The sequence below is a fragment of the Anopheles marshallii genome, chromosome 3 (genome assembly GCF_943734725.1).
Source record: "Anopheles marshallii chromosome 3, idAnoMarsDA_429_01, whole genome shotgun sequence".
In the NCBI taxonomy this organism is placed as follows: Eukaryota; Metazoa; Arthropoda; class Insecta; order Diptera; family Culicidae; genus Anopheles; species Anopheles marshallii.
The window spans coordinates 7,304,815-7,548,607 of record NC_071327.1 but is presented as its reverse complement, the minus strand read 5'-3'; the positions used below and the strand labels follow the sequence as shown (position 1 = coordinate 7,548,607).

The following is a 243,793-nucleotide window of genomic DNA, read 5'->3' as shown; positions in this document are numbered from 1 at the left end:
TATACAAGAAGTTGCTTTAATTTTAGTTTAAATCACAGCATACTTTGTTATGGATCGAGCAGTCATGGAATATGTAAATTATTTGTTTTGTTGGTTAAAATTTGTTTTAGCATACATTTTCTTTCTTTATTCAATATAGTTCTTTAAAGCATAAAAAAAATCCACTTATTAAAATTAGGAAATGTTCTAACTAATGCTCTTTCGTACGATCATTAACAAATAATGATACTTACTGTAAAAATACGTTTACAGTATGTGTGAATTTCGTTCTCACTAATAACGCATCGGAAAAAAAATCATATCAATTCATGGTGTTTGTGAACCTAGAGAGAGCCGCTAGAACGATTGCGGTCGGCTGCACTGAACCGTTTATTGCAGGCCAGAAACACATCAGGACAAAAAGAAAAACACACACAACCCTTCAACGAATGGCAACGAAACCACCGATTACAGTCCGCGATTCCGTTCGATCTCGCGCTGCGCATTGGGCGAAAGCCATCGACGAGTACTTTGTTTACACCGCACGCGAGAAAACAGTGCTTCGGCTGTTGAAGTGTTTATTGGTTTCATTTTGTTTCGTACAGGCAACAGCTTTGTCGTTGTTATCAACGTCTTTCTTCTCGTTGCGCACCCTGCTGGGTCCGGTGACCGGGTGCCCTGACCTGATCTGCTACCGCACCGGCTTTGCATATGCGCAAATGGTTTCCGCACCCGAATGGGGCCATGGATAGCGGGTTCGATGAAGCTAAGCTACGAATTACAAGCTTTTTTTGAAAATTTAATAAATTCTCCAAACATTTCCTCTAAATAGCCCAGCTGTACGAGTACCGGCTGTGCAGAGGACGAAAGTCATCAATCAGCATGTTTGGTCCATTAAATTGGCCCGAAGAAAGGGCCGTCGGTGGCAATCGTTCAAGGTTTTTGTTGGTATGGTTCCGCTGCGTAGGTTTAAGCCCGGTTCCATTCCACTCCATCGTACCGTGATCGAACGTTCCTGGTGGAGTCGTTTCACCGGTGTTCGCTGGAGCTAACGGATTGTCGCCAAACACGGCTATATACTCTGGCGACCGGACAATCCTCAATATTTGTATCAACGCTACCACACATCCCCACAGATAGAACAGCAATACTTTAAAGAAAGACAAATAACATTCCCTACTTCTATTTAGCACATATCTCGTCTGGACGTTCCAAACTGCCGCTTCCACGTGCTGCGATACTTACACAAAGCAAACCCTCCGGCAATGGTGAGAGCTATGAGGTATCCCACATTAATCGATTTCTTAATCACCATCATGCCGATCACGTGCGTCAGTGTGATGCAGATCAATCTTGCCAGCTCCACCACTACGAACGGCCCCAGGAGATATTGTTTCATCTGCGCGAAAACACAAGAACGTATCCTTGAGCGTTTGTACTATCCCAGGCACTTACCGAGACCCGTGATGGAAACTCACAAAATATGCTCCCGCCATCATTGCGCCACAGCACGGCAAGTACAGTGCCATGCAGATCATCGTGGAGGTGTAGAAAAGCTCCGCATTGGTTTTACACACCACAATAAGCCACAGAAACACATCGTGCGGGTTGTAGAGTTGCATGTTTTCCTCGTAATAAAGCGCTTCCTGTTTGAAAAATTGTGCACCACCCAATGCCACTAGCGTAACCATCGTAATGATTGTTTCCAACTATCAGAAACGAGACGAGGAGAAAACATTTCTTTGAGGAAAATGACTTTTATAATCTCGTGGTTTTAATGCCTTTACTATACAGCATCCACCAACGATGATTGAGCCAAGGCGAACGGACAATCGGAAGCAGAAAAGCCGCATCAGCACCATGTTGCTGCAGTCAGGACAAATGATGGACTGAGTCGCAGAAAGGATCGATTTGCGTGTGGCAGGACAATTAGTGCAGAGCGTAAGGCGAAAGCGATAGCTTCATTAAGTGTCCTTTTGTGTTCCGTGATTGAAAGTGTAATGAGCGCATTAATGGTTGATGATAGATAATACCTTTGAAACATTGAATGTTACTTCTTTCGTTTATCGTAACCGCTCAGCTTTTAGATTGTAGTGAATGTTTGACAAGACCGTCCATTTTAATAAATATGTCTATATTTGAATTGATTATTAATAACAACACATTTGTCCTACCGGAATTGTATCTTTAGCGAGCACACTAGCGATAGATTTCGTGTTCATTGTCGAAACATATAAACGTTTCACACACGATCAAAATTACTCCTCTGTGCCTGGGTACAAGCTTAAAGTTCCATTTTTTTTTCTTCCATTCATTACCCTGTGCATGTCTGGCCATGTTGTATGGGACAGACTGTTTGTTGTAATTACCTTATTCCTAGTAAACAATTCTTCATTCTTTCATGCTAACACTTCGAGACTCCTTTTGATAGTTGTGCAAGAAATCTTTATACATCTGAGACACTTTTTTACAAGACAGCAACATGCATATTGTAGTTTGACCAATTAACATAAAACAATTACGATCCCCGCACAGAAAGAACCACAATTAGAACCCTTCTTCAATCTGTTGAGAAGCTGATTAATTAGGTTCAAGGTTTCGTTTGAAAGACTTGTACTTTGTTTAGCTGCTTCGGTATTGACACAAGTGCAATGAATATTAGAAGCGATTTAGCTGTTGTTATCCACCACAAGATAACGTTATAAACTGATTCAATTGTACGAAGAAAGCCGAATGTTTTGAGAGAAAGAATGCAGCAACAATAGTGTTAGTACCCGAATACGCAATATAATCATAATTCGGAACTATGAAATAATCTAGGAAAGGATACTAAAACCTAAGATAATTCCGTAAAACCTTACCGCAATTCTTATACTGAAGCTCGCAACACCCTGTCTTTGCGGGAAACGGAAAGCCCTACCAGCGCGCAGTACCGGCTCCAGGGCTTAGCGGGGTGATTTTCATTTCTTCAGCAGCGCCAATCCTAACCCTAAAATGCCACCGACCACGAGTACCGCACCGGTCGCCTTGGCTACACCCTTTATCCCTTCGATGTCCATACGTTTCTTGATTAAATCTTCCAGCGCTATAACCTGCTGATTGTTCGGTTCAATTTCCAAAAAAGCCTGTGCGTGTTTCAGCGCCTCCGAGTATTCCTTTAGTCGCGTATGCCCGATTGCCATATAGTAAAGATAATCGCGCCGCCCTTCCGGATGTTTTACGAACAGATCCTCCAGTAGCACAAGTCCCTGCAAAACGGCATAGAAAGGGTATATCAGTTGTATCAATGGGGTGTATCAATTGTGGGACGCATGATGATGCGTTATCATTGTTGCATCATTACCGTTTTCATATCGCTGGCAAAGTCACTCCGCACCATGCAGTACGCATATTCGAACTGTGTTGTGGTCGAAACAGCACCCTCCTTTCGCTCTTGGTTGTATTTTTTCTCAAATCTCTAAAATAAGTACAGCAAAATAGTCAATGCACGGTCACAAAGACGCATTAATGATTCATTCTACGCAGAAAAACAATCTGGAACATTTGTGATGACGAATGCCACGGGACACGGGTAGAGTGATGATAGCAACGTCACGAATAAATAAACACATAGCTCAGTAGTTCTAAAGCAACACGACTTACCTCCAATTCATCGGTAACGACGGAATCGTTTAATATTTCCTCCATTGCGAAGTAATTCGATTGTTAATCTTTTATATTGCAGGGAAAATATGGCTTGCCAGCTATAGTGTTTACAATAAGTTTTCGTTTATCCGGGTAGCTGCCAACCCGGTTATTCGCATCACCCGGTTGAAGAATCAAATTAAAAAATCGATTTTGCTATTCGTTTCCACCGTGCGATGAAAGTTTTCACCCGTTGATAAAGTGTTGAAATATTTCGATTTTAAATTTGAAATCCACTTATTTTGAAACATTTCGTTGCTACCACAATTTTATTCAGCAATGTTCGTCATAATCGGAACATCGCGCTTCCGGTATTTGAATAAGCGCTTGCTGTATGAATATTGAGATGTAGGCTCCGACGGTGAAAACAACCTACAAAATATTTTATAAGCGATATTTTCTCATCTCTTATAAACAATTCGATTGCAACAGGATGCATACCGTTAGGATAGGTTCAAAGTTTAAAGTAAAACAATCACTGGCCGTAAGTTTAATTGTTTCCATATTTGTCTGGCGTATGAAGCTTTCAATCTGTGACGAGTTGACATGTAATGCGATAATAAACGCTTTGATGCGATACATTATGTAGAATGACACTTACCATCGTAAAAAGCGGCTTATTTTGTATTTGAATTCCCAAATCTATCGTATGAAGCCGTAGTCTGATGCGATCGCTAGCGCTCGTTGCTCGACTACTGAAGTAGAACATTGCAGCAATGAATAATGTACGAATGACCAATCGATTAACGATCTCTGTAAAAGAATAAAGGTGTGTCCTAGCGAATCCTCATCAATTGCTAAACTGCATCTTTACACACTTGCAGCATGATACGCTTGGCCGTATAACAACCAAAACACCACCCAGTACGAGTTGGATAGGACGTGAATGTAATTCTTCCAATAGACGATTAAGTAGGTCCACCCGAAAGCATCATTTATCCCAACGCTCGCTTGGAAGAGATCCCTGTACAGTAGTTTTAAGGTGTTCAGCTTACTCGCAAGGAACTCAATATATCGTGTGCTTCCTAGTCTTTCAGAGCACTGCAGCAGATCGACATAATGCTCAAGAGCGGCCTGCGTCATTCGCAGATACAAATCCAGCATGATCGTTGGATAGATGGTTTCTTGCAGCTTGACGTGAAGCAAATATTGCAAACAGAAAAAGTACGTGTAATATCGTTTTATCTGCATATGCGTTTCGGAAAGAAAGGTTTGCATCTCATTTCCTGCCAGATACACGAACGTTCCTACAACGAACAGCCAATACAAGCGTATGGTGCGCGTCAACCGACGATGATCTGCCATCCCGAGACGTTGCAGTGTCCGATGCGCTCTGTAGAGCGCTTTCCAGCAGTTGCAAACGCTTCCAACGTTACGGAAAAGCTCCACGTACATGGCCAAACTTGCCAGCAGGATGGTAAGCATCTTAATAACATCCACAACCATCCCAATCGATTCACAGTGATAAAGAATGCAACGACGCCGATAGATGATAAGCGTAAGATTTACCACCACGCCACAGAACTGCACTAAGGTGTGGGCTAAGAAAGGGCTCATATCTCCACTATCCAATCGATACGGCTGTAAACCGAGCCACCGATGAAAACGAACGTAGCCGGAAAGTACGAACCATTGCTCCAGCGTTTCCATTGCCAAACTGGAACTGTAAACGGGTCTCGATTATCTAGGTTAGGCAAATACGTCGAACCTCGAAATCCTCCAGCCTTATCCTTCTCCGGAGTGGGCAAAGCCCGCGTACGTGCAAAGTAATTATCCGAAATGGGTTGTGCAATTTTCATGATTTCATTTATCCTCTTCGGTGATAATGCTCCGAAAGCATGAAGGAGACCCGTGTATGGTAGGAATGGAAAGAAATATGTAGCGAAAATTTAATTTACTCTGCAAACTTTGACCATCCCAATGAAGGATTGCTGACGGATTTCGCGATTGCCTGATGTGTGCGGATTCAATTTTAATCAAAACTAAACTATTGACAGCAGTTTGTTTGAAGATGAAAATTAAATAACGTACCGTGCAATGCAATGGCGCTGCCAGTGATGAGGTTCAGCGTTTTGTGCTATCTCAAATCGCTCCCATTCAACATGGCGCACTGAACACTGAATGATTAATAATGTCATCATTAATCAAAGCTTTCCAAAATCGCTACCGAATACATGCCAATGGGCAGAGCATTTCACACAACTTGAGAGCGATGGTCCAACGGGACGTGCACTACGATCGTCGGTTCGGTTCCGTCTATCCGCTATTTCAGCTACTTGGTTTCTCGCTAGTGCCTCTTCGTGGACAAGCCCTGGCATCTCTCTACACCCTAACAGCCGTCTTCGTGTCACTGTACATTGGGGGGGAAATCCTCGTTATGCTGTACTCACTAACAACACCGGAAGCCGTATTCTTTCTCAGTGATGCCACCGGTACCTTTGCCGACGCCATTCAGTTTGTGATCCCGCTAACAGTTCCGCTCGTGTCGTTGCTACTATCCTTAAGCAAACGATCCACTCAGAAGCGCATCGCTGCGTTAATGGATCGCATTGATCAATTGTGTGAAGTGCACGGGACCACACCGGGGTGTTTGGAGCGCTTCAATTACCAGCTCACCCAAGACATTCTCACCAACATGTTCGTGTACAATGTGATACCGGCTGTGAGCGAGTTCTTCATAATATCACGCATTGCCGGCAATCCTGTCTGGTACCGGAACTGGTACATGAAGGTATGGTTCTTCATTCTCATTCGCCTTGGTGACTCGTTCTTTCTGCTGCACGTGCTATACCTGCGCAATCGGTATCGGTTCCTACACAACGCACTTCAGCTCACCGTCTCGACGAAGGTGAGAGACATTGCCGCTGATGCGACTCATCGTCGCCTACTATGCCTAAAAGAGATTCAGAATCTGCTGAAAGATCTTACCGGCGAAGTAAGCGATCGTTTCGGTTGGCAACTGTTCGGGGTGATAACGATGCTGTTTATTTGTACCACGATCGATGGATACTGGATGTATGCGAGCCTTCACCACGATGCGAATCTTTACAAGGTGGAGTCGTTCCTGTGCGGCATTTCCCCTCTGTTGATGTTCTTCGCACTGTTCACCACCTGCCAACGATGTTTGGACGAGGTAGTTGCGATAAGGACAGTGAATTAGCTGTATTATTTCCCATTATTTCTGTCCTAAAAATACATTACAGGCAGAAATGACATTCTACCATCTGCACAGTGTGTATAACCGGGCTTTACCGTGCGAAACGGTCTTATTGGTAAGATCTTTATGCAAATCGTAAATAGCTTTATCACAATGACATTTTGTTACAGATTGAGAACTTTTCCAAGCAATTGCACAACGAACGGATTAACTTTTCAGCAGCAAACTTCTTCGATCTACGCCTCTCCTCGTTGACTACCGTGAGTAGTAACCTGAAATAGCCGCAAGTACTGCAACATTCGTTACTGATATTGAGATTTTCATTTCCTTGTTAGATGTTTGCCTCAATCACATCGTACCTGGTGATTTACATTAATTTCCTACCCAAAAATGACACATTCGACTTGTACAACAAAGAACATAATTTGGTTACGACATGATGCTGCAGGAGTCTTTCTCACTTGAGGCTCCCCCAATAGTATATAGTTTCTATAGAGTGACTAGTGAGCTGTTTAAAATGTTTGGTCTTGAAGTATTGAAAGAGAAATGTTCTACAATATTTATGCATTAGAGAATTAATAAATCAAAACATTTACTGATCTATAAATAAAAATTTAAATTGAAATTGATGTTTTAAAAACTTAAGTAGTTCCTTTCTTTAAGACACAATGTTTTGTAATTAACATTGAATAAACCTATCATCGATTAATTAGGTCTGCTCTTTCCCATCATCAACACCGCCGGAAACAATGTCCCTAATGTGCTGCTGTCATCAGGCGAATGTTTCTGGTTTCCTCCGACTCCAACTTTCCCCATCATTAATCACCGTCAACCAAACACCGAATGATGATTTTCTCACGTCCATCAGAACGCATCGACAATTTGCTCTGTTGGTCGAAAGAAATCACCGCCACTACGCGCCATTTCTATAAGTTCGCTCGTAATAAACTGAACAGCTCAGAGCAGGATGGTAGTGACACTGGTATTTCAACTTTGTGGTCTCCAAACGTACGCAGCACCGGGTGCACCGTTCGGGTCCACCTTGGCACTGTTGTGGTGCATTGGGAATTGCATCCTGTACGCGGGCGTGTTGGCCTACTGCTTCATCGAGCGCAGGTGGCTATTTGCCGATTCACGCACCGGCATCGGAATAAATGTTATCCCTTTCATCAAGAGCTCCACCACGGTGGTGGCACATTTGGTGGTACTACTGGAGGCGCTGCTAGCACGTGGCGTGTACCGTGCGCTGGACGTTCGTGTGACATCAGTTGATGGAAGGCTGGACGAGTTGACGGGTCGGACGGCAGGATCTATTTTGGCACACGCTCGTACACAGTTCCGCAACAAACTGGCCCTGTTTGGTGCGTACTGTTGCGCAATCGAGCTGGGAATACTGGCACTGGTTTACACAAACCCGGTCCACCGGGTCATCTGGTGTTTGACCGTGCCGTCGCTAGTCACCATACGGATGAAGCACCTTCACCATGCATACCACATTGACCGCTTAACCGCCCGGTTCAGCGTCCTGCGAGAGCGGTTGGAGTCTCTTGTCGTCGGTCGGACCATTTCCCTCGGGCAGTTGGAATTAACCGGCGACAACATTCCCCCGAAACTGACATCTTTCGACCGTTGGAAGATGAACGCATCCCTTCGACCGGCCATCATCGATCCGTGGACATTACGCAACCCAGCGGGACTGGCTAAATCTCTCGGGTGCGATGCTCGCCCCGAAATGAAGCATCTTCGCAAGATATTTGCCATAAAAAGCACGTACCTTACGCTCTGGCACGCCGCAAAGGACCTAAACGGTTGCTGCGTTTACTCGCAGCTGGCCAATCTGCTGCAAAACTTTATCCAGTGCACGTGCGACCTGTACTCGCTGTACGCGCTGCTTTATCTCAATCAGTTGGGCGATATTTTCGGTAAGTGGTGCTCACCTTACTTGCATGCTGACCTAATGCACTGTTGCAGCTTTGAGAAGCGTTACACCTGGAGTAGTTTGCTAAAAATAAATTTCCTCGTGCCGCTTGCAAGCGCGACCCAAGGAACTATTGATTTTTGTATCATCATAAATTTCTACCCTTTCAACTCGTGCACTCGCCTGTGCTGGGAAGTGCTTTTGTGTGAAATTTTTATGAGTGCAGTAGAACAAAGAAGAAGTAACGAACAAACAGAACATAAACATCTTCTCACCCACGGACAGGTTTCATACTCAGCATCGTGGCCACATTTACCGCCCTCGGTATCGTGCTGGCGGCGTGTGAAAACTGCAAGAACCAGGTAAGCAGCTATCTAACGGCCCGGCGAAATCTTGCCTGACATTCTCGCTTTCCAATTGTGCTTTGCATCCGCCGGTTGCAGGTTGGCCAGATGGGACAGTTGCTGCACAAACGACGCGGTGATGAGACAGATCTGCTCGCGAAAATGGTTCGTATGCTTTGCCCCCGTCGGTCATTGTTACGTGGCCCGTGTGTCACGTTGCGATATGATACAGTGATCTGTGTGCTTTCGGATCTTATCATTCGATAAATAAATAAGGGGAAATGGTTACGCTTTCTGTAAGGGAGCAGCAAAATGGGGTAATTTTAGAAAAAAAATGCGGTACATTGAATTATGAAGGACATGTCATAGAATATTTGAGCTAATGGGGCATTTGTGATATGCAGGGTTTGTTGGCGGAAAGAGAAAGGAATAAGTATTTGATTTATAGCTTTAATTTTCTTTATTGTTAATCTAATAGAAATTGTATATTATCTTCTTGACCCAAAAACAGCCCATAATTAGTATCTACCATAACAATTTGTTAGTTTTTCTCGACATTTAATACAAAACAAATACACTACAAAGTAAAATATTTGTTTCATTAGCTTTAAAAACATTTATGTATGATTGTAGCAATATCAAAGTTAAAAACATTGCCTTTAAGCAGATGTGTGTCCTGTATAATTTGCGACTTTTTTCCCTAGATCGAAAACTTTTCACTACTGCTGCATCACACACCGATCTATTTCTCACTTGGTGGATTTTTCGATATGGATTTTGTGCTCCTGAAAGAGGTAAGTTCAAAGATTCTAAATTATCCAATTGAATCAACTTTCTTAATTACTAGTCTGGGACAGTTATGAACGTCAAAACACACAAAGACAACATTTTTGGACAATTAACTCCTATTGGATGAAGATCCCCTGTAATTCTGGTTCAAACTGATCGTTTTAGATAGCAGCCGCTATTACCACGTACATGGTCATCTTCATACAGTTTATGCCGAAGGAGGAACCGGGAACGGATCCGACGACCGGATCCCCAAACAACCTGCAGCTGACTAATGGTACACTCCCTGCGAAGCCTGAATAAAGAGTGAAATTGATGCTGTTACGTTGAAAACGATCTGAAATATGCAATAAAAATGGATTGTCATTGTTTTGCGAAGAGGATTGTTTGCATTTTCTTTGCACATACCTGCATCATGATTTCATAATCCATGCGAAACATGCTCATTGCCGTTATAGCGAAAGGTTGAGAGGATTGCAGCTTTAGCAGAAAGTTTTCTACCATCCTCCAACCACGTTTGCAGCGTAACTGCCAGCTAAAATCTATACGATGCAACAGAGCCTGCGTGCGAAAACGTTCCGACAAGATGCGCTCATTCGACCAGAGATTTAACATTAAGCAGATAAATTTGGATGATATACAACATTCGAGATCTGCAATGTGACGTTTGGTGAGCAAAACTAGCTTCTGGTGCAAGACCGTGTCCAACACATACACAGTGAACCGAGGACTCTTCCGTTTATGAAGCCCTGCACAATCCAGTACGTGTCGGTCAGTATGTAGATGTGGTTGATCAACTTGATGATGGTAAACGAGTATCCAAATGCTCGGTTAAGTAATTCGATCAGATGTTCGGTACGTGCGAACACATCCAGCAGCGTGCGTAAATTGCCACAGATCTTACCATCACTGCGGGCACCACCATATCTGCTGGCACCCCTGCTCAGCTCGATCGTCCAGAGCAGCTCTGTGTTCAGTGTATTCAAGCAAAAGCTCACTAGATTGGTATAGAGTAAGATCTGCAACTGTCGCAAATGGAGCAGCAAAAACAATATCCAAAACAAAATAGTAAAGTTCAAACATCGATCCGTTTTACAAATACAGTATGCGTACGTAATCTCCCACCAGGTCATATAGAAGACGAAGCAGGCAACAATAACGAAGTGACATCGCTGCTGAGATGCCCATCCAGCACGGGGTAGAATGTGCTGGAATTGTTCCAGCTCTTTCCAAACTTGACGCAGAATTCCCGCTTGAAAGCCACTTTCCACAAACAGCGAGTAGTACGTGAATATCATCAGAAGGTACTTGAAATAATCCACCACATACCCAAGGGCACTTTCGGTGAATATTACCAACGATGGGTGTCGGTAGATCCAGTACAAAAGAACGGTGACACAACAAAAGTTCAAAATAATGAAGAAGATAATTTCGCAGTCTATCACCTTATTTCGTTTGTAACTGAACCAATGCAGAGCTAGTATCTGGTAGAAGCTGATCACTTTGGAAAAGCTTTCCATCGTTTACACATTCCAGAAGCACCTAAAAACCATTGTGTTTGAACCGAAGGGAATAAGCTTGGCGAAGGCGCTTCAAATTAAGCAGAGTGTTATGATAACATCAAATACACTATTCTACACTGCTGATGATCGATGCAGTATTAATCTGAGGATGGCGTGTCGTCGATCGATATTAGCCATCAGAGACTTCTTCTGGAGTAAGCTCTTTAGAAAACGTGATGAAAATAATCATGTACGTCGTAATTCCCGTAGCGAACTGGAACCGATAGTTAAGTAACGTTAATCTTTTAACACTCAAAACCATCCAATACACTTACCATTCTCAAGAGTGAATAATTAATTTCGAACAATCCGTAAGCTGTCAGGCGTATCTTTTGCTGTTCGATCTGCAAACCGAATCGGTAGACGATCTTTCGAAAGGTAGGATCATTTCCGTGGGGAATTTCCAGCAGTATTGACTGAAGTGAGGATGTCTGAAAGTATTTTGTATGAGTTATATTTAGTCATTACTAGACATGTTGCAATAATTCCACCACCTACCACACGAAGGCATACTTCGGCAGAATTCAGCAATAGGACAATAAGACATGACGTTGGTAATAATGTAATGAACGTTAAATCTGAATTGAAAGGAAAGGAAGATAACTGCATTGCCTTCCCTTAAATCAAACGTTGTGATACCTTGGTAGTCACCAACACCGTATCCTTTCGCGGTCATGTAACACCAGTAAAGATCACACGAAAGCTGTACAAAATTGCCTGCAAAATTACAAATCTGTGAACATCCAAAGGTACGGTTGATGCAGTCACTCAACTCCCACAGCTGTCCGTACACATGTTTCAACTCGAGCAAACGATCAACGCAACGTTCGTTCATCTCCCGGTACAAGTCCGATTCTTTCGGCTGTCCATGAAGATGGCCCATATAGCCGCTAACATCCACTAGCCCATACTGTAACTGCTTGAGCTGTATCTTTAATAAATTTATGAAAAACATGTGGAAAAGATGACGCAATCGAAGAAAGGCGCTCAAGTTAAGTGTCACCAACCAGTACGCAAAATCGGGCAGAGAATTACGAATACTATACAGCTCTAGAGCTTCAATGCTGACACTAAACAACAGGTAACCATAGAACTTCCACAGGTATTGGCGTGTAAAGCGTTGTACGCACTCCTTACGCGTAGTGCCACGAATAAGTCTCAACATTTCCCAAACCCTTCGATGTGTGTTGCGCTGTACTATGGTACAAATAAAAATCACGAAAACAGCCATCATCAGGGATCCATATTTTAAAATGTCGTTGAAGTTCAGGATCTGTAGCTCGGTGTAAAATATGTCAGCACTTTTCAACATGACAGTACAGTGTACGATGACGTAGAAGAGCAGTTGGGCAAGAGGAAGATGCATCAATGTCGTTCTGGAACTGGAAGGTTTCAGCTCAAACTTGTAGCAATCGAACGGGAACGGTATGAACCCGAACAATTTGAAGATGGCAAATGCCACACATAACAGCTGCCGTGCTGTTGGTAGTAGCGGTAACACAAGATTCATCTTTAACGTACTGGAAGCAGTGCGTTCCTTGCGATAGACTAAGTAACGTTCTTGAGCAGTTTAGAGTGGATAACTGATGCGACATTTGCATGACTGCAATGCATTCGTCATGTTGCAATTTTAATGTCTTACATGGCGGCCATTAATTCAGAACGTCAGAGGAACGCTTCCCTTACTGTTTCAGTTCAAAATGGTATCTGTAGAGAGCATGATCGTTGGTGTTTCCTTCCGAGCCTTTTCGTGTGTTTTGGTGCTTTTCCAGTTGATTGGATTTATGAACTTTCCCATAAAGCTTCACCAAACCACAGGTCTAACGATTGGCGATCACCGATGGTCAACGTCGATCTGGTGGATCATTCAATTGGCGTTGACAGTGATTTGTGGCATAATGGCCAAACGAAACTACGACAACCTTTTCAACGGGTTACTCCTAACAGATGCGATGAACAACTATTTCAAGTTTGGCCTCGGTTTGCTCACGGTTTTCGTAACGCTAGCCGACTCCTGGTTTGGTATTGAAACGCATCGCTCGATTTGGATGCGCTACCGCGATCTGGCCACCAGAAATGGAACGTTCTTCGGTTTGATCGAAAGACCCCAGCTCGTCCGTGTTCTGATACGCTTTTTCTTCGTATTTCTCGTGATAATAGCGGTGTGCGCAATAGTTGAGCGTCAGTTTTATTACGATATTGCATACGGATCGCAGTGGCATTACTTTTGGACGTACAACCTGTACCCGTACACAATCAGTCACTTTAGGCACGTGTATCATCTGCTGCACATCTTGCTGATGACGGCCAATGTGCGACAGTTGCAGAAGAGATTGAGCCGTTTGCAGCAGCTGGGCGTAGCGCAGCAGCTGGAAGCGTGCCGTGTAATCTACGGCCAGTTGTGGCAGATAAACGAGGCTATCAACGAGCTGTTTGGATTCTCTCAAGCATTAAACATCGCCTGCAGCTTCGCCCAGATCGCATTCGATCTTTATTGGATATATGCGATGTTAATGTCGCAAGATACAGGATTAAAATGTAAGTAAAACTGAGAACAGGTTCGTTGCAAGCGGAACTAGCGGTTAACACAAAAGAAATATTTTATTCTTCTTTGCAAAGTGCAATTTTTTTGCCTCATTCCAACACCGGTAATCTTAGGCTTTTTTATGAACATTGCCAAAAGCCATCAGCGCGCCATGGATGCGCTGGAAGCAACGCTACTCGATATGGAATGTTCAGAAGATTCACGCCTGATTCAACTGCGGCATTTCTTCCTGACTCAACTACTTCGGACGCGATTGAAGCTTACAGCGAAAGGTATATTTGACTTTGACTACACGCTGATTCGAAAGGTATGGTACCACCAAATGAGCTTCTTTAGCATTCATGTTAAAAGATCACGTTACTTTCAGCTTGTTATTGCCATACTGACATACGTAATTCTATTTGTGGATTTATCCCATTAGTGCGATGAATGGCTGCAATTATTTGTTGATTTCATCCTTAAGGGGTTTTTTTTTTTTTTTTTTTTTTCGTTAGAACGGCCTGGCCGTATCGACTTATTTTACCACGTAGCCGGATAGTCAGTCCTTGCTACGGGGGATTGGCCCGGATGGGATTTTGGTCCGGTCCGTTCGTGTGAAGACCGGCGCCGCTATCATCATGCCACCGGGCCGCCCCTCTTAAGGGGTTGATAATGTCATGGAAATAACACAAGACAACCTAGCTAGGGAAAGCATGAGTTTCGGTAAAACTGAACAAGTAAAAACAGATGTGTAGAAGAGAAGAATTAGATGTTTATGAACTGTTTTCTCGATTAAGAGAGAATAAGAACTCTAAGAAGTTTTAGTAATATGAGTACAATTTGACGGAAGTGAAGATAAATGTGGAAATAGGGCAGTGCGGTTAAGATACTCTGTAGTATTTTATTTTTTGCATAACATTTGCATAGAATATGTCCACTACTTTTGATATGGTTCGCTTTATGTGCTTTTATCTCAAATCTCCTAAGATCTGCGGTTAAAGGAATGATTTTCATGATCATGTTATGATTTTTCTACATTTAACATAAACCAACCAAACTTCAAACGCTATCAATAAAGCGATTGTCGTAAATTATCTCACGAAATAGTAAACTTTCAGAAAACCAGACACAGCATCAATCACTAGCACAATTAGCACAAACTTTCTTTCGTCTAATGCAGCAACGAAAAATCAACAACAGCTGTTTCGCACCATGCCTTAACTGCAACATAATAAAACACATCCAATTACTGTTGATTCATTGTAAGTTCCTCGTTGAAATCATGTTTCCGATGACAAACTCAACTCACAACCAACTCGTTACATTGAGCCGTATATTTGCAGTGCTGATTGCACACAAAAGGAAAATAGAAAACATCACACAATTCGCATAAACGCCAACATCCACATGGAGGCTGAAACCGAAAGAAAAAAAATAACAAACGAAAAACTACTATACCCGTACAAATAAGCCCAAAACGCGTTAACTAATCACGCGTTCGACATTCGTGATTGTAACGATGCCGCTGCCTGCCGAGGCACGCGATGCCTTGCTGCGCTTCCTTTTGGCGCTGGGAATTCACTTCCGGTCCGCAGCATCACCACCGGTAAGCCACCGAACAGCCGGCGCGGTAGTGGAAACCCAAATCAAGCATACGCTAGTCCGGCAATTCGTGAAAGTGAAATTATCCAACCGGGTGTCGCGACGGGAGGCTGCGGTGGCTTCAATGGCGCACTGGCTTTTAATTTAGGGAAAATTAACTCACCGCGCGCATCGTGTTAGAAAATTAAGAGAAAAAACCATCAACACAGAGCCCTTGCCATGGGTGGTTCATCTTGTTGTGTTTTTGGAATCCGGCGGAAAAAAAGAATTGAAAATCAGCTTCCAACGATGGGCACAGTGTTTCGGGGTGATTGTGCAACGCTGGAAATGGATGTTTCGCCGGGAAACGGTGTAAAGCCGTAGATGATAAGAAGGGCCAGCGTGGTTTAAATGATTGCCAACGAATTAAGGATTAAGAAAATTGTGTTTAAAGAGCGAAATTAAATTATTAGAGTTATAAGGAGGTGTGATGCTGCACATTTAGACAGGAAAGTTGTCTCCTGGAAAGTGAATCCCCCACAAATATTAGAACAATACCTTGAATAACGCTTCTAGAGGAATTATTATTAGAAATAAAGAAGTGAAAAGAATCATCAAATCCGATTAAAATGCAACCGCAATTGAGCGCTCCACAACTCGATGACACCCGTACGACGGATACCACATTTCCACATTTTCCTCAATTTCCACACCCAACAACCATGCGGTGTATGTGTATCTCGGGCATGGTACAACGGCAGACATGCCATAACACGAGTTCATTGCTGGAATCGTTAATTGCTTCACTGCTGGTGAGCATATTTTATGATGAAACGAAACATGCACCACCCATCCTACCAGCCTCGTTGCATCGGCATTGCAGCATTAGTATTGCCGGCCTGCTAAAATTGGGATGCAGTTTCTTTGGAGTCGTTTGTCCCGCGTGACAAACACATACACTTTTACCCCTTCATACACACACACACACACGTACTCATACGTTTATAAGTCCGTACTTGTACGGGCTAATGAGTTGAGAACCAATTTGTAAGCGGCTTGAAGCTCGAACTTGGCCATACTAGCGAAGGGAAAACTTCGGATGCCGTCACCGGTGCTCTACTCTCGGTGCCTTTGTGTAACAGACATATATCTGCCCTGCATTCCGGCCATCTTCCCGGCCACCTTCCTCCACCGGCACTGACATACCAGACACAAAACATTACACTCGCACGGGGGTAAAACGGAAAATGGTTGGCTGTCGGCAGCGGCGTGCTTATTCTTATGCCTCATCCCCCCGGTACGCGAGTGGCTGCACTCGAGACACGGCGGAGTAGCTCGCGGTTTTGCAATGGTACGTTTTGCTACACCCTTTTTAGCCACGGAAGACGGTACCTCACTGCAGATGCACACGCTTATCACACGGCCGCATCGGTGAACGGCCGATGCCATCTTGACAGCCGGAAAACTGCAGTCAGCACTGTGACATCGTGCTCTTTTCAGTGTTTCAGTCAGACGCCCGGTGCTGATGATAAGCGAATCAATATTAGTTCCTTCACGGGTGTCAGTCAATTGACACTGGAACACAGGACATCTGAAGCACTGATTGGTTGAAGGAGGATGTTGAAACCGGAAGCAGCACACTATGACCGGGGAGTCTTTTGGCGAGAAAGACTTAATTCTACGTCAATTTTGAAGGACGATTGAATGGTGATTTCAAACTTTAGAAGAATTTTTATTATTCCTAACAAAGTTGACTGGACTTTAGAAGTGATTCAAACGTTTAGCAATTTTAGTCTTAAAGAAGACTTTTAAGATTTTTTTGATTGTAATTATTGTACAGTTATTATTCGTACGGCCCTAAACTGTAATACCCTAGAAACTAAATTAAACCCCACTTAATTGCTTAATTAATTAGCATTTCATGTGAACTCACCACAGTCTGCGCATATTTTGTGCATTAATTGTGTATGTTGCATTACACACGCCTGCCCAGCCACTTAAGCTGCAGCACTGCGATCGCACAAGTGCTGTGGCCATTGCAACAAATCGTGCAATTACAACTAATAGAAACAACATTTCAGCAACAATTACGAACAGCATCGGAAATACCGTCCCTGTGTGTCCCCCTGATCGCGTGATCCACTCCCGGCAACCCATTTCCCATCCTCCAATCAACACCCAGCGCCACCGTTCCCATAGCGACACGGATGCGTGGCGTGTGTCGGTGAGGCACGTGATCGTTACGAATTTGTCGTGTTGGTATGTCTTGTGTTTCGAGCAGCTCTCATAGCAACATTCCACAAGTCATGGGGTCGCATCTGAATCTGGATCGTATTGGTACATCTGAATCTGCTGGATAGGTGCAGTATCTATCCTGCTTAAAGAATTTGGAACCTCGCTCGATCCGTTCAATTCAGATCGTAGCCAAGATAAACCAGATCATTGAACGATAGTCCAGTGATGATCTTACCAATGAGCAGTAAACAGTCCTCAAACGTAGAGGATTGGAAAAGTTGGACAATTTGTACTTTAACGGTAATAAACAACACTGATCTTGTTATAATTTTTTAGCTACATAAAAATAAGGCGTTGGAGTTGGCCAGCGTTGGGTAAAAAATGAAATTACTCAAATCTTATGAAGAAGTATAGTATAAATGTCACGTTTTTTCTAAACTACGACCCAGTGCTCTAAGTTAAATCACTTTTTTTTAATAGTAATAAGAGTATTTAAAAAAAAATCGTTACAACGGAATTACTCTCGAAATTAATCGACTTCTGGAATCATTAGTTATTAGTTATTAGTTCTAAAATTATTTCCGCTTATCTGACTGTGTTGCTATATTAGAACGGCAACGTTGGCCAGCCCGTTGAGAAAATTTTTAAAAATTGAAATAACTACCCGAAATATCTGCTCGAATGTGGCATTTTCAAAAACGTACTGAAACTACCCAAATGTAAGTATCGTAAAATCGAAGAGCAACTATTTGGTGTATATTTTTACATTTTATCGTACCTTCAACATTTATTAAATTTGCTTTGTTATCAAAATGATCTACTACTGAAACAAAATTAAATTTTGTATCTTGTGATTACTACCGATTTTTGTTCATAGGGTACGCCTTTTGGTGAGCCAACAATTCAAAATTTCGCTCAGAGCTGGTAATGCTGCAGAGCGGAGAGAACGCGAAAACTCTCTCGGACTCTCGCTCACCTTGCAGCACAGCCGGATTCTCTTTACCGAATGGATGAGGGATCGGTTTCTCAGTTTGAATTGTGAGCTCGGTCTGTGTAGAAGGTGCACGCGCCCGTTTGCCAGCGTACTGTGTTGTTGCCGCACTGTATGTCAACTGTTGTGTACGGTTCTATTGTGCCCCGATTTGGAGTGCATAAAGTGGACGGTGTGTATATTCATCTCGCTGTGCCGCAAAACAATACCGCACAACCGGATTCGCTTCATTTCATTCGGCGCGAGATTGTTTTCGGCGTACGGGGAAAAACAAGATCGCAAGACACGGGACTGACGCGACCGATCTGGGTGTGGAAGCTGTAGTTGGGTTAAAGTGTGCTCGAAAATGCGAAAATGTTGTGTGAGTGTGAGAAGAAACATGAGCAACATGGCAAAGTGCGTTTGCGTTGCCAATGTGATAATACTGCAAGGTTTTCAAGGAGTGTTTTGTTTACGAAGTGAGAAGAGTATGTGCTAGTGTGCGCGCTTAAAACAAAGCTACAGCTGTCACATAACAATACAAGCGGCACGCGTACCTTAGCACAGCTTCAAAAAATGATTTGAGTGCATCAATCCCTGAAGACAATGCGAAACAGAAGCCACGCAACTCACACCATCGCAGTAGCCCTTGCCAGAAATGTGACAGATGTGTCAAAATTAGTATTTTTCAAAACACAATCTCCAGTGCGTTGCTCCACTTACGCCACCTCGTGTACCCGACATCCACCAACACACCGGTGACCCTGAGCACACGGAAGCTGCTACCGGAGAGAGAACCGGAACGTGGCGTGCGTGTTGTGTCCGTTTGCATATGCGGCTCGTATGCCTGTGCGAATATTTTCTTCCATTACTTTTCGCACAGAAATGCTCTCCAGAAACGGGAGCAATATTATTTGTTGTGACTCTCCTGCTTTTGGGAAGCAGCACAAATTCCTACGCTTACGCGTGTCTGTTCTTATCACAAATGATACTGCTTGCAGTATCGTTTATATCTGTAGTATCACTGCTTGTTGTATGAATTACTGTGAATTAGGAAGAATTCGCTTAACTGCGCGAAACATGACACAGGAATTCGGGGCAATTTCTGATCGTTGTCTATTTTTAAATTTCCTGCCAATGTGGAAAGGTCTTCCAGCAACTTCCCCGTGTGTTTCGCCGTACGTTTACCAGCATTTCCTCTTTAAGAAGGGCTCTTCCTTGTTCCATGTCCCCCATTCCAGTTCGGCCACTTCCTGCGTCACAATTCAGTACTCTCCTCCCCAGCATTCGGTTTCAGTGCCTTCCGTTTTGGCGTGTACACGGAAAGGGATCCGCTTTTCGCCGAAGGGTGGTTCTCGGTTTTCAAGGGATGGTACGCACTACTACGAAACGCGAAGAATAAGCAGAAGAGCAAGAACAAAATAACGCAGTTTCCTCTCGTGCTCTCTCCACGCACGCAGTACGCAGCCAAAGAGCAACACGGACGCCATGCGCATGTGACGTTCCGGGACCGGGAAGCTGTGGCGTTCATTGATTTCATTGAAGTTTTGTCACCTTCACACTACTGGCGGCGTTTGCAACAGAGCAGCTCGCGTACGCAATTACGCGTGTACAGTGCGGAAGTGTGCGCGCCGATTCTTGTGTTTGTTGCGGGGGAGGGGAGAACTCAACAGTGAAAATACTCGCTGGATCAAGTGTGCGTTTCCCCGGCATTGTGCGATTGAGTGTGCGTGTTAGTATAAAGGATCTTTTTGCATTTTGTTTTTTGATTGGGTTTGATGAGTGCACTTGAAGGTGGAACGAACGTCACCCATGCTGTCTGATGATCTTACCCATTGTTCGCTGTCGCATTTGTCACGGCTGTGAGAAATTTTTGTTCTCACACTATACAACGCGTTTGGCACTTGGGTACATCTCGTACGAATACTATTCATCACTACCTCCATTATGGCAACTAACCGAGACTGATCTCTCCACCTCTCGTGATTAGATTCCAATCAGCTGACACAAGCTGTCAAAAAATCGTGCTATCTTGAATTTTGTTTACACCAGAGATTAACTCCGCAATCGTTCATCTGACGTCGTCTTTCGCAACACAGCAACACTTAAAAAAACCGGTTCCAGCACGATAATTATAGCTCATCATCTGTTTCTGCCCGCTTTTTGTGACCGAGGTCCTCGAGAAATGCGGTACCAATTCACCAGCTGATGATTTGATAATGATTTCCGAATGACCCCTCGGATGTGTACAACGGATGAACGGTTTTGACCAGTACGGACTGGAAGGAAGTGGCGCTTCAAAACCTCCCACGATCCTTTCACCTCGTCACACACATACAGCAACCAAATCTACCAAAGGCAAACAAATCCGTGTTCTCGTGTGTGTTTGAACTGTATCCAATGTAATCCTCTCGAAACAAGCTGTTGCGGTACTGAACGACACCAAAAACAGTTTCGCGTTGGGGGTAACTCCAATTCCAACCCCCTTCAACTCCCCTTCAAGGGCGGCACACATTAACGCGCTGTGGCGTGAAATATAATTAAAAATGTCATCGAAATCATCATCGGTCCAAACATTAGCCAGACCTTCTGTGTGATGAGTTGGGGTAACGGTTTTCAATTGAATGTTGTCTCAACGATTTCCTTTTTCTCTGCAGTTCCGTTTGATGCGTTGATCGAGCTCGAGTTTTTTTTTAATGATTTCGCAAAACAGTAAAGAAAAAGGTATCATTGTGTCTACGTAAAAGTGTAGCAAAGGTTCGTTAAAAAATAAACCGAAAGTGTGTTTTAGAAGTGAAGTAAAGTGGAAAACGAAATTGTGTGCGTGTGTGCGTGATTCTAGTTCCAAGTGTCGGTCGAGGTGATTTGAAGGCAATCACAGAGTTTTTTTTTGTAAATATATGAGTATATTGTTCGGAAATTTTTGAATATAAAAAATAGTCTCCACGAATCTCGGTGGCTGGCATTGTGTATAGTATGAAGTGAATTCTATCCAGTTGCACAGCTCCTGTTCAGCGGTTGGTGTGATATATTGAATTGAGTGTAATATAAAGTGTTGTAGATTTACAGAAGTGTTGTGTGTAAAGTGAGTAAAGCATCCTGTAAAGTGTGTAAAAAATAGAAGAAAGATACTCAAGAAGAGAACGACAAAGGCGTGAAGGTTAGAAGAACATCTTCTAATTTGGAAAGGTAAGTTGAAAATATTCACTTATTGTAATTTGAAGATATTTGTAACCCATAACTTGTATCATTTGTTGCAGTTTTAGGCAATTTTGTATAATAGGTTTTAATGTAATAATTTGATATTAAGTCAATTTCATAATTTCAAAGTGTTAAATCTTGAAGTTACCCTCACAATTGAAATACGCAATTTACAAGACACGAGCATTGAAAAGCATCAACTTCATGAGTGCAATGCACGAGTTGAATAACTCTGAATGCGCAATGCAAGAGTTGAACTTCAAAAATGTCAATGAAACATTTTTTTTTATTGTACAAGAACGGCCGTTTTGCTTTCTAGGAACTTCATTTTGCGGTTTAACTAAGTCACTCTTGTGATTTAATTTACTCTCTCAATCTAAAGTACACCACTAACTCATGTATTAAATGTAACATGCAATTTTTATCGGAATGGTTTAAAAAAATGTTTGTAAATTCAATGCTGAAATCGAATGATCATTACGCTGGAAAAGCTATCAACCTATTAAAAGCAATTGCTTGATGCTCCGCATTAAAATGCGTAATCTCCGTTCCTCCGGAGTCCTTGAGCGTCATAATGTGAAAAGTGAAATCCTAAACCTTTGTCATTCATTTGATTGCATCACCATCACTGAACTGCCAAACATTAGCAGCATAAATATTCATTTCAACGATAATTGGTTGGTAACAGAACGTCTTCCGATTAGCCGCCCGATACGGTGCAAAAGTAAAATGAAGCGCAAAGCTCGTGTCTACAAATTGGTGGCTAGCGATTGAAGAAGATTGGCATCAACCGTGCTGGTGCGCCTCGCAATCAAAACGGCAGCGATAGTAACATTAAAATAAACATAAAAATTGTAGCTAATTTAAAGCGTCACGATATCGTATCATTATATTTCGCAAAACCACCGCCACCGATGTTTTGCCTTGCCTCTTCTGTTGTAACCCCAAATTGGGCATGTTTTTTTTTGTTGCTGCTGCTTCCCCTCCAAGGAAAAGCCAGCCCAGTGTCAGAAAATAAATATCTGGAGCACGGAGGAAACTCGACTATGAACGATCGCTTAATCGCAAGCGTTTCAATATTTTCTCTCGGTTCGGATTTTTTCCTCCGGTTTTGGTTCCGAAACCAACGCCGGCCCCTTTCACTGTGAATGGACCGTTCTTTATGTGTATCTTTTCACCCGGATAGGTTTAATCGTAGCGCGTTCGATTGACCTGAATCTAATCCTCAAACCGAATGCGCGGGTTTGTGCTTCGGTTTTCGCAAAGGGTTGGCTTTTTAGTGCCTGATTTTTTTTTGCCTCTTAACAAACCATTCCCAATCCGCACAGTCGAACTTTAATTTCAGTCTAGCTTAAGACGGTTCGAACGGAAAGTAAGCATCGTTCACATGGCCGTGCGGGAGTGGGTCCGGGCACTTATCAATGGGCGACATTACCGCACAAGCAAGCAAGCAAGAAAACAAACCTTCTCCTCGAGGGCAAACCGGGCAAAAAAAGGGCACACCGCGCGCGATGTACGTTTGATTGAAAGTGAGCCAAGACGCTCACGCTGGTATACTTACCGGAGCGAATAGGCTACGGTGGACGCGGTCGAGATTTGCAGCTGCAACCGTCGTCGTATGTGGGTGTAGGCGATGGTGGCGGGCACGTGGGTTGTTCGCCGTACCTGGGCTCTTTTGAAAGACGCTTCTAGCTGGGTGCGTTTCGTGGTGTCGGGCAAAATGTCTGCTATCGCTTTCGGGCATGGGCGGCATACGTGAAGTAAACGATCGTTTCTCCTCCTAATGTCGCTTTGCTAGCGAAATACTTGTGCGGTTCTGTGTGCTATCTTGGCTCAATGGACATTAAGTGTGGTTGTTTATCAAATATCAAACTAAAATTAAGAAATTCACCATTGAAACCAAAAATCTTTGTGTTATTTGTATTATTTGATAAAGAATTTCACACAAAACCACACGAGGGTTGATGAGTCATGTACCTTCCAAATAAAACGCGTGTAGGCGAGTTTCTCTAGAGCCCCACTAATGCTCACTTATTCGACCAACGCCATTCCTCCACCTGGAAGCAAGTGTCTTCCGAGACATCGGCAAGACGGAAAGTATGTTTTTTTTCTAAAGTTTTGAACCCCCAACAATCAGGTTTGGCTGTGGGGAAACGTTTCGATCACTGTTGGGTGACATCATACGTGTTTCGTGTTTCGTTTGTCGGTGATTTTTATCGAAACAAGTGAACGGACGTTCACAGACAAAAACAAAACCCAATGTCCGCGGAAGTACGGGCACCGTTAGTCGGCGTTGTCGTTTTGTTAGTGTTTAAAAACAAAAAAAACATTCAATGATTCTATAATTACGATATTATCAACAAACCTTTGTCACACCGCGCGCGTAAATGAGCGTTATTGTTTTACATATTTATGAACAAACAAAGCGATAAACTTAATCGTGCCTAAAGACTTTCGATGCTTGCTTTGCCTCACCGGATGTGCGCCATGTAAGTGCTTTGCGGTGTTAGTGACTTCTCCGTTGTTTGTAATGCTATTTGGTTCATAAAAAATTATTGCACTTTGTTTAATATTATTCTAATATCATATTTAATCGTTAATTTTTTGTATCAAGGGTCATCATGTTCCGAAAACTTCAAGTTTTCAATAATATTTGGTAAACCGACCGTACTCATGTCAGAAATAACTGTCTGTTTAGTTGTCAAATTTTAAACAACTTCGACCATATGCCATTTTATACTAAATGCAAAAATACATGATCTAGATATTGTTATATATTTTTATGTTATATGATTTTTGGCGAACTACCAGTAAGTATCTCTCGGTCAATTTTTGACAGCGCTCCTAGGAAGGAATCTTATTGAAATGTCAACTTCTGTGTCTCGTTTTAATTAGTCTTCGATGTTGTTGTCTAAACTACTGAGTTTGCATTATACTGTGTTGTTTAGTTGTAAATATCAGCCTCAGTAAGAAAAAGGAAACGCTCTGTACTGATGCTCTTAGTACTTTATATTTTCCATAGCACTATTTGGCACAAGCAGTCGCTACTAGTTGAATATTGAGGAGTACCAAGTTTACTTAAAGACTAATCTACAATGTAACGATGTTTCAACAACTTGTTTTTATGTTCTGTGCTACCATATATTCCTCAACAGCTGGTTACATTCTGTAGAATAAAATCTTCAACTTGAAAAATCTGATTTCACTTGCGGAATATCATTACCAATGACATTGAGACCTATTTCTGCATGGGATGCTAGTTGCACATTTACTGTACGTCGATACCGCAACACCGCGAAGGGCACGGTGGTTTGTAAATAGGTGCATTGCCATTTGTTCGACAACCCCTCCGGTTAGTTTCCCACCGTAACGAACAAGTCATCGTCAACGCCGGTCGAAGGGCAATGGTGGGCAAACGTTCGACGAACGGGCGCGCGTGGGCGACCCCTCGCTTCACAGCATAAATTCAACGCCAAGTGTGTCCAGACGGTTCCACCCCAAGCCAGAAACCATCTCCACGCTGCCTTCTAAATAGCGCGACATTTAACGCATCGTGTTTCATCGTTCATTATCTTCTTCAGCTTGGCCTTACGATCGAAACGTTCAGAGAACCGCCCAAGGAGAGGAAGATAAGCATACGGTGGTCATCGTCTCTAACCATCAGCTGTTACCTCCTACGTGTGTTGCCACACTGGGGGAGATGGAACTATTTTTAATGCTGGGACCGTTTTCCTTCTGCTGCATCGCTCGGTTGCATTATGAGTGAAACGTGCTGTCTGCTTGCATTTCGAGTTCTTGGAGTTTGATACAAAACACGGTGCAGCAGCGGGTAAGCTTTCGGAGACAAATCTTTTCACTTTCGACTCCGCGTCTTCCCTTCGGCACACTGGCACGCGACCTCTGTAACGCCGGGAGCGTAAAATTTGTCACAACACCGCATCCCATTCACCCTGGGTGTCAGTGTGTGACGCAAAGTTAATAGCTTATACGCTCAGCGTGTTGCACTCGAGGAAGGAAAATGGATTGGAACGCTTTCCCACCGTCGAAACCATTTTCTTCTGAATTGAAAAACAAATTGACTGCCACGCTGTTGCATTGGTCATGGGAAAGGGTCACATCATGTGCCCGCGCCGATCAATGTGTCCATGTGCTGTGGTGTCATCTGCTTTCTCATCGCAGCGATGCACGATCAACACAGTGAACTGCTTGTCGTAGCTTGCAATCGAACCAGGCAAAAGCATAAATTGGGCGATTAGGTCGAGAACCTGTAGCAGGGAAGGTATATAAAGCAATCGGTCCGACGGAACAATACCATTCACGGGTGTTTGTGGGGCCGAAGGATGGGAAGATACCTACCGTCACCAATGACAAAGGCCACGGCAAAGGTTTCGTAACATAACATCGTGCCCATATTGCGCGGAAAAGCGACTAAAACGGTTCGTTGGGGGTGCTTTATTACTTCGCGGTCTTTTTTTCCCCCTACTACCGGCCCACCATTAGTGTCAGTGGGAGTTTATGGGCACGCGTTGGTGCGATAGAAAGGAAGGAGTAAAGAGCTTGAATTTGATGAAAGATGAAACCAAAATACCGAAATGGAGGAGGGTTTTTTTTCTCCTGTCCCAATTCTCCCGCTGGGCCGACCCATGTTGCGCTCCTTACCGGTGAATGATCGTAAAAGATCGAATGAACACCCAGGAATAGATTGATTGTATCGGGTTTATTTCAGTTTGCTCTGCCAGCGCCAAATTTATGATCGGCTTCTTGTCAGTTGTAGAGTATTTTTAATTCAGTGTTCAAAGCTTTACACGAAAGCGGGTTAGAATTGAACGATAGGAAAAATAAGCTGCAGCGCAAAGTATTTATTCGGACAAGAATTAAAATAATGAGCGACACGATTTATTGTGCCTAATGGATTAACTCGATAAATGTCTACAAGAATTAAACTTTGACTTATAAACATCTTCACCATTTGAAGGGTTCGTTCATTCCTGAAGTAGTCATCTTTAAGTCAGTCTTATGAAGCCTGCGGTAACTCACGAGTACGCATCAAGTTCGGAAGGAAAAGTCGAATGTTTATACACCGTTTGATTTTTTATATTAATCGGTCATTTCAATAAAGGTAAAGTGTTTTACTTTGTAATCCGACGCTGGCCGGCTGCACAAGTGCCATCGCCTGATAAAACAATATAGCTAGATTTCTAACAAAAATATTAACGCCATCTCTCCAATTCCATAGGGAGTCGATCGTATAACTTTTAGGTCTCATCATTATAACGGCTTCATCACTGTCCTTTTTACTTTGAATTTGTTGTACATAAAAACATTATGCTGTATGTTTAAGATATTTTAAATTTGAAACAAATTCATTAATCATTTACTTTTATATCTCACCTCTAATTGCATTGACTGTAATTATGTGTGTCCTCAATCTATCGGGACAAACGCACTGTTCTCCCATTGCCAATCAATGCGCTTGATGTGCTGAATAAAACAGTGATAAGTGATTTAACCTCATTAAATGAAGCATACCGCTCGTCGATTGGGTGCACACAATCCGATCTGGAAATTGAAAGTCCACCCACCGCGAAAAAGCTTCCTTTTACACCTCCTTCCATTTTTTTAACCTACGATATGCAAACCTTTTCACCTCACCAACCTTCAACATGATTGGCAGCAGGTCTTTCACTACGCTCAGTACTGAAACTGTTATTCGAGCTGTGGAGTGGTAAGGATTGTGCAACATATGTTTCTACTTGGCGACTTTATCGGCTTGGTGACGCGAAGTTACGACTTTTATGCTGGCGCACATGAGTTATGCCAATAGGTAGCAACAAAACAAAAAATCCGGCCCAGAAAATACAAAATGTGTCGCATAAAAACATGAAACGGTAAAATAAAATCAACGCGCATTGTATAATGTGCCGACCATTACCACCACCCAAGTGTAATGGCGTATTAATGCGATTCATTACGCTCATGGCCAATTAAAATGGAAAACAAAAACGAGTTCGGGATTTTCGTTACGATTTGGTGTGTATGCAAACAAGACGGAGCGATAGAGAGCAACATTACAACGGGGAGGGAAAATCTGTTACTTTTTTCTGTTTTGTTGCGCCAACAACGAGCAGTATTACCGGCAGGCGGGGGGGAATCATGCACGTGCCAATCACAAATTGTGGTTACCGTTTGTTTGTGCAAAAGATTTTCCTCCAGATCGAGCGCTGTCTGGGAACGCTACAACAAGGGGATGCGCAAAATCGGTTTTCACTTTTAGTCGACATTTTATTTTCTGATTGGCTTTTTCCGGCTGCTGATGATAAAAATCGTTGACTGCGCAACGTTACTGTTAAGCCATCGGTTCGTTCGTAGCGTACGTAACATATTCCTCTTAACTCGCGATAAATCCCCCCGCGATGAAAGCGATGGGAGAGGAGTTTAATCCACCACCAACACGTGCAACTCTGTGTTCCAATCTCATTAGAACGATCAGCAACCCATCATCAGGGAGGGAAGGATGACGCTCTTAAATGCTGGATGCTTTAGGGAAATATTCTTCCACCATATTGTGCGGCTGACTTTCGTGGATGGTTTGTAATGTGTGTGTGTGTGTTTTTTTTGTTGTTGTAGTTGCTCTGCTACAATACGATACAAATGTACATACAAACTGATTACTTGCCTTGCGTGATTTCTTTATTTCTCCCCTCTGCGGGACACGGTAACATCATCAGGGATGATGCATCGAATGCTTATGTTTTTATATGCTATTTGTTTTGCTTTATGTTTCACGCCGTGCCTCTCGCTGCGGGTGGCTTTCCATTTTCACCGACACACGGCAGTGAGTAGAACCGGCGCATGCAAGGATTGGCTACGAACGCAGGATGTAACGAAGCGGAAAGCAAAAGCGAACATTCCCTCCACTTCCACATTGCTTATCAACATTCATTTCACCCCCTGTAAGATACATTTTCCCCAGATGCAGATTGACATGCATGATAATGTTTTCCCAGTTCTTGGTCTTGGTAAAACAATACTTTGTACGCACTTCGCATTTTACCATTGAAATGTGAGGTTAATTTCTTCATCACTTTGCATTACGATTGCGCTCACTGCTGACGCACATCAATTCTGGTGCTGGTTGGGTTCCAAATGGGCTGCAGACTTGTGCGAAATAATCACTGCTAAAAGCCTGCCGATGATACGGCGATGTGAGTGGTACTGTGGTTTTCTTAGCAGCACTTCTTAGTTTGCCACCGGCAGTGGAAGTTTTTAGGTGGCTCGTTCCGCTGTAGAGATCCCATTTGGTTGAGGTTTGCCGTATTAGAATGGGAGGAAAAACATGCTGAGCTAGGCAGGAATACTATCCCGGGTATGGCATAGGGAGGCAAACGAACTGAAAAAGGTATTGTGTGTCTCGAGCACTCGCCGAAATGGATGCTAATGTCAAAAGCAAATACTCGTTCGGATGTGTAAATGAAGGATTAATTTAAAAGGAAACGGTAGTGGCATTTGGTGTGTGGGGTGGAAAAGATTCGCTCGAACGGATAGACAACAACTTCCCCTTTTTGTGGAAGATGTTTTGCTGACTTGACAAAAGAAGGTTTAAGTTTTGGGGTTTCGAAAGGCGCAAGATGGTACGGAGCTGTTTAGTAGACCAATTTCTTCCAAAGCCCTTTTTCGGATGCACTTCTCATCCACCACTGTTCATTCGCAGTGAAGAAACAAGCTGTACCGCCACTGCGTATGTCCATGGTTGTTGGTTCGGACCATCACAAAACCTGTGGTGCAATGATTTCTGCTCAATTACAGTCAATCAACACCAGCTCCAGCGTGTCTTTGCTGGACCAGGCTTCCCCCAAGCCAGCCACCAGAACCCTTCCGAAAGTGATCCAATTCAACCGAGCATAAGGGTTATGTGTTGTGCTGTTGTTGTTGTGGGGTTGTTTGCGTTGCGCATATTAATCAGTCAGGCAATGTGGGGCAAGAAAACCGTAGCGCTGCCATTGATGCGAACAGGGATTGATTGTCGGTAGTTTCCTTCTCGCTTTCCAGCACCCCCTTCCCCTGGCTTTCCACGGCTTTGCCATTGAAATGAATAGTTTGTAAGACGGACACACACGCATACGCTTTATCGGTTCAACTCGACCGACCCCGAAGGAGATAGTGGGCAAGAAGAACGTGAGTGCGTTAGGCGGTGCAGAACGATTCATTTCTTCTGCGGTGGGTGAAAACTTTGAAAGAAGTGAAATAATTAGTCAGAATCGTACAAGCCCTCCTTCGCTTCCCCTTATCGTCATCCATTCAGACGCCACGTTGTTTTTTTTTCGTTTACGGTTCGGTAGGCGAGTGTGGTACGTTCGGTAGAAGGTGCTAGCTGCTCGATCGAACACCAATTAAGGTGTTGCATGTCTGTCTTCATCTCGCCAGTTTCATCATGTTTTGCGTGCGAATGCTTATCCTCTTCCTCCGTCATCCTTTCGCCTGCCCTCGATGGCGGCGAACCGGTGGTAAACTATTGGGGAAGCCTATGCAACCTCTCGCAACCGGACTCGGATTCGAAGCAGATGCAAAAACAAACCCATGTGGACAAATGATGAGTACACAACCGCGGCAAAACGGTTAACCGGGGCTGTTTTCGTGCTCGTTGGATTGGCAATTTCTAATGTTTGTTCAAGCGAATAACTGAGCTTGATGAGGCTGAGCTGGGGATGCATAAATTATTGGAAAATTTCCTACCGGCCTGCCTGGAAGGTAATATGATAATGGTTCGGTGAAAGATGCTTAATGATCATCTGATTGTAGGCTCAATCAATTGGCGATTAATTTAGCTTGCATGCAGGTGGTAACAAGTGTGCGCCAGCTGTAGAGCGTATTGGTGAAATGGGAAGATATCGAAATTATATATTATTTTTATAATCAATAGTTCCTTAAACACCACAAGGGTTTATTGGCTGTTAGGCAAGACTTGGAATGTATGTAATTAATTGTTTAAATCGGCAAGGATTGCTGACTTCATTTCTGACAATATACACACATGAAGGATACTTCTAATAATTTTTAAACAAAAATATCGTTTTATTCAACAAATAACTAATTTACATAAAAAATGGACCGTTCGAAAACGTCATCTGCCAACTATTGGTATTTCCTAAAATCTTGGAATTTTGAAGCTCTTGTCTTGGTCTAAGAGCTTTAAAAAACTAGGGTTAATAGATCGTAACGAGGGCAGCGTTAGAGTCTTTCACAACTTCTCAGAGGAATGCTCAGAGCTTTTCAAAATGCCATTAGAAATCAGCGTTTGGAATTAAAAACTGTCCAAAGCACACTAAGTTGTTGAAAACTTTCGTTTTAGTGTACATCTTTTTTTTGTTTTTCTTTTACCATTCTTCATTAGCATCACTTCCATATTAACTTAGCTCTTGTTTCAGCCATTAGCGGTTACTAACACAAAAGTTCCTTAAAATATTTCCGTGCCGTGTTGGCATCAGGCATTCTCCCCAAGAACCTACCGACGGATTGAAGCACAGAATAAGAAAAAAAAATAACAGAGAAAGATACTGGAAGACCCCACACATTCTACGTAAATCAGACTTCTCCGATAAAAACGACAATCACGGTCACAAAATTCAAAGTGGTTTTCCCTTTTGTTAGACGAGTGATAAAAATTGTCCATCAAAGCAAAAACCATCCACTGTGTAAGTACATCTTCATGGAACTACCATGACCATACTTTACAAAAACGTCCATTAGGCGACCGAGTGGGTAAGTATTCCAAGTTTGGAAAGACACTTTTCAGTGAATGCAGCACAAATGCACACACTGGTCGCTTGTTACCTAAGAATAGCCCAGCCTTCAAACGATGGAAAGGCGAATGACAAATTTGTACCAAGCTTGTACGGTTACTGTACCGCCTGCGGGCGTGGATCGGTTTCGAGCGAATTCTTGCCTTCCTGCCCGTATCTGATGACGGTTTTTGTGCGTATTCGTACCATCCGGTGGAGTATCTTACCCGGAGCTGCTCATGGATCTCTTCTTTTTAGAACGTCTTGCCTGTCCCCCCTTCGGTTCATCTTATTGCGGACTTTGTTGTGTTTTGTGCTCCATTTGCGCGATTCGTCTTGGAAGTCTTGTGGATGCTGTTGTTAAACACGAACCAGCACTGTAAAGCAGCCGGTCAGGCGGTCATAATTTGTGACCTCTTGGGTGGAATCTCTTCCCGAAAGCGGACTCCGTGAACATCCACAAAGACACGAAGGGAAGAAAGCAAGCAAGCAAGAAAGTAAAAACCCATCTTGAAAAGACCTGGAAACGGAACGACGGTCGCTTTGGGGATGGATTGAGGGCCATGGTGTCATGAAAATTATGGCTGCCGCATTGCACGTCCGTTATGTATTTATAGAACAGTCGGGGCGCTGTGGGCATTCCGCTGGGCTCGACAACGTCGTACGGGAGATGGATTTTGCTTCGAAAAAGTTTTGTCCAAGTGTGACGTTTTGTGCGTCCTCCCCGGGAACGATGACTCCGAAACGGCTAAGGTTGAGTTCACTCACGAAGTTTCCGAAAGACGTTACTCGAGGCCGCCAGAGACAAACGAAGTGCGGTCGGGCTGTGCTAAAGCTTTTACCAGGTTCCTCCTCTGTAGCGCCTCATTGGCACGAGGTGCTGTGTGGTTGACTTTTAGCGGGTTGTTTTTTTGTTTTACTTTTTCCTCCCGTTTGCGCTTCCCAGCGCCCGTTCGTAGAAGGGCTATGCTGGAGCAGCACGTTCCAGTGTTGCTAACCGTGGGAGAACCTTTTCTCGGAAAGATGATGTAGACAACGATGGTCTATCCTCCGGGGTGGCCTTGGTCAGCGAAATAAAAGCGAAATCGTATAAACTCGAATCGTGATTCAGTGGTTCTCGAACATGGGGCCAGTTACTGCTGATACTATTGTTAAAGTTAAAGTAACTTGAAAATATATAATTATATAGCTCAGGAGAAGTGAACTAGAATTAAATATCTGATAGCTTGATGCTTGACTTTCTTTAAACATTATATCACCACAACATTAAGCCTACGACGTACATCAAAATGTATTCTTTGTACATGCTTTACTTGAATTGTGTAGATTGTATACTTCTCGCACATAAATCGTGTCGATCGCCAAAAGCAGATAAAAACATCTCCGGCACACAAATGCAAACACTAACAAACGGGGCTCAAGGAAACACAGGCTCATCTACGGCCGAAAGGTGCCTCAGGCAAGAATCTCCGTGTCGGTCACATCGAATTGTTGGAGCGGTAAGGTTTTTGTTTCCTTCTTAGGCATCTAAATGTACACCGAACTATGCTCCAGTTCCTTTCTTCACGGTTCTTTCTCGACTATAACTACAAATAATGATACAACGATCAATGAAGAGAATGAACAGAAAAAGACTGAAAGAAAGACCTTCCAGCAGATAGCGCCCGATATTCCAAGCACGAGTCACAAAAAAAGCCTAAATTTATAGATCCCATTCTTCGGTATTCGACCACAGCCATCCTCTCATCTCGACCCTGGTTTCGAGCTCCATAGCATCACGCCCCCATGGCCCTTCTGGTTGTGGACGGTTTATGAAAAGGGTCCAAAGTGAAACCCACAGCTGTGCGGTGATGAAGAAGTGGCCCCAAAATCTGTAACAATCGCAACCGGTCGTGCAGCGTTGCAGTTAGTCCGGGGCTTAGATGGCCGGGATGAGCTACGCTTGTTTACGGGGTTTGCTCCGGGGTTGCCTCAAGGTACGCGGATGGAAGCTTTGCTGGAAAACTTGAGTCGCGAAATTTTCAGCAACCGCTAAAGAGAAGCTGGGGTACGATCGTGTGGGCGAAACCGTGAGCGGAGCGGATCCCATCTTATTTCACCGGGAGGGTTATAAAAGGCTTTTGCTGTGCAGAAGTCAACCTGCCCCGCGGACTTTAGTTTATTTGTTTTGTTTTTCCTGCTCTCGCTTGCTTTATCTACCTCGCTGCTCTTTAGTAGTAGAAATGAAAACCTTTTCTTGAACCACCGTGCATCCCAACTCGGTACCGGTGGCTTTTGCCCGGTGGGTCGATGCCTGGAGTTGGTAGGCAAAAGCGAGGGCACCTAGGGCTTTTCGTAATGCGATAATACGCGTTGCTAATGGTAACGGTTCGCGGGCGGCTACCCCTTTTTTCGGAAGAGTTTCTTAATTTGGGTGATTATTTCGTTGAATTATGGTTAGTGCTCAAGTGGGCTAGCTTGACCGAGTCATGCCTTTCGTTGCCTGCCTTCAACTGTTTCTATTTGGATGGCGAAACAGTGCCCGGTAGCAGCCGGAAGTGGGAAGCAATGTGTTTCAAAATTGAAAATATGATCATTCGGGCGACGGGATGCTTCGTTCCGGAAGCAGTTTTTTTAATGTTGAAAAATGAGCTCTACAGGTTCAGATTTTTTTTTTTTTTGAGATGGTAGTCGAAACTGTGTCATGAAACCACCATGCAGATAGCAAAAGAATTTAGATATTCAAACTCTTGGACTACACCACGCGCGTGAATATGTCGTTGAGGAATAAATACATTACGAAACTGATTTATGTATAGCCTTTTTTATTGATTCGTTATGGTCACCACCCATCAGCTGTAACCACCCTGTTTACAAATCGTAAGTATAACTGCTGGACCCTTCTTTCTTTTATAATAAAAAAAAGAAGAAAAGCAAATCGATTGTGCTCGGTTCGTTAACCCGGAAGGTCGGCTACCCAGCAAACGGCACAAAATGGCTGGAGGCAAACGGAACGTTTTATCGGAGTCTGTGGCCCATACTGTCCAACAAACAAGACTGTCACTCGGCTTGTTCTAACGAACGTTGTGGTGTGTTTTTGAACCCCTGTAGCCACAATTCTGCTCGATCGAATCTGGAGAATTGCCACCGACGGAAAAGGGCATTTGGGTAGTTGCGGGCTCAATAAATCACAGTTAGCTTATGCATGTACAGCTCCGGACGGTGATTGCTAGTTAAAGTTTCGAGCCGCTCCATGCGAGGCGCTGGAACCGTGAAACCGTCCGAAGCGGAGTCCCGGAGTTTGTACCCACAGAAATTGAACAGAATGGAGAAGCGAAAGCAACAACAAACCAATACGCACACATGGCACACATGGTGGTTCCAGTGCACAGATTTTAGAAAACTGCAACATACAATTGAAAATATGATTTAACGCTTGAGCCAGGTCTGTGCTTTGTTTGATTTATTTGCATTGATGTTGTTTTTTTTTTCTGCAACAGTTGTAAAGTAAACAAGCATTGTTTTTCAAAATGATTAAATAATTATTTTCACCACTTCAACTCCACTCCCACTTCCATTCAGCGTGACATAAACAAAGCTAGTTTAATTTCCTCTGTTGCCTTTCGCGACTTCGGCACACTTTTTGCAAAGCATAATCTAATCGCACTGTGCCACGATACAACCGATGCGGTAATGGCTCTAGTTCATAATAAGACGCACACAAGGAAAATAGAAACAAAACTACAACCACAAAGCAAACAGGCGTTACTGATTTTAAAGTTCAGCAAGCTTCCAGCTTCGTTGGGGGAAGATTAGTTTTTCCGCTTGTTTTTTTTTTACCACCGCGTTACGTTACGGCGCGAAACCGACCGAGTGATTGCGTCGACGATGGCGCTTGGGTAGCATACAGCGTTAGCCTGCCGTGTATTGTACACACACTGAACATGCGGTTTGGAGGTGGTGTTGGGTTGTGCGTGCGTACGGCACTGGTACTACATCACCTTTCTGTAACAACTTTCCCATAATTCTCACACCTTAAAGAGCCACTGTTTTTGGACGGGAACATCTGTTTGGGCCGTGATCTTTACCGCTTCCACTTCACTTTACCACCCACGCAAGCTTTCCTTTAGCCACCCGCGTAGAGGAGTTTTCGCAACGAAAATCAAATCAGTGTGCTGTCGAATGTGAACCAAAAATGGGGTTTGGTTGTGAAGGGTGAAATCTACTCGACGGCAAAATACTCTGATGTCACGGTACGGGATGGGTGGAGTTTTTTTTTGTGTGTATGTGCCAATGATCTTTGTATTGCATCATACACATCGCTCAATTATCGATCAACTCGACCGTTCAGATGCTCTACTGCGCTAGGGTTTGCTGTTCGCGCTAAGAAGCTGTGGGAAATGCGAATGAGTGGAGCAAAGCAAAGAAAGTCCAGATTGCATATTGTTCCCACTAAAACTATTGCCATAAGTCACACGCCGTGAGCTAATGAGTGTATTGTGGTGGAGGATTGGGTGAAACCTTTACGTTATGTCACATACATTAGTTGAGGATTTAAAAATTAGCTACACGACGGAAAACATGATGCAAATTTGTGGAAATATCTGTATTACCGTGGGATATTTGGTTTTGTTGCGTTCTTTGTTTGTAAAGATATGTGTTACGCAATAGTTAAGTTATTGGATTGGATTTAATTTTAATACACGACACCAAGTACGGGACATCAACACACGAAAATAAACAACCCCAATGTATTGCTCATTAACATTTTTTTTTAGTTTGTTTGAATTCGATCAACACACGCGTCCAGCAAAACATTATCGAAATGGATGTTTGCTTATTAGATATCGACTGTAACGCAGCAAAAGGAAATGAATAATAATATATAAGTCAAATATTGATATAGCGATAACGTAATCAGTTAATATGCGTCCAAATAAAAGATGCATAACCTCACAAAGATTTTAAACATGATCTTATATTCAACATTTATTAGTAAATTTGAATATTACGAACTATTTCTCTTAGGGTTATGGCTTACGTAAATCACAACCAATGTGCTCGTGGTCGTAAACAATAAAGTACATAACAAGGCTTTACAGCACAACCCTCTAGAGATTCATATCTATGAGAGAGTTCTGTTCGCTCTACGAGACATCAGCTTTGCTGAAGTACGTTCTCAAAAAAAAAAAAATCCTCAGAAACCTCCCTGGTTGTAAAATTATTTTGATCTTCAAACAAATTTCTATCAACGATAGCGAGTTAAAATTTTCCCTAGAAAATCATTCTTTATGGCGCATTCGTACGAAAGGATAATGAAAATTCACTAGCCAACAAAATTCCCAAAACACGGAATCTTCCCTTCATTTCACGTGAACCGGTGGTGCTAATTTTCTAGCAACCATTTTACGTGCTCCCCATTTAGGCACCATGAACTTGTTTGTACACTTCAAAAGTTCCTTTTCCGCCCTTCGCTAGATCTTAGTTTTTGGGTGCGTTGGATGGTTTTACTGAAGTTGTGGGGAAAAAAATTGTATCTCCGGTGTTTTTTTTTGCGACATTTGTTTTAATAATGGTTTTAATTACGTTGAATCGCCACCTTCACCCGGCAAAACGGTGCATTTAATTAAAATATTACACTCGCAAAATGCTCCTGCGCGTTACAGCATTCGAGGAGCTGATGCGCCCGATACGCAAACGGGCTCAGTCTACGCTAGGGTGAACTTCATCATTGACTTTCCCTTTCGGTACTGTTAGGTAGCTGGAGCATTTCTTCTTCATCTCAATTTATTACGCGATGTGTTCCACCTTGGTGGGCCCTTTAAATCGCATCCAGCTCATAATATTTAAACTCGTTCTTGTTCGGTCGGGCATACATTGGCGGGTGTTTTTACGATTCAACAAAGCTGAGGTGGTTGTTTTTTCCGTTTCAATTGTAACTGAATTTTAACGATGAAAATACAAAGCGAACAACATTAGCGTCCGGAAGCTGCGATCACGTGGGTCGCGGTGGAACAGTCACGTTTATTAAAATTTGTGAGACTCGCGGTACGGATGGTAGAGTGTGGTATTAGTATTTATCGTTTCACTTTCTGCTGTCCCTCAGACGTTCTTCCTCTGTGCCCCTTGGAATCGATCTATTTTTTGCTATCTTCTCCAATTCCATGCTCCCATGCCATCTGTTCATTATGTTGCCATAGCATTTCGCATTCATCACTTCCGCACTTGTAGCCGTTGTATCAAATTATGGAGTGTCTTTTGGAGTTGGAGTTTGGAGTTGGGTGGTACAGAAGGGGGATTTTGATGGCAATAGTGGTACTCTTTGGGATTATGGGTTTGGTTTTTCGTGGGGTGAAGGAGGTGGGGGTATATAAAACCAAAGACGTTTGACGTTTCCATAGGAAAAACAATGCAAGTAAGCTACTTTTCTTCCGTCTTATCGAGATGATGGCAGCGAATGATAAGAAACAAATACAATCAACCCAGCACCAGCGGCGCCCACTTCATGCAATCTTACAGCCAGTCGCAGTGTGCAATCCAGCTAGTGAGGGAATTTGGTTTTACCATACTTTTTCTCCTCCACTATCTCGCTCGGCAAAACTCTCAAGACGTCATCGAGGATTGAAATTAGCAAGCTTCTTGTTTTGCCGTACACGATCATATCGTGTGGTGCGCTTCGTTACGTTCAATTGGATTACATTGGGGTGGTGTTTTGCTTCTTTTTTTTAACCAGCACAGACCAGAAGACCGCCCGTTAGTGGAGGCCGTGCATCCGCGGATGGTACGGACGGTATTTCCTTGCCGGTTGTGAAATTTCATCGAGTGAAATCTCGACCGACAGGCGGGCACTTCGATCGGCAGGAATTAAATTATCTCTCCCCGATACGATCACCCAGCGCGGATGGAAGTAACGCCATGAAGAGTGCAGCTTGTTCGCGGTTACTGCTTCGGCTATTTTGCATAGAATGACAACGTAAACCAATCGTTGGGGGCTAAACACAACAATGAACCATCGTCCGTAGTTGCCAGGCGGGCAGTAGAAGAAAAAAGAACAAAACAAGCAACATTTATTGAAACTAATGGAGGATAATCCATGCCAATAAGTCAGACTGAGCATTTCATTGCAAGGCGGTGAGTTTTGCTTTAGTACGCCGGAAAATTGAACGTGAAAACTTCGAGCAGAATTAAATTGCGAATCAAATTCGCGAATGCGCAATTGCCGGCAATGTTTTATTGTAATGCAACCTTGCAAGTGTACCGCCGCTCACCACTACAGAACCTGTAATATAATCTCATTCGATCTACATTTCACGAAGCGTGCTTTATTTACATAGTATATAATCACACTACCTAGCGTTGTGCGGAGCACTGTGTGCATAATATTTTCGCTCGAGTTAAAGCACTTCACCGGTGCGACCCAGTACAGCGCAAGGCAGCTCACTTTTGGTGCCGTCCTCTCAGCGGTGTATGGTAATCTTTAGTGTAAACATCACCGTCTCCGCGCGATCACCTGACTGACTTGCGAAGGGGGTAAACAGCCACAGGTCGAGCTTTCATCGGGTGCTGTGCGGAATTGTAATTTTATTTACTCAGTTTAAATTCCGCTGAGATAATAGCATTAATGATATTCCAGACAGCTATTTCTACGACTGTTTGCACGTGGAGTTGCAAGTAAGGGATGTTTATCCGGTCTGCCTTTTTTTGTACAATAAGGAGAATTCGTTCTACTTGATAGGTTTTTCGAAATATGTTTGGTGCTTACATTACAATTAGAATTGCAGTTTTTGTTCTTCAACTCTTTAAAGAACTTCTTCATAATCTATCTCTCTTTTTTCTTTTTTCGACATTTTCTGCTATCCCTAATAAACTAATGACTATATATTGAAGCTACGGACTGCAGGCGCTAGTTCTCAATGCCGAAATGCAAGTTTGCACCATAATAGCCATTTGGTAAACAAATCGTGCCAAATTGGCGTTAAAATTAGTGGTAAATAAATATATCGAAACGGTGGCACTGTGATGCTGCATCTTGTTGATCGTCTTATTATTTTATTTGCCACTGCAATGTGCATAACACGCGCCCAACGGGCAAATGCATTTTGTGCCCAAATAGAGGAAAAAAGAGTTACAAATCGCATTAGATACCGAAGCGTAACAACGGACTCGTAACGGTACCGAATGGAGCAACCGCGCGATGTTTGCAATTTGCAATTCCCGCACACAATTCCGCCACTGCGCACCCGTTTGCATTCTACTATGATCGCCGTTGCATCATCACCATCGCGGGTCGTCGTGAATCGTGTGCCGGGTTGGGTTTCCGGTGCTCGTATTATTGTTCTTTACGTCTTTCGCGTTTCGTTGCATCTGCGGTTGCATGCCGCGATAAATAAACAAAAAAAAACATGGTTTCAACCGAACGTCGGAAGCTGGCTGGACCGGTGCACATACTGCGCTGCGGTGTTGCATTTTTAGCAGTCTCGTCCTTTTTTTTGTTGCGATGCGTCTGTACATGTAGCAGACGAAAGAACGAGCGTTAGTTGCAATTTTATGTACGCGCACGTGCCTTTGTGTCTGTGAAACCTGGTAGAAAGGTGTACTACAATGGAAGGTCACATAATAAAAATGAAATGCCACCCGAAACATAGCGGTCGAAAGAATTTGCAACAGCGATCAACCCAACGGATCAACGCATCTACCCCGCCCGAGGGTGAGAAACGTGCCTTTCGCGGTGCGTAAATTGTTTGCGTCTTACTTACATGAAGATTTATTACCATAAATTTAATCCGGAATGCATTCTGCTCGAGATTTTGTTCTGGCCAGTGGAAACAATGCTGAGGGCAAGTGAAAACGCTGTTAAATAATGAGACATCATTTTTATTACTTATTATGTTACGTTTTTTATATATTTTTTTTGCGACGGTATCAACATTCATTATTCGTGTGGACACAACTCAATTTGAAGTTGTGGAAAGAAATGCATCATGTAGATTTTAAAGGTAGTTTAAATTATTCTAAATTTAATATAAGGTTCGTTCAGGTTCCCAGGTATTGTGATTTTATTACATCTGCTTTAGAGCTCTCAAGGCTAGTAATTAATTGCTTTATTAGCTTCAATAAGTATGTTATAGTCGAGACTTGGGGCAAAGAGCCTGTTAGTTCAACGTTCATTTTAGTACATCAAAGGTCGTGGATAGAATTTTGTCCAAAACTGCAAAAACTGCTAGTTTCCAGCTAGGTACTAGTGAATAATTGTAAAAATGCATGGATGTATGAGCTATTGTGACAAATGCAAAGCATAAGCAAACTTTAAACTACTTCTCACTGGGAACTTTTTCAAAAAATATACATAAAATGACAAAAATGTTACATATACATTTACCCTTACCGATAATAATTCATAAAAGTTCTGTACCATTTCCTCCATTTTTACAATAACTCGACAATCTCAACAATAAACTTTTTTCTCTGTCTGCTGCCTCATAAAGCTAGCAAAGCTCTTGACCCACATCAAACCTATACTTACAGCGCACATGGAGCCATAATATGCTTTATTTTCTACAAATGCTCTCAAAAAAGCATTCGAAGCGCTTTTGATGGTAGTTGCTGGTACACAACCCCATCCTATAACTTCACTCTTTTCGGTGCCATTTGAGGCTGTTTTTTCCATTATGGCTACCGCCCCGGGGGAGGCCCGGTTTCCCGTAATGGATAGGAAAAATTATTTCCCACTTTTATGAGCTCTGATTGCAAACAAAAATATAGCCATGCCCATCCCATCCTATCGCACACACGGGTGCGGCGTGGTGAAATCGGAAGCTTAAAGTGATGCAAATTTTATTGGCATTACTTAACGAACGAGTTTTGGCAGTTGGGATGGATTGTGCGTTATGGATATGGCTCGTGCCTTGGCAATCTGCTGGCGGTGAATTATTATTATTATTATTTTCGGTTAGGAGCATATGTTTGCAACTGAACGGAAAGAAAATTAAGATGACCGGCCAATTCAATTAACCTCACCGCAAGTGGGAGTGGAATGGCGCAACAGCAATTAGTTTGCTGTTAATTGTTTTATGCTATTATCATTAGTTAAGTGATAAGCTATTAGGTTACTACTTTTTTATTAACAAGACATCTCTTTTTCTTATGTTTGTTGCCTTGATGTATCAATTTTTAGTATTCTTTACTAATAGTTTTTTATTGTTCTATCTACTTTCAGGTACATTGCATACGCTCAGAGGGTTTGAACGAAATAAGGCTATGCCGTCAATACATCATTGCTATACCAAAACGGGTTTAATCCTATAAATAGACCACCTGTTTTTAGTTTTATTGGCTTCTCAAATCTTAAGTATTTTAAATGTGTATCTGTTCAACAGTCGCTAACTAATTTGTAGCCTTAACCATCAGAAGAATCGTTACGGCAAAAGGAGGGTAGGCCGATGTCCAACAAGTCTTAAATCCAGAACAACCAGAACAACATCGTTAACCAGAACAACAACATCAAATTTCCAATTCTTGAACCGTCCAGCTTTGACCCCATCGTTTAGCACAAATTCCTTCGCTTCATCCCCAGCCCTCCTCATCGCTAGCAAAATGTGAAAAATGTTTAATTTTCAATTAGACAACAGCCTTCTCGGATTCGTGAGGGCGCCCAAGGTCCGATGTTGCCTTCCCCAATAATCGTAGCGCAACAACTGTCGAAATTCATTAATTTTAAAACGGCATCCCCACGGCTGACATTTCAATGTCCATCCCTTGCCCGCACACATTTACCACCCTGCGTGTCTCGCATTGTCTTCCACCATTCGTAAAAAAAACCCATCCCAATTAACGTTACAGCCCGGTTCACGGCATCTCCACGAACCTGTCAGGGGTTACAGAGCAGGGTTGGGTTGTGGTGGCGTGTTTCCTTTCTGCTACCATTTTTACCCCTAAACCCCCATGCCAGTAACGGTTTCGGTATTGACCCATCCGTACCTGTAGAGGGTGATTTTCACAATTTTAACCATTCTTCAACCATTCGCATGGCGCTTGAAAACGGACACAGCAATACGACATGATATTAATCGTGCGCTTTCATGCCATGAACCGTACCGATTCTTCAACCTTTCATGACGTGCGAGTTGAGCGGGAAGTTGACAAAACGGACTCCTCACTTTTCCGCAGGTTCTGCATGTCCTTCCCGTGGCTTGCAATCGGCCGACAGCAAATAAGGATCAGTAAAACTGGAAAATCTCAATCCTCACAACGCAGCATACCTGCTGCGTTTACCCGTACCGAACCGAGGCGGTGGAAGAAAAGTTTCGATTCGGGTGTCAGCGGTGTGTTTAAACATGGCGCCGGCGTTGATGAATAGCGTCCCGGACGGTGCGACATTACGGTGACACTTGCCGTTTGCTTGCAATCGCTGAAGACGTGTTTTTCTCCGTCCGCCCGTTCGCATCGCCGAGTGTCCTGTAAGTAGTCCGATTCCAACTGTGGAAGTCCTGTCATTGCGGTGCAGCAGGGAAAGACTGTCGGGTGTCTGGTGGTGTGCTTTACAGTTTAAAAACTGTGCACCTGCTTGAATGCATTCAGTTCTTACAATTAGCGCTGTACGGTGTTGGTTGGTTTGAGTGTGGGATGGGTAATGACACCCGAGCCATCAGCGGGCACTCGCGCACACAGATCTTGTTGCTGCTGCTGTGTTACCTTCCATAAATCCCATCCGTTGTGAATGAGTCGATTATGGTGCTGGGGAATATTGTGCGGCAAACCGGAGGAAAGGTGGCTGTGTAGATCAGGCGGGTGTTCGGACATGACGGTCCCGTGTTATGAGACGCTAATGACAAATTACGGCCACGACGTGGTTAGTGTTTAATGATGGGTTTACTGAGCGTTCGTTTTACAGTGCAAGTTAAACAAAAAGCACTAACAAATTTGAAATTCCCGTATTGATGATCACTTTTCAAGAAATGATGTAACAATGATTAATCAATGTTTTATAAACATAGTTTAAATTTGAAGAACTCACTAAGGGTAATTAAAGAAAATGACAAATTTATATTATCATTAAAGTATATTATACTTATTCTTAAAAAAATGACCAATTAGATCAATTTTGCATACGAATTGGCGGCCATCTAAGTTCTTCATTTCAACGCATTTTTCTGTAGTAGCTATCCTATTGTCCACAGAAACTAAACTGACACGCTATGAGTTAATTTACAGCATAGAATCCTAGTTCAAAGTCCTGTGCTGACCACACGATAGGAGACATCGCCGTAAAGTGCAGCAGATTCTATAGGGTTGTTACGATACAGTGCTATGAGAGTCTTCTCTGACCAGTAGGCATCCTCCCTGAATGTTCAGGCGAAATTATTTCTTTTAGAATGGTACAGGATAACCTTTTACCAACGATTGCCAACCCTCCCAATTGCGCTCAGATATGACGAACATAGAACTGTTTATAAATATTTATTTCAATCGTTTCGATGCATGTTTGAGACCATGAAACACCTAAACCAAATTAAATTTTGTTGATCTGTACTGTAGTTCTATTCGGAGGGCTGAAGGCTTATCAATCAGCTAACTTTAATTAATTCAATATTCAATTGGTTTTTCATCTACTTTCAAAAGTCTTAATTTTTATAAATACTTTAGTTTGTTTTACTGATAATACAGCAATAGCCGTCATACTTGAAATTAAATAAAAAGTATTCTGTTTTCCTTAAAGCACCTTTTCGAATTATATTTCCCGTTTGGAGCAACACAAAATTTAAAACTTTAACAGATCTTTTTTGGGCATCACTGTATACCGTTTAAGGACACCGCTGTGTCGCTTTTCATCTCCGATGATATATATTTACTCACCAGCATTCTTGTATAGTGTGGAAAATTGAAGAAAATCATACAAAACGATCCCATGGTTTTCCTCCATACGTTGTATCAAAGCGGGTAGAGCTTTAGCGCATCGTGGAGAGGTCCTTGAATGCTGTATCGTAATGCTAAATCGTACCAGTAATGTTACGATAGCGATGGTAAGACATCGTGCCACATTGCGTTCATATTTAAGCTCATTTTTACTTGTTTTCTAGCGTATGCAAGGCAAGAGAGTTTAGCTTTTCTTTTCATGCAACTAAAAGAAAACCTGTCGTGCAGCAAAACGCTTGTAGATTTTAAATACAATGCACAAGCAGTCTAAGAACGCACAGCCGTTTACTAGGTTGCGTGGTCGAATCCGCAGTGGCATTTGCACGCGACACCTACTCGTTTTGTGTAAACTGGAAGGAATATACACTTGGTAGAGTCGCAACCAGAAGGATTAAGCAAATTGCATTCTAACGAACGCAGGGCCGTGCTCTTATCGCGTGTGTCGCCGAGGTGAACACGATACTTTGCTTCATTTGCTTTTGCTACAGTTTGGCAGCGGCAGGTTGGTTGAGTTAGCGCAAGGGCTCACGTACCAGGCACTTGGGATTGAAAAACAAAACAACGAGGTGAAAAGCGATTAAATGAAAGTTGTGTTTAATTCATTGTGCTGTCGGAAGGAAACTGATTGTTCGTGAACTTGTATGAAATGTTTGCAGAATTAATAATAAGCATTTTGATGTTACAGCGAGGTTTACTAGGATTAATAGGTTTACTTCAACTGTTTATATACGTAACTTTTGACCCATATTTTGTACCCAAATGGGCCGGTTTTATGCAACTATTTTATTCTTATTATACGATGAGCGTAAGGAACATACCTTGTTAGTTAATGAGGTTGTAGGGTATGGTGTTGTAGGGCCACTTAAAATTTCTTCTCATATGGTGCACACCACGCCGTTGAATTAAATTTGCGTCGTATTAAAGGGATGTCAAAGACTTGAAAATAACTCTTTATAACACGGTATAAAAGGTGTTTCTTGAAAACCCAAGAGCATCTCAAACTGGACAACTCCAAATTAGTTCATTACTCTACGGAGTGCGAAGAATTCAACGTGTATTTGATGTTCGGTTAAAGTTGAAGACTAAAACCCCGTCTGATTTGCATCATAACACTCTCAAAAAGTTTAAACTTCAAACATCAGTTTCAACATTTATCGATCTGGTACCGCGTGGGAGAACAGTATTCCTCCATTGAAACGCCCCACAATCAAAAAGACGATGGGACTGACGCCAGTACCGCACGACCAACAGCACGATGATCTCATCAATCGTTGCGTGTTCGTGAGATTCAACCGCGTTACAGCATCGACCGCGAGTGTGTGACCGTTGAATTCTTGGCCCGATCATCACCTCAAAACGCCAGCCTTTCTCTGCCTGCCTGCTCGACCGATCTCGGTGTCGGTGTGCCGCGACTTTCCGGCTACCGGAACAGTGAAGGTTTTTGTTTACGTTTGTACCGTGTTCGTCCGTTGCCAGAGGTTGTGCTAGAACGACCCCATCAAAGTGAACCAGAGGAAGCTTCGTGGAGTCGCACAAATTTTTGCGCGATTGCCTGCTGGTTGTTGGGCAAAATCGGTGGATCCGGTGGGACTGAGCGTTGCTTACTGCTGAAAGTGATGTAATACAAAGCCGCACAGCTCAGCACACCCTCGACAACGTTTTTATTGTTTATGACTTTCCCATCCCAACGCCGTGCCGTGATGTTTTCCATCCGCGAACAACAACCGAAGGATGTGTGATTTTGTTTCACTTGTTCGTTTTATGATTTACGCTCGAACAACTATCCGATACTGTACGGTGAAAATGAGCAGCAGCAGCAACAAAAAGTACATCCTCTACAAGATGCGCGTCTCGTTGCAAGAAAGTTAGCACACTTTTTCCCCTGTCTGCCAGAACGACCGTTTGGTGGTTAAAAGTTTAGCGAAAGCTAGCAAAATAGGAAAGCGTAGAAAAGCTTTTCCTGTGCGTTGTTTGCCGAGGCGTCAAAGGAACAATACCATTGTGGAAAAGTTCAAACAACGGGTACACTAGCGTTAGGGAGCGCAGGGAAAACTTATCGTCCGACGAAGGTGGAGACATAAATGAATGGATTCGTTGCTGTTTTTAGGTTTTGAAACGAAAAAAATAAAACATCGCGCGTCTTGGGAGATATAGGTTATTGTTTTGTTGGGAGCATGATGTTAACTTAAGTCCTTAAGCTTTTATACCACTTTTTCTAGTATTGCTTTTGAACAACAATCCATAAAGATGGAGATTTTAAGTGTTTACTGAAAAGCGAATGATTCGTATATTCATCCCAAATTTTCATAACTAGTGTTGAGTGGCCTTACATCTGAACCTGCACTCTTACAACCTTACAAAAATACAATAACGCTGTAGAAGATTCCTCAAATTAATAACAATAATCCAACATAGTATCAATAATCAATTAATTTATTAATTGTTTATCAACGCATCAAAAGACTCTTCACCACTGAAGAATCATTTGAATGATCTATGAATTGATTCGTATGAATGACCGCTCAAAAAATTCATCAAGCGCACATAAAGCCGTCAGAGTTTACGCATTGCTTAGGAAACTGGATAATAAAATTTATCTAATGGTTTGCGTTCGTAACCGTAAATTTTTCCATCGTCCATAAAACAAATCAACCCGATGCCCGATTAAATAAATATCAGTCATCAAGACACTACCGGTTTGGAAAACACACGTGCCTGGGGAAGGAAAAGCGAAAACCCGATGATGGAACGTTTTCATTTCTAGCTCCATGGTTATTTTCGTTCCGTTCGCTGCGGTACCAATTATCCCGAAGCCCGCGTCCAGACTTCAATATTTATTTCCGAACGGGACAGAGGAATCTTTGCGTTGCAATGTGGAGCATAATTGACAAACGGAAGTTCACCGCGGTGAAACTGACTGATGATGCTAAATGAAGCTTCCAGGCCGGTTTCGAGAGAAAATCGTAGCTTGAGTCCCATCCACTTGCACACGTGGATACAATTATTTGCGATCGAGAAACGTGCTTACTGCTCACTGAATGCTGTTTAAACGGATTGGTTAATGAAACGTGGAAAAATCGTTGTAACTGTTCCATTTCGAGGATGACGCACACTAACGCTGAGCTAAACAAACACTAACCTATTCGATGATGGGGTTTGCTTTGCTAGTTATTTGTGGCCTGTCATAACAAACAATTTTAGTTCGGTTCGATGGGTAAGCGAGTTTGTTTTAATCCTGCCAATGTTTAATCACGGTCGCAAGAAAAGCCGTTTACGAACTCAACCTCCATTTGGTACGCTTACGAACCTTTGCGTTACATCGTATTCAGGAGCGGTCATCCGCTTCACTATTCCTGCGGCAGGACACGGACTAGCTGGAATCGAAAATTTTCCTTATTTATGTGCTTTCAGTCAACCGTGCTCTCAACCTTTCCCTATTGTAATATCGCAATGGTCAGCTTGATCCCAAGTCAGCTCAACTCCATTTACCACGGTAAATTATTCACGTACGCGTGAAATGAGTATGCTTTATTGATAGGAAAAAGTACGAAAAGCTTCTACTGCAACCCAGCCGATATTTGTTGCGTTGAGCTTCATCGAATGTAATTGAATAATTTGTTACCTATTTCTGTTCCCCGTGTGTGTATGTTTTTTGCGCAATGTAGTTCCACATTGTTACGTGCTTTTTCTTGCCATTTTTATTTCCTCATTTCGGTTGCAGCGGTGAAATAAAATCGAAACGCCATAAGCTTTTTTGTTTGTCAAGCTTATGTTTTTTTCCATTTTCCCATCATCAAGTGGGGTGGGTTTTTATGGAATATTTTATGCACTTATCCGAACGTTCCATAAAGGACAATGCGCTGGGACAGTATGCATAAACCGTGGGTGGATTTTTTTATGCTTTTATTTGTTTTTTTTTTTCTGTGAAGTATATTTCAATTTACCTGTGATTATTTTTTGAAATCGAAAGCTATTTGATGGATTGCACTGGTATTTTTGCCGTACAATGGATGCCGATCAGCTATTGAAGGCTGATGGACATTGATTGATTAAAACTAGCGTTCGAGTTTTGAGTCGTCATTAGAAGCTAAAATATTCTTTTCATGTATGTTAATTAAACAGTTAGTTTTTGTAGTTCGAAAGCATAATTTATTGTGTGAAGCATCATAAGTAGTATTGATCATAGTAAAGAGTTATTCTTCTCTATCTTTATGTTTAATAATTAACATACTCTTCTATGGGGGTTTCAATAGTTCAATGGTAACGGCGTTGTTCTTCGCACGCCAAGACCGGTATCAAATCCCAATTGGCCCTTTCACACAAGCATGATTTAACGATTTTTCAGTTACAGGTACAAAACTGTTGACGGTAGCCAAAACTCTAAGCTAAATAATATGAATTAAAAGAGAAAAAAGAGCCTATTATAACCTTCAAAGTTTTTGGTGACTCGGTGAAATATCCTTGACTGCACCTAATATTTTAAACTAACGTCTTATTAAAAGAAAAAAAACCTCATGCTTTTGTATCATCACCATCACTAAGGCGAGATCCCCGGATGTGTGGCATGATACGGAACGATTCTCTTTCTGGGCTAGTAGCTTCCTATCATTTTTTACATTTCTTGTTTTCGACTCTATTGCTCCACTTCCAAGCACACAACAATAAGGTTGCAATTACGGCAAAGTAAACTGCTCGCCTGCTTCTACCGAGTGGCGCAAGTGGCCTGTACGGATAGTCGAAGTAATGGAGAGAGAAGAATAAAAAGCTCGATATAAAAGAATTTTCTTTCTACTAACCCCTGTCCAATAAGGGCAAACAGAGGAAGCGAAAGAGTGTTTTCGGTTTTTTTTTCTTTTGCTGAAACGGTCAACCCAATCGCGCCCAACCCACGGAGTAGATGAACTAGGTCGGGAAAACTATTTTTAATCTGACCGCTTAAACCATTACTTACGGAAGTTTATTCGCGCGGTGCTTCACAAAGAAAAAAGAAGGCATCCATCTATGCTTAGCTTCGTCACTGAGCGTTTCACTTACCCGTGTGGGGTCATCTTTCATCAACCTTGGTGACCATCGAAAGCTGCTCCCACGTTGCTCTTTGCAATTTACTAATCTTTCTGCCAGTAATTGGGAGCAAGATGGTGGGCTGTTGGTCCAAGGGGAGGTTCGAGCAGCTTTCGCACATGGGATGGATGTCGCTAGTGGACAATCCAACCCACCTCCCCAATCTCAGGCGGAAACCTTTTCGCTCGCTTTGACACTTTCTTCTCACCGTTTAGGTTTAGGTCGACGTACAAAGGCGTTTAAAATGTGTGACTCAGCACAAAGTGGAGCGGCAAGCATGAAAAGCTTGACCGAACACGAAACAGTGCCTGTATCTGCTGGACGGCTGCAAAAAAAAATGTTGCAGTTTGCTGACGTTGATGTACCTCAGTTTTGGTTCACGAAATAGAATGGCTTCCGAGAGCATGCACGTTAGTTATATTGCATTCTTTGTGGAATGGTCCACTTCGTCCACATAGTTGGAGATATTTTACGAAAAAAGAGCACGTTGATTGATGAGAGCCTTTCAGTTTGTTTTCAGCTTTATTGATGGTGTGCAGTATCATTGCACTATGTTTTTAACAATCATATTATACACTTTTATTTGAGAATATATTTAAATTGATGACATTTATTTTCACTGAGCATAATAAATGATGTTGAAAGCGGGGTGTTTAAGTGATAAAAAGTAATAAAAAGTACATTGATAAACCACATAACTAGTACTTCAACTGTCTTTTGAAGTTATTTAGTCCATGCCAAACTTTTTTTTTATTTTGTATGTTTGTACTAATAGATATTCTGTATATCCCTTATCACTATCTCTATCAGAGTTTTTTTTTTGTAAAATTCTCCCAACTAAGAGATTTCTATTCCAAATCTTTAAAGCAAATGTTGAATATTCAGAGTTTCAAATTTCAAATATTTCTTCCTGGTACGTCGTGTGCTTTATATTCATGCAAAATGCGAAAACTTTCAATTCACTTCCACCCACCTTTAAATAGAAGCGCACGTGCTGTACCGAACCGATATTGTGCTTCAACTTTGCAGGATTTACGCTCCGAGGTAAATAATTCCTGCAGGAGATTAAGCTGTGGGCAAGGAAATGTCTCACCTGCGCCGATTTGTTGGAATTTCATATTTAAATTTTGTGATATCTCAGCCTAGTGCGTCGGGAAAGTTTCGTTTTGCGTGTTTCCTACGACACTGGTGCCACTGATAAAGAAACGCTTCACGCACATCACTGGTAAAGATGTCCACCAGAAACACCTTGGACATGTATTTGGAAAGAAATATGGAAGTTGGAAGCTAAACGGTTTTGTACGTAGTTCGGTCTAGCAAATAGCTCCACTTAATGTTGATGCATTTTAAAGCTAACCGTAAATCAACTCACAGGCCGCTGATGAAATGTCCGGTTGTTGTACTGCGCCCAGAACGCTGCAAGGGGTCTATTTTGTTTGGGGAAATTGGTTGCTCCGGTAGCGACCCACGTTAAACCGTGGAAAGTTTTCTTCATTTGTGGCGTTGAAAAAAATATTGTGAGAAAAATGAGCTTTTAATAGGCACTTAGCTAAAGACATGACGTACGGGTGAGGTTAAATATAGCCGTCGAAGTCGAAGTTTCCGCTCTGAAGGTACAGGTGGGTTACAGACAGATAGCGAGAGTGTTGTTCATAAGTAGGTCTGCAGTTAGCCATGCGGAACGGGATGGAGAAAACCAGTTGAAATATATTCTTGGTGGGAATGATACACATACGGATGGCATCATTAAAAAACAATGACTTGTAAAACATTTACCAAACTGTTAAAATCAATCCTGAAATATTCGTTATTGCTATTGCGTTCGTATTGACTCCTGGAAGTATGCAACAGACTTGCAAATGATTATGCATCAGACGAGAGTTAGATTTAGTAAAGCCCCAATCAGAAAATTTTTATTTTGTATTTTGGTTATAGAATTGAAGAAACGTTCATTTTGTTCTGACTTTCGTATAAAATAGAAAGCTAAAGTAATTACATACTTCAAGGCGTTTATCGAAAAGAAATTAGAACTCAGCGAAACTATGTGGACAGGAATCTAAAGTGAATGAGATTAATGTTAATCACGTGTGTGCTTTCCATATGGAAACAACATTTAATGCACACATTCCAAAACACATTTTCCAGCACTCAATTAACTTTCCCGCTCTATTCATATATCGATTGGATGATGCATTGAGGCTGGCTGATAATTTGATCGTTCCGCTTCAAACAAACTAGCAATACAACTATAAATATAATGTGATCGAGTGTTCCCCTTTTGTACCCATTCTGAAAACACCTCACCACAAAGGGGGAGCTTTGTTTGTTTAATACTAATCATTTCACAAACGAGCTTTCCACCGCTTCCGTTTCAATAATGTGCGTTCCGCTCGTATCGATCCAATCGGTCCTAGCTGGTTGACAACCTATATGCTAATACCAGAGCTTGTGGTAATGGTGCTACAGCATCCATTTCCGAGCGTTTCCTCGAACAATGCGGTTGGAAAACACGCATTAGCTACTGGGTGAGGTTTAATCTAACATGCGCCAGAAACAAAAAAGATTCCAGCCACCCACCGTAGTCTAATTAAACTGACCGCAATGTCAGTATATTTTTGGCCGCGATCATGGTTACCTTAGCCAAATATTCCACTACACGGCTACTAGTTGTTAGTTTTATTGGCGATTCTGGGTTTTCCGAGCTTAGCTTCGCAACTACTAGTTCGTTTCGCGCCGCTTTCAAAACACGGCATCATGGTGATGCGTTTTACGCGCGAAACACCATGTAGAGTAATGTTTCGATTTTCATAAACATGTTTGGAGTGTTCGATACACGACGAAGAGAGCATCAACTATCGGACCGCGGGTCTGACAAAATTGCTCGAATTGGAATTGGCGCGTGTGTATCTATGATGTAGTTTGCTGCATACTAACAGCTCACGGACTCGTTTTATTGTGCTTTGTTTCTAGGGCTTCTCTCTGCAGCGGACCGGACGGTTGAACCGTATTGCGTGTATACACCCGACGAAAAGGTGCTAACGGTTTTCCATTAAAGGTAATGCCTTTATGTTGGCCCGTTTCCTAACCCATAATGTTCGTACCCGCTGGGGTATTATGATGACGGTGTGCTGGGAATAGTGCCGCTTCCGAGAATCGAATTGATTGGCAAGGGATGATATTTTTATGGCCCCGCACTGGACACAAAATAAGTGCCCATACGAAGGTGCATGCCGATCGGTTTGGCCTAGTTACGGAGAATAGATATGTTCAATTACTGGTCAGGTTTTAATGCGTGTGTTGGGTAGGAATTTGCTTTCACTAAATGTGGCCTTTTATAGTTCGAGGAGTAATTGTGCAAAGTGATTGATATTTCACTCAATTAGTAACGATGGTACCGTGTTGCAGCTTTCCCATTGGAGAAACCATTTTTTCAAAACTAAAACAATCTCAAACAAAATATCGTTTGCCTTAGCTAGTTTTTTGTTCTAACAAACTAAATACAAAAACGAAACAACCGTTTAGAAAATTCGTCGCCCAAAAAAGCCGCAAAGAACAGCAATAAATTTTAATTTGCAAACCGTCTGAAGCCAGTACATCTTGTGCCCATTTTCCACTTCGTCACTCGTCCGCGATGGGCCATAATTTTTGCTTAATGGTTCGTGTTGAATCAAATGGGAAGATAAACCCCATTGATCGTTTCTTTGTTTGGATTTCGAATGATGTTTTTTTTGTTTTTGCAACACATCACGGTGATCCATTGTGGAAATAAATCAGCTTGAATGAGTGTAACGCAATCACATGGCGAACTTTGTAAAAGTGGTTTTGTGTGATTTACCATCCAAAACATTCGAGTTCTAAGAAATTATTTCTGTTGCTGTTTCTTTCAATGATACTGGAAAGCTATGTTTCGTAGCTTTAAAGAGCAAAATGTGTGCGCAAAGCTTGATTCGAAAGAGCAGATCAGGTTATGACAAACAAACAGAAACCAAACCTGTCCTATCCTTTTTATGGAAAGACAACTTTTGAACGATACCGCTTTTCTGATTTTTGTTTTTGTTTTTCAATTTCAAATTGGGTTTAAAACGTTTTTTTCACATTTTTTTTTTAATTTTAGATTACGTGAAATGAAAGCACGCGAATTTGTTACAACGTGGAAAGTTTTATATTTGTAAAATGGAATTCTCTTATTACTGGGAACAAATGGCTGAAAGGGTAAATCAGTTCATTCAAAATATTGGTAACAATACATTTAAAATACTGTTTTCATTCAACATTTCTAGGTCAAATTAATTGCCTTTATTAAATAATTATTATGAGCATGATGAATCACATTCGTCTCTAAATTAACCATTTATCTGAAAAACATATTCCGCACCATCCAACCAAACCATAAATTTAGTTTTTATTATTCTTTAAACCGATCTCGCAGCTGCGCTTCAACGAAATAACAGCAATAATATATCCTTTGCACCTATCCGTTTATAGCTATTGCGAAATATAAAACAAAAATGGTCGAGAGCCGTGAGCGTCCTATCGTGAATAACGGAAAGGCACATCGATTGCATTGAGAATCGATAAAACCGCTTCCTGTTGTGAAGATGAAAATATAACGGCTCACTCACCTCGTACTTGACCAGCTTCCGAACGGGGGAACATCCATTGCAGGGACCATATTTGCCTTTTTGGTGCAATTTCCGATCTCCAGCTCTCAAGCGTCTTCCTCCGCAGCCATCTCTCATCGGTTCACTCAAAGGATAAGCTTCGATGACCTACCTTTACCTTGTATGAAAAACACCATCTCTTACTTACAGCTGCACTCCAAAAAAAGTGCTAGTTCAGCACGTTCCCAAACAGAGATAGTGGGCCCCGAATGGCGCGATATCCTTGCCCGGTATTACATTTATCCATCTATTTTTCCTGCTGGATGTGATGGAGAGCATAAGATAGTCCCGAGTGGTGTTGTACACGTACACTCCAGCCCGGGGGTAAAAAGCTAGTTCCGAAGCTTTACTTCAAAGTTTCTCTGGTGTGTGCCCTTTTTTTCCGACGCTGGATAGGAAAATGATCCATCTGCCCTTACCTCGGGAGATAGCATGGACGATAGACAGTTTCCACGAAAATTGATTTCATAACACCAATCTATTAGGTAGAAGATGGATCGCTGGTGTTATATCGAGCATAGCTTACAAACGAGCACACCTTGCCGGGATGATGAGATCCACCATTCTTCATGCCACCGAATCCTCACTTTACACTGGGCTGATTGCAATTTGAAGCTTCCAGTGAACCGTGCGAGGAAAGTGATTGTACTTCGGACGGATCGTCTAGTTTCCTTCCTTTCGCAGAGCCTTATTGCATGCTTCCAACTTATCGTAAAGAAGCAGGATCGTAGAATTTAAATATTTTTGCCCCGTTTGGTCTCGGGAATTTATTCCCTTTCCGGGTTGGAATGGAATTTGATGAGTGATATGCTTATGTAAGCGCTATGCACTTGCGTCATTTGCAATTGTGTCCGAATAAGTGGGGGCAGGATATCATTGTTGTGAAACCTTTGCATTCATTCATTCTATAAATAAACCTAATCTTTCTACGAATCGATCTTGCCTACACAGGTTACACGCATATCTGGTCCACGAAGATTACGAACTTCGGGTGCTCGGAATGTCTTAAGTGTATGATTGATATTGTACAACGGGGCTATTATGGTTCAATTATGAAAAAATATCCTATTTGCCCGGAAATAGACCTCAGGTGTTCAATTGCAACACACGGACAGATTCATTCCGCAGTGAACGAACATTGGCTTCAGTTTCGAGCGAAATGTCATGTCGCAGATTATTATACAATGTTATTCACCTAATCGATTATAAAGCAAATTTGAGTTCTTCTACTTCTACGTCAAATACTGATAAATTGAATAAAAAATCAACTACTAGCTGGCTCCTTTAAAATGTGATTTATTGAACGTTTGCATAATTTAACACAACTTCTAATACGATTATAACAATAGCTACCGCAAAACTTCGTTACAAAAGTCGCAAAATCATGACAACGCAGCACTTGGGAAGTTTTGTAGCGCAACTGCTTACATCCCACTCGCTGCTGTGCGACACATTTTGGCAAATTTCAAATTCCCCATCAGTGCTCTTTGAATTGCAAATCATACCATCGAAAGTTGGTATCCAACCGAATCTGGCGCCGACGCGCGTGCCTATTTTTTGGAGTCGAACAGTGGCCTGTAAATGATGTCTCACAACACAGAAAATAGTTTCATTCCAAGAGCGGATAATATTTCATGGTGGAGAAAGTTTGTTTCGCGTTGTCATACTCTTTAAAGTTTATAAATTAGGTTGATTTTGAGAAATAAATTAGGGATAACAACATGGATTTCAAGTTGAGATATAGAAAGGTTTTTGTTTTTCTAAAGAATGCCCTCTTATTTTGAATAATACTGTGCACGAAAAGTATCCTTATTACATCGTAAGTTCTTCTGTCTACTGTTTCTTCCTCAACTTCAACTCACTACTACTTTTTCTTAATTTTGCAGATTCTCAAAGCGTGCACGGAAGTAAATTTTCAAACCAAAAGAACAGATATACCAAAATAACACTCTACACCCCAATTATTCCACAGGTCCAGTCCGGGATGTCAGAAAGACAAACAAGCATCCCACCCATTTCCCTAGCTCGTGAAAGAAAACCCACCACTGCTCGAGGCATTTCGCGAAACTTTCCACGTTTCATTAGCGTCCGGAGCATCCCACGTGAATTGTTCCGATGCCGATGAGTTTCGGAGTTGTGTTCTGGTGCTTGTGATGCGGCATGATTGTGACTGTTTGTTGCGCTGTTGGACCGATTGTGTTTTTGTTTGTTGTATTTTTTTTGTCTCTCTTTGCTTCTTTCTGCGTGCCTTTTTTTTCTTCATCCGGAACGATTCTTCTTCTTACGGTGGATGGCGCGTAATTGACTACTTCCGCAGAGGGGGACTGGAAGCTTCCGGATCCGTAGGGTAAACCCATCGACATCCGGAAAGATGGGTGAGAGAGAAATTTTAGCTTGTTTTGCTAAAATTCTCCCCAAAATGTGCACCTCAGATTGTGTTGGAAATGATTTTGTGCCCCCGAACCATTTTGATTACGATACGCGTTCAAAGGCGTCAGCTTGAAGTAGAACAGCACGTGATTCGAAAGAACCGTTTCCAATTGAAACAGAGTTAAATTTGAACGTTTTTGTTGAAACTGGAGGGAGAATTGAAATGAGCATCACTGGTTTTGACTGCTTCTTGATGTTTCTACACGTAGCTCGTAATATGAAATACATTTTCCCGGAAACTATCGCATTTTTTTGGCCCTCGTAAGCATTCTCAGTCGATCAGGTACATATCTCATATCCCTTAGCACATCCTTTACATCCATGGCAACAACACCAGCTGCTACATGGAAAAAATCGCTCCAAATCCTTTCCACAACCGCACCGCTCTCTCTCTCTCGGTTTTTAGGCTCATCATCGCCAATCGATTTCGAGGTTTGAAATATTTATCAGACACTCTCCACCATGCACGGGAACAGGCTTTCCCGGACCTGCTGGTTGCTGTTCGGAAGTTTAACAGCGGAAAACAGACACGACGGTCCTTCTCCACCTTCCCGGACAGGATCGAATGTGGGGCGGATCCACCACCACGAAAGCAACCGAAATTCCGCGGGATCTACATCTACAGCGAAGTTCGGGCGGAAATTCTATTTCTAAATTAGTGAATTAATTTAGCGCCCAGGCAAACGGTGGCGGATATTGAGCGTGAAATTGTTAGCCGACAATAATTGATTCGGGGGCCTGTGATGATGATGAAATAAACATAAATCGCTTTGCGCATGAATGGATAGCCGGTATGCCCAAATCCGTGTCGTTTTCTTTTCCGTGTGCAGAACTATTTTCCCATTCCCCGGGATGGTTTTGCATGACGAATCGAATTTTTTATTTCGGGTGGCAATATTTTCGGTGGACAGCAACGCGAACAGGGAACACATTTTACTCAATAATGCGAATCAATAGTGTTGAATAAAGTATTCATTATTTATCGTGATTCTGCAGAACGCGATGGAAATAGTATCGATCGGTTGGAAAAGAACACCCAGAATCTATTCGATCCTCTCAACCACCAGTTGCAGCGTTGTGTAAACGTTAGTAACATTGTGATTTTATTTCAAATTATCCTCACAAACCGATGCTATTTATTTTATGCTCCTGCAATTAGACGTTAACACACATTGAATTCAATAATCTTTCGTGCCGCACACTTAAACAAATCTCCCAGTGGCTAAATAGTAACGCCTTCCTTCCACATGCAAAACCCCGCTATAGCATATTTCTTGTGCGCTCACCGGTTAAATGTCACCTCGTAAAATCCACCTGCGGCTCACCTCGAAGGGAGGCTGCGGGATCGACCAGATGGAAATGTAGGCGGTGGTTCAACGGAGGCTCATAAAAATGTCGTAATTTCCATTTCACACATGATTTCGTCCTCTTCCGACTCATGCGCGTGTAGGCACCACCTTAAACCATTCAAACGGTGGATTGCTTGCTCACAAAGAAGGGGAAATTTAAAGCACCAAAAGTAAAGTCAAACTCAAGGAAATGATTTATGGATTTCTTACTAACCTTCTCATCTTCCCCTTTGCAACACATGCGTCACTCGATAGCAATGGTTTCGGTTTTGGGTATTCACGGTTAGGTTTTATGCATACTTCAATTCCATTCGAACTTTAGTAATGGTTCACTTACGTACCACCCTGAAGGTGTACTGTTCGACCCGTTGTACATACGTGGCAACCAGCTGCGACTTACCGGTACCTTAGCTTATCAACACTCCATTTCCACACTTGTGTACTTCAACTTTTATGTTTCTTGTTGCCGTGGAAGGCGGCTATCCTGCGAGAAAAATGCCGGAAAAACGATTTATCAAACTGGCCGAGTGCTCGATCGTACTTCGTACATGGGAAACGGTTTTAGGTTTTTGCCCCGTCATCGATACAGTACAACTGTGAGTCGTGAAAATGATGAAGCTTCCGTTCGTTTTTTTCTTCCGAACACAAAAGTTTCTATTTTTTCCAACAAATTTTTTGGGCAAAAGTGCACACCGACCATATGGGGCCAGCCGGTATCGATATGTTTATACGCGATTCCTTGTTCGGGTTCGTGATCCCAGTTCAACCCTCCGGGGCAAATTGAAGAAAAAAGTTATGAAAGACTAAAGAAGCCGTCATTCTCTTAAAGGAAAATGCCCGCTCCACCACGTAACAAGTAGCAATCATGTACACGTGCCAATGATGGGGGAGATCGAACCCTCCGAAGCCTTACGCGTAGCCCAAAACCGAATAAACATAACGATGATGATGATGAAAGATGTACAATACCGCAGGAGGTGCGAGAGAAGCAGAGATAGATTATGCTCCCCATTTGAAAACAGGTTGCAGGAAACCGAAAACTACACCCGAAAGTAAGGGAGAGCCAAAAAAACACAAAATCTGTCGCCTGTCAAAACAAGCTTGATTGAGTTTTGCGTCAGGGTTGTATTGAGTCCTGTAACTCAACACGTCTTGGAAGGGAACATTCCTGAAGGAATGGTGTATATGTAGGTAAAACTTCTATCCAATATCAATGGATAAGGTTTCTTTATTGAAAAAAATTCAACGTGTTTCTTCGCTTTAGAATTTTCCAAAAGGGTTTAATAAAAAATTGAATGCGAAAAGCCCTTCTTTACCCTACAGCAAATGTTGGCTGTAAATAATGTGCTTCGATTGTTAGACTTTCGAACATAATTTATTGTCGATAAACTGAACATTTCTCTGCAACTGTCAGGTCAAATCAGTATCAGCAGTAGCTTTTATTTGATGACCTACATTGCTATTGTGGTATTGGTTGGGAAATGGAAAGGATCGCAGAACTTCTCTTCAATGAAAGGTATGATGTACTCTAATGGTTGAATATACGACTGTTACTGTTGCTGCAAGAATACCGACGAGCTGCTAATGAGGTTTTTGTAACATCCTATGAAACATGTCGGACTGAAGATTCATCTTCACGAGATTCATCAAAAGAAAGGAATACATTTGCTTTGTATCAAGATCAAACAAGATGGTCAAACATGCGTACGTAAGCATGAATATTAGTCGTTTCAGCAGCACAACAAGCATGGGAAATCAAATCAATTGCATAATTTACATTATTTTGCTACATTCTGCTCTACCGACTTCCAACCGTAACAAATGCATTGTTCAGATTGTGGATCAGTTCTGGTGCATCGATAAGCTTTTGCCATTCAACATTCTCCTTGATGTGAACATTTGTTGTGCAGTTCCTCCTTAGCATCCTTGATCCTTATTATCCTTGGTTATAATTTTATGGACCGGCCGTTTTAAAAAGCTGTTCAGCATTAAATCTGATCCTTTTTCAGCTAATTTGAAATTCAAAATAGAGCAGTTTAATTTTGATTCTTTTAAGATTACTTTTAAGTTATGTTCAAAAGGCAAAAGTAACTAAATTGATAAAAAAAAACACTTCGAATTTATTGTTTAGTTTTGTTTTACATTTGAATGTTTTCTGCTGTCATTGATCCCAAAACGAAAGTGTTTCTATTTGCAGGCTGATTAGAGGCATTTCTTTGAGAGGTCCTGTGATGAAAGTCCTTACTGAAAGTAAACTTCATCGCTGTCCTTCGTTCAGTATATTTTAAATTGCTTTGAAACAAAACCCTAATCTAAAGTTAAAACTCCCGCTCTTATTCACAATGACCTATGGGGAGGGATGATCCGTTGGGTTCGTTTGAACAATCATTGAATTAGTGCTATGCTAATGCTATTCCACCTTCTTGGGAACTCCTTAAACCCTTTTGTGTGAGTTGTGATTCGATTCTTTTTTTTTTTTCTTGTTTTAAACATACATTCGAAACGGGGTGAGTTCGTTTACTGATGCTTGAAGTTCTGCGACAAGCGAAGATCATACGAGAGGGTGTATTGAAAATTTAGAAACGGATCCTAAAGCAAGAAGAAATTCGGTTCCGCTGGAAAAAAGGGATCAAAAACTTTTATAAATTCATAGTAAATGTTTTGCAGTGTTGGGTTTCGGTTTCACTCCATCCGGTGGAACTTCCACACCCTTGTTTTTCCCCCAATAGCGGCAATCCCTGTTACCCAATGGTGGTATGGCAATATGGGACGGAAAATCAATGTCATTATCATAAAACATAATTCAGCGTTGTACCACCCGCTGGCTTGTATACCAGGAAGCATCAGGGAAAATCAGCAACGGGTATCCAATCTTGCGATCACGCAATATTTGCGATTGTGCTTAAGATGTTCGACCAAGAAGGCGCAAGGACCATGTTTCCATTGTTCGCCTGTATGCGAAGAAATCATTTAATCCTCGGTTCATCCCCATGTCGAGCTGTGTTAGTCTCAGAAACAGTCGCACCACCTCGTTTATATGGCAACAAGCAATGGATTCGGTTCGCCCTCCAATATCCAACGTTGCTCCCGTTATTGTCTACCGATTCGGGAGCGTGATAATGTTTATTCCAATAATTCAAACTGACACGCAACAACTAGCCTCGGTGGTTTGCGAACAGGCGTCTATTTTCGGGGATACAAAACAGTTCGATGTCAGCAGAATAAATCTTCCGATTTCGACAAGCCAATTTGGGCCAATTTGCACTTGATCTTAAATTGTTAGGATTGTTTAATACACTCATACCACACCCGGTTTCGGAGGTGGGTTTGTTTGAACAGGACTCGAAAAGTAGTACCACCAGTGTGAAAATGGTAATTTGTATCGACAGCATAGCTTAGGGACTGTAAGGCGTTTGACGATTTAGTTAAGGGTGATCTTGTCTTTGTTGTGATATGGGTAAAGAGAGTTGTCTGAGTAAGCAAATCGATTACGAGCTAAGCAAATAATCAAATACCAGTGGACTATTACAATTATTATGTTTCTGCTATTGCTTTAGAATATTTCTATATTCACACCATTGAACCTAACTTTCAGTTTAAAGTAAGAAAATCCTCACACACCCATCACGGAGAAGATTAATTAGAAACTGTTGCTTCAAATAATGACTCAATGAAATATTCACCTCCAGCATCCACTTTAATCAAAGAGTCCAGTAAAATATATAAGCCCGTTCCTGAAACATAAACCACTCCCAAAACCCCAATATCCTTGAGATGTTTACGTTCACATCGTTTCGTAGGGTCGTTGTCGCAAGGATACACACCGACACAAAATTACAACACCCTTCTTTAACCGCCATCTTGAACGCTCGTGAAATGATGATAATTTATGAATTTTTCAACCTCCCTCCGCATGAGTTAATTTCTTAGCCGTGTTGTCTGGAATATGCTCTGTTCTGGGAACTGCTGTAAATAAGTTATTACGGTTTTATAAGATCTGCTACAATCCTATTACATAAATCGATCGATTTTACGAGCAATTTTATTTTTTCTCAGCTCTATGCTACGGTTAGAGAGATAGTTTGATTAGCCAAATGAGTACCTCTTCAATCAACTGTCAAATTTGAATTCGTGCTTCGTGATAATTACGAATTGAAATTGAAAATAAATCCCAACCGCCGATGCATTGTGATGTGCTTCAACCTTCAAATTAAATTCAAACTACAGAAGTAATGGTATAAGCTACCTTAAAAAAAAAACAGTTAATGCTCGAAATATTTCACCCATTGCTACCATTTCAATAAATAAACCACAAACACGAGCCAGAAACCACAAAATTTCCGTCCCAGCTATTCATCCCACCACTTGTTCCCGTCCCCGGAAGATTGCATTCTGTTGGTGTACTCACGCACAAGTTGTTTTTACTGTTGTTACTGTGGTAAACCTTCCACACAAATAGCGCGTACCGAACCGATCCTCAAATGCTGCAGGATAAATTCGTTAATTTGGAGCTTGCGCAAAATGCAGCGTAAAAGGGGATGCGTTTGCCAGCGATGTAGCACTGCTCCATTGCTTGAAGGTGTTGTAAATTGAGCGAAATTAAATTCAGACATGGTTTAATGAAATGCCGTTTACGCTTACTATCGCCGCAAGCATGGCACGATTTCATTAAAATATCGTTTCGACATGAGATTCGCATTGAGTTCAGTTGATTAATAATAATGCAATTGTTTTTAATTTTCTTTTAAAAGATTTTAGATTCATTTTTAGTAAAACAATTTTTTTTGCTACTTTTTGATTGGCAGATTTGATGAGATTTGATTTGATTCATCCATTTTTTTCTGCAAACCATTACCCATTTTTGTTTTATTTTGTGTACTCATATTTATTCAAACGCTGGAAATAAATTACCAAAATATAGCCTCAATGTCCGATACGACATCAAACAAATGTCATGCTTTGAGTGTTGTCCTGGAATACGAAATGAGAAGGCTGCGTTTAGTCCCATCAGGGGAGAACTGTGACACACATTTCGCCGTAACGCTTACTCAGGAGAGATTAAACTTGCAAATGAATTCCCGAAACTCATTACAATCAAATTCAAATGAGGTAAATACATCCCCTAAAATCCCTGCACCACCAAAATTTCGTCATTTCGCTTATGGGTATGCCGACGGTATAAAATTCCTAATCGAACCAATTACCCGCAGATACGAACGAAAAAAATGGGCATATTTTTTGCGCCTAATATTAGCCTAAATGTTGTGGGAAGCGTTTGTATTATTTTTCTTTTTGCTTCTTTCACTTAGCACACGATTAAAACGGACGCGAACAGGATCGATACTTTGATTGATGAGCTCAATTTCCATCCACAAAACTGTCTGTACGACGTGAAACTTGTCACACCGGTGCACACTGCCGGAATAGGGGAAAACTCAAACACACCGACCTAATTCGCCCGGTAGAGCCCTGCGCCTAAGGGGAGAAGAGACCTTCTTTGGTTATGTTTTACGCACCACCACAGCCCCATCATACGATGTCGGTTGGTATGGTAAAATGAAAGGCTGAAGGAAAACTTTATTCGGATGAAAAGTTGCTTCATGGTTATTTTTCCATAACCGAAAAATCGAACTTCATTAATGGTAGCTACGACTGGCAACATGGGAAAAAAACGAGGCGAAAAAATCCTTTTTCGGGAGCAGAAAACTGGAGTTGAATGTGTGGCTCGGGAAGGGAATGAAAGATCATTGCTGTTTGGGATTCGGTAAATGAAAAACTTTTCCTCATTCATAAACAACCTAACCCAGCGGTTCACCTTTTATGGATCACCGTGTGCGTGTGCTCGGTGAGGAATTATTATTGCCTTCGGGAAGGGAAATAAAAGGGCGCAGAACGGAGACTGTGCCAGGTACAGAGACATTCCGTGATAAGGAGCGCAGGTGTACGGGGTCGCTAACCGCCTGGTGTGGGATTTTACTCAACAATCCCCTTAGGATATTTTGATACTTTGAGCCGTCTGTCCATGAAAATGATTTTACTTGCCCCCGACTTGGGGAAAGAATAATATAGGGAACATTTTTACCAGGAAATTAAATTATTAATAGTATTATTTAAACTATTTTAAATGTACGTACTTACGTAGTAATTGAACTTATTTATACCATTTCTGAAATTACTTTTTCCGCTACAATAGTGTTGCATGTTGTGCTCAGAGGAGTCATTCATATGAATTATCAGTGACGAATAGCCTCTGCACCAATAAACATGCAAGTTTACGTAATGATTCCTTCTATATTACGCTAATAAAGAATTATTTATGTTATCCTTCACCAAAAAGTCATCCGAATGAAGAGTTCGGATCTGTAATAAGATTCGCGATCCTTTGAAAATTTGTGAACATCTAAAGATTTATTTTAATAAAGATTCATTCCACATCGAATATTCGATGAAATATTGTTGATTGTATCAATGAATAGATGAATCAACTCAAAATCTTGGAAGACAAATTCCTCTCTGCAAGTGTTATTGCATGAAGCAGAAGATATATGATAAAAATGCACAACCTTATGAATCTTTGGAAATGCATACATCGTTTGTGACTCGTGATTTGTGTTGAATCAGGTTCAACATACAATTGTTTGTTCGTTTTGGCCAAATAGCTCTCCAACGCACTCCCATTGTTCACTCGCAACCCGATAACTCGGCTCACTTCAGCTCCATCAGCTGGCTGATTACGATTGGCATGATTATGGTACTCCGTTATTATAAGTACACACATCTACAGCATCCAGCACACGAAAAAAAAAACACCGAACCCATCATACACCCTCACGAATACATACCGGTTTACGACCATATTTTCCATCCATTTCTCCTGTAAGGGTTTCCTTCCTGCAAGGAAACTTGTTCGCTTTCGAAGCCGAACTTCTCGCACCACTATGTTCACCCCATCGCCCGCCCATTTTCCTTCCTTTCTACTCCATACACTTCCATTTGACTTTTCTTATCCCTGCGATGGGTTAGCATTAGGTTCCGTTTTCTGCGCACACACAATCACTTATCCGCTGAATCTCCCTGGCTGTGGCTTTTACGCGTAGGCTTTCGACAAGCAACGAAAAGCCACCGAATATTCGGCGGAAACCGAGCGCCAACCCCTTGGTGAACACCGTTCTGCGCTCGTGGAGCAGAATAATGCATGGTGCTCCTGTGTCCTTCGCCTTGGTAAATATTTCTTCCATTTTCCATCGCGTTACGGCGTTACGTGGGCGAAGATTTACTGGCGTTCGCTTTTGAATTGGGGCTCTTGGCTTTTTCTCTCGTTTTGCGTTTTTTTTTGTTGCTTCGAACCGCGGAAAATAATACAATCGCCTACACATTCTTTCGGCTTACCTGGATGGTACATCCTCTTAAAACGCAACAGAAATCTGGTAAGGAACCGCTCGTGCCTAAATTATCGATTAATAATCTCGTGCGGGTGTGCTGAGCTTTAATTTCTGCTGAATTCTTTAACGTCCCACCAACGGGAGTTTTCCATCGCTTTTCCGTGGTATTACTTGGTCTTTGTTATGTAAAAAAGCTCTCCTTCCGTGGTACCAGCTCAGTGGCACGATTTCAAATAAATGCAAAAAACGAGCTGCAAAAGTGCAAATATCATTCCAATGAAAATATTCCATTCTATCCACTCATTGACGCTTTCCATTTCGGATCGTTCTTGTTTGTTTACTGGCTTCATCCGAATGGAATGCAATTGCAATTGATTTTCATTTTCATATTTTCCCCCTGGCGCCACAAAGAAATGCAATCATCCCATTCGGAAGCACACGATCGGGGGGGTTGTTGTTAAACCACGAAGCTCAACTCAAACCTGCATCGACCCACAGGGGTAAAACGTGGTGCTTCCGCCAAACATTTCAATCCATTTAAACAATCATCCAGCAGCAACCCGGTCGTTGCTCGTGGTCTGTATTTTTTTTTTTCGTGTGATTGTACACCACTTTACACTGTGCTCACCGTTACTTGATGATCGAGCGGGGGTTTCGTCCCATTTTACTTGACTTCTTTCGGTCAAAACTGTCCATTTAGTTGCACATTAATTCACTTAACACTTACAGTGGTCTTCTCGGTCATTTTTCCTCTTTCTACCGTGTCATCTGAAAGTCAGTAGAATTTCCTCCACCGTTATACTGTGCTGTTGCTAAATACTTTGTCTTTTTTTGTCGGATTTTTTCCTGTAAACATTTTCACAACTAGCGCGCTCATGTCAGCCGTACCTTGAGCGGTTTTTACTTTAGCGCAATACGCCAATTTTGCTATCCTGCTTACTTCCAACGCTCCAGTTTGCAGCATGTATGCTGTTTTCGTAAGAGTTACACACCCCCGCTCCACATTATCCGCCCCATGCCATGTTGCTTTTTGTTCCCTGACACTGCGAGGAAAATATCATTTCCACTTGGCTGAAGTTCCATTGTTATCTTCGCCTGTGAGTCGCGGATCGGGGTTTTTTTTATTTTATTTTTTGCATTCCCTTCCTCTGTGTTTGTTCCCTTTGACCGGATACGCGAACGTCACGATGATGATGCTGTGTTTTGCCAAACCCCCTGGAAAAATTCTATTTTTCGTACGGTTCAAAGACTATCGCGAAACACCGCAAGAACAACAAAAAATTGCCAACTAAATCCCGCTCTTCAGCACATGTTAAAGCACCGGAATCTGGGAAGGTGAACTAACCAACTGGGTTTGAGTGTGGGGAAAAAAAAACAATGGAAGCGCAAAAGCGTGAAAGGAAAAATAAAGCATCGGGAAAATGGTGGCAAAATACGGAAAAATACGTCCTTTTTGACAGCATCCTTCCTACGCTTTCGCCCAGTACCCCATCGACTTCCATCAAACCGTGGCCGCTTATGGTTATTGTGCTTCCTCTCAGCCTCTATTTGTATAACTCCACACCGTCCGAGGACTCCATTTCGGACATATAACCATCCGGTTATGGTCAACAGGGCGTCTAAATCGATTGATGGAGACGGTTTTTGTTTCCCTTCTTTACTAGCCACTTTACGCCATTATGGCATCCTAATGGAGCAACTAACTAGCCGGACCTGGCACAACAAAACAGGCTGCAACACTTGCGTACCGGAGCCGGTAGTTCTTCTATTTTCCCTTCCGCTTCCGACAATCGAACGTAATCAACGTACCGGGGATATTTCGTCGAGGATTAGGTGATAATGGCAGAACGCATACGAAACGCCATTTTCGCGCTTAATGAAAATGAATGATTATTTTCATAAGTTTATGAACCATCTTAAAGTGAAAATAAGCTTTTTCCAATCGCTTTGGAAGGTATTCTTTTAATTCATTCGATTTTTTCCGGATTATTGAGCAAAAATTGTGTTTTTTAACACGTTACCAATTTCTTTTTCTTTCTTATCATCTTTAAAAGGATGGCAATTTATTTTTATGGGAAATTTAAAATTAATATAGTTTACAGTTTATTTAAACAGCTAAGAAAATCTCTTGGTCTTTAAATTTAAAGACACTTTTAAAGACAAAATCTCGTTTACATTTCAAAAGGCGTGGTTTTTTCATTTTCGAACCTTTGAAAGATTTTTTACAGTGCTAAGCAAAGGTCTTCCTACCTTCTAAACTTGAGTACGATTGGTTTCGCATGTGTGGGATTTTTGGGACTGATTTTTTTCTTATTTCAATGGCTACTCTTGCAATGAAAACGTACCGGTAGGCTGTTGAGAAAAAACACCTACAATCTTATTCGTTCCATTTTGCCTCATTGAACGGAATTTCACATTTTCACTCAATGTATTTTTGTATGAAAATCCCAAAAACCCAAAATGTCCAAATTGAGCTCGTTTCACAGTGTAAATATTGGACGGAGTTCCCGTATCCTTCTGCTACTGCGCTGTATCTGTTCTGTTGTTATCCATTGAACCATACAAAAAGTTGAATGGAATGGAAGGCACTTTTCAATTTTCAGAATTTTCCCATTTCTTCGTACATCCAATCGTACACCGGCTGAAGCGTTTAAATGAACGAAATGAAGAGAAATAAGAGAATTAAGACGCTATCTAGAAGGACAATTGAATGAATGGATTTAAAATAAAAGGACATTTCCACGAACTCTCTTTGGAAAGCTGCTACTACAAAACATACAAAACCCATCCCTACAGTGCGCTTGGGGAACGCAGGTTTCATTCTTGGGAAGCGGGCTTAAAGAAGTCGTAAAATGATTTCTGATGACATTACTTTGTCTCTATCAACCACACCCATCCATCAAGCGGATGTCCTTAAAGTGCCGGAAATGATATACACATTTTCTCGCAGGACAGACTCCTGTTCAGGAAATCAAAGCAAGGCGAAGGCGAATTATTGCAACCGCATCGGACACATAGCTACAAAGGTATAAGATGTTTTGAAGGAGCCAACATACCGAAACCCCGGAAGGGCTTTCTTGTCCCAAAAAAACATACCACACAGTGTTGACGATGGAGCGTCCTCCAAATTTTTTTTCGCGTGTTCAAACGGTTCTATGGAAGACAAAATTGAAAGGAAACGAAGAAATGTTAAATTGATTTACTTGTTTTCATTTCTTTCCGGTTTCAAAGTGTAGAGGCCATTTTCAACAGTTCATATATACTTACTTGTTGTTACTTACTGTCAAAACTTCTGTAAAAAAATGGTTCAAGAATAATTCTTCAAAATGATTCTTACATGGAATTGTCCTCATAAATCCCTTATAAACTTGCCAATTGATTTGTGTTATCCTTGAAGTTCCAATAGTTCCAAGTTAGTCTCAGATGCATATGAACAACAGCATCCAATAACAAAATAGAAATCGCTCGGACGTAATGAAATGTAGACAAGAAGTAATTATTTGAAGATTTTATCTGATACAAACACATCGTAATTGCTTGCAAGACGTTTTAATGATCAACAGATCAGACATCCCAAAGAACTTGTATTCTTTTAAAAATGGAATGAAACTGTTCTTAATGTACACAAAACTATGCAACTTTAAAGGCTTTAACGTTAAGACTTTTTTGACTAAGATAAAGTTCAATATCTAATACCAAATGGAGTCGTTCAATAATGCCGGAAGAAGCTTGTTTGTAGCACTTGTCTTTAAGTGCATCAGTATTTTGTTCCTATCAGACTCATCACGCTAGCAAACATTAATTTTCTTCCGTCCTCTTCAGAGTGTCGTTTGTGCCCTTATCTAGGCAACGTGATCACCTATCACCAACATAGCACCCGGCACCGCGGCAGCCTGACTCGGTAACCCATCGTCCGGTGTTTTGCTTTTCATCAGCTTCGTAAGATCCCGTACGATCAGTTCCGTCCGAGGGAAGGTTCGCGAGTGGAGCGTTTTCTGCACATTTCTTCCAGTGAATACTTTCTTCGGGGCATGTTGTTGTTGCTCTTTTCAATCAACCCAATCCCAGGCCGACAGTTTATCCGATTAAACAAACGACATGAGATCGCCCTAGTGGAAGCTACGATTTGACTTTACGATTTAAATGGAACTGTATCCAATGATACACTGTCTGCACTTTGTTTAATCTATGATTTCAAACTAGCAGCATGCTACGAGTACACTCTTTCGTTGAACGAGAGAAAACAAAACACGTAAAAAAAGAGATCACCTATCTCAGTAACCGTACAAGGAGACGTCCAGCATCGAGATTACTCTTTATAAGGTTTGCGGGGTGCATGAAAAAGGTTTAAAAATCATTCAGAAAAAAAACTAACAAGATCTGCACTGACACAACATGTTGGTGGAGTCTGTTGATGTTGCTGCTCAGCACAGAAGAATGAAAAGAGATCATTTTGTTTTTGCATCAAGATAAGCAGGTTAGCTAGCTACTGGCATCTTACATTACTCTCCAGGGATGGAGCGTAAATCCTTTTTGTTGTTGTTGTGCTACCGTTCTTGATATTTCCCAAGCCAACAGTTAAGATTAACGATTACAGCTAAGTAGTTTTTGAACGGTTCAAGGCAGCGTGTTTCCAACGGCTCATTTCATAGCATTTGTATTATTCGCAAATTATCATAATTAATTTCATTATCATTTAAACCTCTTGTTAATGATAATAATAAATTTAAAATAATTAAGTTGGGGCTGCAAAGGGAAATGAGACACAGGACGAGACGAAATTGTAGTAATAGCTCTGTTTAGCAGTTACAATCATCAACATTCATTGCGATAGTTTCGAACCATCTCTGTCAATTACCATTATTGACACAATTTCACTGTAAATACGTAACATTCATAACCACACACACGCACTCTTGTTGACTTCGGCGGAAAAAAAGCAAACATGTTTTACCCCCGCTTTTCTTTGGTCGTGAAAAATCAGTTCGAATTAATGGAAATGCAGCCACACGCATCGATTACCCCGAAACCATCAACGCGGAACCGGGCGAAAGCAATCAACTTTATTCAACGGGAGCCTGCACGGTTGACAATTTGATGTAAAAATATACACACAGCCGCGTGGCCTCCCCCTTCTGCGCCTCGCAATCCCAGCTGGGAAAATTGGGAAAATAGAATTGCGTTATCTTCCTCACATACGTAACCGAAATGTGGTTCAATTGCTGTGTTCGTTCGGTTCACACATGTGAGGTATGGAAATTCAGTGTGTACAGTTTTTGGATGTACAACAGGCAAGGAAGAAAGGAACCAGGAGGTAGGAGTGAAGTCACAGAAAAATCGTATAAAACGATACTGGCTCGTCTGTCATCTTCTCGGCAGTGCTGAGATTCCACGGATACAGGGCAACCTTCAGCTAAAAATGCCACAAAATTCGAATTTGCTCAGACAGCTTCAAGTGATAGAGCAAATTGTTACAAAATGTGAATCTTGCTTCTTACTTTGCACATTGATTGACAGTTTCGTCAACGGGTTTTGTTACTCCGTATTTCTTCGCAAATGACTATGCAAAGTGTAGAAGCTTTTGTTTATTGTAAAACATGATAAGAGGAAGATGTTACTAATATTGCCATTAATAATAATAGATCTACTAAGCTACTAATCAAATGAGTTCCTCCTTCTCCATGCTCATTTTCCTGATTGTAAAATGCCTACTGAATGTCCAACATCATTTACCATTAACAATTTATTCTTATATCTTATTTTTTCAGGAAAGATTATATAAAGTCTGCAAAAGTAGTCGAGGGACACTTTTCGCGACGTTAATTCCTGATTCAAGCAGAACTGGCTGGTGTTAGCGATGGCGAAGGCAGAATCGATACATAATGGAATAAAAACAGAGTAAGTAGTCAATTGATTTGTTGTTTCGAAGATAGCATTGTTATTTCTTCGTTGCTGTAATGTATCATAAATCTTTTTTATTTTAAACACAATGCTGTTTGAAAATACTAGTAATTGCAGTCTGGCAATAACTTAGAAGAAAACACATTTCCTACGACACTGAAACGTACAACATAACCCATTTTCTCGACAACCCATTCAGACGTGCTCCACGTCAATGCACTAATGTTCTACTCAACAACTTTCTAAGCACTTAAGCACCAACCACCATCCTGTCGTCCGGTGGAGCACAGTTAAAGTTTTACGTGTATTCCCAGCACTACCTACAACCCGAATCAATTTATCATCCCGTGTCGAAACCGGTGTCGTTTATCTACCTCTCGTGTTCGGTTTCGATGCGATTGAGGATGCATTTCACACGGTCAACCAAACACCCAGGACACGAAACATGCACCACCGAAGGTACTGCCAGTACAACAATCAGTTTTTGGGATCCAGTTTGAACCCGAACAAAGGGAACCGAATGGGCAATAGATCCCAACAGAGCCTTTAGATGGACACATACCATTTCTCTAATGGGATGATGCAGTTTTGAGGGAGATGCCTCCGTCTGGGATTGCAGTTCGGAAGGGAATATCGCATCCTCCTGGTGCATTGTTGTTGTGTTTGTGTGGTGTGGTGAATAAAAACTGCCGAATGCTATATCTCGAGCGAAAGCTGTTTTTCTTGCTCTTTTCCCACTTGAAGGACACGGAAAAACTTTCCAAAGCAATGACACTCCCATTAAAGTTAGACATCAATTTACCGTTCGATTGCATGGAAAGCTATCATCGGCAAGTTCGACGCCCGCGTTTTGCTCGAAATGGAGCCACAATGCCCACCATTTTGTGCTGTTGTTGGCTTCGAGTGAAGAACGAAATTGTCTGATCCCCAACAAAACCCACTGTTTGGCAAAATCCGTTCCAACCAGCCGTCGCATTTTGTTTGGGTCAGTTTCGTGTGTGAAAGAAATTAGCCGACGTTATCATTAGGGAGTTTCAGCAGAGCTGCCAAAACCGGCAGGGATATGGGCGACGAAAAGGGAGAGGAATGGAATTACTATGTTTTGCCACTTTTGGCAATTTTCTCGCCACCGTCTGGTTGCAATTGCATCTGCTATTGTACGGGAACGATAAAAGGGATATTGCTCTAGCCAAAAAAAAAAAAATAAATGCTTTCCCTAGGGATATCCAACGTCGTAAGCACGTAGCATAATCAATAAGTCTGAGTTTTGATTTTACCAGACGTTAAGATAGCTTTTTTTTTAAGTGCCACAGTTTTACTTATAACAATTTTAAGCCATTATACATCGTCTACAGCAGAACAACTTGCCACAGAAAAAAACATACCCACAAACCACCCATTAAAAGGAGTTCTCCTTGTGTGCTGTTCCATCACTGATCGGTTGGTGGTAAGGTTTTTACCCCTAATATAACCGCTAAGGGACGGACACATATTCAGCACATGATCGGTTTTATAATTGATGGTTTTTGTTACAGAGCATGAATTAGATATCTTTTCTGTTTTTTCCTGAGTGTCCATGATCCCGAGACCGAACACGTGCTAAAGGGTCCTGGATGTGTCACTACCAGGGGTGGCTAAGTTTTGTTTTTCCAACCATTTCAGCCCATTCGAACGTGAGTTGCTGCTACGGTTAGCGTTTGCATGTGCTGACGATAACTGTCTCTAATGACCGTTGTCACGGTGCCTAATCTGAGTGTTTCGGTGTGTCACCTATCGGAAGAAGAATTGGGTTCGATTTGTAGGAACAGTGGGCTCAATTAGGGTGTGGACAATAAAATGTAAGAAAATAAGAGACCTTTACTTAATTTGTTTTTTGTTACGAATTCGATTCGATTGACAATATTCCATAAGCTTTTAAATGTAAACAATATTTTGCTGGATTATATTTGTTTTGAAATTATATGATTTTTGCAATCATGGGATAAACATAAAAAATACGATTTTACAAAATAGAATTCACTTTCTTGTTCATCGTTTGATTTTTTAAATCTTTAAATCTTTTCATATCCACCAGTGAATGTATTCACTTATCTTCTTTCTGTACATATCTTTTCTAAAATTTTGTAGTAAAGCGGCTAGTTTGTTCGATGTCATTATAGTCATTATTAACGCTGCTTGGGCTAACCTGGGGGTGGCCTGGTGGTGTATTAATAGGGGAGCCGGTTTCCACACGACAGTACCGGCCCAAATTCCCATCCGGATCTAAATAATGCTTGACGTTGTGTAATTGTTTATTTTATTTTTTTGAATTCGACTACTAAAAAAGAATGTTTAAAACATTAAATATTACTTAGACCTTCCATACTTCCTTTGTCATTATTGGCGTTGAGATTGATTTTTGCCTTATTTTTGTTACATGTTGTATTAATTCATTTTGCAACCACTGATATTTGCAATACACTCCAGCAGGAAGGAGAAAGGAACCAAACCATAAATCAGACTTCCCCCTTACATGAAGTGGTTGCTACTGTGTCAGACGCCAACGAGGCGCCCTTTGATCATTGCGTTGAAACGAATGTCCAAAACCACCGCCAGCATCATTCACTCACTCACTCCCCATCGCGATACGAAATATTGCAATGAGCTTCGCATTACGTACATGGAATTGTTACGAACAAGTTACACTTCATATCGGACTGGGAAAAACAGGCTGGGTAGGGAAATTCGTACCGATTCTAGCAAAAAAAGGGAGACAATTTCATTGGCACGATTTGTCGCCGTAATACCCGCGCATGTACTTGTGCCGTGTGTAAAATGTCATAATGTACAAGGGTAGGAGCGTAGATATCGGGGCACACGGGGGGTTCGGGGTTAACATGGGTAAGAGGTTTCCCTCGATTTTTCTCCACTTCTCTAGCGGGTGTCATTGGTCGTTATGATGTTGCAGATTCTATGTTGCGTTGCAGTTAAGAGGCTGCCAGATGCTTGACGGCTCTCGAGCACGTGACGGTTGAATCGCTCTGCGCTCCCCTTACACATTTCTGTGTGCGAATTCGTAATTGTGGATGTGTGGAACAATTCGTGCCGCAATGCGTGTAACCATGCCGTTAGGAAAATTGGTGTCCAGAGGCAGCCAATCATGTGTAATTTATGGTACTTAGGCTAGACCTTAATGCTGTGTTGTTTTCCCGACAGCTATCAGGTTCAGCTTCGTCTATGAGAATGTTGCTTAAAAAATCTTTATAAATATCTGTATTTTTTATTTAAATATCTTCTTTTTTCGGTGAACTTGAAACGAAATAATTTTTTCAAACAATTCGTTATCCTAAAACAAACATTCAACTGTGTAAGCCATGAACGGTTTACACGGAAAGTGATTTCAGTTTACCGCCAGACTCAGTGCTGCTCCATCTCTTCGGTTGCACATTTTCAATTTCAACACTTCCACAACCGCCCGTAGGCGGGACTAGATTCCGTACGACTACTGCATCAATATTCATTATTATGTGTGTGAATTTCATTCAGGCTTACAGGGCTTTTTCCCTCCAGGGCTCCAGTTGCTCCTGTAGCACACGGGCAGATACATGGCATCCAGTCAGCTTTCACCCCTGGCTACGATAAGGGGACGAGCCGCTTCTAGTGGGGGGGGGGAGGTCGTCTCCTCAGCCGGAAGCACTGATAAAGAATGCAAATTGATTTACTCACACATTCGCCCGCCCGACTCATGGCCAGACAAAAGGATACACATACATCAGCCAGGGTGAACAGTTTCCTGCAATTTCCTGTCCGAACGGTGATGGTACACTCTGACCGCCTGCGTACGGCATTGGGCATGTTTCCGAACCCGGAGAAAAGGTGCCAAATCTGTCTGCGGTTGCATGCGGATAGAGAACCCTTGAAACGGGTTGAAACGCGCGGCAAGTGGGTGAGGTTTGTTGAATTTGAATGCAGATGAACCACATCCGAAAACATGCTGAAGCATATCATTTTCCATCCATCAAACAAAGTAGGAAGACCGTCGAAGAATGAAAGGTTGCGTTGATGCAAAAGAGCCACCGTGCCGGGTTGTTTGGGTGCGTGTGTGTCGGGTACGTAAATGCGTTTATGCGTCCAGGGAGCCGTAGCCATACAAAAATGCCCACTTGATCATTTACCCAACCGTGTGTGACGATGGATTTTGGTCAAGGATCTAAATTTTCCCCCCATGTGTGCGTGTGTAAGGGGTTTTTTGTGTTATCATTTTATTCCTTTTATCTGCTTTATATTCCTTTTTTTAAGCAGTTTTTTTTTTTGATTCGCCATCCACCATTTCCTTAGGTTCCTTTGTATACCGCCTGCACAGAAGTGGAGCTTTGTCGAACCTTTTGAACGGATGGAAATTTGTTTTTCCCGTTCCTTCAGCGCCACTCGACCGAACGGCACGTGAAAAATAAGGATGCCGCGTGGGAAAGGGCAAGGGAAGAAGAGGGGAAGGGTAAACAAGGAACCGGGAACCCAACTTTGCTGGTGCTCATTTCCGGTTCGACCGCCGGTGCCATCACCCGGAAAAACAAAAGCGCGCGGTTGGAAAAATCCCAACCGGGAGAGGGCCTTCGGAAAAGTTTGTTTAGCATTTCTCGCTTTTCCTTTTACTTGGTGTTTTGCAACGTTACGGTTATGGTTTGATTTTGTGTGTGTGTGCGTCTTTTTTTTATTCATTCTATCCTTGCCGCGTGGAAAGAAAACGATGGTAAAGGGGCGTTATTTTTTCCGCGTTCTGTTTATCTCGTTCCATCCGTCCGTGCAAAGTGAACCGTGTCGATCGCTCTTCAAACAATATGAAATGATTTACGACGGACGGAAGCTGCCATCGTTGTTGGTGCAGTAGAAGGGGAACATAAAGCATAAAAGTTTCTGTTTTTAAACAGATTCAATAAAAAAGATGACCAGGGGATGTGGTTAAACAGGGAAGAGTAGGATGAATTTTGGAAGGCCCTTTGACTAATCTAAGTAATGTTTGTTGGTTTGCAGAACAACCGGGAGAGTTTTCGAGGAGGGAACAGTAAACATGCTTTTTACAAGGCGAAAGCTCTATAGGATTTCCATAAAAAAGGGATAATTCACACGCTCACATGGATAGTACGACACAATCCATTAAAATCATTCTGGTTTTAACTCATCCTTCCAAATAGCCAGAATGTACCAAACGTGAGAAAAGCGCTTGAACTCAATGCATTTGCTTGTGTAAATGGTACCCATTGAAGCATTTTTTGCTGCTCGGCAGAATGCATAACTGCGCTGCCATTTAAGGTTGTAGTTTTCATTAATGAAGCATAAAACCAATCTAAAAATCCAAGCCATTGGAGCACTTTTTGGATTATTTACATCATTTTTAAGTTGAAAATTTTCCAAACGACTGCAATATCATACTGCGCAAGTAGAATTTTCTTTTGAACCGACAACAACAACCTCAAGAGGCCTGATCCTGTCTTTTCTGACTTTCTTTGGCTTTTATTTATCCGTAACTGGATAATAAGTCCTGCGTTGGTCCGGATGGGATTTGGAACCGATTTTGTCGTGTGAAAACTGGCGCCGCTACCAAATGCCACCACCTTTCCAACGAAACAGCCCACATTTTTAAAGCTTCTGTATTCGTGTTACACCTACCAAAACAAAATGCTTACGCACCACAATATAATTATGCTGCCCTGCAACCCACCCACTGTGGGTGGTTGGGACTGGGCAGAGGGTCTCCCCATCGCAACGAACACGCGAGAAGGATTAAATTCAATTTGTCACCTGCCGAATCGCACCTGCCCGGAGCTTTTCGCATTGAGTTAGCTCTTCTTGCAACGTTTTTTTTTTTGTTTATCTGTGTTTGTACCAGATAGAGAGTGTTTTCACCCCCCAGCAAATATCTAAAGCACAGCGAAAAATAACAAACGGTTCGTGCAAGCCTCTGTACCGTTCCGGTCTCACTACACCGCAAACGGTCTCAAAAACGCTATCAGTTAATTAATCAGCTTAAAAAAGCTGTTCGCACCCCTTTACCCTAATTGAAACCCATAAAATGTTTGTAAAAACCTTAGTGTGCTTTCTGGCCACATGCATACACACAGCGCAGCAGGTTAGCTTGTCCACACGAAGAACTGCCTTATCGCACGGATCCGGCTCGAAAAAAGCCATGTACCTTCTGTGAGGTTTGATACGCAAAGTCAGGAAAGCTACCGAATTTGTGAGCGTGAGAGAAGGAGAGATTTCCTAACTGATAAAACATAATTTTAATTCAATAAAACAAAACGGCTATGATAAAATGTATGTACACCGAACACCGACAAACTGGTCTCACTTTACCAGTTCTGTTTGTTTATTGTTCTTTGCACTTCCATAGTGCGGAAGCATTAAATCATGACCGGGAAGAATGTTACCAACCTTCAGCCACCAGACATTTTACCTATGTTAGTGAAATTCTTTATTTTTCTTTCTAAAAAAACCACAGACTTTATTTGAGAACGTAAAAGTTTTACCAACCATTTTGTTTCCCTTCCATTTGAAATCCCATTTTGGTAAGACTCTTTCGCGGCAGCAGCATTTGCATAAATTCCTTGCATTAATGACCATCAGCTCAGCGTCGGTTCGCTTGGCGTACCGACGGCGGTGGGTATGGCTACTTTAGCATTAACCCCAGTCCTCCATGATCGCTTTCCATGGATCACGCCGGGACCACCCCAGGTAAGGAAAATCCCAGTTCGACGTGTCGTATTATTTCAAAGTCGAATGAATTAAATTATTTTGCCGACCTCGGACTGTTGGGGGTGGGTCGATGGCCGTGAGAATTTAGTGTACGCAAGACGACGTGAGCGAGCGAGCGAACGAGCGAGTATACTTTCAGGCGCAAAAACAAACGAACCACGGTAAAAAAAAAGTTGCTATAAAAATCTCACCAGAAAACTTTGTGCGTCCCGGCGGTATCGTTTGGGTGTTCCATCATGCCGCTACATGGCCATAGCCACGACCTCTAAATGTAGTGTGCGTGTGTGTGCACGCTTGGGAAAATCCGGTACTGTGATCCAACCCGGGCGTCTGGCTCATTATCGTGCCCGTTTGCGTGCCTTGCATGGAGCTTTTGCGATAATCCTAGAAGCGTTCGTTCGCTTCCTTAAAGGATCCGGTACCTACACCCATACAGCTATGCAGCCGCATAATGTGAGCTACGTTTCAATTCGTTTTGTTGCAACGGCCAGACGGTTTTTGCGCTCGGCAAAACTTTACCGAGTGGGTTGGATGGCCGAAAAAGTGTCTGCATAATTTCCATACCGAATACCGTTCGTGATCGTCGAAAAACGTTTCGTCACGTCGTCAGCTTTCGTGACAGACACAACCACGAGCCAAAGGGATGCGGGCTGAAGACCATTAAGACGAGCTGTGTTTTTAGTTTCGAATTCCGCACACGTTTGCGCCACGCCGGAAGTGGAATGGAAACTTCATTTTAATGTCTCTCTGAATGGTACACTAGCGCGGACAAAACTGTCTATTTTAGGTTTTGTTTTCCACTCGACAATTTTTCCCTTTCAAACGTGTGAATCACGAACTAGCGTAGTCATCAGCATCATCAGCATCATTATCATGTGACCATGAAAAACGAAGCATACCGGCAGTTAATATACGATTGTGTGGTGCATGTGTGCGTGAAGTTGTCCTGAGTGAGCTGTGCAGCAAGTACCTGGGCGGAAAACAATGCGGAAACATTTATTTGCTCTCCGGCAAGCACATTTTATCTCACAACAGAACTTGCCGAGACGTCCTCGCATGCAATGCGATAATGATGTTGCAAGCATTGAAGAGAACGTGAGAGATATTGAGCATGTGCCCTTCTTTCAACGGAGACGAGATTGTACGGGATGCTGCGATAAGAAAATTCCGAGCAACTTCATAGAACACACTCTCCGAGAACTCTTCAGGCAAACTTATGAATGAAGCTTCGATCAAACTCCCTCGCCTCGGCAGAGCCCTGTCCCAGCTGTCCCTCTTTATTCACGGTTCACGTACATCCGTGAACTCTGGTACTCGTGTTTTGTTGAGGATATTCACCCGCAGGGTTTGGTTTTCCTTTCCTTTCGGTTTTGCGTTAGTCTTTGTGAAGTCTTGCTTCAACCACTGCGTGTCCCATTATCTGCTACCATTCTTAGCTCAAAGAACGTTCCACGCGCACACATTTGACCGTCGATCTATAAACATTTCCCTTTCTGGTTTTGGGAGGAAAAGAATTTTCTTCACCCATCCCCCCTTTCCACGAGTCGGTGGAGCAAGAGCATGCGCAACGTTTGTGACAACACAGGTCATACCGCAGAACAGGAGCAAGAAGCATTCACAAGCCAAGGCTCCCTGTCTCTTCCAACTGTGCGCCTTTTCCTAGATGCTGTTAACGAATTCAGCCTGTATGCGTATGCCGTTGAGACACGGATCGTTTTGCATTTCTTGGCGTTTCCCAGGTTGCAAGAAATCCTCATTTTCAATGACCATAACAATAAACTACAGACTACAAGCAACATGCTGTGCAAAACAAAAAGAACTACGTATGCTGGTTAGGACGATAACATCCGGTTTGCTTGTATCTCTTGGAATGTTCCTTAAGCGATGCTCAGTACGAAGAATTTCCATTCGGGCAATTTCACTCGAATGTTATGACTTTCGAGCAAATACCATACCACTTGGAACAACATCGTCAGGAAAAGGAATATCATTATATTTAAGATAATGATCACCTTTACTGTTTGTTGCGTAAGAAACACACCGGTTCAGTCAATCATGCCATTCCTTCCTTTGGGGTCTGACTTTACCTTAATGGGATTCTCACATAAATCAGATCCATTTATACGGATGCTTGCAATTTGATTATAGATATGTATTGAATTTGATACTTCATGCGATCTAAAGTAAGTATTTCCAATTGATGTTCCTTCATGATGGTAAAATTAGTTATATTTAATCTCTTTTTTGCTGTCCAATCAATGGTTTGTTCAACGCTTCAATTCTTGCAGCACATCGTGTTACCTTATACGCAACTTACTGGGTAAATGTTCACCGATTCGTTTGCGTGTTTGATTTATTGCATCGCGATGTGGGTGACAGATATTTCCAGCAGATAAATCTCTTGGCACGCTCCTGTGCTATCATTTCCATTCGAGTGATTTTTCAATGAAATTTGTATCGTATCGTGCCGTCAGATAAATGACAATATTTTTCACACGCTCGCTATTATCACGCTTAATGCGTGGATTGGTTTGCACCCAATAAAGGGATATAAGGATGAACGGTTACTCAACGGCAGAAGTGTGTTATAAGTTTGGGAAATGATTTTTTTTATATATTTTTGGAATAAATCATTTAATCTTTGTCCTATTTTATAGGACATTTTATATTCCGATCAACTTTATTAGATGTCTAAAGACATTAATTAATTCCATATTATCAATTTTTGATTGCCGTGTTCCTCAGCCTGATGTAAACTACAGAACGTCTTTAATATATCTCGTTTAATTTGCGCAAGAAAAAATATTTGATTTCTCATTAAATTATAATCGATTCCGTTTATGCAGCCGCTTTGCTTAAGATACTGTCAATAACATCCTGACAATCAAACGTGATAACTCAATATAATTGATGAAACAATCAACACACTTGATCAAACGTCCCAGGGCAAAATGTAATCTTCTGCCAATCGCTTCGCATGGCAAACAGCAATAAACTAACACCTTTTCGGTTGGTTGCTCCCCAAAACATGTCAACGTGGATAGATCCGATTACGCACCACTGAGGGCGAAAAAAAAAACATCCATTCCATTCTCGACAAGCAAACCCTTACAGCTTCACAGTAGAGCAGGTTCAGTTCCGAGATGCATTTTACCATGTCTTACAAATGTCAAATAAATAACAATTCCAGGATTCCCTTACGATATTGACACCCGGAAGCGCTGATTCAGTGGGTGGAAGCAAGCAAAAAAGAAACAGACAGAAACAAATTCGTCTTTGAGCTCCATTGACTTCGAGACGGTAATGCGTGTTGCAAAGAAAGAAAACAGGCACCTCATTCTGTATTTCTTCTTCTGCCGAGCTGGTTCCAGCAGCAATAGGAAACTATCCACCAGTAAATCCCCTGGAACGTTCCGTACCGGCGCTCGTCAACCTAAGCTCAATGAAAATAGAAACCCAATAAACAAACAAGCTTTGCGATTGGGTGACTTTGTAAACGATTCGACACTCGGAGCCTGACCGAAAGTCGTAAGGGAATACGAATCCCCCCTCCGGGGGTGAGTTCAACTAGATGGAAAACCGAGCCCATACTCTCTATTCATCTTTGTGTGCCGATATCCTCGGTCAAAAGAACGGCAACCAGAACGAAATGGGAACGTTCGGTTTCGCTAAAGACTTTCATTTCTTGTGGCTACACGGTCGGGAGCGTTCTGCATGCGGAAATATAACACTCGAGAGCAATTGGAGCAAAAAGGTCGAATAATGTCGAACACATCAACAAACAGTGCTGTGTTTAAACTCAGTCACCGTAAAGCATCGTTGGCTTTTGTTCTGCTGCTCCATCCTCAAACGTCTCAGTTTTTTTGGGGAAAGGAAAGTGGTGCAATATTGTGCAACAAATCAAATAATCCTTTTCACGTTTATCCACGCAGTCCCAAGCGGCCGATTCTCAGTGGGTTTATTCGTCTAATAACACTCAGCTCGTTTACTGGCACTTTTGCACTGGATCGAGTTTGCTTCCACAGGCAACACTTTACTTCGAACCGCTTAAAGCTCATCAGTTTTAGAATGGATCTAAATCCTTTGCTCTCCTGTTCCTGATGTAAAAAGACACGGACCAGGAGCGTTTTGGCCAAACTTTCCAAACCCATTTCCGCCCGCTTCCACCGATCGACATGATTTGGAATTTGTTAAACATTATCTTATCATTCCGGTGAGTAGACAAATCCTGTCCTAATTAACTTCAGCTTAGCGCGTCTCCCACTCTCTGCCGTACGACAGATTTATTCGGAAAGGGAAATCATTTTTCTGTTCTTCCTACATTGCGCTCCTCGCCGCCACGTTATCGCTTTAGACTCATGTACCCGGGATCGTATTATTTTAATTACGTTTGTATTACACACGGCAGCTGCCTCAAACCTGCCGGATAAACTGAACTTTCTCAACCGAAGTGCTGTGCCGTTACAGTTGCTCACTTAACCTACAATTAACGCTATCTGCACGCGCTCGGAGCACACTTGTCTCCCGGCATCGTCAAGAAACACTTGTGCGAATTCATAAAGTTGTGATATTTAATTATTCCCCGTAGAAGTGTCTGCCCTTGCTCCTGCGTAAGAAAACTCGTGTCCCACCGACGAGCTTTTCGAAAAGCTTGTAACGCTTGTAAAAATACACCCATACAGACGGTACCATTCTACCGGAGCAATATCCTTTCAGTTCGCAACTGTGGCTGTATAATCGGCTCAGCAAATCGTTCGCAAAGCTACGAACGCTTGCTCCACCGGTTCCGATCTCGTCAAGGCTCCCTGGCTCTTCCTCCGATCCGATCTGAACGGTGTTATTAGCAACACCTTAGCAAGAAATTAACGAACTCGAAACGAACCATTCAGTAGGCTAGTTTATGTCTGGTTCTACATTTTAGCTGACTATTGATGATGATGATTTGAGGATTTTTTTCTTTTTGCAGTTTTTGTGTTGCTTCGATACATTTTTTTTTATACGATTTAATTGATAAATTGTTACTTATGAACATCAATTTGCACTCCTTTGTTTGTCTATTGAGATTTGTATCAACCTACCAGTCTTAAAGTTTAGGGAAAATAATATCATCCCAAAACGGAAGATTTCTTGAAACTTGCCATACTTTGGACGCCCAACGGTCTATTGGAGTGAGGTTGTAAAAACAGTGTCAGTGTTTAATTTACATAAAACATGATGATATTAAATTCTTACTCTCTTTGCAAGTAACGAACAAAAGAAAAAAAAAACACACATACGCTCTCATCATCCCTCGGGTGCTTAAGATGCTGTATAGCTACGGTTAAAGACAAGTCGCAAGAATGAACACACTTGCCTAGCCGTTTCATATTTGCCTACGTTCGCCTTCGGCCACCCGCATCCCTAGCTAGGATCATAAATGAAGAGTAAGGAAAGTTTTTCTCCCACCCCAAACCACAACACACTGGCAGGTGGTACCGACCGGTGGAAAATACATGCCGGTGGATACAAGCACCCCCGGTAAGGTAAAGTGGATGGAAAGTTTTCCCGCCTGGAAAAGTGCCACTGCCGTACCGGTGCCGGATGTGACAGCTCAAGTATTAATTTATGCTCGTCCGCGTTGGCACTTCCTTCAGCGCAGCTTGTTGAAATTCTTTCCAGAAGATGATATAAAATGAAGTTTTCATCGCCGTTACATCGCTGCTGGGTCGCCTGTATGCAACCATGCAGTGCTTAATTATATCGTTTCGTGCGACACGTGACTGGAGATGACTTATCATAACAACATTTTGCAGACTTATGTAACGTTTCTCCTATAAAATATCATGTATGTGAGGATAGACGATTCATGTGTAAGAGATGAAAAATATTGAAACCTTAAAATAATTCTTGTATTTTTCTTCATAAAATGGCTCTATGATGTAAGGATGTACTTGAAGTTGAGTTTTTATCTTCAAATGATTGAGCTTTTCTAGCGGTATCGTGACATTTCATAATAATGTCTTTTATTTGACATTCGCCATCCATCAAACATCTGGCCGAAAGAGACCACGGGGGCCCGTAAGGAATAGTTCATCATTTGCATCATCACCGTTCGTACTTTGTTACTATCTTCAGGATGGAAGCACCATTTGCAAGAGACAAACATTTCACACTCGAAAGCTCTCCAAGTCAATCAGACGTCGGTGATAATTTTTCCCCAATTCTTTGTTTTGTTTGCCAGAGCTTCCTTTCTGTGCTTTACAGTTCGGTCCAGCCGCTCTGTAGACCATCTTACACAAGCTGTCCTCATAATCCTCCCAGCCAAAGTGACAAGCCGTGGGCAGTTTTCCGTCGATCCGGTATTGTTTTCGCAGCGTTCGATCCAAGATTTACTCCCGGACCTGGTTGGCGATCTCTGTTTTACGCTTCATCGCCCATCCCGGGACGTACATTTATCATAATTCCAATTCGCTGCAAGTGCCCTTGAACAAAAGAGCCTTTCGGGTGGAACTTTTGCCCGGAGTGGACTTTCTTAATGCGAGAATTTCAGACAAAGAAATAATCAGAAATCATTCGTTCACTACTCGCTGGTGGCAATGTTCACTTCCCGGTGGAGACGTGTAGCAGAAGTTCCTGGCAGGCAGGTGACAGCTATCGGCAGTGGGGAAAATGTACCAGCTCGTTCGTGCAAACTTTTCGGCACCGAAACATAATTGAAATATTCTCCTCAACTTGCACGGAAGCGTTTCTGTTTGTTATCAACGCTTGAACAGGCACTATGATGCTGCTGAATTGCTTGTACGCCGGTGACGTGTCTGTTGTTTTGTTTTCCGGGCGGATAAAAACTTCAGCTTCCGTTTCACGTTATCCAGCGGAAGAAATCGCTGCATCACTTCACTAGTGAAGCATTCTTCTAGTAAGGGGTTGCATAAGAACGAACATCTTCATCCCGTGGAGTTGCTGTTGCCGCAAATCTTCTCTTTCGAGTTAATCGAAAATTAAGAAGATGGAATAACTTACTTATTGTTCTGTGAAGGTGATCTCGTCCCCGATTTCCGCGATTTCCTGATACCGCTTATGAGACTGAGACGTTTTCCCGAATGAAATGTGATAACTCAATGCAACCGCCTTTGTTCCATGTAAATATTCATCGTAAAAATAAAGACAATTAATTTTTACCACATTTGTATCGGTTGCTCTTTACCGAGTATTGTGGTTGGGTGACGCACTCTTATCCACTTCAGTGGCAATGTAGTGGACGTAATCGTTAAACCGTTTATCGTTGCACATAAATCGATGATAGCGGGAAGCAAACCGGCACAAAACATCGAGTTAAGATTAAACCATGAACGAAAAAAGCAATAACATAACGAAGATATTACAACTTGGCATCACACTACATGGCACGCCGAGCGTTGCGCCTTCGTCAAATGACATTAGTGACATTCTGAGAGGAAATAAATATGATCATGAAAAGACCAACAGTGCGAGATCAATTGGATGACATGCCATAGAGGTCCTGTTTTTTCGCCGTATTATATCCACATAGTCCTTCGCCGCCGACAGGACAGTGTAGGAATTTCATTTTCTTTATGAGCAGTCAGTTATGTTTTATGGTAGAACTCTGACAATTTATGTTTTTCGCATCGAGAACTTATGAATATGTGTTGCTGTTCGATGTTCTTTTTATCTGCCGTAATGGCTAAGGATCGACAGCAATTTTGTTTTGTTTTATCATCATAAATAAATAGTAATGGTAATTATATAAAATAGCTCCGCTTATCTTCCTGCATTGAGAATCGGACAGTATCGCTTCGATTAAAAGAGTACATTATTTGATTACTTATAAGACAACTCTCTAAATGAAGTGTTTAGACACCGTGGACTTACCTTAAGACGTCACAAATTTTCAAAATTGTTGTTGAAATTTGAAATGAAGTGAATTTAGTTATATTGTTATTTTTACCTATTTGTTTCAATTTTATAGTACTCTAATTAATTTTGTAAAATAGTGTTTCTAGGAATATACAGCAGATATCTTCGCAGATAATATTTTCGTAATTGCTCTTCCTTGTTCTTAATTATTTCCTTCAAAAGGTAAACAATTTGCTTCTTCATTCGAGCATCAGACAACTACCATTGTGGAAGAAATTCAAATAAAGCCCTTAATTAATGCTTCTGCATCCTGTCAATCGGCTGTCATCGAACCGGTTGCTACTACGATCGATAAACGAATGCATTCTTGACAGCAATGTTTAGCGGCACTTGACTTAATCAGTTTCTCAGTCATCTCCCACCCGAGTGGGCGCTAGTTTCCGATTCCGAAGGTGTTGCTGGACTAGTAATGGAAATTTAAATTTTTAATATTCATCAACTTTCAATGGAGAAGGGTGGCAAAGGGCTTGAAGTGCCATGATGAAGTGGGTTTAACGGTGCAATACTGATTTACCCGCTGGAAGGAACCGTTCGATTGGAAATAAATCAGAGCTTCACCGACAGGCTTATGTCAATGCTCGTTTGCGTCGATAGTGGTAGGTTGGCCATGCAATCCGAAGGGAGCTGTAAAATGATGGTTAGGTGCAGTGGCTTTACATTTCAACCCGATGATATCATCGAACGTACCGACACTCGGAAGCACACAATAGTGCGATGTTGTACACTCGATTAAAGGTGTGGTGTATTTGCATCAATGCAATCGTTAGTATTGTCGCTCAAACAGCACGCCACACGTAAGTGATATTGCGTTTCAGTTCCCATTCGGCACGGTGGGGACGTTTAAAGCAGAGAAAAGATTCATTTAAAATCCCTTTTCCTTTTGCCTCCAATTCTAACTGCGCCAGTAATATAACACCAATTTGCGAGACGTGTGATTTCAACACAATAACTACCCTGACTACATCTGACTGTTTGCTTTCTTCAACTGGCAAGCAAACTGCTCTTTGACACACAGATGATGTGCTTCGATGCATGGCTTCAATTGCCTATCATATTGCAAAATTGCCCTTGTGTCTGCTATTTCATGGAGACGGATCGAAGAAATCCCACAACTCTTTTGTGCGATAGCACGATGGGATTATGTTTTTTATTTGATTGGTAAAAATAATAATAGAAATTAATTGCTATTAAACCATTAAGAATTTTCAATAAATTTTCTACTTGAAAAGGTGTTGATTTTTATGGGTTCCTCCTAATTTTATCGGTATAACGACCGGGACGTATATCTTGATGTTGATGGGTTCCTCCTAACCCAACGTTAAAAGCGTTGTCCAGAGTTTTGCCCACAGGAGAGTAACTGGATCTGAATGTGCCCTAGTTTAGATCAATCATACCAGATAAACGTGCGACCCTGACCTTGCGAAGATGAGTCGATCTCCCACAGTTTGCTTACAATGTCCGCATCAATCAAACGCACACCAGCATGAAGTGCATCATCAAATGGATCCAACTGCACTCAAGCAGTACTCTAGCACGTGACACGGCCACTCTAGATGTGGTTCCCATCCCAGACGAAACCATCTTTTCTGATGATAGGGTTCGAATTTCTTCTACTGAAATAGTTGATTTCCCAAAGTACTACGCACCTAAATGCTAGACTGTTGAGATCGTATCGTACCTCGCCGATCTATCCTTTCGCGTCCCGGGAAACGAATTCGCAAAGCTCAACCATCGCTGAACCATTTCAAAAACCCATTAATTTAATCCCCACTCCTTGCAACGCGGGCTGGTCGCGAATTTCCGCACTGCCCAAAACACGCTAATTGGCGTAAATAATGGACTCAAGCCGTTCGAGGCTTCCGGCATGTACGGTGGCACAACCTCTCGTGTACTCCCCCGATCCGGCAATAGGGGGTTTTGTCCGTAAATAATGGTTTTCCAACCGTGACCGGTGGAAAATTGTCTGCTAATCGTCGGCCGATGCTGGTCGGTGGTGGTGGGCATGGCTCCATAAATCCTCTTACTTTTGAAAGGTGTGATACGAAATGAACAACTCTTCAAAGAGAACTTGCAGTTGTGGAACCGATTGGGGGCCAATCAAAATTCTTGACCTGTCTGTTTCTATTTGGAGCACATTGGTGAGGGTTATTAATCTATTTACTAAATAAAACAATGCGCCGTTTCTTCGCCCAAAACCTTGCCGTGTTGGATTAAAACTTTTAAGCAACCTATTTGTTACTGTTGATTGAAGTTTTAATTAACCCTAGACATTAAAATGTGTACCACAAAGTGCTACAAATTGGCAAGACTTCTATTGATTTACTTTTCAACGGTTTATAACTGTGCGATGCTACTCTAATTGCTATCCAATTACTTGGTGGAACTTCTTCTTCGTCCAATCACCACGTACCACCGCATTTATAATCCTTTGAATTGCAATTGCCATAAACTATTGCAAAATAATTGATGCATAAAATCTCTCCACACGTACGCCACTGCAGCATTTATGCAGCGCGCGCACTCAATAAACACGAAACCATGTACCATTTAGTTGTTCTGCGTTCAAAAACAGATTACCTTCAGGTACTTCGATACTTTGAAAACCGCCCAGCAGTAAACAAGGAGGAAATGTTTGTTGTTTTTTTACCAAAACAACCAACCGATCCGAAAATTAACCCACGCCACTTGATCTGTTTGTGTTTGTGCGTTTTAAACCGGTACCGATGTAGCTCACCCCGAAAACAGAACATCCTCGAAAAACGGTTCAAATGCTTGTACGAAAAAAGCTAAATAAAATACACATCACCCCTGCAAGCGAATCCTGGCGAATGAATATTTATGTTTTAATTAAACCACCAAACGGTACAACGGTTCGCGTATCGTAAAAAAGGGGTCGCTCTTGTCGAGCATGGCAGTGCCCACAGCATACGAACAATGCCAAGCATGGATGAAGCGGGAGCATGGGGAAGATGGTGTAAAGAGCATCGATACTGTTGTTAAAATGCCTTCTTGGTGTGTCCTCTGCCAGCCCGTGCAAAAGTCTCCATTTTTCCATTAACATTTATGTTGGCCCTCCTCAAGCGGTCCCGGATCGTAAATTATCCAACTCGATTTCCGGCATGCAGAATGATGCATGATGTCGAGGAGAATATTTTCCACCAACGAGACAAAAAAAACCCTCCAACACAAAGGATGCTGTTCGGTGGCTACTTCTACTTTGCATTCGAAATAAAACGCCAGTTAACGTTCAATTTGTTCCGGCAAAATGGGGGGATGGCTGGCGCGTTTTTATATACATCGCCAGCGTGTACACGAATGTCAATGTTAATGGGGTCCTGTGGACGACGGAGTGGCCTACCGCCACTAGTAACGGTTTAGGCGGGGTCTGGTGCGTACATGAAAATGCTTTGGAATGCTGTTCGTGCTGTAATGGAGATAAAATTGTCCAGATTCGTACCCCGTACTATGTGGCATTAAAATGAATAAAATGGCCTTGAATGGTGGATGAATGTGCTGCAACCCTGTAAAAGCTAGCTCACGCTAGACGGCAGCTTAAATATTCGCCATTTGGAGTAATCCCCATAAACGGCTACGGCGCGTGTCTCTCCTGCGTGTATGTTTCCGCCCTGCAATACTTTGTCATCCTGCAGGATAATTTACTTGCCGCTTTTCCTTTTGCTGGAAACGTTTTTCCCCATACTCTCTACGCCTTTTTGGCTACAAAACCCACAAGCCATAATTCCTTTTGCCCCATCCGTGGGATAGAAACAACCCAGCGATGATGTTCTTCCAGGTTTAGTTTTTGGTAACATCCCACCTTACAGTGAAACCGGTCGAGATACGTAGCTTTAGAGCCTACGCTCCATTCCTGCTGGTCGGAAAGATTATCCTACACGGGCGGGGTCTTTGCAGCACTTTGAAACCGATCATAATCTGGGTAGCAGCAGAAACATTCATTAAACGTGTCAGACGGCTGCTTATGCTGTAAACCACACGACTTCATCTCTCCTGTGGCGTGGCATTCACCCCCATTTACAACCGAAGCGAATGGTAGAATCTTCAAGTTCTACACCATTGTGTACAATAGCAGCAGTATCGGAAAGGGATAACACAGCCAGGAAGATATTTTAAAGCCACTAAATGATTCCTATAGGTAGATATTAATCTTTTCACAACCAGAACTTCCCTTTTTCAAGCAATCTTTTTTGCATATACAATGCAAATTATCATCAGCACCTTCCTGGTGTGGGGCTCTCGGAATCGAATTATAAATCCGTTTCACACCAAACTATTGTCTCCCAGCAGCAGATTTAATGCACGCACACTGCACACTGCTTGCAAAAGTTCAGAACATCTCACGAACAAAATGAAAATTAATTATTATAGACAAAACTTTTCAACACTCGGACTCGGTGTCCGGTTCTCCAGTTTTGTGGGTCTGCATCTCTCTGTCCTTCTTGCGCAGGTTATTGATGACTTCATATGATGATTTTTGGACAGTGCAGGTAATATGCCGACCAAACCCCCATTGTGCGCTAAGAATATAAGACACGGGACAGTGTATTAATTAGAAAAGTTTCTACCCAAACTAGCCGCAACCCTTGGAAGTTTCTTTCGACATAAGAGGCCCGGTCTTGATGTGTCTTGTGGGAAGATATGGAAAAGATGAGATGAGACGCTTGCAGCATCGCGAAGCACAGCTTGACCGCATAAGGCGTTCGTCTGACCGCTAATAAATGTTCTTCAATCCATCGCTCAGCTAAATCACAGACACAGAGATCAGAATTTTGAAAGCATGTTTCTTTCATCCCGTTTAAGGTACCGTCACAAGCCTTTTGGGTAGTCAGTTAACCAGGATAAGTATCATAAAAGCGACTTCAGATAAATACTACCAGCTAGACAGGCATTTTCTGGTGCTAAAATCGTATGTTTAACGGACGTTTTGTAAATGGGTTTCTTTAAAAGATGTAAAAGATTCCAATTTCCATGGGGATTTTTCTCAATTTAAACGATATTGTGATTTATATTTATTTACAAGATAACATATCTTTGATTTGGTGATACGATAATCAAACTATCAGAATTCCATTTTCCTGCAAAGCTACATCGATTTCAATACAACGACTGAACGGAAAATAAACACGACATTCGTTTTACGGCAACCACCATACCATCGATAAAATGCTGCCACAATGTTTCTTTTCAAATTTCCACCGTGCAGCATAACTCCACAACATTTCGCAGAAGAACTGAACTGAACTCCTTTTTTTGTTATTCGTTTTGGAAATAAGCCGCTTTTTATCTCGACATGAGCAATGCCCGAAGGCCAACTCTGGTACGTGTTTCGAATTTTCTTCTCGCCGGTGAGGAAAGGTTCACTCACATTCATCAACGTGTTTATACCCCAGCCGGTAAATATCGTCATTCGGTAGAATCTCTCCTAATCTCAGCACCATACAGCACAAACACACATGGCCACAGCATGCACGCTCCCACCCTGTTCGCAACAATTCACTGTAATCTTTTTGTTGGAGTCGAACCGCACCTCATCACCACCACGATCCCGTGATCTCGTGGACGCGTTTTTCTTTGCTGCCATTTCATTCTTCGGGTCATTGCCAAAATATCGATTGTCCTCACGGCGGTAGGTGGTCGGATAGGTTGCAGAATCTCTGGGTCTCTTCCGGTTTTTGTCGGGACGATCTGCTTACTGTGTGCCGGCCGACCCGAAAATCCGGAAGTCGTTAAAAGCGAAAGTACTGCCGTATGTAATTCCGCCAATAAATTTATGGCATCGTAAAATGCGTCCCAACCCACCATCAACCGCAAACCCTTGGAAACCAGACCCGATTCCGTGCGTCCCACTTGGCTGGCGGGTCCCGGATGGCGACGGTGCGGTCACGCGCTGGAAAAAAAAGGAAACGAAATGTTGGAAAATCTGTGACCACATGCGTTATGCTTTTACCCACCTCTTAATTGTACCTTTTGTTATTGTTTTTTTTTCGTTGTTGCTTTCTTGCTTTTCCCTCTCCGAGATCAGCGACCAGCGAACTCGATTTACGATGCTCAGTTGGCCGACGATGGCGATTTTTCGAGTACGGAATTTTAATTCGATTTGCCACCGTCCGGCACTGTCCGTTGTTGCTTGTTTGTTGTGATAAACATTAAGGCGCATAGCTACAATAACAACGTTCGATTGGAAGGACATTCTTCTTCTCGCCAAATACGGTCTCCCGTCTATCGGAATCCCGAAGGCGGATTTAACTTCTTTCTTATCTGCTCGGTGTGATTGGATATTGATTTTTAGGACGGTCTCCATCGTCTTTCAAACACTTCTACAACTCTACCAGCCATCCGGAACTAAAAGGAGCCACAGTTGATGGAACTTTATCATGACTGGAGCAGATAGAGTGGCTTAAATCTAAATTGAAAGTCGACTACTGTGACGATTTGCCAGATGAATTGAAGACAAATAAAAGCAGGAAGATAGGTGGACATGCGACTAGGAGCTTCTCTAAAGTTAATACTTTATCAATCAATATCATACTACAGATTCGTTCAATTTTGTATGCACCTCAGAGCTCTTTTTTGTCACTCACTGATTTATCGATCATTGGGCGAAGCTTTAAGGGAAAATAGTAAGACATATTGAACGCTTTTCCCCATTTCCCTAGGGTGACATTCGAAGGTCACTCGGTTATAAAGGATGTGTGAAGAAGACACTTCAACACCTTCGACGCCAACTCTTCAACAGGGTAAGCTAAAAATATCCTTCAAATCTACCGTGTCCTTCGTCTGTAAGGTATTCGTTCACGTACACTCTAATAGAGAGCCATTTTACGCCACACCGAAGCAAAAAGGCTAGCTGCTTCCCGTGTGGCTTCAAGGAAAAATAAACAGACTAAGCTTACTGAGCTTATGCCAACAATAGATTGACATTAGCGGTGTGTCCTTCGATTGTGTTATGCTATTTTAAGATGGAAGCTCATTGTGTTAAGGGTGAAGGTATGAACAGCTTTCTAGGGATGTTCGGTCATGGAATATATTAATTCCTTGAGTTGCGTCTCAAGCAATCATTGACAAATCAGATTTTCTAAAGTCCCCATTAGAAACATAAAAATGATACTCAATACTTTTGAATCTTTTGCGTACATAAAAAAGCAAAGATTGAAGTAATTTGTCAACAATCAATTTTCAAATAATTAATAATGATGGATATTATCATCACATAACAAAATAGATCTAAACAAAAATTTAAAAAAGACCAAAAAAAAACGATTTTTTATTTTCTTTTAGAACATTATAAAACTCCAATATAAACTATAGCAAATAAAATCAGTAATATAAAAAAAAAGCGTAAAACAACTAACCTTAAGAATAGATGGAATTATATCGTTGTTTTCCTCCTCGATAATTTAGCGCTCAGAATATGTTAGAAACCATATATTAACGATATTTTTAAACCCACCCCTTTGAAGCTATAGCAATGGCAATATATGCCAATCAAGCTATCTTTCCAACCCAACCATCCGTTTTGCTTTAGTAAACAACTCAGGACGATAGTTGTTATATCGTATGTTGTGTTTGTTTTCCGAAATGATCGATAACAGCGATAGAAAAGGCAAAGGTACGCTACTGTTGCACTTGACATCCAGGGAGAATGTGAAACGCTTCGGTATTATGCCAATTACGGTGATTCCAAATCCGTCCACCACGCGCACCCCCTACCCAATCAACAATCGGGCGGCCCTACTCCAGACACGGTCGCTGTCCAACGTTGGCATTGGTTGGCAATTTTGAAGTTTTGATTCTGATCCTATCCACAACTCTGTCTATCGCGCTGTAGTTCATCATTCACGACGCCGAGTAACGAACCGTTCAAGCCATCGGTCTGTGTATGGTTGATGGTGGATGGTTAGTGCAACCTTTCGGCACAAACAGCAACTTTTCCTCCATCCCATTGCTTCCACAGGCAACGGTGTCAACAACCCGGTATCGCTAACTTTCCCGACCGAGCCTTCCGGTGTCGAGTTGTCCGGACACTTTATAAAAAGTCGCATTACGATCGTTTCCAAACATCACGGTCGCTCACATCGCAGCACACCGTCAAATGTGCAACAAAACAAGGTTCATGCTACGATTTGACTATCAACCGGTTTCCGGTACACGTTGGCCAAATGGCGTCCAATAGTTGGGAAATTTGATGGAAAGTATCTTAACTTTGCCGACACTCGATACAGGAACGGGCTTGCCCGTTTCCAGTCTGTTTGCAATCCACCAGACAACAAATCAGCAGAAAAGGGTTCCAAAGCAACAGAACAAAATATTTGACGATCCAGCTCCGGTCTGCCAGACGTTAGAAGTATCGGCATTTGCTACATGGTTTTAATTTGTGATCGCTTCCAGCGCGACGCGGGCTGCTGCTATCCTACCTCAAACGACTTACTTTTTGCGTACCGCTATAAAAACATTGTGCCGGCGCGGGTGTTGAAAAGCTTCAACTTTTCCCACCAACCGATGCAGAAACTTTTCGGTGCCATTGAACGGTGGAACGGTGTACACATGTAGCGCGCCCCGGCTATTCGTCTGAGCAAACAAAATTTAAATTGAATTTCGACAGCCATCATTGCTCCGGGCGCATTGAAAAAAGCACCACAAGAAAGGTTTGGTATGAAGAAGACTGCTGAGAAAACAACCTTGCCGCAAAGTTAGTCTGTCCGCATCCGAACGAATCGACACCAGCGTGAGGCTATTTTTACTTCCCGTTTCCTTTCGTTGCTTATTCATTCCGGGGGCTTAAGGGACAACTTAAAGAAGCTATTGCTGTCCAGGGAGCCGCTGGTTTTCGAGGCGTACACTTTAGTTTGACGCTTAATAAAAAAAAAGATTCGTTTCATTCATTGAAAGTTCGTCCTTGAGATGAAAAAGAATACATTTACAACCGGTGGTTTAGTTTACCAGTGTCCTTTCCATTTTTACGCTCACTTGATAGCGTGCTTCTTTTGATCAAGCATACACCTTCATGTTCCGTTTCCTTTTTCCTGGTAATCAACTTGATCGTCTCATCATTCTATCATCCTCGCCCTTTTTTGTGAGGTAATAAAATAAAATGACAAACGTTAATTTCTCACTCACTCACCTGCGAAATGGCAAAACTGCAAAAGCACCATAGAGCAAACTTTAAGCGCCTTATTGCCATAAATCTGCCGTCCCTTGCTTCCAAGAAGGCTGCGCTAGGCGAAAACCATTTGAAGACCTTCAAAGCGAATGTATCGATTCATTGAACTAGGGAACGAACCATTTACTATGAGCTTTTTCCCATTTCCGCCTTAATACTTGCCTGCCACCACCTTGAGTCTTGCGTTCATCGTTTGCCGAACGCTGTTTCACTTCTTGTGCCTACATCATTTCTAAATTGGACCAATTAACGCATTGGACAAATATGTTTGCACGCGTAAAGGCAACGGGCGTGAGTCCTTCCTGCGATGTATAACAATTTTGAGTTCTCGATTCGCTAACGAACTCTGTCGTCGAAATTCGTTGTTGGGCGAATGCATCACTGCTGTCGGTGTCGAAATAAATGGAACGACAAACTAGTGAATTAATTCAATCATGATAAATCACGAAATCTCACACGTATGCGATTGCACGATGAGACAAAACAAACAGTCTAGCGAGTTGTTGATGAAGGTTTTTTTTAATATTTCCTGAAGTGGAATAGTTGAAATTTCATTTATAAAATCACATATCCAGTCACGTACAATTTAAGATTACATGATTGATATAGTAAGTAATGTAGCTATGAATTATAGTCCAACAACTGCTTATTGTGATAATCCATTGTCCTTAAACACATAAGGAACATGTCTCTCAGAGATGAATGAGATGTTACCGCTTAGTAACAATCTCTGGGAGGCCACTGAAATTGGCGTTTATCTCGTTAATTCTTCTCAATATATTCCGTTATCCCATATGCATCTGATGTATTAAACTATCTTATAACATTTAAAAGTACAAAACAATCTCGAGTGTTTCTAAAGTTGTGTTTTGGGTGGTTCTTTCTAGCGCAATTCAGACCAAAAATGGATAGATTAGCTCACTCAGTTGGCTTATCCACATACCTTAACCACATTCACAAGCTTAAGTAAAGGAAATTTTCATTCACCTCCACCTGACGGTGGTTAAAATCATTCCTACTAGATGTTGGCATCTACCGTTTTGGAGCACTACGTATCTAACCAAATGTTTAATAAATGGCATTATTTTTTAGTTTGATTCCCATCCCCCCTCAAAATTTTCTCTAATGCTGCTGTTATATAACAGAGTTAAAGTAAATAATAATTCTCCACTCATAACAATTGCTTAACAGCAGTTATACTGCAATTGTTATCCTCCAAGATTATGCAGAACATTGAAGAATAACGCTTCTCCGGAAGCAATTCTGGTATTGTTCACATCCCTAGCAGCAATTTGATTGGATTCGAATGCGGAATACGAAAGGCTGAGAGAAACCGATCCGATAGCAGCAAAATGGCAGCCACATCCACATTCCCCAAGCGTACATAAAATAAAGAAGCATTGCAACATTGATACTGGCATTCGGAGCAGTAGTGACTCTCACACCCACCCTTTCTTACCACGAAAGGACACCGCTCTAAACAGAATCGGTCATTTTGCATGCAAACCACATTTAACACGACATTAAATGGCACTTTTACACGCACGGTTACAAGTTTGCAACCCACGCACACACGCAATCCAATGTGTTTTGGCGTATCCTTACGACAACGTTTCGTCCCACGCTGGTTCACTGAAAGCCAATTGTACAAATTCCGAAAATAACCTTCGCAAAATCGATCTGCTTCGGGTGTTATGGGACTAAAACGGACACCATCGCCTAACGGAGGGCTAGCATGTCGGGTGCCTAATCCTGGTATAAGTGGGTTTTGTTTGCGAGAAGTACCATGTATCCTGGAAGCTAATGGAGTGCCAAAATAAGGGGACAATCTAAGAGCCGAATGCAGGCGCAGTTGATTTGCTAGCGAGTGAATGACCATGAAAGTGTTGTGGTTTTAGCATTGCTGCAAGATCCAACTACTAAAAAAAGAGATGCGTAAGGATGAGTAGCATATTCCATCCGTTCACGTGTGTGGTTTATCTGTCATGAATTGTCTTTTGTTTGAAATTAATCCTGCATCAGCACTTCTCTAAAAACACGCATCACTACGAAACTCTTCCGAACAGGCCCCCCCATAGAACGATGCGAGCGTTCGTTCCGTCCCGTATCTCTCACGAATCCTTAAATGTATCAGAGGTTTTTGCACACCCCCCAACATTGGCTTAAAAAAGGACGCAGATACTCAGTAGGCACTCAGGCAGTAAAGCAATATGTTTAGTATCTATCCGCGGGCATCACATTACAGCAGCGGGAAGATGTTGATGCTCCTCTCAAAACGGTTATGGCTATTATCGTTCGATCGTAATGACTCGTACCTGTAAATGTCGGTTCCGTTTGATGGTGCGTTCGTTGGAAAAGGCCAATTATTGTCCGTCTTTCTTCACAAAGACGATATCCGAGGACATAAATTATCGTGGATCATTCGCGTTTAAACGCTTCTCTGTGTGAAGCAAGTAGAATATGAAAAAAAAACTATTTTATTCCTGTTTATCCTACAATAATTCCTCGCCTTTTAGTAATGCGGACTGGCCGTTCTTCTTGAATAAAAACAAATAATCTTCGTTTTATAATTTTTCGTTACGTAACGCTGAGCCACCGTTCATAACCTATTGCTAACAATTTTGCTCCACCCATCGTCATCATTTGATGCAACCTTTTAAAACTTCCCTTCCAATTTAGCTTGAGATGCACTCGGCCTGTCCCAAACACTTGGACTTGGACGAAAACTCCGAAATGTACATGCCTGATTCTGGGTCAGATAATGATTCTGACGGCCTGTCAGAACCTTCCGTCCGTCAGGTTTCTCATACCTTGAGGGGCGAGGACCATTCCGACGCTGCTGTCGAGTGTCTTCAGCCACCTTCGACATTTCCCGAACCCGGATATGGTCACTCTTCCGCCCAGTAATAACGTTTGCAGAACGCTGCTGCAAAAGATGGAGGAAAATGAGATTTCATCAGGCGATAAGCAAATCGACAATGAACGTACAGGCAAGTCCGAAGTTTGGCCTGAAAATGTCTATGTCATCACGTGGAATTAATTTACCTCCGGTTGGTTGGATGAAGTCGGTGACAATTTGACCCCAATATTTCGACAGGTATTTTACGTTAAAAGTTACTTTCGATGAAAGCAAAGTTAGATAGTACGAAGGGTTTTTTTACTCACATTGATAATTTCTAAATAAAATAAAACATAACTAAAGTTTGGTATGCGTTGCCTCCTTTAAACAACGTCTTATATTGTCTTCAATATCCTAATTTATTAACTAAATCGAATCTACTTTGAATAAAATATGCGTTCTTAAGGGCTTTATCTTCGATGCACGGACTCTTCAAGGTACAACTTTCTTCCTTAGGCGCAATTTTCCTCCTTCCCCATGATTAGCATTTTCTTAAAAGCCTATTTTCTGGCACGCGCGCACACACACACACACATGACGTCCTACTTTTCGATCATAATTTATGCAATCCTGGTGTGTGGAGCACTTCCGTACGTCAACGCTACGGGCCATTCATTACGAGCCGGAATATTCCATTCAGCCAACTCCCACTTAGAGAGGTGTTTAAAAATTTACATTTCTCAAATAACAATATAAACTTCCGTGCGTGCTGAAACCGCACCGAAGCCGAGGCTGGGGGACCATTAAACAAGTCGCATTAGCGTAAAATGCATTCCATGTTTTGGGGAGGAGGACGTTGAATTTGTTGGTGTTTTTTTTTTTGCAACAGCAGTGCAACATTCGCACAATGCATTGTTGAATATTTCATTGCAAGGGAAATAGGCATGAAAACTTTCCGCCATCATATATTCAAACACCATTATCGTCTTATTATATAACATATTCATTTATTTTCAAAAACAAAAGCTACATCAAATGCAGTTTGCTTCAAATTGCTGATGTCTACCATCTTCACATTACTTATATCACCTGCAAAGTTTCACATCGCTGTCTCATTCGCGCATTCGCTCTCATTCGGTGTATCCTTGCAGAAGCTTCCGCCTGTAACAGGTTCATTAATCAACTTGCCTTCGGACGTTGCCTTTCAAACATTCCCAGTTCCGGAACAGCACAGCAGGATAGTTGTATTACATTACAACATCCTGAATGAGTGGCACGCCCGTAGGAGTTTTCCAGTTAAAAGCATAACGATCCATCATTAGTGGATGCGATCATGGCGAACAGAATAATAAAAAAAACAATCTCACATCCTTTTTTACCACCACTCACTTCCAACGCAACCTCCAGGTCCGTTGGTTGTGCTCGATCAAGTGGGTATAGAAACACGAACCTGGTGTGCCCTGAAACTATTCCCTGGTTTTTTTTTCTTCTTTAACCAGCTCGTGCTGTCTGGCTGTTAACAGGAGGAAAGGGAGAAGTGATATAAAAGAACAGGGATCACTGTGGGAAGTAATTAACATTATTTTCTACCAGCGGGTCAATCTCGCCGCACGCCATGCATAGCGAGCAATCAATCAAAGTACGACAAGGTGGTGCATCACTTCCGAGTGTCAAATTAAACGAGGATTACGAGCTTTTCTTATCTCATCTCTGTATCATTATTCAAATTGTTTTGCTGGCAGTGTTCGTATTATATAGTACGTGAATTAAATTCTTGTTTCAATAATATTATTTTCATTTTACTTACTCTTAATTGATGATTTTTTAATACAACCGACTTATTAGTCCGCTCAATACATATGCAGCCTTTTTTTTTAATTTATGAACATAATTTATTCACTCAAAGTCATTAGCAGATTGCGACCCCGACCAGCAATATCGATAATGAGACTAATAAACTTTCTGCCTTCTTTTTTACGCCACCTCCAGCGCAACCGATGATGTGGAAAAATCGCTCGAACTGCTCGATAAGGTCCTGTCGGAGTTCGAAGAGGAACCGGACCGGACAAACCACCACAACCATCATCATCACCATCATCATCCGGCGGTGGAACCGGACAGCCCGTCGCAGGGCCACCAATCGGAGGACGATGGTTACATGAGCATGAACGGAAGAAGGTAGGTGCGGCGGACCTAGCGGCTCGTATACATTTGCACATGATTTGTAATATCATAAAGCACCGTTTCAAAGGAAAAAGCGTGTATAATATCACTTTTGAAGTCATGTCTGGATTTGCAATCGCGTCCCCCGTCATGCAGCCTGCAGGCACGTTCCACATTGAACAGAATGAACACTCATACACACACACATACATACGGTCACACAATCTCTGGTCGTTTCAATGGATCACGGTGTCCGGCAAGCCTACTTCCATGTACTTCCGGAGTGCAATTATAGCAGCATTTCCGGATGCTCGCATGGCTGCAATGCACAGGAAGAAGAGAAAAAAGGAGCTTTCTTTTGTGCTTTCTTTCTCCCATTGGGCAGAAAAGCACAGAAAACTTTGCGGGGTCGTGTTGTAATTTTACCTTCCGGAAAAGCGAAATGCATTTCTTTTATTTCATACTATACATGCTAATGGTCCACGGCCTATGGCATTTAAGCTTCTAAAGGATGTGCACACATACACAAGCAGCAAGACATCTGCCTGAAAGCAAGATTTCAAGAAGCAACCCATCAACGACACACGGATACTTCTGGCTTCGCTCTCTTTCCCGGCTCGTTTGCTTATCGTTCCGCACCTTAAGTGCACTTGTGCTACCGACACACCCTAATGAGGCTAATATTTAACGAACCTACCAGCACTGCTTTAACGCTGAAACACCACGCGGGGACGAGATTTTGCGTGCCACGATGAGCGCCTGCATTTTTTTGTTGCTGTTGTTTGTTTCAGCTTAAACTTGAGCTGTATCTCCACGCTCGCACGGTTCGTTAGCAATCTCAGCAATGGTTTGGGCAATGGGCACGCAAGGGAACGTAAAGTGTGAAAAGTTTTTCCATTTCTTCGGTCGAACGCACGGTAGCAATTTTATGTGGTGTGAAATTTTTGTCATCCAGCAAATGTAGATGTATCACCGATATGGAGGTGTGATTTAAATTAAACGGCGGTGCCTTTACGGCTGTGAATAAATTTAAAACTCGCTAATGAAGTGTTGACAATGGATGTTTATGAGCAATTAATTTGCACCTTTTTCTACAAATAATATCAAGTTAACTAATAATGATCACAATGTTTATGCTCTTCAAGCATAACATTTAATCAATAAAGTTAAAATATTTATATTCTGCTTATGCGCAACTGTTTATTTATTAAGCCAACAGTGCAGTTGAGCTTTGAACGATGGCATTACTTTGCTTTGAATATCTCGTCACAGACTAGAGCACAAACGCTTCCCTTTCGTTTGTTCCGCTCACAAAGTGTCAATTCAACGATCTTACACCACCTTTCGTCCTTTTTCGTTTGGTAGCATGACACTGTTTTATTTAATTTTATGATGCTTCAAACATTCACAACCTCCCCGATACCCGGCAAAGAGTGAAGGAATGTGCATAACTGCTCCTTAAAAAAGATGTTGCGCATTCTAGCTTGCTTGTTGTGCTTGTTGCATCGTAAAAATGGAGAGAACAGAAAAGGGGAAACACACCACGCACACGAGAACAATGAACAACTTCGACCTGAAGCTGAAGAAGCATTTAACTCGGCCCAAAAACAGCCACCCATCCACGGGTCGTAAACCGTGTCCATAACCCCTTGCATGAGATGACTTTCCAGCGAACAAGCACTGCTTCTTGGTTTTAAGAACAGACGCTTCGGTAGAGAATTGGTAAACAACGGTATGAGCGTCAAAAAAAAAACGCTACCCGTCGCCATTTCCATGTTTTATACGCTTTTCGGAAACTTTCTTTACAAGTTTTGGAAGATGTGTTCCGAATCCTTGGGGTGTGTTTTACAATCTGGTCTACGTTTCCATTCGGCGGTTATTTGGTCCAATTTCAACCAAAGCTTTGAAGCAGCTAAAAGGACTCACAAGACTCGCTATTGTATATAGGTATTTTTCTTTACACTTGCATTTCGTTGAAGATGTCACTTGTGTCTATGTCTTACCGAAAATAAAACAAAAAAGGCCCCAAAGCTTCCCAAAAAAAATACGCAATACCATGTAGGCTCGCTCGTTCCATTTCTCGAAGGATAGCGAGGTCGGAGAAGGTATAAGAATTGTCACTTGCATTTGCGACAGCTTCTGTGCTTTTCCGTTTGTTTCTTCTCCGCACGAGCGGGGTGGTGAACTTTTTTGGTTTACGATCAGCCAACCAACGAGCGAACACACGAAGTAAAAATAAAGTGAGCCATAAACGTACCGGAGGCTTAATAAATTGTCACATAAACTGTCAGCTCGTCCCCCAGGAGGGTTCAAATATTTAGCGTCACATGCACACATACCAACACACGCACACATGCAAACACACGCACCCATTCGTAAGTACAATTCGTCGTGCGTTTGGTAAAAAAGTAAATGAAGAAGCAATGGTAGAAATGGATTGTTTATGGGTATTTCCATTTTATCCGCCCGGGCAAGTGGTGATGGGCCTTACTTCTATATCCACCATCCCATTTTACGTGATCGTGAAATGCAGGCTTTTATATTTTATGGTAAGCGACAGGATTTTCGGAAGGTGCTCGCTGGAAAAGCAAACGTATGCTCCTAATGGCAATGCAACGACATTCGCTACAGGAGCCTGCAATTGTAGGTACTTTGGCGATCAGATTTATAGTGCCACTTGATCGATTTGCCCAGCCTTATGCACTGCTTTACATGTGCCTTTTTATACCAGACGGAAAAGACAAATTCCTTCATCTCAATGCTCAAAAAGCTCCCATTGGTGAATACAAACCACCAGTTCCTCCGTCCGGAAGGCTCCCAGCGTCAATTTCCCAAACCAGACGGTCGATAAATCAGCTAGCGGGTTTAACTTCACGCCACCCAAAAACTCAATTCCCATTCCCTTTTTCTTCTCTCCGGTTGTTCACGTTGCAGGGCCAAATTTGTACCTGATTTTCAACCGACAGACGAGGCCACTGCACCAACGCATCCACAAGTGCTACAGCTACACCAACCATCACATCACCAGCAACCGCAGCAGCAACATTCGCTTCCGGTACCGACGGACGAATCGTACTCGCCGCCATCGCCCGAGGAAGCGGAACGAATCATTTCCAATTTGCTACCAAGGTAAGGCGAAATGGAACGGAATGGTGTTTTTTTTTTGTCACAGATTACAACGACACGGACAAAAAGGTGGGGGAAGGAAAATGTGCACAAGTTGCATCACATTTTGAAGATGGACAAAAACACGGATATAACATTCCAATGTTTTCCACCCGATGCTTTGAATGATGGAAAACTTTAGCAAAAAATGTGATCGTGGAAAGAATCGTTTAAATAAAGCAAATAGTACTTTTTACTGCTTCCATTTTGCTAACAAGGTCCTTTAGCACGGATGGATGAGTTCTTTGTCCTTTGACAGTACTCGACAAAAAATGCTCTTCAAGTGTTAGGAACCACTTTAGACACTGCAAGGGATCCTTTATGCAGTTCCAAAGTAAAGCTGCTAGAATAACGTAAATGCGTGAGTGCGTTATTTATTCATTCACTTTGAAATATTTTGTTTTCTGATTCGTGCTTTACTTAATTGAAGGAGTTTAAAGCTTCTTTACATGAAGCACTCCTGCTTAGCTAGCAATCGAATGCATTTGTAAATTATCAGCCACGCTGCCACACCGGAATGTTAATTTATATCCATACAAGCCCGTTTCAGCTCAATGCGTTTCCAATTAATTGGACGTGAGCACAATCGGCAACGGTTAAGAAATTGGGGATTAATTAAAATTAATTGGGCACGTTCATTCCAGTTGTCATTGTCGCTCGGCGCAATATTACCATAACGTAATTTCGTGTCTTTTGTATTCCACTTTGACACCTATTAAAATGATGGTGCACACGAAGACCGTGGACAGGGTATCCAAAAACCTCACTCGACTCAACGGCTGCAACAGCTCCACCACGAGCGAGAAGATATATATTATGTTGTGCTCCAAATTACTAGCCAAGCATCAGAAAATCGCCTCCCCAGCGGAACAACAACCACCCCCCCCCCCCCCCCCCCCCCCTATCCTTCTCTCCGTACGTAGAGCAAACAAAAGGATATACGAACCGGTTTCTGATGCTTTCAGCGCCTACTCGTGAAGCAACAAAAGCTGTGAAGAGCATTATGTGTTGTTTTTTTTCTGTGTTGTTTACTGTTTATGTACTCGGGGCTAATCAGAAACGCTCATTTACATCCCGCTCTCCAACGCAAGCGATGTAAGCCTACACCTTCCTATCACTGTCCACTTAGGGATGATGGAAAGTGTCCCCTGTGTGCAAGAGTCGGTGGCCCAGCAAAGTAAAAAAAAATTAAAACAAACACAAACAAATACGTCTGGTAAAGCCGACGACTTTGACGCTTCCAATGGTCCTGCGACTCCCAACGCCAACCCACACACGCTAGGGAGATCCCGAGGAATAGGAAGATGGGAACTGTTGAGTTGATGAAAAATCATGCCCGTACACAAAGGTCGTAATAAGCAGGAAAGGTATCTGTAGTACAACTCCATTCACTGGTACGGGTGAGTCTCCAAGAGACTCACGGTAGATTGTAAACATACACAGCAAAGATGAAACACCAGACACTACAGCGTACCGCTTTCGGACTACCAATGTCGTCCCGCGTTCCATGACAACCGGGCGACATGTCACCGGAGAGAAGTAGTGGGAAAATGGGTGAAAATGTCAACATAATCTGCCCTCCGGGGTGCTCATACTCGTCCAGTGCAATGGAGAGCAAGCTGTCTTGTAAGAAGTGAACAGGGCAAAAAAGGTAGTTTTAGTTATCGTACGAAAACCCGAAGCTGTTGCTGCTTCTTGCGAACAACGCCGTACTGTTACCACGAATCTGTTGATGAAATTGTAGGGGAACAGCTTCATTTCTTACCGAGCAGATATCTGTACAATCTGTTACACAGATCATGTTCCGCCGTTACAAACAAACGCAAACACCGGCAGCAATATCATGAGTGTGTTCCACTACGAATGCATGATGTTGAACGTACGAAGTGATGGTACGAATTTATTGGAAGCACATTATTTATTATTCATTTCACAAGTAAAACAAAACAATGTGAAGGAAAAACTATCAAATTTTTATTTCAAACTTTACGAATTGCAACGTTCGTTTGGATCTTTAAAGTCTAACGCAAAACACACCTCATGCAGCAGACAATAACAAAAAATGCCTACCGTTTGCCGCGTCCTGCGCATATCTTTCCATTTTATTCAACTTCCTTCTTGCCGGCTTTCGAATTTCCATGTGTGCCGACAATTTACCGGTCTATGTACATTCGTTTGCATAGTGAATGAAAAACGCAAACATCAACACAGGGCTGATGGTTAAGTGGAACCATTCGCTTTGTACATATGTCTGGTGCATAAATAGTGGGCATATGCGTACTCTCCTTCGTACTCTTTCTATGCTTCGGTATGATTTGATGAGAGGAACCTTCACCATGCACTATGCAAAGCGTGTTGCATGCAAATAAGTCTCTCTTCCTTTACTGTTTCTCTTGCATGCTTCTGTATGATTATAAACGTTAAATGTTGCAAAAAAGTAGTTGTTTGTTTGATGTGTGGATTTTGTGGATTTTCCTGTGAACATCCAGATAAACCGTCAACAACCATGCGTCTCCATTGGGTAATGAAAAATTTTATTATTAATTCCAAAACAAACAAAAAATCAACAAGTAGAACAAAAGTTTTCTTACAAAAAACTCCATTTAAACCAGCTTACACCTTTCATACACTCTAGAAAGTTTTTCTGAAATAAAATTCGGCAAAGGTCATGGGTCATGTAATTGATACGACACAAACACGAATGGTTTGCCTGCGGGTTGGTATGGCTAAAGCTTACACCGATTAGCTTCCGATTGAATCATTTTTTATCACCCGGTGTCGCATGATTGACATTCCTTTTCCCAAAATGTTAAGCAAACAAAGGACAAACGGTCGTGAGGAAAAGTGTCAAATCGTTCCATCCATTAGTCTTTACTTTTTTCTTGTGGCGGAAATTTGATATTGACCTTCGTCAAATATTGCGTACCAGGTGACCAACTTGACAGCACGTCGGCATTTTGATATACAAATTTATTTATCTAACGCAAAAGCTTGACATAGTACAGCATTAGGAAGATACGAAGAACGGAAACTTGTTTGTCTCTTCGTAATCGATGTTGAACAATAGATATAATTTCAAGCAATAAAGCAAAAGTCATTCATTTTTAAAATTGAATGAACTTGATTAACTGATAAATACGCCACTTACACTTTTTAACACAATATTGTTTGCTTATGCTACCAAAATTTTCTTGATTTATAACTTTGTAAAGGATATCAACCACTTAATCTGACAAAAGGAACACAGGAGCAGGCTATTTTAATATAATAAACAAAGACGAAACAGCAAAACATACACACAAAACGACCTACCGATGGTCTAACTGTTGATGAGAAAGTTTTAAATTTCATCACCATTTGCTTCAGCCTGCGGTACACCAGAATGCAATTATCGTTCATCGGTTGTGATGGAGAAAGCTCGAAGCAACCAACACCCAACCACCGAACCTAAAATAAAGAAAATTAAATAAAAAGAACACCTTATGTGTTAACGGCTGATGTAGCAAACAGAATGCAGGCTGGCTACACACACACACACACAGAAAAAATCAAACAACATTTTCAGTAAGTTTGTTTCAAACTACCTTAAATCGACATCCGTTCCTTCGCTTCGCTTCTACCACGCTATCCTCACCGGAATGTCCACTAACGCACGCTCAAACACATACCTACAGCAGCATAACTGTAGCAGCTAGTAGAAAGTTTAATTCAACTCGTCGCTTCACTATTCAGGTAATACCCATGCACAACAAATACGCGCATGTTTGCAGTGATGACGTTTGTCTCTTTACAGTCCGAGTTTTCCACCAGCTTTTTGCTACCCGATGTGGTGTGATGTTTTGGTGTTCATATTGTTTTTTTTTTTTTATTCATAATTTCACCACACTACGTGGATAGTTTGAGCAGTGGTGTTGTTTTTAATTAAAACTTTTTCGCAACACCGGCACACCTTGCCGTTTGTTTGCCATTTCTACTACAGCTAGCAGTTTCAGGATGGACGAACAAGAAGTTTCGTCCAGCGGTGACAACTACATGACAAATTGCTTCAAACATGTTGGAATTAAATAATTCTACCAGTTGTGGATGCGATTAAAGACAAAGTTTTATTTATTAATACTGTACAACTTTTCTTGGGTTTCTTCCTTCACGTTAAGCAGGGAGACACGATGTTACGCATTTCTTAAACCTTCCTTATTTGGAATGGATTTCCTAGTTTTAAAATATCTTCTTCATCGGCACAACATTCAAAAGGTCTAGTCCTGCACTTTTTGTTTTTCTGTGACTTTATTTACCCGTAGCTGGCTAATTAGTCGTGCGTACGGGGGATTGGTCCGGTCCATTCGTGTAAAGACCGGTACAGCTACCATCATGCCACCATCATCGTTGGGGTGGCCTCCCAACGGAAATACACACAAAATCAATATTTCCTAAACTTATATTAAATATTCGTCTCGCTTGACGCTGGACCGCATCATCTAATTTAATAGTATGATATTTCATTTCCTTACCTAATTTTCCCTACAAACAGCGTTTTTCCTACCGTGACTAGTCCACGCATTGTGCCGTTCAATCGGTCACTGCAGTTCATTTTCTTTGCGACCCAATTTTTGACCGATACACTCAATACCAGATCGCTCAATCAATGCCAAAAACCAGTGCCAAAACCAAACGGGCAATCGGACGGAATCGAACGCGGCGTTCGCACAGTACTGACGGTAATCGACCAGCGCTAAAACCGAACGATCCTTTCCCGGTACAACTCCCGGAACACCGGGACCAAAAAGGCACATCAGTGCTCATACCCTGTCAAGGGCTCGGAAGACGCAACGAGGATGGACCGATGGGTAAGAAACGACAGTACGAAAGCTCGACAGGATGACGATGACCGCAGGATACCGTTCCATCATCATCGGTTGGTTAAATTGAAAATTGAGTTATTAGGTCATCTACCAGCGGTGGCCTCGCTTTTGGCACACAACAGCATCCGTATGCCTGTGTTTGTGTGTGTTTCCAGGAGCAAAAACTGGCACACCGCAACAACGGCACAATGATGCGCCACTTGCTGCACAGATATTCCAGCCTTACCGGTCGGTAGTGGCGATGATGGCTATCAACGGTCCAGCGCTATTCTGATGAAATATTTCGTCCATGTGCTTGGTAAACGGGAGAGCTTCTCATAGTGAATCTGTGAGGGATAGCCCCGTACACAACGGCAGGAAGAATTTCCTTTCCTGTGTGACCTTTTTCGTTACCAACGCAACGATTTTTCCCAACTACCGGCAGATGATGCATGCAGGCTTGCCCGAGAAATTCTGATAACCGCAAAATTCGATTAAAATGATTCCGACGAGTATGGTGATGGTTCTGATCTGACCCGTGGCTTCAGCTATTGCATTCTGTTTGATTATTTATTTTAAGATCACACAATCAAGGTGCACTAGGATCGTATATTGGCGAACCATTTCGTGCGCTGTTTTTTCTTCACTATCTACTCCAGTAGCGTCACTTGTCATGTTCAACTGACAGCTCGATTTGGTGTGGTTTTTGTGGGAGCTGGCAAGTAAATTTCCACGGACAGCTGATTGAAATGTTAATCCCTCTAGATTGCAATAGTTTTTATCGTTCAAATCCTTAGCCACAAGTGCATCAAACCACATTAAACCGATGAAACATTTAAAAATATGCAAGCTTAACCTACGTTAATTAACCGATGATATTTATTGTGTGAATTATTTGGTTTAGTTAAATTTAATTTCAATTTCAACGTAAATTATGCTTTGTATATTATATCTACTTTACCATCTAAGTATCACCACAGTCGGTAATTGTATAACACTTACCAAAATCCGTTCCTTTACACAGCCGGTACAATCGTTTCTAGATTCGATCATGATCGAAAAATAATTACATACAGCTGCGGAATTTGCTAGCAGCACAGCTCCAGCCCAAAAGCTCTCGTACTAACAATTAACATGGTCTTTCGCCATTTTACCGCAGTGCCGTACCGCACATCCGAATGTGATGTATTTATTGACTCGTGTGCCGATGAGATGCAACATGCCGTAAATTGAATTTTTAGACCAAACAAACCCCAATACCCAAACCGCAAGCATCGATCGTTCCGAATCCGAGCTCGATTAAGCATGAAGAAAGTGCGGAATACGACAATTTGAAGGACATCCTCGTGCCCGGCGATAGAATCCCACACAGGTATACCCTGCAACACCTGCAGTGGTCTTTTTACCTTGCTTTAATATTTAATCGCGCACACTATCGTTCAACGACGTCGTTATTCACCGGGCCTCCGAATAGTGTATTCTCCGGAAGTTGGCCTTCCCTTTTACATGGTTTCGTGTTGTCCAAACTGACCAGTCCGGTTACTGGCAGAAGGCTTTGTGCGGCATTCGGTTTGAAGATTCGGCCATAAGCCACATGTGCCTTTGGGGGCTTAAATAATTCAAAATAACCAACTCGACCCGGTATTGCCCACTAGAAATCCAGATGATTCTAGCCGAATACGTGCACACCGCTACACAACTACACGGGACGGGAACTTGTCTATCGGGACCCGGTTCCGGAAGCGAGTGCGCGCTCAAAGCTAACAAGAATATATGGCATCCGCATCGTAACGGGGGTTTCACGGTAGCAAAGACGGATTCGTTGAACTTCGGGGTTTATCCTGCAATCATGGGGAGATTAATCACCACCACCAACCAACCCGAGACACCACCTTCGCGAATCTGATTCCATCAGACAATACTAATGGCAGTTTAATGCCACGCTGGCTAATAATTTTCCTCCCAGGATGCTCCAATCGGTTTGCTGGATCGATCGGTAGGATAATGGAGAGAATGATTGGGTTCGGCAAATGGTTGGCAGGAATGACGGGGAGAGGGAAGGGAGGCACTCCGTCATGGAGTGCTAAAGTGGAAAATGGTACAATTGATCAGATCAGCTCAGACTCATCAAATTCTGACGATCGGAAATTACTTCGAAACCGTGGCAGCTGGCAACCGATGTGAAACGATGCACAAACGGTTCAATATTGAAGCGGTGCTGTACAAATTCCATATACATTACTACGGTTATGGGGGTTAATACACCCGTGAGCAGTACAGTGTGTACAGTAGAGGACAAACCATGCCCATATTTTAGCTTTAAGAATAAACTTTTTTTTAAGATTCATTCCCAAACTATCACATTATAGAAGTTAGCTGGAGAAAATTATTTTGTAGGACATATAAAAAGTTATTTTTCCGGGATTTTTCGTGGTGCGTTCGGTGCTGAGTGCCTTGTCTACATGAAGATAACCTTATCAGACCACAGAATCCAATAGTCCCGAAGGCATCCTACCAGCTCAGAAGAGTGAAGAAAAATCTGTCACATATCGCGCTAATAAAAAAAAAACATTCCACATTCGATCGCGCTCACCCTGCTTCGCTACGAACGACCGGATCTGATTTGACTTCGATGTTGCTCGACCGTACCACGCCCGCTAATCCAATGCTAATATCGAAGTCACGAGGACATCCGTCTGTCGTACATCGGGCCACCTGAACGTGCTCATACATAAGGCATTTGCCTCACTCGCCATCCAGTCTAGTGCAATGTGTGCCATGTCTAGGGGTTGTAAAACCAGGGGATGCTACCGAAGAGGTGAAATCAGCGAAAATAGGCTGTCTGGTGCTTTAGGCTTTGGCTGCCACTTGCTCGTGTGCTATGTCGCGTCGGTGGCTGTGGCACCACCGTATGTCAGTGTTTGTATGTGTATGTTCTTTAGCCGTCGGCTGACTTGACAGTTTCGCCACCGTGCTGCCATCATCGTGCAGCAGATACATTAAATATTTGATTTAACGTTCCAACTATTCGCGGTGTCAGAACGTTGCCTCGATCGTAGGCCTATCGCTAGACGGATTTTTCTTTTGGTAGCGCTACTCTACCGGGGATACATCCAGGAGGCATATTATATTTTACGAGCAAGTTGATAATAGCATCGCATTTTAATAGGACATTTTATAAAAAATAATACAAATTGATTTATAAGTAGTTGTACGAGCATCTATTGTTGTCTGAGGATGTTATTAAAGCTCTATGAAAGCTCCCTTCCATACTAGAAGCGTGTTTCACCGCCACAAAACATCTGCCAGCACACATGTCACCCCTTGTAACACGGGTACGAAACATGGATCCAATTTTCATTTCCGACTCACTCCATTGTACTCGGGAACGGCAACCCTCTCAATCCACACCCCACAACCGGGTTCGCAACCCTCTACATGCAAACAGCTCGGTTGCAAATCAACAGTCACTCCGTGGCGCCCTATTCTTGTGACAGCTAGTTGGGGGCTAGAAGGGGGCTACACAAAACACGAAAGAAATATCACGACCCAAAAGACTCCCTTCCGCGCACGTTTCTTCTCCTCCACCACCATGGCTGCCTCCATCTTGAATGGATTAAAAATGCAACCTTAATCCGAGTGCAACCACTCGAGGATAAAATGCAGCAAGCAGTTACGCGGCAGCAACAGTGTGCGCACTAACACAGCGAACCACCCCGGGACCGGTTGTTGAACTTTTCCGCTTTTCCGGCGTTCGGCGGGTGGGGGTCTGAAGAAAGCAGCCAACAGCCTACCGAAGCCACCGGTTGGTTCGGTTGGAAAATATGCACAGACACAATACCAAATCGCTTCCGTATCCGCTTCACTGCCGCCCGTACCGTTTCGCACTTTAATCCACTTTTGCCGCCGGCAGGCGTTTGGCACGGTAAAAGAGAGCTTGCCCGTCGCTTCCCGTGCCAAACGTGGCAGGGTTCTGAGGAACGCGGCAGGAAAATTCTTCTTTCGCTCTCGGTTAGTAGGAAAATAATATCACAAACCCTCCCACGGCCTCACGCGCGTCGTGGGTGTGCGCTTTACCTCAAGCGCTTAATCCTTGGGCGCTTTCGAGTCTCGTCCTGCTCTCGGTACCTGGCGTTGGCCTTTTTTACGCCCACTGAACACTTGGAGGTAAAGCGGGATTATTACCGAGTTTATCGATAATTGTGTTTGGTTTCTATCGCTGAGACTTCTTTGCTTGGACGGTCGTGTTCGGATAAGTTTGCTTGTGAACTGTGCCAAGTTGGGCAGTAGCTTTTTGGCCAGAAACTTGCACCATCACACCAAGCAGCCCGGATTCCACAGTACTGATGGTTGGGCTGATTTATACGAACCCCCTAAGTGTGCTGGAATGGAAAATAAATGCAACCGGTTTAACATCCAGAGCACTTTAACCTGACAGCTTCGGGATAAAGTTTCCGTTCGCGTGTTTGATTGATTTTTGTTTTTTGGCTACTCACAGCCAAGTTCCGTAACAAAGCGAGCTTTCGATTCACTGTACTTGGTAAGTTTGTTGTCTTACTTCCGTAGCTTAGCCTGAATTTTAAAGGGGAAAAGTTTCGATCGCTACCGTTTATCCCTCCGGATGGTGTTGTTTTTAAAAATACTGTTCGGAAGTTAATTAGCCCATCAACCTAACAACCTCCGGCTCGATGGGATCAAGTTAAAGTACAAGCGGAGCTTTATTTCTGATTGATTGATCGGACAGGTGAAAGAACGTTCAAAGGATCAATTGAGGTGCCATTAGCTAAAGTGTGGCAGGATTATTGGTAGGCATTATTTCTGCAAAGCGAAGTTTGATAGATCGTGGATTGTGGCAAAATCAACATTGCAAATTTATATTAAATTTATCAAATCAGACGACAAAACATGACTCTTGCTCAATGTGTACGTTTAAGGTCACTTGATGGGTGCTTTTTAACGTTTTAATAGTCTTGTTTTTAGAAATGTTATTCAAAGTCTTCCATAGAAGTAACTAATCCCGCACTAACTTTTCATCGAAGCGACACACATCAATTTGTAGATCTTTTTACAGAGTTTGAATGTTCGCTTCTAGGATAACATCCGATTACAAATCCTTTTTACACTGCCACTGGCACTGATTTACTCAGAAAAAAAGCTCCATCTGAAACTTTATCTCAACGATGCCAAAAAAAAAACGATCCACTTCCTACAGCGGACAACAAGATTTGGCAAGAATTTGTGCTGGTTTCCGTTTTTTTTCCTCTAGAAAAAAGTTTGCATACCACGCTCAAACTACTGAGATTCTTCCGCGCTAGGATTGTCGTGCTCAAAAATCCGTTTTGCAACCAATTTAACCTGCGCAGCGTCAACCCTTATGCTATCGTGGCAAGCTCGCAAAAAAAGTACGACAACTTTGTTAAGGAAACTTTGATGGGACATGTGACTCGGCTGGAAAACTCTCCTTTCATGAAGTGCATCTGCACACGAGAGCTTGCGGCAGGTGTTGTTTTTTTTCGTTCGGCGAATATGCAACCAGCAGCCATTCCCAAACGACACAGGTAGCCTCGAAAGGTGCTGCAGATCTGTTTTTGTGCTTATTTCGATTCGAACACCAACCACAAAAAAAATTCCAGTTGCGACAATTTCATTGTTATCAAATGCGCGTACTGTAGGGAGCGAATGAGTTTGAAGTTTGTTTGATGTGAAAACGACTTAAAAAGTACAGAAAAAACGAGAAATCAGGTGTCTATGGCGTCGATACTGTTCCAAGCAGGGTAGTAATGAAGTGCTTCGTGAAAGTTCAAGATGTCAAGACATGTCAGACAAAAAATATTTAATTCTACCCTTTTCTCGAATGTGCATTGCTTTAAGCATCTTTACTAAATGCTTCAAGGTAGGGCCATGGAATCCCATCACGATTCTTTTACATCTCGAACTCTTTTTTATTATTGTTCTATATTGATCTATAGTGACGTGCTGTTGGTGAAAGAAAGGCAACAAGTTTTCACAACACCTTCAACCGTAAATCATGTACCAGCTTGCATTTTTCCCCACCGCCATACTTTCTCACTTTGCTCTTCGTAATAAACTGCCAAACAGACATCAGCTTCGTTTTATATTCTCTGTTTTTCAATTCAACTCCACGCAACGTCAGCTTCTCTTATCGGTACCTTTTAATCACTGAGCAAAATAGAGGAAGAAAATCCTTTCCACCTAACTACTACTATTCCATTGCGAAAAATATACCCTCTTGAGACCGATTTATGGTAAGAACGGAAAGTGGATTGCTCTCGCAAGACAAACACACACACACACCCAAACACACCAATGAACCATTTATCTCTCCATGTGCATCCGCTCCATTGTCGAAGGTCGGAAAAGTGCAATGTCGCGCCACGTGTCTGCACCATTCCAGACACCGCAGATATTGTGCCGGGTCTGTGACCAGTTTGCCGTCTCGGGTTCGGTTTCGCTTTCGCGTTTTTCGCGACGACGATGTATACGCCATCGACCAGACGACAAAGAAAATGAACAACACTTTCGAAGGGAAAAACTTTTCCCACGATCCTTATTTGTGGTACGTACCAGGGGCAAGCAACACGGAACGAAAATGCATACCTACAGATCCAACCACACCGAACGTTGGCAGTAGTGCATGCTACGGGAGTAGATCGAGACGTTCTGATTTATCTGGCTCTAGGGTGACGCGTACCCTTTATCTTCTGTTCCGTGATTGTCTGAAGTCTGAGTTATTATGTGTCTGTCGTCTGACAGCATGCAAGACAGAATGAGGAAAAGAGAGCAAGATGTCCTACCATAGTAATTGCATTTTATAAGCAAAAAACAGCTAAACTCACCCAACACACACGAAAGCACCCGGTGCAACCACTTCCGGGTGCTGATGAAACACTTCTTTCATCTCGGAAGCTAGCCGAATAACACAAAAAAAACAGACAACTTTCACAATTCGATTACCGAAAGTCTCTACTCGACTCCATTTTCTTAGTTGCCATTTTCTTTATCGCTTTTCCATTATGGGTTTTCTTTTTTTTTTCATTTCCAGAATTTCCCCCAACACATCGCCGAAACGGCGACTAGCGGCAGAGAATGGTCAAGCGGAGTGGCGCAGCAAGAATCAATCGATTCGCACCTCGGACGCGATCAGCATCGGCGACAGTGACACTTCCGGTGACAACAAACCGTCCTCGCACGACGAAACCATCATCACGACGAAAAGTCCAACACAAACAACACTGGTAAGTGCAGTTAGAAGAAGAATTATTTTATCTTAATATTATTTAAACGAAAAGTGTTTGCAATTTACGCCTTTAATATTAGGAATTGTATATAACAATCATGCATCAGCACAATAACTTATGCAAAAAAGTATGGGAGCTCTATGTATTGCATTAAAATAATTTCACTTCTTTTCTGCAGTTTCTAATTTGTCTTGTATGTAGTATTTGTTCCCAAACACTCACAAAGCACGAAAGCGTAGAAGTATGCAATTATTAAAAATTTTTTATAGCTGCTGCCGCTATCGCTTCTAAAACATTTGTTGCATACTTTTAGGCGTTGAAAACACTATAAAATCATTAAACAAAATCACATTTTGGGAGTGTAACAAAGTCCTCAATTTTATTGTTTAGGCTATTTCTATGGAGCTATTCATGAATCTCCCGTTTGACGACCTTAAATATATTTTAATAGCTTTAAAAATATCATAAAAGCCTTCATGAAAGGTACAGTTTCAATCTCCAAATAAATTAATGTCCTCTCCTAATCTCTAATCAACTATGACCACGACCCAACAGGACGTTTAAAAATATACACTAAGATTCATTCGTTCGTATTTCTTTCTCACACTCTCGGATCATATCCATGTTTCCGATAGCGTATCAGTAAACGCCTCAACAAAAAACACACACACACACATATTGTTCATATATATAGCACGCAGCATTTATATTTTATTTCGTCATGCATGATCCTTTCGCCGCTTTGAACTCACCTTTTTCTCCAGCGACGTCCAGCTGCCGAGTTCGTCCTTGGAAATGGATTAACACCTCCAGTGCTGGATGTTTGTGTGTTTTTTTTCTCTCCACCTACCTGTTTGCTACCGAAGGTGTGAACCGTATGTCACTTTCAATCAACTGCCTCGGTCAGTTCATGCTTACGATCTATGGACTTACTCACAAATTTGTTCATTTTTCGGCAGACCCATGAAAGCACTACTATTTTTGGATAAGCGAATGTTATTTGCAAACAACTTTCACCTGTATTGCTTAGTTTGCATTTGGAGCGAGTGAGGAAGCAATCAGATGAATGACCAGAAAGTGGTGCAGGAAGCAAAAAAGGATACATGAAGACCCAGTAGGCTAAGGATCGTATAGATGGGAAAAAGCCAACCACAAGCAGATTGATGTGGCGTCACAGATACTTTTTTTGGATTCCATTTACTTCTCTTCCTATTTCTGGAATGCGAGCACAAAACGTTGTGGTTTTGGTTTCTAGTTTCCCTTTCGAACAACACAGACCTCTGTTTATCCTTCCCTCTTTTCGCTATGCGGAAATGGAGACGCCCGGTTGCTCATACAACTGTTGTGAATTATTGATATTCTTTTCGGGTCCCGGACACGTTCCAATGCCGACTGATGATGGTTTAACCGTATCAGCGGCAGTATGATGATGTGGTGCCACGGAGCTGTGGCCTTCTTCGTATGGTCTGACTGTTCGACCAATCGACTATTGACCTAGCCCTCGTGTGGTTGGCTTTCTCCTGTGTCACACGGCTCGCAAATGGCATATATATGTTGCATGTGCCCCTGAATAAATTATCTTTTTTTTCCTAGACAGAACCATATTTTCCTTCCATTCGCACCATGAATGCATGGCGATAGAAATTACGCTCCAGCTAAGCATTTGTCTTGTAATGAGAAATATGGTGTGTGCGTTCTGTGTGCGCGATTGGTAAAATAATTCACCAACCAATTCAAATTCGCTTGCTTTAAATAGATGTGAGACAGTAATTATCATATATTCAGAAAATTCAAGTCACAATTACTTGAATATTTTATTAAATAATATTAAACAATATCATTTATATTGTTATAGTAAAACCATTCTCACAATGCCATGCGATAAATTGTTCACCCCATAACTACTTGTAAACAAATATAAATGCTATCTACTCCCACAAACTCAACGCTGGAAAACAACAATCCAATTTTCAAAATAGATAAAAAAACTGCTTCTAAAATTACGACCAAATCGTGGCAACTGCAACGGCGACAAATATTATCTTTCGGTGAATGATTCTAATAAATTTGAGTAAATTTAAAATTGCACCCAGCTCGCACACCGCAATTTTGCTGTGTTTGCTTAAAAAATAGCTCCACAGCTCCGTCGCACGAATGTGCGCTGCCGGGATCTTGCTCCCCGTGTAGCCATTTTTCCCCCTCACTTGACCGTCTCCGTCTACTTCTTGGGAAACGGTGGAAGGAAAAGATAGTTTAGCTTAAGTACCATCAACAAAACCATCTTCGCGTTACGGCCACTGTTTAGTGAAACATTTGATATTCTCTCGCAAACATAAACGGGGAATGTAGCGTGTCTACGGTACGGGAGTGGATCCCGGATCCCGGAATGGAACGGGGGAATAGTTTTCTTCCTCCCTTTCAGTTCCGAAAAAAAAACGCGGCAGAGAAAGATTTGCGGCGATTGCGAGGGAATGTCCTTGTTGGTTTCCTTTTTTTTTCTTGCTGCCTCTTCGTACAAGTTCGGACTTCCGGAAGAAATGGTCGTTCCGTTTTTTCCCTTCTCTTTCTAGATCTCCCTTTGCTAGTTCAGCATACCCACGCGATGTCTAACTGTGCGGGCCGTGTGCTTCATCTAACTATATTGCTATCTGTATGCTGCGCAGAGCAGAGCATACAAACAATGGAGGGTTGCGGAGAGAGCAATGAAAACGTTGCAGACGGAAGCATAAATCACATAAAAGTGTAATTTCTTCCAGCAAAATCCCAGCCCGTTTTCGGTAGGTTGCTGCTGGACGAGCACACCATGAAGGCAAAAATCTGACCGTAATCGGAATAGCACCCATGAAAAGATGCTTCGACAAGGAAGCGAAATGTTAAATAAATTTCCTTTCCTTCAGCGCTTGGTACAACTATTCGCTTGTCCAAAGCATGGCACGATCCGTCCCCACGTCCTGGCACGTCAAATGAAACGGATAAAACAAATGATAGTTACCAAGATTTTATGCCACAGACAAAATTCTTTCAATAAACATTCGCTTATTTTTCGTTGATAAGAAAGCACCAACAAGAAGGTCTCCTCCCCTCCCCCTCTCCCGTTTCTGCTATCACAAACGACCGCCATATTTACGGAATTCGGAATAGACAGCTTCTGTTTACTTTCTCCATTCTAGCGTGCTAATAAATGGAAGGGAAAAGCTGATGCGCTTTTATGTGCCACGTGCAGCATAGAAACACGGGGAACCAGTTTTGAGATGGATATCAACCCTATTATCGAGTAATAAGAGGGACTGTCTTTGGCGCCCTCCTTACTTTCCCTTTCAGCGGAGAGGCAAAGGCAAGGTTCGATGTTGGCATTTTTTCTCCCCTATCAACCCCATTCTTTTGGCAACATCCTTACCTAGATGCTTGGCATTATTTATCAACGCTCCTTCCTATTTCGTAACCGTTATTCACAGGCAAATGAATTCGCAGGAAATGATTATCCTTTTTCCCTGTGATGTTTGAATAGTTTGCTGCCATCCGTCCACTGTAAACAGACAAATTCCCATCAGAGCATTCTCCGTCCTTCGGTTTCGTTTGGCGTAGTGGATGCAAATATGTTTTAAAATCACTTCTTATCAATTTGTTTGCAGCGCCACTCGTTATTATCGATTGCTGCGAGATTGATTCGTTTTACCTGATTAAGCTGCCGTTAAATTTCTTCTTTTTTTTATTACATTGATTGAATAGTGACAACCTCGATAATCGTGGAGTATTCAACTGATTTTTAATGACATTTTACAAAGAAAAGAAATTAATTTACTGATCATTTTCTTCGTTTGCAGAACGGTTTTATACTCTTTGAGTGTTCTTCACAAAGGAATCGAGATGCTAAAATTAAATTTCATTACGAATACCTTTTGCGTACATTTTCATTAAAATTAAATATAAAATCTTAAAGTTAACGACGTTTAGTAGTAGATGGCCACAAAAGAATAGTAGAAAGGGTTTAGACTATGTGATGCTCTTACTCGGAATAAGGTTTTTCCTTTCACGGTTTGCGGAAGGAAATGTATCCCAACCAACGTGAATTTGTATCCTAGATTAAGTTACCAATCATTGTAAGCAATACGGTAATGTAATGTACGGCAAATACAAACAGATACATATTTGCTACATTTGCTTTTTCATACAGTAAATACGAAAACATGGAAAAGATAAATATTTAGCACGTTTTCCCATCAAACAATATCCGATCTTTGAAATAAATATAGTACACCAAACTGACAGCTGTCAAAAACATGAGTTAATGGGTTAATATCAGCTAGTGGTTGTCATTAAACATCTTCTCGTAACTTAATCTTTACTAACAATGCTAAATTTAGCTGAATCTTTCATTCCCAATTTTCGCCACCCATGCATTATTCTTCATAATTTTATGTCGTTCCTCCATTGTTTTTTGTCTAATAATCACATTACCGTTTGTGTTTTTTCACCTTCAGCCAAAGACGCGCCCGCCGAATGCGATGCCCCAGCGTTACGCAAGTCTTCCATGTTCGAGTCCACCCAAGTTGCAGGATTTGTCCGGATCAAACGATACCGCTGGCGGAAGTCTCGACGGTGGCCGGAACAAGCTCGGTATCGGTATCAGTGCCGTGCACGATGCGGTTCTACGTGGGATGGCCCGATTGCCTGGTAAGTTAAGCTTATTGTATTCGATTCATCTACAGCAGTTTGTTGTTATGTATATTATTTAACTAAAGTAGGAAAATTATAACCATTTTTTTTATTTCAAAATTAATTTTTGTGTTGCGTTTTTCATGTTGCAACGTACCAAATTCATTTTTCCCAACGAAACATCAACGAAATACCTCTTTTCGTAATAACATTTGCGCCATAATTAGCCCAATTATGAATACTTCAGTTAATAACCCGCCAGTTAAAATTCCCCTGAAACCAAGGCAATACACACCAATGCAACGTTATCCACACTTAATAGCGTTTGTGGTTGAAAAATTAAATTTTCATATCAGTAGCCATCACTGGGTTGCTGGGTGCTTTATCCTTTTTTTTTTTGTTTCGTTTCGTTCCGTATTAAGCCGTTCTTCTCGGTTGCTGAAATTCCCCCAGGTGGGTGGAGAATACAGTGGAACTCTACCATTGCCAACGCCATTGCGTTCTAGAAATTGCTTTCGAGCATAACACAGAACAACAAAAACAATCATTTGGCGAGCATATTTATATTTGGTGTTTTTACTTCACACGAAGCTTTTCCAACCGGTTTCAGTTGGCAAGTTTCTTCCCGTCCCGTAAGTGGGATGTTGGGTACGGTGGATTGACATTTGCCTCAACTCTCCACGGTGCACTTTCACGGAAGGATGAAATTATGTGCACCACGGGAAAATGGAAAGAGCAAGAACCGCTCGTGTCCGTGCAGAAACAAATAATCGATGGGAAACTAACCGTAGATGCATGGCCGGTACGGCAACAAAGATAAATGAGATGGCCTACGGGCACGCAGCGGGCTGACGCTAATGTTGCGTGAGTTGTTGTCGTAATTATCTTAAGCCTGATGCCGGTACCAAATTTAGATTGGAAGCTATTCTTTTTTATCTATCAAAGACGTAATTGGTTGTGATGTTGCTAAATTGTGAAAATTTTATTGCAAATATTGTAGTACTGTTAATCCACGCTAAGAGGGTCAGTGCATTTAATAAGGTTTAGTTGAACATATTTCAAAGCAGATCTGTTTCAATGCCACTTTAAGCATTGGCACACAAACGCAAGTGGTACAGTTGATAGATGATAACCTTTAGACATCATTAATCGCCCGTTCATACACTGACCGAATGCTCTGATTACTCGCCTGTGCCCAGATTATTTAAATTCTATATTTTATTCCTTTTTAACCATGTTTTCGTAAACCATGTTTCGGTTTTCAGAATTTTAAACACTTAATAGTTATTTGGAGGCGGAGAAAAGCCACGTTTAGTCGTCTGAAAATAACCAAGTTTACGCATTAACGTTATGGCTTTAGTGATTGAAGACGCATCCACGAATCATGCAGTTACTCACGTGTGGAAAACCCTTTTCAACCCTTTCGAAATGGTATTTGTACTCCTCGATTGTACGCTCCTCCTCGTTTTCATTGTGACCAACGGTGAACTTGTGTACACCGGACGCGTATTGTATTGTTTTCATCGTATCCCGAGGCAACGAGTATAACGCTGCTATTGCGTTGAAAGGATACTCCGTCGTAGTACTGCTGGTAGTGATCAATTGTTCCGTCGTAGTACTGCTGCTGGTGATCGTTCGTTCTGTCGTAGTCGTAGTTCGCTCAGTTGGTTCGTTGGTTTCTTCGATGACCGGTACAACAGCTTGGTCGATCTCTGCAACAGTTCAACGTACTAATAAGATACACTCGTTTGCATGGCGACACAAGCGTGTTCGGAGTTCGGAGCTGCACCCGCATACCATTAATGCTTTCCCACTCTTCACTTAATCCGTCCTGCTGAGGTAAAGGGCTACTGAAGACATGGCCAATTAAAAGTACACCAATGACGCGAACTAGAAAATATTTCCCACTTTCACAACCGCTTCCAGCCATCGTGAAGAAACAGGGCGAACCAATCAAAATCAACCTGTCTTCGTAACGATCGATACGACACTGCGCGGTTGCACAGTCGAACACAAGCGTCGTGCTCGACGTTGTCTGTGGTTGTAGCTCAGGGGGATTGTTTTCTTTTTTTAGCATTTCCTATCCTCCGGCACTGTTGAAGCGCGTCGGGGATTCCCTAGATGATAAGACGAAGTGAACGAAATCATCGTTTAATCATCCATTTGATTCGCAATTGCTGGGGCACATTGATTGAACTATTAAGCTCTTTTTCCATTTCATTCTACGTTGGCGCTGTATATTTACCGGCTGGACCGACATTAATCAAATCGACGATTACTTCTTGATGCTGCATTCATAGCAGTTCCAACTTATTTGCTTTGAAAAGCTAATTTATTACTGAATCTTGCTTGATGTAATTATACAATTATTGTGTGTGTTTTTTTTAACGTTCAGGCATTGATCTTTCCGTACGTCCTGCTTTATGTTTATCTATTAAATTTGAATTTAATCTCTGCGTAAACGAGCAATGATCAATGAATTCAAGTATTGTACAACATCAGGCCTTTTCGGAATAGTTTTTACAATGAACCAAAACAACAAATGACTTCTATTTTTTCCATTTTAAACCTACCTGGTTCCTTCAAACAGGTAATAAAGTTACTGATCACATTCGACCCAAGATCACAACGTTATTATCAATACCATAAATCTGCAGTACAATGCTAAACAATCCAAGCAGTAATGGAATAGCTTGAAGTAATCAGAGACGTGCCAGGTGCTGCATATAAAACACACCTGCGATATAATCTAGCATTGTAAACGCTTCCGAAACAGGTCAACAGACATGTAACGGATATAACACGGTTTTTTTTTTTTTAAATAACACGCAAAGCGGAAATGCATTTATGTAGCTAAATTAACCAGACAACCCGTCCATGGATGTACTTTGTCCCAACAACCTTAAAGCAGGGGTGTCCATTACTGCGCTACCGCAACCAAGAGTTCGTCTAGAGTTGTACTCCCTTTCCTGCTAGTCTGTATCCCCTTTATGACACTCGCTTCCAACCGATTGTAAATCCTTTCTCGGGATATTGGTGGATGTAACCTCAAACCAGCAAAATCTCCCTCTTAACCCCCCCTCTTGCACTGTGCTTGGGTGCGTCTATGCTGATTTACTGACTGCTAATAAAGTTTTACGACGAGCATGATCGCACGGTGGTTGAAAATCAAAGAAGCATTTATGCGTTTCCACACGCCAGCAGTGCCGAGTACCCTCCGATGTGATATTTGACACCCTGAGAAGCCTTTCCAATTCGTGCGTAGGCAAGCAGGGTACGGAGCGCAACGGAACCGTGGCGGCTGTTGAGGGCTTTAGAGTGATAAGGGTGTAAGCATGATTAATGCGTTCGGAAATAACTGAGCTATTGTCGGTTTGGCGCCTCGTACATCAAACTTCATAACATCAAATCCGGGCAACTGACAAATAAAGACTCATTTCGGGGGTTTGGCAAAGAATCACTTACAATGAAATCTTAGCCGTCTGAGAAGACACGCATTGGTAGGTTTTCTTCGGGAAGTTTTGGGGAACTGTTTGATTTATTGGGAATGCGCTACAACTTCTTTTACATCTTACATCTATCAGAATTACATTTAACATAGCAATGGATGGAAAAGATTTGCAAGTTGAAATAGGTCGATAGCTAATATTTGACAATCTTATTTGCCTCCTTTTCTTCACAGAACCAATTCTTAACGAGCACCCCGTAACAATCTATCCTGGCCGGGCGTCACCGACACGTCGCATGCCTCCACGTACCCTGTCCGGTTCGATAGAACGCCACCGGTTTCCAACGTCGGATAACTCCACCTCCACATCGCAGGAAAACTCCTCGCCGGAAAACAACGAGTCCGAGTACAACGAATCGTCCCTATCGCCCACCCACGGTCACCTGCAACCGCTGCAAGGTGGTACACCCGTCACCTCGCTGTTAAGCCGAATATTTCACCAAAACGCGACCGGTCCTCCGCCATCTTCCTCCTCAGTCGCTCAACACCATTTGCATCATGGAGCGACCCGTGGCCATCGTAATCCCCACGGGCCGGGTGTCATTCCGGGGCTGCCCACAAGAACCGCCGGACGGCCGGACAGTGACGATGAGCGGTTTTCCGATGACTCGCTAGAAGAATCCTCACTTCCACCACCTCCCGGTCCACCGACCGTACCACCACCTCCGTCCCTATCCGCACCGGTTACACCCTCGAAGCGGCACAGCATTGCCTGGGAGGTGAATCTTGACGATCCGGCAAGCTTCGGTGATCCTCTCATCATCACACCGAAAAGCTCTACCGCGGTTAGCTCGAAGGTAAGCAAACGGACGTAAATAATATCCACTTTAATTCTGCCTCACCGACTGGAAGCTGTGGCTCCTTGTTAGGGACAACAATTATTACTTCACAGCATCGTAAATATACATACACACCGCCTACAACCCAATAATTCGGAGACCAACGAAATTGAGTTCCGGGGTACGCAGACCTTTCCATCGGCACTTAATGAGGCGTGTTAACGGAACCGATTTCGATAATCTACATGCTAACCCCGTTTTAGTACAGACCTTTTTTTTTTTGGTTGAAAAAGTATCCTTACGGAAAGGATTATAATGGCAATAGGGAACACGTTTTTTGTACGTGCCAGCGCGCGCCAGCACACTGTTGCGTTTTACTGTTGCGTGTCGAATTTTACAACCCCGGAAAAAGGGAAAACAAGCTCGACCCACTTCTAATCATAATTATCATGATTCTTTGTATCGTGCTGAACGTTCTTTTGTACATTCAGTGTGTGTATGCTGTCTGATTAATTTGATGGTTGTATGGTTGTATTTTGTTGATTGTTATCATACCGATTGTTTGTTTATTTGATTAATCTCTGGTAGCAAAAGATTTCGAGTGTAAATATTTCACCCAAAAGTTGTCAAGATTTTATAGGAAGTAAATGATTATATTTTTCAGCTTAAACTCCTCTGTAACTCTCACTTGTTGCAGCCCTTGTTGAACTTTTTCAAACAAAATGAAATGTAATTTGCCTTTTATTATAACAAGTAATGTATGCTTTTTGTGATAGTTAAATTTGTTTCGAATTTACCATAACATTACTAACATTTTACAACAGTTTAAACACATTTCATCTTAAGGCACTCGGTTCGTCCAACCTGCACGCCCTCCAACAGCTTTCTCAGCACGACCTTCAAAAACACCGTCCTGGCACGTGCGCTATTTATCAAAAAAAAGGCAATTTCAATTACGAAAAGTATCTCATGTCTCATAAGAACCCATCCTCCATCTATCCCCACTGGGCCTATTTTCCTTGCTCTCATATGTCGTTTTTAACAAGCGAAAATGACCGACCACAAGAAAAAACCCGGTAGCCCCTGGGAGACCTCGAAGCACCGAACTACTTGTGCTGCCACTATAAACACGCGCATCAAACCATCAGCTTCATGATGTTCGCTTCGTGCTAAGGATCCATTTTTCCATCTATCCTCCCTTGCAACGCCATCCCGCACTATGGTTTTATCACACTTTTCATCTCTATTTATAAAACCGACGGGATGTGAAATATGAGGCCACGTTTCATCTCCCGTGTTTGCTAGCATCCCAACACCAAAAAAAAAAACACGGAACGCAACAACCGCCGAAAGGTTGCCGCTTTCGACAAACTTTTTGCCCAACTTTCACTAAACCCCACCCACCCCCACAACGGCGTTACTTTCGAGGTGCTTTATTGGCAAGTTGGCGTAAATTTATGTCCCGCACCAGAGAAGAATGCCTAATCGGTGTGTGTGTGTGCCGGAAGCGGTCCCAAAAATTGGACGGGGATCGTTGGGTTGGGCTAAGGAAAAAGGAAGAAAAGGAAACAAACACATCGACCCCACGGGGTCGATGCGATCGGTGCTCTGATTATGAACCTGTGTGTGTGGAATCATTGCTTTTATTGCTGTTTAGAGTTATTGCATATTTGCAGGCGCTTTTGTCTTTTTGCCTTGACACACTGTGTTCACGGCTATATGTCCGAATCGGATGGGTCAACTGTCTGGTGGATTTTTTTTTTCCAACAGCCTGGCGGAACCATTTACTTAATTGTATCCACTTCAAATTGGACATTGCGTTTTGGGCATAAATTTTCTTACAAGATGGTTCTACATGTTATCAGGGCACTGTTGATGACCTTCGTTCCCGATGCGTGTAAAGGCGAAAGGACAAGAGATACTTTTTTCTTAACTTTGCGCTTCATGCTCAGACTGTGTCGATCCGAAACCGTCCACTGTGTTTGATGAAGGTTCGCCCCAAAAGAAGTGGCATAAATAAATATTTAAGTGGACAGTCGGCAAAATGGTTGATGGAGACGCATGGTGATGTGGGTATCCAAATGACATATGGACGCTATCTAATATCGGAGAAATAGAAACTGTACAGTGGCTCCATTCTTTATCTAAAATTGTATACAATCTAGTGTCATAAATCAACGCATTTTTATAACCTTCAAAACAATCCTTATGCAACCATGGCTATAGGCAAATGATTTTTTTAGCTTTCCTCATTCGATGCAAATGCAAACCACAACATTCCTTCGCGGCATGCCATTCCAAGATATGGCACATTCGTTGAACATGCAACAATATCTGCATGCCTTACCGAACTGTATCGAGCGGTATCGCTGCTTATATGCTTTTCACACACACGATCGACAAACAATGAGATGTCGCCTGCCTGCATCCGTGCCGGTATCGTTACTCGACTTCTCATAATTCATTTGCATATTTTCCTGAAGGTCCCAGCGTGCACTTGCGAGGACACTTTTCCAAGCCCACTTTCCCCGGCTCACTCGAGACACTGCAAGATACACTACTATCTCCTCCAATATGGCGTTGTAGCGCTGCAACAAAAAAACACACACACATGGTGGACCATTAATCCTAGCGATCTACCCTCGGCATATGACGGCACAGACGGTAGCTATCTGTATCCGCCGGTAGAAAGGTGTTTGGCCGAAAACCTGCCGCGTTTGGCCTACTTTTGTGTCGTTCACCTGCATGGTGAGTGTTCGGTGAAAAAACCGCTCGACCGAATTCCCCACCGGGAGATACAGTTCAGGCCTCTAAAATAAGGAACTCCCCCATGCTTTTTTTTTCGTTTTCCTTCGCTATTCAACATTTCACAATCGACAAAAAAAATCCGTGACGAGTGCTTTTCCCCGGTGGACAGTCGATTTCCGGCCCACCGTCTTTCCCGATATTTAACTACGTTTTTTTTTTTTCATCGCAACGATATGTGTGCCAATGCAAAACAAAAGCTCAGCGACAGCTTCCGGTACGTCGGTGCCTATTGCTGATTTTGTATCTTTCGTACGCGCCTCTTCAGTACGGCCAGGCTTCCGTATGGTGCTCCAAAACTAAACCGGAACGGAAGTGCACTATGGAAAGCGGGATGAAACGTTGGACATAAAAAATAAATGTTTATTTTATTCCGAATCGTTTGGTGTACATAATTTAATTTTTTTATTTAATATTTCTACAATACTCAAAACATACTTGACGATGATGTCCTTTTTGTTTTGCCTACCATGCCACCTGGTGTTATGTGCAGGTGTTTGGAATCGTTCAATAAACAATGCGGACAGTACCGCACTAACCTCAAAAACCCGACGCCTTATTATGTTTTTTGTTTCCCCCGCTTCATTGGAATGCATTGTCACGAATACGCCATTCCTTGGGAAAAGTTCCCGCCTATTTTTTTTCGTACAATGGTCCATGTTTTTCATCCCGCAAGCTTTAAGCCTTTGGGGCAAACTCTATCCGCATCCGCATCAACACCGCAGTCTGGCACGCAGCAGCTTATCGAACCGTGCCGCAAATGAATGTATGAATCATCCCCCGAGGTTGTACCTGGCGGTGAGCGATAAGGTAACGCCGTCAAGTCACATTTGCTTCGTGTGTTCGGCAGCATTAGACTCGGTTGTGCCCTGTACGAGGGGAAGCTGGAGGGCTCAGAATGTCTTCTGGTTTTGTATGTATTTCCCTGGTGTATGCATGCACTCGAAATAGATGACACCTTCTCTCGCGATGGCTTTTGTTTGCCTTTCAACACCTTCAGTGTTGGAGGTGTTAAATGTGGTACGTTTCTCCATTATGATGGCCTGTTTAGCAATTCGTAGGGCAAAACGGGAGAGCTACCTTGGTGAAAGTTTGGTGATGTTTTAGTTTTAAAACAAGAATAATTTGATCAAGGATCTCTGAAATTGGTGTTTTTTTAAAATATTTGTTACAATTATACTTCAAAGCATGGAATGGAGCTTTGGAAAAAAGTATTTCGTTTGTTTGGGACATATTACTGTATCTTAAAACTTCCACTCGTCACCATATTTAACACCATCACAGCGATTTTGGAAAATTCATACTTGTGTATTTCATTTTGCAAATGTGGCTCTTCACCTACCAGGCAACTTATCGAAGGCAATGAAGAGAAACTCCATTGCCGCCACTCCAACCCACTGAAATGATACCCGTTCAACTTATGCGAGCTAAAACTTTTGCAGAACCAGAAGCAACAACATTCCTTTGTTGTCTGCTGCCAAATGCAAATTCCACCCGCACCGTTACCAGATATTCGAATGATAATGCAACTCAACCACTTTTCCGCCGGCTGTGTGTTTCCCTCGAATGTTTGCTGCTTGATTCGAATTCGCACCGCATTGTAGCATCCCGACGACATGAAACGGTAGTAAACCGAAGAGCTTTCCCACAACCCGGGAGTGGTGAGGGGGGAAGGGGAGGGTAGTGCACCTAGGAAGATAATGCACTTTTGGTTTGCTCGCTCTTTGGCAGGCTCAACACAACCAACCATGTGGCCATCGGGCGAGTTAGTTTATCTCGCACGATGCCAGACACGGGACCACCATTGGGTAATTTTGCCGGGTAAAATTAAAGTGAAAGAGTATTTAAATGCGATTTCAAAGGTATCCGCAAAACAAAAGAAGTTCGCTGCAGAAGGAACAGAAACGGAGGAAAAAAATTTCCACAGCAGCGGTACTCGGGACGCGAGAGCAAGATCGAAGAATTGTTGCATTTAACAGCAATTAAAAGCATCCCGCTGGTTGTGGAACTGAGGCCGCGTTCTGTACACTCCTTCCGATTAAGGGAAGCCGGCACGGCATTGTTTGCATTTCATCTCATGTTTCGGCAAACTATTCACCGAAAGGTTTTGTATGGGGTGTTTTTTTTTTTACTTTCGAGTTAAAAGTTTAATTAAAAGCCATCCCCGGTTCGGCTTCTAACACTTCATTGTTAGCGAGCAAACAGGCAAGCAGGCGAGCAGCAAACAGTTCAACTAGTTTGAGGTGAAAAGTTTAGAAATCTTTCACAGAATGTGTGTTAAAAACTTTTCCCTCACTCACCGCTATTCACGCGGAATAATGCCTTTTATAATGCAGCTACAAGCTGTTGATTCTGCAAGTCCGAACCCCAGAGTGTGTTGTTGCATTTTCGTCGTGTCGAGTCATTTCCCGGCAATAGGTCAAACTAATTTGCACAGATGGAAATTCCGCTGAAATTTATCCCATTCGCGAAACAAGAAGCAAGTTCGAAACATCGTGACAGTTGCCATTTCGTACCGTTTGCACTTTGGGGAGGGAGGATGGAAATGGGGCGTTTGTCTCAGCCCGGGGTTTGTCCGGGAAACTCGTGAACGATCGAGTGACAGCTTCATCCGTTATTTAGCACATCAATGTCAGCATTAATATTGCAAAGTTTTCACTCGCACAGCAGCGGACCGGCCGGGACGAAAGCTGATGCAGCAGAAGGCTGTTTATTTGCCATTCTGTTACTGTTTTTCTTTTTCTTGGTGAAACTTGCCATGCTTTCTTGAAGTTCTAGATGGTCCTGTTGAAACAGTTCACTTTTTGTGCTCCGTTTGCATATTTAGTGACCACTTGAGCCGCCGACTTCGTTCAGTGGCTGCACTTTTCTTACCGTCGTTGTGCAAATGTTGGTTTTAAACATCAAGTAAATTCCCAAAAGTCACTCCACCTTTTTTTGGGATCAAATAGTGATGTTGTTATCGTTTCTGGATTTTTTTCAAGCTTAAATGGAATATGCAAAGCTTTCTAAACAAAAAAGCTCTGTACAGTTTCAATTTCGGGTTGACGAAAATCCAAAACGTGTAGTTATTACACATGCATCTCATCGCACTCCGGTTCGAAATTGGCAACAATCTACAGTATTAGTTCTTGCTCTGCCTCTCAAAATCGGAACTCCTGTTGTGGAATATTGAACAGGAATTTTCCTCATAACTAAAAGCATCTCCAGAATGGATAGTAATATTGATTTCACTAGAATGCTTTCTCTCGCCCGTGGCTTCCTGACCCAATCCCAATGACAAAACCACCAAACGTCTCAAATGCCCAACTTAACCGATTTAGATTACCTGGTTGAAGTGTGGTTGACAGGAAATGGTTCTAACCATCCAGGTGCTGTAGTATTCCACGCATTAGTGAAAGTTTCGTACAGCATTTTCCGTCCCAAAAGCACTCTCCACTGGGGAGGGGTGAGAAAGTTCCGGCGAGGAAGAATAACGTGTGAACTTCATGAATGCCCACTGGGACATCTCGTCGTCTAAGAACTCACATCGAACCACATGTACCAGGTTGGTAACAGGGGCGACGACATTCCACATACGCTTGACGTGACCTCAAAATGTTCCCGGGCTGCAGCACCGTCTCCGGGATCATTAGCTTCATTTGTCAATGTCCCGAATTCTCTGGACTCCCAGTGCCCGGTCGAGAAGCGTGTGCTTAATGCACTGGCGTGGCCCCCGAAAAGATCACCACAGTGACAGCCAATGGTCGTTGGATAAATGAGGGGAGGAAAACAAAAAGGTCACACGTGCCACGGACACGGAATCTAACCCATCAGCATTTCCGACAGCAATCGGACGGACAGTGAATTACCTTCCGGGCTTGTTTTCTTCCCCGAAGGTGGCACTCAGGAGTGTCTCCTTTCGGTTCGTTACATTTCAGAGTAAATATGCCTGCCCATGCAAACTAGTGTGATGGTAAATTAAGCTAAAAATTAAATTAATGTAAATTGACAGCCGGACAGAGTGTGCAGGGTTGGTGAGGAAAATGTTCCCTTATTTCTCCTTCACGTTCAATGCCCCTGTTTCTATGCAAAATCATGTGCTACTAGCTCATGTTAAATTGAACACTGACATGTTTTGTTCGTTTTTAACCTCCTATAGCTTTGTTTGCTGCTACCGTACGGTGCGATTCAGTATATTCAATATTCAAAGCAACGTATCCATCGTCGGTACAAACCCTCCTGGTCCGTGTTTGCAATAATTCATGCAAGCGTCAAACATGTTCCGACACGTGATCGTAGTCTACTCTTGTGTAGTGAATTGTGTGTGTGTTTTTTTTTAGTTTTATTCATTTTACTCTCCATCAACAATTCAATGTTTTGATCTAGTGTTTTTCATGTCCGATTTGTTTTTTTTTCTCGTATACTTGTAGGTGATTGGCCGACGAAAACCTGGGCTCAAGCACGCAACCAGCTCGCAGTCGAGTCTAGAATCAACGCCAAGCAACATCAAGAGCGAATCGAACGAATGGCCAGATCCGCCGGACATACCCATCTGCAGTACCGAGGATGAAGCGGCCTCCATTTATTCCGATTCCGGTAAACAGGGTTATACCGCCGCCGCTTTTCGCTCCTCATCCATCTAACACTCTCACTGTTTGCGAAACCCCCATTTTTAGACGACCTCATCCCACATATCCCGGACATTAGCGGGCGCGGCACGTACATCATACGCAAGGGACGTCGGCAACGGCAACGTTTGGCCAGTCTCGAGTCGGAAGCGAGCAACAACGGTATTCTCGCCGGACCCGACACAACCCCGAGCGCACAGCGGCCCGATTCACTCGGCGACGATCACATCCTGCGCGGTCTACCGAGCCCCGTCTTTCCGGCATCGATGATCACGCCCAAATCACGCCACAGCATCGATCTGGGTTCGTCCGCAACGAAGACCGCCGCTAACGTAGCGCTGCTCAAATCATCCCCATCGGTACCCCAAAAGTTACTACCCAACACCGTACTTTCCCCCAGGTAAGTTGGGGGTCCCCGGGTGTTGATTAAGTCAACACAGGCAATCCTGCACCCGAAGGAGCAATGCTGGCGATTGCCATCATCGGCAGTGCTTTCATCTTTCACCGGCAGGCAAGAGGGTTTGCCTTCTTTCAAAGCAATTCTCCTGCCGCTTGACGAATGAATGAACTCCATCCCAATTTCATGATTAAAGCGCCTCGGTACAAGATGGAGGCTTCTCTTATCATCTTCGTCCCACTTAATAGAAACTGCATGGTAACGAACTGAAATACCCTACAAATAGCCAACAAGCAGCTTCTTGCGATGAATAGTTCGTTTCTCTGTCCCTTCCGTAGCAGACGTTTACGTCCAAAAGTTCCACTGGTCTAAAGTCTGGTTCGGGAATGCACTGAAAAGCTTTCTGTCAGTAAGTAAACGGTCCCGTTGCCATAATAGCGCTGTAATTCTGCCTGATGAGATCGTCTGTTGTTTCGTCTTCCGGAAGGACAAACATAACCTTAATCGAGATTCTGTTTGTACCCTTCGTCGGCCATCGCCGAGATGCAAGAATGCGTTGCTTGCTGTGCTGTGCATCACCCCAAAAATAAAATAAATGAAACACACACGCCCACAGTTATGCTCGCTCGCTTTAACCACCACCATACCGGTTCCGTTCGTTCGCTTTACTTTCAGGTCACGATTATCATTAGACTTAAGTTCACCTACTACCTCAGAGCTTTCAACTAATGTTATAAAGATCACCACCCCGACCGGAAGCTATCCTTCGCCGGTATCGGCACACCATCACGCCTCCTCACCACTCGGTGGACCGACCGCACCACCCCTACACCAAGGACCCGCCCTAAACGGGCTCATCAACAACGGCCCACTAGTGGTCGGTGCTGGTGGCAGCAACAGCCTGAGCAAAAGCGCCAAAGCACCGACGACGGTTGTCAACGTTAGCAGCAATGGCGGTGCTACCAGCACCAGCATTGTCAACGTCGGTTCCGGACCCTCGGGCGCCAATCAACCGCAATCAGCCGCACCATCGCAACCGGTCGTGTCGGCCCGGTACACCGAGTTCAAGACGTACAGCTCCACGTTCGATGCGCTCCAGGCACTGGACAACTCGGCCAGCGGTGCAAACGGTGGAAACGGTTCCGCCGGTAGCACATCGACCGGTACCCATCTGAACGGTTGCGGACAAGGCGCACCGACTGCCGGTGGTTCCGACAATCCGTTGCTACGCGTTTCCTCGCTGCCTACCATCACCCCGTCACCGCTAACATCCTCCGCAACAGGTAAGCGCAACCGAGCCGTGCAATGTGTGCACTGTTGGTGGGTGTGTTATCGCTTTGCTTTTAGGGGTGGAATAAATTACTTGCGAGATTGGAAGCTCGGTTTTCGGTGTTCGCGTCTATCGGCCGTTAAACCACACGGAGATGGAGATTGATTAAGTCGATTAAGGGGAAGCATCTCAGTGGTCACCAACACGCGCCGTGTATTTCAAAACACCATTGACTATTGCCCAGCGGTCATGATATTGCAGCAGTTATCCACCGGCATCTATCCATTCCGAGGCGGGTAAAAGCTCCTTCATTGTGCACTAATTAGTCTTGACTTGGGTCCTGGGTTGCTTACGATATCGGGAAAAGCTTCTTAAGGTGACACACCGTCCTCATCATCATCAGTTAATTAGAAGCGCTAAGAATGCGAAATTTGCTTTTCGCCGTACCTTCGGTTTGGAATTGCTCCGCTCAAAGATAGCGAATGTCAACCAACTCTTAGCCTAATTTCGAAAGTGGCACAAAACAGTCTACGTTGGCTATTTTTTTTTTCTCCAAGTAAATGGTATTAAAAAGGTGGATGTTAAAATCCCCAATCCTTCCTTGCTGCGTTCAAGTGAGATTCACCCTCCGTTTTGGGGTTTGATTAGGCCAGTGGAGACATTTTTCATTCAGTACCGGCAACCATTCAACATATAAACTATACCATCCACATCGTCCAACCGCCTTCCCAGCTCTCCGGTACCGGAGGAATGTAAAGAGATTGGATGCCATTAGAGCGGACAAAAAGATGGGGGTCCATTCTTTGTCAGTTACATTCATTCTTTCTGCCTACCTTGGTCCGTTGTTTGTTTGCGCCTAGCTGGGTCATTTGAGGAAGTTATACTACGAGAAGGTTGCAATGCTTTTTACCCATTTTCGAATAACAAGTAAGCAAAGAAAATGATAATACCCGTGTCATATTGTGTAGCCACTTCAAGCTAATGAGGAAACCTTTTTCGCCATATCTTTAATGGCTCTGATTTCGGTTGAAAAACGATTTAGGAAATCAAAAATATTGCTTTTTGCCTATTATTTTTTTCCTAAAAGGGTGTTACGTTATAGTAAAACTTTTGCCTATCACAAGAAAACCTGTCCAACTTTCATCTGATTCATTTTCTTCATAAATTCAAGTCTTACCGCCGTTGCTTCTACGCCTCACTCACAATGCGTTATGTTGTGTGCAGTGTGCTAAACAAGTTTGCATCCTAAACTTAAACTTGTACTCAATATTGTATACCATCTTATCTTGCATTTTTTCCAGCCGAAGGTTTAGCGACACCGCGGCGGGAGCTGGCCCCGCCAATCGAGGAGGACGAAGAGGCGGACAGCGACACACAACGAGGGGCCCCGTTGCGCAAGATAGAAGATAACATTAGTGCTTTATTACGTGGTGATATATCCGTTGCTAGAGTAGCCGGTAGGTGTCGAACGTGGTATATGGACGGAGCTGTTCAAGTAATGCACCTTTCTGCTTTCTATCCATAGACATACCTCCAGCAAGACGTCCACTAGGTTTTCGTCTAGGTGTTCATAAATCAGAAAGTGCCAAAGAAATGTTGCTGTCGCAGGCAGGTCTCGGACCGTTGCCACCATCGCCGCCATCATCCAGCCCGGAACCGGTTAGTTACGAATGGTCTGATCAATGCTGGGAACCACTATTAATGACCCGTTCGTATGTATCATTTCCAGCAGGATAGTGATGAGTTCCCACCATTACCTCCATCCCCGACGGAAGAACCGGAGGTCATGCATCAGCTGCACGGTATTCGCATCAGTTCACGCAATCGTGGTAGCAACGGTGCTCCAAACGGTTCCAGCAAGCATGATCAGCTAATACACGGCTACCGAGAGGAACATCCACCTGCGATTCCGCCACACCGTGGACCATCGATAAATACGCTTAAAACAAGGTACGATGCAAAGAATCGTCACAAGGCACATTTAATACATTCGCGCTGTCAACCTCCCATTCGCAGATCGATGGATGCCGGGTTCAGTAAATCGTACCGTAACGGATCGTTCGGTTCGTCGACGTCCCCGAACGCCCCCGGTACACTTCCTCCCGATTTGCCCGGATGCAACTCGCGACGAAGAGTCATCACCGGTGGCTACCAGAAGCGCACCGCACAAAGTCCCCGAGAGGAAAGATCACTGCAAACGTCTTGCAGCCTACCGGAGACGCCCATCTTTGCCCGAGGGTAAGTTACAGGATCCTTGCTTTGGAGTGCAATGCAGTGTCTAATTCCGTCGTTATATTCTTGTAGCTGTGACATACCAAGAACACCACATCGACGTGCACCAGAAGTTCCACCGCACGGTAGTGGAAGTCGCACGGCACCCAGAACTAACTCCACCACCAGTAGTCTCGGATCGTCCGTCGTCGGTATCAGTATGTATCCCAGCATCCTCCCATACCTCCGACGTTATACTCTTACCAATAGCAAAACCACACTCGGATGAATTTTTGCTACGTAAATAATACGCTTAGTTGCACCATTATTTTTCTAAACCCCACATACAATCTCTAAACCTTCCCGGGTGATGGTTGATTTCGAACAAAATTGGTGCACCAGATGCACAAACAACAATTCCCCCTCTTTCTCTCTCTCTGTCTCACACACTAACTCCATTCACCATATCGTAACGCCTTTTGTCTGTCTGTTCGTCCGTTCTTCATCGACCATACAGGTGCATCGACCACGATCGGCAGTCGACAGCGCAGCATCAGCCAGGCGCTCGCCAACGGGGAGATGCTGCGGCTGGCCGGCGGTCCCGCCCGGGGCTGGTACCCGAAGCAGCGCCACCCGAGACCGGCCTCCACCGAGAACCTGGACCGGCTACATCCGCAGGGATCGCTGCGCGCCTGGGAGGCAGCGGGTACGGGTAGCCGCAAACCGCTCACCCTACCACCAAATCTTACACCCAAATTTTTCAACAAGTCACCGCGTGAGGCACTGCGCCGGGTTACTAGTTTGCTCATACGCAAAGGTACGGTAGGGCGATTCTTCCCAATCGTGTTTGAAGGGCCCTAAATTTTGCTCGAATCCATCCGTCGTGTTTGTCTCGTTGTAATCGTTTCGGATCGGTTGTTGGCTTTTGCCCGTGCGGTTCGTGATCACGCGTTACGTTAAATTTTCCGCGCCTGGTTCGTGTTTTGTTTATTAACTCTTGATTTTAATAGTAAGATTATTGTTGGTAACTCAAAGATTTGATTTGTTTTTTGTTTTTTTCACAACCACACACGAGCATCTCTGATCCTTCCATTGGTATAATAAGGCTGAAAACAATTCATTCATTTTAATACCTTATTTTCGGTTTGTTCGATTTTAAAATTTTGTATTTTGTCTGGCATCACTGCCACCCTGCCGCATTGTACGCAATATCGCACGCAATCTCGCGATTGCGCAAACGTTACGCCTCGGTGAGCTGTCAGTTGTGGATGCACGTGGTGTTGTTATTACGAGATACCATCTTTTTGATCAGAGATTATTTCATTTTCTCCTTCTTTCTTCAACTATTTAGAGTTTTTTTTTATTGTGTCTTTTCTTAAACATTCTCTTCTTCGGGTTTTCACTCCCATTGCCGGTCGAGTATGCTTTTTTTTTATAAATACGCGGTCGTTGTTAAAAAGCTCGACAAATATTAGTCGCGTAACATTTCACATAAATTGCGATAAATCAAACCTTGAACAAAAGCATGTCTTAAAGCAGCTACTAACTAGAGCAGCATAGTATGTTACGATTGCAAACCGTGCTAATCGTTTTTAATGCCCTAATGCGGATAAAATCGTCCTTACCGTAAAAAAAAGAAACGCACACAAAACGACTTGTTAAAAATGATCACCGCCGCACATGTCACATAGAGCACCTTACACTTCCATTGTCTCACACTCCTCACTGGTAAACCAACCCAAATCATGCACGATACTCTCGTAAACAAGCCAAAAACCACTCCATCATCATCCTTTCAATCACCTTCGCGATCGGTTTGCTTTTTGTATGTAGTTTATGAAACATTGTTTTGCTACATGTTTAACTCTTTGTTTTCCTGTCATGTTTCTCACTTCCTACATCGTATATAACCCGCTTGAAAAGCAGAAAAGAAATTAACAGCATCGAATTAGTGCAACAGTTCGCCAACCAAGTTGGTGGCAGCCCCAATTAGCCAATATAAAATCAACCGAAAAATATCGCCATCCGATGTAAGGCGGAGAAGCAAGCGCTTTGGGTCATTGGTGGGTGGTGGAATCATACGTATACGTGCCCGCACAAGTCAATGAGTACATTGCACTGCGCCTCTCTATGTCTCTATGGTCGGCCTTTTTGCCACCAGCGATCAATCCGTAACGACGGATTCGCGGGGCAAACCCCCAACCGGGACTGAAGCGGAACGAGAGTGTAACGCGCGGTAGGGCAAAACCGCACCGCTAATTCAATCAACTTCTGCCGACTTCTAATCGTTTGCCCGCATTCCCATTGTGTCGGGGTGTCGCGTGTGCGCGTGCTTCTGAGACGCATTCGCACACTATCGATTGGAGTATCTCGAGACAGTATTAATCGTTTTTAAATGAAGCGATCATTGGTTTCTTTTTTTTCATTCTCGCATACTTGGGATGTGTTTAGCGAAGGATTCTTGAACAGCAACCGGTGCAGATACACAATGGGAGCGCTTTCTATGTTACGCTTGATACAAAATGGAGCTAAGTACAGTTTATCTATCGGTTTATCGGCAGATTGTATCAGCGCTGTCCCCCGTATCTAATCCACCAAAGTGCAGCTGGATTTCGATTTATCCGATATCTTTCGTGTGGCCTCCGTCATGACCACCCTGTACATCTCGTTTCGGCCCATCATTCTATTCATGCGGCGAATGTGCTGACTGTTATCACATCCGCATAAAGTGCGCTCCACCCAACGCTGGCGTTCCACCAAATCCGAGACCAAAAAATTTATTATTCAACCGGCATCGGACTATCGGAAATCGCAAAACTCCAAACGCGCGCCTCATACCCCCCAGCCGTACAAAAAGCGTACCCCGCTCGCACTGACATTTACGTTCGAGTGATGTTCTTTTTATTAATTTTTCTATTTAATGGTGAGTTTCTTAACATAGCCGCAGGCTGTTCCATTTGCCGTAAAGCGAACGGAAGTTGGCGCCCCGGATCCGAGCGTCATATTTGTCATTTCCTCTGACGGTGTGCATCATGTACTGCTGGCTTCGAATCGGAAACGCTATGACCTTAAAAATGGAGAACTGCCTACTGCCTTTGTAGCCGCGATGCATTCTGATTCGCTTCCATGACGTCATCCAACGAATTCACGACCTCGATACCAGATGAAAGTCAGACCATAGACCCGTTCCCCGTTCTCAGTACCAATTCTTTCGATTTGCGTTACTTTGATAAAACCAACCCCCCGTATGAGCCGTGTGTGTTTGCCACCACGCACATACGTTTGAGAGAAGAAAAAAAAAAACGTCGCGAAATGGTCGGGCAATAAACAAGAAAGGGAGAAATGTTTACTTCTTTCCACTCCTCTTCTGTGATATTTCGAAGACGTGTGCGTGGCCGCTCGTTTAGGGGCTGTTGCGGGGAAGCAGATGTTTCTGCCGTACGTCCCAACGGGTTTGCACACAAAAGGGTGCAACCATTATTTGGTGGCTTATCGGGTGGCTTTCGATTGGAACACACAAAATACCCTATTTCAAAATTTATGCTTTCTTCCACAAACGGCTTTAGCTGTTTATGTTTGTGTGAATTTTCTTTCCCATTTTAATATTTATCTTTCTGGCTTTTCAATCCATCATTCTTGCCTCCAAAGCGTTGTGGATTGTGTGGAAAATAAGGTGACAAATGTTTCGTAAAAAAAACACAACGCGCTTGAATTAATTATTAGCAATTTATAAATAATCGTGAGTGATGATGAGCCCAGTTCGTGATTCACAGCGAACTGATCGATGACTGTGGGAATTTTGAAATGTGTGGCTTTATACCATGTTACTCAAGTAGTTATTCATTCCGTGACTAATAATTGCGTTCACCGTGCAATGATACAGAAGGGAATGAATATTAATATAAAAGCGCACATCCTGTCCCAACTAAGCCATTCCTTCCACGATCGCGCCGTTACAAAGTGACAAGTATTTTCTACCAAATTATTTTTTAGTTGAACATTTCGCTGAAATACTATTGCCAAATGCCATTTATCGCACGAAAGCGATATTCCAAAATGGTAGGACAATTAAAACGAATTCGGTACGGAAAAATTCCTTTCCCCGCATCCGTGCCCTAATGGCTAACCGGCACGCAACCGTGCCAACAGTCCTAGCCTTCTGAGGAGTGTTAAAAATGGTGTTAACAAAATTCACCACCAGCCGGAAATAAAGCCCTTTGTTCTCAGCGCGCCTAACTCCACGCCCGGTTAGGGGCGGAACAAGTGATTTAGATTTGAGGTGACAATCGAAGCTGAAATGAACCGAAAGGGGGTACGCAATGCTCCGGCCTAATGGCTTCATCCAGTATCTTCACACCTATAAGGCGTACCCCGAAGGAGGTGGTGTGGCCACCGTTTAATCGTGTCCCAGTTTTTAGTACGCAAAACTCACACACACACACACACACCTCAACTCGAAACGAGTTTTCCTTTGTAAAACAATAACAAAACCGAAAAGGAGGACACAGCGACATTTGCTGGGAAGATGGTAAATAGATCCTTTGCACGCATCGCTCCGAGCGGATCCTGGGGAGGGGTGGGTGATTTTGAAAATCCCTGCACCATAATCTCACTACAATTGATACCGATTGAGAAGCTTAAGAAAACTCCGCTTTCCTTTATCATTCCCTTATAATGCTAAGTCTCTTTTTCCCTTATTTTTTCGATGTTCTTCCACTTCTTTGGAGTTTCCTTTTTTTTGTGTACATCGAACCACCCATTTAAGCGAACCTTGATTCCATTAATTTCCATTTATCAATGTGGTCCATCCGGTTAATCCGATACCATCCGTCGCGGCATGCTTTCCCGGGGACGACGTTAGGATAACGCACCCAACCACCCATCCGGAAAAGCCATCGCTATTGGCAACGGTAACGTGAAAGCGGAAACAAAGAAAATCCTTGCACCGGGGAAAAACTCAAGCGCTGCATGTGTATGTGTGTGTTTGTGTGCAAGGGATAAAGGGACGGTGTGTTGCAAAAGGAGAAAAAGAGATAGGTAATGCTGATACCGGAAATATCAACGCCCGGAATGATAAACATATAAGTATGGATACAAAATAAGAAGCAACAACAAAAAACGGCAAACCCACCGGATATGATACACCGGAATAGGGAGGGTCACGGAGAGAGAGAAAGAGAGAGAGTGTAATGACATTAGCATTAACTTTAGTAACAACTACTACATAAAACGGGGATAAGGAAAAAGGCCGGTACAACACAAACTGCGTAGTGGTGTTAGTGATTTGCTCTGAACGATAAACGTTTGTGTGCGTACGGGAAGGATATTGATTTTCACTTCCACATTCACATCTAAGAGAATTACTTTTTTGAGCAAAAATGACGCTTTGCAACATGTGTTGGTGACGGGAAAAGCATTATCCTTTACGCTCGTTGTATGCGTGTAGCGTGGTACGGTTGAAAAGGATTAATCCTCACTGGGGGGAATATCCTTACACACACACACACGCGCGCATACCTGCATAGCCACAGCATAGCACGTGTGCGGGTTTTTTTGTTTATTTGTATTATGCTTATTTTCCCCTCGTGTTTTCTCTCTCCCTCTTTCTCGAACTGTTAAAGGCGTCCATTATTTATAAGTACACTACCAGCAACAGGATTGTGTTGTTACGCCTGCGGTGCGGTCATAAAAATGTCCTCTTCCAAAAAGAAAACTTAGGACACTCTCGATAATGTTGGGAAATTGCTAGATTGCGGTTGTATTTCATCTCCAACTTCTTTTCCCTTTTTCTTATACACACATACACAGGCGAGGACGCGTACAACAAAACGTCCGCACTGTAATGTCCGCAATTTTCCCCCATTTGAAATGGGGAAGGATGAATGGATTTATTAATGTGTGTGTGTAGGTGTGTCTGTCCACCCATCGTTCGACGCCCTTTGGTGTGGAGCAAGGAATTAACGCTACGGTTTGGAGTGAAGGAACAATAAAACATGACAATACAACATTCACCAACTCACCACACCACGCGTCAACGCTCGGGGGGACGTGTTTCGGATCGTTTGTAAGAAGCCTTGCCTCCATCTCCCGTTCCGTAATGCTAACCATCCCGCCCCATCAGATCGCTTGCCGTACAGCATTTCGCAATAGTGCGCGCGCACTCGAGAAACATCATCCTCCCGGCGGGTTGAATGGTTCCGGTACAGGACTCTTTGCACACATCTTGACGCGCGGCAACGACTCGCGCTTCCTTCCTACTGTACCGAGATTATTGGACCCGACGGATGCTTCACTCACACACGCTCACATGTCCCGGCACATGTCGACAAGGTTCGTTCGGAGGTTGGGAAATGACTAGTGGCTGGGGACTTTATCCCTCATTCCTGTGCGATTTAACCCCGAAGCTGTTGCGTCCTCATCAGACATTCCTGCCCATAAAACCTTTGCTTCGGCTCGTATCTTTATTTGTCTTGTCTTGTTTTTTTCTTCCGCTATCCCCGTTTGCGTTTGCACCATGCAGACAAAGCAACAGGATCATTGAACGGGTACGTGATACGTGATGAGCCAATTCGCGAAAGGTCGGCAGTGTTGCCAACTTGCCAAAAACACCGTAATACCAAACGAATAGTCAATGGAAATTCTAACCCGATTTTCCTTCTAAGTTTTTCACCGAAAATATTCCAAGCTTTTTCAACAAGCTTTATTGTTCTCATTTCCATCTTCAACACACATTTCGATTAAAACGAAAAGAGGTCCTTTCGCGTGGCGCGATGGCTCCAATTGAGTAGTGAAAACCAATTGCGGTCACAGCGGAACCACACTTGAACCGCAAGACGGAAAATGGTTTTCGGAACAAGTTGTTAAAGAAGTTTTCCCCCCCGCATCCCCACACACCTTGGTGGAAGCACAGGAACCTCAGAGAAAATAAATTCTCCCGGCAAGCGTAATGCGCTTGATGAGATTGTTTACTTTTTGGGCCGGTGCCCTTCAGTGGCAAACTGCGCTCACGCGCCCCATCCGCAATAGAGGGAGGGAAGATCAATTTAGAAGTTTGTTTTACTGTCAGCATCATTTATTATTCAACGGGGCGGGGTGGTGAAAAATAAAGGGAAAGTTTTATGCCGACCGCCGAACGCCGAAGAGTGTAGTAGTAAAAATGTGAAATTTCGCTACCGTTTATCATACACGCGGGGCGCTATTATGAGGTTACGCTTTTCGGACAAACAGAGCTAATATTTAAAAAAAATACCATCACGGTCCGAAATCTGCCAATTCACAGCCATACCGGTAACACCCGCTAAGAGGTGTTCGGGCTCCATTTGGATCGATTACTTAAGCACGACAAAGGCTTTCGATCCTTGCTGCTGCCGCTCTCTCTCTCTCTCTCTCTCTTTCTCTCTAGAAAAAGGTGAATTATGGCAACACTGATGCCACGCCTCGCACGTACTACTAGCATCCCAGGATCGGACGAAGCGTGCCACACGAAGCTCATAAAACGCTAGGGAAAGATCCCATTGAACATTGAAAGCATTACGGGTTATTACCTTACCGTGCATTGTAGGTACTTTTACTGAGCCGGTACTTCAAGAACTTACAGTATGTGGGTGAAAATGTAAGCGCAAGTAAAGCTCTTGAATGGAATCGTTAGTTTGAATATGCAAGAAATGATGTATGGAGCGGGCCAAGTTGAAAAATTGCTTGAAAATACTGTGCTGTTGATTGAAATACTGTGCAGAACAACTATAATTATAATACTTGAATGAGCTCTGGGTCGGTTGTGTTCAAGAGTTGAAGTTGTTAAAAAGGTCATTGGAGGTGTAGATACTGTGAGTGTGTACTACGTCCACTTTGCTTTGGAATAAATCAATATTATCAGGAACAGAAGAGCACGTCATGTCTTTAAAATGATACCGGACAACCTATAAAGACATGTTTGGCGTACTACAAAGTATGCTGCTACAAACTGGACACTTCGAGATTAGACAGTGAACAGTTCCAAGGACTTCTTACAAGACATCTCAAGATGCACTAAGCGATGATGTAGAGGCCAAAAACAAATAAGAGCTGATATTGAATTTAAGTTCTATTACAACATATTTTGCAGTCCTTTGGGGCCAAAATGGAAGTGGAAAGTTGAAACTTATACTGTATTTATGCTTATGTTTAAAAGTCATCAAATCAATAATTAATTAAATAGCACAGCAGAACCAAAGAGCTCCACAATAACTCCTGATCTGAGGAAATGAAGGTCAACCTGATGGAATCTAACGATCACAAGACTAAGGGTTCGTTGCGTGAACAACAATTCCAAGTTGTCTTACGATGTTGTTCAGCACTGTACCCTGCTTTAATCACTGTCACGGAAGCAAACCATTCCATGTGTGGTGCATTACGAGTTTGCAATACCAATTTCTTCCATCATCAAAAATTATACCATGTGTGCGCGTATCGAGGCCACTTGTTCCGAATGGCAAACACACACAGCAAACACTCTACTCCGCAACCCTTATCTAACAAGGCCAGCACAGTAAAAATCCTCCGCCCGGGGCATCCGACAAGTGCATTCTGTGGACGCGTTGCTGACAAAGAGCGTTCCAAAATCCCGCCTTGATAAGGCTCCAAACGGCTGCAACGGTTGACTGCTGATGGTGGAACGAACTCACGGGCAACAAAAATGAATGCCCGAAGAATTTGCATCCATGGCAGTTGACCTACGTATACAACCGGAACCGGGGGAAGCTGGTTGGCCCGCTGTCAACCGAAAAGTTGCAGTGATTGACGGGGTTGCATCGGGGCGGCTACTTTTAGAAATGGCTTTTTGCTGTTGCCTTCTTCCTTTGTTGATAATGCTTCACTGTTCTGCTGTTCTGTGCTGAAACGTTTTGTTTCTTTGTTTCCCATTTCGGTCTGCTCATCTTATCGAGAGTTTATCAATGTAACACATACTATCACCACACACTCACACATCCTTAAACATGTTGATTCTTTGGCTGTTAATTTTTGTATGCACAAATCATGCTCTTGTCGGTTTTTTCTTTTTTTTTTTTGACACTGATGAACGTCATTACACACGACCGGAAATCGGATGCCCGTTCTCTTAATCGCACACTTCCGCAAAAATCATATCCCTCCCCGACTGTTCACGCTCCCTTCGTCATCTCGTACGCAACCATCCCGCAAGCTAATCATCGTCTTCCTCCTTCACCTTCCTTCCATTGTCTGTCTTTGTTTTTAACACGACATAAATGTTATTTGTTTTCATATCCCTTTTTTTGTCGCTTAATCGATCGCATCAACGACGGCACCGTCCCTGCAGGCAATTCCGGAACGAAGGAAAAGGAACCGAAAAAGGACAAGGACAAGGAGCAGCCGCACCATCATTCGCAACATCCGCAGCATTATCACTATCAGCAACAGCAACATCATCACCGTGATTCGTCATCCGTCTTCCTGCAGCGTTCACCCGGTTCCGACGGTAAGTGACCTCATATTTCCACATGTTTTGCTCGCTTTTCGCCCATTTGTTGCCGATGTCTTGCCCCTCAGGTCGGGCGAACTGATTTTGTGTTTTCTTTTAGTATTGGTTTGAAGATGCGCAAAATGTTTGTGATTGTGCTCCGGAACGATGCGATTCCGGGTGTGGAATTTAATTTGGTACCATTTAATGCTCATTATCGTGCGTGTTCTATTGACCCTAGGAAGGCCGGTGTCTGTTACATTGATTTTTTTTTTGTGCACTCGCCCATAGCATGCGACCATGTGGGAAGCAAATGCTTTTTTCTGCGGTGCAAAATGGTTCGAATGTTTATAAACAGCACGTAGACTGTTGCTGTTAATTTTTTTTTTTGTTTCGCCCTTATCACTTTTATCATGGGGCCAAACGATAAGGTGAAGTGATATCGACCGAAAATAGAACGTGATCTAAAATCCTTCACCGTGTTAATCAATCTATCGTAGCAGCGAATAGTACACCGTGGACCAGTGTTTTGGATTTACGATAATTTAAGGAACATTTGTTTCACTAATTTAATATTGAGAATATGTTTTGGATTTTTTTTTATGGATACGTCAGTATTATGTAGAAGTTTAGAAAAAGATCAACGTTTTTTTATATTTTCTATCTAATAACTACTATACACTGGTATTTTTATTTTAAATATTAAACTGCCTTTTTGTCAAAAGTTTCATACATCATTTATGTCAATTTTCAAGTGGTGTTTATATTGTGGGAAATTATAGAAATCGCATGATGAACAATAATTTCCTATCCTAGTCCGAAGATAAGAAGTTCCCATTAAACTTTCTTACACCTCACCTTTATCGACTGCTATAGATCGCTCTAATGAAAGTTTTGGAAAGGTGAGGAGTGGCCTTGAAACTAAATTGTCCACGAAATAATCTGCATTTAAGAAGCGCTGAGCTTCACGACCTACTCCGTCAAGAAGTAGTCAAGTACCCGGTAATATGATGCCAACGCGAATCGATCCTCAACCTGTTAGACCCAGACTCAGCACTGATGCACCCGGCCAAAAGACCGAAAGATTTTACGGTCACAAAACCGGCTATTAAAACCGCTATCAGCTGATATTCGTGAATTTCAACAAAATCTGTGTTATGTTACTTTCTATTAACTGATACACTGTTCAAGCTTTGAATAGTCGTGTTGTTAATGTGTTAATAGTATCAAGCAAAATCAATATAATTGATAAATTTGGTCGAAAAAGCTCTTTATTTCATATTTTTCCTAAGAGTAAAACGGCTCAAATGATGGGTAATGAAGTACAACTTCACTAAGAATATCAAAAGGTGTAAAGCAATCATATGAAAATCGTGGCGATAATTCATATCATGTGGAACTTTAAGCAAAAACCTTTTACCAATCAACCATTCTAGCAAAGGCTACCATCCAAGCCTATTTCAGCTCTCTTTTCCGCTTACAATGATCACTTTTCGAACATCTCGAACTCCGAATTTCTGAGTATTTTTTCCACAGAACAGCTTGATAAGCTTTCCACTTTCAAACTTACTCTTCCGCCACATAATCACTTCCGCTGTTAGTTATGGAGATTGTACGACAACGCATCCCTCCATCTTAAAATACTGCGAGTAGAATATTTTGTTTCCGCACATTTTTGGCAACATGGCTGTACATACTATAAAAAATCCTATTCGACGCCCATATCTTATCAAAAAAAAATATTAAAAAGCGAACAAGATGGTGAAAAATCTGCCAGTCTGGGTCGCGCACCGGGAGGGTGTTCGATTAGTTAGTTCGACGCGCACGTACGACGCGCGGTACGGCGTGAATCACCCACAGTTGCCACCACCATCACACATATCGGTTTTGGCGATATGGACGCTATCTTTTACCGCTACTGCCGGATGCCACTTTGCCAAACCCTGCCCTCTGGCCAAAAACCCGTCCCCCCGCCGATAAGCGCTTGAACGTGGAGTGGCTGTGTGTTCGTGTCCTTATCGTACCGGCGAGCTAGTGCATATGTGATGGGTTGGTGGTGTGTCGCGGCTTGTTTCGCAATATGATTTTCTCAATATGCGGCTTGTTTCGCAATATGATTCACCCGGTCGGAAGCTTATCGAAAATCGACATCTTTTGCTACACGGGCAACTTCCAGCAGCCGAAGCACACGGGAGCGATGTCTTTGTGTGTGTCTTATTTTTGTTAAAGGACGTTCGATTGAAGTTGAGTTCATTTTAAAAGGTTACTGATAATACCTCTTCTCCTAGAGAGTTTGAAACAATAGTTTAATGAACACGATCTGAAAGAATCTGACAGCTGTCTATTTCTCTGCGAGAACTGCTCTGCCATTACTGCCCCATGTCATGTCGGGTGTCATGTCTGAGCAAAACTATTTGCAATGAAACTGCATACCGAAGAAAAGGGGGGAAGCAAAAATGCATCCAAAACTGACAGCTTTAGTATTGTGATTCATTTTAAATTGCTCCATCGTGTCGGAAGCGTACACCAACACATAACCATCAACGAGACGATGAACTGCCGCATCATCCGTCCACAGGGATGCATTCCTTGTTTTCCACCTGTTTTCCACACTGCACGTTGGTGCACTAACATTTGCTTAGTCACCGCTGTGGGGAGGGTGGATTCATCCCTCTTTCTACTACGCTGCTTTGTATGTGGGTGTGTGTGTGAGTTGTCCTGCCCGGCACGTCGTTTAATGTGTCTGTAGACGTTCCCGTCTCCCAGCGGCAATCCTCGATGCACGCCAAACTTAGCTCCCCCGCTTTGGTTATGTGTTCAGTGGCATCGACCTACACCCCCAGCCCTATGTATGCAACCAATGCCGGCCGGCAAACTGTGCCATTGACGCGCATCGGCTCTGTACATACAATCGTACGCCATAGGAAAAAAAAAACGCCGGGATACCGGAGAGTCGAGATGATGTTGCCCGACACACCCCGGGCCAGTTTTGGGTACAGCCTCTCCCGGATTGCTGGATGCCGAGGATGCCGAGAACTTTATGTTCTCTCACCACACCGTGCTGCACTCTGATCGATTGCAGCAAAGGATATATGCGCCAGTGTGTTGATGGGAGAGAAACGAGAGATCCAAGCCCTCGTGGGTGCATTACTACTGGAGGGATGCATTTTTTGTTCCGCGCTGTTGATACGCCGCGCCCAGAATTCTGTCAATGTGCGAGTCCTACCCGTCTGTTAACTTATGTTCTCAGGAAAAAGGTTAAAAATAGGCGAAAAATGAAAGTCACTTCTTCGCCGAATCAGACCGTTTTGGGAGGTGTATTAAATATTAACACTTACAGCAATGTTTCCCTCCGCTCCTCCAGGACCTCCAAACAAAATGGCCAGACAAGCGAAACATTTCACTGCTTCGTTTTGGTATCCTTTTTTGTTCCACCAGCAGCAGCACAACAGAACACAAACGTGACTCCAACGACCTTTCCCTTGTTTGTTTTTCCTTTCTTCCCGGCCACATCGATGACGTTCGTCTGGCGTGAGAATGAGCTTTGGAAAAGCAGGATTCCCAGCGCGTTCCTCCTACCGACGAGGGTCATTCGAGTTCAATGGCACTTGGCCATATAATGCGTCTGACGAGATGAACACTTTTCTACCGTCCGAAGAAAACTTTAGCTCTTTCGTGCGGACGACTCACCCGCGATATGGCGCACGGGTTTTCCCCACCGAATGGAACAGGCAAAGAAAAAAAAAACCTGATGGAGGATAAAACTTTTTCCGCACAAAATTTCACACCAAAACGTCGCGGTGATGATCGAAATGGGAGTTTTTTTTTTGTGGAGCAAAGGAAGTGCTTTTATGTCCACGACACGAAAAAGGGACATGCAAATTTGGGGGCCGGAAGGACACAAGGGTTTTTGTTGGGTGGTTCGATTGTATAGAATCCCTCTCCCCCATTATGATGCTTGTTGACTGTATGCGTAGGATTGAAGTGGTTATCACGTTTGCGGTGTCTGTAGATAGTTGGCTCACTCTTCACTTCACGGAGAAGGAGTTGAGAAATTTATGATTATAACTTGAACGAAATGGCTCCAGGCAATCAATATGGTGAAAGGTGGAAGTTGTGTTTTCCTCCCCCTAAGTTTTGGGAAATTTTTCCTTCACAATAGAACAATAATGTCCGGATATAAAAATGTTTTTTTTTTTTAATTTAGGTTATACTTCTACTGCCTCGTACGATGATTCAATATTCCTGTAGCTGATACAGATGCTGATGAAGCATGAACAATATTCTATTACATCGTTTTATTTTTACATGAAATGCATTTGCTATTCGTTCGCCCTTTCCTACATATATGCGTCATTTAGCTGGAGAACTCCACTGCTGTATGGGAACACGGGATTTTCATTCCGAATGCAAATTAAACTTGTCCAAACCCCTCCTGAGGGAACGGTTGGATGCTGCGTCCGGTGGGATTGGTCCAACTACATCTGTTTGTTAAATATTCTTGCAATTCGAGCTTCGTCACTTATGTATTAAACATAAAAGTATGGACAGTTGGTATAAAAAACAACTTGTACTTGCAAACTCCACAGATAAAATAACAAATTTTGCTTCTCTAGATTACACGAAGCTTAAGTTAATGTTATTAAAGTAATAAAATATTTATTTCCATCTTCTATGACTCATCAAACTTTTTTCATACCATACGAGTGAGTCATACGAGTTTGCCTTCCCAGGGAACTACCCTTTTCTAAACAAGTCCGCACAATCGAAACCATATGTTGCCGGCGGCAACATGTATTGGCTGCCCTGTCTTGCACCTCCCCCAGTTGATTACCTCCCCACTTTCCCCCAACGCCTCCGGCGATGATGATGATGATGCTGCGCAACAGCCAAACGCTGCAAACAAAAACCTCCAGAAAGTAGAGTACCCTTCTATAGACTCTTCTCGGCTAGCTGGCACGACGAGAGGGCGTAAAAATGCAAAAAACTGGGCCCCCGTTCTACTACTGTACGTGTGTCATAGCCGTTTCCGCTTTCGGTTGTCAATTTTCTTAATGATTTTTCCATCCATGACAAACACACACAAGCGCCGTCTGTTCGAGCGTGTTGGGGGGAGGGGGCCCGGAAGCTCCAACTGACATTCCATGTCCGGTACCGAGTGCGTTGGTGGACTTACTGTCTGCAAACGTTAATAAAAAAAAACTGGACATCCAAAAAGCAGGAGTGCATTGGTGTGGGTGCATTTTAACCTATTGCACTCATTTCGTGCCTCTTTTGCGCGTACCTGAGCGGGGCTATTTTCGCACACCAACACTCGTTCGGGAGAGCTACTTAGAGGCCATTTGCAAGTGTTTCTAGTTAATGAGCTCGGAATGTGGTGGAAAGAGCCGATTCAGTTGATGAATTGCCATTTGGTGCATTAAGCGCAAGGTGTCTGTTCTGTGTCGAATTTTTTAAACTGTTGCTGCTTTTCATGTAGAAGAACTAATCCATATCGCTAAAGGAATAGTTTTCAACTCATTGTGTTTATGTTTTCCCAAACTACTGTGCCAAACTATTTTGTGTGCTTTTGCGTTCTCACTTTTATATTTATGTTTCTTTTTTTATTTATACTCTATACTTTTATACTTTTATTTATACTTAGACGACTTTTGTGTTAAACTTCTCTATTAATAATATTTCTACTTATTGTTTTCTACACATGTACTCTTCTTGATTTATTAATTAATGTTTTTACTTAAGTTTAGACCTTACAATTTCTTCTAAACTTGAAGGAAAGTTTTAAAAAATCCTTGCCATAATTGTAATAAAAAAGCTATTTTATTAGTCATTTATGATCATTAAGTATAAGTGAAAAAAATATCTAAAGTCGACACTTAATGCTTGTTTACTTTATCACAATTTGCAGAAAGCTATAAATTGATATAAGATTTTTCACTCGCGTGACTAATTTCGTGATTTTGAAATTTACTGCAGTACACCATAAAAAAAGCATAAAACACACAGTCCCCCCACTGACCCGTTACACCATGTTGTAACGGTTTCTCTTGTAATTCACCCCAGTTCCATTGAGGAACAAAGCAAGCACAAATATGTAACTGCATTCGATCAATTCCTTCCCGGAGCGTGTATGTGTATCCACAGTGCACCAGATCTACCTCCTAAGTGTAATTCCCCAGTCCGGCGTTACGTTCTGAAATCATCTCCAACGCTCCAAAGATCCCAGTAAGCAGTGGGCGCAAGTTGATTTCGAGTTCGTCTGCACTCTGGTGCAGCTATAAATAACCGCACACTGGCGGTGGTGGAATACTGGCCCAATGGCAGCAGAAAAATGTACTATTTACTTCGTAGGTGGAAATACAGGGTGACACACAGAGATGATCGTACTTTCGCCGAAACATGCTGTCATACATTGCACGCATTGCAACCATCCATTGCGCCGGTTGCGTGGAATTAAAACCGAATGTTTAGCGTGCCAACAAACGAGTGTACAAAAATATTAAATCGAGTGAGAGGATTTTTTTTGGTTGTCTGCCCCCATTGTTTGCCTGGTGAAACACACGAATGCAGATCGAAGGAGGCGTTATTTTGTGTGTAAAAATTGCAAAATTTCAAACAATTCATTTCGTCGTTTTCACCCGCACTAGAGCGTAATGTCAAGCTTAATTAGGGTGTGGCCATTTCACAAGAAATATTAATATCCATTCTCTCCACTCCCAAAGCAATGACTTTCTTCACCTTTTCATCTCCACTGTGTCCTGGTCAATTACAGCACGGTCCTTTAGAAATTGGACTTCTGTTCTGACGGTGCCTCTGGCGTCAGCACAACTTCCCATCCCAAATCTTTACCATTAGTACATGGTTTTTCCATCCGAAAAAACAGCACTCGATGTCGGATTGTCGTTTGCAAAGCATATTGACGAACCTCTGCGCCATTTGCGCCAATACCCCCTCCAGCCATTCTTGGACGTATTTTTCGCTAATCGTGGAACATTAACGAAAAGAAAACAGAAATTCAAAATAATGTTTGCTAACAGGCCGGGCATGAATCTCCTTATCCGCCTGTTTGCTGTGAGGCGCAAAGTGATTTTTTGGAGTTTTGTAGCTGTAACTTCTAGCGGCTTAGAAACTTACAAACCGGTCCAAAACGTTGAATGAAACACAGATTGTCAATCGAGAAACCACAAAACGATCTCCAAAAAAAAAACTGCATTTATGCATTTGATTGCTCCACGTGTGGTTGGATTCCCAGCAAGTGCGAACAGTTACAAACCGTCCCCGGGGAGAGTGGCATAAAGCAGACGGGCATAAAAACGGGGTATCAATAGAATCAGTGAACACCAAAAAAAAATAAACCACACACAAAGGTAACAGAATAGATCATAAAATGATAGCGGAGAACCGAAATCGCGCCCGGGTGCCTAAAGAGTTTGAAGGTTTTTTCGAAGCAGACATACGCAGCAAACGTGCCCGATGCCGCACCACCAATACGGCTCTCTTTCGGTGGATCTACCAGGTTTAATTACTTTTCTTTTCCGGTTCGGTGCGATACGGTGCGAAGTGAAGGATCAAGGCTTTGTTCGCCTCTCTACCGTCCATTCTTTCAGCCCACGGTTTGAGTGTTAAGTTCATTGAATTGTTGCTACCCGAGTTAGGTCTTACCATCATCCCCATCACGATCATGATGATCGCGCCATCATCTGGTATCGCGTATCTTTCCGACCACCATTTGACTTCTTCCCGTACGCCGAAAATCCGTTGCACCTTTTGTTGGCAAAACGCCAACAGCCGACCAGGGAAACGAAAACAAAAAAAAACGTTGCAGGAGGTGAGAGGCGAAAGCCGAGCCAACCAACCGATCGCAAACTCGCGGGCTCAATTACGCTGAACGATTTATGGTTCCAGTGCTTGCACGAACCCCAAAAGAAAACACCACCCAGTGTGTTCGGAAAACTATTTCTATTTTGGGTAATATTTATTTATTCTATACCACTTTCGGGACGCTGGTACGCGCTTATACGCCGGCCCGAATCGAATGCTCCACGGAATGCTCCAGCAACAAACCTGCCTACTTTTCGGCATTTTTTCGTATTGCTAATTATCCCCATCCATCGGATGGTGGATAGGGAAAGTTCAACTGAACATGCCAAAAAAAACTGAGCAACCCGTGTGCATGCACCCGTGTGAATGTGAAGCAATAGAGCGTGAATTATGTGATTTCGGTATCGGAAAATTGTTGAAAACCCTGTAATATTAATGATGCGTTCGCTTGCACCATACCGGCCCCGAAATGGCAACTGTGTCGCACCGTGTCAGCTCTCCTCGCCGGCATGGGTAAAGTGCAACCAGGAAGTTAACCTCGTCGATCATTTATTCAATTAGTAGAAATTTTTGTCATTTTTAAATCATTTATATACTCTCCGTGTGGTGGTGCTGCAAAATGCGTGGCATGTGAGAGTGCAACGAGATTTTAAAATGCATTGAACATCTTTTGCTGGAATTAGAAACTAAAGAAACGCGACTTCAAATATGTCTTTGATTACCAACGTGCAACGATCTTCGACATCTCTAAAGGTAACTTTGCTTTTTACTGAAACACTGTTTAATCCACTGTTGAATATCAGAGACCAAGTGGCTAAGACTAGTGGAAAGATGGTTGTGTTGACGGCAAGTAGTTTGGTGTCATTTTAATGACATAATCTGCCTATCAGAACCTATCGAGAGCTAGACACAATCGCCACTCACTTTTGTTACTTGCATTATCACAAAATAATGTTTTGAAATCAAGTACCGGATTGCGGAATATAAACCTAATGAGTAACCGTAAAGAAAAATGCTTCTTTTCTCATATCATCTGGCACATATGTTCTGTAGGCTAATGCTTTTTTTTATATCATGTGATAAACATTATTGTTGTTTAGATTATTAAGATCCACCTCAAAACGTTTATTAAATAATAAACGTTTGTTAAATATTGTGTTTTAACATTTGTACCATAACACTTGTTTCAAAAATTATACAACGAATTTGTGCCAAACTATGCATCATTCTTAGTACCTGAGGTAAACGTACAGCTCTCGGCATCTCTATAAGCCTGTACCTGTTGTATAATCCTGCTGAAAGGAACTTTGGGTTTGTAAGGACTGTAAAAACAGTCCCTTCAGCCACACACACACGCACTTTTGGTAAAATTATTCATTTTCTATCGATTAACTTCAAATCAAGCAATTGATTTTCAAGTGATGCTTTCAACATGCCACTCCATCCCAGGTGCTTCACGCTACCTTAAATAAGAGCCGTAGCAAAACGGCAGGTCCCTCCGAAGTGTACCTCCACGCCGGGCTGAGTTTTGCATTAATTCCTTGCCGTTTTTGGAGTGCTTTGGTTACTTCGAACCATGCCGAAAAGAAAAGAACCCGCAACGCATCACGCCAGCACGCATGCTCACATCTGACCGGAATCGAAAGGGATGCTGCTGTGCGAACAAAAAGCGCCCAGAGACAGGGCGGCCACTGCAGCCCTACCCAAAACCTAGAACGCAACCGTGTGCCAAACGAACCGGAACCGAAACCACGTGTTTTGAATGCCGAACAATTTGTAGCAAAAATTCAGGCTCGCTCAGGCAGCAGCAGCCAGCCATGGTTGGCGATCCTTTCTGCAGGACGCCTTTCCGTTGCGGTGGCAACATCGTACCATTTTCGTACGGTTTCGCTCGATATCAAACGGAAAGTGAACCGAAATGTAGGTTTCCTGAGTGCTTCTTTCACCGCTTCTTCGTCCATCTCGAAAAGAGGAGTGTTTGATTGGGCAGTACGGTGCCCCCTACGGGTTTGTCCCCATTGCGAACTGGCATCTGGTTGCAATGATTGATGGTTTTGCCATGGTTTTCCATTTGCTTACTGCCAGTGAGTGTTGTCCAGCCCGGAAGGAAATCAGCTTAGGACGGAAATTGGACCAAAGGCGTTGCACAGTAAAGTGCAGCAGGAGCATGTTTTTTTTTTTGTTGGTGCCTTTACGCCTTCGTAAACGTTTGATTGATGATTTATGAGAAAATGGTTGTAGGGCGCCATCGAACATCATGGCAAGTGTCAAGAAAGGATGTCAAACATTTGGATGATTCGTTTTGTACCTTTCTTTCCAATTTATTGTTGACATTGCGCCCAATGAATATTCCCCAATTGTGGAAAACATATTATAAATATGTGGAAAATATTGCTTTAAAATTATAAAAAATGCTTAACTAGATAGTTTCACAAAGATTAGGAACAGAAGTCTTAAAAGCAATGTGAAATCTTATATAAAATTGAATAACAAGATTAAGAACATAAATCAACATAAAATATTAAAGATAAAAATGAAGTGATAAAATATTTTTAACTTAAAAAAACACTAAACCCTAAACATCGACAACGGTTCGCTCATTTCAAGGTTGAAATGCAAAATGCGGGCAAAAAACCATTTGAATAAGCATCACACAACATCACAATGAAGCAACTTATCCAACACACGCCGGCGGAGCAGCACGTGCCAGTGAAATAATTAACGTTTCTTCGTCCACTTTGCATCCCGGACGCACATTCATGCCAGTTCGATCGCGCTCAAATGTGATTACACATTCGACAAGTCGTACGTAAAGAAGGGAAAAAAAGACGACCTACTCCTCCGGCCCAACATTGTAACCAATAATCGTGGCCACGTTTTTGCCACTCCAATTTTGATCTCGTGCAGTGTGGCGCCGAACGTGCCGTACCGTACCGTACCCGGTTGGCATTTGGTTGGCGATTGGACTAGATTCGTTTGCACGCGTAGTTTGCGTGGAGTGCTTGAGGGACGTGAAAGAACGCCCGAGCCGCTTGTTGGCGATGTAAATTCCCCTTTACAGTGCTTCGTAATTTGTTCTTTGAGGATCGTTTTTTTAAGGTACGTTTCTGTTCCTCTGACGAGTATGCGTACTGTTTAAGAAGCATTAGAAACATTAGAAAAGGAGAACAAATTTGCCATTACGTCGAATAAGTTTAACTCTCTGCTGCAGTTATTAAGGTTCCAAGGGTTATTAAGACCATTAGAGTCCATTAGAGAGTTCCAACCAAGGGGATTTTTTTTTAACCAAACAGGAGTATCAATAGAGCTTATACATAAAGAAACAATAGCAATGCATTAGGCATTCATCTAGAAAATTCGTCCACACGTACCCCAATTATCGAAAATCCTTGTTTGATGGCATTGATAAGAGGTTGCTCACTAGGAGCTTTAATCAGTGTGAAGTAGATGAGGTCCCCAAAAGTCAGTAACACGTTACTGATATAGCTTTAAAAGACCGCTACCAATTTGAAACCATCAGCTGATCGCACCTTCGTCATCTCAACAATGTCCAGGGCTATGATGAACAGCAGGAAGACGACCTTTAGTCTTAATTCTCTGTGAGATTGAAACCGTTTCCTGGAGCATGTTCGATATTTACACGCTGGACTAGCACGACCAGCAACCTACCATGTGGAGGGCTACCCATAGGCCATATGTAGTTACTCTAGAATTGAAAAATGAATAACTAACGCAGAATACGTAGAGTTCTTGAAGTACTCTAAGCATTTGTCGTTTCAGTAATCTGAAGAAATTGTTCCGGAAGAAAGCTTTTGTTGTGCATTTGGTGGCTCTATAAGGCAGTTTATATTACGAGTTAAAAGAGGAGATCTGAACGATAGTTTTGTATTGAATGCTACAAACTTAAGATGGTCAATACATTTGAAAACCATACTAAAACACTCAATCTTCTCTTTCTCCACACAGTGACCGACTCGCGAAGTTTCCCGCAGCCCTCGTCCCAGCACACCACACCGACCACGCAGAAGAAGAAAGGTTTCTTCAAGAGCTTTTGGAAGAAGTCACGCCACTATTCGCTCGAAAAGCAGTAAAGCGGTTTCGCGACTACGGGGCGAAACGCGGCACAGCCACGGGCAAGTGCACACGTGAGCGTGAAAGTGGTAAGGTGTACCCTCTTTTTGACCCTTTTTACTGGTTGGGCTAGTGACGCACTGCTTTACAAACGTCACGGCGTGGTGACGGGTCACCCCTCCCAAACCCCCAAAAGTCTCTGAACAGGCAAACCACGAGCTAACATGCCCTGGGCAGGGGTTAGGTAGTGTGAACATTTAATGTGTAAGTGCAACTAGTTGCGAGTAGAACACACAAGAAAAGACAAAAAAAAGAAAGAACTACTAGAATATACATTTTAACAAACAACAGCATGGAACAACTTCCCACACACACACACACACACACAGACAGACAAACGAAACAATGGAGACGAAAGGAGATCGTAAAGCGAAAGGTTCTGTCAAACTTTCTTTTGAAGACAAACAAGGAAAACAACATCAACCCGCTGTCCTGCATGTCCTGTTCCAGTTCCGCCAAGTGTTGTCATTCGCCATTTTGAGTTTTGTTGTTTGAGATAAAGTGAGGAAAAACCATTTCAAACATAACCCAAAAGAAAAGGGAGAAAAAGCATAAGAAATACAGTTTAATATGAATTTGCATAGTGCGTTTACGTGTATGTGTGTGTGTGTGTTGGCCGGAATGATTTAGAATAGTTGGAAAGTGTTTGTGAAAAGGTAGCTTTGATATTGGTCCTATTGATAGAAGTGAAGAAAACGACAAGAGTTAGCAAGTAATAGGCAAAAAAAAGAAAACAAAAAGGGTAACGTTTGAAAAGAAGAAGCGATAAAGAAGGAAAAACAACACAATAGAAAAACGCGAAGGAAACAAGAAAAGATATTAATCAAACAGGAAAATAAGGCATACGAAGTAAGACAGAAAAAAAAGCAAAGAAAACGGTAACGCGGTAAGTGGTAAATAGATGAAAAAGAATGATAACATGATTGTTCCCTACACTCTAACCTAAGTACAGTTAAGGGAAATTCGGAAAATTGCACAAAAGCAGGAAAATACAGGATTTGGCGGAGAAGCGCCCGGATCGTGCACAACACCCCAGATGTATCTGTTTGTTGTTTTTCAGAAGGAATAGGAAAAATGGATGCGATAAGTTTGAAAGTTTGGAAAAGTCGTGTAAAGTTTATGGGAAAAAAATGGGTTGGATTTTTTATACTTTTCCTCCTTTTTTTTATTGGTTTCGTTTCTTCCTTCTTTGCTTTCGTTCGGAGCGGTAATGCTGCTCCTGACTACGTTGTGAACTTTGTCCCAGTCCTTTGTAATTTATAAAACCACAACAACCGAAACAATGGTGTGTGGTTTGCTTAGGGTTTATATGTGTATTTTACATTGTACAGACTGTTATCAAATGTGTGTTATGTTTAAGAGTTAAGGCTTTTGTTTTGCTGTTTTCGTTTTAGTTTATTGTCTTTTTACTGTTTTATTTCGATTTAAATTGAAATAATCTTACCTTCAGTGGTTTGTGTTTTTTTTTCTTTTCCCTTTTTTTTTGTGTATTGTTTACACTTTGGTAAGATGACGCGTTCATGCTTATGTTATTGAAAAAAAAAACAGTTATTAGAAGAAAAAAAGAAGATTTCGAACACGTAACAAAGAAGAAGCACAACACATCTCCCAAGTTGTTCCTCAGAAAAGAAAACCGCAATTTTATCAGCACCTATTCGGTAACGTAAACATTAAACTAAATCTTAAAACAAAGTTGGAAACAAGACGAAACAAAACACAAAACCAGTGAATGCTGCTATTGCGCACTCACATACACATTACGATACGAAACCATCACACAACAAAAAAAAAAACAAACACAGCAAAACCACACAATAACACATACCCTGTTGCCGAAGCGGCAACATATCCTTTTAGAGAAGATGACGAACAAACAAACAAAATGAATAAACAAAACTAACACACAAAAAACGCTTTCAAAATAACGTCAAAGGTAGACATTGATGCGTGGTAAGTGAGATGCGTGGTAAATAGCGCAAAACACACAAATAAAAGTTAAACAATAACATAACATAAAACATGTAGCAGAGCGAAAGGTTTGCGAAATAGGAAACGAAAAGAAAAAAAACACAACCACTACAGCAAACTGATAAACTGATAATGTTAATTATTGGCGTACGAAACGAAACGCAAATGAACCAACCAAACCAAACCAAACTAAACCAATCTTAACAAAACAAAAAAAACAAAGTACTCCGTAAAACGGATCGGAATCTCACCCTTTCCTTCCTGAAGGATTCCTTTCCCGCCCCCTTCCCATTCGCAGCCCAACATTATGTGACGGAGAGTGGCGGAGAGAAGCGAAAGCATACCGAACAGGAAAACAAAAAAACCCCAAACAGCAACAGAAATGTATCTCACATTTTGCTTACATTTGTATCGAAACAACAAAACAAAATAAAAACAGTTAGCGTAAATAAAGAATCACAACTCTAGTACTCAGAGAGAGAAACAAGGGTGTTGCTTTTGTTCCATTTTTCTTCTGTTTATGTTTGTTTGTCCACCTTAAATTTTGGGTAAGTATTGAATGAAAGATAAATATTAAACTTCAGCATTATTTCAACGAGTTCGATAAGGATAAGGAAGGTTCCAACAAGAAGTCTTCGCGTAGAAGTAGGTCCATCACAGCATAATATCCTGAAGAGAATCTTGAGCACGATTGACTGTCACAACCCGCTTCAATTTATCGTGTCTAATTCCGATTGGAATTAGTATCTCCATAGCAAGCATGATGGCTGATTAGACTGGTTGGCTCTTTGGCCCGAACGCCTAATTAATCCGTCTGTTTTGTGAAGATGCTACCCGAAGAAAAGGTGTTATGTAAGCTTACCGCTGACACCCGCTAGCGGACGGATCAATTAGCTGGAGAGCGAATCCTGCGGGGAATAATCGTATTTGCCCACCGTTCGTGAAAAGCATACTGAGGAAGGGACACCGCATCGAAACGGAACGACGGTGGTATGGGTGGAGGAGAGGTGTGCCGAGCCTCTTACTTCAGTGTAGAAAATGAAGTAAGATTTTTAAAATTAAAAAAAACTGAAAGAAAATTTAGTGAAATGGCAATTTTTCATCCAAATAACATATATTTTGTTTTACTTTAATACTTGAAAGAATATCACACTGTCAACGAACGATCGCCATCGCAAACAGATGACTTCCCCTCTAGGAGGATCTGTTCTCTCCTCTCTCTCTCTCTCTGCGCGCGTTCAGTCCCCAACCGGTCGAGAAAACAAACTTTTGAAAACGACCCGTTTCGTGATTTCCTGCAACAGGAGACCATCCAACGGAGGAGGTAGCGTTAATCCTCATCTAATCAGCCTGGTATTTCATATAGCTGTACCCTTCTCGCTAATGGATCGTAGCTAACGATCTTCCTCTCACGGCTTATCACTCTCGCACTACTATCAAAGGAGAGAATACGCGCTGGTGTTAGTGTATCGGACGGAGAAGAATGCATCCCGCATCTCTTTCCAATCCTGGAAATTTTCCGATGGTGTCGAGCGAAATTGCTCCACAACTGACCCGTTTCGTGGTTGCTGGTATCAGGAGAACATCCAATGGAAGAGGTCACACTTGTTCTCATCCCGGCCGGCCTGCTATTTCATATAGCTGACTCTTTTTCGCACGCATGATCGCATATGCCACGCGTGAAGATCTCCAACGACAGTCGGTAACATACATATATCAACACCCTCGCTTTGACAATATAAATATGTATAAACTATAGATATTTGGAAATCCTTTGTCGTTTATGGAATTTCAATACGAGTCCATGCATGAGTCTTTGTGTAGCTCGCGAAGCGAACCCTTCGAATATGCTTCTAGAATCTCCAGGGAGCATCAAAAGTTCCTCGAAAATTGTACGTTTAAATGTCCAGCCGTGTTTAGAAAAACATTACCACGAAGCAGAGGAAGAGTTTTAAACCCAAAATTAATAATTAATTTCTTAACATACAGCAAAATCTTAGGTAATTTTAAAAATAAATGTCTTCAGAGATAGAAAGATAATATAAGCAGGCCTATCGCCCTCGCCCAGCAGGCTTCCGAACGAACACTTCCCCTTTGTCTTCCCACTGTTAGTCCACCATCGGATAATCGGTTGCTAGGTAACGATGATGATGCTGCTTCTCCTTCAACACTGCAAATCACAAGCGTACATCGTGCGAACGCACAGACGGATACGGCCGGGAAGAAGCGCAACCCGCATCAATATTCCACTGAAGCTGTTTCCGGTTTGCCGCCGCCGGAGAAGGCCAATGAACAAGTGGCCAACAATAAAAGTGATCGGAAAAAAGGAAGCAGAAGCATCTTTTTGCACGTGATTGGTAGAGGGTGTGCCGTTTGCAAAAAGCATTCGATCGGAAAGCGCATACGTACGATGTGCGCGTGTAGTGGAGTGGAATTGGATTAGAAGTGGTTTTTTTTTTGGTATGGGGCGATGAATTGTGTCATTAACCCGAAAAGCTCCACCATCAAACGATCATGCATGATTTGTTCTTTCAGTATATTCTGGTAAGTGCTATGTTTTAAAATGTTTTTATTAAATTTAAAAAAATTAATAATTAAGTGAAAATTTTACCATTCTGCTTAATTGGTAGCCATTGGCAGCGGTGTATTGCAGCATTTTTCAGCAATGGCTTCAGAAAGAAAGGAAGCAACACCAGAGCTTTCCAACATTATAGTAGGCCAGGAAAAGGGAAGGCAGGTTCACGAGATCTCCTTATCTGCTATGCAACGATGGCTCTCTTTAGCGACACATTGAACAAGAAAGCGGATAAGATCATCTGCCAAATGGAGATCCTGATCGTCCTGATAGCTGGAGCTTATTTTTACCGACTTAGCCGGATATGTCTTGATAAGACACAATCCCCACGCCGGCGTCTTTATCGTACGTCAAGACAACTCATTTCTAGACACAAAAAGACATTCCGAAGACCCGTCACGTCGAAGTTTCAGCATGAAAAAAACAGCAAATTGCCGTAACTTTCTTATCGAAAAATCGCGACCAACTCACTTGAGATAATAGCGCACACACCTTTGGACGACCAGCAGCGCAGTTCGAATGTGTGCCCGCTTATCAGCTGATTAAAAGGTGTGTTCGTGACCCTCCACCCCAGTAGCGGAAAGAAGAACATCAAGACACAACAAACGGGGAAAAAGGTGGACACAAAATTCATACAAAACCAATACAACTGATCTAACTAATTTCGAATGTTTTTTTACTTTTAACACAATTCCAGCAATAACACAGCTAAACAGGGTCCTTTTTTACATTTTCTTTACTGTACTGCACTCGCAAGTGTTTCACATTACCTTTTCTGATGTGCCGCGCGCTTCTTCTGGCGCTCCTTTCGTTCAGCGGCCGGTAAACACCCTTCTTTTTGCTGTGGGTTACGGTTTGTTCGGTTCGGTTCGGTTTTTGTTTGTCGCATTAAGAAAGATGGATGATGATTTTGTTTTTCGCTTTCGCATTATGCGGTATATCTATATGCGGTGTATGTATTTTGTTGTATATACTTGTCTTGTTGTGTGTTTGATGCTTTTGCTTCCGATGGCCCTCTCCTTTGCTTGTTTTCTTTCCGCACTCTTTTGCTTTTCCCACCATCCCTCCCCCTCATCCCCTTACTTTCACTTTCTTCAACGCTGTTCCGTTTTTTTTCGCTTTTCTTTGTTTTTAGTATATTATCACTCGATTTGTGTGTTTTGTGGTTTTGCTTTTGATCGCTCTTTATGTTTCATTATTCTCCTCGCTATTTTATTAATGCTGTTTTTTTCTTCTTCATTTTCCCTCTTTCTCTTTCTTACTTTTCGCTATGGTGTTAGTCTTTTAATGTTAGTATTTCGTTCTTCCCGTCTTTTTTTTCCTGCTGTATATGTGAGGTTTTCTTTTCATCTTGTTCTACTATTTGCTCCATTTTCTGAGGTTACAGTTTACGGCTCTATAATCTTGTTTTGCTAGGATCTTTGCGTTTTCTACTTTCCATTTTTCCACTTCTGGAAAAGAGTTACCAAACAAACAACCCACATGACTTGACGCTCATGTTGTTTTTGTATTTTCCTACACTGTTTTTTTGTAAAGAATTCACGTTCAGCATGGCCAGTAAGTTTCCTTTCTTTGCTTCATAACGTTGCAAACCCACTGTTCACGCCCATCACACTAACGGGGAAGAATTGACTAGAAATCTCCCAAATAAAAAAATGTACAGACATTAGGCCCCCCTCCTGACCGGAAGGGCTCAAAAACAACATCCACTATATCCCTGCCCGTCTTTAATCGTCAAGAACACACAGCCCGCAAAAGGTTAAGGGAATAGAAAGGTTCCTTCAAGAAGGTAAATTCCCGATCTCAAATATCATGCGGCAAGCAAGAACTGAGACGACACTTCACCACCGTAAGAAAGGAGAGTGTTTAGAGAAAAAGGGTGAAAAATCCAACCATGTGGAATGGAACTCTTTCGGGCAGTAAAGTGAATTTATCATCGCGACCCGGCTTATCCCAACGCCTAAAAACTGGAGCTCAATAAGACGTGTGAAGGTAGTGTGTTTAGGAGAAAATGGACAAAGGGAAAAGCGTTACTTACTTGTCGCGATTTGCAGTCAGTAGTGGACAAAACAACCGGCCACAAAGAACGGCCTCAAAGCCCTCTCCTCCCTTCTTATCACACACCAAACATTATCTTTCCTCGGGGGACAGCAGACCAAACCAACCAGGTTTTTGTGTTATTTTTTTTTTTGTAGAGCTTTTCATTACTTTTATTCTTCGCTTTAGCCACATTTTACACATCATTTTAGGCAAAAAACAAACAAAATTTTAAGCTTACACAGTATTATCAATATTTTGTTTTTATTATTATTCCCTTCTCCGTACCGTACACCTGCTCGTCGTCCGTGTGTCGTCTGGAGGTTTGCTGTCCTGTCTGGGAGTCCACTCCACGTCCAAATTCCGCTCGTCGTAATGTCGTAGTGTCTGTTGTCCTGCGTAAGTCGTCCTTCCTGTCTGTTCTGTTGCGCGTTTTCTAAGCAGTAAGTGTGTGAGTGTGTCCTTATTCGTCCGTCACGCTTTTTCCCTCTACGCAGTCTTCGCTCTGTATTCTAAACACCGTTTATTTTCATCCTAATTATGCAATCTCTCGCTCTCTGTATAGTAGTAGTAGTAGTCGAAGAATTTGTCCATCGTATTTTGTTTTCGTATTTTCGTATCTATTGTGCACCTTCTTCTTACCTTCTCTTCCACCTCTCCCGGCCCTTCCTGCTACCGTTTCCCTTTCCCTAATATTCACTTCCGCGTTTAGAGAGATCTGAACGTGATCTTGAACTGCTGGCTCTCGTGTTTGTTGGTATCGTTACCTCTTCCTCTGCTATACAAGATGGTTTCTTTCTTCCTTCTTGCTGGATGTTTTACATTTTAACTGTATTTCTCCTAGTGCATTAGAGTACTGAGTAAAACAGAGCATACATTTCTGCAAACTTACCTTTTCCTTTCCTAACCAAACACTAGTTTGTTCTGTCATTTCGACAAATCAATTCTACATTTGATCGCGCGGTGTGTGTGGGTATGGTTGTGTATGTTTGCTTGGCGAGAGACTTTCACGGCACATGTTTTATCGGGTTTAGAGGATGGCTGTCGTTCGTTATCATTAGGAAGAGGATGGGAAATACCATGCAGGTAGGTAGAGGTAGTTTCTACTACCAAATACTGCCTCTGTCTTGCAGTAGTTCGACAGACTCGTCAGATAACGAACTTTCCGATAATCCGAGGCCAATTTTCATCTCCATTTTCCACTTACACCCCCACACTTTCAAACATGCACACACACACGCGTGCGCCCGTTTACACGAAATAGTATGTTCTTTCCTTCCATTTACGCTCTCACCAATGAATGATGATGAAGTTTCCAAATTCCATTATCCAATCCATAGTAAGGTTCATATGTTTCGATCTAAGTTTTGTTGTTGTTGTTTTGTATCTTCTTCATCTTTCGACTCTTTATTCAAGTGTGTTTCTAGTGTTTAAATTATAAAAAAGCAGTATGAAAGTATATTTCTTCACACACATATGTTTTACCATGCTCCGCGCTCCGTTCGTGTTTTCTTCTCCTCTGTGTTTTTTTTAATGCCTGTACGTTCTTACTCTCTTTTCTTGGATTTCACCTCTGTACTCCCCCTTTCTCTCATCCTCCTGGACCACTGTGTTCTGCTGATCATGCTCGAGAGATCGTGCCCGTTCTAAGATGATGCTCTGATGCTGCATTGCGCGGCGCTGTTACGGATGTCGGGTGTGATGATGATGTGTGCTTGTACAGTGTTGTGTATGTGTGCCATTCCAGGTGCATCCACAAACCCCCCACATGGCGTTGTGTGGGGGGACACGCGAATGGTTTGCTTATTATTATTATTTTTTTTGCAAACAACAACCACATTTTCAACTAAACACGCACACCCCACACTAAACTCGCGCGGACACGGGGGGAGGCAGCAATCCTCTTCACGGCAATCTTCTCTCTATTCTATTTAGGTTCCTTCATCACTCCTGCTCTTCATCTCTTCGCCCCCCTCTCTCTCTCTCTCTCTTTTCTCCCTCTTATCAACTCACACACACACACACTTCTGCCAATTTCCTCGACCGTTTCACACCCCCACGGTTGATTTTTCCTTCTAATAACCACAGGTAATTAGATAATCGCCCAGCTTTTCTACTATGGATGCCGCCTGCTGGGGCTGCACGGGTTCCTCATAGATTGATACTATTACAGCTACGTTATCGAACACGCACGCACACACCAATACCACCAGCACCAACCGGCCGAATTCAACACATAACAAACAACGCGTAAACACACACATCCCGCAGATACACGCACGCACGCAGATCCCCACACGATAGACGGCACCAATCCAGCAGAGGGCAATCGTTGTTAATGCGAAACCGATGATGTTGTTATTCGCCGGGATTGGCGTTTGATCCAGAAGTTTGGTAGATACATTCCCATGAAGAACCAAACACGACAGCGTCCGGTGACGATCCATGAAGGCGACGAGTGTAATGAACGAGAACGATGATGATGGGCGACGCAGAAGAGATAACGCAACGCACCGCCCCAAACAACACATCCAGAAATAAAGGAAAGAAAGGGAAAATGGAAGAAAAAAAAGAAAACAATCGTTAAGAGTGATGCAGTTTGGAAAATTTTGCAAAAGAAAGCAACATTCGGAACAAGTGGTAACAACAATAACATCTAACAGAGAGATAAGATAAAGAATAATCTCACAGTGTTAGAATATCTATCATTTTGACTGACAACGGAAAATAATTACAAACATTCTTGGAGCAAATAAGTTCTTTAACAATGCAACGACTGTATAGAACGAACACCAACAATTATTTAAACATAATGTAGCGTTTCAAAACCGTTTATGAAGCAGAATAACAAAATCCTTGCTGTGTGTAATCCATTCTTATTTTCCTGTTTTCCTTCTCATATTTTCCTACCGAACCGGTTCGAGAAAGAACAAAATACAAGAAGAAGAAGTTTGAGTTCCATCATGGAATCGGATCCAGATACAACCTCCCCTTCCTTAACTACTGTTCGCATCTTGTCTTACTTCAATCTGGTTCACATCTGTGAGAATTTAAAAAAATACATTGCACACATTAAGACAATTATATGGCAGTGACATCTTTTCATTTCTTTCTTTCAAGATGTAAGAGGAAATGCAGCTTTTCCCTTGCTCTTAAAAAGGTAAACGAACTGTCAGCAATAACTGGTTCATCTTCAGCATTATTATAGATGATAGCTCTTTAACCAGTTTTTTCTGCATGATTTATATCCATCAGTGCAAATCCTAAATGGTGTTAAACCCTTATGGAAAGAGCATGCACGTAATGGACCGGGAGACTCCATTGCATTCCTATTCCGATATGCCACAAACAGAGCTTCGTGATGGGCACAACCGTCAAACACCGTCATCGTGTGCTGGTACGCGTCTCTATTGTGCCGATACACACGTTGCACTACGTGTTTTAGATTGTTGTTATGCTCAGGGAGACAATATCTTCAGAAGCTGTGCATAGAGGCGAGAACGAGCAATAAAAAAAAACTTTACATGTTTGATAAGCAAACAAATTCTACTGGCATTATTACATCGAAACGTGACAAATGCATCATGGTCCTATCTTTGAGCACTTCGTCCACAACAGCCGTTGTTTACGTGCATCCGTATAAGTGGCAAATCAATTTCTGCAACAAAAACACATCACACCAAGAGAAGCAAAAGCATCTTTCTTATCATGAATTTACCACATACGCTAAAGTTCGATTAATATTGCCATTCATATCTTAGGAATAGGATTTTTTTGTGTTAAAATTTCCACTTAATAGACTCAATGTGCGAATGTTCCGGAGCTGTTGCTACTGTTGCTGGCGTATTTATTTAACGAGTCTGCTTCATCCTCACTACTTACCCTGTTGCGTTTTCATACAATGCACACCGGTTTTGCCCAGTTTGGCACGGATCACTCGGTCAGTGCCGGAAAGATATATGTAACGCTGGCCCGCTAGTGTCACACCGCCGGATGTGAGCAGTTCGGTTTTGTCGAATCCCTGTACAATTTTGGCAACCTCCTCTTTCGACACCTGTAATAAGTGAAATGGACACCAAACAAACAAAAAAACAGATTAGCAAACAAGAAGCATCGTATTGGTAAAATGATTGAGTAAACTACATTTAATGTGCATTAATTAAAGTTCGCGTAAATTGGTGACAAGAACGGGAAAGGAAAGGGACCTTGAGGATGAAATGATTGACGACTGATGCCCGTGTCCAAGTCCAGAGAGACCTCCACAAATGTCACCATCAGTCAACTCGTGGCCTCTCCTCCCGGGAGTTTGGTATCTAGGGGGGGGAGTTGACCTACTTTAACTGCTCATTTACCTCGAAATAAATGAAAAAAATAGATCCATCAACCGTGTGAAGTGATGTTGGAAAAAGACCATTTAGGCCATGTTAGCAAGGTGTACAAACGGCTATTCATTTACATGATTTAAATGTAGCTAAACAGCTGTTGAAAATTCATTCCCATTACACAGGACGGAATCTCCATCCCACATTTCTAGACAATTAATGTATTAGCATATTCCTATACTTCCATAACAGTTGCCTCCATTAATAAGGAATTGCTCCCGACGCTCTTATACACACGCACACCCCAAGTGTATCAACAAAGCCAAGGTGACAATAAATTAAGCTATGCTCAATGTACTTTGGCGGATGAGTAATTGTCCCTGAATAAACGAAGAAATTCTATCCCTCGTGATATCCTCTCCCCATCCTGGGCCTAGGGCTATAACCATTTCAATTGACACAGTTTTTAAAAATAGCATTAATACACTCATTCAAACCATGTGGCCCACATACGACACAACACCGTACTAATGTCTTTGCCGTCGTGCGAGACCTCACTGAAGGACATCACTTTTGGACAGAGCTAATTAAAATGCCATTTGTAAGCGGTTCACCAAACGGCGTACAGCAACAATCTTGCGAATTTCAGTGAGTAGAAGAAGGAAGTTTGCTGAAAACATCAGTACCTAAACAGAGAACACACATTTTGTGCATTAAAATTAGAAAGATAAATTAAATTACAATTGAAAAACCATACCTGTAACTACTTCCCAACTTATGAAAGTATCATGCCATGTGGTATGGGTCGCTTTCTTTATCTCCCACCTTCACCTCAACACACCTCCACCCATTTAGTCCCATAGACCCCACATATCCGACCCCATCTCTCGACATTTCGAATGGAACAAAGTAAATTAAATGCACCCACACGTGCTAAATTCCGTGACTAAAGCGTGCACATTAGTGGCTAAATGTTGCGAATTGTAACGGAAGCGTACCTAACGAACTGTAACAGTGCGCACCATTTTCGTTCACGCACGTAAAGCTAGTAGCCACTCGCAGAGAGAGAGAGACACTACCAGTCGAAGATATTGGGGCTTACGGATGATATCTCCTGAACTCGCCACATTCGCTTGCTGCAAAGGTTTTCCTTTGGTTGCACAAATCGATTAACGCATGATGGCGCATAAGATCGGCAGGAACAGAAGAAACCGCCGCTCCATTTTGTCACCTTTTGCACACATTTCTTCATCAGTCGGTGTTTTTTTTTATTTCTACCTTCTTCGGACGATTAATTCTGCCTCTGTACTATCCTCGTGTGGCATACAAATTTGGATCGTTACACCGAAAAGGTGGAGACGTGAGGAGTTTACATCGCACATTAAATTATTACCGCTTTAGTACCGCACTCAACATCCAATAGGTGCGCACACCACGCGTTGGTTATAAAACGTCATTCATGCCGAGTCGTTGCACACGATACTCTCCTCCACGAGCACGAGGGCGCTCCGTATTTAACATTTTTCACGTGTTGGAGGAGGTGGTTCATCGCCGAATTTCAACCCCAAGAGACTCGGGTGCGGTGCCTTAGTCCAACCGATGCCGAAAGCGGTGGTGCACAAACCGCGAAAAACAGCCACAACTAATATGTGCGTGAAGAAAGTGGGACCAGTCAGCGTGAATGTTATTTTTAACAGCATCAACTCCCGCAATTCGTAAATCTGTGCCGCTTGTCCTACCACGCAATTTGAAAGACATATTCTAGAGAACCTTGGGTCATCTACCCGGCGGAGAAAACATAAGTAAAACATTTTATCATGTCCGTAAATGATGTCCTCAACTACCCAAGTGAAACAACACATCAAAACAAACCCACTGCCTCCATTTATTCACCCGCCAAGTCATCAATTTCTTATGCCATCTACTTGCAACTCATGGAGTCATTGCTACTGCCGAGGTCGTTCAAGGGCACACGACAACGGTACGCCGAGAGCGGCCGAGTGTTTGATAAAATAGTGATGTGATAACCGCACAATCATTTGTTGCAGAGAAATTTCGCTCAATCAAATTTCCAAATCAAAGAGTTTATGCGCGTAAACTGTGGACGAGGGATAACGTCGACAACGGATGAAATGCTCTTGCCCGCGACATGACCGTCTGTGGTGAGTCGACCGGGGGAAGCTCTTCACCATTAATCATATCTTGATCATATAACGAGCATTACGTTCCATGCACAACATCTCCTCCTACCGGCGACGCTTGTAAGAGGGACAATGCACACACACGATGTTTGCGATGGAAAGAGAATAGAGGTAATAACTTTCACCTTATTCCGCATTCGGTCAACGGATGTCTCACAGCAAGGGTTACATTTCGAACTGAGGCAAGAGAGTTAGGACCCTAGCCTTACTTTTACTTTCCCGTGGCTACCTTTAGTAGTTTTGCCGATGCTGAGCACTTTTATCAACGCAGTTGGAAGAGTAAAACATTCGATGTTAATTTTATGTAGTTTATAACATACGTCTTCAAATCTCTGTTGCGTTTGGATATATTTTCAATTTTAAAACAACTTGTCATATTTGTAAACGGCTTATGATAACATGAACATCTTTCAAAAAAGATTCTTTTAATCCATCAAAACTATAGTTTTATCACCAGTCAATAAGTCAACAAGACCCAGTTCTTTCCATGACATTGGAGGACTGATTATTCTTATGAAGGTGTTTCCATATTCTTTGATCGATCACCAAAAAATAAGAAATCGTTAAAATAATGTGAAATTCTTAATAAGCTGCAATAAGACATAAATCAAGCTTGAAAGCATCCAGTAAACACACATAAAAGGTTTGATCCTCGCCGTGAAATGCCGTTCAACACATAGCACAGATGAACCGTGCACATTCACGACTCACGGGGCAACATTGCCTAAGCGGGGCATGAGAAACTCCACGGGCGATACCATCACCTCCACTACGCCGCCGCCACCGGCGTCCATCTCCATCCACATTCTTTGATACGTCTATATTTAGCATTGTTTGTTTCATACCCGACCAGAACTCCACGATCCGCTTGTTTCCGAGAAGAAAACCCCTGGTGGTATCCAACCTCCCCTCCCTAAACAGAACCTAACCTACGACATGAGAAGCACACACGCACACGGGAGATCAACGATCGTCGCCACGCTTCTACCATACAGTGGGTCTCTGAATCTTAACCTACTGGCTGCGATGACAGACAGCGGACCTGTGCCTCCTCTTTCGCTGTGGGTTTGACAAAATAGGATTTAAACACCAGAACCGCAGAAGATAAAGCGTCGTTGGCACAACAACATTAAACCATACCGAACCAAAGAGCTCCTCTGCTGTTGGTTGCTGGTGGTGGGTTGAATAAGCGGCGGAGGAGACCTCCAGCACGGCAAGACGCGATCGTTTTCTGAATCATCGTCACCACACGGGGATCGAGCGCCGCACACCACTGCCCAAATGTGGTCATATCGCGGGAAATGAAACGTGCTTTAAATGACGTGCAAGGGCGTTTATGTGTGGCGCACTCTGCTCTTTCTCTCTCTATCTTTGGTACTGCTGTTTTCCTTCTCACACACGATGGAGGTCCTCATTTTTTTACCTTTTAAGTAGCTAATTTTTCTCCCAATGAACACCTTTCCATTCTCCCACCGGGGCAATACGTGTGTAAGGGCAATATTTAAAGATGCTGGAAATGGACACACGGTGCAAATCGCCGACTGATGACGTCCGTCGATGTACCGTTTACCCCGTAATGGACACCAAAAACGATAAAGAAGCTAGAGAAGCACAAAAAGCAAACCAGCATTCAGCCTATTTATGGCACTCTGAAGCGCACGGTGAACGAGATTGCACATTGATCTTCCTCCTTTTCCCAAACAAACTCTCCGCTCAGCAGTTTCCAATTTGAGAGGCCTAACTGCGAATGCAAAAAGGCACCCCACGGATACACGCACATCTAAAATTAGCAAACCGCAAAGAAATTGGCACGCATCGAAAAGATCCAAAGAAAACAACCCCCAACCAACGGGAATAGGTACGTGTACATCAGCAGCCGTAGCCTTACGGACTGCGAATAGACAGAAACACTGATCTCGCACATCGTAGGATTGTTGTGAAGGTCATCGGCATCGGGGTGAAGAAAGTTGCTCTTGGTAGACGCCAAATTCCTGCGACCAAAATGGAGTGAAGTGTTCGCTGTTGGATCTTAGGAAGAGAAAAATAGAGAGAGACAGGGAACGCATGTGTGTGTGTTTTCGATGCCGAAAAAGGAATAATGATTGGCCTCCGAAGGGGGTCCCATCACATGGTGAAGACATTCGCACCATGTGTGATCGGCATTCCATCACAACTCTTGTACCACTGTTTTCATTTAAGGATCGATCTTTCACCATTAGATACGGACGCACTACAGAGAGGGCGGCTTGACGATACCAATTCAAGAAAAAAAAGTTAATTCTATGCTTGGCCACGAGGTAACACTTTCGCCAAATTCCTACCAGTCCTATTTTTACCACACGAACGCTAATTGTGCCATGGTGCCGTGACCAGGATCACGGGTTCGTTCAGATACATTCGTAGCCGGGTGGAATGTGCCATCTTCCGCGCGTTAGATCACACAATCCCTCAGATTCCTCTAAGCGCATCTAATAAGAAAACTTAAATCATCTCAATCTGACTAAAAGAACCTAATTCTAGTAGTACCAACAAAAAATACGTCAAAAAAAGGAGGTTAAGTCATCGTTAAACGTGTTTGTTAAAATTAGGGGAACATTCAAAGGCATCCATACGTACTAAACGTGCAATTCTCCCATTTCTTCTCTTACATGTTACAAAGCACACTGTTTTTTTTCGCGTGTTGGTGCGGATGTCCAATTTCAACTGCTGCTGCTTTTGCTGGCGCTCGGGTGCGTCTATGACTTGCAGCAAATTGGAGCGTAACGAACTAGAGCTTTGCCTCATGATATCATATTTCCACCTTTGCCTCACTGCCACGATAGCTTTCGCCGACCGACGCAAGTCGAAAAAGAAGGATATATCATCTTCTTCCGCTCCGAAAGAGGAAACATTGGACGAGCCGACGAACTCGCAACCGGCAATCGGGCAAAGACCAAAAAGAAACCATGCACCAAACACACTCCTGTATATCGTGTGGACGTTCCGGGCAATTAAGTTCGATTTGGGCCAACGAGTTTTCCAGGTAGATCACACTACTACTGCCGATCAGGTTCGTGTTCGTTTGGAAAGGAATCTTGGGCATGGTGTCGTGGAATATTTGCCAGCCATGGTACATGAATCATAACCACCTTCGCCTTGCAGAAAAATATGGTCCAAAAATCAACCAACCCTCCTGGCAGGGTCATAACACTTCACTTTCGCAACCATTGACCTTCTCCTTCCCAACCCAGAAACGACAGGACAATGTCCGCTAATCCTCCCTGTCCACTGCGCTTTGTTTGATCTGGGTGCGCTATCTTCTCGCATTTCTAACATCTTTCTGTCTTTGCTGGAGCAAACAAAAAACCAACAACTATTCAATGACCTTCCTATAAAGTTCCCCCTTCGCCAGCGTTCGTGACACCGTTTCCAGCCAACCGGTGCGCATTCATCAACACTCCTCCAAAAATTGTACTCTGATCTTTCCACTTTCTAGCGATAATGAGTTAAAAACGCCACAAGAAAACTAAACCCGCAATGAAGAATCGGGTGAAAAAATGAAATCGCAGCCAAAGCACGACTCCGACTCGGGGCACTTGACCGTTTCACGATGAACTCGAACAAAAAGGTGGATAACTTAAGTCTGGTCAAGAAGCGGGGCTCGATGGCGTCCAAACGGGTTACTCCAAAATAAATAAAATTCAATCTTTCCGACCAACTCGCCACACCAAAACCCCCGCCCCAATCACAACATAGCGGACATGGAGTGGGTTAAGAAATGAAAAGGTAAAAAAAGACTAACAAGAAAAATGCCGATTCAGTTCAGAGACACATAACGCAGCATTTGCCAGCTTAGCGAATTTTTACTTTTTCATTCACCGTGCAACACCACATCACCACCAACATCGATGCGCGGCACCACAGTTGATTATTTTGTAACAATTTCATAAAAATTGCACACACAGATGGGTTTATGTGACGTGCCAGGAAGAGAACAAAGCTAAACAGCCAAAGCATCTACACAGTGCGCACCCCAGCCCCTTGTTTAACAACCTTCCCTATGAACCGCATTTTGTGTGTTCTTTTATCCGTGGTCGTTTACTACTTCAGTATATAACAAGCGAGGCAAGTGGGAAGAAAGAACGTTTATTACTAGGCAGCTGCAGTTCGCCAACTCCAGCCAGGAAGCTCCGATACACAGGAAGAAATTAGTGAGTTGTCTTTTGGCGCTACCATTTAATCAATTATCACGTCATTAGTGCAAAACACCGCAAACAATGCACACACACACACAACTTAAATAGCAGTAGATAAGAACAAACAAGAACAGAAGAGTTAAAAACGCAAGCAATAGTGTTCGCTGCTGCTACTGTCCAACCGCAAAAGCGATGGAGCTCGGTGAAGGCACAGTGTGTCGGAAGTCCATTTTTCCGTATCATTAGCGCAGAATCATCCCCGCACTCAACGAGCATGACTTAATGGTCCAACTTCGGTTAACGATGAAGGAATGTGCCACCACCGGATGGGGAAGAAAAATCATTCCTTCTTTAACTAATCATCCAGTGCACTTGAGGTCGGGAGAAGGAAGGGAAGAAAATCACAGCCCTTCCTCCCTGTTTCTACAAACTATCAAAAGGGGGATGTGATTTTTTGAAAGTTGATGTGTGTGGTGAAGATGTAGAAAGGAAACAAAAATGCAACCAACTCGCAAAGCAGAAAGAGAGATCTGTCCGTCGTCTGCCAACTGTCTCTGGGCTTTGGTGCGGCGAAGAGCCAGAGGAAACTCACCAGACCGATGGAATAATTTCGGTTTCATGTTTCGACGCGAATTGCAGCAGCGTGCGACGCCTCGTGGCAAGGCAATTGATACACAAAATGTAAGTTTCTTCCGCAGAACACCAGATTCAGTAGACTTTTTAGCATTATACTCATATTTATGCAGTAGATATTCATTTTCCTCAGGAAACATTTATCGTTAACAAGCGTTACTCATCTCGTGTATGAATAACAGATAGTTTAACAACAAAAATATATCATTTCCTAAATCAACACGTTAAGTCATTGGTTTTAAACGATTCACCCCCTCCCTGCATACGGAGCCGCCGCGTGGAGATGACGAATCGAACGTTGATTGTCTCACTTTGTGCTGGGCTATTACGTCATATGCCGTATTTCGAGTGCAACTTGTCACCACAGTAGATACTATACTGTTATTGCATCAGCACAATCGTTCGCTACATTTTTACCAATCAAACCGCGTTTGATACCAGGATCGAAATCGAACCATTATCTACCCTACTCTTTCATTCGTTGCTACAGAGCAAGGCAGAGCCGAATGGCAACGCGCCGTGCGATTCTAAGAATATGCAAAACGATTTCGACAAATAAAATGTGTAGCAAAAAATAGAAGCGCTCGTGAACGTCTCTGCCAACGACCGCGTAACTATAATCCCGTATCCTAGTGGTGCTCTGCCGGTAAGTACATTTCTCTTCTCTGTGAGGGTGAATAAAGGAAGGTTTACTTTCTGGTGTACTCTTCCGTCCCACACGATCACCGCAACCCCTTGGCGGTTTCGCTTTCGTTCGATCGATCAATCATCGATCATTGATCTTTGATGTTGGGGCAAAATCAAACCACAGTAACACTGCTGATGTGCCGATCGCCTAAAATGAAGAAGAAAACATTCAGATGAAATTTGCCACGGGCTGTGGCCCACAGCAATAATGTCGCTGAACCAAAACCCTTTTTTGCTATTATAAACTATGTATTACTCCGTTTAAAAAAATATAAATAAAAGGCGAACCGTAGCCATTCAATAATGAAAAGCACAAACAACAACTTACGCTAATGGTTTTGAAACTTTCAATGTTTGTGGTTCCAGTGCATTCGAAACAATACAATTAATCAACACATCCTGTACCATGCACTTTAAACATTAACAATCACGATGATGATACTGATGCGTGTTGTTATCGATATTAATATTCTACCGTTTAACGCCCTTGTTGCTGCAAACTGCAACAATGCGCACTGGGTATTGTGTTGATCGTGGCCAGGGTATTATCGGTTAGCAACAAAACGTGATATTGCAGCTGCATAAAACTCACCCCCAAACGGAACGACACCCTCCCGGCCCCATGCACCCCCTCACACCAATACAAAACATGTGACGCCGGTACACGCGCCCCTGCATGCACATATACATATAGTCAGACACGTCAAAATGTCCCAACTGTGGTAAGGCGTTGTAAAGACGTTATCTGGTTTTCTGTAGTTCTCCTTTAAGGCTTTCTTTCTTCACATTTCTCTACCTTCGTTCGCATATCAACTTGAATTTTGCCAACGTTAAAAAAACATTTCCAAAGGTGGCTCTATACCACCACCACTACTACCACCCATTATCGGCCACCGATGATGCGTTGCAATTTCTGCTTCAGGGTGCGGTGGTCTGGGACCGTTGTGCGTGTACAGGTGGGGCCAGTAAACTACTCCCCATCCCTGTTGCGCTCCATTTCGAATGCGCACACACTTCGGGTGACACATCACCGCAACCTGAGCGTGCGTGGAACAAAAAAACATCTTTGGTCGCTTGTCTTCAGTCTTCCCACCGGAACACACCGGTCCAACCAGTTCCGCGAGACGAAAAGAACAAGAAGTCCCGCCGGTGGGACGGTTACCTCCCTTAGAAAAATAAAGCAGTCAACGAAAACGTGTACGTCCGGTTTTCTCATTCGAACGGAATGAATTTAATGCGAAAGACGCAACATACTCACCGCGTCGTTTGTTTCTATATCATTCGGCTTTTTTACTCATAGAAATGAATTACTCCAAAGCTTCGGGAGAACGAGAAAAGACTGTAGTAGCCAATTGGTTCGTTTAGTGGTATCTACATCGAACCTTCGTGTTGGGAGATAAAATCTATGTGGGGATAGAGTATCCTTTATCAATTTTATTTTTGAATTTCAAAAACGCAATCATATAAACGACGCATATAATCTGGCCTTAGACTTGCTAAAATATCCGGACAAGATCAATCGTTGTGCATCCACCCTTTTTTAGCGCATCAATCCACACAGCCGGAATAATTGAGAAGCCCATACGATTCACTCCACGATCCCGAGTGAGTGTTAATGGCACCACCCGGACAACCTCTCTTTCGTTCCCCACGGTGAGCTACACCCAACCAAAACATACAGCCCTGCTGTAGCTCAGAACAACTTTTCGACCTCGACACGCGTACTCCAACAGGACAAAATACAACACATTTCCCATTAGTCTTGAGATGCGCGTGTGCTAGACATTCCCCGCCGTAATTATTCAAACATCTATGCATAGCGCATTATTATTCGTCCGATCTGTTGATCATCCGCGTTCGAAAACCTCGCCCCTACACTAGCAGCGATGATGATCCATGTCCACTTCCTTCGCCAATCATCACATACGCTAATCAATATGCTATGTTAAGCTATCCGCTCACGGCACTTTATTAAAATGGCAAACACGCGACACCTTTGTTTTGCACGACGAACTCACTTCGCTTCGTTGAAGGTCAACAACGAACGACGAGAACTAAGTGAGAAGTGATAGGATCTTGCATCCATCAAACATGTGAAGTGATTGCAGTGGAGAAACCAAAAAAAGAGACAAATGTTTCAACGATCGAGCAGAAATTATTTTTGATAGATTGATAGATTTTGACGATTGAAGATAAATCTACATGCAGATCGTGCCAGCATATAGTCCATTCTTACTACTGCCCAACCCAGATAAACTCCCAACCCTAAAGATACCTGCATTCTTTTACCACGAGTAGTCCAGAGGAATGGAAGTATAAGCAAATGCGCCTCATCAGAACACAACACAGAAACCCAAGAATGTGTCAAGTGCGCACTGACATTGCAACCATTCGCAATGTGTTCCTCAATACATACACACCGATGGTGTACAACAAAAAAGTTATCTGAGGCCCATTACATTGCGCTTAACCGACTAACGAAACCGATAGCGGTGGCACAAGTGCCCCAATATTGCTGGTATTAGTACTTACAACAAACCACAGCACCACACAAACACCTCCAGACCCGGCTTACACTACTTAACAACAACTCACTGGGCTGGTTTGATGCTGGTTTTTATTGTGTTTATCATGTCCAGAAGGGTATGATGCTCGACAACATCTAGCTCGGTTTCAATTGCGCGACGATTCCTTCTCCGTCTCGCTTCCGTGTAGCCTCCACATTTGCACAGCTGACATATGCGGGCTACGGAGACCCACAAAACCTACCGTCGTTCCCATGTCCCCGTTTCTTGTTGTTTCCCCGTGGTCGCTTGGTTCTTCACCTTGGGACGGTTGCCTTCAGAGCAAGGGAAAAACTCGACTACACGCGAGTAAATCGCCGACCTTGCCCAAGGGTAATTGGATTTCCTGTGAAATTTAGAAATGCGCCTACGTACCACTCATGGCCCGTCCGTTCTCGGTTCATTGTTCGCGTTTCCTTCCCGGTTTGGATGTATATTCCCTCCCGGGCCCTTAACACTGACGTAAAGTAAAACGTTCAAAATCAATATATATGTGTGTGTATGGGGGGGCATAAGCTAACGACAGCTGATAGACAGACACTCCCCACGTCTATAGTCTCTGTTTCGGGCTGTGGTAAAGATATGTACATAAAAATTGGACACGCGATTCCATCCTACACTCATTGATGGGATCCCTTGCTCCCACCTCCTTCAAGTTGGCTAGACAACACAACTCACACCTTACCGGATCGAAATTGACGACTTCGAATAGGCCAGGTCTCACTTCGCCCATTATTGACGCATTCTGCGAGGAGGTAGCAACCTTCGAATCTATGACCTTCACCTACTCTACACTGTAGTATCGCATGCCAGAGCCAGCCAGGGGGAAACGGTTTCGATCGCACATGGGGTGCAGCAACAGAAAGTGCAACTTCAATGTGTGCCATGAACACACTGACCCGTTTCAGAGGCCAACCAGGCGATCATCTGACAGAGACACAGTCATTGTCGTCGTCGTCGTCGTCGTCTTCGTCGATTATTCGTTGCAGTTCTTGTTTTTCAATCCACATGGTCATGGGATTTCCCCCTCACCGTTCTAAGAGATGCAAAAGCCCATTTAGGGGATGATGACTCGTTACAGGCATTCTGAGGGGATATTAAGCCGATAATTAATTGCAATTTAAGATTAATCATAACCTAGCCGTGAGATCTTCTCGTGAGCTTTTTTGTTACATGATACTAATATTAAATACTATTGATCAATCAAACTGAACGATTGTGTAAAAACTCTCCAAATACTTTCAATTCCCTGTGAGACAAATTAGGGGTAGGTTTCTCATCCCTTCGAAGCACCTGACATGAATATGGATGGTTCATGGTTTTATAACTCTCGGCTAACTTTCTTCCGCCCTTTTTTTTGTTACAAAGCGAACACATGATTGAAGATACCAAAACAAACTTCCACCTAAAAAAGTCTCATTTGATACGGTGACTTAAACGTTAGCTTTTTCTCATATATACCGCACATCTCATATCTCATCCATTAACCATTAAAAATGGAGAAAAGACAAGACAAACCGGATTCGAATAGTTCGAATATTTATGAGCCCTTCCCCGGTTGTCGTTGCACGTGCTCCATACGTTTCACGTATATCCCTTTACTATAACACGAAAAAGTCAAGCAAAGACGTGTGTCATACAGGAGTTATAATGCGTGCCGGATACTTTTGGAGACTTCCGATGACTAACCTTTGGACCTCCTCCGGAGGCGACAGCCGTGGCCCGTAAATACAACAAGAAAAAAAGGGAAAAGAAATCGCCAATCACCCAACACTATATGTTCCTTTTTTGTGTGGATAAGTTCCGATAAGTTTCGTCCGAACTGTCGAAGCTGTGACGCTGTAAACTTTCTCTTTCCCTTTCTTTATTCCATGAGAGCAAGCATTCGCGACCAAAAATGCCCCCCCATCTGCATCTAAGATCCTGCTGGAAGTAGCTCTTTCTCTACAGAGGAGCCGACAAATGGAGTTTTATGTGAATACAGTTCCGGTTAGTAATGTTTGGCAAAGAGAGCTATCGGAGATATTGCGCTATTTATTCAGAATACACCAGATGAAGTTCACATCTTTTATTGCTTGAAGAAGCACGTAGTGAGGAAAATTGTATATGTGGATTGAAGATGACTCATCCCAGGAGACTCACTCGTTCAGTTTCATTTGTTCCACGTTTGTTTGCATGGTAAACATTCGCAACAATCAATAGAATTGTCTAGCGAACTAACGCATTCTTTGACAAAATAACTATATCATTAGTCATTCTTTGTTGGAATTAAATGATGGAGCTTATATGGGTGCCTATGAAAAATTGCCTTACTTCCCCGAAATACTTCTCGTACTACTGCTGCTGCTAGTCCATGTCATATAGTTTCACATTCATTCACGCCCAACCGAGTTGTCCCGAACATATGTCCCGAGTCAAACACGACATAACATCTTCCAATAGATGGACAACCAGCACACACCCATCCACACCGCGGTATTGGATGCGCTTTTGAAAGCAAACTATATTGCCATCATCAGGCGCGTTGAGGACTCCGGCGATAATCGTGCGTTTTGGTGCTGGTTCCCGACCGGCAGCAGAATCAGTATTTGCCATTTCCGGCCACTATTCATTGCTCCTTTTCTGAATCAACGATTGACAAATTGACTGCGGCGCAGGGTGTTCCACCAGCGCCACCGCCGACGCAGGCGTTCTAACGGACGATTTTTTTTCATCTCCATTTCCTCCTTCTAGTAGCAGTAGGATATGCTCGAATCATTTCCCTTTTGTGATACGCTTTGCCGTTGCCCTTGATAGATCCGGTTGGAAATGGATTGCTCATTCCTTTCGCACATTCGCCACTTTATTGAAGAGCAGGGAGTGCGTGATGGTAGAGGAATGGAAGGTTGCAGCATTATCAGGGAGTGCATGTATTCTACCGAACCTCTCTTCTTCTTCGTTAACAACAACGACGACAGACAGCCGGCAGTAATCGATCCGCCGATCCCACAATGTAAAACAGCGATTTTTCTTCACATTAGGGAACCATATGGACGGCCCCGTCGTCGTGTGTGTGTTTTATGAGAAAATACTCGTCGAATCTTCAGGATATTGTTCTTCTCCCATTTTCCACCCTATTGATGAAACCCGGCAGCATCGATTGCTAACGAGAAGATCCGAACAGAGGAGAAGAAGGACAGTGTGCGGAACGGAACACACCTAAATCAACAAACACTCCTGGGCTGGCACACAACAGAAACTTCCAAAAACCGCTTTATAGAAGTACCCAATAACAGTTCTGCGTTGCTTCCCAACCAAAACCAAATGGGCGGAAAATGCCACACAAAAAAAAAGGTAAAAAATGAAAAGAACAAACAACCTCACCAAGGGAAAAAACGGCATCCGAAAGACGGCACACAAAGAGCGAATATGCTATCGCAAGGAGAAAGAAATAAATTTGCTTACCATATGTTAAAACTCATTTAATCGCACCAAATAGGGTACTTGGGGGCAGTACGGGGTGAGTGGTAAAGAATGATGCTCTTCCATGTGGAGAAGTGGCCAGCAAAAGTCGGGGGTTCCTTGCCAAGGTTTTCCTCATGGTTTCGCGTTTTCAATTGCTACGGTGAATCGTTGATCCACACACTCGTAATGCTCTCAGAACACTGCCTCTATCCGTCTGCGAACGATTCCCGTACAATCATCGGAAAGTGCGTTAGAAGCACACTTTCGGGAAGTAATGAACAGTTAATGTTTGCTCTTCCTCGTCCCAATTCGCTTTATAGTGGGCATGGCGCATGTCTCCTTTCCTTCGAAAACGTCTAAAACCTTCACCCATTCTGATGCAAATTTGTTAATACGCTTTTTTTAATAGAATTTCTCAGAATTACGGAGACGATATATAAACCTATATTCTAACATCATGAATGTTTGCTTTACTGATCTTGTTAAGGGATGAATTTGGTCTTGTGCTAATGCTTATACGCTAATAACATCAAATGACTCCCAAACCAATCAAAACCATGGAAGGAACTTCGATACGATTTTAACAACAGTTTTTGTTCAGTCAACGACGATCTCCAGTATGTTTTACGATTCAAACATGCCGCAATATTTAGACAATAAACGTGATATTGTTGATTTTTACAACAAATATTTGTAGCTTTTTTCTAAATAAATTAGAAACTTAAAAGAATTTTAAAAAATATTCAAATGTTTCCTGCAGCTTTTGCGAATTGCAGAGTCGAACCTCTTCAAGGTCCTACGGCCCTACTTCTTTAATCTAATGTAGGGTGACAATATCATTTTGTGCGTGTTTTCAAATCTTGTTCCGCTTCCGGGTGTACATCTTTCGCCAACTTTCGTTCGTCCGCCTGGTCAGCGTACAAAACATCGTTTCGTCATAGCATTATCATCCACTCAGCGAGGGGTAAAAGAACACGATAAATACGTTCTCCACAACACTGTAACGCTACTATTCCCCCATGGGATACTGCAAATAAGGAGCTAAAAACAAGAAGGATACGACTGTTAAACTTGATGCAAAAGAAAATGTCAGAACCCAAGGACATGTAAAGATTTTAGAAACATTGTTTTGATCCAATTTTTTCATAACCTTATTCTACTTCATCGGCACAACAACCTCAAGATGACTAGGACCTGGCTTTTCTGGATTTCTTTGCTATTATTTACCCGCAGTAGGATAGTACCTAGGGTAGGGTTCCCTACAGTAGGAATAGTCCCGCATACGGAGGTTTGGTCCGGATGGGATTTGGGACTGGTTGTGTCGTATAAAGACCGACGCCCCTACCAATATGCATCCAGCCACCCCCCAGCCATTCTATAACCTTCATAGCAGTGTTAATAAACATGTAAGCCGAAAATAAAGCATGTTTGGTGTTTAAATTCCGTTTTTTTTTTTAAATCAACCCTCCAACTCAACGATGAGTCATATCGCGCACGGAGAATGTCATGTTTGTCTTGTGCGTGTTGTTCTCACGACCAGGCAGTAGAAGGGCGGACCATATCACCCAGTTTAGAGGTGCAGGGCCAGAACGCGTCACATAAATATGGCACGCACACTTTATTAAAAATATAGTCTCAGATGCAAATAAATGTTAGTTGCACGACGGCTGGAGGGGAACACAACAAAGGGCAACAATGTAATGTTGCGCTGGGTGTTAACTGCTGTTGCATTAACAACTGCCGTAGATGACATATTCTGAAAGCGATCGATGTATTCCTCTAGTTGTCCAACACACACAAACTTGTGTATGCGTTTTTTTTTAGCTGCTCTTTCATAAGAGCAGTTTTAGCAACACCTCTCTCGGGCAGATAAGATAAACACGTACTTTTGCTCATCGAGTGCGCCGTTGCAAAGAACGAAAGTTGACTATTAGTTCAGCATTGTTGTTTATTATTTTTATAGAGACTTTCAGTTGAGCAGCTTCATTCGCCTCCTTTAGCATTGGTGTAAAAGTAATAGCGGTTTAGCTACCCTTCGGCGTCTAGCTTCATATCTAAGTTCATTTCTGCATAGGCTAAGGCATGTTTATTTCATTTTTTTCTCGTCTATAGAAATCTGGACTCCCGGATAGTGTGTGGCAGTGCAATCAAGGTGAATTTTTCCTTCTCACCAACCACCCGACACTTCTCTTTCAATCAACTAACCAACAATACTCCCCACTCACACGCAAGCACGCACCGAAGCTACTTCCAAAAACTGGTAAAGTCAAGTACGCGGCGAACCGGTTTGAAATTCACCGGCATTTTTTGCCGTTCCTTTCTTTTTCGCTAGTGCAGAACACCGCACCACTACACGCACGCACGCATCTTATGTATGCCCCGTATGCGAAATTCAAAATCCGCGCATGTGTGTGTGTCGGGGGCATAAAAATTACCCTGTACCACACACGCGCGCACTCGTTGCTAAGCAGTGTAGAGCGAGCGTTTGTATGAGTGTGACTCTCTATTGCCCGTACTGCAAGCAGAGGTGTGTGCGTGAAAGAAACATACTTTTACCGTCTACCCTGCACCACACACACACAAGCACACCATTGTTCCGTGCGTGCACAACACAATACCAGAGAGGGTTGCCAAAAGTGAGACAGAAAAAAAAACGCGTGAGTGAGAAATACAACACCCTCGGGGAGGCAATGAAAACATGGATAAAAACTATACAAATGTTCAATTAAACAAAGCACCAAGAATAATCGAAATACATTTTACAAAATTCGTATTGAAGCCACATGTTTGGCCAAATACAGCAAATACAACAGAGAGCAGACAAATCATACACATCATTCCCACCGGAGGGAAGAGGGCGCCATTTTGAAAATTCGTTCGGTGAGCCGGCAAAAGATCGTTCTTCTTCTCACTGTTCGTTATTGCAGTTTTCGGTGTCTTTTACCGATTGTGCACGTTTCACGATTCGAAGGTGTACGTTACTCATGACAGCAAAGGGTGTAATTAACCTTTGGAGTAAAGGGGACAAGAAGAAAACGAATGCAAAATTCTTCTTTACAAACTCGGCAAGAAGGCGAATACAAAACGCGTAGTGAATTTAAATACTGGAGCTCCGGGTGTGAGTCAGCGTATTCTCATACCGGATGAGTAATCTTTCCCCCAGCTCAACACCAAACGAAGAAATTAACAGCACCCGTAGGGGACATTTAATACCATTGAAAGAAGCTGCAGTCACACAGCTTCCTTTAACTTCTAATATGCTTATCCTTTTGGTGGAGAAAAAGATATAAAAAAAACGTATATCTCGCCGCCGCATCGTCATCTCATCGGTCACACCCTTTGATGAGCAAAGGCCACGATAAAATTCACTACGCTTCTCACTCTCATGCGCTCACATCACTTTTAGCCATCAGCGCTGAACAAACCTAAGTAACAAGACGAAAGAAGAAGACAAGTTTCTTCTCGTTCATTTTTCTCTCGCTCTCACGCACAATCCAACAAAAATGAAACGTTTCTAGCGGTACAGTCAGCTCTGTCGCACTTTTGCTCGCTTCTCACTCACGCGAAAGGTACTTTTCTATCACCTCGCGACCCTTCTGGACAATTTTTTTCGCGTTGGCGAAAAAAATGCCGACGACATCCTTTTTTGCTGCTTCGATCCTTGGGCGTTATTTCCACTTACAACCGTGCAGTAACTGTTTCATTTCGCCATTCTGACCTTTTTCAAACCCGTTCTTGGCACACTTCAATACACTTTTCACGCGTATAACAAAGGATCACACAAATCTCTTGGTTCGAAAAACACGCACACACACACACTTACCTCAAAGCCTTCGGATTTGGCCCAAACGCCACCATCGTGACCGGCGATGGCTGCCTTCGACACGCACTGCGAAGCAAGAAGCTGATTGTCGACGTAATCCTGCCAGCTCATTTTCTGTCTTGTATTAAATTACTCGGGTGTTCTGAGTGCAAAAAACGTACTGCTGTCACTGCTGGTGCTGGTGCTTAACTGCTGGTTCCGGTTTGCCGGGGATCGTTTCAGTATCCGGAAACTGTGCCTTTTTTGTCAGTATTGCTCAAAAGCGCTACTTCGAATACTTCTATCGCCTGTATTGAACAGAGAGAGAGAAAGAGAGATAGTGATAGGGAGATCGATGATGCACCACACATCAATCCAACCGACGAACAAGAAGAAAAAAACGGAAACGGGGAAATGAACAATTCAACTCCTGTTGACTGCAAATTGGAAAGGATGCGAAAGAATGGGGTAGAACAGTTTGCGTCACAATTCACGAAAAAAGGCACACCACACAGTTTCTACCACAGAACACAGTCAAAGTCCAAAAAAGCGTGGTCAACGCTCGCAGTTTCACAAATAGTGCTCGTAGTTGGAATATCTTCCCAAATTGGAAAAAACCAACACACCCGCCTACTTCGAACACACAGGGAACGTCGTCTTTGCGCTTCACTACACCACGTTGGCTTTTCGGTAGAATTTGCACCGTGTACACAACCACACCACACTTTGTCAATGCGCCTCCAACAAGTCCAAAACGCTTGGGCTGTTTTTCCAACTGACACGGTTTGCCATTTTCTCACTCACCGGCCGCGTACTGGAGTTGAAGGCAAAGAAACCCACCCCCAGAGTATTTTATAACCTAAAAATTCGACCTTTACACAGCGCACAACACCCGGAGCCAGGAATAAGCCGTCCGTTCGATGACAAGGATCACTCTCTACTAACATTACCACACCGCAAATCGAGCTGCCATTGCGCCGCTGTTGTGCACAATTTCACGCACTCTTCGCTCCTTCTCTTTCACTCATACTTCGTACACACGCACACAAACTCCAAGCCCTGTGTGAAACACACTTCACCAACACCTTCGCAACGGGTCCACGGCTACTGCGTTGCTCTTATGCACACCTCCACGGTGTGTGCATGTGTACGCTTTCTTTCACGCACACGCACACAATCGCTCCACAACTTCACTTCTTCTCTCTCTTCGCTCCTTGTCATACCAAAGGCCGTTCGGTAGCGATTTACACTCTTCCCCGTTCCACGCTAATAAAAATATTTCTTTTCCTCTTCATCTAGCGAGTTCTTATTCAACTTCACCAATACCCACACAGTTTTCCATCGAAACCGGCTCTGCCCCAATGACTTGCGTGAATGTACGCGACCGCTACGGGGTTTTCGATTGCCGAAATAACCGACAATGGACATAGAAATGCTTCACGAAATATGCGTCCTGCAACACTTTACCTGTGCTTTGGTCAATATACACACCACCACTGGTCAGCACTGTTCAAACACTATTCAACGCTCCCAGCTACAGCGTGCTAAGTTGAAGAATTCCACTGTAAATCTCAATGAAAACGCAAACGACGAAAGAGCTTTCGAGAAATGCTTACTGTTTTCTTATCTGATTCACACTTCTGCATGATGAAAGGATATCACTACCAAGCACCAAGTCTGAACATCGGATATCCGGTCAAATTGGTCATCGCAAGATGACAGTTTGTGCATCAAATCGCCACAAAATTTGCATAGAATCGTGCTACAATAATTGTCGTACAATTATAAATAATATTTTAGTGTTTTACAGAATTGTGTGAGCTGAAAAAATATCAAACATCATTTACGTTTCAAACGTCAAACACATGTTTTCTTTACTTTGCATTCTTTGTAGGGTAATTATTCTTAAACAAAACTATTCAAGAATAAAATATGAAGCAAATGTACTTTAAAATCGATAAATTATTGATGTTTTCTATTTAATGTTAGTGTGGAAGAGTCATAGATCGTTTATGATCTAACCTGAATTTGGTAACCCATCGGATTATCAGATACCGGAAGTAAATTTCCGAATCAAAAACAAACCGCGCCATCTAGCGTCAATTATAATTGGCCAACTATCCATTATTTAAATGGTCGGTTAGATGCAAAACCGACTTAATAGAAAATTGTAAAGTAAACAATTTTTGCTAAACTTAACCAACAGCCAATACTATGCCATACTTATTGCACTAACGCTTACCGGATCCTGGCACGATTGTTTACCTCAATATTATTCATACACACATAACAACCAACACACACTGCTTGGAAGAAAGGAGGCGCAACAATTTCACTCTTTGCTCTCCCCGTACAATGCCTTTTCTTTTATTTCGTTTAGTCCCACACCGGTTTCGGTTTGTTTGTGCGATTCAGTCGCAACATGATTCCAGTTTTTATCTCCGGCTTTATTACACCCACGATATCTGGTTGTTGTTCTGTTTGTTGGTTTGAATAATTTTATTAGCAATAAAAGTAGTAGATTAAGGTTTCTGTTATTAATTCCTTTTACACCTTGTTTCTTTTTTTATTTTTGTTTATATAGAGGGGACGTGGATTTTCTTGATGTTCCGTAGGCGCTGCTACTGCGACTCTGCTATGTGTGTTCTTCTTGTGTAAACTCTCCTTTTGCTGACGGGGTTTTTGCTTCGATCATCGGCTACCAAAATTCGCGAGTTTTGCCTCTTTCTGCTCACCTTCCTGCTGATGGTGCTGCTCGTGCTGCTGATGTTGTATCGCAGCAGATGGTGTTGACTGCTCTTCGCACGATTCTCTACCAGCTACGGACAATCCTTACGTTCCTCTTTGTAATCACCTGCACCCTCTCTTCCTCTTTCGCTATCTTATTACTTTCCCTCCTTCGGTAATGTCTCTGGAATTTCGCTTCTTGGTTCGGTTCGCGCTTTCGACGACACAATGTTACTACCAACACCACCCAGCTACCACACACCACCCACACACACAACCAACAGTACACAGAAGAAGGAAGAAAGCGACAACACACTTGTTTTGCGGCGCTGGTCTGCTGCTAGTATTTCTTCAGAGGGAAAACAAATATACTCTCGTCCGCAATTAAATCAAATCAGCCAGATTGGCTGGCATTTCCTCAATAGTAGTATTGTAATGCTTCTCGATGTCGGCGAGAACCCGCTTGTCTTGCTCGGTAACGAAGTTGATGGCAACTCCCTTACGACCGAAACGTCCACCACGTCCAATTCTAGAATGGCAAAACAACAGAACATTAGTATCTACCATCTTCTTTGCACAAAACAGGGTACATTAGGCCTTTATGGCTAACTTGTTGACCTACCTGTGGATGTAATTCTCCCGCAGCGTGGGGAGATCGTAATTAATAACTAAGGACACCTGCTGTACATCGATACCTCGTGCGAGCAGATCCGTGGTGATCAACACACGCGAAGAACCGGTACGGAACTGCTTCATGATCAGATCACGGTCGCGTTGCTCCATGTCGCCGTGCATGGCGGACACGGTGAACGTCTTCTCCGTCATCTGCTCCGTCAGCTGATCAACCTTGCGACGGGTGTTGCAGAATATAACCGCCTGCGTGATCGAGAGCGTATCATACAGATCACACAGCGTACCAATCTTCCAATCCTCGAACTTAACGTCCACGTAGAATTGTCTGATACCTTCCAGTGTCAGTTCCTCCTTTTTCACCAGAATCTTGACCGGGTTGCGCATGAAATGCTGTGACACCTCGAGCACATCAGCGGGCATTGTTGCCGAGAGCAGAATGACCTGTACGTCCTGCGGCAGCTTCTGGAAAACGTCCTGGATCTGGTCCTTGAAACCACGAGACAGCATCTCGTCAGCCTCGTCCAGGACGAACAGCTTGATTTCTTTCGTATGCAGTACGTTACGCGAGATCATGTCGTGGACACGACCGGGCGTACCGACCACGATGTGGCATCCCTGCTCTAGGCGACGCATATCGTCGCGCACGTTGGTGCCGCCGATACATGCGTGGCACTGGGCCTTCAAGAAGTCACCCAGCGAGATGACCACCTTTTGGATCTGCGACGCCAACTCACGAGTCGGAGCCAGAATCAGCGCCTGGCATTGCTGCAGCTCGGTTTGGATCAGCTGCAAAATCGCGATCGAAAATGTAGCTGTTTTTCCGGTACCTGCAATCGAGAATCAAGAACAAGAGCGAGAGAGCAAGCGCATAAATTTTATTTCCAACCAGAATAGATGCCGTATGTGGGATACATTACTACGTTATTACATCATATATAAATCTGTAGAACGCTGGTACAAACGTATGACCATGTTAAAACTAATACGGATCATACATATCCAAAGTAGCGTACTTTTTTTTAATTTGGCACCACTTTTTGAGGTAAGAATGGACAGAACGATTTTACCTATGTGTTCAAAAAATGATGCTGAACATATACACTTTTTGCTCATCACGCTTCAACGCAACACACACGACACGAGTGAAAACATCACCAATTAAAAATCTACACATGGAATTTGGTATGGTAGTACGGAACAAACAAAAATAATTTAATCGATTTTGATTAGAACACGAGATTTAGTGCAAAGAAAAGACGCACTCATAATGGTGGAGTGTGCTGATTGACAAGGGAATATCCGTGTGGCCTGTAAAATTCACTTAAGTCATTCAAATGAGCAGGGACATTTTGGAGCCATTATTGGTCTTTCTTGTAATATAACTATAGAATGTACCGAGATAAATCGGAAATTCTTTGTAAATTCTGATACTTTCCCAAAATGAAGCTGGTTCTTGTTCTCCTACGCTTCATTAGAATAGAATTAGTTCCTTTATGAACAAGTTACTGAATTTGTGAAAAAAAAATCATACCTACCACGGTGTATTTAAGATAACTTTCATCAAAGATTAGAAATGGCCACGACTCAGTCAGATAAAAACGACCTACGGTATGTAAGACCTAAACGCGTCCTAAACATTCGATCAGATATGAAACTGAAGACCCATCGAGGTTTTTCGTTATGGCCTACAAGAGCTACACCTTATGCCTGAATAACCTAGAAACCATATCATATAACCAGAAAAACGGATGTAATGGGGCTCTAACAATAAGATTTCTACGATAGATCCGGCCGATGATTTAGAAAATCGATAATTTTTAAGGTCCTTAGTCGTACCGCACACACCATATACATTCATGAAGAACGCATGCTTTACTCCATTTTAACCCTGTTTGTTCCTACCGTTACGCGGTCCAAATCTTGTGTGAACCCTTTTCTTAAGCGTGTGTGTGTGCCTGTATATTGCGTGACCACAAACATAAACGAGCTTCTTGGAAGACTCCACGCTACACACCACCACTTACCGGATTGAGCTTGGGCAATGACATCGCGCATTTTCAGACACGGCACAATTGCGCGTTGCTGGATGGCAGACGGTTTCTCAAAACCGTATGCATAAATACCACGCAGGAGCTCCTCACGGAGACCCATCTGGTCGAAGTTATCATACGAGTCGTTCCAGTTAGACTCGATAACGCCATCTGGATTCATGCCGGCGGGTCCATCGTGCGATTGTTGCTCCTGGCGGTTATCATCCATCTGCATCAAGGTTTCATTATGCCGAGAAGAGAGCACCATTTTTACACGTTCCGAAAATGAAAATAAATAAAACATATATTAGAATTGAATTCACCATACCCAGAGGAATATGTTGCCTTTAACGGCCCCCGTTCCATTGTGGTTCGTAGAGAAAAGAATGCACACAAAATTGGATTCAGAACAAATTTAAAACATTGAAACAACCTCGCTTTTGCAACTTTTTCACTTGGTACAATTCTTTATGAACGTTAAATGTATGAAGAACTCAACTGTGCATATTTCCTAGCCTACTATGTTGTGTGTATTTTAACTTATTGGCGTCGTTTCGTTGTTATGCCGGCTGGAAGATGGAGGGAAAGAGAGAAAGAACTATCGCGAGGTATTCCGTTTAGCGCATGTGACAAAAGATGGTTATTTTATGCTTCCAGCGTTGAACTATTCCACTTATTTCTACACCTATTTCACACAAATGTTGTAGCGGCTAAACACGGACACAACGACCTTGGATGATAATGGGAATATACGTGAGCCGTGTCTGCTGATTTGTGCTCTTTGTAATGTTTTGATGGCAAAACGTCGCATTTCTTTTGCGGTGTGCAGGCAAGCCGAGTGAAGTGTAATCGTTACTTCAGCCGTCACAAGTCCCGAAGCGTAGACTCTACTACGATGCCATCGGATGATGACGTATTATTCATTGTACCGGGTCAAATACGAAAACTCGGCGAAGTAACTTTGTTCTGATGCGAAATTACACTAGCTCTTGCAAACTTATTCAATATTTAACACTTGCTATGAAAAATGTTGTCCACTGTTAATCAAATTGCTTCTCAGTCTATCCTCTGCCTCCCGGGGATCGAACGATTTCCGTTTTCAGACCTCCGGATTAATGCATCACACACGCAGCAACCTCAGGCTGTTTGTTGGAGATGCGTTTCTATTAACATAAAATAATAACGAACATAAATTTCACACACCCACGGAAGTACTCTATACCTTTCCTATAACAAGAAATTTTTTACAAAATCTCGTTTAGCGTCCAACCCTTACTAACTTCGTACTATCAAAGCCTGCTAAGCATGGTACAGCCACGAAGATAGCTTCCATCATGACTCAAACCAGAATTCATATAAGAGCGAGACGCAGGACGAAGAAACGAGATCGATTATCCGATTTGGGGCTAAATGAACACTCTTGTTTTCTCTTTCACGCTGCCTCCGAGTCGTATTACAATACCGGCCGGAATCGACATCCGTCGTCTAGTTGTCACATTTGTAGCAAAACCCCTCTCTTTCTCGCACTCGTATGCTGCATTACTCCTGCTCAAATCGCTTCTTCGCGCGACCCGGTTTTACCTTCGTGTGTTCCAAGATTACTGCCCTAGGTGCGTGATGCTAGTAACGAACAATGGGTGGCATGAACATTTTGCGGAATATTTTTCCAGTGCAATGCACGAGGAAAGTCTCATTATCCCCCCTGCAACCGATACCAAACCAAATGGGCCAAAATAGAAGGAAAATGGAAAACTGCAAAGATGTTAAAAGATGTCTTGTCCATTGGCAAAAGTGCCGACCACGGTACTCTACCGTATGACCAAGCATTCGATGACTAACCGGACCTACACACACACACTGGAGTCGATTTATCATATGCACCTAGCAACGTGACTGAACTGTTTCTTATTTCAGCAAGTATTAGATCTCTCGAGAAATAATACTACGAATCAACGATCGAAGAGTTACACGGTACGTTTCTCTACACAAAAGCCACGACTACATCTTAGCAGGTCTCTTAAATCTTGCCAACGTTAGGGCGCTATATATCATACTTATTCTGCTGATTCGCACAAAAGACTGCTGTAAACCTTCAACCAAGGGCTCAATGACAATGACCTCCAAAACCAACATTTTTAGCAGTGGCTTCCACGAGTTGCTCTCCACATTTCTCAGTATATTCAACTTAAGTCCCGTAAACGGGGGAGCTTATGCTTCAGTAATTTTTCAATAACGGTACAGAAATACATGAATCGGCTATGACTGCAGTACGGAACGTGAAACAAAGCTACCCGTCGTCCAATGAATCGTAACTTTCCATTCTTTCTCTCTCTCACTCTGTTTTACACGGTACGGTTCTATTGCTTCTGTCTCGTTTATACCATCAGCGGAGGTTACTTTCTGTACCATCCAGCAAAACCTAACCTCACAAAATGCAATCCATTACAAACGGAACGTCGTGCTCCCTCTTTCGGGACCGCTTTGGTTGTAAAATCGTTCAGCCGTTATGACTTGTTCGCAGAAATGTTGGACCATGTCGCCAAGGATGCGGGGTCCCCAGCGTCGTCGTGGCTGCCTGGCTGCACCGTTGTCACTTAAATGACCGTCAGCTACGACGATGTATCGAGTAATTTCTATGTCATTATCAAAGCAACTCGATGGCAAGACTGAGTTACTTTCATGATCATGAAAAGCGCTAAAATTAGCGTTCGACCGTATCATCTTGTCATCTCCACGGCCACAGGATAATCAAAGGCATGTAACAATGAAAAACACGATGATCGTGCATTCTATTGAATGTGCCATCGATGAAGTGCGCAACAGTGCTTATGGTAACACAAATCTCAAATCAAAGCACGGTTTTCTCCAATTAGAAAATGGCCTGCTCGTGCACTTTTCCATGTCACCAAAAAAACATCAAATGAACCATTTCTCGGTACGTTTCATTCGATGGTCCTTCTACCCCAGTGCGCACTGCAACTGCGCCTGATGGAAGGCCGGGGAGCGCTGGAAGCTAGAATAAAAGGCCACATTTTTGGACATGGATGGATCTTCCAGGTTCCAGGGCTGGTCTGTCCTTTCTTTACAACACATCCGAAACTTTGTTGCACCGTTTACTGACTTAATTTTACTGTTGAAACGCTTCCAGGAAGATCTTTGGATAGGATCCGCTAAGAACACGAGCGTAATGACAGCGCCGCGTTTGCACCACACGGCCTTCGGCGCTTACTCTTTGGTTCGTTCCTAGGCAGGAAAAATTTACAATTGCAATTTTCACGCTAAATTCACCAAATTACGTCCGTATTCGTACGTCTACCGATTTGCGTTACTTTTCTCTCACTTTTGCCACCAATTTCGACCCAATTTCACCCGTTTTTCACGTACGTTTTCACGATTGAAGTTTGGCACTTTTATACACGTGCTGAATTGGATTTTTATAAACCAAGCGAAAGGTCGCCATATTGAAAGATTTGCAGCAAGAAGCTGTCGGCGAAGCAGCTTTTAGGCCCGCGGGGCGGTGAAGCAGGCGTGAAATGGCGAAATACAGGTGGCTCTTTTCGCCCGTGTCGAGCGAACAACGATTGTTTCGCCCCGCTGTCATTTTTGACAGTTGTTTGACGAAAAGGGGCGTTGGGACGAAATTTCGCTCGTAATTATATCACAGAAATATTAAATTAAATTCCATATTCAGAAAATTATCATTCCAGTGATTACTATCATTTGCACAAGGAAACGTGTTGATAGAATTCGTATCCCAAATTCCATACACCAGTCAATGAGAGTGCTCTAATGCCTGTGCTAATCTGCACCTCAAATCTTCAACAGTGCTGTCTTGCATCAAGCAATCATTGATTTTTTCTAATAAAATTGTAGTTAATTGGATTCTGAACAACTTTAGGAATTGGATAACTAAAACATGGAGTGTAAAGATTTTGTTCCCCGTGACGCCTATCGCACCGAAGAAGAATTGCTTAAGTCTATAAAAACGAATGAAAATTATTCGCTCGAAAGCAATTTTACCAGCTCAAAAGCGCTATTGCGTCGCCAGGTTGGCAGAAATGGTGATAATCTGTAAGTATTCTTCTGTGAAAAAGCTAAATAAGTTCCGAAAATGTGTGCTTTCTTTCCCTGTTTTAGGTATGATTTACTAGTTCGACTAGTATCAAATTTGCTCGATAATACACCGTCAAACGTAGTTGATCATTTTGAGGAATATTGTCGACTAACCCAAAACGATTTCCTTTCGCCGGATCGCTTATTCCTTCATCCTTTCGATCAACCTCGCGAGAAAGGCAGAACACTGCAGAAACAAGCGATATTGGCCAAACAAACCCTCAAAATCTTGACCCAGATTGAACACGAAAAAGGGTGCCATTATACGAAGCTCAGCCTGTTCGTTAATCGCGGCTTAAACATGATGGGTTTGGATATTCCCAGAGGGTATGATTATTTTATCAGCACTCAAATTGACCAAACGCTTCACAATAATTCAAACGTAAAGTCATGCGAATTCTGGGGCATCGTGAGATCGTTGGGTTGCGATTATTACGTACTGGAAGCGGAACTCCGAGACAAGAGTGTCGAATACTGCGAGTGTCGGGGCGTGATTGGGACGCATCCGGAAATTATAACCAACATCATCGACGGCGTACTGGAAAGAACTCTTAAGCAAACCAAATCACTGAGCATTTTGCCACAGCTGACGGCCGAATCTTTGGATGATCTAACACAGGGGGTGATGAAGGACATACTCGCCCAACTTCCACTGGTGGACAGAGAAATCGAAGAGCAGTACTGTCGCCAACACATAGCCTCGTTACTCGCTGAATTAATCGACCGTTTATCTTGCATGTCTTCCGAACGTTCATCTGAAGATTCTTCCTCGGGAATGGTAGTCGATCCCTGCGCCACTTCACATTTATCCATACACTCTACTGCGTCGATGTTGCGCATTCGCCTTGAGCGGATACAGCTTGAAAATCGTTTGAATAATCGCAAGTATTGGGTGTCGGAGAATCCACGCACCAAACCGTGGCAGGAGCTGCCAGATATCACCTTGGAGCAGCTTGAAGCAACGGAAGGGTTGCAAGTATTCTTACGCGGAAACCTAGAAGCACCGGTACCGCATATTGTGAAACAATTTAATGGGTTGGAGAAAAATCTGTTGCGCGCACAGGTTTGCAGAATCAGTTCCCATCGAGATTGTCACCTTGATGCTTCGGAAACAAACATTTCGCTCGTCAGATGCCTTTCGGGCATGTTTTTTTCCATGACCGGTTACAACCAAGAGCTGCTTCAGGAACGGGCCGAGCGTTGGTGGGAACGGAAGGAACAAGGAATGCAATATTGGACTTCGGAAACGTGGCCCGGACTTTGTACCTTCATCGATGAAGAAAAGTTTCGTTGCTATTACATTGGATGGGCACAGGAGAAACGAAATAATTGGTACTGCCCGATAGTTCGCATACCGGAAATGGCGAGCGAGTACGAAGATGTCCCACTGCGGAACAGTGACATTTCACAGCGGATTGAAGATTTAAATTTCGACGATGTTGTTTCGATAACATCTTCCAAAAGTTTCGATTCTTATTAAAATTTTTTTTCATTGCAATCTAGTAAAAATGCTGAATTATATCGTTGAACTGTAGAAAAGTTGAATTTCCCTCAACATAACGACCGTGTTCAGAATGCTAACAGTTATGCAAACGACTCGTTTGGAATTGCCGCGCAAAACGCAATGACAGTTCTCAAAACGGTTCAGGTTGTGCAAAACTGCGCTCTTTGACGTGTTGTCAATTGATAAAAGCGCTCTGTTGGACGCGGTTTTGTTTACACATTTTCCACTGCCGTGAGATTATTGAGCAGAAAATCGGCTTGCCTCGGGTGAAAATAAGAATCTAGATTTTTTTTCCCGCGGTAGGAGGAATGGGTGTTACACCTGGTGCATGTTGGTCCCGTTACGTAGTTCCATCAGAACCTAATAAATAAGGCAGATTATTATGGTGCAACCGACCACATTCACACCACCCTTGCCCTCACCAATCGTAGTAATATCGGACGAAAAAATGCTAAAAATTGATCGGAATATCGTGTATCAGCTGGACAACCGTGAACGGGGCTACCGAACGCGACGAATACGACGAAATGCGTCGATGATGTCGGCCACAACGACGATCATCAGTGGTGCATGTGGCGAGCCCGTCTTTCGTCAGCTTGCCGTCGAACTGGCCGAGTTGGCGTTGATGGAACGGTTGAAAACGGCCGATCTGTGCGAGGTAAGTGTAAGGAATTGATCATTAAGTTTCGAACGTCTATATTTATGTTACACATTTGCAACCACCGTTAAAGCCCATTGATGACTTGGCCAGTGAAACGGAGTCCGTGTTTAACATTGAACAAAGCCATAATGGGTATGTATGTCACGGCGCCTCGGTACTGCTCCCTTGTTCCATGTTCTACTTTGTCTAGTGCCTACACTTACATTTACATGATTTGTTATCTTTCCTAGACTACTGACGGCTACCGTACAGACCAACCGAAGTGTTAACGTGTTTAAAACTTCTTCCATGCAGAAAGTTGGTAAGAAATGAAGCAACAACGATACAGTGGCAAGTGTGGTAATATGCGCTTGTCAATTTTTTAGCGAAATATCCCACCGGTGATCGGTCTGTATGGACGTTGGCGTTCCATCCGACGAACGAGAACATTATCGCCTTTGGTACGCTCGGTGGTGCGGTTTCGGTGTACGTCGATAATCGCCTTGCCGGCACATTGAATGAACCAGAACCGATTGGATCGTTATGCTTTCATCCGACGCTTAACTTTTTGCTGCTCACCAGTATGAACGAAGTGATCTTCTGGGATTGGGTCAATAACAAAACGTACACGACCGGCATGTACAGTGACTGCAAGTGTAGGTTCCTACATGTAACGCAGGATTTGCGGCTCATTACCGGAATTACGCAAACGAAAACACATCTGATGGCAGGCGTAGGCAAAAATGTGGAGGAAGTGGAACCGGAGTATCTGATGGTGTCGTTCCTGCGCAGTGTTAGCCTGATGTTAGATAAGCTCGAACTAACGCTCTCAACTCAGGTCGAATATCTGCTACAACTGGAAATGAACAAGCAGTGTCTCATTTGGATACATTTGTTGCAAACGATCAACCGCAAACGAGGCGAAGTCCGGTGCTGTTCCACGGTTAGTCCTGCAGACAAGTGCACGGTAAGGATGGCTAGGTGTGAAACAACGCGGTGAAACCATAAAACAAATCTCAAATGTGTTTTTCTATTTTGTTGCAGAAATCTAATCTCAATCTCACACTAATGTCACTGATCCGCAAGATCGACGCGCTGGAGGATAGGCTACTGACACGCAACACACACAACACGTCCATCTGTATCACGACGGAAATCAGTCAACGTTTGTGGTCACCTGGTGCTGTATTGTTAACACAACCGCTGATATACTTCAGAAACATATGCCAAAATTACATCTGCCAAGGCCATAAAAGCTACATAAAGTACGCATATTTGCTGGATTCTGTGCCAATACAATTCCAAACAGTCGTATCAACTGTCTTTCGCATTTTCAGATACATATTTGATCTCAGTCTGGTGAGCGAATTGCTGCGCAAGGTATGCCATATGCTGTATACCCTCGCTCCGTCGGAACTGCCGGACACTTGGGATTACATTTCCCAGTTATACGGAAGGCCTCTGTCACCCGAGAAACACTGCATCCTGCAAGCCTGGGATCTGGAATCATTTCAGGGCGATGTGGACGATTTGCCCGATTTCAAGGAAGGTACGAAAGTTTTTTCTCAAAGGCACAAACACACGGTTGTAAATAATTGGTTTTTTTAGATTGGAAAAATGTGATCACTATCTGTTTGATCAACAACGACTCCAACGTTGCGATCTCACAGTGTGAACAGTTTATCGCTTCCGTACGGTTTCGTTCCGTGAATGAAATGGGTACGTATTGCATAGATTTCTTCCCTCAATTCCCTCAATTATGACCAACATCTATCTACTTGTACATGTTATTTCGCAACAGAAATTAGAAGTCTTCGAAGGGATAATTTCGGCGAGCTGATTTATGCATTTAAGTTTACTGCCAGCTTTGTATCACTTTCCTTCTCACCATCCGGTCGGTACGTTGCCGTTGGATTGCGTTGCCGCCGAAATCTCAAATATGCGTACATTCTCGATAAGGACACACGCTGGCGGATAGGGGTCGGATGTAATGTTTCGAACGATTCGAACGATGTTTCGGAAACGGAAACAGTATCACAGAACGGTAAGTTGAAGCGAACCGAGCTCCGGATTGAGCTTTGTTTGATCGATGATTTGTTTTTTTTTTAATCTCCCCTTCGTTTGTTGGCAGATCGTGTAGGAATTCGACTGTGTCTACCGCTCGATCCCGACAACTATCTCGAGATAAATTGCATAAAATGGGCCTCCTTACCGGGGTATGGGCTTTTGCTTGGATTGAAATCGAATTTCATTCAGGTCTGCCGGTAGTTGCGCGGTACCAGCAGCAACATCAGCATACAAGTGAGTAATATGGAGAAAACAGAAGCTACAAACTAACACATATATCCTCTTATTATGAAAGCACTCATATGATACTCAACCTCTGATCATACCTAGATCAGCACTAGCAACGGTACACAAAGATATAAACCATTTTCACGATTTAATGAATTGTATAATAAATCATACCCCGAAACCGGAGATTTCTACAACCCGGTTAGGTATTGCAATCTCTGTGATCGTGCTCTGAAAACATCCGATAGTAGCTTCAGATAGGTATTCTAACAGTTTAATGGGGAACTTAATTAACCAAACGGGAACGTATACATGGGGTGTACACTTGACATAACCACACCTTACACATGCTTCCGTTGGGCGTGATAATCACGTGAAATTTAGCGAAAACAAATCCCAATCCCCTGATAAGCCATGATCCTTCGTCGATAGAGAACAAACACCACACAATCACGTTTTCGTCTTCGTCCGGTTTGAAGTGTTTCGTATTGAGTAAATAGGAAATTGCAGTAATAAGCAGTTACTATCTAGGGTAGTAAAGCCGGAAAAAGAAATCATGTACGGCATAAATATGAGATCTCTTTTCACTAATACAGACAACGGTAGAGAATTGCAGCAATGTTGCGCTGGGAGCTGCATCAACAATGTAAAATTGGGCAGCAACAAAAAAGTGACATGATTTGCAACCGCAACCATTTAATAATACGATTGTAAATTAACACCATTTTAACCGTACCACAGTACACAGCTGTTTTCGGCGACAGATAAGAAGGTACGCTTAAGTTCCCCAAATAAGCGTGCCGTTTTGGAAAGTGAACGTTTCACGAGCGTGTCTTATCTGAGGGCTAACTGTAAAGTGGAGAGAACCATTCATCTTATCGGTGTACATCTTCTTGCAATACACAATCTGGTGTTTATGGAGTGCAATGGTGTTCTTCACAGTTTCCTGTGTTTCCTCAATTGATTCGGTAAACAGTTATCAAATGGTTAATTGCATACAATCGGATACGATCGCGTTTACCAACAGGCGCACTTTTATGTCGTCCTATCTTCTGCTAAGACGTAAATCATTTCCAGCTTGCTTTGGTTGATAAGCGATACACAAGTTTAGTAGTCCGTAACATATGTCCCAATCGTGTACCAAAAGCACTCCTACAACTGCGATCTAAAATCATTTGTTGAAACAGCTGGTTGATGTGATGTGATTGGAATTAGACGTAGTAGCATTACGTGCAGCGCCATTCTTCCTTTAGACATCGTTTCTTATAAATCAGTATGAAATTGATTGGATTGTCTGAAGATGTGGCGATACTATCGATCATTATGGGCTGATGCTGTCGGCAAACAGAGGGCAATTCGAGCCTAATGGAGCACCTTTTTGTCTTACGTCTAACCAGATAATGTCAGCATGTTTATTAAATTTCGTGATCTCAGAACATTGTGCATCTGCAATGCAAAGCACCCGAAAGTTCCTCTGGTGTATCGATTAGTGTCAATTAGTTATTGTTTGTAATCGTGATTCTGAGATATTAGTAGCATCTTGAGATTATGGAACTCTGGAACTTTTGTTGCTATGAGCCATTATCGAACGTCCGGGTAAACTGATCGGTTAATAGACACATGTTTTAGTCATAAACACACACAACACCAATCGCCGTAGGGCATACATGTGGTAATGCGAAGACTGCTGCGGCACTTATGTGCGATACACACAGGCAGTAGGGCTGTCCCTTCCAATGTAAAGGTTCCTCGTTATTGCGTCGCACAAAATCAAGTTTCGGTAGGACGAAGGCCAAACCGCACTCAAAAACTACTTGAAATTCTTCACAACCTTCATTAGTCGCTGGTCGATCGGTCAAACCGAGGGCTATTTCGAACCACTGTCTAACACCATTTGAAAACCCCGTCCTACCGGAAACGTTCCAGCAAGCGTTCGTTCCAAAATGGAACGATATAATTTTATCACTTGTGACGACTGGTATTGGGGGTCGTCGCGCCCCACACAAATCTTAAAGAAAACAGAAAACGATGGCCACTTATGCATGTAACGTAACGCTCTGTTTGAATGTGCCGGCTATCAACGGCCGGTCTCACTGTTTGATGTGAGATTGCAAATAAAAATAGATAGAATAAATAGTTTATACCGTTTATATCGCCCTTGTCTGTCTCACGGTGCCGTGCTGTTCCGGGGGTCATTCCGGGCTTGGTGTTTGCGAAAAGAGGCTTCATGTCTGACGATCGTCCACCTAAAAACAGCTTGATCCTGAACATCCCATATCCGGTTGTCGTCTCATTATCACTAAATGGTACGGTCACACAATTCGGGTATGGAGTGAGAAAATGACCCTGCCTGGGTCTTGTAGAAGCACCCCCGGGAGTAAACAGCACAACTGCGATTGCATTGCCACCAGATTCCGGGGTGTTGGGTGGGCGTGGGCGTTGGGCGCTTGGTTGGTAGGGACAAACAGATAATAAATCGCCGCTTCCCCCTTTGCCACTTCATTCTCTGCCGAAACAGTTGCGCGCCTGAACGCCGTGTGTGTGTGTGTCTGCGTCGGGTATGAATGCTTTTCCTAACAACAAACGACACAGGTCGCGCGGTTAGCTCACCGTACGCGACGGGTCACAATCGCAATCGGTGTCTGGACGGCGTTCAGGATGGTTGTTTCTTCGTGATTTCGAGTCGCGCGTTTAGTACCTAATCGGGTACCGTGCTCTGCACTTTGGGCGCGATTCGTTATCAACATTTAGCGCGTATTTTAAGCGATTTTAGAGGGCGCCACTTTTGAATACGGTGTTGTTTACGGTCGCACTGTGTTTGATTTGTTTGAATTTAATGATAGGGAGGCATTAAGAAAACAAATTAAGAGAAAAACCATATAACTGGAGCGGAACGAGTGAAGATTATTTGTGGTTGTGAATTTAGTACATAAGTGGCAGCCAGTGAGTGAAATACTCTCAATGTGATGTTAGTATCATAAGGAAACAAAGTTTTAAAATGTGTTATTCTGGCTCTTCGTGATTGACCTCGAATGAATCTTGCAAGCGTGCACGTGTGTTGAAGCGTGTGAAAGTATTTAGTATAAGATTGGTTAACGGTGAGGTAGAACACGGTTGAAGAAGATGGCGCAAAACAAGCGACTTCGGTATGTGAACAACGCGGATAACGTGGCGTATTACCACGTGTACAAATACAATTCCTTGCAGCGATTAAATAGTGAGTATATAACCAAAACAGAACAGTTTTACAGCTAAGTATATATTAGAGGAGTTGCTACGAGATGTATTTCTAGTATACATTCATCTTTGCGCATTAAATGTTAGCGAGACCGCGTTGGATGGTAAACACTATGTGCCGCTCTCAATAGTAGCACAAAAGGACAGTCTGGCGACTGTCAGACCCAGTACCCATGACGGCTGATACAGATTTAGAACTGTTTGCTGCAACCAGAAGAAAGCCATTTTATTGCACCACAAACAAGGCCCGAGGTGAAGATTCGCGCATTAAGGTGTATTGTTTTTGAAGAGCCATCTTTACATTGGCGAGGCGAACACACTTGGGCGCAATCACGTTGTGTTGTGTTTTGCGTTTCAGCTCCATCTCAAGTGCTTCACATAGTCTAGTCCGTTAGTCATCTAATCAGAAGCGTAAGGATATGTAAGCGAGACGCAACAGTTGCTCGCATGAGTGAATTCTGAACGACACCAACGCCAACGGATTTGGTTGAAGTGTGGTGTATTGTTTATCGCAGTTTCACACGGCAACAGGTCCATTTGCATTGGGGCATCATTGGGGCAGGAAAGGATTAATGAATGCGAAATCCTGTTCTAAAGCACATTTGCATATCAAGCGCTATTGCTAAGCTAAGCTGTACGTTGTAAGGCGATTCAATTTATCGTTTGGAAGAGCTTTATTTTACAACTCCATTAGTTACCGACACCGTCATCGGCTTTATCGTTGTTGCTTTGCAAAAAAAAAACAGAGATTGTCCCATGTCATGGATGCATGATCCACAGTGATAACTCTGAAGGGGTATTATGCAACCCAGTACAGATGGTCGGAACGTGAACGGGTCGGGTTAATGCCAGAATTCGATACGTTATTGGGGCGTGATCGGGAGCTGTTTGGCTACCCCTGGAGAAGTTATCTTGAACGGTGTTCCTTTTGATTAAGTGCAGCTTTGTGATGTTTAAAACATTGCGATAAGGATAATCAGTAGTAATAAAGAAGGTGGGTCGCGATAAACGTCACAATTGGATGGAAAAGTGACAATGCAAGAAGGGAATAAATAAAATAATGTTATGCTGGATTCCACAACATTGGAGGCCTATATTCAACAGACGACAATGGTTGCAGAGAGAGGTTGCAGAAAAGGAAGCATTAAAATTACTTATAACTTTTATGGAAAAAAATGAGATTTTGGTAGTATTATTTGCAATCCCCTATATGCAAAACCTTTTTGTAGTTTCTGAATGCAATAGTTTCCTTCATTTATCACTTATTTTTTCCAAATTTAACAATTTAAAAGTATATGAAAAGAAAAAGAACACGCTATCAAAAATGTCCATCTTGTTGAATAAAGTAAACCAAAAACAATTCACGCAACTCCAGTTATTTTCCTTTAAGTTTAAAAAAAAATAACCGTTTCGTACAATTTGTAAATTTTTCAAATCCTCCATGGAGGGCATTCGCATCAACCCTGTTCCAACTTGTCAAATCAAGCTGTCAAGCAGGCAACGTAGATGCACAGGTTGTGAAAGATGCAGAGGGATGGTGGTGCGAGGTTGGGGAGGTTTGTTTTGAAAACCATGCGATATGGAATCAGAGTTTTTTTTTCACTGCGCGCATACAAACAGTACCGAATCGCAGTTCTTAGTTGCACGTTACGTTCACTTTCACGTTTCCAGCTGAACCAAACTGTCTTTCTATCCGTTTAACTTCTAACCAGTGCAATGCAGTGTGGTTGCTGTCGCACAGTTTAATTGTACTGTGCGTTGCGTATGTGGAGGGGTGAAAAACGATCCCGTGAAATATGGTGCGCGTGGAACGCATTCGACTACGAGTTAGGAGATAAAGAGCAACGTTCACGACACACCGGAGACAAGCAGCCGTAGCCGCGGTATCACAGTGTGTTGCAACAAAGCAATGGCCAAGGGATGGCTTTGTTTGCTTACCGGGCACTAGCTGCTGGTTAAACGCTGTTTTGCTCCGTGACGGGAAAGCAGATTTGTGTGTTGGAGAGGCAGAATCGCAGCAGACCACGGGATCATTGTGTGAACACACAGAACCGCATCGTATCAATCGTGAAACGCGTGACACGTAATTGCAGCAGCAGCCAGGTAGTTGTGGCGTTTTCAAACCGAAATATCATACATTTTAGTACGCTGGCGGCCCACCTTTAGGGGGATTTTGTGAGACGAACAACGTACTCTAGTGACTTGATATAGTGTGGCAGATAAGACAGTCCATATCGGGGAAACCGAATGACATTATCATCTCACCCGGTTCTTGTTATTCTCGAAGGCAAATAGCGTGGAAACGCAGTGCAGGTGTGCTACCTTCCCGGTGCGGTGTATCGGGCAGTGTAGGTACTTTCAAGCTAGAGAGTAGGGAATATCCATATTCCTCTTTACAATGGTGCAGTGATTTGCTTTAAGCAGTCTTTCCTCGTTGGGTTTTGAGAAGCGTAAAAACGCACATCCCCTACGCACAAAGATGCATGAATTCGGTGAGCAAAAACAGTGTTGAATTACTGTCCGTAACATGTGCAGTGTTGGCTCCGGCCATGTATTAACCCTTAATTTTAAAAATAATAACGTGCCGCAACGTGTGATTTTGTTGCAATAATAAGCATCATAGTCATCATCATCGTCCCTTTATCATTGGTGGGAGGATGGTATCGATTTCTCTTCACATTAATTAGACTCAACCGAGGGATGCTCAGCGAACCGAATGCTCAAACCGAGCTTGGTGGTACGGAACACATCTAGCACGTAGTACACTGGTGGGTTGATGATTTTATGTGGCAACACGATGCTCCACGATGAAACACTAACAAGATGCGCTCGATGATAAAAATAAACCCCCCACATTCGTCGTGTCTTGTCGTGTCGTCGCTTACTTTGCTCACTCGAATTCGAGCGATGAAGCTGCGACCAGGCAGCATTTCATCTGGTGCGGGAGTTTTGTAGAATCTTCGTGGGCTATTATTGAAAAGCACCCCCTTTCCATCTATCAGTGAGGGTGACCAGACTTGATGGTTTTTATCATTCGGGTCAACTAGCGCCCGTACCGGATTGTACCGGATAAATCAACCAGCCCCTAAGTTCCATTCTTTCGCATTTACAGACGCAGGTCAAATGACCATGGAATTAATTGAATGATACGATGACACACAGAGAGACGATGCGGAAGAACATCCTTAATCCGTTGCCCGGCAACAGAGCATGTACCACCGATGGCATGGAAGTGTGATGAACAAACAACTACAGATAGCGGCGTGTAGCAGCAGGGATTTGTTTATCCACCGCGTGCAGGTTGTTTTGCTAGAAGGTGTTCCCGCACAAGGAAATATTTCAACGCAAAACTGACTCACGGCGCAAGACATTTAATCGATGCATGGATGGCATCTTCCACGCGATGCCACACAACAGAAGACAACAATGTAACACTGAATGGGGCTCATAATTTTGGCACACGATCAAGCTATAAATAATAAGTGCCCCATTCCTAATGTTTGCATTTATATCCATGGCCAAGGGCATGCTTTGTTGCGGCGTGTTTTCTTTCCACGTCCTTCACGTTTTGCTAGTAGTTGTCGCGGAGCAACTATAGGGTGTACCATATAGTAGTGGTGACCGATGGAGGGTTTGCTTCTCAAATCACTTATGAGAGTTGTGGAAAGTTTTGTGGTCTGATTACACCCATTCTGACTCCCATGCTGATTCTACACCCATATGTGCTTTGACGGTACGGCAGATGAAGTTTGGAGGTGTAATAACAGCCGTTCAACATCACGGATCGTCAACAAATTCATCCATCCAAACATCCGGCATCGCAGATCGGTAATAACCTACGGTTTTGAAACGGAGAGCTAGCATGCTAACAGTTAATTTCAACGTACTTCCCTTATACAAAAATAGACCGTTTAGCAATTATTGTCAATTGATGGGCCTCACCACATGCAATGCTCTCCTAATGTTTGGATAAATTTTGGCTGGCCGGTTCATCTTCCGAGTGGGGATACTTACCTCGGTCCACTTATCCAACGGTTCGATTGTCTTATAATTTGTGATACCTACCTATCCGATTGGCTCTCGTCTGCCTCTGAGTCATTCTGTGAAATGTCTCATCACTTGCAGCCACTTAGCCGATATCATTTTCAAACAGCTACCAAAGGCAATTTAAAAAAAAAAACATTTATTGTAACAAGTTCACTGCTTCTCAAGGTACACCCTGTACATCTGGCCTTGTGCGACGGAGAACAAGCCGGTAAACATTAAACCGTTATGAAATATGAGACATCTGGAAGTGAGTGAAGTGTGTTTCACAGGCATGTGTGGCCGAGAAGGAAACTTATTATTTATCGATTTTAAACATTACCCTCAGTTGAAGCCCTTCATAATAAGTTCATAATTTCAATGGCCCTTATAGATAATAATTAGTCGCTGGTGATACTGCTTTGTTTGGAGTTCCGCGTTTTCCGACACTTTGTCACTTGATGTGCTTCTGCCGAGGGTGTGACGCAATTTGCACCAACCCCGCTTGAAGGTGGAATAACGGCTTCACAAAAGAAGGCATTCGTTGGTGACGTTCCCATCCCAGCACCAGTCCCCAGGTGTGCTTTCGTTGTGTGATAACATTCAATTCATGTGTGGGGGGGAACATTTTTGAGTTGAATGTCGAATGGTGGACGAGATGCAGTTACCAACAGCCTTTACTCTAACCACAAACCTTGTTCCGAGGTGTATCGTGCATGTGGATCATGAACCGATCATGCTTCACAGACACGCGTGCAATGGCGTGGTAGCATTGCCGGTTTGAATAACTATCACGTTCATTCAATGGTTTCTTGCGGGTACGGTTTGGAAAATCAACGTCAACACAAACGGTCGGACACACAATTAGATTAGAGAAGGTTTTTTTTCTGTGGGTCATCCACTGTTGTATGTGACGGTGACGACGACGGCGATGGGTTTACCGTCGAAGACTTTGGTTGCTCGTTTGCTGATCAGCTGATGGTGATAACCGGGCAGTATATTGCCGTGGTCTTAAATGAAGGCCTTAGTAGCTCGGTGCCCCTATCTTGTAGCGTACAGGCACGTTTGTCTTATCGCCACTGTAAAAATCCAGTGTATGATTGGTTGAGCGCGGCATTTATATTCGGCGGCTATTTATTTAGATGATGATGGCAGTTTTTTGTACCCGCAGCAATAATTTCATCGGAAGATAATCAATTTTATTGTAATTATTCATCTCGACATCATTGGTGACGGTATATTTGTGGTGGTTTTTATTCATCGATCGTTTATTAATTTAAGAATGTCGCATCTTGCTAATGATCATTCACTGTCTCCTCCCACAACAGAGACCAAAAGCATGCACGGCGTCAAGCGTGTGATCGCGTTCTGCATACTGACCGCGATCCTGCCGGCATCGCTCATCATACTGCCGCTCTACTTGCGGCACACGGTATTTGCGGACGTTGTCTACCCGATCGCCGAATCGGACATCATCGAAATCCGCGATGGAATCTCGTCCGTGTTCTGCCAGAAGCACACACTACAGATGAACACCACGTTCAATGCGTTCCAGCTCGATCATGAGCCGGAGGTGTCCAAGAACAGGAAGCACATACGGTTGAAAAAATCCATGTCCCTGCCGGACGATACGCTCGAGTACTGGGGGTTTTACCTGCTGAAAGGGGCGACGGTAGCGCTGCGGGTTTGCTCCCGTTACGACGGTTCCCGTATATTGGTGGTAAAGGGTGAACGAAACCTGCGTACCTGTGGTTTGCTCGAGCACAACAGCAATAAAATTGACAATTACCTCAACAAAGAGCACGGCCAGGTGCTGGTCACCTTTGAATCGGCGGCCGAGTTTATCGAGTATTCGGGCGAGCAGAAGGGCACGTCCAATTTACCCGCCGATGGAAATCATGGTGAGTGGCAAAAGGGTGTTGCAAAAGGGTTCCGATTAATTGTTTTCTTTGTTTCCCGTTTTTAGGTGGAGAAGATGTGACGGATGACCGCCCATCGCCGGAGGAAACAGCCTCCATGCTGCATCGTTTGCACACTTCGAAAGAGGCACGTGCCCAAAGCACAAGAACCACTGACAATGAGCTCGATAAGAGCAAGCGAACGACGGCACCGGTGTACGACACTTCGGGAAGAAAAGTGCAACACGCGACAACTAAGCGTATCGGTCGTCCGGTGTCAGTCACGATCAAGAACGTACCAGCGCATGCGAGCACGACAACAACGACAACTACGACGACTACCGAGGTGCCAACAAGCACGACAGAAAATCTCGTTAAGAAGTATCGAAACTTCCGCGCCACCGAAGCGGGACCTTTGGCGGAAGTGGATGACGGTAGCGTCCACCGGAAGCGTCACAATCACAACAAAACTGGCCATCGACAGCAGTCCGAAACGGTGTCGTCGAAGGAAGGTGAACAAATCGTGCCGCCGGATAGTGTGGATCGATCGGATCAGCAGCCGGCGACCGGTAAGCGACAGAGGCGACGTCGCCGAAGGCGCGATCTTGTATACGATCGTGCGATCAATCATGGTGGCACGGCAATGAACTATTCCAACAACACGTCCGACTCGGTATCGAGCTTTGAGAACAGTTTGCTGTCCTGTTACGATGGTGACATACTGCTCGCGCACAGTTTCCCGCCGAGCAAATCGTGCCAGAGCGTGCAGTATCTCGAGGGTGCGTCGCATACCGTCACGAAACATGAGGTGGTATCGGATGGTTATTACTATTACATTTTCTACAGCGATAACGACTACGTGCAGAATGATATACACGCGATGTTTGACATCTACAAGCCAACGTTCCAGTACTCGAACATATCCGATTCGAAGGGATGCATTAACAGTACGCACTGTTCGTTCCCGATCACTTTCTGGTCGAACGAGCGCGTGATCGTGGAAGTACCGACCCGGGACGGTATCGAGCATGAGGATGATGATATTACGCTGCTCGTATCTACGTGCCATCCGCGAATGGCCATCTACATTATCTTTCCCGTCAGCGTGCTGATTCTTGTGTTGACTTGTGCTTTCCTGTAAGGAACGTGGGATGTTTCATATGGCATTTGTTTGGCCCTTGGTTGGTGGCGATGATCGTACATCTTCGGGATACGCACAAACGGTTGGAAAGGTGCCATAAAGAGAATGATTTAACCACGAATTCGAATCCGAATCGCCGTGGGACATTAAGTGGTGTAATAAGGTGTAACTCCGCTCAAGATTATCGGCTCATTAATGTTAAGTGCATTCGTTGATTTATAGTGAGTTACTTACTAAGCTGATGTAAAGTTGACACCAGTAGGTTAGCGAAAAAAAATCCACGAAACGGACGGTTGATTTTGTTACGCAATCGAAGCGACACTAGGTACAATACGATAGGGTCGAAATCCTTTAAGAATCTGGTAGAATGTCGAAGTAATGGATTGGAACAGACAGGCCCGAGATTAAGGTAAGATTAGTAGCCAAAACGAAAGTGCAATAAGTACAAGAAACAAATCTGTCTATATATTTTCCTTAACGTTTTAAGAGTTTCGCCATAAATTAACTGTAGTGCGAAACGCGTCCAAAAAGTAAAAAACACACGCTAGTCTGCAATAGTTGCACGAAAAATAATTAGTAGGAGAAAGATTAAAGCAAACGAAAAAAAGAAATGCAACACACGTCAGGAATCTAGCATCAGGGATAACATTTTAAGACGATAAATCAAAGCAAATGTATTGTTTGTTTGTACTGTTTGCAACAATGTGTAAAGAAAATAGTGTTGTTGGCTTTCTCAAACCATGTTTAGAATAAGGTCCTTTTTTTGTCTATTTTTGCTATCTTGGCACACAATCCTGTAAAGTTTCTTTAATTCCATTTTGAGGCATCTTCATCAGTTTCAATTCCAAAAAGTACTATACAATTCCAAGTATGATGCTGAAAATTTTCTAACAAATGCTAGAGTTTGCTTCAACGTAAATGCAACTGTGTCGTAAGTTTTGTAAGCTACAGTGGTTTTACTTTCTCATATGTTAGGATTTATACTCAGCACTTAGGAATATGTGTAGCAACTTCCCGTTCCAGCGTACAAGGAACGGTAAGCTGAACACGGATAGGGATATCATATCAGTTGCGCAAATTATTGTGACCGCTGCTATTTGTGCCGCCACTAGCAATAGTTTCATCGAGCATGATGCAATGCAATGTCGCTGTGTGGTGAATTGTGATATAAGAAAACAACAAAATATAAAGAAAATTAGCAGATCCGGTTATGCAAACCGGTAATTGTTCGTGCTGCGTAATTAAAAAAAAAACGATTTATCGTTACCAATATTGCGTAGTTACCATGGTAACCAAAGGAAGCCAGTGTTGGTAGCGTGCTCCGTACAAATAGGAACCGAATGAGGCTATAGAAATGTTAAGGTACACTAAATTCACCAACATATGACTGTGGATTTGTAAAATAAACGTGAAGGAGTTTTAATTCAGTTTTATGAGTCTGCCTTTCTATCCGATTGTTGTCTTGAGTAAGTATAATAATTTAAATGGAGTGTTGGATCATATTTAAAGGCAAACAATGAATGGAATGCATCCCAACGGGTAATCACACAAATCAGGATTTTGTTTTTGTCGTGTCTCGTTTGAGTATATTTATGAGGAGCGATGTAGAACCCTCTTCTGTCTCTCTGGATCTCTTAAAACAATTCCGATAACCCTGTATCAACCTTCAACTAGCTTTTCAAACTCATTGTAGATTTTATCAAGCTTGCTGATAGCGATGGGTATTTGTGCATTAATTTGTTGAACATTGTCGGATTAATTTTAAAATCACTTATCCTTACTACACCACCCTGTAGCATAGTCTACCTTCAAATTCAACCCTGACAGTAAGAACAACTGTCAAAACATTTGCCATTTGTCATTTTTATCAAAGCAAAACCCCAAATCGGACAAATTCGCTTGCTAGCATCGGAGTTTCACGGAAATAAAAATGTCCGGACCGACCGCTACGGCCCTTGCTCACACGCGACGGGTTTGCACGCTGTACAAAAAGTCGCTGCGCAATCTGGAATCGTGGTACGACAGAAGGTAAGCTACTTCTGCACTATAAATACGACGACAGAGAATAGTGTTTCCTACGGTGCAGCTTATGTAATTGTCCTGTCGGCACTTGCCCGAGCTGTTGAGCCGAGCCGATTCAAAACAAACGCTTGTTTTGCTTGCAGACACATCTTCCGCTACCATGCTACGCTGATGCGAGCACGCTTCGACCAGCACAGAAACGAAAAGGACCCGGCAAAGGTGGCTCAGATTGTGGCCGATGGCGAAAGGGAATTGTTTGAAAAGCAGCACTACCAACCGAAGAAGTGTATGTCTGGACAAGGGTGACGTTGGAATAGTTTCATGCATTGAACCGGTGTTTTTCTTCTCTCTCATTGCAGTCCCGATGTCTCCGGGAGGTGTTGCATTCGAACGTGAAGTGATTCCTCCGGATTGGGTTCTTGATTATTGGCACCCGCTGGAAAAGGCACAGTTCCCCGACTACTTTGCTCGACGTGAAAAACGCAAGGAAGAATATGTCGTTTGGTGGGAAAAGCAGTACGGCAAATCGTCGGCCAACGATTCCTCTTCCCATCATTAAATGCGCGAGTGATCGAATGGAACAGAACCGATCGTTTGTGTAAGAGTTAGCTTATCATGGTTTAGCGCGAGATCGAGCGATGAAAACACGATTGTTAAAAGGTACCGATTTGCCCAGTTGGTTGGTTTATTGATGATGACAAACGGAAAACGTTGGTGTAAGTGCGCGGACTCGCTTCTACGTGGTGGCAAACAGATACAACAGATTTTTCGCAAACTGTATTATCTCCGAACCTCCGAGCTTCGACTGTCCGTACACACGGTCCACGAAGGATATCGGAACTTCTCCGATGGAGTAATTCAGTTGACGCGCTCGGACGATCATTTCCATCTGGAAGACGTACCCCTTCGAAGTGCATCGAGATATCAACTCCTTTAGCACTTCTTTACGATACAGCCGGAAGGATCCTGTTAGATCGGAAGCATTCGGTCTCAGCAACAGTTGGGAAAGAAAGTTAGCTCCACGCGAGATCAACTTCCTCTTAAAGTCCCATCCGTACACACCGCCGGTACCCTTGTACCGCGTGCCAGAAACTATGTCAAAGTCACCCTTCTTCTGTAGCTCTACAAACTGTGGAATGAATTTGGGCTGCAAGAGAGAAACATCAGTTAGAAAACCGGTTTTTTTGAAGATGCTGCTGTACGGTGAAAGATCACTGTCACGTCAGCCGTTCAAAGTACGTACGTGGTGGCTCAGATCGGCATCCATGATAATGATGTAATCGCCTGTAGCGTGCTCTATTCCATGAATGTAGGCCGTCCCAAGGCCCAGCTTTGCGGCCCTTGGCCGGAGCAGGATGCGATCTTCGCCGTATATTTTTTGCAGCTGCTTAGCAACCTCTAGCGTTCCGTCCGGACTGCCGTCATCAATAACGATCACTTCGTAGTTGATTTTCCTGAAGTTGTTTTTAAAAAAGGGTGCTTAATATCAATTTGCAGTTAGTAAATAGTGTAATTAAGCAAACACTTACGCCTCTTGCATGTACTTCACAATGAGCCATATGATGATAGGAAGATTTTCCCGCTCGTTGTACGTTGGAAGCAGGATGGAATACTTCTCTGCTGCCATTTTTGAACCGTTGGCAGGGAATGATTTATTTACACTAGCTTCACTGTGGACTGCAAAAGCGAATTCTGGTGTCTTTTGGCCGTCGTCGTGCAGTGAAATAGGGTTTTGAACGAGTAACAACAAACAAAATCCACGTCAAAACACCAAATTTGGCACAGTACGCTGTCAGCGGGTGCTTGCTGAATGTCAGCAACATGCTGTCACTTTGCAATGCTGTCATTTTCCGACCAATTTGTGGAATTTCAAAAATGCCGCAAAGAATTGATAATACACACAGGTATTATCCAATTTTCTCCGCTTTTGACAATTTAAATTGAAAATTAGACTTTTTGGATCGCAGCATAAGCAATAATAAATATGATAATTTATTTTTGATTGGTGTTTAAAATTGCTAAACAAAAAGTACGGCTTGTATGCTTATTTACACTACGCTAAAAGCAATGTTAAGTACACATGACGCGCCACGGTGTCAATTTATACAGCTTCATTCGAACATTTATCTACCTAACGATGTTTCTCCCAGAGCGACCAGTATTCGGCCGATTGCATTTCGGCCAAGCGGGATACCGTTCGCTCGAAGGCAAATACTTCTTCCTCACCAGTGAAAATGTTCGAACTAGCGTCCGTTGAATCCTTGGTAATTTTGAGATCGTCCATTAACATACGATGCTCGTCGGAGGTGTGCATATCATCCGGTGCTTCGTCCGAGAACAGATACTTGTACGGTACGTCCGCCGAAACGACCAACTAGGAAAAGATTTGAAATAACGTGGGTTAATAATCAGTTGTTATTTCGGTTTCCTGTTCGTGATATGGGGAGTTTTAGACTTACCCGTACGCGACTATCGTACAATGTGTCGATCAGTGTGATGAACCGTCTCGTTTGGGATTTTAGCTTCAGGTTAAGTTGCGGAATATCTCGTATTAGCACCGTGTGAAAGAATTGTGCTATCTGTAGGAAGTCACTAGCACCAAGAGGCTAAAACAGAGAGTTTTTATGTTTAATAATCGAGCAGGTCGTAAAACAAAGCATCCAAATTCGCCTTACCCTATCACAGAGTTCTTCAAACGTGCTGTCAAGCACCTGGCCACAGGTTTTCGCAAACGTTATATTCCTGCCAAAGTGAGTAAACGTTTTGGGGCGTATCATGTCGTTCTCCTGGGAGCACAGCACTTTAAACAGTTTGTCCATTGAAGCATTTGCATCGCCTTGAGACTTGCTGTAAACAAAAACACATTCATATTAATGTATCCCTGATCGCTCCCGCTCCCGCTCTGTGGTGATTGGTTTTGATAACTTACTCAAAGTAATGTTTACTTTCCCCTTTTAGCGCCGCAGTACGGTAATCAACGCCACTGTCTAGCGTCACGATGTTGCAGTGATTCTTGAGCACCCCGATGAACGGTACAAAGTTGCTACGCTGAAGTCCATTTTTGTAGAGATCGTCGGGGGCACGGTTACTGGTGGCGACCACAATCACACCATTATTGAAGAGATAAGTGAACAGCCGTTTCAAGATCATTGCATCCGCTATGTCGGTAACCTTGAGGATGGGGAGGTGGAATCAGAGAGGGCAACAGATACGGAGGGGGCGTTTAGCACGGTAGGGAATAGCGATAAGCATGGAGCGATTATTCACGGTCTCAGCTGACACGAGCGATAGGGTAGCTGCCGTATGTCTAATACCCGAACAATATGCGGAATACCTGAAATTCATCGAAGCAAATCATCCACGAGTCCTCTGTAATCAGCTCGGCAACAGGTTTAATTGGGTCGAACGGTTGTGGCTTGCTGTTGCTGGCGTCCCGCACGTGCTTCGACTTGATATCGTGTATCTTGGTGTGCACATCCGTCATGAAGGAGTTAAAGTGTACGCGTCGCTTGCGATCAATCTAGAAGATACCGGACAGATGGCGAGGTTATCCCTACTCCACTCCACGCTATAGCCAGCAGTGCGCACGACTGGAACTGTTTTTGGTACTCACCGCACAGCAGTCGTAAAACATGTCCATAAGCATCGTTTTTCCACCGCCAACGCTGCCGTAGATGTAGAGTCCCTTGGGTGCGGCCACCGCCTTCTCCGCCTTGCCAAAGCTGAACCATTTCCCTATGCCAGTGCTCGGTTTAGGTGGGCTGTACGTTTTAATGCTATCATACACTACCTGCAACGCTTCGGTGACGCGGCCCTGGTGTGGATCGGGCTGTATTTCGCCAAGGTTCAGTTTTTCCTTCAACACCTCCACGGGCGTTTTTCCGGCCGCGGAAACGGTGGTGGCAGTGGCAGGGGCGTTCGGACTGTACAACCGTACACCGTGCAGCGCGGGACACGAGCAGCTACGCGTTAGCAAACAGAACGAACTCGGTACTTTCGTCAGGAACAACATAGCGAACAGGCAGCGCTAATATTTGGGTCAAGTTCTTTCATATTATGTAAGGTAAAACGGCTGCTAGCAGCGAGCAGAACGGTGACGGCTAACGTCAACGTTCGTCGTCGCGTGTACTTAAATGCGCGCACACTACGAATTTCACAACGGCATGGTTCTTGTTTACCTTCGCGCGGGCTGCGGAATTATTCACAACAAACGTAGCGAAAATTAGAAAGAGATAGCGTTTGGAGGGGGAGACGGTTGCTGGCTGTCAAACGTCGGCAATCTTCGGCTGACAAACAAAAAAGGCAGTTAAGTGCTGAAACGTTCACTATAAATGCATGATCGGCGGTTAGGGTGCTTCTACACTGCACGTTTTGCGCGAACAAGTGATCTACTAGGGATTTTGTTTTTCAATATTTTAACAAAAGACGTCCTGACTTTAAGCTAATTAGTTTTTTTGTCTACTACTATGGAAGACAATTGTTACAGGTTGTCTCCGCTGTACAGCCATTCGTTGTAGTGGATTCTGCCTCGTTTGTTTGCTCGAAGTTTATTTAATATTTCGGACGACATTAATATTAAACGAAATTTTCTTCATCATAATCTCCATCATATCCCACGTTCTCCATCCATGCTTTTATGCAGAATTTCAATGGTGTTTCGGAAAGTGCTTTCGACCAAACATAGAAAATCGGTTCGTAAACTTTTGCTAAACTTTTATTAAAACAAACCAATAACAGCTCAATAACATTTCCGTTTTTGGGAGGAAGTATTTAGGGGTAATCACAGTCTATGTTGGTTGCTTTTGGGTCGTGAACGTGATATTCGGTTCGGCAGCTAAGAAAGTGTTGTCATGAATATCGTGACGTTGCATTGCAGCAGCACTCGGCACACGCATCTTCGCCAGGATGCGGGCACAAAGGCGTCGCTTAAATATTATAAATATGTTTGACAAGGGAAATCTACTGCACAATCTGCACGCTCATCTTTTAAGAGTTACACGCCTTGAAACGCCAATGCTAGACAGTGGGATCTTCATTGAACGAAGCCACAGGTGTCGCTATTGAAAGGCGCTCTGCGCAACCGCACCTTACTGGTTGTAGTACTGACCGTTGTAGTCCAGCTCTGCCCGCTTGGCTTCATCTTCCGCGTATTTGGGATTGTTTTTCGCTTCCTGCTCGCGTCGTTTGATGCCTTCGTAGATCTCCTTCAGGCCTTCCTGGATTGCTGCCGGTACTGGGGGTGGTGTGGGCAAGCTGTCGCTCTGCACCCGGAACCCATTCTCATCGGCCGTGTACTGCACCTGTATGACGTCGCCGTTCGGGGCTTCGTACGAGTAGGCGCCTTGCTGGACCAAAATACCGTTGGGATGGTCTTCCGAGGCGTCCTTCAGATATCCGGACTCTTCGTGCACGATGTTGTTACCCGTCTGGTAGCTGTTGTTGATGGAGATGCGAGAAAGGCCAGAGAAATGATTAGATATCTGAAGATCTTGAGCGGGAAGTTCTTATGGTAGCTCCTCTTACATAGTCCTATAGCTGCCATCTTCGCCCTGCTGTTTGTCGTATTTCAGGATGGGAATGTAGGTGCTCGTTTCGTGATGTTCCAGATGCTCGTGGCGTTCATGCTGCGGATACCCGTAAGCGGATGCCACCAGCGCAAGCACGATCTGCGGGAAGGAAATGATCAGTAACGCCGTAAACTGTGCAATGCAACCAGCTCATCGTGAAACGATTGTTGCAGAGCAAATGATGCAACGGATTCGTATTGTCTCGATGCAAATTCGATGCTGTTCCACATGGGCGAGCTTGTGTTAAGAGGTCGGCTAGTAACACACGTAACGCATGAGGTGAACCAAACAACTACCGAATCCGCAAGACAATATTCACTTTCCACAATGTCCATTTCCATCGAAAACCACTCACCAAAAGCTTCATTTTCGACAACTTCTGTTTTCCTACTCAACGTATTCCACACGGACGCACAGACACACACTCGGTTCGATTCAGATCACTAGAAAATCCTCCCGCTTAGCAAAAACAAAAACACGTCTGGACTAGTCACAAACGGGCCGGAACACACACCACTTGCTTGTTGGTGGAAAGAAAGTGAAACATCCACTGCGTACGATCTGCCCTAGTGATAGGTCTTTATATATACCGTACGCCAAACCCTGGCGCTCGGTCGGATTTCCCTCTCTGTCAGGCCATCCAAATTCATCCCCCAAACGTTGTTGGCGGTGCTGGGGAGCCACGGATGTACACATCTCGCACCAGGGGGAGGTGTGAGACGATGTGTTTTACGCTTCCCATATATCTCTCCTCTGCCGCACACGTGAACAGTGAATTGTTTGCTGTTGCATCTGTTTTCGGGGGGATGCCAACACCTACCATCTGCCGGTGTTTGGTGTTACTCTTCCGTTGGAACGATGCAAAAAGACACCCACCCGTGTATGGGATTGCACCACCATCACCGGTCGTGCCGGGTAGGTAGTTGGTAGGTTGGCTGGGTCATGCGCCGATGGTTCCGAGCAAGATTTGCGAACGAGCGGGATGCAGTCGTAGGGCAACGAAGGGTTCACAGTGATCGATACGGTACTTCTTCCGTTCTTGCAGCGCTAACATCATTACCATTCGGTGATGAGCCCTTTTTATGTTATTGGCGGCTGCTGTTGAAGCTGCCCGGGACCCTGAGACCATGAGTTTGAAAAAGGTTAGATGCCCTTGGTAAGAATGTAGGTTGCTCTGCGAGGTGTTTGTTCTGGCCATTGCCCAATTTATACATGCAAAGCCAATAACGATCTCTACCAGATGCACTCATCCACGGCACGCGCTTGGTGGTGGTGCAATGATGAGTTATATTTGCTGAAAAAGCTGTTTTTAAACCATTTTCTTCAGCTTTACTCGGTTCCCACGAGGCGGCTTGCGTCATTGCCAAATGTCAACCTAATTTTCGGGTGTGGCATTTTGTCGGGATCGAGCCACTCGCGTTCATTCGAATGGCAATTAGTTAATAATCGGATCGTATAGAAATATGAACCACACACACATAGGGCATCGTCTCGCTAGGATGGCTTAGAAGACGAAAGCCCGTCTGCATCCAGTCCCTGTGATGCAATCCCATTTCCTTTGCGGGGCCGGATTGCACAATTAATGATGTTTCTTGGGGAGTATGCATGAAGGTGAGATAGAGAGAGAGAGAGCGGGACAGTAAAAAAACAGCACCCCCTAGCAGAGTGAGTGATGTTATGCTGAAAATAGTTCAAACCGAACAACGCCCTCAATATAACGGCGAAGCCAAACGAAGCTCAATGCCCGGTCCCTGTCGCACACCTTCACTCCGTGTGTCCGTTAGATGGTAAAGTTCATCCCGAGTCCATGCAGTCCACGAAGAGAGCCCACGGCTGGAAAGCGAAAGGAGGGCCACGGTTTTAAAACGGCCGTTTTGTGATCGCCCTAAGCCGCGCGGTAAAAGTAATGCCAGCGTGTTTGTTGGTAATATTTCCCTTACAAATCGGAACCGCCGGTTCGTCGCCATACCGCGCATCGAGCTCTTTCTGCGCATTTTGCTTCACCCTTCCAGCGGGATCTTTCCGGCTGGGTACGTTGTTGTGCCGCAGCACGGAAAGTGAAACCGAGCGACATACTGATCAAAAATCCTCCACGGTTACAGCGAATGCTATCTGCATGGGTTTGCGGCCATTGTGTGCTGGTGCTGCACTTCGATCCGTCACGGAGGATGTAAAGCTGGGAAAGTGTTTGCAGTCAAAATGGTTGTTCAGCTCCCCTAGCCGCGCGCGCGCGTGTGTGTGTGTGCTATTGTTTTTTTATGACTACGGAAGATCCTAATCTCTGAACTTGAAAGCCTTTTTCCGCTGTTTCCTCTTTACACACTGCCCTGTGGAGCCCCCGAAGCCGGATAATGTTGTGCGGCGTTCGTTCAACCGATCGATCCACCGATCGTTGACTCGGACGAATCGCGGGCTCTGCTTAATGGACGGTGTTGGGGGCGATCGGGCTTCATCCCACACCGATTCGGAAGTGAGCTCGTGGTCTCGGTGGAATCGATTGCATAATGTCGGCGGCCGGATGGCATACGAGACGACGGAGCTTCGACCGATCACAGACACACACACACGTTATCATTATGGCGTTAGATCATTTTCGTCAAACGCTTCCTCTCGTGCATGGGAAGCGGACAACTCACAATGAAACATGGCATTCGACCATGTACGTGGTGGGTAGTAATTGGTGCCGGGCACTTATGATGTGTGCAGGGATCGATTAGATAACTTGCCGATCGGCGATAGAATTGTTGTCGATACGTTTCGGACCGGAAGAGTTGTTTTTTTTTTGGGAATGTGGAGAGGAAATTTGGCCACCGGGTAGGATAATCGCAACCGAATGAAGTTGTTTTACTGTTCCTTTTGCTTTATTACTATTGCACCCTATTCGTGCCGTAGGTACCGGGTTGAGTTTTTTTCTTCTTCTTGTTGGAATCTAGTTGTCGTATTTACATGCTGTTTATTGAGTATTTGATCACTGCGTTTTGCGATTGTCAGTATAGAGCTATGGGAATGCGTCCGTCCGTCGCTTAAGCACTTGGAGCAACTGGAAGATGGTCCGCCTGGGGCTGGAATCCATTCTCATCCGCGATGTATCTGTGGGAGAGAAGCGATCGGGAAGCGAATTAGCACGATCGTGTGTGCGGTTGAGCGGTTTTTCACAGCTGGGTTTTACGTAACCCGTTCTCTCACTTCAGCGTGTAGATCTGACCGTCCGGGGCGGTGTACTGGAAGGAGCCAGTTTGCACGGACACCTGCACGTCCTCCTCACCGACCTGTCGGCCGGTGTCGTCCAGCTTCGGTACCTTGATCGACTTGATCGTGCCCTGATCCTCAACCTTGATTCCATTGGCCGACTCGAACCTACCGCGGAAGCAGAGATAAGAAGGGCACCGGTGAGAGAAGCAGCGAAAAGGATGTGTGTGTGTGTAAGGGCCTGGACCACTGGGACCGGGTTTGACATTTACGCATAGTTGAACGATCCATCCGGCTGCACATCGGACGTCTGACTGACGATTTGCGCTTGCGCATCACTGTCGGCCGGTGCTGCGTATACGGCCGCCACCATCAGAACCACCAGAGCGAGCAGGGTATTCATTGTGCACTTGAACTGTTTTTCCGCGCTTATCAAACCAACCGAAGAAACTGCCGTATCGGGGGCACAGGGGCGATTAATGTTTTAGATAGCGAGCTGACAACTGACGATTAGTGCGATCGCCCGATAGGCTTTTATACAGCTACTAGATCATCTGATTGTGTTTGCACTGACCATCTCCATCCCATCTGGGTGCGATGCGTTCCATCGAACTCCACCGGGGCAAACCGGGTGGAAAGCAACCGGCGGCCGGTGGCGGAAGGTCGCGCTGGTAGGATTTGTTTAATTTTCGTCATTTAGTACATATTTGGCAAGATCTGGTGTGTATGTGTTTACTCTGCCGGTACGGTTTTTTTCGTAGCGTTGCGACCTCAACTCGCTTGTGCTGCAGTCGCACCAACACACACCCATGCAGCATCTCGCACGCGTGTACTATTGATTTTCAATGGTTGAGGGCTGAAGAAAGAGCATGCAGGCACTACATTTCACATTGAACATACGATAGTAAACCGCGGGTGGGGCGAAGGGGAGGGGGGAGGAGGGGTGTCTTGAATTTTTTCCACTCAACGACACTTTGCATTACATTTTAGCATCCTTTGCATCCTCCGTGGTTGACCTTCGGCCTGGTCGGATGGCATGGATGGGATGCATGAAATTTGCAGACACATTTTTAGGCCGACCAGTTCAAGGCAGAGTTGGGGGAAAGGGAAAGAGATTGATAATCGGACGAATTTGCCGAGGCCTTGAGAAAGATAGGGATGGGCTTCCTTTCGAATTGTCCCAATGTGCGCACCATCCGTGTCATATGACAAGCTGATCTTTTGGATGCAATTTGAAGGACTTTAATATCATAGCATGACTTCCGTGTTTTATATCGGAGTGGACAATGAAAGCCTACCAGACCTTTGCCAAGATTGATCTGATTGAATGATCCATCAGTAGTTCCTTTTTGTAGCTAGGGTGGATATTGAATATTCTCCATATAGTTTAATTAAGGTTAGTAGTCACAGTTAGTACAAAACGTGTCCTTAGTGAATTTAGCTGAAAGATCTAAAGTTTCAACCACTACCCATTGGCTTTAGAACCGAATAAGAAAATGAAAGAATTACTCTCAATATAGATCAGGTTTTAAATTTTATGTTTTAGAGTCAGGTTCGTCATCACACCGCTCATCGAGCTCTTTCTGTGGCGTTAAATGTATAGATGCATCGTGATGGTTATTACGGTTTTTTTGTGTTATTTTGCTTATTTAAAACTAATAAAAATTAATAAAAACTAACTAATAATAATTTGACTAGTGTTGTAGACTTTTTTTTTTGTTTGGATTGGTTTATCAAAAGTTATATTTGTTTATAGATCAAATAAGTAGAAAAGAATAGATAAGTATATCTACTCGCATGAATTTATTCAAATAAATGGTTCAAATACCAAATTTGTAAACAAAACGTGACGAAACAAATATTGGACGTAGAAGAGTCTGAAAATAAAACCCACGAACCTAAATGGCACTTGGTCAACCACACGAGATAGCAAATAATAAAATATAAGAAAAAAAACATAAGATCATCATCATGTGACCTATTTCAAATATTAGCACAGCTATAAAATAAACTCAAGTAAAAAATACTAATTTTAAAGAAGGTCAAAGAAAATGAATGTAGAGATGAAAAGCAAATGGATAGTGTACACGCTACAGATGTGTAAACAACATGGCCAATCCCAAGGACTTTTTTGTTGTGGAAGAGATCATTCGAGGAAGACGATGCTGATTTAATAAATGTTTATTCATTTATATATAACTATTTATAATTTTTTATGTTAAATAGTCATAGCATATAAGAAGACACTGTTTGTGGTGCAACTGCGACCAAAATGATCGTGAAACATGTTTTACAAGCTCGAGTGGATCAAACATGAAATATGATCTAGAAAATACACTCCAACAGGCCATTAACAGTGGAGCACAGTTGCTCGATGAAGGATGGTAACATCCACCTTTTGTTCATTGCACTTTACCCTGCGGACAGCCGCTTCTATTCTTGCAGCAGCCAAACCCCTAAAGCGCTAGATTCCCATTGTGATCTTACCGTTCGTTCGTTTGTCGGGATGTTGCGAAAGCTTTTATTTCCCGTGCCCAAAAACCCTTACCGTACCTTCAAACCCCGAGCCTGCCACGGTCGGGATTGGCCAAAAAGTCGGCTGGTTGATTTCGTGCCAGTACGGACTCGCGTGAATCTGCGAAGTGAATCTCTACAACTGAGCCCTTCGAATGTGTGGCCGGTGCGGTGCGGGCCGGGTGTGCCGGGCTGCGGTTTTCGGTAGGAAAGTCGAGCAGTTTTCGGGGTGGCCCACCGAAGACAACCATCCTATAGGCAGCGAACGAAACGAACATGGAGACTATTAATTGGGTTTAGGGTTGGATCACGCTCTCGTCTCGCGAGTGGCCACGGATTGAGTTTCCGATGACGAAGTATGTTTGGCAGGGGCACAAGGCATGAAGCGAGTAAAGAAAAAAAAAAAGCCCAAACCGACCAGCTTATGAGAATCTACGGCACTTTGGCTCCGGTCTTGGAAGAGGTCGAAGAGAACAAGAAGACTATCCCCGCATTGCGCACACGAACACGCCATTTAGGCTAAGGGTGGGCTGCACCAACTCCCGGTGCAGTGAAGGGCAGGGCGTTACTTGGCGGTGCTTGACGCTGGCGCTGGATTCGGCCCGAGTGGGATCGTGGATCTCGGCGGCGTTGGGATTCTATTGCATTGCGCCACGCTTTCGCCAGACCGCGCGTGTGTAGACCGTGGCTGGTTTTGAAGGGGGACCCTATAAAAGTCTGCTGCCTGCCCGTTCTTAGGTGCAGTTCCAGTGGTCCTTTTGATCGTTCGTCATAAATCGAACGAACGTAGCAGCTGTCGTTGCAAAGCCGTGCCGAGTGCAAAGTGTGAGACGGTGAGACTTTGTTCAACATGCTGAAGGCGGTGGTGCTATTGGCCGTGTTTAGTGTGATTGGAGCGCAAAAGCAGCATCAGCAGCAACCGCATCAGCAGCAGCTGCAGCAGCAACAATCGTTGCCCCGCTACAAGGAAATTCCGATAGTGAATTTGGAAAATGTGCTCGAGGTTGACGGGAAGTTCCGGTACAGCTACGAGGGTGGCGATGGTACGCGTGCCGCCCAGGACGGTCAGCAGATTGTGGTGAACAATCAGGTCGGGACGGCTTCCCAGGGCCAGTACACGTACCAGGTGCGGATGCAACGAACGAAACGGTGCCCCGTACAAATGTCTTAACAATTAGTTTTTTATTCTCCTTCAGGGTGACGATGGCAAAACGTACTCCATCTCGTACATAGCGGACGAAAATGGTTACCGGCCGGTGGGTGATCATCTGCCCACGCCACCACCAGTTCCTGCACCGATTGCCCGCGCACTGGCGCATCTGGCAACGTTGCCCCCGAGCAAGGATGGGCCGGGCCGGAAGTTCTAGGCGGACTTGTTGGAATGTTGTGAACGCAGTGAGTGCAGTTGTGCGATAAATTGGCGTGATAATAAAACTGCTTTTCCGCTTGTTTTATTAACTTTATAATATTATGTGTTTGATTTATGGTGTGTTAATGTAGACAGTATCCTTGATGAACTCAACGTCATCTGGTGCCGTACGATCCTATTCCTATCCTAGATGCTGGGACAAATGGATGAGATCTCTTCTCAAGACGCAGTATAGTAAATTAACCACTCCGTCGCGTCGGTTTGCAATAAATTCCCAAAAGATGCTTTTTTTAAGTAAAACGTTTTAAGTAAAAGTAAAAATAATTTTTTTTTACTAAAAAGGAAAGCTTTTTTAAGTAAATAAAATCCCCTCTTCGATGGAGCTTTACATTTAAACTAAGAAATTAGTTGGTGCCGTGACCAGGAATTGTGCAGAAATCGTTTGTTGCTCGGAGTGGGCTATCCGTTTGGGTTCTTTCTCAGCTTGGAAAGCTGTTCACACTTCATTTCTGTGTATTTTCTCGCTCAAGGATTTTTTTATTAGTCATTTAGTTAATATTTTACCATTTCACCTGGGAACATAACGTCTTTAGGGTTCGCTATTCGTTATACAAGCTGTCATCGTGGTTTATTTGAAGATTAGAATTGTTGATTTTGGCAAAACGAGGTCTAATTAATATAACACCGATCCAATATCATAAATACAACCGTGCGTTTGATTGTTTTTTCAATGTGCGTGCTTTATTACGCGTTTGATACTCATTTGCCCTAAGCTTAAGTGGAAAAGATCACCGATCGCGAAGCTGTCTTGTTTCTGTGTGCTTGTATGTGTTTCTACAGTATTGAGTGAGCGTTTGTGTGTGTATGTGTTTGTAAAGAGTTTTGGGGATTGCGCTGAGTATTGGGTCGGGTTTTTGTTTTCGAGATGACGGGATGACACAGCCGTGACGCTTAGCGCCGCCGGTTCGACGGTGGCAGACTGGCCAAATAGTCGAGCGCCTTCTGGATCTGGGGCGGAATGGGGGGTGGCGTGGGCAGGTGGGCACCGGACGGCTGGAACCCATTCTCATCGTCGGCGGTGTAGCTCAGCTCGACCAGGCTGCCGTCGGGCGCGGTATAGCTGATAGAACCGGCCGCCACAATTACATCACTCGTGTCGGGATTGTTGGCACGCTTGAGCGTTCCCGTTTCCTGACCTCGGATACCGTTGGCCGTTTCGTAACTGGTTGTGCGAGAAAAGGAAGATACGCGCCAACAGAGGGTTGAGAAGTGGAAAGCGTGGATACGGTAGAAGAAGCGAGCGAGGAACAAAAGCGAGAGTGATCGGACAATGTTGCATCGTTGCGATCGTGACGCATGCGGCGGTAGCGCAACAGCAACAGCACAAAAAAACGCCCGTGTGCGCTATGGGCCAACTTTTCGCGCCATTGAAACGTGCTAATATCTTTCTACGGGATGCATGCTGGTGCTGCTTAAATGGATGGATGATGGATGTTTCGTACATTTTCACACAGCAGAGTTCACCGTCAGTTCGAGAGGCCCAAAACAAAACACAAAAAAGGGAAGCTTCATCTATCGGAAGTGCCCAACACAACACACCTTCCCAATTATCGTAATCAAATCTTTCATTATGAAGCTAATTGTTAGCCAGATGTTTTTTTTTCGATTGCCGCACCAAGAAGAATAGCGCAATTACGCGTTTCAATTGCAGTCGCTAAAGCATGGCCAGCGCGTTTGCCCCTTTTTTTTGCTGTTGCTGTTACACGAATTGTTACTGAACCGAGTGCCATTTTCACACGTTTTGTGTTCAATGTTTGATATGCAAATTCGGTGACCGGTGTTTGTGATGCGTTATAGCACTGCGTGCGGCATAAGGAAGACCCGGTGTGGTTACCTGTACTGGTACGTTCCGTCCGGTTCGATGTTGTTTTCCTGCTGGAGGATCTCTGCTTCAGCGTCTGACCTTTGCGGTGCGGCCAGAGCGAGGGATGCACAGGCAAACAGAAGAACAATTTCCTGGAAGAGAGTGTAAAAGCGGGGACAGAATAGTGGGTGGTAAATAGCGTTGCTGCAAAGTGCATTTCCTGCAATACGCTTAAGGTCATTAATTTTTCAACTGCAGCTTATTAAAATCAACTTTAGCAGAAAAAAAACAGCTCGGGCACGAGCTGCTTCATTTCGCTTGTAAATAATTCATTACAAGTAATAAAGCAAATGCATTCATATCAACGTTCGTTCAACGATTTACTTTCCATTCGCCTTTTCGCACTCATGTTGCAGTCGACAAACTCCAACGGAAAAGCTTCTTCCAAACCATTCCATCGAAAACATAACAAAATATACACCCACTGACGGAGGAACCACCCACCGAGAAGGTACCAAGAGTGATGCAAAATGTTTTTTGGCAATTTGTTATTTTTTGCACTTCACTTCCTTCCGGCTGGTGGTCGTAATTACACCATCTGGGCCCGTCTTCATTCGGGTCGATCGGTGATTTTTCATTTTTCTCAAAGGTATTTGTTTATGTAATCGTCGATGCACAAAACCACACACTTAAACACACATCGTAAAGCGGTACAATTTGATGCGATTATTACATACCCAGAAAAAAAGAGGGTCACCAAAGAAGGTTATTTCGCACGCGATCGGTTCAGATTTCACTTTCATTTGTTCAACAAGCACAAGCAAATCAAGATGTTAAAAAGTATTTCACAATACTTACACACTTCATGGTGGGTAGTTTGTTATCCAAAACCTTCACAACACCCGGAGAAAACAGTGCCAACAGTGCGGTGCGGAGATGCTAGACGAAGTACCAACCGGAGTTTGACGTTTGCACTGGCTAGCCCAGTGCGGTAGCTGATAGTGGATACTAATGAAAGAATAGAACCACCGTGTACTGTATTTATAGATGCGTTTGCGCCGGCCATCGGTGTGTTGCGTTCTTGTGCGATACTTGTGCAGTTGAGGTGTCTCCACCCCCAACGCGCTGCCTCAAACAACCTCCAACCGGTGCCACAGTGCCACCTGGTAAGACATCGAGCCATACATCAAACAATATAATATACAAATGCATTCCGGCAAGCGTTCCCAGCTGCGAAAGGTGGAAAGGGAAAGAATTTTTTAGTGAAAACGGAGATTAGATGAATGATTTAACACCCTGCTCGGTGCTGACGCCGTGACGCGACGATCGAAAGTGTTCATTTAAGCTAAAAGCTACCCATGCTGTCTGTTTGATGACATTGTATCGAAAGTGATAGTGATGGCATTTTTTTTTGTAAAGCGCGAAAGAAGCTAGACCTCGATTGTGATAAATATTCAACATTTTGTGGTGTTATAATTGCTCATCCGATGTAAATTAGTATGAGCTAGGCTTATATGTAGATCGTTTTGTAGCGATCATTGGAGGAAGAATAAATGATCCAATTTACATACTCCGTACTACGTTGGCAGGCAGCATCCGAACGATTTTATTCACATTCGCTCACACTTAATAATATGCAGAAATTATGTCCCCAAGTTCGTACCTATCGTAAAGAAATCTCCTTTTGCCGGTTGTACCTTCTATCGGCAATAAATTTGCATCCTCCAGTCACTCTACCCAGCGCGAAGCAGAAGACTACACGCATCATCATCGTCACTGTCACGCTGAAAGCATCAGTTGGGGCCCATTGATCACGTGACAGCTCGCACCGTTTGTACGCCAGGCCGAAGGAAAGGCGTTTGAGCGTTTTCCATCCCATCCACGGATCAGTGGATGCTGGGCGATCACATACCAGACGCGGCGGAGGAACCGCATGATTAATTCTTCAACTGACGCAATAAGGTGACAATTTGTTCGGCTGAAGACGTACGATCTGGTCGGGCGCAGCCTGACATTTAAATATCGACCGTTTTGCCAAAGTGCAACGCGATGCCAACAGGGTTACGGTGCACGCTTAACGCCCGCCCGTTGATGGCAAGGAAAGCGCATCGCGTTGCGTTGGTGGATCGTTGATGTGCTGTTAGAAATATCAAAAGTGTGTGTCGATGTTGATTGAAATGAAAGAATGGGTTGGGAGATGTGCTCAAACTTCTGGCTTAAGTTCTGGCGGTATGATCGATCTCGTCTAAATAAAAGTTATAACAGTTTTATTTTTCAATGATATGTAATCTTTTTTCTATCAACTTTTACTGAATCGATCAGCTTGATTTCATATTATTTAGTAATATGTTTAAATATTATCATATAAATTATAAGTTAAGTGAATAATTCATGGAATAAACAACATAAAAATCTATAAACTAGTCATGGGATAGCAAAAAAGCTAAGATAAAATATGAAGCAAAACCAAAGCCAAATATACCCAGACAAACATTAAATAACATAAACTTTATTTAAAAAAAAAGTTGACAACAAAAAGTGTAGCAACATAAAAAAAACAAATGAAAAAGGATTTGAGAAAGGGAGAGATTAATGAAACTTTATTTTAAAATTATTGATTAATGCATAACATGAACATATTTAACTTTTTTTTTTGCATTCAAATATGGAATCAATTATGAAAACAATAAACATAACGATTCATACAATACATATGTAATAAATTATTTAAGTAACATTATTATAATAATCACATTTTTAATTATAACAATCCAGTAAGTATAAAAATACTCAAATATTCTTTGGTGTAGTAAATTATCTTACTCTACGCTATAATTTATGAATGCACTGTGAAATAAATGTAAGAAAGATTATTTATTTTACCGAATGAATAATGTTGCTTCACATTTGTCAACGGCTTCAAAACAGACCTTATATAGTAACAAAATAATGGCCTGATCAATTTTTGAAACATGTTTAGCAATACCAGATAATCATGGCTAAAAAGCTCTTAGTTTGCATAGGGTGTAATAATTATTATGATTTGAATTACAAATAAAAATAATAAAATTACAAAATAACAAATAAAAAGCCAATACCAACTTGCATACAATCTCATCTCAAGCTCATCTGCTGACTTGAACACAATACAAAAGCTTTCCGTTTCACCCCATTGAATTGAAAAGCTTTGATCGTCACCCCTTCGGCGATGTTTTCACCCTGTCCCACCATTACATGCGATCATTTATGCTAATCACAATGGATCATATATAATCGAATTAACACTCTACGCAAGCCATCGAATAACACATCGCAGCCCTACAGGATTACGCACTTCGTGCTCAAGTGGGATGGGTTGGCGCGAATGTGTTAGGGGTAAATATTTCAGCATTAAATGCCTCATAACGGCAAATCATTCCAAATAGCTAAATCGATTGAAGATCCCTATTACAATGTGCTTAAATGGGACACATCCATTAGTGGGGCGATGGGCTTGCGTTCGACAAAAGGAATTTAAAACAAAGCTGAAGAAGACGCCATTACATCAAGAATGTATAGCGAAGGAATGATATGCTAAGTTAATACGTCTTCAGCGCTTGTTACTAACACCAGTTTTTGGCATTCTACGACCGGCATGTTACAAACATACCATCCCCCAAGAAGCTGCAGCCACCATGTATGCTAATTTGCTTCCCGCCAAGGAAACAGTCACCGTGTTCCTTTCTTTTCGAGCACCATCACCATTCTGCACGGTCTAACCATCTGGTGGATGCTGCACACTCCTTCTGGCCGTGAATTACCTCATCCACACACACACAGAATGACATTTTCGCTGCAACAGCCAGCCGTAAAAATGTGGTTTTTTGTTGTTGTTTCGTTGTCAGCGAATGACGATCAACCAGCGACACGGGAGGATGCATCGGGTGACGAACGATCTCGCCCATCGGCAAACCTATAAAATTCCATGCATTTCAGCTTTTGGTAGCTAATAAAGACCGATAAGCCTTTCCTGCCGTACGGTTGGCGTTTGCTGCTCGACTGCTTACAAATGGTCGATATGTTTAAACCGTTGTTGTTTGCAGTGTGATGAAAATGAAAGGATTAATATGGGGACATTTAATGTGGTACACGATGAAATGGAAAGCATTAGCTCGAATCCGAACTTCCAGGTTGTTTTGCGCTCTCGTTCGCATCCTGTTGGACACATCGAGGCAACGTCTGATCTATTTTCATCAGAACCGGTAAGAACGACGACACCCGAACTGGTGCGTTCTGTCCCGATTGAAACTGGTTTCCGGAAGCGATCATCTTACCATGCGAACCGGACCCAACCAGCCGGGGGACGAGCCTGTAACAAGAGACGCCATCTCTGCGGCCCGGCCTCGTCGTCACCATCGACCGTGGGCAGTCCACGCTCCTAGCGGGCGGTGAGGCGGTCTGGTAATACTTTGAATTTTATCGCTATTCCGATATTTGAATACCGATACCGGTGTAGGTCATCTAGCCGCCCCGAGCCGCCCGGTGCCAACTGATGCTGCGGGCGCTTGATATTTACCTGTCACCGTTGGCCGACCGAGGCATTGGGTGACAAGAATTGGTTCAAAGGCGCAGGTTGCGCCATGCCATCTTTCTCCGCCATTACGAACTTACTTGGACTTACACCCCCAAATCTTGTCTTCTCCAAAGCGCTTCCAAACCCCCTCGGTGTCCACATCGCCCACGTTTGATCGATGGAAAAGGGGGGCTGGAAGGATGGCGGGAGGGGGGGGAGGTGTGGAGAGGGTGTGGAGGTTGAAAAGCCATCTAAAACAAAGCATCGATCGTGCTGGGGAATAGAAACGAGTTCAGAGCATATCGGCGTTTATGGCATGGGAAGATTTGCATATTTGCCTTCATGTGGAATTCCTACAGATGCTCCACCACCTTATCATTCTCCCTCCCCCTGTGTGCTCATGGCGCGCGCCCCGTGTGTGTGTGTCGGTGACTGTATCGAAAGTGAAGATAATGTTTCCACGGTGCCAACCTTTCTGCGTTTAGAACGGATGGAGACGAAACAAGAAGCGAAACAAAAACACCCAAAACGAAAGGATTTCGCATTGGAAGACGTGAAGCGGCCCCGGCACGCTGAATTTGCATACGGAACTGCACAATATTTGTGTCTGTGCGACCTCAGCCGCTCAAACGCTACGGTCGGGATTCGATTTTATTTTGATCGGTTCACATGCCCGCCCGGTTCCGCCAGTTAATTTTGTCCAGTTTTTCCAGTTTCGACGTTGGTACTGCGGCTGTATTCTTCGTTCGGGCCGTGTTTCGCGGCACGCTAACCTTCGGTGCTGTCCCTGCTCGCGAAGCGCTAGGCCGGGGACAGCGCTGCCGGGCGTGCTGATACCGTGGCATCGCCACGTTCGCGCTGAGAAGTGTGCGTAATTAACAGATTGATGACGGATTCTATCGTTCGCGCCGGACCGGGCGTGATTGGGAAACATTTCGCCAACCATCATGCTCCCGTCAGCCCGATCGTCATAGTTCGGGCGGCCGGCACGCATTTCGTCACCTAGCGGGCGGTCCCCGGTGCAGGATGTGGAAAATTAATTGTAACTTACTGATTAGAAGCTGCGTCGTCCGGCGCTACTAAACGGACACGGTAATTTATATTGTTTTGACCGAAGCAGTTTTCCGTTTGGTGGACGTTGCATAAATTAGTGCAACCGATGTGCGAAAAAAGCGGGCAAATATTTTGCATCATTTGGCATAGGCTTAATTTGAAATAATATATGAAATATGTGTGACATCATTTCGGGTCCGCGGGTCCGATGCTAGCAGATGCCGCGAAACGTTTAGAGGATGAGTCATGCAAATGTCAGCGATGTTCTACTGAAAATGTCAACATTTTTAAGGCATAAAATTGTATAACAATGCTATCGAATCGTTGCTTTCCTGTGAGTATTTTACTTACTTTCTTGCAAACGTTAGAAAAATCATATACCTCTTCACCAACAGTCCCTGCTCCACATCACGCCATTAGCCAATCAATCGTACTGCGCTGATCAAACAAATCCAATAAATGTAAATTGATAAAAACCATTCCATTAATGTCTCTCTATCTAATCTTGTCTCGGGTGTGTTATTTGAATATCGTTTCATCATTTCGATTTCCATCATTTACGGCATGTGTGTGTGTGGGACGGGATTCTAGGATGGGTCCCAACCTACAATAAATGGCGACCCGTTCGGCCACACTTACGGTCGCAAGTAGGCGATGGCGAAACCCGTGCCTTCCGCGTACTAGTATCGGACGCGGTATACTAAACCAGTCGTCCAATTATCAGAGGTCATGGAAGTTTCGTGCGAAGAATTCAACAGATCAATGCCGATCGATCAGGTTACCACGCCGGCCGGTCTGGCATTGTACACTCGCATCCGGAACTGCTCGCCGGGCACTTGGCTCGCAAACATCAGCGGCATGCGGGTGACGCTTCGATAAATTTCTTCATGAACCTGCGAATGTTTGCAAAACAAGCCAGGATTTCGAAAGACGTATTGGGGGGAGGGGGGTTAGAAATTAGCAAAAAAAAACACCCTATTCCGGTCACCGATCAACCGGGTGCGTGTCAAGGCGAGGGACAAAACGATGGTGTACCTCTGGTCGGATGCAAATTATCAGCGGAAAACTAGTTGGGAATTGGGAAGGTGCACAAAATGAGATGGATGGACTGGCGCCGGTCCGAATTGGAGAGAACAGTCTCGGATATTCTTTGCCTTTTCTCGACTCTCATCTCTTCCCCCTTTGCATCAGATTGGTGTTGGTATTCTTGTCATGAGCTGTATATACCTGGCCGCACAAATAAAGCTGTTAATTATAGATGCAGATAGCTGTAAAATCGGTTTAGTTTGTTGAAGAGTATTTTAAGGGCTTTAAAGTCAAATCTTCAACGTATTATAAAATGTATTTCAGCGACGTTAATGTGGTTCTTGTTTGAATTTGAATGAGCAATAAAAGCATTTCACATTGATACCTGGTGGTTTCAGAGGTAGTGTTGCAGGACTGGTACCAATTCCCATCCCAACGTTTCTTCATACTAACTATCGATGGAGGTGCTATCGAGAATAGTCGGCAATGGCTGTTAGAGACACCCTGTATTCTTTGAATTCTCAAAGCGTGATTTCGTATCATAGCCTTCAATACATGATTGGGTATTAGGCAATTCATTAAAATACTTAATATCTATTTGCTCCAAAAATCTCAATAAAAAACTTGAGGCATCGATGTCAATGTCCAGAGCTGGGCTGGAGATCATTCACAAGATGGCGACGAGCTCACGGTTGAGAGCATTGAGTTCTTGAGGATGGGACTTGGATCTCTGAGGCTGATTGTTGGGATTACCTTCCAGATGATGGAATTTCCTTCCAGATTCTGAACCCCTGATGTGATTTCACAAATCTCCCAGCCTACTACTCTATCTTTACATTATCCTTTTTTGGGAAGTACTTATTCTAGTTCGAATCCTCAGTAATTGCTTACTTATAACGATTTAGACGATCTCGCTCACAAACTTGGTCAAGAAGTCCTTTTGACTTGATTCTTCCTTTAATAAGTACTGTCTGGTACACAAATTTCCTAATATTTGCAACCATTATTTATTATTCCAGTCCTTCTACACTGCTGTAGCTATTTCTTTTCATGTCAGTAAAATAAATTCTAAGTAAAGGTTAGCGAATAAGTTACCATAAATCGAATAACAAACGAATCCGTTCTATGAGACAAAGTTCATACACACATGCATGATCGTATGTCCGCTATTTCGGGTTCGGGTTTGGGATATTCAGCCGAACTAGAAGGTCAACGTTTGATAAATATGAACGACGTTTTTTAACAACATCATTAACACACCATTCCCTAGCTCAGAATCGGTCCGAACTGTGCAACCTTTACGCCCGGCTGGCGTTACATCATATCATCGTCCCGAAACGTGTGAACTTGCATCGATCGATGGATGAATGAAATCGACGATAAACGCACGCTAAAATGCAAAACCCCGTGTACCGTAAAGTTCAATGAAGCCAAACACCCACTGGAACAGTTTGATTTGGCAGACGTGTGTGCGTGTGTGTCTGTTTTGGTTTTTTTAGCGCATCCAATCCCGTCGAAGATTCCCGACTGCTTTGCAGTGAAAATCAAGATCAGCTCGCTTCCATTGGTTACGGCGGTTGCGGGAGAATCTGCAAAAAATAAAAAAAACCCTCATGGTTCAAGGACTTGACCGTGGAACGTACCGGAGGCCGCTCCGGAGCATCCTTGCTCCGAAAGCATTCCCGAAATGTAATGTGGACGCACAAAAACCGTGAAGTTGGATTTGGCTGTTTTGCTGCTGTTGTTGGTTGGCCGGCCCAGGTTCCGTCCCACTCTCGCTTTCGTTCGGAGCGGGTGGCGCGACTGGACGAGATATAATATATTATAATTGATATTATATGTAGATCAGGTGGCTTCTTCGCGTGCGATCCTGCGGAGGCATTGGAGACAGTTTTTTTTTGGCTCCTCCAACGAACGACATCGTAAGAAGGAGATAGGGAGAGAGAGAGAGAGAGAGAGAGAGAGAGCGAGAGATGTACCATTTGGCTCAGATAGTGGCAGGCGAACCGATAGTGGGGTTAAGTTCGTAGCATCATCCCCTTACGGATTTGGCTGCTAAACGATCCAAAAAGTGTAGATATGTGTGGATATTTGCTGCTGCTGTTGTTGCTTAGTCGGTTCTTGTATGTGGCGTGGCTGTTGCCGATGCCACTGGTTTGGTCATTTTATCTGGTTTGACGATGCGCGTGTGTGTTGGGCCGTCCGGTCGCCCGTCGGACGAGGGATGGATGGGTGCGTCTTGGGGAACGCTGGGGCAACGCAGAATCTTCGCTTCGGCGTTTCGGAGCACATTTCGGCTAAATCGTACTATAAAAGCTACGCGTGCGCGAAGATGCTACAACATTAGTTCTTCTGCTTTCGGCACAGTCTAAGCCCAAGGGAGAAGAAGCAGTGAAAGTGTGCAAAAAGCAGTTCGAGTTGTTCAACAATCACTGTCACCCGTTACTAAAAACTTTTGCACGATGAAGTGTGTTGCATTGGTAAGTGGTTTTGTGGCAGGATCGTGTTGGGAGCGTGTGTTTTGTACCGACTAATTGGTGTGGTTGTGGTTTTCTCCGTCTGTGCAGTTGGCATTGGCCATGTTTGGCTGCGCCCTGGCCCAGGCCCCCGTCCCGAACGATGGCCGCTACTATCCGGAGTACTACGAGACGAAGTGGGATGATGGCCGCTGGCGTCCGGACGGTCGCGGCAAGTACGACGATGGCAAGTACCGACCGGGTAGCCCGGGTAAGGTAGGCGGATCGGGTGGTTTCGGTGGTGCCGGTGGTGCCGGTGGATTCGGAGGTGCCGGAGCTGGTGGATTCGGAGGTGCTGGTGGTGCCGGTGGATTCGGTGGTGCTGGCGGTGCCGGTGGACTGGGTGGTGCTGGCGGTGCTGGTGGTAAGTAGATGGCGTGTTGTCCTTTCGGAAGATTTTTTTTCCGGCAGGAATGGTTCCTTGATTGAATGCAATGGCTTCTTCCAGGTGCCGGAGGTAGCCGATTCGGTGCTGGATCGGGCAGTGGCAATGCTGGAGCTGGCGGATTCGGTGCATCTGGTTTCGGTGGTGATGATGGCGGTTTCGGAGCTGGCGGTGCCGGAGGTGCTGGCGGTGCCGGTGGTGCTGGATTCGGAGCTGGCGGTGCTGGTGGTGCCGGTGGTGCTGGTTCTCGCTTCGGTGCTGGCGGTGCTGGTGGTGCCGGAGGTGCTGGCGGTGCTGGATCAGGAAATCGTCTCGGATCGGGATCGGGCACTGCGTCCCGCTTCGGTGGAAACAACGGTGGCGATGCCGGATACGAAAAGATCAAGGAGCAGGTGAAGCAGTTCAACGATGATGGATACTACTACAAGTACGCCAATGAGAACAACATTGAGGCCGCCGAATCGGGCAAGATCGATGACCGCAACACCGAGAACGAGACGCTCCGCGCCAAGGGCTACTACGAGTACGTCGGCGATGATGGCCAGAAGTACCGCGTCGACTACGTTGCCGATGAGAACGGATTCCAGCCGCAGGGTGCCCATCTGCCAACGCCACCACCGACGCCCGAAGCGATCGCCCGTTCGCTCGAGTACATCGCGAGCCAGCAGCGAAAGTAAGTTGGGCGTAAACTGACTTGGAATACAGGGAGGTAACGGCGAGCAGTCGGGTAGCAGTCAGATTGAGCAGCAACAGTCAAGTCAAGTCAACTGGGAACACGTGAGGTTCCCGTGGGGTGCAACAACATTTTCCAACGATCGCACACACCGATCGATGCCACAAATGAACTGTGTTCTATTGTAAATTATTAGTTTTCAACATCGAATAAACGAACCGTTAAGTGAATTTTTTAACTACTTTATTTGTTAAATTCCAATTTTTTCCTGAGAAATGTTGGAACCTGAAGTCTAAAAACAAAAACTCTAAAAAAAAATAAGTCTCACAGAAACTTGTTTGCCATTTCGTCATTATGGAGCTTGTGTATAAGGTGATGTTGTATAACTTTTATTGATGCGCATTTTGCACACTTCAGGATGTTTTATTTTTCTGGATAATTGGAAATAATTTCTACAAAAAAACGTCACAAAACTGACAGAACCTGTTAAAATACAAAAAAACGAGGTATTACTCTCATCAGATGCGAATGTTCTAAGCCATAAATATGACACTATACAACCACAATTTGGAGGCAAATCATTCATCTAGGCACTAAAGAACCTACTCCAATGCAATACAAAAAAGAACCACCACATAGCAATATCCATTAGTAAGCAAAAGGCGAATGACAACCGAACAAACAAAAAATGTATATTAAAATTAGCATTTTTCCATCGCGATGATGTTTTCCGCATTGATTCGTGGCACGATTTCGCGAAAACCCATGACGATTGGTGACGGTGATTAAACACAAACGATATATTTCCGACCGAACATCCCGAGCATCGGCGGTCGGCGTTATCGGCATTTGGAAGCTTGACGGTGCGGTAGGTTGTTTTCCGATGAGTATCGATTTAAAAGCACTCAACTGGTGTGGAACGGCACGGCGCGTCACATACGACGTGTGTGTGTGTGACAAAAAAGGGGTAAAACAGAGTAAAAAAGAAACATTGTGACACGTTCCGCGGTGAACCGATGGCGTGAAACCATCGGCAACGAAATGATAATCAATTTATGCGTCTTTGTCTACGGGTCATCCTCTTCTTCTTGTGCCACTACCTAGGTGACCTTGGACAAAAAAAAAATCGTTGCTGGAGGTTTCCTCCTGGCCAGCCGATATCATAATTAGCAGGTGTGTTTGCATACACATCAGGCTTAGCGTGTGGATTAAGGCTTTTGTTGCCATCCACTCGATCCAGTGCATTGTTTGCTGTTTGGGACAAAAAGTGAGTTGCAACGGAGCGCAAGCCCTTCGGCTGGATGGCGAAAGCGAAAGGGACACGGCATGACGTTTGCGCCCGGGTTCAACCATATACCTCTAGCATCCCGCCGGCGACTCCACTTGCGATCATTATGAGGTTGATAAGTATCGAACCACGAACGGCCCATCGGTGTGGCATTGTTTAGCGAGTGGACGAAAATGTGGAGCTCGGTCGATCTGATACCCCAATCCAATTCCGGAACCCGTTCCGTTCCAAGGTCACCGTGCGATATACATCCCTTTTCGGTGAAATAACACTTTTGCCACAAAGCATCCCTGCCGTGCACGACTAGAACTGGCATGAATGGTGGCAAGAACAAGCCAGACCGTTGACATTTTCTAATGAGAAAATTATTAAAATCTTCCACGCAGTGCGGTTCTGGGCAGCGAATTCCGGCAGCTAAATTTGAATGGAATCCGGCCCAAGATCATTAAGGGGCCGATCAAATGGTGATCGAATTTCGGTGCTGGTACAATCGCCAGCACGGTAGGGCTATAATTTACGGGTCCGAAAATGAAACCTTCCCCAACGCCGCGATGAACCCGCGGTAACTGGTCGGTGCCGGTGACGATATGATAATGTGACATCGTATTTTATTGAACCATTTTGTCTGTCCGGTAGAGAGATCGATTCGATCGGTTCACCCGAAAGGGCTTGCAAGGGCCCCCCGAGTACCAGGTGGTTTATAAGGGCGGGTGGAATTCGGGTGTTCGAAACCGATCTAGTTTCGGTCGCCACCCGCCTGTCAGGCCGGGTGGTAGTGGTCCAACCCGGGGGCACATGTAAGCTGTAGCTGTATCTGATAGGTGTTTGTGCATGCATTAGCGGTGTTGCTTTCGGGGAGACCGTGTACGATGGACGAGGCCACTCGGCACGACTAGTTCGGCTGCTCTTTGGCTGCTGCTCGTTGACATTGAGCTGTTATTTATGGTGTGGCCAACCCAGCGGCACGGGTTACCCGCATCGTTGGCGCATCTTCTTAAGAGGGATTTTATTTATGGCGTCCAGTTTTGTGAGCCATCCCAAAAAAAAAAGCAATTCCTCAGGCCGAACCATTCCCTCACACTGTTCCGGAACGAAAACAAGCGACGACAGCAAGTTTTCCTTTTCCTAGGGTAACGATTAAAGGGTTGACCACTGCACTAAATTAGTGCACACAATCATACATCATCGGAATGCAGGCAATTTGGGATGGGTTCGGTTTACTACTTAATAGATTACATGACAGCATGGAAATAGGATTAGTGAGCTTTAGAAAATTGGTTGATCGTGTTTACAGGCAGGGTGTGATCTTTACATTGAACAATATTTTTCATCATTTGACATCGTTCAAGATATCGATCGTGGGTTATTTATTATGGACGGTTTGATAACAAAGGTATCTTGTAATAAGCAAAATAGTAGACAATAATAGTGGAAAATGTACTGGCACAAGCATTAATTATTAAACTTAACCATAATTACATTTCTTTTCTGCTAATATCTGGATATTGTTTTAGGTATAGATTATACAAACTCTAGTTTTACGGTTCCAATAATCTTGCGGGCCCAAATAACGTAAGAAATTCTTAATATAACTTTTAATTAATTAATGATTTAAGCTGGTAAAGGTGGTTTTTAAACCTATGAGAAGATTGTGAATAATAATTCGACGATAATATGTGTTGTATTTTAAATATTGTTGTATATTTTCATTAATTAAGTCAGATTGTAGTTAAATTTAAAGTATATTAAGCTATGCAAGAGAAATCAAGTGATTTTCCAATATGCCTTAAAACATTGTTATCTCTTACCACACTAAATTAAGTAATAGAATAAAACAACGCGAATGGAACGAAAGAGTTGAATGAAAGATAAGAAACGAACGCTTTTTTTATCGAACCATTATACTCTTTAATTAATCCTGAAATAAAAGCTATCCTCATGTAAGAATTTTTATCAAAACCCCCGTCAAAGGTTTCGTAAAAATAGAGCAAAACAACACGCCGCACAAATGCAAATAAAGCACTAAAAATGGGTACTATCAAGCCCACTAATGATGGACGATGCGGCAGAACAGGATTCTGGATGTTGGTACACACAGCGAGTCACATGGATCCTCGCCCATGGGTCCTCGCCTCAACCATGGGTTGGTTTAACAACAGCAAAGGTGAAACCATCCACATGCGATACGGACAAAGAAACAGAATGCCGAAAAGCCCGCGTGCGGAAACATAGATAACGGCCCCGCGGCAGCGGAATTCTAACGATCGCATATAGACGATCTTGTTTTTCGACCTTTGCTTCGATGATCTTTTCACATTTCTCAGCGCGAAACATGGGGGAAATGCTCTCGTAAAGGTCAGGTGTCGAGACCTGTCGAGAGAAGGTGGACCCGGTTGAGTGGCTAAATGTGTGCACGCTTAAAATAGTTGCCTTTCGGGTGATATTTACGATACGAAGCGAGTTCTTTCGAGAATTCGCCGGCGAGTGGGGTGGCCGAGTGATGGTTTTTGCATCACCAATTGAATTTTGATAAGGTTCGGTGAAGGATGGCATGCCAATTGCTTTCACGTGTCTTCCCTGTCAGACGATGATCTAGTTTGATCGGAGAAAATCGACGAGTGTGTGCGGGTGCGATCTTGACATTTACGCTATCTGGTGCGGATCTAAGCAACGTACGACATCATCTCGTTTCCTGGGCATTGCTGATTATGAGCGCTCGTCTTCGCTGTGAGCGGCATGCAGAAAAGAATGCCAGAAAACAGGCAGAAAACATGCAAATCAACCATATTAACCATAATGATGTAGGCGTATTGTTTGCGACAAGCTCGGCACGCAGTAGTACGAGCAAATGGGCGACGATCGCCCCGTAAAGCCGCACACAAGCAACACCTCATCAACCATCGGTTCGAGCAGATCCTTCGGCAAAGCGTGTGGCTATCGCTTCAGTGCCACCGCACCATGCCGCACAATGGAGGCACTTCGGGGTGGATTTGCATAAATCAGCCCTCGAGTCAAATGCGACACCGTTTATCTTGTCGTCCAGTGTTACTCAACTCATTAGGCCACCGCAACCGGAAGCAGTCAATTAGTCACCGTACTTTACGATGGCCAGGTGGCCGTTTTTCCCGATACGTGCGCATACCCGGCGATTGGCGCATCTTCGCTCGTTGGTGATATTTGAGGTGGTAATTTTTCCTTCATCTAAACAAGATCATCTTCCCCTTCTTTTCCCTTCCCTTCCCTTCCTCCCGTATAAAACAAAAAACCATTATGGAGCGGCTCGTGGCGACAAGGTCGTGTCGATCTTTCATCATCGGTTTGACTTTGTGTGGAGATGTGTTTATGTGGGGCAACAACTTTCAAACAACATACAGATCATTCGCTTATCAGACTAACAAAGTGGATCATCGGCGGTAGTGGCAGCCTGGCGGCAATCCGAAAGCTCACCAAAGCTTTCATTCACACGTCACGCTTTGGTTACGAGTTTCAGCGGGCCGCTTGTAGCGAAACAGGGTTGGTTGTGGAGCGAACCGTCGGTCGGCTGATCGGTGCCTATATTAGGGACGGTGGTCGTCTCAATCGGGGCCTGTGTCGTTGCGGCACGCAACGAGCTATCATGGCTCGCCGTCGTCAGGTGATCGACACCATCGATGCTGTTGGGATGGGGAAGCACTTTCGGTCGCTTTTCGGATAAACCGACGGTGAGGCTTTGCTCCTCGGGCTTCAGCACGGGAAGGTACGCCGTTCCAGGGCCGGGAAGAAGCGATTTACGTACGTCCAGCTCGTCCGATTCGGGTACGGGTAGATACGCCGTACCGAGGCCGGGAAGTAACGATTTCCGGACATCAACTACACTGGATGCGGTGTTTGTTTCCGACACGGAGGGAACACCGTACTCGAGGTAGATGGAAGGTTTCTGAATGTCGTACGAATTCGCTCGGAACGGATCGTACGAATACTTGTTCACTTGTTCGCTGTAAATATAGCAAAAATAATACACGGTTTAAGAATGTCTCCAAGATATGAAGCGGGATGTCCATCTCCAAGGATCTACTTACGCGTATTCTCCCGCAGGATCATAGGGCGGGTAACGGTAAGGTTCGTGCCCACCTTCATAGTTCCCATAGCCTCCATCGTACGGTATGTGTATGTGGAAGTACCTGCCCCGATCGCCATCATCGTAATGCACATATCGGTACCGGTTCAAGTCCTCCACGTAATCTCCTGTCCCGAATGGAAGAAGATATCATATTCGCTCGTTAAACACATGTCGCCTTTAAATTACACGGATTAGCGAAGAACCATAATTCACCTCCACCATACATTAATCGGCTACGATTTAATTCAATTTTTTAACATTACTATTAACATTAACAACGTACGGTTGTTAGCAGCGAACAGACACGGCGCACCGCGATGGAAGCGGACGGAAAAATCCTGTAAACATAAATGTTTATGATGTCCAATCAGAAACAAATTATGCAAATTTCAGCAGCCGCCAGACGGCCGGCTCCTACCAGTGTTCACCGGCATGCGGGGCTCGTCCAAAAAGGGATCGCAAACGGACTGACCGGCCCCGCCGGCGATCACATTATCTTGATTTGAAACTCTCTGGCCGCAACGTGGTGGTTTCACATCAAATAAATTCGTAATTTATCTACTTTGTTGGTTTAGGTGAAATTAGATTGGTTTGCGTATTTCCCGTGGTGGAAAAAAAACCGGACATTTGAGTTATGGTTAATAAATTGGAACAAAATATTGCTGCATGATTTAGCAGGGGGACAAGCGTCGCGCGTTGTTTATTGCGGAAATGTACCATAGTGTCACCTTTTTGGTGATTGGAAAGACGAAATCATGAACACAATCTTTTGAATGTGATGGTTAATGGTTGCTATAGAATATAAATTGATGTCGAAAGTTCTAATTGAATTTAAATACCACCTGTTGCTAGGAACATCTGCATGAATTTATTTGATTCTAATCTTCACAGAGTTCAGTTCCACGTGTGGTTTATCCAATGAATATATCTAACCATTTTATATACATATCATTATAAAACATGCTTCAGAATAAAGGTTTAAATTCAATTAAATAGAATAATCCAAGAAAAACATAGCGACAGGCAAGTAAATCCATAACAATCAAGTGTAGCTAGTCATTTTTATACACTGAACACACTGATTTACGAAATAGATCGGAAAACGAGACGAAAACCTTATCATGTAAAAATTCAATAATAATTTTTAAATTACAAACTACCGAAAAAGTAAACCAACCATCCTTACAGGTAGAGGACAGTAAAATTCTAGACGAATCAATATAACAAATCGAAATATCTAGTACATTATTTTTTTATTGCCAACTGTAGGCGTTTCTTAAATAGCTACAGGATGGAACTCATGAACGTAAAACACCAGATACTTCTGGTACTAACAGATTTTTTAAAAACCAGGACACAAGGCCATAGAACAGAAGCAATTAAAAACAGATCAGGATTACCTAAACAAGGTATCAAATGTTTTAAAAAAGGATCAGAACATTAAGAAGCCTTACTCAGATACTCAGAACCTGATATATTTCAAAGAGTGAGAAAGTTCAATAAAAAAATAAAATAAGAACTACCCGATGCATACAGCTTATATATCAACATGTATAAAGAGAGTAAAGAAACAATAATTTGGTATAAAACGAAGTGAAAAATCAACCCAGAATACAGTAATTAGATGTTGCTCATAGATTTTATAAGCACACAGTCCTTCGTTGAAGAACAGCAAAATACTATCTGTTCCTTATTACAAGAGTATCGAGAGTCTACCTATACTGAGGGTAAAGCCGTGATGACTTCAACGAACTTCATAAGATACTTGACGATCTTCAAAAGATAACATAAGAAACCTGTCCCGAAAAGAAAAGTCACAATCTTACAACCATGACGACGACAAAATTACTCAGGGAGAGTGTACATTGGCTGCTAAGTGAGACAAAGGTTAGAATC

The 243,793-nt window shown here is 43.2% G+C and overlaps 22 protein-coding genes across 22 annotated transcripts in view; 10 read left to right on the top strand and 12 right to left on the bottom strand.

The window, feature by feature from the left end:
* Nucleotides 1-803: 803 nt before the first annotated feature.
* Nucleotides 804-1,841, bottom strand: LOC128715188 (uncharacterized). Its single transcript, XM_053810070.1, has 4 exons — nt 1,767-1,841; nt 1,458-1,688; nt 1,225-1,378; nt 804-1,129 (listed from the first exon to the last, which is right to left on the bottom strand). Exons 1-4 carry the CDS (start codon nt 1,839-1,841, stop codon nt 804-806), a joined length of 786 nt encoding a protein of 261 aa, XP_053666045.1.
* A 1,098-nt stretch (nt 1,842-2,939) lies between these two features.
* LOC128711889 (mitochondrial fission 1 protein) lies at nt 2,940-3,666 on the bottom strand. Its single transcript, XM_053806777.1, has 3 exons — nt 3,622-3,666; nt 3,323-3,436; nt 2,940-3,227 (listed from the first exon to the last, which is right to left on the bottom strand). Exons 1-3 carry the CDS (start codon nt 3,664-3,666, stop codon nt 2,940-2,942), a joined length of 447 nt encoding a protein of 148 aa, XP_053662752.1.
* A 2,209-nt stretch (nt 3,667-5,875) lies between these two features.
* Nucleotides 5,876-7,101, top strand: LOC128716362 (uncharacterized). Its single transcript, XM_053811281.1, has 3 exons — nt 5,876-6,796; nt 6,867-6,935; nt 6,991-7,101. The coding sequence occupies exons 1-3, from the start codon at nt 5,876-5,878 to the stop codon at nt 7,099-7,101; spliced, it is 1,101 nt and encodes a 366-aa protein (XP_053667256.1).
* Nucleotides 7,102-8,456: 1,355 nt separating this feature from the next.
* LOC128715181 (putative gustatory receptor 2a) lies at nt 8,457-10,174 on the top strand. Its single transcript, XM_053810064.1, has 5 exons — nt 8,457-8,742; nt 9,024-9,100; nt 9,182-9,247; nt 9,787-9,876; nt 10,037-10,174. Exons 1-5 carry the CDS (start codon nt 8,457-8,459, stop codon nt 10,172-10,174), a joined length of 657 nt encoding a protein of 218 aa, XP_053666039.1.
* A 377-nt stretch (nt 10,175-10,551) lies between these two features.
* LOC128716359 (uncharacterized) lies at nt 10,552-11,391 on the bottom strand. The gene has a single exon (XM_053811279.1). The coding sequence runs from the start codon at nt 11,389-11,391 to the stop codon at nt 10,552-10,554; it is 840 nt and encodes a 279-aa protein (XP_053667254.1).
* Nucleotides 11,392-11,563: 172 nt separating this feature from the next.
* On the bottom strand, nt 11,564-12,943 carry LOC128716356 (putative gustatory receptor 2a). The gene is made up of 4 exons (XM_053811276.1): nt 12,073-12,943; nt 11,932-12,011; nt 11,709-11,864; nt 11,564-11,647 (listed from the first exon to the last, which is right to left on the bottom strand). The coding sequence occupies exons 1-4, from the start codon at nt 12,941-12,943 to the stop codon at nt 11,564-11,566; spliced, it is 1,191 nt and encodes a 396-aa protein (XP_053667251.1).
* Nucleotides 12,944-13,133: 190 nt separating this feature from the next.
* LOC128715411 (uncharacterized) lies at nt 13,134-13,979 on the top strand. Its single transcript, XM_053810305.1, has one exon. The coding sequence runs from the start codon at nt 13,134-13,136 to the stop codon at nt 13,977-13,979; it is 846 nt and encodes a 281-aa protein (XP_053666280.1).
* Nucleotides 13,980-14,129: 150 nt separating this feature from the next.
* Nucleotides 14,130-157,091, top strand: LOC128716353 (mucin-5AC). The gene is made up of 18 exons (XM_053811272.1): nt 14,130-14,285; nt 71,337-71,395; nt 100,051-100,239; nt 103,159-103,353; nt 115,291-115,483; nt 119,968-120,160; nt 123,825-124,447; nt 131,647-131,812; nt 131,893-132,244; nt 132,917-133,524; nt 134,813-134,968; nt 135,037-135,170; nt 135,241-135,461; nt 135,528-135,749; nt 135,816-135,940; nt 136,240-136,539; nt 145,039-145,197; nt 156,967-157,091. Exons 1-18 carry the CDS (start codon nt 14,130-14,132, stop codon nt 157,089-157,091), a joined length of 4,176 nt encoding a protein of 1,391 aa, XP_053667247.1.
* An 8,641-nt stretch (nt 157,092-165,732) lies between these two features.
* On the bottom strand, nt 165,733-185,674 carry LOC128711517 (profilin). The gene is made up of 3 exons (XM_053806396.1): nt 185,561-185,674; nt 167,594-167,765; nt 165,733-165,884 (listed from the first exon to the last, which is right to left on the bottom strand). The coding sequence occupies exons 1-3, from the start codon at nt 185,669-185,671 to the stop codon at nt 165,787-165,789; spliced, it is 381 nt and encodes a 126-aa protein (XP_053662371.1). The 5' UTR covers nt 185,672-185,674; the 3' UTR covers nt 165,733-165,786.
* Nucleotides 185,675-188,650: 2,976 nt separating this feature from the next.
* Nucleotides 188,651-191,158, bottom strand: LOC128711516 (eukaryotic initiation factor 4A). The gene is made up of 3 exons (XM_053806395.1): nt 190,924-191,158; nt 188,889-189,726; nt 188,651-188,795 (listed from the first exon to the last, which is right to left on the bottom strand). Exons 1-3 carry the CDS (start codon nt 191,156-191,158, stop codon nt 188,651-188,653), a joined length of 1,218 nt encoding a protein of 405 aa, XP_053662370.1.
* Nucleotides 191,159-194,845: 3,687 nt separating this feature from the next.
* On the top strand, nt 194,846-196,522 carry LOC128716351 (uncharacterized). Its single transcript, XM_053811270.1, has 2 exons — nt 194,846-195,000; nt 195,067-196,522. The coding sequence occupies exons 1-2, from the start codon at nt 194,846-194,848 to the stop codon at nt 196,520-196,522; spliced, it is 1,611 nt and encodes a 536-aa protein (XP_053667245.1).
* Nucleotides 196,523-196,928: 406 nt separating this feature from the next.
* LOC128714652 (activating molecule in BECN1-regulated autophagy protein 1A-like) lies at nt 196,929-199,454 on the top strand. The gene is made up of 9 exons (XM_053809528.1): nt 196,929-197,204; nt 197,278-197,339; nt 197,438-197,508; nt 197,573-198,153; nt 198,231-198,451; nt 198,524-198,735; nt 198,795-198,905; nt 198,988-199,230; nt 199,318-199,454. The coding sequence occupies exons 1-9, from the start codon at nt 196,929-196,931 to the stop codon at nt 199,452-199,454; spliced, it is 1,914 nt and encodes a 637-aa protein (XP_053665503.1).
* Nucleotides 199,455-202,604: 3,150 nt separating this feature from the next.
* LOC128711845 (uncharacterized) lies at nt 202,605-209,780 on the top strand. The gene is made up of 3 exons (XM_053806730.1): nt 202,605-202,698; nt 208,070-208,642; nt 208,708-209,780. Exons 1-3 carry the CDS (start codon nt 202,605-202,607, stop codon nt 209,778-209,780), a joined length of 1,740 nt encoding a protein of 579 aa, XP_053662705.1.
* Nucleotides 209,781-211,710: 1,930 nt separating this feature from the next.
* On the top strand, nt 211,711-212,361 carry LOC128711873 (NADH dehydrogenase [ubiquinone] 1 beta subcomplex subunit 9). Its single transcript, XM_053806760.1, has 3 exons — nt 211,711-211,808; nt 211,946-212,088; nt 212,162-212,361. Exons 1-3 carry the CDS (start codon nt 211,711-211,713, stop codon nt 212,359-212,361), a joined length of 441 nt encoding a protein of 146 aa, XP_053662735.1.
* Nucleotides 212,362-212,538: 177 nt separating this feature from the next.
* On the bottom strand, nt 212,539-213,438 carry LOC128716082 (dolichol-phosphate mannosyltransferase subunit 1). The gene is made up of 3 exons (XM_053811003.1): nt 213,332-213,438; nt 213,046-213,256; nt 212,539-212,949 (listed from the first exon to the last, which is right to left on the bottom strand). Exons 1-3 carry the CDS (start codon nt 213,427-213,429, stop codon nt 212,539-212,541), a joined length of 720 nt encoding a protein of 239 aa, XP_053666978.1. The 5' UTR covers nt 213,430-213,438.
* Nucleotides 213,439-213,933: 495 nt separating this feature from the next.
* Nucleotides 213,934-215,814, bottom strand: LOC128712244 (putative ATPase N2B). Its single transcript, XM_053807140.1, has 6 exons — nt 215,416-215,814; nt 215,137-215,322; nt 214,732-214,973; nt 214,478-214,649; nt 214,262-214,408; nt 213,934-214,176 (listed from the first exon to the last, which is right to left on the bottom strand). The coding sequence occupies exons 1-6, from the start codon at nt 215,812-215,814 to the stop codon at nt 213,934-213,936; spliced, it is 1,389 nt and encodes a 462-aa protein (XP_053663115.1).
* A 1,075-nt stretch (nt 215,815-216,889) lies between these two features.
* Nucleotides 216,890-217,736, bottom strand: LOC128715736 (endocuticle structural glycoprotein ABD-4). Its single transcript, XM_053810648.1, has 3 exons — nt 217,725-217,736; nt 217,326-217,468; nt 216,890-217,235 (listed from the first exon to the last, which is right to left on the bottom strand). The coding sequence occupies exons 1-3, from the start codon at nt 217,734-217,736 to the stop codon at nt 216,890-216,892; spliced, it is 501 nt and encodes a 166-aa protein (XP_053666623.1).
* A 2,656-nt stretch (nt 217,737-220,392) lies between these two features.
* Nucleotides 220,393-220,961, bottom strand: LOC128715737 (cuticle protein CP14.6-like). The gene is made up of 3 exons (XM_053810649.1): nt 220,831-220,961; nt 220,556-220,726; nt 220,393-220,459 (listed from the first exon to the last, which is right to left on the bottom strand). Exons 1-3 carry the CDS (start codon nt 220,959-220,961, stop codon nt 220,393-220,395), a joined length of 369 nt encoding a protein of 122 aa, XP_053666624.1.
* A 2,961-nt stretch (nt 220,962-223,922) lies between these two features.
* On the top strand, nt 223,923-224,439 carry LOC128715678 (endocuticle structural glycoprotein SgAbd-3-like). The gene is made up of 2 exons (XM_053810589.1): nt 223,923-224,198; nt 224,269-224,439. The coding sequence occupies exons 1-2, from the start codon at nt 223,923-223,925 to the stop codon at nt 224,437-224,439; spliced, it is 447 nt and encodes a 148-aa protein (XP_053666564.1).
* A 953-nt stretch (nt 224,440-225,392) lies between these two features.
* LOC128715680 (endocuticle structural glycoprotein ABD-4-like) lies at nt 225,393-227,172 on the bottom strand. Its single transcript, XM_053810591.1, has 3 exons — nt 227,164-227,172; nt 226,336-226,457; nt 225,393-225,663 (listed from the first exon to the last, which is right to left on the bottom strand). Exons 1-3 carry the CDS (start codon nt 227,170-227,172, stop codon nt 225,393-225,395), a joined length of 402 nt encoding a protein of 133 aa, XP_053666566.1.
* Nucleotides 227,173-235,398: 8,226 nt separating this feature from the next.
* LOC128715674 (uncharacterized) lies at nt 235,399-236,514 on the top strand. Its single transcript, XM_053810584.1, has 3 exons — nt 235,399-235,416; nt 235,504-235,813; nt 235,901-236,514. The coding sequence occupies exons 1-3, from the start codon at nt 235,399-235,401 to the stop codon at nt 236,512-236,514; spliced, it is 942 nt and encodes a 313-aa protein (XP_053666559.1).
* Nucleotides 236,515-241,264: 4,750 nt separating this feature from the next.
* Nucleotides 241,265-243,793, bottom strand: part of LOC128715675 (uncharacterized) — a 3,518-nt gene continuing 989 nt past the window's right edge. The window contains exons 3-4 of the mRNA XM_053810585.1: nt 241,857-242,030; nt 241,265-241,772 (exon numbers count right to left, since the gene is read on the bottom strand). Of these exons, the coding sequence (XP_053666560.1) occupies nt 241,265-241,772; nt 241,857-242,030 (682 nt within the window). The remainder of the gene's footprint in view (nt 241,773-241,856; nt 242,031-243,793) is intronic.

Bases quoted from the DNA above. Each gene is read 5' to 3' on its own strand.
- LOC128715188 (XM_053810070.1), bottom strand. From the start codon at position 1,841: ATGGTGCTGATGCGGCTTTTCTGCTTCCGATTGTCCGTTCGCCTTGGC. The intron at 1,689-1,766 runs GTAAAGGCATTA...CGTTTCTGATAG, and splicing joins TCGTTGGTGGATGCTGTATA to TTGGAAACAATCATTACGAT. The intron at 1,130-1,224 runs GTAAGTATCGCA...CTTTCTTTAAAG, and splicing joins TGCCGGAGGGTTTGCTTTGT to TATTGCTGTTCTATCTGTGG.
- LOC128711889 (XM_053806777.1), bottom strand. From the start codon at position 3,666: ATGGAGGAAATATTAAACGATTCCGTCGTTACCGATGAATTGGAG. The intron at 3,437-3,621 runs GTAAGTCGTGTT...TACTTATTTTAG, and splicing joins TCGTTACCGATGAATTGGAG to AGATTTGAGAAAAAATACAA. The intron at 3,228-3,322 runs GTAATGATGCAA...GCCGTTTTGCAG, and splicing joins TTGCCAGCGATATGAAAACG to GGACTTGTGCTACTGGAGGA.
- LOC128716362 (XM_053811281.1), top strand. From the start codon at position 5,876: ATGGTCCAACGGGACGTGCACTACGATCGTCGGTTCGGTTCCGTCTAT. The intron at 6,797-6,866 runs GTAGTTGCGATA...AATACATTACAG, and splicing joins GCCAACGATGTTTGGACGAG to GCAGAAATGACATTCTACCA. The intron at 6,936-6,990 runs GTAAGATCTTTA...ATTTTGTTACAG, and splicing joins CGTGCGAAACGGTCTTATTG to ATTGAGAACTTTTCCAAGCA.
- LOC128715181 (XM_053810064.1), top strand. From the start codon at position 8,457: ATGAACGCATCCCTTCGACCGGCCATCATCGATCCGTGGACATTACGC. The intron at 8,743-9,023 runs GTAAGTGGTGCT...ACCCACGGACAG, and splicing joins TCAGTTGGGCGATATTTTCG to GTTTCATACTCAGCATCGTG. The intron at 9,248-9,786 runs GTTCGTATGCTT...TTTTTTCCCTAG, and splicing joins CAGATCTGCTCGCGAAAATG to ATCGAAAACTTTTCACTACT.
- LOC128716359 (XM_053811279.1), bottom strand. From the start codon at position 11,391: ATGGAAAGCTTTTCCAAAGTGATCAGCTTCTACCAGATACTAGCTCTG.
- LOC128716356 (XM_053811276.1), bottom strand. From the start codon at position 12,943: ATGAATCTTGTGTTACCGCTACTACCAACAGCACGGCAGCTGTTATGT. The intron at 11,865-11,931 runs GTAGGTGGTGGA...AAATACTTTCAG, and splicing joins CCGAAGTATGCCTTCGTGTG to ACATCCTCACTTCAGTCAAT. The intron at 11,648-11,708 runs GTAAGTGTATTG...TATCGGTTCCAG, and splicing joins ATTATTCACTCTTGAGAATG to TTCGCTACGGGAATTACGAC.
- LOC128715411 (XM_053810305.1), top strand. From the start codon at position 13,134: ATGGTATCTGTAGAGAGCATGATCGTTGGTGTTTCCTTCCGAGCCTTT.
- LOC128716353 (XM_053811272.1), top strand. From the start codon at position 14,130: ATGGATGCGCTGGAAGCAACGCTACTCGATATGGAATGTTCAGAAGAT. The intron at 134,969-135,036 runs GTAGGTGTCGAA...TTCTATCCATAG, and splicing joins ATCCGTTGCTAGAGTAGCCG to ACATACCTCCAGCAAGACGT. The intron at 135,171-135,240 runs GTTAGTTACGAA...TATCATTTCCAG, and splicing joins CATCATCCAGCCCGGAACCG to CAGGATAGTGATGAGTTCCC.
- LOC128711517 (XM_053806396.1), bottom strand. From the start codon at position 185,671: ATGAGCTGGCAGGATTACGTCGACAATCAGCTTCTTGCTTCGCAGTGC. The intron at 167,766-185,560 runs GTAAGTGTGTGT...CACTTATTACAG, and splicing joins CCAAATCCGAAGGCTTTGAG to GTGTCGAAAGAGGAGGTTGC. The intron at 165,885-167,593 runs GTAAGTAGTGAG...TCGATAACGTAG, and splicing joins TTGTATGAAAACGCAACAGG to CTGTAATAGTATCAATCTAT.
- LOC128711516 (XM_053806395.1), bottom strand. From the start codon at position 191,158: ATGGATGATAACCGCCAGGAGCAACAATCGCACGATGGACCCGCCGGC. The intron at 189,727-190,923 runs GTAAGTGGTGGT...TCTCGATTGCAG, and splicing joins CATTGCCCAAGCTCAATCCG to GTACCGGAAAAACAGCTACA. The intron at 188,796-188,888 runs GTAGGTCAACAA...TTGCCATTCTAG, and splicing joins CGGGAGAATTACATCCACAG to AATTGGACGTGGTGGACGTT.
- LOC128716351 (XM_053811270.1), top strand. From the start codon at position 194,846: ATGGAGTGTAAAGATTTTGTTCCCCGTGACGCCTATCGCACCGAAGAA. The intron at 195,001-195,066 runs GTAAGTATTCTT...TCCCTGTTTTAG, and splicing joins GGCAGAAATGGTGATAATCT to GTATGATTTACTAGTTCGAC.
- LOC128714652 (XM_053809528.1), top strand. From the start codon at position 196,929: ATGGTGCAACCGACCACATTCACACCACCCTTGCCCTCACCAATCGTA. The intron at 197,509-197,572 runs GTAAGAAATGAA...TCAATTTTTTAG, and splicing joins TTCTTCCATGCAGAAAGTTG to CGAAATATCCCACCGGTGAT. The intron at 198,906-198,987 runs GTACGTATTGCA...ATTTCGCAACAG, and splicing joins TCGTTCCGTGAATGAAATGG to AAATTAGAAGTCTTCGAAGG.
- LOC128711845 (XM_053806730.1), top strand. From the start codon at position 202,605: ATGGCGCAAAACAAGCGACTTCGGTATGTGAACAACGCGGATAACGTG. The intron at 202,699-208,069 runs GTGAGTATATAA...CTCCCACAACAG, and splicing joins TTCCTTGCAGCGATTAAATA to AGACCAAAAGCATGCACGGC. The intron at 208,643-208,707 runs GTGAGTGGCAAA...TCCCGTTTTTAG, and splicing joins ACCCGCCGATGGAAATCATG to GTGGAGAAGATGTGACGGAT.
- LOC128711873 (XM_053806760.1), top strand. From the start codon at position 211,711: ATGTCCGGACCGACCGCTACGGCCCTTGCTCACACGCGACGGGTTTGC. The intron at 211,809-211,945 runs GTAAGCTACTTC...TTTTGCTTGCAG, and splicing joins GAATCGTGGTACGACAGAAG to ACACATCTTCCGCTACCATG. The intron at 212,089-212,161 runs GTATGTCTGGAC...CTCTCATTGCAG, and splicing joins GCACTACCAACCGAAGAAGT to TCCCGATGTCTCCGGGAGGT.
- LOC128716082 (XM_053811003.1), bottom strand. From the start codon at position 213,429: ATGGCAGCAGAGAAGTATTCCATCCTGCTTCCAACGTACAACGAGCGG. The intron at 213,257-213,331 runs GTAAGTGTTTGC...AAACAACTTCAG, and splicing joins GTGAAGTACATGCAAGAGGC to GAAAATCAACTACGAAGTGA. The intron at 212,950-213,045 runs GTACGTACTTTG...TCTCTCTTGCAG, and splicing joins ATGCCGATCTGAGCCACCAC to CCCAAATTCATTCCACAGTT.
- LOC128712244 (XM_053807140.1), bottom strand. From the start codon at position 215,814: ATGTTGTTCCTGACGAAAGTACCGAGTTCGTTCTGTTTGCTAACGCGT. The intron at 214,974-215,136 runs GTATTCCGCATA...CCCATCCTCAAG, and splicing joins TTTGCTTCGATGAATTTCAG to GTTACCGACATAGCGGATGC. The intron at 214,650-214,731 runs GTAAGTTATCAA...TTTTGTTTACAG, and splicing joins GAAAGTAAACATTACTTTGA to CAAGTCTCAAGGCGATGCAA.
- LOC128715736 (XM_053810648.1), bottom strand. The intron at 217,236-217,325 runs GTAAGAGGAGCT...CATCAACAACAG, and splicing joins GATGGCAGCTATAGGACTAT to CTACCAGACGGGTAACAACA.
- LOC128715737 (XM_053810649.1), bottom strand. From the start codon at position 220,961: ATGAATACCCTGCTCGCTCTGGTGGTTCTGATGGTGGCGGCCGTATAC. The intron at 220,727-220,830 runs GTAAATGTCAAA...CTTCCGCGGTAG, and splicing joins GATGGATCGTTCAACTATGC to GTTCGAGTCGGCCAATGGAA. The intron at 220,460-220,555 runs GTGAGAGAACGG...TCTCTCCCACAG, and splicing joins GGTCAGATCTACACGCTGAA to ATACATCGCGGATGAGAATG.
- LOC128715678 (XM_053810589.1), top strand. From the start codon at position 223,923: ATGCTGAAGGCGGTGGTGCTATTGGCCGTGTTTAGTGTGATTGGAGCG. The intron at 224,199-224,268 runs GTGCGGATGCAA...ATTCTCCTTCAG, and splicing joins AGGGCCAGTACACGTACCAG to GGTGACGATGGCAAAACGTA.
- LOC128715680 (XM_053810591.1), bottom strand. The intron at 225,664-226,335 runs GTAACCACACCG...TCGCACAACCAG, and splicing joins GACGGAACGTACCAGTACAG to TTACGAAACGGCCAACGGTA.
- LOC128715674 (XM_053810584.1), top strand. The intron at 235,814-235,900 runs GTGGTAAGTAGA...GGCTTCTTCCAG, and splicing joins GGGTGGTGCTGGCGGTGCTG to GTGCCGGAGGTAGCCGATTC.